The 237,353-nt window shown below is 46.7% G+C and overlaps 3 protein-coding genes and 1 pseudogene across 13 annotated transcripts; 2 read left to right on the top strand and 2 right to left on the bottom strand.

Annotated features, from left to right (window-relative positions):
- Positions 1-12,800: 12,800 nt before the first annotated feature.
- TENT4B (terminal nucleotidyltransferase 4B) lies at positions 12,801-85,622 on the top strand. Of its 2 annotated transcripts, none has more exons than XM_030298047.1 (12): positions 12,801-13,462; positions 68,294-68,417; positions 70,181-70,227; positions 71,696-71,816; positions 73,700-73,807; positions 76,147-76,275; positions 77,032-77,245; positions 78,890-79,016; positions 79,116-79,219; positions 79,464-79,510; positions 81,301-81,465; positions 82,918-85,622. In XM_030298047.1, the coding sequence occupies exons 1-12, from the start codon at positions 12,828-12,830 to the stop codon at positions 83,092-83,094; spliced, it is 1,998 nt and encodes a 665-aa protein (XP_030153907.1). In that variant the 5' UTR covers positions 12,801-12,827; the 3' UTR covers positions 83,095-85,622. The 2 variants fall into 2 exon arrangements, with proteins under 2 accessions (XP_030153907.1, XP_030153906.1); XM_030298046.1 differs by having other exon boundaries at positions 79,323-79,510.
- LOC115502557 lies at positions 27,324-27,893 on the bottom strand (annotated as a pseudogene).
- A 12,745-nt stretch (positions 85,623-98,367) lies between the features above and the next one.
- On the top strand, positions 98,368-156,262 carry ADCY7 (adenylate cyclase 7). Of its 6 annotated transcripts, XM_030298820.1 has the most exons (27): positions 111,267-111,431; positions 127,775-127,897; positions 130,574-131,010; positions 132,745-132,948; positions 133,821-133,982; positions 134,720-134,869; positions 135,191-135,339; positions 136,150-136,261; positions 139,165-139,292; positions 139,463-139,621; positions 139,853-139,985; positions 143,442-143,633; positions 143,767-143,801; positions 144,304-144,387; positions 144,615-144,687; positions 146,055-146,152; positions 146,869-146,953; positions 147,339-147,464; positions 148,341-148,442; positions 149,065-149,258; positions 150,116-150,209; positions 150,614-150,769; positions 151,318-151,464; positions 152,413-152,517; positions 152,764-152,878; positions 153,495-153,619; positions 153,830-156,262. In XM_030298820.1, the coding sequence occupies exons 3-27, from the start codon at positions 130,840-130,842 to the stop codon at positions 153,974-153,976; spliced, it is 3,246 nt and encodes a 1,081-aa protein (XP_030154680.1). In that variant the 5' UTR covers positions 111,267-111,431; positions 127,775-127,897; positions 130,574-130,839; the 3' UTR covers positions 153,977-156,262. The 6 variants fall into 6 exon arrangements, with proteins under 6 accessions (XP_030154683.1, XP_030154680.1, XP_030154684.1 ...); XM_030298823.1 differs by lacking the exons at positions 111,267-111,431; positions 127,775-127,897 and adding an exon at positions 98,368-98,390; XM_030298824.1 differs by lacking the exon at positions 127,775-127,897 and having other exon boundaries at positions 150,119-150,209.
- Positions 156,263-157,636: 1,374 nt separating this feature from the next.
- BRD7 (bromodomain containing 7) lies at positions 157,637-196,249 on the bottom strand. 5 transcript variants are annotated; one of them, XM_030298825.1, is made up of 17 exons: positions 196,115-196,246; positions 195,417-195,625; positions 182,460-182,589; positions 182,058-182,115; positions 179,441-179,585; positions 175,348-175,458; positions 170,357-170,541; positions 169,252-169,375; positions 168,306-168,381; positions 165,592-165,699; positions 165,099-165,234; positions 164,499-164,634; positions 162,235-162,291; positions 159,281-159,395; positions 158,860-159,003; positions 158,184-158,327; positions 157,637-157,867 (listed from the first exon to the last, which is right to left on the bottom strand). In XM_030298825.1, exons 1-17 carry the CDS (start codon positions 196,161-196,163, stop codon positions 157,812-157,814), a joined length of 1,983 nt encoding a protein of 660 aa, XP_030154685.1. In that variant the 5' UTR covers positions 196,164-196,246; the 3' UTR covers positions 157,637-157,811. The 5 variants fall into 5 exon arrangements, with proteins under 5 accessions (XP_030154685.1, XP_030154686.1, XP_030154687.1 ...); XM_030298826.1 differs by having other exon boundaries at positions 159,281-159,392; positions 196,115-196,245; XM_030298827.1 differs by having other exon boundaries at positions 164,523-164,634; positions 196,115-196,244.
- Between the last annotated feature and the right edge of the window lie 41,104 nt (positions 196,250-237,353).

Genomic DNA, 237,353 nt, shown 5'->3' with positions numbered 1-237,353 from the left:
TGTTCCTTTTCTTTGTGGTAAAATATATATAACATAAATTCACCGTTTTAACCTTTTTAAAGTGTATGGTTCAGTGGCATCAAAGAAATTCACACTGTTGTGCAACTGTCACTACCATCCATTTCAAGAACTTTTTTCACTCTCCCCCACTGAAACTTTGTCCCCATTAAACATTAACTCCCCCCCAGCCCTTGGCAACTACCATTCTACTCCCTTTCTCTATGAATTTAACTACTCCAGGTACCTCATGTAAGTGGAACCATATAATTGTTATTTTCCGACTGGCTTATTTCATTTAGCATTGTGTCTTCAAGGGGTACCTGGGGGGCTCAGTTGGTTGAGTGTCTGACTCTTGATTTCATCTCAGGTCATGATCCCAGGGTCGTGGGGTTGGGCTCTGTGCTGAGTGTGGAGCCCGCTTAAGATTCTCTCTGTCTCAAAACAAAACAAAACAAACAAAAACCATTATGTCTTCCAGGTTTATTTATGTCTTAGCATGCATCAGAATTTCCTTCCTTTTTAAGGCTGAATATTATTCCAGTGTGTGTGTGTGTGTGTGTGTGTGTGTGTGTGTGTGTGTGTATTTTCCTATACAGCTATCTCTAGCTGTCTATATCTATGTTATCTATCTATCTATCTATCTATCTATCATCTATCTATCAAGAGATACACACCATATTTTGTTTACACATTCATCTGTTGATGGACACTTGGGTTGGTTCTACCCTGTGAATAATGGGGCTATGAAAGTGTACCTATATAATGAAGTCTCTGATTGCAGTCCTTTTGGGTATATATCTAGAAATGGAATTGCAGGATCATAGGGTAGTTCTGTTAATGTTCTGAGGAACCTCCATACTGTTTTCCATAGCAGCTGCACCATCTTCTGTCCCCTCCAACAGTGCACAGAAGTTGTAGTTTCTTCATGTCTTTGCTGACATTTGTTATTTTATATGTTTTTTGAAATAACAGTCCTGAATGGGTGTGGTCAATAGTTATTTTCTGAATGAGCAAACAATATCTCTAAAATTAGAATAATTACTATTTATTGCATTGTATTTTATCTAAGGATATTAAGGTTATCAAAAGAATACCTTTGAGAGACACTTTTCAACAGCAAGAACATCGATGTCCATTTTATACAAGATATCTAGTAGGCCCTAGGGCAAAATATATTGTTAAATCCAAGTTACTGTTTTAATTTAGATAAATAATGTCCATTGACAATGTCCATTTAATACAAAACTATACTAAAAGATCTTTAAATATCTTGTTCTATACAGTTTAATTTGTGGTGTGAAATTAAATATTTTTTAAGTATTTTTTAAAAATTTATTTATTTTGAGAGAGAAAGAGAGCACGTGCACATGCAATTTGGGGAGGGGCAGAGAGAGAGGGGGACAGAGGATCTGAAGCAGACTCTTCACTGTCAGCGCGTAGCCTGATGCGGGGCTTGAACTAACAAATTGCAAGATCATGACCTGAGCCCAAGGTGGATGCGTAACCAACTGAGCCACCCAGGTGCCCTTGAAATTAAATATTTAAACACAATAAAAAGCAACATTCATCCTCAAGTAAATTACACATAGAATTACTAGATGAGTCAGCAATTCCACTCCCAGGTATATACCCAAAGGAACTGAAAACAGGTATTAAAATAAAAGCTTGTATGTGAATATTCATTACAGCATTATTCACAGTAGCCAAAACGAAACACCCCAAATGGCCATTAATGGATGACTGAAAAAACAAAATGCAGTATATTCATACAGTGAAATATTATTTAGCCATAAAAAGGAATAAAGTACTGGGGTGTCTGGGTGGCTCAGTTGTTGAGTGCCCAATTCTTGAATGTTGGCCCAACTCATTCCAGCTCGTGGGATTGAGCCCCATGTTGGGCTCTTTGCTGAGTGTGAAGCCTGCTTAAGATTCTCTCTCTGTCTCTAAAAATAAAAAAAAGGATTAAAAGGAATAAATTACTGACACATGCTATAACATGGATGAACCTTGAAAACATTAACCTAAGTGAACGAAGTCAGGAACAAATGCCACATATTATATGATTATATTTATATGAAATATCCCAATAGGTGAATCTATAGAGACAGAAAGCAGATTAGTGGTTACCAAGGGCTGTGGGAGGGGAGGATGAGGAGTACCTGCCCCCCTGGAGTGATGAAAATGTTTGGAGCTTGATAGAGGTGATGGTTACACAACATTGGGAATGAACTAAGTTCCACTGTATCATATCCTTCTCATTGGTTAAAATGGTGAAGTTTTTGCTATGTGAAATTTACCCCAATTTTTAAACAAAAGTCACATACCTCCACACAGCAGTGTAGGCGGGTGGAGTACACAGAGTACAGAAGGATAGAAGGGACAGCCCCTCCCCACCATGCTCCAAGTCCCCCATTACCTCTGAGGTAATGACTCTCAATGGTTTCTTACAAATCCTTCCAGAAAATATTGGTGCTTAAGCTTTTTTGTTGTTTTAATAGAAATTGGATCATATTCTATACACTGCTCTGCACCTTGCTTTTTCCACTTAATGATGTATTAGTGATTTCTCTATGTCAACATGTTTAGTGCTGGTTCATTTATTTTAACAGGTGCATAGTAATATTTTATAGACTGAATGTACCTTAATTTGTTTAACTAGCCCCCTCCTGATGTATGCTTATGTTGGCTACTGCACACAAAGCAACTTTGGAAGATTCTTATTCAGAGATCTTTGTGCACACATGCAAACATGTAAGATAAATTTCTTTTTTTTAAAAAAATATTTATTTATTTTGAGAGAGAGAAAGAGCACAACCAGGGATGGGGCAGAAAGAGAGGGAGAGAGAGAATCCAAAACAGACACCACACTGTCAGCACTGAGCCTGATGTGGGGCTTGAACTCACACAACTGTGAGTTCACAACCTGAGCTGAAATCAAGAGTCAGACCCTTAACCAACGGAACCATCCAGGTGCCCCAAATAAGATAAATTTCTAAAAGTAGATTTGTTGGGTGCTGGGGACTCTATTTGTGACCTCCTTCTCCATTCATATGTTGAAGCTCTAACCCCTAATGTGACTCTATTTGGAGACAGAGCCTTTAGGGAGGTAATTAAAGTTAAATGAAGTCATAGGGTAGAGCCCTAATCCAATATGACTGCTGTTCTTACAAGAACGGAAGAGACGCCTGAGCTCTCTCTCTTTCTGCATGTGTACATGTAAGGGCACAGGGAGAAGATGCCATTTTCAAGCCAGGAAGAGAGGTCTCACCAGAAACCAACCTTGATGGCACCTTGATCTTGGTCTTCCAGCCTCCAAAACTGTGAGAAAATACATTTCTGTTGTTGAAACCACTCGGTCTCTGGTTTTCTGTTACGGCAGCTGGAGCCAAGTTAATACACTGGGTCAAAGGATATCCACATTTTAAATTTGATAGATAGGACCAAGATAGTCCTCTAAAGCTTTTTCTCCACTTTATTTTTCCATGGACAGTGAAAAAGACTAGTTTCTCCCATACCCTCACCAGCACTGGGTATTATTATACTGTTTAATCTTTGACAATCTGAGAAACACAGATTTTTGTGTATTGTAATTCAAATGGGTGCTTGAAGTTGAGATTTTTCCAAATGTGTGTGTGACTTCTAATGAGTGAACTTTTTATCTTCCTACTCCAACCCTGGAAGCACATTATATGGTATCACATGAAGGCGGGTCCAACTCCACAGGGACATTTCAAGAAACTTTATTATGCACTTTCCTTTTTTCTTGCTTCTTGCATATTTTATGAGTTGGAATGGCTACAAAAGAAATAAAAGTAAGAGAACATTATTTAGGGGTTTCTCATGTTTGATAGTAAGATATGGAATTCCTAGTGATTTGGGAAAATCATATAGTATTATAGGTCATATAGTACTATATAGATAAGCATAATCCTCCATTGGAGTCAAATTTTCTCAACTTCCTGATGACAGTGAAATGGATTTGAATAGTTTTAGAACAGAAGTGGTTGCTACACGTGAATGCAGCACTATTACAAATAGGGATGGGAGGGGTGTGCACTTTTTGTGCTTTGAAATATATTGAGCTAGACCATTTCCCTGATCATTCTTTCCTCCTTCTTACCCCTTGGGAGTCCAAAGATGTGCCACCAGGACACATCTTTATACCCCAGTGTTAAATGATGGTGGAATAGGGGCGCCTGGGTGGCTCAGTCGGTTGAGCGACCGACTTCGGCTCAGGTCATGATCTCACGGTTTGTGAGTTCGAGCCCCTGCATCGGGCTCTGTGCTGACAGCTCAGAGCCTGGAGCCTGCTTCTGATTCTGTGTCTCCGTCTCTCTCTGCCCCTCCCCCACCCATGCTCTGTCTCTCTCTGCCTCAGAAATAAACATTAAAAAAAAATTAAAAAAAAATGATGGTGGAATGAATGAATGAATGGCAAAGACACCAATTAGTTAAAGTATCCGGATGTTTCCGAGGAAGGATGTTATTTTGGCCAAGAGGCTGAGTGCAGCTTTTGATCTTTACAGCATTCAGAGTTATGACCTTGCAGCCACACATTGGCAAGATGTGTGGCTTGAGCAGATGGAATAAGCTGATACAGCTTTTGTCACCTGTGAGAAATTGTAATCTTTTACACACACACGCCCTCACACACATACACACACACACATGCACATACAACTAATTATGATTTAAAAAGCTAGATAGAAATGCTATCTTATAACTCACTGCTTTTTAGCCATCAATTCACAGATGTTGATTAATCATTGAACATTCATTCTGGTTGTGTGTTTTCAGGTCCAGTGTTCGAACTTTGAACGAGGTCAATAATCTTGTGTTGCTGTGGCCACAGTCCCTCACAATGACTGAGAATGAATAACTGAGTCTCAAATATTCTCTCCAGACTTGGGATACATGACTTGCATTATATCGTAAATGTGTTATATAGACTAGTTTCAAAGCAGACCAGGGCAACAAATTTGAAACTGTTCCACTAACAGGATGTGGCAGTGGTTTTTTTTTTTGTTGTTGTTGTTTGGTTTTGTTTTGTTTTGTTTTGTTTTGTTTTGTTTTTGATAGGTGGTAACCTCAGCAGCTTCCATTTGTGGCATATGGTGTGTGACCTCCCAGAAGTCTGTGCTTTATTCTCTGACTCACTTTTCCTTGCCGTGCAATGGGTCCTGTCCATTTGTTCTCAGCCTGCAAATTTTCAGTTGGCTTTTTTTCACTTCCACCAAACAAATACAGAAATTGCCCCTTACTATTTGGCTGCATTTTCCAAAGCCTATTAGACTGTCCAAAGACTTCAGGGTAACTCTGTAACTTAAATTATCCAATTTTTTCCCGAATGAAATGTCTTTTGGGCTCGATGTACAATAAGGGAAAAGCTTGGCACCCTGTGTCGTGCATTTTACCTTAGAAAAGGCCCCTGTGGCTTGACTTACATATGTCCAGAAATAAAATTTGCCTTTCTGCTGCCTTTTGAGGCAAAGCATGATGTACGTGTTCCAAACATACTCAATTCTGTCTGTAGCAATTCTCGTGGTGAAGATGCTTGCCACAAAACGTCCTGGAGGGGAATCAGGTGGAAATGAATAATAGAGTAGGTGGTGCTTGGACAGGGAGGGCAGAGCACCAGTTACGCGAGTGAGTGCTGAAGAAGTGATTTTATTTTGGAAATCATTAAAATGTGAAGTCATGTGTTGTATGCATCTATGTGTTTAAGTAATACAAATTTTGAAACCAAGAAGACAGCCCCAATAGTCTCCGAATTGCCTCTTGGGTCATTCTTCCCTTGTTTTAAAGAATAGCGCATGATCTCAGCTAAATAGTTCTATGGGCTCATCCTGTGAAACCCCTGAGGTCTGACAGCCTTCCTTCCTTCATTCTTTCCCCTCTCCTATTGCTGGCAGTTTTCTTCCTGGGGTGGCTGATGAATCTGTGGTTCACACCCACACTCATTAGCCAATAACTCAAATGGTTACTTGGCCATATCCTTAATGTTCTCACTTTTTGCAATATGCCTAGGCAGAAAATTTTCCAAATCATGAAGTTCTACTTCCTTTTAGCTTAACAATTCTATCTTCAAGTCATTTCTTTCTTTTTGGATTTTACTATAAGCAGCCAGGTGGAGCCAAGCCACACCTTCAACCCTTTTTTTAGAAATTGCTTCAGTTAAATATCCAGTTTCATTGCCTGCAATTTCTACCTTCCACAAAACTCTAGAACACAAACACAGTTCAGCCATGTCTCTGCCACTTTATAGCAAGGAACGCCTTTCCTCCAGTTTCCAGTAAGACGTTCCTTATTTCCATGTGAGACCTCATCAGAATGGCCTTTACTGCCCATATTTCTACCAACATACTGCTCCTGACCACTTAGGGATTCCTTAAGATGACTGAGGCTTTCTCTACAGTTCTCATCTTCTCTTTCTGAGCTCTCACCAGAATTACTTTTATTTATTTTTATTTTATTTATCTTTTATTTTTTCAGAGAGAAACAGAGACAGAGTGCGAGTGGAGGAGGAACAGAGAGAGGGAGAGGGAGACACAGAATCTGAAGCAGGATCCAGGCTCTGAGCTGTCAGCATAGAGCCTGACATGGGGCTTGAACCCATGAACCGTTAGATCATGACCTGAGCCAAAGTCGGACGCTCAACTGACTGAGCTACCCAGGCGTCCCTCACCAGAATTACTTTTAAAGGTATATTCATGGGGCATCTGGCTGGCTCAGTCGGTATAATGTGTGACATTAGATCTTGGGGTTGTAAGTTTGAGCCCCATGTTGGGAGTAGAGATTTCTTAACAATAAAATCTTACAAATAAAGAAATAAAGGTCTGTTTGTGCCGTGTAGGCTTTCTCCAGCATGAACTTCCAAACTTCATTCTCTACCCCATTACCCAGTTCCAAAGCCACTTCTGCATTTTTAGGCATTTGTTACAGGAGAACCCCCACTTCTCATTTTCATATATATGACCTATTTGGATTTGTTGTACAGTATATACCCATATGTAGAGATTTATATGGAGATTTATTATGAGGAATTGGCTCATACAGATACGGAGGCTAAGAAGTCCCACAGTCTGCTATCTGCAAGCTGGAGACCCAGTCAAACCAGTGGTATGGAGTGCTATGGAGTCCGAGTCTGAAGGCGTGAGAACCAAGGGTGCCAGCAGTGTAAATAAATGTTGCTCAGAGGGCTAGAGAAGATGACATGAAATGTCCTAGTTCAATCAGCAAGGCAAGAAAAAAGGGACAAATTCTTCTTTCCTCTATCTTTTGTTTCATTTGGGCCCTCAACTGATAGGATAAGGTCCACCCACATGGGGGAGGACAATCTACATCACCAAATCCACCCATTCAAATGCTAATTTCTTCCAGGGCCATCCTTGCAGACACACCTGGAAAAAATGTTTAATCTGGGCACTCAATGGGCAGTCAAGTTGATACATTAATTAATAATCATACCAAATAACTTTTTGGAGGAGAAGGTCTGGACTGCATTTCAAGTTATGTATGTTCTAGCGAGAGAATATTCTGGAGTGAGATTTTGATGGTTAGTAAGAGCCTTTGTCTTTAGAAATGGAATTTCTCTGCTTCGGCTGCTCAATGACAGTTGACAAAAGCAGTTGTGGGTGAGTACCTTCTTAGGCAAGACCACCTTATCCCCCTTATTCTCTCTTTCCCACAGCAGTGATATGTTAAAGAGAAATGGTAGAATGCAAAGGGTTGTTTGAGTGCTGGATCTTGGCTGAGTTTCTGGGCTTCCTCTCTGGAGAATGGCTGTCCAGGGACAGCCTGCTTTGCAAGCTCATGGCCAAGGATGCTATTTCCCGTACAATAGGAAAGATGGTTGAAGGAGCTGCCTTACCAGCCTTGTATAAACTTGAATCTGGAAAATGTCTGGAATTTTTTACAAATTGGTCAGAAATTCTGGCAGTTTTTGTTTTGTTTTTAGTTGCCATTAGGCTAGGCAAGCAATTCTCTGTGGGTGCTTTAGCACTGCCATGGTCAAATTCTATAGAAACACCAACCAAAATGGATGTTATCCAGAAAAGGCAAATCTATAGAAATAGAAAGTAGATTAATATTTGCCTGGGCATGGGGTTGGGAAAATGGATTGACTACAAATGAGCCCTACCAATCTTTTTGGGGTTGGAAACATTCCAAGATCAGATTGTGGCAATGGCTGCATAGATCTGTAAATTCACTAAAATGATTCATTAAATTGTATACTTCAAATGGGTGAATTTTATAATATAGAAATTATACTATAAAGCTCTTAAACATACACACACACATACACATACACACTCTTCAAAGATCATAGGATGGCACAGAACTTGAGCAATTTTGTTTCTAAGGAATAGAAGAGATTCTGACTGGGGCACCTGGATGGCTCAGTTGGTCAAGCATCTGACTCTTGGTTTTTGGCTCAGGTCATGATCTCACCATTCCTGGGTTTGAGCCCCACATCGGGCTCCACTTTGGGCTCGGGGCTGTCAGCAAGGAACCTACTTGGGATTCTCTCTCTCCCTCTCTCCGCACCTCTCCCCTACTCCCCTCCCCCTCCTCCCCCACCTCCAAAAAAAAAAAAAAAAACCTTAAAAAAAAGAAATTTTGACTGTCTGGAACAAGACACGGGCTTCCACATTGCCTATTATTTTGAAATGTCATTGAAACAGATTCTCCTACTTGAAATCCTGTTTGTATTCATGAAGGAGAAAAAAACATGGTACAATGATGTATATTGTGTGCAAAAGGGGAAAGTTCGTAAATGGGGCCTAAGCCCGATTATTAACACCTGGAGCAAATACGTCATAGCCCAAACGCTGAAGATACTAATAATTTATGACTTACTATTCATGGTTCTTGTTAACTCTGAAGTAATATAGTCACATACTGCCTAAGATTTAATTATAATGACAATTATTAATAATACCGTGCAGTAGTATGTGTGTGAAATTTCCCTTCAGTTTTATCCAAGGTGATAAATCAATGAAGTCATATTTAAATTTGCTTGATAACTGGCTTTCTTCTCATTTTTCCACTCAGTTTTGACTCTGCAGAAACTTGATGTTTCAGTGAATCTTTCAAGTTGAAACCATCGACTCAACATTTTCCCCCCTAAGAATAAGAATACTGAGAATGAATAGGACATTAGATTATGGAGCAAAATGTCTGGGTTTGTGATAGCTGTGTTTTTTTGGCTCATCAATTTAATGCAGATGGTTTTAAAGACTGTAATAAGTGTCTGTTCTTTTGTTCTAAATAGCAAAATGAAAAGGTTGAGTAATCAAAATTTATTATTGAAATTAGTGTAGTCTATCTCTTTGGATGCAGTTGTAGATTATTTTGAGACAAAACACTGCAGATTTGTTGGGGGAAATGAATACATTTTTGTGTATATAATATTCCCTTCTGTTTTACTTTAAACTGGATGATTTTTGAGGAAACTTCCGCAAGAGATACTTTATAATTCTATACCATGGTACACATTCAACATTCATTACAATTTTATAGCATGGCATACATTCAACACTCAATTACATTTCCTTGCCATCTTGCACACAAAGTACATACCTGCCTCAGGGCCTTTGCACTTGTTATTCTCGCTGCCTGATGGATCATTCCCTAGATGGTCATGACCCACTGCCTCATTTAAGTCCCTGCTCAAATATCACTTCCTCAGAGCAGCCTTCCCTGATTAGCCTATCTAAAAATAGCACACTGTCACTATCCCTTTTGCTGGCTTTCTTTTTCTTCATAGCACTTATCCACTGTCTGACTTTATATGCTTGCCTTCCCACTAGAAAGTAAAGTCCATGAAAGCAGGAACCTCATCGGTATTGTTCATTGCTGTATCCCCAGCACTGGTACATAATTCGCTCAAGACATATTTGTTGAAATTAATTGAATAAATTGCAGTTTGACTTTAGATATTTACCTTTTTTTCCTCCATAACCAGACAGTAAATTCATGGAAGGCAGCCAAAGACCCTGGTTGCTTTTTGATCCTCTCTAAAGCAATTAGCTCAGTTCTGCATGGATGATAGACATTCAACCAAGATTTACTGAATGAATGCCCTGAAACATGGATGTGCTGTTATGGGGCTAACCAGTCAGCATTCCCTGCAGGTGAACAAACAGTAATGTCTTGCCTCTCAGCCCACACTCACAAGGTTCTTTTATTTATATTAACTCATTTGATCATTCTGCCAAAACTTTAGTAGTTCTTGAGGTTTGTCTAAAGAAATGAGCTTTCAGATATAACAAATATTAATTTCTGACATGAACACTTAGTTTGAATACTTTCTTGCTTAGATATCAGTGGCATTTAACGTGTTCTTGGATGCCTGAAAAAATATTTTTAAAGACTGAATAATGCTTAAAATAAACAAATAAAAATAAAAATAAAAACAGCTATCTTGTCATGTAACATGTGCAGGGAGAGATTTTTGGAAATGTTTAACAAAGTCTTCAAGGTGATTATATCTAGACAGTGGGGACCTTGATAATGCTTACTTTTTTCAGCTTTTCATTTTTCTTGGTTGATTTTTTTTTTTTTTTTTTGTTTTACAACGTTTATTTATTTTTGGGACAGAGAGAGACAGAGCATGAACGGGGGAGGGGCAGAGAGAGAGGGAGACACAGAATCGGAAACAGGCTCCAGGCTCTGAGCCATCAGCCCAGAGCCTGACGCGGGGCTCGAACTCACAGACCGCGAGATCGTGACCTGGCTGAAGTCGGACGCTTAACCGACTGCGCCACCCAGGCGCCCCTTTCTTGGTTGATTTTTAAAACAAATTTGAAGTTGTCAAAATAAACCTGTTTCTAAAATGCTTTATTTTTATATCATTTGTCAGTAGGTATAGCCTAAAAAGTACCACTACTTATTTTCCTGGCTTTGTAATTCACAGTATACAGCAAATTTCATTCTGAGAACACTTTTAATACTGATATGTAGTAAATCAACAACCAATAAGATGAACCAAAGTTCTTTAGGGTTTTTTGGAGGGGTACGTTATTCTCTCAGCAAGAAAAACGGTAGAGCAATGCTTTATAATTTGACAAATATTTTTTCATCTTTGCCCAAAACTACAACAACAACAGTCAACAACAACAATAAAAACTTTCCAGGATATTGGGGGGCACCTGTCTGGCTCAGTCGGTTAAGAGCCCTACTTGGGTCATGATCTCATGGCTCCTGAGTTCGAGCCCTGTGTTGGGCTTTGTGCTGACAGCTCAGAGCGTGGAGCCTGCTTCAGATTCCGTGTCTCCCTCTCTCTCTCCTCCTCCTCCCCCACTCACGCTGTCTCTTAAAAATAAATAAACGTTAAAAATTTTTAACAAACAACTTTCCAGGATATTGAGCTCCCAAAATAGAAGGTCAAAATCAGGCATCAGGGACTCCTTCTGGACTTTGGACCAACCTCAGAGGGCACACAGGAAACATGCTTACTTATTTTTTCTCAGTATTTAAAATACTTAAAATTCCCTTTTCCTTGTAGTTTTTACCACAGGAATTGGGAAGACATGCAAATAACTACTTTGTGGAAAATCTCTACTGATGCCAACGATATTGGGCTTAAAAGGTTTGGGGGTTGTTTTTTTTAAGTTAATTCTGAACCGAGGAGAGCTTTCTATGGCTGCCGGTGCACCTGATGGCAAGTGAGAATTCTTTACACGCCGAGCAGCTTGTGTGCCAGTCTCCATGCCTGTGCAGCTGTGCGCGCTTCTGTGTGCGTTATGTGTGCAGAACGGGTTTTGGGTGTGTGACGGTGGTTCTGAGCCCCTGGCTTACAGACCCAACGAAGATGCGCGTACATCCATGCGGGCTGGCGCAGGTCTCTCCAGTCTAAGCTGGGGCGGGGGATGCTCCGCCAGGGCCTGGGGTGCTGCACGCATGGCGCGGGGACCGGTGGGGGAGCCCGCGCAGCCCGCGTCCACGCAGGGTCCCGAGCACATGCTCGGGAGTGGGGCGCATCTTCTCCCCTCCCCCCGCCCATGCCCGAACCCGACTTGGAGCGGAGTTCTCGAGAGGGTCGCGAGAGCGTTGGGGGGGGGGGGCGGGTACCGGAGGCCCTGGGTGGGGGAGGGGACGACGAGGGGGCGGTGCCTCCCACAATCCATTCCCTGCGGAGCCGGTGTCTGTCCGGCCTCGCCCGGTCTCAGGGACCGAGAAACCCAGACCGAGGGCGACGCACGCTTCACGGGCGCCTAAACGCCCAGGTACGAGCGGCCCCTTCCTCAGGAGCCACGGGGACGGTTGAGTCGGGCGGTTGCAACCCCCGCCACGCCGCACCACGGCCTCTGTGACGCACGCCGCGGCCGCCGGGGCTAGCCTGGCGGCGCGGCGCGGCGCGGCGCGGCGCGGCGGGGGCGGGGCGGGGCGGGGGGTGGGCGGGGCGGAGCGGGCGGAGGCCCCGCCCCGGGGCCGGAGGAGCGAGGACGCTACGGAGCAGGCGCGTCCTGCCGCCGCCGCCGCCGCTGCTGCCGCCGCCGCCGCCGCCGCCGCCGCCGCTGCCGCTTGCCCTACTCCAGAGCCGCCGCCGCCATTTGCACGGGGACCCCAGTGACAGGGGCTCGGCGGAGGGGCGGAGGGAGGGGGGTGGGCCCGCGGAGCCCCCGAGGGCGGGAGCGACGCCGCCGGCGCCGGCCGGGCTCCCTGCGCGACCGCGCCGCCCGCGGCGGGCCCCGAGCAGCAGTAGCAGCAGCAGCAGCAGCAGCAGCAGCAGCCGCCGAGGCCGGGCGTGCGCCTGAGGCGCGGCGGCGGCGGCGGCCCTGCGGGCGGCCGGGAGGGGCGGGGGCAGCGGCCGCCGCCGTTTGATGGATCCGAGGATCGCCTGGTTCCAGCCAGAGCAGCTCGGACCGTCCAACAGTCTGTGGATGCAGATCTGGGAGACGACCCAGGGGCTGAGGAACCTCTACTTCAACCACCACTGTCACAGCAGCGGCGGCGCGAGCGGCGGCGGCGGCGGCAGCAGCACGGCCACCGGCGGGAGCGGCAGCAGCACCGGCAGTCCGGGCGGCGCGGCCCCGGCCCCGGCCCCGGCCCCGGCCGGCATGTACCGCTCCGGGGAGCGCCTGCTGGGCGGCCACGCGCAGTCCGCGGAGCAGCGGGACTTCCTGCCCCTGGAGACGACCAACAACAACAACAACCACCACCAGCCCGCGGCCTGGGCCCGGCGGGCTGCCGCGGGCTCCTCGGCGTCCCCGTCCCCCTCCGTGTCCTCGTCCCCACACTCCTCCGCCGCCGTCCCCGCCGCGGAGCCCGCGGACCCGGCCTCGGGCAGCAGCAACAAGAGGAAGCGCGACAATAAGGCCAGCACCTACGGACTCAACTACAGCCTGCTGCAGCCCAGCGGAGGGCGGGCCGCGGGGGGCGGCCGGGCCGACGGCAGCGGGGGCGTGTACAGCGGGACCCCGTGGAAGCGGAGGAACTACAACCAGGGAGTCGTGGGGTGAGTGGTAGCCCTGCGGCCTGGTGGCCTGGCCCTTGCATACGCGCATCCGGGCACACGCCCACAGAAGGTGGATTAGGGGGAGCCTGGGCGAGGCCACCCCTCTTGGCCTGCCTTCGTTGCTGCTTCTGAGGGGGCTGATGGCCAGCCATCCCTCCATCCCTCCACCATTCACACCTTCCCCCACTCCATAGCGGTCCACACCTCCCCGCCCCCCCCCCCCCAAGCTTTCCAGGCCTTTTCTGGACATACCCTCCGCCATCCACACCCTCCCCTCACGTCCCTTAGTCATCCACACTCTCCCTCTTAACAGTCCACACCTTCCCCGGCCCCCTTATCCATCTACTCTTTGCTCCCATCCCCCCTATTCACACACACCTTCCCCATTCTCCCCCCTCCAATCCTCCCCATCTTGCTCCCCACCAGCACACCCCAAGATGAAATCTATTAGCATGGACAAATCATTGATTTCCTGAGAACATTCCTGTGTTAGTGCCATTTGATGGTACAGGACCTGGAGGTGCTTTCCTTGCCAAGAATAGAAACATCCAGAAAGCTCCTCCCCCTCCCCCAATCCCAAACAGGAATCATTTCAGCCCCGTAAGGCTTTGCCTGCTGTTGACCCTTTTGCCCATCTTTGATTTTTTTTATTAAAAAAAAAAAATCCTGCATTACCGATGCTTTTTTTTCTGTGGGGATTGAGGAATGAGGTGACAGCTAAGTTTAGGCTGGTGGAGATGGTGAGCTCTTCTGAGGCCGATAGAACTTTCTAGGAGTTCATGGACCTTGGCTCCAGCTTCTTACTGTAAAGTTGTCATCCTGGCAGATACAGCCAATGCTTTTCATTGTAGGGGGTAACTTTATGCTAATGAGTGAATGTTGCACCATTAATGACTTTCTGTTTAAAGTTCAGCTGTTACAAAATGGAATCTTACCTGATCCCTAGTGAACTATGTACATAAGCAGGGAATGTTTCCAGCTAGCTTTCCCTTCTAGAAGGGCCCCTGTGCTGGAATAGGTTACTGAGTCATTTATATTTTGTAAAATAAAAAATTTGGGCCGTGTGTGTGTGTTGTGTGTGTGTGTGTGTGTGTGTGTGTGTGTGTCGCTTGAGTATGGAGAATGAGCTTTCAAATTGCTTTTCATTTTTCAGATCCAGTTTTACATTGGGGGCTACAGTAGGCACATGAAATTACCATTAGTAATCTTTTGTGAAACATTTTCTTAGATTCACCCATTCAGATCTGCCCTGCTTTGGCAAGCACAGACAGTTCTGTGTACCTTTTTGGAGGTCTGGGTAAAATGAGTTGGTGGGTTCCCATCTGCTTCTAGTGGGCTGGTGTCTGCTATATGCTACTATTACAACTCCCACCTTTTATGGAAAATGCAGTCCAGCGTTTTAGGACTGGCACGCTGGGGTTACATGTCAAACCTGTCCTCACTTTCCAGAGGGGAACCTTTTAGGGTTGAGTCCTCTGTTGCTATGCTTCAAGGGCGCTCTCCATGGTCATCACGTTTTAATAAAAGGCTCATGGGTTCCATCCTGTTAGCATTTCCAAGACGGAGCATAAACCTGTGGTTTCGTGACAAGCAAATTGATGTTTTGAAGGTTCTGGTAGTTTCATTTCACAGGAAAAGCTCCAGTTAAGCGATCACTGTCAACTAAAACCTTGGAGTTCCCTGGTTTCATTTTACCGAAGCTTTTGCATATATGTCTAGCAGAGATAGAGAAGAAATCCAGAGTACTGGCTGCTCTTTGACGGGTTAGAAATTGTCCTCTCCTCTACCTGCTTTGTAATGTTGGGGATACTGTGAAAGGCTCACATTTGAACTTGTGTAGAGGCAGGATGTTCTTATTCCTGATTCAAATGTATTGCCCCCAAAGGGATTTAGGGGAGGAATTTCCATTTCCCAGATAGATTACTGTTTAAAAACTGATTGTAAACCTGTTTTTAAAACTGTTTATCACTTCATCAGACCTTCCATTCTTTTGCCTTTTCCTTTAGAGGATATCAGTAGTAAAATTTTCTATCAGGCAGTTCGTAAGAGTGTTTTTGTAAGAGTGTCTGGGTGTTTAAAAATTCTTGCTTTGATTTGTGGGTCCTTATGTCTTGACTTTTCCAGAAGTTTTGCTATTTTTAGTACAGGTATTTAAAAATCTGAATTCACAGGGCATCTCAATGTTATGCTATGCTGAGATTAAATTTGCTAAAACTGTTACTAACATTCTGAGTTCTTGGGACTCACATTTAGCTGATAGGTCAACAGATTGTAGTGGTTCCTGGCCTCTGAGCTGACAGTCCAGGTAGGGGGAGGAGAAGGCAGCACATTGAACAACGGGCTGGAACTCTAGGACAGCTGTATACATATACTGTCGCGCATCTTTGGTCTCTGTGATCTCTGCCTCAGCCAAAGTGGTCAGCGTACTCCCTGAACATTCCTAAGATACAGTTCAGTATCCTAAGATACTTCTCCATCGTCCAGGTCCTTGATTCTCTTGGTGTCCCTCCTTTGGACTCTTGAAGTACTTGCCTCATGCTCTTGCTGTAGCCTGCTTGTGGTTATTTTTCCTTTTATGTACATGTTTCCTCTTACCCACTAGGTCACTAGTTAGGATGGACATTTCTTAAATGTAGAGTATGATATTTGGATTTCATCCTGAAGCTTTCATATTCCTCTTTCAAAGTTAAATCTGTATAAGCTCACCATCTCAGCCTTCTCCATGTACCTGCAGAGCTAGGGGGTTTGCTCATGTTCCTTTTTTCTTTTCCCCCCTTTTTAAAGTTACTTTCAGTATTCTACTTCTTGGACTTCATTCTCCTCCAAGGCTGGCTGTGGTGTAGGAAGCAGTCCACCTGCTCCTTCTGGTTGTCCATGAAAATGAGCCACGAAACCCTTTTCAAAGATTTAATTGTTCATTACCATGGAGAAAGAAGCCATGACAAAAAGTGAACGCAGTTAACGTATGGAGATTCAGAGCCCTTGGTCCTGAGTCCCCCTGTCTCTAGAAGCTTCTTGTGGAAGGTGCTTGGAGCTTCTCCAAGCTCATCAGGATAGGTTTGTGTTGGCTGCACTGCCAGATCTGTAGATATTTTTTTTCAAGGCTTCGATGACATGTTCAAAATAATGTTTTGGAGCAGGAATCTGACAGTGGGACATCAAGAAGACCCCGTTGGAAAACTTGGGCTTAAGGAATAATTTCTTGAACTGCGATGATGGGGATGGGAACTGGTGAAGAATGAATGAGTGTGAGAAATGCTGTAAGGTGAGGGTGGAGAGGATTCTGGCTCCCGGGTTCACTGATCACACCACAGCTTTGAACTAGAGTGGGGAAACGTTGCTTTTATTATTGCCAATAAAGGATGGGATTGTTGATTTGGAATGAAAAATACGGTGGGGTTTAGGTGGAACTGTCTAACAGGGAGTTGAAGTTTGGGGGCCAAGCCAAGGTGTAGTCTTTCCTGCAGTGGGCCAGGTCCTTCCTCATATGCATTGTACACTGTATCACAGTAAGTCCAAGATGCTGACACTCTTCTTCAGCACTGGCATCGTGGCCTCTTTCTGCTGGTTTCTATACTGTGTGATCAGTAGGTTGGTGTTGATGCTAGGCTCCAGAGTAAGTGATCCGATAGATTAACGTGGGTTGAGTATGAGAGAATTTAGAAGCCTTTTTCCAAGTGCTTGCTGTATTAATTTTTGTGCATTCACAAATGTAGCCCACAGTAATTCTTTAGTGAACTAGAATCTTCGGGTCTTTGAATTTTGCTGCATTTCGGTACTGAAATGTGATTTCAGTAAGACAGGAAGTTTTCCTGAAACCAATACTACACTCTATGTTAGCTAATTGGATTTTAAATAAAATGTTGGAAGAAAAAAAAAAGACATTAGGTTTTCTACAGTGTTGATTCTATACTAACAGTGCAGTTTGCATTTGAGAATTTCCCCAAATCTGGTATGGTGTGTTCAACTAAGATACTTCATGCCACAACTCGTGTTCTGTCTAAAATCTGTGATCAGTGAACACTGTCACTGTCAGAATTCCTTGGTATTTCAGGATGTGGTATCTTTTTCATCCCCTATTAAGTTTTTAGCTGTTGAAAAACAAAAGACTAGTGAGTAAATAGAGCTTTTTGGAGTCTACCTTGGGTTCCCGCAGAAGGTTTAGTATATATTGCAGTGAAGGAAGGATAGGAAGGGGATACTAGAAAAGTCCAAGGCAGTGGGGTAGCCGGGGGAGCGGGAGGAGGGCGGCGGAGTGCGTGTTAGAACAGTGCTGGTCCTGGTGTGACGGATGGCCTTATGTCACAAATACTCCCATGAAACCCCTACTAGTAAATCCTAGTGTTAGGAGTCCAGAAGAACCCATGGGAAGAAAATTTAGGGGCTCCCTTGCTGATATGGGACTGGTCAGATGGTTGTAGTTAGATATTCTTATACCTGCTGAAGCTGAGAAAAATTTCAGCCACTTTTTCTATGGAAAATAGAAAAGCAAGCTGTTGTGTAATTTCACTCAGCTTTCTATTCTTCCTTCTGTTGAATCCGTTGGAGTAATATTTAGTGGAGGAAACTATTTCAGGATCACACCCACGGCACTAGAGACTGGATGTATAATCACTTACACACACATAGGTGTGGAGTAATCCTGAAGGGGGCTATAAACCAAAGAGGGTGCTAATTTGAAGAATTAGAATCTAGTTCCCAGCAGCTGGTCTGAGACTCCTGTCTTTGCTCTTTTCCTACAGAGCTGACCGGACAGCTCAGAGCCTGCTTGAGGAATTCAGAGGACTGCCGGTAGAATGTTCTTTCTGTCCTTAGGAATATTTGCTAGGGACTCAGCTGCTTCAGGACACCAGCATCTTCAAATTCATTTTACCATTTTGAACATGACATGGATTTTTTTTTTCCCCCTAAGAGAATATTGAAATTGAGGATGGCCCTGAGCTAGGCTTTACATTAATTTGGATTCGAACAGCAAGTGATATATCTGTTTTCATTTTTTAAGTTATTTGATGATCTAAGAGACTTTTGTATACTAAGGGCTTCAAGCCATATGAGATTGGAGCTGGAGGTTTGAGGAAAAAACAATATGGAGATGTTTATGTTGTATACTGGCTTCTTACTCGAACAGTTTCAAATCTGAAAAAAATCTTGCCATGTATGTAAGAGATTCTTCATGTGGTATCTGATAACTAAACTCAGGAGTTCTAGTTTCAATCATTCTCTCTGCTGAAGTAGTTTGAATAGTCTGCAGAACCCGTGTTTTCAAATTAGTTGATTTATTAAAAGTACTCAATAAAGTCAGAGTGCTCATGGTAGATAGCGTTTTTACCATGTTCCAAATGCTGTGTTAAATTTTTTCTGTTTGCTGTATCAAGCTTCTCATGCATAGCCCCATCTGATTGTTTTGTTTTGTTTTGTTTTACTTTTTATTTTGAAATACAGATTGACAGAAAATTGCAAAAAACTGTACAGAGAGATCCCATCTTCCCTTCACCTAGTTTCATGCAGTGGTAACATCTTATATAACTGTAGCTTCATAGCAAAACCAGGAAATTGACATTGTTACAATTTGTAGCCTTACTTAGATTTCCCCAGTTTTACATGCACTCATTTGTGTTTGTGTGTGTGTGTAATTTTATCATGTGTAGATTTGTGTGACACCCCCACGATCAAGGTACCATCACCTCAGAGATCCCTCATGCTACCCCTTTTTTCCCTTGCACACACCCACCCTCATCTCTAACCCTGAGCAGCCACTAATCTCTCCATCTCTCTAATTTTGTCATTTTGAAAGTGTTAGATAAATGGAATCACACAGTATGTTACTTTGGCTTTTTTCCTCTTACCATAATTCTTTTGAGATCTATCCAAATTGTTTTCATGTATTAATAGTTCATTCCTTTTTAATGTTGAGTAGTATTCCAAAGTGTGGATGTACCACTGTTTGTTTAATGATTCACCCGTTGAAGGACATAACCCAAAAGTTTCCAGTTTTGGGCTGTTACAGATAAAGCTGCTATAAATATTCACATACACGTTGTTATGTGAACATAAGGTTTCATGGGGGCGGGGGGATAAATGCCTAAAAGTGCTGGGTCATATGGTAAGTACATACTTAGTTTTGAAAGAAACTGCTAAACTCTCTTTTAGAGTTTTGTATCATATTACATGCCTACCAGCCCTGTGAGATCCAGTTTCTCTGCATCCTAGCCAGCATTGAGTGTTATCGCTGTTTTTTATTGTAGCTGTTCTGTTATAGGTAGTGATGGTTCATTGTGTTTTTATCATATTAACCTCATAAATAACCTCACCTAATTTTAACTTTAACTTTTGTTTAAAAACTTGTTGGCAGTATTGAGAATGTCCTTAATTAAAAATTTTTAAGTAAAACTCATTTTAACTTTTACTTTGTTTTATCTTTGAAGTACTTTGCAGTGTTTCCTTTACATGTTGCTTTTTCTTAGAAACTAGTTAGAAACTAGTATGAAGTAGAGCTTTATTTTCATATTTAAAAAAAAAAAACACGTAAAAGGGGCGCCTGGGTGGCTCAATCTGTTGAGTATCCGACTTCGGCTCAGGTTATGATCTCGCGGTCTGTGAGTCTGAGCCCTGCATCGGGCTCTGTGCTGACAGCTCAGAGTCTGGAGCCTGCTTTGGATTCTGTGTCTCCCTCTCTCTCTGCTCCTCCCCTGCTTACACTGTGTCTCTGTCTCTCTCTCTCTCTCTCTCTCTGTCAAAAATAAACATTAAAAAAAATTAAAGTCCCATCTTTAAAAAATAAATAAAAATAAAAAAAATAAAAAACATGTTAAAAAAAAAAAACAACTGCAGAGTTGATTTCAGAATTTAGAGTCCTGTCCTTTCATATGTTATGAGTAAGCTTTATTTTCTGTTGGCTTGGCTATATTTTGGGGAGTAAACACTATTGTTAGTGTTGGTTTTTGTTGTTGATGGTGAGGTTTTTTAAAAAAATATAAATATAAATATAAATTTCATTTTTGAGAGAGAGAGACAGAATGTGAGTAGTGGAGGGACAAAAAGACACAGAATCCAAAGCAGGCTCTAGGCTGTGTGAGCTGTCAGTGCAGAGCCTGATGTGGGGCTCAGACTCACAAACTGTGAAGTCATGACCTGAGCTGAAGTCAGACACTTAACTGACTGAGTCACCCAGGCACCCCTAATATTTTTTTTAATGTTCATTTTATTTGAGAGAGAGAGAGAGAGAGAGAGAGAGAGAGACAGACAAAGTGTGAGTGGGGGAGGGGAAGAGAGAGAGGGAGACAGAATCCAAGGCAGGCTCCAGGTTCCGAGCTGTCAGCACAGAGCCCAACGCAGGGCTCAAACTCATGAACTGTGAGATCATGACCTGAGCCAAAGTCAGACGCTTAACTGACTGAGCCACCCCAGTGCCCCAATGGTGAAGTTTTTCTACAGTATTTTTATATCTGAACAATGTGTTCAGACTGTGCAGAGTGAATACTTTTATCTTCAAATTTATCCTAGAGTAAACTGTGTTTCATCAGAACCATTTTCTGGACTGAGATCTGGGACCTGGTCCCTCATTTTTCCCTTAGTGTTTTGATTTTGTCAAAATAACATTACTTTCAGTACCATCAAGTGTTATAAATTTCTGCCAAAGCAGGAATAAGAATCTGTTAGGATCGTGGTCAAGGAGGTTTAAAAGTTAATTTCCAATGATTGGTATTTAATGAAGTGTTAGGTGTCTGATGACATTAGAAATTTTGATATCTTTATTCCTTGAAGTTAGTTATTCATCCTTTTTTTACTTCTTTGTGTGAGGTGTTAATACCACTGTCCCTTAGAATACTTGTTTTTAAAATCAACATAAAGGAGTGCCTGGGTGGCTCAGTCGGTTGGCCTCCAACTTTGCCTTAGGTCACGATCTCACAGTTCATGAGTTGGAGCCCTGTATCGGGCTCTCTGCTGTCAGCACGGAGCCTGCTTTAGATCCTCTGTTTGGATTCTCGATCCCTCTCTGTCTCTGGCCCTCCCCCCCCCCTTCTCCTTTTCTCTCTTTCTCAAAAATAAGATAAACACTTAAAAATAAATAAAATCAACATAGTTTAAATACTACTAATTAATACTAATTGCCAAGAAACTGGAAAATATACCTAAACCAAAGAAGTAAAAAAATAGCCTCCATAATACTATTGCCAGGATATGAACTACTGTTAACATACTGGTGTGAGTATTTTTAAACTTTCAGTGTACGTATACATATATTTCCTTTTTTCTTTTTTATTAATATGGACTTCTATAGTGAGTATACTTAGAATTTATTTTCTAGTGCAAAGAGTTAAAAAAAATTGTTTTAAATAATGAAAATTTATTGTCTCACAATCTGGAGTCTAGAAGTTAGAACTGGTTTTACCCTAAGGTTGTTTTCTTCTTTGGGAGAAGGGCATTAGAATATTGTGGGCCTACTTTTTTTGACTGAAAAAAAATTATTAATAGGACAAACATCTTTCATGTAAAATTTCTTTCTTTTTTTAAAATTTTTTTTTAACATTTTTTATTTTATTTTTGAGAGAGACAGAGACAGAGTGCAAGCTGGGGAGGGGCAGAGAGAGAGGGAGACATAGAATCCGAAGCAGGCTCCAGGCTCTGAGCTGTCGGCACAGAGCCCCATGCGGGGCTCAAACCCACAGTCCGTGAGATCATGACCTGAGCTGAAGTCAGGCCACCCAGGCACCCCAAAAATTTATTTCTAAGGCAATTTTTAATACCTCATGACCTTTAGTAGGACTCTGTGTACCTGCTATGTGTGGGCATAGTATTCATGGATTTAATGCACCTTAATTTATTTCACTGATCCCCCCGTTGGACATTTACTTTGTTTCCAATTTTTTGTTTTGTATAAAAATCACGCTAAAATTTTTTTTAAATGTTTTTATTTATTTTTGAGAGAGAGAGTGGCAGGAGAGGGGCAGATAGAGAGAGGGAGACACAGAATCCAAAGCAGGCTCCAGGCTCCAACCTGTCAGCACAGAGCCTGACTCAGGGCTTGAACTCACAAGCCATGGGATATGACCTGAGCTGAAGTCTGGACGCTCAAACTGACTGAGCCACCCAGGTGGCCCTAAAAATCGCATTGTTATTTTTTTTTTTTATTTTTATTTATTTATTTATTTATTTTTTTAAATCGCATTTTTAGATGAGTCTTTGCTCCAGACAGGATTATTTCTTTCATTTTCTACTATTTTAACTGAGATGTAATTCACATGCCATCAAATTCACCCTTTTAAGATGTACAGTTCAGGGGTTTTAGAATAACACAGGATTGTGTAACCATCTCTGTTATGTAATTCCAGAACATTTTCATCACCCCAGAAAGAAACCCCATACCCATTATCAGTCCCCACTCTACCTTTCACCCTCAGCCCCTGGCAAACTCATACAGACTTTCTCTTGCTATGGATTTGTTATTCTGAACATTTCATAAGAATGGAATCATGTTGGGTTGCCTTGGTGGCTCAGTCAGTGAAGTGTCCAACTCAGGATCTTGGCTCAGGTAATGATCTCACGGTTCATGGGATTGAGCCCCACGTCGGGCTCTGTGCTAACAGTGCAGAGCCTGCTCGAGTTCTCTCTCCCTCTTGCTCCGCCCCTCCCCTGCTCTCTCTCTCAAGTAAATAAACTTTAAAAAAGCCCTTCAAAAAAGGAATGGAATCATCCTATCATATGTAGCTTTTTGTGTCTAGCTGCTTTTACTTAGTGTAATGTTCTCACAGTTTGTCGTGTTGTCACATGTGTCCGTATTTCATTCCTTTTGGTGGCTGAATTTTCCATTGTATAATACACCACATTTTGTATGTCCATTTATCATTTGAGGGGTAATGGGTTCCCACTTTTTGGCTGTTACAAATAGCGCTGCGATGGACGTTTATATACAAGTTTGCATGTGGACATACGTTTGTATTTCTCTTGGGTAAATACCTAGGAGTGGAATTGCTGGATCATATAAAGTAGCTGTAACATTTTTTGTTCCCACCAGCAATGTATGAAGTTTCCAGTTTCTCCATGTTTTTATCAGCTTATTTCATTATCTGTGTTTTCGATTATGACCATCCTAGGGGGTGTAAAGTAGTATGTCAGTGTGGTTTTGATTTGCATTTGCAAAAACTAATGGTGAACATCTTTTCATGTGCTTTTATAGGCCATTTTTTAGTTGGGTTGTCTTTTTGTTGAGTTATAAGGGTTCTTAAAATATTCTAGATACTAGACCCTTATTAGGTAAATGATTTGCAGGTACTTCTCCCTTTCTGTGGATTGTCTTTTTACTTTCTCGATAGGTTCTTTGAAGTACAGGGGTTTTTGTTGTTGTAGTTTTCTATTTTATAAATTCCAGTTTATCTATTATTTTTTTCTCTTGCTTGTGCTTTAGGTGTCATAGCAAAGAAACCACTGCCTAATCCAAGATCATGAAAATTAACCCTATGGTTTACTTCCATGAGTCTTATAGTTTTAGCTCTTACATTTAGGTCTTTTTTTTTTTTTAATTTTGTTTATTTTTTTTAAATAATCTCTCTGCCCAACATGGGGCTCAAATTCACGACCCTGAGATCAAGAGTTCCATGTTCTTTTTTCTTTTTAATTTTTTTTTTTTTAACGTTTATTTATTTTTGAGACAGAGACAGAGCATGAACGGGGGAGGGTCAGAGAGAGGGGGACACAGAATCTGAAACAGGCTCCAGGCTCTGAGCTGTCAGCACAGAGCCCGACACAGGGCTCGAACCCACGGACCGCGAGATCATGACCTGAGCCGAAGTCGGCACTTAACCGACTGAGCCACCCAGGCGCCCCAAGAGTTCCATGTTCTTAGTATTTTTTTTTTTTTTTTTTTTTTTTTTTTTTAGAGAAAGCATGAGCAGGAGAGAAGGGCAGAAGAAGGGAGAAAGAATCTCAAGGAGGCTCCACGCTGAGCCTGATGTGGGTTCTGCCCAGTGTGGGACCTGGGATCATGACCTGAACTGAAATCAAGAGTTGGACACTCAACTGACTGAGCCACCCAGGCACCCTAAAGAATTGCCTGTTCTACCGACCCTCACATTTAGGTCTTAGATCCATTTTGAGTTCATCTTTTGTATATGGTGTGAGGTACAGATCCAGCTTCATTCTTTAGCCTGTGGTGATGCAGTTATCTCAGTACCATGGGTTAAAGACTATTCTTTCTGTGTGAATTGTCTTGACACATAGTTTTAGACTGGACGGTGTTTGTATCTCGTAAGGCTTTTGCACCCTTTCTTGTGGAAAGATTGGGTCAGCCGTGTGTAAGAGTCCCAGTTTCCCCTAAACCCTCCCAGTGCTAAATATTAAATTACTAGGGGCGCCTGGGTGGCTTGGTCGGTTAAGCGTCCGACTTCGGCTCAGGTCATGATCTCACGGTCCGTGAGTTCGAGCCCCGCGTCGGGCTCTGTGCTGACCACTCAGAGCCTGGAGCCTGTTTCAGATTCTGTGTCTCCCTCTCTCTCTGCCCCTCCCCTGTTCATGCTTTGTCTCTCTCTGTCTCAAAAATAAGTAAACGTTTAAAAAAATTAAAAAAATAAATATTAAATTACTAAAACCAATATAAAGAAAACAGTTTATGCCAATTTTATAGGGGAAAATAGTATTTTACTGATGTAATTTGTATATACCTTCACATTAATTGGCTATTTATTAATTTTGTTTGAATTTCTTATTTTCCTAGCCTAGCTCTTTTTCTTTTCTTTTTCAAAATTAAAAAAAAAGATTTATTTTTGGGGAGAGTGCAAGCGGGGGGAAGGTCGGCAGAGAGAAGGGGATAGAGGATCTGAAGCAGGCTCTGCGCTGACAGGCTGACAGCAGTGAGCCCCATGTGGGGCTCCAGTTCATGAACTACAAGATCATGACCTGAGCTGAAGTGGGACGCTCAACCAACTGAGCCACCCAGGTGCCCCTCTTTTTTTTGTTTTGCTTTTTGTTTTGTTTTTTTGTTTTTGTTTTTTAAATTTTTTTTTTCAACGTTTATTTATTTTTGGGACAGAGAGAGACAGAGCATGAACGGGGGAGGGGCAGAGAGAGAGAGGGAGACACAGAATCGGAAACAGGCTCCAGGCTCTGAGCCATCAGCCCAGAGCCTGACGCGGGACTCGAACTCCCGGACCGCGAGATCGTGACCTGGCTGAAGTCGGACGCTTAACCGACTGCGCCACCCAGGCGCCCCTGTTTTTGTTTTTTAAAAAGCCTTAGTCACTATTGAGATCAAACTCCAAACCTACATATTTTTTTTTAATTTACATCCAAATTAGTTAGCATATAGTGCAACAGTGATTTCAGGAGTAGATTCCTTAGTGCCCCTTCCCCATTTAGCCCATCCCCCTTCCCACACCCCTTCCAGCAACCCTTAGTTTGTTCTCCATATTTATGTGTCTCTTCTGTTTTGTCCCCTTCCCTGTTTTTATATTATTTCTGTTTCCCTTCCCTTATGTTCATCTGTTTTGCCTCTTGAAGTCCTCATATGAGTGAAGTCATATGATTTTTGTCTTCCTCTGACTAATTTCACTTATCACAATACCCTCCAGTTCCATCCACGTAGTTGCAAACGGCAAGATTTCATTCTTTTTGATTGCCAAGTAATACTCCATTGTATATCTATACCATATCTTCTTTATCCATTCATCCATCGATGGACATTTGGGCTCTTTCCATACTTTGGCTATTGTGGATAGTGCTGCTATAAACATGGGGGTGCATGTGTCCCTTCAAAACAGCACACCTGTATCCCTTGGATAAATGCTTAGTAGTGCAGTTGCTGGGTCGTAGGGTAGTTCTATTTTAGTTTTTTGAGGAACTTCCATACTGTTTTCCAGAGTGGCTGCACCAGCTTGCATTCCCACCAACAATGCAAAAGAGATCCTCTTTCTCCACATCCTCGCCAACATCTGTTGTTGCCTGAGTTGTTAATGTGAGCCATTCTGACAGGTGTAAGGTGGTATCTCATTGTGGTTTTGATTTGTATTTTCCTGATGATGAGTGACGTTGAGCATTTTTTCATGTGTCGGCCATCTGGATGTCTTCCTTGGAGAAGTGTCTATTCATGTCTTTTGCCCATTTCTTCACTGGATTATTTGTTTTTTGGGTGTTGAGTTTGATCAGTTCTTTATAGATTTTGGATACTAACCCTTTATCTGACATGTCATTTGCAAATATCTTCTCCCATTCTGTTGGTTGCCTTTTAGTTTTGCTGATTGTTTCCTTCTCTGTGCAGAAGCTTTTTATTTTGATGAGGTCCCACTAGTTCATTTTTGCTTTTGTTTCACTTGCCTCTGGCAACGTGTTAAGTAAGAAGTTGCCACAGCCAAGATCAAAGAGGTTTTTGCCTGCTTTCTCCTTGAGGATTTTGCCTGCTTTCTCCTTGAGGGCTTCCTGTCTTACACTTAGGTCTTTCATCCATTTTGAGTTTATTTTTGTGTATGGTGTAAGAAAGTGGTCCAGGTTCATTCTTCTGCATGTCGCTGTCCGGTTTTCCCAGCACCACTTGCAGAAGAGACTGTCTTTATTCCTGTTTGTCAAAGATTAGTTGGCCATATGTTTGTGGGTCCATTTCTGGGTTCTCTGTTCTGTTCCATTGATCTGAGTGTCTGTTCTTGTGTCACAGGTGCTCCTCTTTTTAAAAAATTTTAATGTTTGTTTATTTTTGAGAGAGGGAGAGAAAGAGTGTGAGTGGGGAGGGGCAGAGAGAAAAGGAGACGGAGGATCTGAGGTGGGCTCTGTGCTGACAGTAGAGAGTGCCACGTGGAGCTGGAACTCACGAACTATTGAGATCAGGACCTGAGCTGAAGTCCGGTGCTTAACTGACTGAGCCACCCAGGCACCCATCCCTTGCCTTGCCTTGCCTTGCCTCCTTCCTTCCTTCCTTCTTTCCTTCCTTTCTTTTCTTTCTTCCTTTGAGGCATTTTATCTGTGCTTATGTATTACATCCCTAGAAAAAAAAAAAAACCCAGGATTTTCTCTTCTGTGTGTTTTCGTCCTGCTTCTTCACGGTCCATGATGCCAACTAAGGTTGCCAGTACAGTGAAACCAAACTGGTGGGATGGGAGCAAATTATTCTGGAGCTTTTCTAGATCTTTGAGTTGTGCATCAAATCTGGGACAGGTCACTTCACATTGTTTAACCTGTCTATGAGGTTCACAGCAGTTTTCCCAGCTCTGTGATCATCAGTGATTTTCAAATTTGCCAATGTAATCATGCTTCATCATCACAGTTAGAAACTGGAAGATGACTTTGGAGCATGGCCTAATAAGAACTTGGCGTTTGCCTCTCTTCTTAGTACTGTTAGTGCTCTGGAGCGCATCTGCTGGGACATTCATGCACACCATTATGGGGCACGGAAAGATGGCAGAAAGAGCATTGCCTACCTTTCTTTTATGTGTGTCTTATTGATTTGTAAGAGTTCTTGGTCTGTCCTATTATAAATATTTATAATTTTTAAATCTAGTTTTATGATTGTGGAATAGTTTTATTAGGGCATGATTTATAATAAAAGCCACCCATTTTAATTGTACCATTTAGGGACTTTGGGCAAATATATATAGTTGTGTAACTATAACAATCAAGATATAGGAAGAGATACAGAACATTTCCATCACTGAAAAAGTACCCTAATGCTCTTACAGCAAGTCCCCTTACCTCATCTCTTGTCCTAAGCAACCACTTGCCTTTTCCAGGATTTCATGTAAATGAAATGGTATACACTCTGTAGTCTTTTGTGCCTAAGTTCTGTCTCTTACCACAACGTTTTGGAGATTCAGCCATACTGTTGTGTGTAATATTGTTGTTACTTTTTAACGTCGAGTAGTATTCCATCATATGGATCTACCACCACAGTGTGTTCATCCATTCTTCATGACCTGTAGACTTTGTAAATGTGTCCTCTGCTTTTGATACTATATTACTTGTTGGTTTTGCCACTCATCTCTGCACAGGCCAGAACTGATCCACACGTTTTTTGGTTGGATAATCAACTGCTATGTGCAGACTATTGTGCTAGACATTTTGTGAGAAGTAATGACAGTAAAACATATTCCTTGCCTTCTGGAAAATTATGGTCTGGTTGGATAGGCAGTGCATGAGAGAGAGGTTGCTTTTGACTAGTGATGTAAGGGCAAGCTTTGAGTGGAGATTTTTGCTCACGTTTTGTTCTTTTTTTTAATTAAAAAAATATTTTTTTCAACGTTTATTTATTTTTGGGACAGAGAGAGACAGAGCATGAACGGGGGAGGGGCAGAGAGAGAGGGAGACACAGAATCGGAAACAGGCTCCAGGCTCTGAGCCATCAGCCCAGAGCCTGACGCGGGGCTTGAGCTCACGGACCGCGAGATCGTGACCTGGCTGAAGTCGGACGCTTAACCGACTACGCCACCCAGGCGCCCCTTGCTCACGTTTTGAAAGATCGGTTAGGTGGTGGAGGGTTGGAAAAGAAAAACTGATTGTATCGGTTTCAAATGATAAGCTCTGAAAGAGCAGGTTGGCTATACGGTATTTAGCATAACTGAGATAGTCAGGCTCTACTGTAATGGTTGACCTCAACCAAAGGAATTTTGAGATCTGAAATTATTCCAATTAATTTGGTAAAATCTACTTACCGTGGAAAATTACAAGCAACGTGGAAGTGGAGAGAATAGAATAATGAACCTCCATGTACGCATCATGCAGCTTCAGCGGTGATCAGTTGTGGACCAGCCTACTTCACCAGCCCCCCCTGCATTCATTCCCACCCCACATTATTTTGGAGTGAATTCCAAGTGTCACATCATTTTGTATAATGTTTCTGTATGTGTCTCTAGATAAGGACTTAAAAAGAAACCATAGTCACAATACCATGATTACACCTAAACAAATGAACATTAATTCCTTAGTTGCATCAAATATCCAATGTTCATGTTTCTCCAGTTGTGCCATAAGTGTTTTTTAGTGGTTAAAATCAGAATCCACATGAGGTTTTGCATTGCTGTTGGTTGAAATGCCTTCATTTTTTTTTAAATGTTTATTTATTTTGAGAGAGTGTGTGCGTGAGTGGGGGGAGGGACAGACGGGGAGAGAGAGAATCCCAAGCAGGCTCCATGCTGTCAACATAGATAGAGCCTGACGCAAGGCCTGATCCCACAAACTGTGAGATCATGACCTGAGTGGAAATCAAGAGTCTGATGCTCAGCCTGAGCCACCAAGGTGCCCTGGTTGGAATGCCTTTTGAACTACAGTGTTCTCTGCCATCTCTTTTCCCTCATTAATTTATTTGTTGAAGAAATTGAGTTTTTCCTGTAGACTCTTCTGCTGAGTTTTGCTGATTGCATTCCTGTGGTGTCGATTTAATATGTTCCTTTGTCCCCCTGTATTTTCTATAAAGTTGTAATTAGATCTAGCGGCTTATTTATGTTTTTTTATTGTTTTTTTTTTTTTTGCAAGTATACTTCATAGATGATGATCTGTACTTTTCCCATAAGATACATAATGTTTGAGTGTCTTTCCTTTTGTGATATTAGTAGCCATTAATGATCATTGCATATATTTACTAGTTCATTATTAGGGTTGTAAAGTTGTGATATTCTCTTGAACCTTTATCAGTTGTCAGCTGGAACACCCCTAAAAGGAGGAACTTTTCCTCCTCAGCTATTAAGTTATCCTTAGGGTACAATTCTTACTGGGGACACAGGATAGGAGTGAGAAGAGGAGATATAACTTCTAACTGGTTCTGTTAGTGAGCAGAGAGAAGCGTGTGGGCTGCATGCAAAAAGCTGAAATGGCTTTGGGCTGACTAGTGCACCATGTGTGGAAAAAGCAGTAATTCTCCCTGTAGTGAGCTGTGCTTGGCTATTGGTCGGTGGCTGGGACTGGCCAAGGGAGCCCTTTGCCCGCAGCCATACCTGACCTTTGCTTTCAACTTGTGTTAGCTGAAGAAAACCATGGTGGATCCAGTGGCCTGTGAGCCTCTGTTTAGGGAACGGAGTTCTCACAGCCTTAATGCCAGCAACCAGGAGTAACACATTTATTTTTGCTTGAAATTAAACTTGGATTGTATTTCTTCCTCTTGTGTTAATATTCTTTTACCTTAATGTGAATCATTCCTCCCCTCAGGCTAACATAACCCATACAGCATTATAGGAAGGATTCCTGTCGCTGGTAAATCAAGTGATTTTTTTTTTTTTTACCCCCCAATCAAATATTTATTTTAAAAGCCGCTATTTACGTATAAAAACCACATAGCAAGCATGGTGGCAGCTGTGTAAAGAAAGGGCTGCATGGCCTCTGTAAAAGAAGGCTCCAAGATGATGACCAGAACCCAACCCCCCGGTCACAGTGTGGCTTCAGCTTCCTTAGGAGTTTGTCGTAGCCGTTTCTGTGGAAGTCAGTACATAAGGTCATCTCTGAGGCCTGGGCAACATAGAGGTAGTCCAGGACTTTTCTGTCCTGAGGTAGCTATTCCTCTATTTTTTCTCCACCACAAGGCATCTGTGTGTGTGTGTATTAGAATTTTTTTTGAGCACTTTTTTTTAATGTTTATTTGTTTTTGAGAGAGAGAGAGAGAGAGAGAGAGCATGTGTGTGCGCATGAGTGGGGGATGGGCAGAGAGAGAGAGAGACAGAGGGTCCTAAGCAGGCTGTGCCCTGTCTGCAGAACCCATCATGGGGCTTGAACCCACGAACCGCAAGGTCATGACCTGAGCCAAAGTCGGACGCTTAACCAACCGAGCCATGCAGGTGCCCCTGAGCACTTTTGTATTTACAGAATAATTGAGCAGAAAGTACAGAATCCTCATCCTCCCACTCTCCCCTATTTCCATCCCATTTCTCCTATAATTACCATCTTGCGTGTTATGACTGATGAGCTGCATTATCAATGCAGTACAATTAAAGTCCATGGTTTTTACATTAGGATTCAGTCTTTGTTTTGTACGTTTTGTAGGTTTTGGCAAATGTATAATGACTTGTATGCATCATTATACCATCGTACAGGGTAGTTTCACTGTCTTAAAAATCTGTGCTTCATCCTCCCCTCTCTCCCTGAGCCCCGCAGTCACTGATCTTTTTACTGTCTTCATAATTTTACATTTTCCAGAATGTCATGTAGTTAGAATCATGTAGTATGTGTCTGCTTTCCATTCTATGAATTCAGGTTTCCTCCATATCTTCTCCTGGCTTGATAGCTCTTTTTTTACTTTTATTTATTTTTTTTTATTGCTGAATAGTACTCCATTGTACGGATGTAATACAATTTATGTATCTAGTTACCTGTTGAAAGATAGCTTGGTTGTTCCGAGTTTTGGCAATTATGAATAAAACATCTGTATGCAGGTTTTTGTGTTTACATAAGTTTTCAGCTCATTTGAGTAAATGCCAAGGAGGAAGATTGCTGGATCTTATGGTAAGAGTATGTTTAGTTTTTTAAGAAACTGCCAAACTGTCTTCTAAAGTGACTGTACTATTTTACATCCCCACCAGCAATGAATGAGTTTCTGCCATCCCACATATTTGCTAGCATTCGATGTTGTCAGTGTTCTGGGTTTTGGCTAGTCTGATACGTGTGTAATAGTGTCTCGTTTTAATTTGCAGTTCCCTAGTGACGTATGATGTCAAGTATCTTTTCATATGCTTATTTGCCTCTGTATATTCTTTGGTGAGGTGTTTGCTCGGGTCTTGTTTTTTTAAATTGGGTTATTTTCTTATTTTTGAGTTTTAAGAGTTCTTTGTGTATTTTGGATACCAGGCCTTTATCAATATGTGTTTTGTAAAAATTTTCTCTCAATTTGTGGCTTGCCTTTTCATTCTCTTGACAGTGTCTTTTGCAAAGCAGAAGTTTTTACTTTTAGTGAAATCCACCTTAGCAATACTTTCTTTCATGGATTGTGCTTTCAGTATTGTGTCTGAAAAGTCATTGCCAAACACAGGGTCACCTAGATTTTCTCTTAAGTTATGTCCTAGGAATTTTATAGTTTTGTGTTTTACATTTAAGTCTGTGATCCATTTTGAGTTCATTTTTATGAAAGGTGGAATATCAGTGTCTAGGTTCATTTTTTTGCATGTGAATGTCCAGTTCTTCTGTCACCGTGCTAAAAAGACCATCTTTTCTTGCTTTTATTGCCTTTGCTCCTTTGTCAAAGATCAGTAGACTATATTTTGTGTAGGTCTCATTCTGGGCTCTCTATTCTTTTTATTTACTTATTTTGAGAGAGAAGAAGCACAAGCAGGGGAGGAACAGAGAGAGGGAGAGAGAGAGAGAATTCTAAGCAGCTCCACATTGTCAGCACAGAGCCCAGTGTGGGGCTTGAACTCGCAAACCATGAGATATAACCTGAGCTGAAATCAAGAGTCAGACGCTTAATTGACTGAGCCACCCAGGCACTCCTGGGCTCTCTATTCTGTTCTATGATCTATTTGTCTTCTTAGCCATACTGTCTTGATTACTTTGTTTTGTTTGATTAGTTTTATACTAAGTCTTGGAAGTCAGGTAGTGACAGCCCTCCAACTTTGTTCTTCCGTGTTGTATTGGTTATTCTGGATCTTTTCCCTTTCCATATAAATTTTAGGATCAGTTTATTGATAATACACAAAATAATCTTGCTGGAATTTTTATTGGGATTTCCTTGAATCTGTAGATACAGTTGGGAAGAAATGACAGTGACATCTTGATTCCTATCCATGTACCTGGAATTGTCTTCCATTTCTTTAGATCTTCTTTGATTTTTTTAGAGTTTTGTGGTTTCCTTCATAGAGATCTTACACGTATGTTGTTAGATTTATACCTAAGTATTTCTGCTTTTTTTCGGATGCTAATGTAAATGGTATTGCATTTTAAATTTCAAATTCCAGTTGTTTATTGTTGGTATAGAACAAAAAATAATTGAGTTTTATTAACCTTGTATCCTGAAACCTTAATGGTTTATTAATTCCAGGAATTTTTTTGTTGTTTCTTTGGGATTTTCTACATATCATCATGTCATCAGCAAACAAAGGAAGTTTTATTTTTTTCCTTCCCAATCTGTACACTTCTCTTTTCTTGTATTGTTGCATCTGTTAAGACTTCCAATATGATGTTGAATGAAAGTGGTGAGAATGAGAGGCACCTGGATGGCTCAGTCGGTTTAAGCGTCTAACTTCGGCTCAGGTCATGAACTTGTGGTTCATGAGTTTGAGCCCCACATTGGGCTCTCTGTTGACAGCTCAGAGCCTAGACCCTGCTTGGGATTCTGTGTCTTCCTCTCTCTCTGTTCCTCCCCTGCTTGCTCGCTCTCTCTCTCTCAAAAATAAAGATTAAAAAAGGTTTTTTTAAAAAAGTGGTGAGAGCAGACATCTTGCCTTGTTTCTAATCTTAGCAGGAAAGCATCTAATTTCTCATCATTAAGTATGATATCAGCGGTAGGATTTTTGTATATGTTCTTTGTCCAGTTGAGCAACTTCCCCTCTGTTTTCAGTTTGTTGAGAATTTTGATTCGGTGTTGGATTTTTTCAAATGCTTTTTCTGTATCGATAGGATTGTGGGATTTTTTTTTATTCTTTAGTCTATTGATGTATGGATGGATTACATAAATTTATTTTTGAATCTTGAACCAGTCTTGTATACCTGAAATAAATCCTATTTGGTCATGGTATATAATTTTTTTTTTTTTTGTACATTGTTTGATTTAGTCCACCAGTATTTTGTCCAGGATTTTTACATTTGTGTTAATGAGAGCTATTGGTCTGTAGTTTTTCTTTCTTCTAATGTGTTTGTCTGGTTTGGGGATTAGGGTAATGCTTGCCTCATAGAATGAATTAGACAGTATTTTCTCTCTTGTTTTCTGGAAGAGATTGTAGAGACTTGAGATAATTTCTTCCTTAAAGCTTTGGGAGATTTCACCAGTGAACCCATCTGTTTCCAGTTTTAAAAGGTTATTAGTTATTGATTCAGTTTCCTTACTAGATATAGGCCTATTCAGATTGTTCTTTTCACCTTGTGTAAATTCTGATAGATTGTCTCTTTCAAGGAATTGGTCTGTTTCATCTAGATTATCTAATTTGTGGGCATAGAGTTGTTCATAATAATCCTTTATTATTCTCTTAATGTCCTTGGGCTTAGTAGTAATGACCGTTCTTTCATTTCTGATAATAGTAATTTGTGTCTTCTCTTTTTTCTCAATTAACCTGGCTAGAGATTTATCAGTTTTATTGGTCTTTTCAAAGAATTACCTTTTGGCTTCCTTGATTTTTCTCTATTGATCTTATTTTTATTGATTTCTGCTCCAGCTTTATTTATTTGCTTGCTCTTACTTTGAATTTAATTTGCTCATATTTTTCTAGTTGCATAAGGTAGAAACTTAGATTCTTAGATTTTTAGATCTGTTATCTTTTCTAATATTTGCATTCAGTGCTATAAATTTTCTCTAAGTCCTGCTTTCTCTGCATTCCACAAGTTTTGATAAGTTGTAGTTTCATTTAGTTAGAGATAGCTCTTGAGACTTCTTCTTTGACCTATGTTTTATTTAATCTCCATGTATTGTGTTTAATCTCCAAATATTGTATTTTGGGATTTTTCAGCTATCTTTTTGTTACTGATGTCTAGTGTAATTCAAGAGCATACTTTGTACAATTTCTGTTATTTTAAATATGTGAAGGTCTGTTTTATGTTGCAGAGTGTGGTCTGCTTGCTTGCTTATGTATTTATTTATTTATTTATTTATTTAGTTGTTTATTTATTTATTTATTTATAAGAGACGCTGGTGATGTAAGGTTCTCTCATCTCTACTGTATGTGACTTCATTCAAAATGACATATGGTTAGAAAAATCAGAACGAAGCAACTCAAGTATTTGTTAATGGATGAATGGAGAAACAAAATGTGGTATATACATACAATGGAATATTATTTAGCCTTAAAAAGGAAGGAAATTCTGATATGTGCTACAACATGGATGAACCTTGATAACATGCCAAATGAAAAAAAACCCAGTCACAAAGGACAGATATTGAATGATTCAATTTTTGTGAGGTGCCTAGAGAGTAGTCATTCATAGAAACCAGATAGTTGAATTATGGTTGCCAGGAGCTGCCGGGAGAAGAGAAAGGAGAATTTTAGTGTTAATGGGTACAGACTTCCACTTGGGGAAGATTGCAAAGTTCTAATCAATAAAGCGGTCTTTTAAAAAGTTCTGTAGGGATACCTGGGTGCTCCGTTGGTCAAGTGTCAGACTCTTGATCTCAGCTCAGGTCTCGATCTCAGGTTTGTGAGTAGTTCAAGCCCCACACTGAGCTCCACACTGGTTGTGGAGCCTATGTAAAAAATTTAAAAAAAAAAGAAAAATAATAAAAAAATAAAAAGAATAAATAATAAAAGATAAATAATAAAAAGAAGGTGGATAGTAGTGATGGTCACACAACACTGTGAATGTACTTCCTGCCATAGAACTGTACACTGAAAAGTGGTTCAAATGGTAAATTTTATGTTATGTGTATTTTTTTTTATTAAAAAAAATTTTTTTTTTAATGTTTATTTTTGAGACAGAGACAGAGCATGAACGGGGGAGGGTTAGAGAGAGGGAGACACAGAATCTGAAGCAAGCTCCAAGCTCTGAGCTGTCAGCACAGAGCCCGACGCGGGGCTCAAACCCACGGACCACGAGACCATGACCTGAGCCGAAGTTGGCCGCTTAACTGACTGAGCCACCCAGGTGCCCTGTTATGTGTATTTTAATACAATATTTTAAAATGGAAAGATTTTTTAAAAATTAGAATGTTGCCAAGGAAAAGGTTAAAGAGTTATTTGAAAATTTTCTTTTATGCCAAATGTTTTTATTTATCTTGGGACTTATTTGACTAGTTTAATTATCTTTTCTTTTCTTTTTTTTTTTTTTTAATGTTTACTTATTCTGAGAGAGAGAGAGAGAGAGTGAGTGAGTGAGTATGCAGGAGGGACAGAGAGAGAGAGAGAGAGAGAGAGAGAGAGGGAGGGAGAGAGAGAATGTTTAGCAGGCTCTGTGCTGTAGGTGCAGAGCCTAATGCAGGGCTCCAACTCATGAACCATGAGATCACGACCTGAGCCGAAACCAAGAATCGGACGCTCAGTTGACTGAGCCACCCAGACACCCCCCTAATTTCTTTTATGGTTGATCTGATAGAACATAATTATGTTCAGTTAGGATTTCTTATGGTGTGATGAGGAATAGGATTTTTATGTAGACAAGACAGAAATGTATATATGATGAATCTGATACTTATAGAAGATATTCATGCATTTATTTAAGGACCACCCTGCTTGTGGCCTTGACTGATTTGTAGCTACTGGGATTTGAGATCAAAGGATCTTCAGAGGTCACTTATTTCAATCCTTTTTAAAAAAGTGATCAGTTGAACCTCAGAGAGGTTAAATGACTTTACCAAGTTTCACAGCTAATGGAGTGACTTTATCTTTACCTGAAACCAGAGCTTCTTAGTACTACTTTATAACAGGTCTCTGTGTATCAGTAGTCTGGGCCCTATCAGTCCAAACTCTGATTTCAAATAAAACCGGCATTGGTGTCTTACCTCCTCCCCTAGCATGCCACTGTTTCTACAACCCATGCAGATAATGGTGTTCTGCTTAATGAGCTTGAGATCAGTGACTCCTAAACCAGTTACTTCAAAGCAGCGTTCTCAATCTGAGGGGGAAAAATTCCTGATGACTGGAACCTGCTCTCCGGAGATTCTGATTTAATAGGTCTGTAGGGGGGAAGGGTGGCTTTCCCATCATACTTTAAAAAATAATGATCATATTCAGTACAAGTTGAGAGGTGCTGCTTAAAGGTTCTTTAAAGCATGGCTTCCCAAACCTGGCTGATTCCCAAATCCCTTAGGGAGCTCAGAACCCTCAGACCCCGCTGCTGTTCAAGGACTCCTTCCTGGTCCAGGAGGACTGTGAGGTACTGGAAGTCCTCCGAGGCCACACTCAAGGTGGAATACTAATTTTTCTGTGTTGCTTAAAACTAGACCAAGTGAATGAAACAATTTCAGAACCATTACATGGGCAGCAGATATCATTTTAATGAAGTGAAGCTTGGCTCAGGCCTTATAATGCTGTTATTTTTTAGACTAAAAATAAAACTGCTTCTTAAAGAATTTGAGATGGTGTGTAAAATTTTAAAAAATTTGGTCTTGTACTAAAAGCACCTTTTTAAAAATTTTTTTTTGTAGAGGACGGGGTCTGGGTTTGTTTTTAAGCGAGGAAGATTATATTGTTGGAGGAGTATAGAGGGAAATGTTTGTGTATTTACATGTGAAGACACTATGCCTTCAATGCCCTTTTGCACTTAGATTTGAGCTGCCTGCGTTCATATGGATTTGAATTCCCTGAATGGAATACTAGATAAAGCACATGCAGTTTGTGACCCAGAGATATTTCTTAAATTTTAATTATATAAATGAGGCATGAATTTATTCTCCTTGTAAAAACTGAAACGTTACAGAAAAGTCGGGAGTCCCATATGACTGCCGTTCTGAGTCCTAGCGTCTTCCTCAGAGATAGTGATGGTTCCCAGTGTCCTGTGGATCCTTCCAGAACTTTTCTGTATCAGGTAGACTGAGCAAAGAAAATAAATACTATTCTATAACTTTTGCTTATTTTCATGTCCACTTCTGTGCAGCTGTATAGCTGTACCATAGTTCTTTAAGCCATTCTCCTATTGATGAACACAGAGGCCGTTCCCAGTGCTGCAGGGAGCATTCTTGTGCATGGCTCTGTGTGCACGTGCGCAGTGTGATTGCTGGGGCAGGGGCTGTACGGTTCAGTGCCGAATCGTCCTCCAGCCAGGCCCTGCTGCAGGAGCTGATTGAACTGACTCAGGAGAATTTGCTGGGCGTCACTGAACTTGCAGGTATTTGAGTGAAGGCACAAAATGGCAGAGCATGTGTCAGCTTTTTGTTTGTAACTGTCATAAATATGAGGAGTATTTTGGGTTTGCCATGTAGACCCCGAATTACGTCTGCTAATAACTGTGTACCCAGTGCCAGTGTGCTGGGTGCTGACTTGGAAACATTTTGTAAAAAATGCTGAATTAGGGTAGTGATGTGAAGACAATTAACAGATAATGGTAGCCAGAATAATTGTGTCAAAACAGCAAGAAATATCAAGAGAATTTGATGTGTTCTGCATTTTCTTTGGTGCTTGCCTTTTGCAATAGCATTAGAAACTTTAGGTTGGGTATATGGTAAGTTTTCTTGTATATTTGATCAATTTGACCATAAAATAATAACTTGGCCATTTCAAAGAAGCTTTTCATTATAAAGTGTCAACTGTTTATTAGTCTCCATAAATTCTTATTTGTGTCATTGTAAAAGATCCGTTTTTAAAAATAATTGTCATCAACACAAATAGTGTTAGTGCTTCCCTTAGTTTACATTTTGCGTGGTCTTTTCCATGTATTTACATAGTCTACAAATGCAGCCTTTCTTGGAGGGGGTTAGTATATTTTCCTATGTGAATATACAAAGTTTTACTTTAGTTCTCCCCTATTGTTGGACTTCCAAGTCACTTTTGATTTTCTAGTGTGAAGAAAGCGCTGGAAGCATACTTGCGCAAAGCGTTGTTTGCTTTTCAGCTACTTTCTCCATCTGTGTTCCTCAAAATAAGATCGCTGGGTTTCTTCTATGTTGCCAGGAAGATTGTGAGGCTAACAGTGAAGGGGGAGGAGCTTTACCACTTTCTGGGGGCTACCCAGGCTCCTCTCTTCTCCCCCCAAGTAGATGAGCTTTTATCATTTTACTTATTTTTGTCTTGGTATAGGGTTGTGAGATTTTTGCCCCGTGGGTTTATGGTGTTGGTGTTGGTGTTTTGACATCGATGTCAGTGTGTTGTTTTGTCATTTTACGTGGGATTCGCACTAGTGTGTTAATGTTTTCATTTTTCTCATGCTTATCAACTCATATCTGATAGTGAGGTGATGGTGGACTTGGCACCACTGACTTAGAACAGTGGCTGTTTGTCCTTGGCCAGAAGATCAGATGACCGGGAGCAAGGTAAGGTGAGGGAGTCAGCAGTTCCAGAAATGGGCGATTGTGTTGTCCAGTGAAGAAGAATGCCAAAGAATTATCTGGGTCCATGTACCTTTCCATGGAATGAGACAAAGTTCCCTAAGTAATGGGAAATTTAAGGACATGTAATATGTGCTCACTGGTAAGGAAGTTGATAGTAAAAAGAGGGTCGCCTGGGTGGCTCAGTCGGTTAAGTGTCCAGCTTTGGCTCAGGTCATGATCTTGCGGTTCATGAGTTCAAACCCTGCGTTGGGCTCCGTGCTGACAGCTCAGAGCTTGTTTCGGATTCTGTGTTTCCCTCTCTCTCTGCCCGTCCCCTGCTCACACTCTGTCTCTCAAAAATAAAGAAACATTAAAAAAATAAAAAATAAATAGATAAATAAAAGAAAGTTAATGGTAAAAAGAGGTTTCTGTGGTTTGTTTGTTTGTTTGTTTTTGTTTTTACCTTCTGTGGATGCTTTGTCTTGTGAAACCAGCAGTGCCCAGGAGGGGGCTGAGATGGGCAGGTACAGATTTGTGGACTTTGTAGTGACATGTAAGAAGCTATTGGGACTCAAGTATTAGGTAGTTTTTACATTAAAAGTTCTGAATGGCCTCAGATAAGTGGTGACCCTGGGATTTCTAGACACTTTGGGTCCTAATGTAATGTGGTCTGCAACAATTTGCCTGTTACCTTAGTCCACGTACTAACTAAAATGTTAAGTTGTTTTCATTTATTTTGGTTTGTATAAGTCATTAATTTCCTGGATGTATACATCTTTTTATTGACTTACAGGTTCTTCTATTCCTCTTATGTGCATACAAATTAAGGCAGAATCTTTTTAGGGCTGTGATGGCAGCCTGTCCTGCCCCCCCCCCCTTTTTTTTTTTTTAAATAGCAGCCTTTTTGAGCTAAAAATCATACAATCATATAGTTCATCCATTGGAGATGTACACTTCAAATGGTTTTTAGTGTTTTCCCAGAGTTGTGTGCAGGCATCACCAGAATTAAGTAGAACATTTTCATTATCCCCCCAAAGAAACCGCATATCCATTAGCAGTTATTCTCTATCTTTCCCCAAAACTCCCCAGCCCCAGGCTGTCCACAGTCTATTTCCTGTCCTTATAGATTTGCCTGTTCTGCACATTTCTTGTAAATGGAATCCTACGGTATATGTGGTATCTGTCCTCTTTCACTTAGCATAATGTTGTCAAGGTTCATCCATGTTGTAGCAGGTGCTGGAGCTTCATTCCTTTATGTGGCAGAGTAACATTGCATTGTGCGGATAGAGCACATTGTATTTATCCATTCATCAGTCCTGGACACTTGGGCTGTTTCCATTCTTCTGCTATTGTGAATAATGCTGCTAGGAAAGGTTTCTGTGTGGGCTGCATTTTCAGTTCTTGTGGGTAGATACCTAGGAGTTTTCCCCTTTGGGTTCTTAGTCTCATTTTGACCTGGTATGCTTTCACATCTCCCATACTTGCACAGTATGAAATGGTGTTAGTAGTGAAATAGAAATAGTGTTTCAGCTACAAAGGAGGAGAAAAGACCTGGTCTGTGTGTGTGCCTGGATATGTTGGGTGGAGGCTGACTCTAGGGTTATTTCTACCCTGATCATATTTGTACAGTCTTGATATAACTGGCAAAAGTTGCAGTTGTTTTCAGTTTTTATTAATGACAACTTTCAGATAACTCACAGTAAGTAATGATGAAAGAGTCTTTACTGTATTGCTAGCCTGATAGGAATTTATTTGTTCGTTGGTAAAAATGGCTGCAGTTTTACTGCTAATGGGAACTAGAATTTCTTTAACTGGCAGTTGGGAGGCATGCAAAAATTGTAGGACCAGTTGTGTGCTCAGAGTGCGAGGTAAGTCTGGCTAGTGAATGCTGATTGGCAGTTCTGATTGCTGTTGATGGCATCTTAGATCTGTGGAGAGAGAGGAGGGAAGTAGAAGGTTCTGTTGATGGTAAGTCGGCCTGTCAGTGGGCCGTCTGCTCATTTATTGTGTAGAGTGGCTCATTATGTAACTTTTGATTCTTAGTCATTTCATATTTTTGTTATTAACTACTTTAAAGGTATGGAGAGGATCTAAAGTAACATGATGAACCCGATTACTGGATTTAACAAATTTGACTTCTTTTTTCTTTTTCCTGCCTCTCTCCTTTTCCCCTTCTCTCCTTCCCTCCGTTTTGAAATTTAAGGAATGCAACTTTTTGGATACACTTGAACATCCTTTGGTACGCCTCCCATGTACCTCCCTCCTTTCTCAGGCGTAACCACTCTTGCAAGACAGGTAGATATATGTCCTTTTCATTTATGTTTTTATGCTCCTGTGTTTATGTTCCTAGCAATATATATTGATTATGTCTGTATTTTTAAACATTACATAAATAGTTCAATTTTTAATTCTAACTGTAGCAGTGTCTCTCAAATTTTCTCATTTTTGACGGAAGGCTGCCTGGTGGCTTAGTTGGTAAAGCATCTGACTCTTGATTTTGGCTCAGGCTATGATCTCATGGATCATGAGATTGAGCCCCACATCAGGCTCTGTGCTGACAGTGTGGAGCCTGCTTGGGATTCTCTCTCTCTCCCTCTCTCTCTGACCCTCCCTTGCTCTCTCTCTCTCTCTCAAAATAAATAAATAAACATTAAAAGAAAACCAAAACAATATTTTTGGCACATATCTGGTGTTAAGTTTTTCTGGTGGTATGATAAAATATATATAGCATACAATTTACTTTTTTTTTTTAAGATTTTATTTATTTTTTGTTTTTATTTTTATTATTTATTTTATATATATTAAAAAAATTTTTTTAACATTTACTCATGTTTTGAGAGAGAGAGAGAGAGCACAAGCAGGGGAGGGGCAGAGAGAAGGGGAGACACAGAATCTGAAGCAGGCTCCAGGCTCTGAGCTGTCAGCAGAGAGCCCGATGTGGGGCCCAAACTCATGAAATGCAAGATCATGACCTGAGCTGAAGTCAGATGCTTAATCCACTGAGCCACCCAGGCACCCCTTATTTTTTTGTTTTTAAAGTTTATTTTGAGAGAGAAAGAGCACAAGCAGGGAAGAGGCAGAGAAGGACAGAGAGAATCCCAAACAGGCTCTGTGATGTCAGTGCAGAGCCCAACGCAGGGCTCAGTCTCATGAACCGTGAGATCATGACTGAGCCGAGATCAAGAGTAGGACACTTAAACTGAGCCACCCAGGTGCCCCTAAAGATTTTATTTTTAAGTAATCTCTACACACAATGTGTAGCTTCAACTCATAATCCGGAGATCAAGAGTCATATGCTCTTCTGACTGAGCCAGCCAGGCACCCCTAAAATGTACCATTTTAACTATTTTCAAGCATACAGTTTGGTAGCATTAAATACATTCATATTGTTGTGCAATCATTGCCATTATCCATTTCCAGAACTTTCTCATCATCCCAACTAGAAACTCTACACCCATTAAACAGTTATGCTCCATCCCCCCACCCCCCAGTTGTTAGGTAACAACTAACCTCTATTCTACTTGTTCTATGAATTTGCTTATTCTAGGTACCACATATAAGGAGAATCATACAATAGTTGTCCTTTAGTTATCTGGCTCATTATTTCATTTAGTGTAATGTTTTTAAGTTTTATCCATGTTGTGGTATGTATCAGCATTTCCTTTTTACGCTAATACTCTGCAGTATAGTTATACCATATCTCATTTATCCATTTATCTGTTGATGGATATTTGCCGTGTTTCCACCTGTTGGTTATTGTGATTAATGCTTTGAACATTGGTGTATAAGTATCTTGAGTTTCTGCTTTCAGTTGTTTTGGATTTATACCTAGGAGTGGAATTGCTGGATCATATGATAATTCTATGTTTAACTTTTTGGGGAACTGCCAAACAGTTTTCCACCACAGCTAAATCATTTTATATTCCCACCAGCAGTACAGGGAAGTCCTGATTTTTTTCCACATCCTCACCAATACTTGTTATTTTCTGTTTCTTTTTTCTTTTTCCTTTTTATAATAGCTCTCCTAATGGGTTGAAATGCTTTTGATTTGTTTTTCTCAAATGGCTTATGATGTTGAGTATCTTTTCTGCTTAGTGGTCATGTGTATATCTTCTTTGAAGAAAAGCCCATTCAAATCTTTCCTCAGCACCATTTGTGGAAAAGACTGTCCTTCCCCAGTTGACTCCTCTTGGCACCCCTAGTTTAAGTTATTTTTATTGTAATGTAAGAATACACGCAAGGATGAATTTCTTATGCTTAAAAGATTTTAAAAACAAGACAGATTAACAAATTAGATATAGATAAAATGACAAAACCAATAAAATTAAAATCAATTTTATGGGACAGATGATGTTTTACTCAACTTGGTACATTTACTGCGACTATAGTATTATCTGCTGTGGTGTTGGGAATGCATTGGGAATTTGGGAATGCCTTTTTTACCTGGCCACCTGACTCCTCTGTTCTCTCCCCACTTTTCTCAAGTCTGAAAACAATAAAACTGTGCAGGGGTGTCATTTGACCTTTAGTTGGATATGTGCGTTATGCACTTATCAGTTCTTACTCTGTTCTTGACTATTGGTACAGACCAGTTAACATCCTGTTATTTGGCCTAAGCCTCGTGGTAGGCACAACAGCACACGTGGGCCGGGAAATCCCTGGGCAGCTCTCTGTTTCCAGGGAAGCGTCTGGATGATCCAGAACAGGCTTATGCTAATGTTTTTAGGGTAATATTAAAGTGAAAACACACAATTTAAAAATTCTCCCAGAGAGTGTGTAGACTGGGAGAAGTATCCGCAGACCTGGTTTGAGACGCACTTCTCAATGTTTGACAAACACTGTTTTATTTCCTCTGCTGCTGGTGAATTTAATTTTCCCCCCTCAAGTTTAAACAATTAAGGTAGGGATCCTGACCTTCAAGTTTGGCAGGAGGAGCTTGTTTTGCTTTTTTGTTTTCCTTTTCTTTTTCTGTAGTAACCATTTAGAGGGCATCTCATTGTTGCCTGCTTTCTGTATTGCCTCTGTCCTAGATGGTGGTAAAGGGTCCCTTCCCCTGAGCTGGGCATCTGCCTCTTTTTCTTAATTGCATTTATTAGCTTTGGTTATTCTTGTAACTTTGGTTTCTCATAGTGCTTATTTTTAGTGTTTTTACTTTACTGCTTCTTCCCTTGAATACAACCAAAATAAAAGCTTCTGTTCTTTTGTTTTAAATTTTTTTTAACATTTTTATTTATTTTTGATAGAGACAGAGCACAAGTGGGGGAGGGACAGAGAGAGAGGGAGACACAGAATCTGAAGCAGGCTCCAGGCCCCGAGCTGTCAGCACAGAGCCCGACGTGGGGCTCGAACCCACAAACCGTGAGATCATGACCTGAGCCGAAGCCGGACACTTAACCGACTGAGCCAGCCAGGCGCCCCAAAAGCTTCTATTCTTAATCTAAGCTCATGATATATGTGTTTACAAATAATTTTGCTGCCAAGAATCTGTCAGGTTGGCTTTTATTACATTAGTTTTATGTGGTTAACGTGACAACCCTTGAAGACCATGTCTTCTGACTTAAATTCTCAACTGAGCTGTCCCTATTGAAAGTGCGAGACTGCCAGTTTGATTTTAAATATTGGAAGTGAGTTACAGTGAGATAGAGCTGCAGAGCAACAACCTTCATGTTCCTTTGCTTCTAAATGCGTTTGGCGTTTGTTTCTACTTGAAGATAGCGTTTTCCCTGATGCTTTTTTTTTTTTTTTTTTTTTTTTTTTTGGAGGAAGAGCCCTCTCCCTTCTGTGGACAGGTCTGGGGGCAAATGGCTGAGACATGAACTGGGGCCCTGGGCTGCCTCCTGTGAAGAGATCACCTTCACGCCTTCTCTCCAGTGTTCCAGTGTGTAGCTCATTTCTTACTGGCGTGAACTCCTATATATAGCACCTAAAATCAAACTGTTCTCGTCTGTGTGTGACATGAAGTAGTGCTCTAATCTAATTCCAGGACGTGATGAAATCTTCCTATTAACAATATAATAGTTTTCCAAATTTGTGTCAAGAAATAACCAGAGAATTACATTTATTAAGAAAATGCCCCCCCCCCCTTTTTGGCCAGACTAATAGCATTTATGTGACATAACACATATTGCTGTGTTAGTAGTAGGCTAGGGCCTAGTTCTCAGTGATGTGTCTTTGCTGTTTAGCTATTTGCTGTCTAAGTGAGCTGTTGGCAATTGTTTTTTTTTTTGAACAGTGCATTTTTTTTTAAAGATTTTATTTTTAAGTAATCTCTGCACCCAACATGGGGCTCGAACCCACAACCCCAAGATCAAGAGTCACATGCTCTACCAGCTGAGCTAGCCAGGGGCCCCTGAACAGTGCAATTTTTTATTTTATTTTTAAAATAGTGGTAAAATACGCAAAAATAAATTTACCGTCATTAACATTTTTAAGAGTACAGTTCAGTGGCACGTAATTCATAGTGTTGTACAATGATTGCCATTGTGTAGTTTCAGAACATTTTATCCCCAAATAAGCCCCATACCCGTTAAGAAGTCACTTCCCTTCCCCCCGCCCCACTAGGCTCCGACAGCCAATAATCTGCTTCTGTCTCTGTGGATTTACCTGTTCTGGACCTTTCATATGAATGGAATCATACAATAAGTGGTCTTTTGTGACTGGTGATTTCAAAGTTCATCTATATATTATAGCATAAATCAGTACTTCATTCCTTTTTATATCTATTGTATTGGGTATGTCATATTTTATTAATGACAAGTCTTTTGGTTAGCTAAATTTTTAAAACTTATGTTAAAATACACATACTTTAAAATTTACCATTTTAACCATTTTTTTCAAATGTTTATTTTTGAGAGAACGAGGGGGAGGGGCAGAGAGTGGGGAGGGGCAGCAAGGGGGGTGCAGAGAGAGAGGGAGACAGGATCCAAAGCGGCCTCTATGCTGACAGCATAGAGCCTGAGGTGGGGCTCGAACTCATGAACTTTGAGATCATGACCTGAGCCAAAATCAAGAGTCAGATGCTTAACTGACTGAGCCATCCAGGCACCCCACCATTGTAACCATTTTTAAGTGTATATAGTTCACTGGCATTAAGTATGCTCACACTGCTGTGCAGTCATCAGCACTACTGTCTACCTCTAGAGCTTTTTCATCTTCCCCAACTGAGACTTTGTACCCATTAAATACTAACTTCCTAATCTCCATTCTCCCCCAGTCCCTGGCAACCACCATTTTACTTTCTGTCTCAACGATAGGGAACTTGATTACTCTAGATCCTTAAGAAAAGTAGAATCATACAGTATTTGTCCTTTTGTGCCTGGCTCATTTCACTTAGCATAAAGTCCTCAAGGATCATCCATGTTGTAGCGCATGTTAGAATTTTTTTAGTTGCTTTTTAGTTGCTGAATAATATTCCATTGCACGTATTATACCATGTTTTGTTTATCCATTCATCTGTTGATGGGCACTTGGGTTGCTTCTACCCTTTGGAATATTGCTCATAATGCTATTATGAACGTGGGTGTACAAGTATCTGTTTGAGTCCCTGCTTTCGGTTCTTTTGGCTATATACCCTGAGGTGAAATTGCTGATCATATGGTAAATCTATATCTAACTTTTTGAGGAACTACCATACTGTTTTCCACAGCGGCTGCACCATTTTACATGCCCATCAGCAATGCGCAAGATGAGTTCCAGTTTCTCCATATCTTTGCCAACACCTATTATTTTGTTTTTGTTTTTTTTTGATAGGTGCCATCCTAATGGCTACTTGAAATATGTATTTTAAATTTTAGTTTATAATTAAATGTCATTGTATAGGCAAACACATAGCACTTAACACTAAGTTTTTTTCAAATTTTTAAAAAATATTTATTTTTGAGAGAGAGAGAGAGAGAGAGAGAGAGAGAGAGAGCTGGGGAGGGCAGAGAGAGAGAGGGAAACACAGAATCCAAAGCAGGCTCCAGGCTCTGAGCTGTATGCACAGAACCTGATGCAGGGTGAGATCATGACCTGAGCCAAAGTCAGGCACTTAACTGACCACCTGGGTGCCCATAAGTCTTTTTAATAAGTAACAAGTATGACCTCAGTTGACTCTTTGATATGAACTGGGATGGGAGCACCGAAAATGTTGAGGAGACCATTGTTACTATAGTACTTCTAAAAATTATGTCTAAAAAATAATAATAAATAAAAACTGTAAGTCTAACTGTATAGATTTATTTACCCCCCCTCCCCCAAAGTCATGGACAAGGTAATGCACGGCAGTACTTGATATAAGTTGGTAGACTTGATCTATCAAGTTATTGTTGGATATATTATAGAGTTTACATATAGAGCAGGGGTCAGCAGCATTTCCCTGTAAAGGTAGTAAATACTTTAAGCTTTGTTGGTTCTAAGCCTTTGTCTCAACCACTCAACTCTGCTGTTGTCCTACATGAAAGCAGCCATGGAAAATATGTAAATGGATGAGCATGGCTATACAAGTAACACTTTGTATGTATACGGTTATTTGTTTAAAAAAATTTTTTTTTAACGTTTATTTATTTTTGAGATAGAGAGAGACAGAGCACGAATGGGGGAGGGGCAGAGAGAGAGGGAGACACAGAATCGGAAGCAGGCTCCAGGCTCCGAGCCATCAGCCCAGAGCCCAACACGGGGCTCGAACTCATGGACCGCAAGATCGTGACCTGAGCTGAAGTCGGACACTTAACCGACTGAGCCACCCAGGTGCCCCTGTATACGGTTATTTGAATTGCATTTAACTCATACCTGTCCCAAAATGTTATTCATCTTTTGATTTGAAACCACTTAAAAATGTAAAAACAGGAACGTCTGGGTGGCTCTGATGGTTAAGCAGCCAACTTCAGCTCAGGTCATGATCATGCAGTTCGTGGATTCAAGGCCCACATCGGGCTCTGTGCTAACAGCCTGGAGCCTGCTTCGGATTCTGTGTCTCCCTCTCTTTTTGCCTTTTCCCCACTCGGCTTTCTCTCTCTCTCTCAAAAATAAACATTAAAAAAAATTTTTTTTATGTAAAAATATTCTGGGGCATCTGGGTAGGTCAGTCAGTTGAACATCTGACTCTTGTGTTCAGCTCAGGTCATGATCTCACTGTTCATGAGATTAAGCACACACACACCCCCGCTCCCCCCCGCCCCCCGCCCCAGCCTCCTGGAGGCTGCTTAAGATTCTCTTCCTCTCTTTCTGTTCTTCCCCTGCTTGTGTTCTCTCTCTCTCTCTCTCTCTCTCTCTCTCTCTCTCTCTCTCTCTCAAAAATAAATATTAAAAAAAGTAAAGATATTCTTACCTCGTGAGCTGTACAGAAGTAGGAAGTGGATGGGCTGGGTTTGGCCTGTGGGTGTGGTTTGTTGATCTGTGGTATGAAGGAATTAGTGGGTATTAGAGGTGCTGTGGAACTCTTGTGATACTTGGGTTATTTGTTGAAACACTTTGGAGTTAGCTTTTGCTCCAGGCAAAGGGCGAAGGGCTAAGGGAGTCAGGCTGCTGGAAAGGAAGAATAGTAAGCTCAGAGTAGCAGATGCTGGAATCCCAGATGGGATGTGTGCCTTATGTAACAAAGATTAAGTGATCCAGCTAACTTCTGGCATGGTTCTTGGCACATCTTTGCTTTCCATAAGTGTCTGTGGGAATGTAGGTAAGATGAGAAAGGTGAACAAGGTCTGAGAAGGATTGGGCCATATTAAGTGACTGCTGTTTGGGTGCCCTGTCATCGCCTTTGTGTGTGTGTGTGAGTTCATGAAGACCCCAGGCAGCTGAAACCTGGGGTCAGTAGGGCTCTAAAGTGTACCAGGTGCCAGGCAGCAGGCTGGGGGCCTCACTGAGCTGCTGGGTGGGTATTACCGTCCCTGTTTTACAGATCCAGGCACTGAGACGGAGGGAAGTTGGTAAATTCTGAAAGGTCACTCAGCTGGAAAACTTTTAGCTGGGATTTGAAAGTAAGTTTACCTCTCTGATCCTAGTGGTTGGCGTGTTCCAGTGAGGAGACCTGTTTTTCGGATTTGGTTCTGCTGTTGATTTTCTGTGTGAGCTTAGGGAAATTATTCTCCATCCAAGAAGGAAAAAATTCTTTTAGCTCGAGTAACTTCTGCCAAGCCTGCCTCACAGAATTATTGTAGGTGATTGAAAGAGGGAATAGATAAGAGCTCTTTGAAAAATATGGAGTACCATACAGAAGCAAGATGCTTTGTCAAGGCGAGGCCCCTCCACAGGGCACTCTGGTCCTGTCTGTGTAGCTCTCAAAGCCTTGCGCCAGATCTGGGAGCTTGATTCTTTGGAGAAGCCGAGCCCTTAAGCTCTCGTGAGTTTACTTTTTTTAATGCCTGTATTAAGTGGAATAGGAGCTTGAAAAGAGAGAAAGGGCGGCAGTCAGAATGGCAAGGTAAGAATGAGCTGATAGCAAAGCCCCAGAGGGCATATTCGGACCCCGGGCTGATCCAAAGGATGCTGCACAGCTACGGGTGTGCACATGATGGTCCAGAGTTATGAAACCAAAAGGAAAGTTAAACATTTTTTTAACGTTTATTTATTTTTGAGAGAGAGAGAGGGAGAATGTGTGTGCGTGCGTGCCAAGCAGTGGAGGGCCAGAGAGAGACTGAGGATCCAAAGCGGGCTCCACACTGATAGCAGAGAGCCCGAAGCAGAGCTCGAACCCACAAACTAGTGAGATCATGACCTGAGCTAAAGTCAGAGGCTTAACCGATTGAGCCTCCCAGGCGCCCCAGAGAAACGTTAAATCATGTCTGGTATGGTGATATAGCATATTTTTACCATTATTAAAGCTTTAGCATGTAGAGATGAAAGTCTGGCAATACTTACATATTTCATCTTCTGTGAGTGAAGAATAATCGCAACGTTATTTTATTACTATTACAAGCCTTTTAAAATTATCAAAGTACTCATGTCTTCCAAAAAATGTGTACATATGCAAAGTGTATATAATACATACGCTTTAATTTCGCAGGCTAATAGATCTATTTTGTCTGTAGTTCTTAAGAACTCTAAACTGTTTTCAGGGATTAGGGGTAAATTCAGAGTCTTAACACGTTTGGTGAGTAAGCATTATTGTGATAAAGTTCTGTGTGGCCCAGTGTAGACATATTAGAAATACTCTTAAAATAGCCGTCCTCTCAGGCCTCACTTTGGAGTGGAAGAAATAGTGTCGAAGAACTTCACAGTGCATTGCAGAGAGGTGGGACTGCTAAGGACTTACACAGATTTTCAAGAGAAGTTAGGTGGTAAACAGAGAGCTACTGTATTTAAAATAAATTTGGTCTGAGAGATTTAACCTGATGAAACAGTATGGGGTCCAGATCATTTTTATAATCAAATGTTTTAAATTTTATGCACATCCAGCAAACAGGTCTTCCTGTTGATATGCTGGTTGGCCACTCAATGAAAGTATCAGATGTATTGTTTCTATTTTGTTTTGTTTGCTATTCTGTTAAGAAAATTATCTAGTTAGGAATAGGGTGGGGGGAGGAGCCAACATTTTATTTTTATTTTTTTTATTAGGGTTGTGGGTTTCTGTTTGATTTAAAGAATTTTTGTTTCTTACTGTATTTTACTGGTTTCTTTGTAAAATTTGTTTAGAGGGAAGCCACATACTTAGAGTTGTGGCTTTTATTTTATTTTAGTCATCGTCATCGTTGTTATAATGAAAGAAAGATACTACCGTGTTGCTTTATACTGGCAAAATGTATAACACATGTTTATTGAAAATAAGTTTACTGAGGGAGGCTTAAATGAAATTTGTCTGTTAATTATTTATATTATTTGGCCTTATCTTGGTAATTCTAGCCTGTGAAGTAGGGCTAGAAAATTGGTCGATTATGAAATAAACATACAAAAGTCCATAGCTTTGCTGTGTAACAGAGGATATAATTTAAAAAAAGAAAAAGACTTTACTCGCTACAGCATCAAAACTCCCAAAGTAATTTAAAACAATGCCAGAAATATGAAGAAAACGAAAAACGTTACAGTGGTGACATAGAATACTTGAAGATGTTAAACCAACTCGTTAATTTTTTAATTCATGTAATTCAAAGAAAAACCCCAGTGAATTTTTTCTGACGGGGGAGAGTGACTTGTTAAAATGATTTTGAAGAGCATCCAGGAGAATAAACAGGCAAGAATCGCGAGGAACACTTTGACAACTAGGAGTTTGGGGGAGGATTGGTTTTGTACTATCAGGTATTTATAGATTTATACAAGAATTTTAAAGCGTAATCTGAGCCCTAGAACAGATAGAAATAGCAGTAGATCTGAAAAGAAAGCCTAACACCTGACCCAACTATGCATGAGTTTAATATATAGACAAAGGCTTTGTGTATAAATCAGGACTTTTTCAAGTGCAAGAGAAAGAAAATCAATCATCTTGGTTTAAGCAAAAAACAAACAAAGGCATTTATTTTGTCAAGTACCTGGAGTACCCTTGGGGTGATAACTGGCTTCGGTGACTCCAGAGGAGGCTCAAATGCCCTCTCCCTCCTGACTTTGCTTGTTTCTCAGGGTTGGCTCCTTTCTGTCCTATTGCTGATGGGCTTCCTTTCTGCAGCTTAGAGGAAAAGGAGGTGTGGTTGTTGACACTTCCAGGCTTCTATTTTTACAGCAGAGGTCAAGGAAGAAAATGACCTTTCTTGCTGTCAGTATGTAAAATCTTAAGGAAGGACGCAGTGTGTGCTGCTGGGGTCATGTGCCCGTCCCTGGGCCATGACCATGGGATGCTGCACTAACAGGGTCACCCATGCCAGTTCTATCCAGGACTCCAGCTGTCTCTGCTGTGCAGTTTCACCAGAACCACACGGAACAATCAGGAGAGGGATTGTTCCCAAGGTGGGTGCGGCACGGGGTGACAGAATTACTGGGGGAAGGTGGAGGCAGAGTATTGGGCAGACTGGGGTGGCAAATGTATACTCAGTCATTAAGAACAGGATGGAGTATTCAGTAAAGGGTGCTGCACAATTGGTTAACTATTTGAAAAAAAAAAAAATTACATCCCTGCCTTTGACCATATTCAGTAAAATTCCAAATAAGTAAGTGATCGTTAAACAGGGGAAAAAAACTAACTAGAAGAAATAATGTCAACTTTTTTTTATAGACTTTGTTTTTTTGAGCAGTTTTAGGTTCACAGCAAAATTGAGTGGAAAGTACAGAGATTTCTTCCCATTCCCCACCAGCATGGAGTACATTTATTACAATCAATGAATTTGCACTGGTACATCAGTATCACCCGAAGTCCATAGTCTACATTAGTTTTCACCCTTGGTGGTGTACCTTCTGTGGGTTTGGAGAAATGTATAATGACCTGTATTCACCATTATAATATCATACAGTGTGGTTTCACTGCCCTGAAAATCTTGTGCTCTGTCTGTTCATCCCTTCCTCTCCCCCAGCCTCTGGTGACCCCTGAACCTTTTACTGTCTCCATAGTTTTGCCTTTCCCAGAAAGAATGTCATGTAGTTAGAATCATAAAGTATGTAGCCTTTTCAGATTGGCTTCTTTCACTTAGTAAGATGCATTGAAGTTTCTTCCATGACTTTTCATGGCTTTGATAGCTCAGTTCTTTTCAGCACTGAGTAATATTCATTGTCTGGATGTACCGTAGTTTTTCTATCTGGTTGTTTACTGAAGGACATCTTGATTGCTTCCAAGTTCTGACAATTGTGAACAAAGCTGCTCTAAACATCTGTTTATAGGTTTTGTGTGGACAAGTTTTCAGCTCATTTGGGTAAATACTGAGGCGCATGGTTGCTGGATCTTATGGTAAGAGTGTGTTTAGAAACTGCCGGACTGCCTTCTGGAGTGACTGTACCATTTTGTATTCCCACCAGCAATGTACGAGAGTTCCAGTTGCTCCACCCACCCACCCACCCACCAGTATTTGATGTTGTCAGGGTTCTGGATTTTGGCCATTCTGATAGGTGTATGGAAACGTCTTCTTGTTGTTTTAATTTGCATTTCCCTGATGACGTATGTCGAGTGTCTTTTCATACTCTCATTTGGCATCTGTGGTGGGTTTTTTGTTTTGTTTTGTTTTGTTTTTTGTTTGTTTGTTTTGGTGAGATTTCTATTCGTCTTTTGCCCATTTTTTAATTGGGTCGTTTGTTTTCTTATTGTTGAGTTTTAAGAGTTATTTGTACTGTGTGTTTTGGATACCAGCCCTTTATCACATTGTGTATTTTGCAAATATTTTCTCCCAGTCTGTGGCTGGTCTTCTCATTCTCCTTATAGTCAGATATTTTTCTAATCTCAAAGTAAAAAAAGTCTTTTGAGACATAGAAAAAGGAGGGCTGAAAAGCAGAGACTACAGGCCGATAGCCTAATAACTGGAGCAGACTGCACACACATGCTCTATTTTGCCTACACTGTTTTGTCTTGTGTAATTTATCTTTTGAAAATTGTGCAGGAATTTTATTTTTTTTAATTAAAAATGTTTTTTCATGTGTTTATTTTTGTTTTTTTTTTATTTTTTTTAAAAAAAAATTTTTTTTTTCAACGTTTATTTATTTTTGGGACAGAGAGAAACAGAGCATGAACGGGGGAGGGGCAGAGAGAGAGGGAGACACAGAATCGGAAACAGGCTCCAGGCTCCGAGCCATCAGCCCAGAGCCTGACGCGGGGCTCGAACTCACGGACCGCGAGATCGTGACCTGGCTGAAGTCGGACGCTTAACCGACTGCGCCACCCAGGCGCCCCTATGTGTTTATTTTTGAGACAGAGAGCACGAGCTGGGGAGGGGCAGAGAGGAAGGGAGACAGGATCTGAAGTGGGCTCTGCGTTGAGAGCAGAAAGCCCGACGCAGGGCTCGAACTCACAAACCGTGAGATCATGACCTGCACCGAAGTCAGATAGTTATCCAGCTGAGCCACTCAGGGGCCCCCGTGCTAGGATTGTAAAATAAAACTTTTACCTACAAGTCAGGATTTCTGGCTTATCTTGAAAAAAATGGGAAGTGTTGGCAACAATGGGTTCAGATTCCTATGTGGCAGCAACTGGCCGCGTTAAGTGGAGCCACTTCCTGTAGACGGGGTGTGGGGCTCTCAGACACCACCTCCTCTACACTCTCTTGTGCCTCCCAGCAGTGAGGTTACGTGTGAGTTGACCTTTCTTATTTTAGTTAGGTTCATTTACCTTAGCTGTCTCTTCCTCTTAGATAAAGGTTCATAAGTGTAAGTTACGAAACAACTTCACTGAAGCAACTTCACAACATGGAGAAACTAACAGGGAGTGTATTTGCTGTCTGTGGCAAAAGGTTAATAGCCATAATATGGAAAGAACGCTAATGCATCAGAAAGAAAATAAGACAAACACAACACAAAAAATAAAAATTAAAATTAAAGAAAAAAAAAAAGAGGTTAATTCCCAATAGGCCATAAACTTCGTGACGGCTGGGGGGTATGTCTGCCTTGTTCAGTGTAGTATCTCAGTGCCTAGCTTAGTGCCTCCCACTTTGTAGTAGTCAACAAATATTTGTTAATGATAATTAGTGATAGATGATACGTACTGAGGGTTTACTACGTACTTAAGTAAGCCATAATCCCTGTGCTAAATCCCGCCCGTGCTCTTGTTGAATCCCTCTAGAAACCTGCCAAGATAAGTGCCATGATCCTCACTGCCCAGATGGGACACGGGCCTGGAGACGTAAAGCCCCCACTCAGGTCGGATTCCAACTGATACTCTTTAAGCTACTATGTTAATTCCATCAAATAGCTTATTGAAATGAGTTGAAAAAGAAAGAATACAATGTTCAGTAAACATGGAGAACATTTCTAACCATATTAGGAATCAAAGACTAAACCCCAAATACCTCCCGTTGCTGTGGAGTTTGGGGAAGGGTCTTCATGTATTTCTGTGGGAGGCTGCATCAGCGTCCATTCTGGTAGAGGGTATTTTGGAAATTTTCTTCAAAAGTTTTAACTGTTCATAACTTTTAACCAAGGGGATTCCACTTCTAAGAATTTATTCTCTTTTTTTTTTTAAAGGTTTATTTATTTTTGAGAGAGAGAGAGAGAGAGAGAGAGAGAGAGCGCGCACACAAGCAGGGGAGGAGCAGAGAGAGAGGGAGACAGAGGATCCAAAGCGGGCTCTGTGCTATCAGCCACGAGCCTGACTCAGGGCTCGAACTCATGAACCATGAGATCATTACTTGAGCTCAAGTTGGATACTCAACCCACTGAGCCACCCAGGTGCCCCCTAAGAATTTATTCTTTTTTTTCCCCCCTAAGAATTTATTCTAAGAGAAAAATTAGGGTTGATTATAGATTTATGTGCAAAGGTAGCATTATCATGTTAATTATAGTAGTGAAAAATTGGAAGCAGCCTGAATGCCCAGCGATAAAGGACTGGTAGAATAAATTATGGTATAGTCATATCCTGGAATAATATGTGGTAATTGAAGATTCTTCCTTACAGTATCAGATGACCACTGTGTTTGTCCACTGACTCTAACATGCTGTGTGGAGTAAAGAAAGCAATTTGCAGCAGGTGTTTGGCAGTGTATATGTCTGGCGCATACCCACCCCCTATTGTGTTTGCTGCTGTTAGAGGGGGTGGAGCTATAGGTGATTTTTATGCCCCCCCCCCCCACGTACTTTTCCAAACAGCTGTAAATTCCCATACTTTGTTTCAGAGTTTATTATATTGGTAATTCTGAAAGAATATAGGACCTCATAAAGTTACCCTAGGTTGAGATACAGTAGGTTTTCTGTGAATGTGTAAAATTCTTTGTGAAATCCATTTGTTTTCATTTTTTTCACTTCATTAAAAGTCTGTCAATACAGGCACCTGGGTGGCTCAGTCGGTTAAATATCCAACTCTTAATTTCAGCTCAGGCCTTATTCCAGCGTTTATGGGATTGAGCCCTGTGTCAGGCTCTGGGCCGAGCATGGAACCTGCTTAAGATTCTCTGTCTCTCTGTCTCTCCCTCTCTCTCTCCTCCCTTCTGCCCCTGTCCCTGGCTCACATGCTCACTCTCTCTCAAAAAAAAAAAAAAAAAAGTTCTGTGAACAATACCAATACTTATCTGAAAGATCTCAACAGTTCAGGAAAAAAAGCAGTAGATTATGGAAGCCTTTCTCCATGTTAGGCTAATTCCCAGGTCCATTAGCCAAGGTAATCATTATCCATAGTTACAGTACTTTAAATGTGCATCAGGAGTTTACCCTGTTTGCTATATTCTTTATTAAGCAAATAGTCACCTCTAATATGTTTTAGATATCTGGATTTTCATGAGTAGTAGTCCTCGAAAGTGAGGTACCTCTGTGTTGGTTCTGTGCCTTTTTTATCAGAACCCCAGCACAGGGGAAGACATTCCCAGTGCTTATATATTTATAGAGCAGTGTTTGTTCTTTTTTTTTTTTATTTTTATTTTTTTTAATTTTTTTTTTTTATTTGACGTTTATTTATTTTTGAGACATAGAGAGACAGAGCATGAACGGGGGAGGGTCAGAGAGAGAGGGAGACACAGAATCCGAAACAGGCTCCAGGCTCTGAGCTGTCAGCACAGAGCCCGATGCGGGGCTTGAACTCACGGAGTGCGAGATCATGACCTGAGCCGAAGTCGGTCGCCCAACCGACTGAGCCACCCAGGCGCCCCTAGCAGTGTTTGTTCTTAAACACCAGCCCCTCCATCAAAGATAAATACATAAATGAATACATAAAAAATAAAATTTTGGTATCAGAGTTGCATGTAAACACATCCACACTCTATCGTTCTCTTTAAGACCGTAACAAACTTCTGTAGAGTGAACTACTTTCATTGGCATTTGGACCTTGCCAATAAGGAAAGATTCAACCTCATTTATTTGTTTTTTCCACTCAGCAAATATTTGAAGACCTCCCCTTTGGGGAGTAAACTTAATAACTAAACTTTTATTTCAAGATATTTGATCTCGTTTGGGGAATGCTATCAACTATTCTTTGGGCTTCCCAGTGTTGTCCCGATTTTCTTAGATGTACTCAGAGTCACGGAGTTGTTCAGAATTTTTACTGGAAGGGGAAAGAATTTAATGGCTGAATTAGATAAAGCAAGTCCTTCCCTTTTTTCTCTCTTCTCCTTTACCTTATAATTGCTTGAAAGTAGTGCCTGGGGAGGGTGTCAAAAGTAAGAGTCTTGGGGAAACAAGTCAGATGGTTTTCATTATCTCTCTTCAGAGCAGTAAAGGGCGAAGGGACAGAGAGGAAGTGAAATGAAAAAGCCATCCTTGTGAAACACTGGCCTAATAAAGCTGTGCTCCAGAAACCGAGAGCAACAGACGATGGCATCGAAAGGAATGCTCTCATTTCTAGGAAAGCAGGTATGAGCGCTTCCGAAAAGATGAAGAAAAATGAAAACTTTATACTCTAGGACACAGAGGCAGGATCTGTTCCCTCCACTTTCACTCCCATGTCCTAACCAAGAAGGGGTTGACAGGGCAAACGGGACACTCCTTAACTATGAGTAACAGTTTTAAATGCCTGCAAAATTTGCAGAAGTAAGACCGTAGACCATTTTCCCTTTTGAATAATTTTATGCCATCATCCATATTTTCTCCCTCCTTTTATTTATTTTTTTTCTTTTTGATTTTTTTTGACATTTATTTATTATGGAGAGACAGAGACAGAGCATGAGCATGGGAGGGGCAGAGAGAGGGGGGAGACACATAATCTAAAGCAAGCTCCAGGCTCTGAGCTGTCGGCACAGAGCCTGAAGTGGGGCTTGAACTCACAAACCGCGAGATCATGACCTGAGCCGAAGTCGAACACTTAACCGACTGAGCCACCCAGGCACCCTTATTTATTTATTTTTTCAATGTTTATTTATTAATTTTTTTGGCGGGGAGAGAGTGCGGGGAGGGGCAGAGAGAGAGGGAGAGAGAAGATCCCCAGCAGGTTCCACGCTGTCAGTGCAGAGCCCGACACAGGTCTCAGACCTACTAACGGGGAGACTGTGACCTGAGCTGAAATCAAGAGTCAGACGCTTAACTGACTGAGCCACCCAGATGCCCCTCTCCCTCCTTTTACGTCTTTAGAGTACAGTGAGAATTATTTGGGGGTATGAATATATTTCTTGTCAATAAATAGAAGAGATAGAGGGCTTTTTCTTTAGCTTTGATACTGGTGATCTTCCTAACTTAGGCATGGCTTTTTTTCAAGCAACCTTGCTGTATCCTTATCAATATTGTAGAAGATCATACACATGGTGCAGACCTTAAAATTTAAGATAATAAGGTATTCCACTTTTGAAATACTTCTAAGCCTTGGCTTTAAAAAAACCTACATGTTCACCGTGGATATTTTCTTGTAGCCGTATCTCAGTGCATGTGCAGACTTGTCTCCTTAGGCTGCATTTGACAAAGTAGAAGAGCCATCTTTACCTCTGATGGACATCTCTAGCTCTTGGGCCAAATTGCCCTCCTTTCTTGTTCTGACATTTTGACCCACACTGTGTGGGTGTCCCTCTCCTTGGATCCTGGTACTGAGCTCATTTTAAGGCATATAATCGCCATTTTTATCACCATGTGGACGTGGGTGTGGATAGATGTACACCAGTGATCTGAGGGTCCCTTCCTAAAGAGGCATTTCTGTGCTGCATCCTGGATCTGGGCACACAGCTGAATGAAGCCAGGAGAGCCGAGTCCGAATGAGGAGGCCTGGAGGCAGGTAATGGCTCTGGGGTTGACTGCTAGGCGGGAAGCAGGACTGGACCAGAGCAGTTCAGAAGCACGGAAGAGGATCCAAAGGAATGTCGTGTCTGGGAAGTTGATGGAGGAGGTAACACTTGAGCTCTCAAAGGCTGAGTGAGAAGGTCTTCCAGACACAGTCCTGCCCAGGCAGGATTAGGGTTCTTGAGAAGGCCTGGAAGTTCTGGTGGCCATACTGGGGAGAAGAGCCTAAAAAGGTAGGAAGTGTCCTGATAAGGAGTTTGGAGGTGAAGCAAGTCGGTTGAGGAAGTGGAAGATGGCCTAAAGAAGGGAGAGGCCAGGGGCAGGGAGGCCAGTTTGGAGGCTGCTGTAGAGTCTGAGCACTGAGAGACAGAGAGAGAGAAAGGACTGGAGCTGTAAGGCAGCACAGTCTGATTTGGAAGTTTTTTGTTTGTGTGTGTTTGTAGGAGGGACAGCATATGGAGACCTGTTAGCTCCAGAGGATGAGGAAGAAGGTTATGAACCAGGAAAGACTGAAGTTTCCATTTGGGGAAACAGTAATTCAAGGAGGAAAACACAAGGAAAAGGAATAGGTTTTGCAGAAAGATAAGGAATTTAGTTTGGGATTCATTGATTTTGTGGTGACATCTAGGTAGGGGTGTCTAGCTGGCAGCTGGAAATGCAGGAGCACCAGTGTGTGTGTGTGTGTGTGTGTGTGTGTGTGTGTGTGTGTGTGTGGCAATTTCTTTGTAAAAATCGGCTTCTAGAGCCTCCTTGAAGATGTTCAGACTGCACCAGGATCGCCCCGGGGCTTGCTGTTAGTTACGTCTCTTGGTGCCTACGTGCATTTCAGAAAAATCAAACTGTACAGCATATAAATCCCAGCACCTCAGAGTCCCCCCTCCCCAGAGGACTGCAGCAGTTTTTGTGTATTCTTCCAGAAACTTGTCTTGTATACACACACATCTAAGTCTGTAAATCCCTAGAAAGGGTGAGTCAGACACCAACAGAAACTCAATACACATACTGTGTCAGGCATGTAGTAGCTTCCCAAATGTTGTGTCATGTGTCTGTTGCTGTGTGTGTGAATTTGGGGTCCCTCTTTGTCCCCAGGGGTCAATGCTGCTCACAGGCTGACCCCTGAGTTCCTTCTACAGTTGCTCAGGGTCTCCAGTGACTAGGTATATAACCTTTTGATGTGTGAGGCTAGATACTTGAGTCTTTTTCTCCTTTAAATGTTAGTTTTCTTCAGCGAATATTAATTGTTATAAAGATCTTGTTATAAAAATATACAGTGGTGGGCTGGGGCGCCTGGGTGGCTCAGTTGGTTAAGTGTCCAGCTGGTTGCCGCTCATGGATGATCTCATGGGTTTTTGAGGTTGAGCCCTGCATCAGGCTGTGTGCTGACAGCACGGAGCCTACTTCAGATTCTCTCTCTCTCCTTTTTTCTCTGTGCCTTTCTTTCTCAAAATAAATACATAAATAAAATAAACTTAAAAAAAGTAATAATAATATACAACCATGGGGCACCTGGCTGGCTTAGTTGGTAGAGCATGCAACTCTTGATCTCAGGGTCATGAGTTCAAGCCCAAAGCCCCACATTGGGCATAGAGCTTACTTAAAAAAATTTTTTTTAAATATATGTGTATGCATGCGCACGCACGCATAATGGGAATTAATATGCATGTATTTTTTGCAAGGTAGACTATATAAATGTATACATTTAAAAAAAGGGAATCCCCACCCACTCCCGATTCACTCACTAGATTTAATCACAGTAAACAGTATGGTATATAAATCCTGTTTTATGGGTTGGGGGTGTGGGGAAATACACACACGCACACACACTTGGGAAAATATTTTAAAAATGACAAATGGCCTATAAGCTCTTTAAGTTGATAATAACCCCTTTAGAAAAGCAGACAAACAAATATACACTGGTGGTTTAGAAAGAAGCATATACTAGTACAGCATGATGTGAAAAAAACCTTTAGTCTCCCTAACCGTCCTGTCATGCCCTGTCCTTAAGGTGATCGGTAATTGCTGTTAACAATTCTCCTAGAAAATTTGGAATGAAGATAGAAACGTGTGTGTGTGTCTTTTGAATGAACATAAAATGAATCTTGTGAAACACATTATGCTTTTTCTTTTAAACTTAACAAATCTCAGATTTTCCTCTATTGGCTCATATAGCTCTACTTCATTCTTTTCTATGGCTTATTGGCTATAATTTAAGAGAAGGTCAGTGAGTACTGCTGTGATTATTTAATTGGATTCCATTGATGGACATTGAGTTGTTTCTCAGTTTTTCCGTATTCCAGGTAATACTGTGGTGAATATCATCATTCCCTCGAGGAAATGCTTCTGAAGGACGAAAAGAAAGGGACTTTTTTTTTTTTTTGATGTTTGTTTATTTTTGAGAGAGCATGAGCAAGGGGGAGGCAGAGAGAGAGAGAGAGAGAGAGACAGAAGATCCGAAGTGGGCTCTGCGCTGACAGCAGAGAGCGCAGCGTGGGGCTTGAACTCAAGAACCATGAGATCATGACCTGAGCTGAAGTCAGCCGCTTAACCAACTGAGCCACCCAGGCACCCCAGGAAGTGACTTTTTTTTTTTTTTTTAAATCAGCTTTATTAAAGTATAGTGGGTATACAAAACACTATGCTTGGTTAATGCAAATATTCAACCCGATGAGTTTGGACATATGCATACACCCATGAGACCATCCCCACAATCAAGGTAATAGACATATCCAGCACCTCCAAAGTTTCCTTGTGTCCCCCTCCCCCTTTTTCCAGTAAGAACATAATATGACATCTGCCCTCTTCAGACATGTTTAAGTGCATAATACAATATTGTTACCTACAGGTCTGTTGTACAGCAGGACTCCAGAGCTTATCCATCTTTCCTAACTGAAACTTTATACCCATTGAACATCTCCCCAGCCCCTGGCAACTACCATTCTATTCTCCGTTTCTGTGAGTTCGACTATTTTGGGTAACACATTATAAATGGACTGGCTTATTTCATTTAGCATAATGTCCTTGAGGTTCATCCATGTTGCAACTTTGAAGATTTCCTTTTTAAAGACTAAATAATGTCATAGGTATAGACCACATTTTCTTTATCTGTTGGTCCGTGGACATTTGGGTTGTTTCCATATCTTGGCTATTGTGAGTAATGCTGCAGCGAGCATGGGAGTGCAGGTGTCTCTTCAGAATCCTGATTTTAATGAAAGAAGGGGAATTTTAAAAATTATTCATAGAAATGTTATTTATCATCAATGAATACAACAACTGTTGGAGAGGTCGTGGTCATTTATACCTTCACACATAGCATGCAGGTGCCTTTTCCATATGTCTTTGTCAAAATTAGTTATTATTAACCTGAGCATTTTTGCAGGGGGGTGGGTATCTTGTTATGGACGGTAATTAAATAGAACTTTGCCAGTGCCTTCATGTGAGTCTGAAGTTAATAATTAATGAGGGCTTCAATTCTGAAAACTGAAAAGCTGGACCTTGATGTGTGGAGGTGGCCCAGGCGTGTTGCAGGCCAGCAGGTGTCCCTCAGTTAACGGGTGTTAGCCCGTGAACGGATGTGGGGTGAGCCGCAGTGGGGGCCAACGGGGGCTCCTCTGCCTGCCTTGGCCTGGGATGAATCTGGGAGGCTGCCTCTGGCTTTAAGGGTGCTGAACTCCTCAGCTGCTCGCATCCATCCCTGGGCAGTCCAGGTGAAAACAAGTTCTTCCCTTTTCTATAGCAAGAAATTGAGCTTTCTGAGGGCCATTTTTTTTTTTTTTAACCTTTTCCCCCCTGCCATATGATAAGCATTATGGAATTTGTATAATTTGGAAAGGCTAGCATTTCTCCTCTGGTAGAGCTTATCTCAGAGCAAAAGTGATTTTTTTCACTTCTCTATTTTGACTTAAATTGTCTGTGCGTTGTAGTTTTTAAAATACAGAAACTTTTTTTGTTTATATCTCTTTCTTTGTCACATTAAACTTTTGTGTTACCATTAATTTTGAGGTCAATGTAAATTTTACCCCAGCAAATTAATTTTGATTCTCATTCTTTTTTTTGGAGCATGGCATCCTTTCCAGTTACATAGTGACACTTACTTTATATTGCTTTTATATTACATACTTATCTTTTGTAAAGAGGAGGTGTGGTGTGCTTTCTTGCTTACTTTTCCAACTCACATCATCCTCCACTGATGTCCTAATAGAGGGCACTGTGCTTTGGTCATACATGAGGTTTTTTTTTTGTTTTTTTTTTTTAATTTTTTTTTTTTCCAACGTTTATTTATTTTTTTGGGGACAGAGAGAGACAGAGCATGAACGGGGGAGGGGCAGAGAGAGAGGGAGACACAGAATCCGAAACAGGCTCCAGGCTCTGAGCCATCAGCCCAGAGCCCGACGCGGGGCTCGAACTCACGGACCGCGAGATCGTGACCTGGCTGAAGTCGGACGCTTAACCGACTGCGCCACCCAGGCGCCCCGGTCATACATGAGTTTTGATCAAGAGTTATATTTTCTAGTTAAAATGAGAAACTGTAAAACTGGATATGAGGCCTTCAGCTGTATTTACTAATTAATCATACTGAGTTTTGATCCAGATGTGGGAGGAACTGAAAATTCCCCTGTGTAAGTGGAGGATTTCAGAGGCATAAAGTTCCGTTAATTTGTGAAAGCAAGCTTAACAAAGTTTCTCTAGTCTCCAGTCTTTATTAGGTCATTGTGCTGACCTTAATAAAGTGTGCCAGGCATGTAGTGGGCACTCCAAAAATGGGATTCTGTTCCTTCCGGATTCTTTAAGTACCTAGATATACATGGTGCCATGCCAGTAAAAGTCCATAGAGATAGAGTCCCCTCAAGATTATGTAAAAGCTATACTGGAAGTTGATTTCCTAAATGTACTAAGATTTCACACTCAGGTCTTTAAGTATTTTACATGCAGCTAGTTACATATAGGCAAGAGAGGAAGTCATGTTTGTATTCAGTGTGGGAAGGAGATGGCCTTGGCTGACGTGAGATGGGTTCTTGTGTTCTTATTGTTCAAGTTTGTTTCAGCTTTAATGGCCCTCCTTTTTTCCATGTTCCTCTTTCCCTCGTCCAATATTGCACATGCAAATCAATAAAAGAAATCGGATAACCTGTGGAACCAGTTTTTCCTAAATAGGGAGATGGTTCCATGGAATATTAATGTTCAGAGTAGTCTTATTTTAAAGATTTTTAATTTTATTTATTTATTTATTTTATTTATTTTAATTTTTTTTTTAACGTTTTATTTATTTTTGAGACAGGGAGAGACAGAGCATGAACAGGGGAGGGTCAGAGAGAGGGAGATACAGAATCCGAAACAGGCTCCAGGCTCTGAGCTGTCAGCACAGAGCCCAACGCGGGGCTTGAACTCATGGACCGTGAGATCATGACCTGAGCCGAAGTTGGCTGCTTAACCAACTGAGCCACCCAGGTGCCCCTTTTATTTATTTTTAGTGCTTATTTTTGAGAGCAAGAGAGAGTGCAAGTTGGGGAGGGGCAGAGTGAGATACAGAATCCAAAGCAGGCTCCAGGCTCTGAGCTGTCGGCACAGAGCCCAGAGTGGGGCTCAAACTCACAGACCATGAGATCACGACCTGAGCTGAAGTTGGACGCTTAACTGACTGAGCCACCCAGATGCCCCTAAAGATTTTCTTTTTTAAGTAGGTTTCACACTTAGCACAGAGCCCAGTGCAGGGCTTGGACTCACCACCCTGAGATCAAGACCTGAGCTGAGATCAAGAGTCGGATGCTTAACCGACTTGAGCCACCCAGGTACCCCTAGGGTGGTCTTATTTTAAACGCTTGTACAACTTGGGGCGTCTGGGTGGCTCAGCCGTTTGAGCATCTGACTTTGGCTCAGGTCATGATATCACGGTTCGTGGGTTCGAGTCCCATGTTGGGCTCTGTGCTGACAGCTCAGGGCCTGGAGCCTGCTTCAGATTCTATGTCTCCCTCTTTCTCTGCTCCTCCCCTGCTCGCACTCTGTCTCTCTCTCAAAAATAAATAAAGATGAAAAAAATTTTTTTAAGCTTACATAACTTAATATGCTAATTAGAAACTTAAAATCTAGTGATAAATGGGAATTTTAGAATCTTCTCTACTTTTTACAAGTTCAGAAGTGTCTTGGGGGAGTTGGCTGTCTCAGTCAGTGGAGCATGCAACTCTTGATCTCGGGGTTGTGGGTTTGAGCCCCACGTTGGGTGTAGAGATTGCTTATAAATCTTGGGGCGCCTGGGTGGCGCAGTCGGTTAAGCGTCCGACTTCAGCCAGGTCACGATCTCGCGGTCCGTGAGTTCGAGCCCCGCGTCGGGCTCTGGGCTGATGGCTCGGAGCCTGGAGCCTGTTTCCGATTCTGTGTCTCCCTCTCTCTCTGCCCCTCCCCCGTTCATGCTCTGTCTCTCTCTGTCCCAAAAATAAATAAAAAACGTTGAAAAAAAAATTTAAATCTTAAAAGAATGTCTTATTAGACCTTTGTTTGCCTCATGACCATTTAGCTTCTTTATTTACACTCACAGTGACAGGGACCTCACTACCCTGCAAGGCAACTCACTCCATTCCCTGCAGCTATTGTCACTGGCAAGCTCTCCTTCTGGTCATCTGAAGCCTGCCTGTGGTGGAACAGTGCAGCACTTATATATTACCCATCACAAAACTACTTTGAATGCATATTTCTTTTCGTTAGATGGAAATTACCAAGGGCAAGGATCATGTTTGACTAGCCTTCTTTCCTTCTAGTGTGTTGAACACAGGCACTCAGTAATGTTTAGAGAATAAATCCTTATTCAGTTTCTTGTGATTTGAAGATTAACTGGAAGTTGGGCTACGTATTTTTCGTCTATATTTAGAAACGGGAAGTGGGCCTCTGTGGAGTAGATACAGTCACATTTAGGAGGTCTTTTTCCTCATTGGCTAAAATGGAAGTATCCCCTAGTGCTTTTGAACCACAAATACGCTTTGATCATTTATAGCAAACGATCCAGTTAGATAAGAATAAGAAGAAATCTGTTTTCCTTTTTCTCTGTGGTCCTCATCCTTCCAAAGACCCATGCAGAAGAGCAGTGCAAGCTCTGAACTTTCTACACTGATTATTTTAGCTGTTGTCTTCAAGAAGCTGAAAGGGAGGGAAAAAAAAAAAAAAGCTGAAAGGGATACCTTAGAGAAAAGGGGATAATCCGTATAGAAAATCAGAAGGTGACGATCCTAAGGTACCCAAAAGCGTACGGGGGAAGAGTCGACCCCACTGGGAGTCTCTGGATTCATGTGCAGGACTCTCTGGAGTTTTAAAACCCAGTTTTTCTGCAGTATTGCATAGTACGCATGCAGAACACTGCTACAAATCATTCCTTACTGAATGGCCCAGGTTTTGACATTAAGGCCTGAAAAGGATCCTGGTTGCCAGCCCCTAGTTTGTGCCTGTGGACACCGAGGCTGGGAAGCGCCAGTCACTTTTTGAAGGAACACAACTGCCCTCAGGCAAAGCCTGAGTCTAGAACTCAAGGTTTTTTGACTGTTAGCCTAAAAATAAAACATTAGAAGAGGCAGAAACTGTTGATTGCTTACTTGGCCATGTTTAAAATGTTATAGCCAAGTGGGGGTTGGGAATTAGACATCTTTTTTTTTTTTCCCTTCCTCAAAACCATTTTTAGTTTCCTGGTGTTTCCAGCTTGCTGTGAATCCTGTAGCTGCTCTAGACCGGGATCCTTCAAGACTGTGTTACTACAAGGCCACCCTACGTGGCCACCCCCCTCCCCAGGGTGCCCCTCTTGCTTCCAGGCACTTGGCAGCCATTGCTGTTAAGTGCTTTTCTCCTGGCCTCCTGGCCCACCACAGTTGTACTAGAGGAGACCCTCCCTGTGAGGGCTGCCCCTGGAGCCGGCCTCCCGGGTCGCCCCCATTCAACACAAGGTTAGCAGATCTCCCTCCATTTCATCCTTGCTTTCCCTCCCAGAGGTCACTGCTCAGAGCTGTACCTGCTGCCTTCATTTTCTTCTGTCCTCTGGTATTAATTGACTGCATTCAACTCCGTAGCCAGCCTCATTGGTTTTTCCTTTCATCTTGTTCGTTGATTCCCCAGTCTGTCAGGCTTCAGCACTCAACAGGCACCCTTCCTCCCTCCCTTTTTCCTACTGTTGGTTGAGCTCTGCAGCCCAGCCATTGCATGTATGTGTTGGTGTGTGTGTGTGTGTGTATGTGTGTGTGTGTGTGTGTGTGTGTGATGTCTCTGGAGCCCATTCCTTTCCAGCACCTCCCTTAGGCCTTCATCCAGCCCTTCTGCAGTTGCAGTAATTTATGGACTACTCTCTGCATCCAGTCTTGTCTCTTTGCCAGTCCATTGTTTGCACGGGTGCCAGATGAATCTTCTTAAAACGCTGCATTTTCAAAGTCAGTCTTTTTCCCTGGTTCTTCTCAGAAACATTGAAGTAGCTCCTTGTTCCCCTAGGAAAGTCCGAGCCTACTGTGGTCAGGTGCCTGCATTCCTTGGTGGCTTCTCTCCCTCCTCTGTTGTCCTCAGCCTGTCCAGTTTGCTCAGTGCCTCCTGGATGAGCCTTGTTCCTCTTGGTCTCAGGGAGTCTTTAGCTCCTCCATGGAGCCTTGTCTGCCAGCCATTCTTTTCAGGTCTTTGCTGATGCTCACTGACTCTCCTGTTCATCTGACTCTTGATTCACTAAGCAAACATTACAAAAGATAGGCTGTTTTGTTCCTGTGAGGAATGGATTATAGAGGGGTAAGATGGCCGGTCCCCATGGCCAGGAAGCTTGCCTGTGTCATCTGGATTCTGTGTGTGTCTGCTGGATTGGAAGTATAAAGGCAGAGGCCAGGCCTTACGTATTACATTTAAAATTTTTTTTAAATCACCAGCATGCATACACCCGGCAAGGTTCTGCACAGGCAGATAATAAATGCTATGAGAGCGGCTGGTAAGACTTATTGGAACTTCTTATTTTATGTAACTATTTTGGCAGTTTCTATTAACTTCTGTATATTCCCACTTTAGGCTAGCATCAGTTATAGCATTAACATTTAGGTAGAAATCTATGAACATAAAGTCATCAGTGGAGTCATAAGACTTAATTAGATAAGGTTATTTAAGATAGTGATTTCTCATTAGACTGGCCCTGCCCACATTAGCTTTTCTGCTTTTTTTTCCCCCTTCAGTCTGCATGAAGAAATCAGTGATTTTTATGAATACATGTCTCCGAGACCGGAGGAAGAAAAGATGCGGATGGAGGTGGTGAACAGGATCGAGAGTGTGATTAAGGAGCTCTGGCCCAGCGCTGACGTGAGTATCTGTCTGGTTGCTGCGTGCTGAGGGCAACATCCCTGTCCGTAGCGGGGGAGGGCACGTGTTGGTGTCTCAGAGTCCCCACGTGCAGGCGTCTGTACACTTAGGGGCGATAGTCTTCTCTAGCCTTTAGAATTTGGGGCCTCCTGGCACCTGTTGGGATGAGCACTGGGTGTTGCATGGAAACCAATTTGAAAATAAATTTCATATTAAAAAAAAAAGAATTTTGGGCCTCCTAATTATTTGCAGTGAATCGGATGACTTAGTTAAAACTATTTCTTTGCAGTGCTGAAGAGCAAGACTAGAGGTAAACTATATTTAGGAAGCATTAGTACAAAGAGAAGACAGACAAGGCAGGCCTTTTTTTGTAGTAGCTGTGTTTTTGGATCTGAAAGATCAAAATCCCATTACTGTTTTGTTCCAGCCTACCGTTGTAAGTGTTCATAGCTGAACGAAAATGTCAAGTAGGAATCTCTTAGGTCATAAGAAGCTCATTTTCTTAGGCTAATGCAGGCATCAGTCTGTTTTCCTATCTTGGCACTCCTTCTTTCTTCTTTCTGGCCCCTCCTTGTCTCCCCGTGCAGACCCAACCTAGTGAATAGGACTTTTGCCCAGGATTTCCTCTTTGCTTATTTGTGGTTCTTGTTGAAACTAAATACTTTTTAGAGGTTTTTTTGAGGGTCTGTTCTACAATTTTATTCATTCAAAGAAATTAGAATCTGTTACTCTGTGTTAAATGGCTTTTCTTTAGACTTTGTCTTGGGATGATAAAGGGGAAGCCAGGGAAGCTTCTTTTGTTCAGGTGGCAAAACAGAAAAGCTTTAAATGAGATACTGTAGGTAAAGGGAAGAGGAGAGGACACTAATATTTTATTGAGCAGCTTTTGTGTGTTCACACTGATTCTCCTATGTGATCCAAATCAGTAGCTCTCAGCTGGGGGGTGAGTTTGCCACCCAGGGGTCACTTGGCGATGTTGGAGACATTTTTGATTATCATTGACTGGTGAGGTGCTCCTGGCATATAGTGAGTAGAGGCCAAGGCTGATACTAAACATCCTACAATGCACAGAACAGCCCCTCATGAAGTTATCTGCCCTGAATGTCAGTAGTGCTGAGGTTGAGAAACCCTGATTTAAATGAATCTTCCTCCTTTAGAGGTGGGGGGTTTTAACCATATTTTTGTTTACAGGTGAGAAACATGTAGCTGTGATTAGGTTCCTGGGTGCATCTCACCTCAGAGGCTGAGCTTTTTCACCATTCATCCTTTATTGCAATTACTCGCCTACACTGAATCTTCCACTCTTCTGCACGGTTGGGATAGGATGTGTCTAGTTTTATGCCACAGCTTCTTGTTGGGATGACACTGCCTGGTGCTCTGCATGGAGCTGGCCTGCAGCTGAAGTAGTCTGACCCTAACTCAGTAACCCATGACAAGAGTCCTGCTTAGGGAATCAAAATTAAGGATTTGTTGAACATGTCTCTAGATTATAAGGGAGCATGAGTAACTTGGGTATTACTTTTGAGAGTTTTCTGTTTCAGTCTGTACATTTGTTCTTTTAACCTTATAAATTTAAACTATATTCCTAATGTCTGCCTATGAGATACAGTATTCCTGCTTCATGAAAGCATGGTGTTATTAAAAAGTGCCCTTGTAGTACCAAAAAATACCAATAGAGGGGAGCAAAAAACCAACCTTTCTCTAAAGCATGGTGGCTTTTCATCTGATAAATACCTTAATATAATAATTTTTTTCTATTTCAGGTCCAGATATTTGGAAGTTTTAAAACTGGCCTGTATTTACCTACTAGGTTAGTACATTTATGAAGCTTTCAGGATATTGTGCCCTTTTCTAGAATGTGTTCATTTTGGCTGTTGAATGTAGGCGAGTAGGAACAAAACAGATTTACAGAATGAAAATTCACTTTATCTGTATTTTATTTGAATTACCTTGGGGGTAGAACATCACTTCAGATGATCTTCTCAAACTGATATCTGTATCCTGTCAGATGTAAAGGGAACATGTAGCAAATGGAATCAGTTAACAATGAACTACCCTGCCTGTTCACTTCTGTAACATAACCCGCTAACACAGAGGTTGATGTAATATTCTGGCAAAACACCCGATTATACTGTAAAGCCGCATTTACTCTGGAATGGCAGGTCTGTCATTTCTTATTACGAACTCCTACTATTAGATTTGTTCCCACATCCTGACCCGGAGCTTCTCTGAGGAAGGTCCCTTATTAATTTTAGTCTTCTTCAATCACGGCAGTCATGGCCCTGAAGTCTGGGGCAGGGCAGGACCTTTTGGGGATGATAAGGCTTCCCCAAGGTGTAAATACCTGTTTTCTACAAACTGAAATTTCATCATGTGTTTGTTTTTGCTTTTATTGTGGTAAGAACGCTTAATGTAAGATTTAACCTCCTAACAAAATTTTGAGTGTGCAGTACAGTATGATTTTAACTATAGGCATCCATCATGATTTTTTATTTGAGCTTGATTTGATCTACTTTACCCAAATTAAAAACAAAAAATGTGTTGATGTGGATGGATCCTCGCAATTTCTATTCTGCCCATTGCTATCGTAGGCCTACAGAGGCCATAAAGTATTCAACTTTGAGTTCATGAATATTTTTCCTTATTTAGATTCTGACTTTCAGCAAAACCCTGTGTCACTCTAAAAAATTTAATTGAATTTTATGAATAGGCAGTATATTCACATAGTTCATATTGAAAAGGGCACAAAAAATTACAATGAAGTGTGGATCCCACCTCTGTCCCCTGCTCCTTGGTACCAGTTTCTTGCACATCCTTCCAGGAACATTTTATACCTAGAAAAGGAAATGTTTTCTTCCTTTTTTACACAGATGGTAGGATCCTAGATAAACCATTTGCAACTTTCTTTTTACACTTAATAATCTAAATCAGAGTTAATTAGTTAATCTCATCCATGTAAGAACGTCTTAAGTTTTTTAGTCCCAGAAACCTTTATGAACAGGAAACGTTCACTGGTATTTTTTGAGGTTTTAACTTCTTTCAGAATCACCATTTCCTGAGGCCTGACTTCTGTGAAAAAACTAGGAGGAGGAGGTTGTTAAAGTCCCCACCCTCCACTTCTGCTCTAAAAAACTACGAACAACACATTTAGTCTTCATTGGGCAGTGTGAGAAATAGGTTTTAATTGCACTTTGAAGTCTGTAAGTAAGCCCGAATGCAAGTGAAAACAGGTACAGTTTCTTCTTCAAACAACTATCGTGTGTGTGTTCTGTGCCCAGTGACATTGATCTTGTGGTATTTGGGAAGTGGGAGAACCTTCCCCTCTGGACCCTGGAAGAAGCTCTCCGGAAACATAAAGTTGCAGATGAGGATTCGGTCAAAGTTCTAGACAAAGCAACTGTAAGTTCTTCTAGCATTTCATCTTAAAATCTCTAGTTACTTATGCATGAAGCTTACAAAATTAAAATTTAGTTTTGGAGAGCATAGTTGGATTCTCAGTGAATGATTCTTTGGTTTCATTAATGATCACACTACCTTATGTGAAACAGATGAACTCGTTGTCGTTATATATTTCTTTAAAATATAGTACTCCATTTTATCATACATAATACTGTAGAGTTTTTAAATATAAGTGTATTTCTATTATTTTTTTTTAAGTTTTTTTTTTAACGTTTATTTATTTTTGAGACAGAGAGCATGAACGGGGGAGGGTCAGAGAGAGGGAGACACTGAATCTGAAACAGGCTCCAGGCTCTGAGCTGTCAGCACAGAGCCCGACGCAGGGCTCGAACTCACGGACCATGAGATCATGACCTGAGCCAAAGTTGGCCGCTTAACCGACTGAGCCACCCAGGCGCCCCAAGTGTATTTATATTTAAAAAGTGTAAATAAAAATTTGGATATCTATTTAACAGTTTATAGTCACACAGAGGATGTTGCTGTCCTCTCTTACTTTGTGTCCTTAAAAAAATTCTTCATACAGCTGACCCTTGAACAACATGGGGGTTAGGGGACCCAACTCCCCACACTGGTAAAAATCCACATGTAACTTTGGACCCCCCAAAAACTTAACTGCTAAGAGCTTTCTGTTGACTGGATTACTGATAACATAAATAGTTGATTAGCACATATTTTGTATGTTATATATATCATATACTACTATATTCTTATAATAAAGTAAGCTAGAGGAAAGAAAATGTTAAGAAAATCATAAGGAAAATACAGTACAGTATTGTGTAAAATTGTGTAAAAGAGGAGCCACGCAGTTTAAACCTGTGTTGTTCAAGGGTCAGCTGTAATTGAAATTTTGTAGATCAAGCAACTCGATATTTTAACTCTTATCTAGAATGGCCATTAAAAAACTTTCATAGATGCTCATTATGGAAATAAATTTATCTATTTTAGAAGTTCGGAGTTTTGTATGTTAAGTTTTCTTAGAACAAAACAGCTTATAAAAAGCTATTAATTTGAAAACCCAGTTCTGTACATAGAGTTTGCTGACCTGAGTTTTCTAATACACAGTGCAAATAGAGCCTTTTTTTAAATAAAATTAAAAAAAAAAGTTTATTTATTTATTTTGGTGGAGGGGGGAGGGGCAGAGAGAGAAGGAGAGAAACAGAATCGCAAGCAGGCTCCAAGCTTAGCATGGAGCCCAACATGTGGCTTGATCCCACCACCACAAGACATGGCCTGAGCCGAAATCAAGAGTTGAAAGCTTAACTGACTGAGCCACCCAGGTGCCCCAAGCCTTTTTTTTTTTTTTTAAGAGAATTTCTAATATCTTCTATAAACCATCCAGTGATTTTTTATTTGAGAATAATTCTCAGGTTTTAACTTCTCTTGGTAGGTTGTTTTATGGGCTATTTGCAAAACTGACCAATAATACCAATAATTAACAGACTTAAGAGAGCAGATTTCTTATTACGAACAATTTGCCGATACACCTGACATTAATCATAAGGACCGAGTTGGAAACTGTTGTCCAAAGTACAAAATGTTGAGAAAGGTCCAAAGTACAAAAGGTTGAGAAAGGTTTTTTGTTACCTGATTTCAAAATTCTCAACCAATAGAAATGATAATATACATTGTGTGAGGCTCCGTGCTAAATATGTGAAGTATCTAGAAGACCAAGCAGACTGTGTAGTACGTAGTAATCAGAACACTCAAGAGTTTTTCTGTCCGTATGAGGAGGTCAAGACCTCAAGTCTAGTAACCTTTCCCATCCCCTGGTGTGTTATTTAACTTGGTCCACATATTTTAATTTTGCCTTTCTTCTCTTTTAGGTACCTATTATTAAATTGACAGATTCTTTTACTGAAGTGAAAGTTGATATCAGCTTTAATGTACAGAATGGCGTGCGAGCAGCTGACCTCATCAAAGATTTTACCAAGGTCAGAGAAGGCATAGTGTTTATGCAGTGAAACTACTAGGAGTGGAGTTTTGCTTTGTGATTCTGTCGTGGTGTCCTGATATGCATTGCTAAACTATACTTATGTGTGTATTGCTGACAATTGCCTCTTTTCTGTGGGATGGTTTTACTTTCCTTGAATCTGCTTGTAATAATCAGTAATTTATAACGTGACTTAAGGTTAAGGGTTGGGAAAGCGTTTTGAAGAACTTCTCTGCTCTAGATCCTTCCTTTTAGGGAGACAAGGGCTGAAATCGTGCCAAACAGTTGATTCTTGTCATCTGCTTTAATCTCTTAAGAGTTTAGGTGAAGCACCTCCGTAGGCCCCCAAATCACCTGTAAGGTAGTTCCTGCAGGTTTCCTGACTTTGTCTTGAAGTGATAGAATGTCTGTTTTCATTGGTTCTGTCAAGATGGGGTAGAATTTGTCAACATCTTCAAAGCATTCACGTGCTTAGACGTGTCAGCCTTTTTCTCATTAAGCTAAAAATGTTAACTGCTTTGGTTTATGTAGAATATCTTTTCTGTCCGTTCACAATACTTTTATCAACTCTACAGATTCACCTTTTTCTCTTCATGTAAGAAACAAATTTAACTACTTTGTCATGTTGTAAACATTATATTCTCATGTAAATGCGCAGAGTATAGAAAAGCAGAAAAAGAAAAATACTGTCCATAATCCCACTCTTTTTGGAGGTATTGGGTGTATGTAAATTTTCTTTTTCCCAGAAAGGAAACCTTTTTAAAATTGAGAATAATGTGCATGATAGAAAATTTACCACTATCAAAGGAAAACGAAAAGCAAGTCACTTTATACCTTATATGCTTAGATCGGTTTCATGGGATTTGCCATCATCAACCTTTTTTTTTTTTTTTTAACTTTTTAAAAAACATTAAAAATGTTTATTTAAGAGAGAGAGCAAGAGGGAGTACGCATGCTATCGGGGGAGGGGCAGAGAGAGAGGGAGACACAGAGTCTGAACCAGGCTCCAGGCTCCAAGCTGTCAGCACAGAGCCTGACATGGGGCTCGAACTCACAAACTGTGAGATCATGACCTGAGCCGAAGTCAGACACTTAACTGACTGAGCCACCCAGGCACCCCAGTCATCCTCTTTTTTGCTTGTTTATCCTCTTGAAATTTTTAACAAAAGGAATAGCATGCTATGTACACATTGTCTTATAGTTAATGTATCAGCACAGACAGGTTTCCTTCATTCTTTTCCTTGACGACACAATAGTCTTTTGTCAGCACATGTCATGCTTTGTGTAGCATTCCTCTAGTGATGTTTCTAGGGTTTTTTGCTATTGTAGAAAGTGCTTGAACATCCTTCCATACCTGCCATCTTTCTTTACACTTGTAAAATGTTTGTAGGAAGATTCTGGAAGTGGAATTTCACAGTCAAAGGATACATGCAGATCAAAGTCTGTTGGAAATGTGCCTGATTGTTCTTTAAAGAGACTATTTACAACTTCAGCCATAACGTTTAAAAATGATTATTTCTCCATAGATTTGTAGTTATTTCTCATGCTTGCCGACTTTGACATGATTTGCAAAAGTAGAGACTTTTTTCTTTTGGAAGCAGTACCAGTGTGTGTTCAGAGTGTCAAGAACAAACTACAAGTCACTAGTAGTTCTACCACTCCTCGGTGATGGCTGTTAAGACTTCTTTCTAGATGTTTGGGCCTGCTGTATTCCCCTCAGTGTCCTTAGCTAGGGCCTGGCTTGTGGAGAGCACTTAATGAGTATGTGCATGAGTGAAGGATGGACTCACACTCTTCATGTTTGCCAGCTCAGGTGTCCTCACCATCTCTGTAAAGCGTGGTCACCTGCCCACATGGAAGGCGGCAGGCAGGACCCTGAGTGCCCCTGCTCCTGGGCTGTGCACCGTCCTCTGAAGGACCCTGGTCTGTTTGGTGGAGGGCCACCTAAGAAAAGTGATTCTTTAAAACCCCACTGATGTAGTACTTTACAAGTTGAGAATTGTTGTGTACTGTTGGTGTTAACCTGTTTACAAGTGAATTATCATATGGTAATGGCCATAAATCAGTGTCATCAAATATATATTGCTAGTGTTTCTGTCCCATAGTGAGTGCTTGGATGCCATTATTTACATCTACATGTTTTAGATCCTTCGTTGTGAGGAGAAAATCCTTAATTATTTATAGCTTACTTTTTTATAGCTTGCTCTTAAAATAGAAAATTAAGTGTGTTGGATATCTCCACTAAAGTCTGTTAATATAAGGACCCAGTTTATGCTCCTGTTGATGCTTAGCACGATTACTGATGTAGGAATTCACTGAAAATACAATTTTCTTTTTCAGAAATATCCTGTATTACCGTACTTGGTTTTAGTATTGAAACAATTCTTATTACAGAGGGACCTTAATGAAGTATTTACAGGTGGAATTGGTTCTTATAGTCTCTTTTTAATGGCAGTCAGTTTCCTTCAGGTAAGTTGTATGATTATATATCATGCCTCATGTACACTAAAATAAAATTAATCCATCAGGAAATCATTTTGGAAAAAAATTTAAATCAAGCTCTAATTGGAATGCTTCCCTTAATTACTTATGACTTTTCACTTTAAAATGGGACTCTTTATAATTTTATAAATAAGTATTTTTAAATCTCAGGAAATAATTTTTGGTTTGTTTTTAACCCCATATGTTCTAGTGGTTTTAAGAATTTTCACTGAAATTTTAACATGCATAGGTATGGCGTGCTTTTTGTAAGTGTAAGTGGTAGTATAAATGTCAAAAATAGTATCTTCTAAGCAACAAATCTTGGAAGTTTAGCTGGAATGGAGATCTGCTATCTGGGTGGAGTGATTTAGAAGTCTTAATGTTGTCTGTGAATGTGTTCATGAGCCGCAGTGCTATCAACGGCCCGACTCCGCTCATGAGTCAGAATGATTCCCTGACGTTTTGGGCCAAGCCAGCCCTGTTAGCATCCTAGGGCAGCTGTGAAATTCAGCCTTGAATTTTGTAAATAAATTGTCCCCCACCAGTTCTGTACCAGTGGGGCTTTAGTGTTGTCTGAAGCAGTACAGCCTGCCGTTACTCCAGTTCCCTGTTGGCTGCTAGCCTAACCAGAATCCTAATAGTATTGTTTTATAGGAGTGAGGATGTCTCTTATTTTACCCACCTTGATAATTGAGAGAAAATCCAATATAATTTCTTTTTTTTTTTTTTTTTTCCTGGTTTTAGTTACATCCCAGGGAAGATGCTTGCATCCCCAATACAAACTATGGTGTTCTTTTAATAGAATTTTTTGAATTATACGGACGACACTTCAATTATTTAAAGACTGGCATCCGGATAAAGGATGGTGGTTCGTATGTGGCCAAAGATGAAGTACAGAAAAATATGCTTGATGGCTACAGGCCATCGATGCTTTATATTGAAGATCCTTTACAACCAGGTATTGAAATTAGGTAAATTTGTGGGCATTCAAAGAAAGGGCATTGCCACTGTTGTACTTTAAACTCTTTTTAGAAGAGGGGCACCTGGCTGGCTTAGTAGGTGGAGCGTATGACTTGATCTTGGGGTCAGGAGTTCGAGCCCCACGTTGGGTGTAGGGATTACTTAAATAACTAAATAAATCTTTTTTAAAAGCCCCACAACTCACTCTCTCTCTCTCTCTCTCTCTCTCTCTCTCTCTTTATAGGTTGTTTTTTTTTTTAAACATTTATTACATTTATTCATTTTTGAGAGACAGAGACAGAGTGCAAATGGAGGAGGGGCAGACAGAGAGAGGGGGACAGAATCCAAAGCAGCCTCCAGCTCCAAGGCTGTCAGCACAGAGCCTGATGTGGGGCTTGAACTCACGAGCCATGAGATCATGACCTGAGCTAAAGTCGGATGCTTAACCGACTGAGCCACCCAGGCGCCCCTCCACAACTCTCTTTAGGTGAAAATAAAAAATTAACTTCTAATTGTACTCATTATTTTTCCTCAAAATATCTTGCAAGAAAACATGAAAACACAACACACACGCCAGAAAAACACGCTGCATATTCCCAGTGAACTGGGAGTAGAGGCCGTTTGGCCCTGAGAGGCAAAGGAGTATAGATACTAGCTGTTGGTTTGGGTGGCTTGTGCGTGTCTCCAGTTTGCAGGCCTTTTTCTTCTTTGTCGTGACCTTGTTGGCCCTGATTTTAGCCCATTGTCAGTCAGGGCTTTGAGCGAGGTTCCTGAAGCCCTAAGAGGCAATAAACATGGTAATACAGCTCAGAAATGATGAGCAGAAGGGTTCAAAGAGAGTCTTTTCCTTTTGAGCCCCTTCTTTCCTCTTTTAATTTTGCACAGTCTCCCTGTGCCTTTTCCAGCTTCATGGTGGCTTGAAAGGGAACAGCAGATTCCTTCCTTGCTGTCATGGGGTTGTGTTTGTTTGCTTGTATCCTAGTTTTTCTGGGCAGTATTTTTTCTTGCTATCATTGTAGGATATTTAGATTCTGTATTACCAGACTTCATTGGAGATGCTTTTAGTCGTTTGCTTCACTGTGTTAACTTTGAAAATGATTAAGGAAAGGGAGTTAAGAGAGTAGTCATCTAGGGGCCCTTCTCTGGCTTATTGTGCCGTATTATAAACCTTAATAGTTCTGCGTGTTCATTCATGGAGGAAATGTTTATCAGGAAGCTTCTCTATGTAAAGGGCACAAAGATTTTCAGCAAGATGCTCCTTGCTTCAGGAGCTTATAATTTAGTGCTGGAGATATTTAGATAGCTAATAGAAACAAAAGACAGGGATATCTCATTTAGCTTGGTTTCACTCTTAAGAGAGAGCAGGCAGTTAACTCCTTTGTTTGCATGACTGTATGTGAGATAGTCCCTGTGGGGCCAGAATACGTTGAGGCAATTTATATGCCATAATGTACTTACTGCAGGATACACACATTCAGAGCCTGGGGAGTTGTGGGGATGGCCACCCGCCCTGCCCAGATTCTTTGTGCAACTGTATAAGGAAAGCAATTGCCTTTGCTCTTCTGGAAGAGGGCCTGTGCACATTTAGTTCTTATTAAGCACTGGTCACGCTTACTATCTTCTATATATGTTTCTTTTAAAGGTAATGATGTTGGAAGGAGTTCATATGGGGCCATGCAAGTGAAACAGGCCTTTGATTATGCCTATGTTGTTTTGAGTCATGCTGTATCACCAATAGCGAAATACTATCCCAACAATGAAACGGAGAGGTAAAGGCTTAACTAAAGACAGCCCTTTGGGTCAAAATTGGTTGTGGCTTCGTATCTCCGAATTAACGTACTCCCTCTTTTTTCTTTAAACGCATGCAGCATATTAGGTAGAATAATTAGAGTAACGGATGAAGTTGCCACGTACAGAGATTGGATATCAAAACAGTGGGGCTTGCAGAATAGGCCTGAGCCTTCATGCAATGGTAAGAGTTTTTCATTGATTGATTGACCGAACATTAGTGGCTCTTCTGTGTTGTGTGTGTTTAATGGGAAGAAACGTTTTCCAATCTTTTGCCACTCTTTCAGGAAATGGTGTTACCTTGATAGTAGATACTCAGCAGTTAGATAAATGTAATAATAATCTATCTGAAGAAAATGAAGCCCTTGGAAAATGTAGAAGTAAAACTTCGGAATCTCTTAGTAAACACTCTTCAAACTCTTCATCAGGTCCAGTGTCTTCCTCTTCTGCCACACAGTCCAGCTCTAGTGATGTCGTAAGTATGAGGACGTGGCTTTTCTGAACCTATGCTTAGGAGTTCTGTTGGGGGGATAGCTGTCTAGAGGGCTAAACTTAATTCCTTTTCTTATTTATTACTGGGAAATTTTAATAACTTATATTGATTGTACATGTCCCCAGCATTGGATTAAAATTTTGAAGCATACAGCAAAAGTGAGAGAATTTTAGTGAACATCCATATACATCGCCATTAGACTCTGCCATTAACATGTTACGTACTTATCCCATAGCTAGCCATCCATCCATCCCTCTATCCACTAATTCATCTTATCCTTTGATACATTTCAAAGTAAACTACAAACATCGGTACACTTCCCCTAAAATACTCTAGTGTGCTCATTAGTGACCAGCATTCAGTATTTGGTTCGTTTTTTCTTTTGATCCAAAATTGACGTACAAAGAAATCTAAATTGTGCACCAGTGAATGTTAACACTGTGTGCACATGTGTGACCCCAACTATAACAAAGTACAGACTGTTACCATCATCCCAGAGAGGCCCTTCATGATGCTTTCCAGTCAGTCCCAAATTCCACCCCATAGGTAACCACTCTTAAGATTTTCTAATACCACAGATTAGTTTGGCCTGTTCCAGAATTTCACATAAGTGGAATCATTGTCGTGTATACTCCTTTGTGTAGGGCTTCTTCCACTCAGTAATGTTTTTGAACTTCTTGATTGAATTTTTTTAAGTTGAGGTATAATTCACATAACATAAAGTTCACTATTTTAAAATACAGTTCAGTGGTTTTCAGTATATTCAGTGTTGTGCAGCCATTGCCACTAAGCCCAGTATATTGCCATCGCTCCTGAAAGAAACCCATCAGCCACCTTTAACCATTCCTCCCTCCCCGAATCCCTCGGCAGCCCCACCTCTGCTTTCTGACTCTAACTTACAGTTGTACCTACAGTTACTGTTCCTCATCAGGGTTAATTGTGAGTGTGCTTCCTTGAGATATAAAATGGGCTTACCCATTATTTGAATTTTGACTTTATTAAGTCTGTGACATATAGAGTAATCTAACTGTGGAAGGGACATCATTTTATGTTGTTGGCGATGACCACGGATCGTAATGGAATCATGAATCCTCATATGCACCATCTACCTGCGTGCCTTTTTCCTTCCTAGGGGAGAGTTCTAGAGGACGGAGCTGAGCTAGAGGTCACAGACACAGTGGGGCAGACACAAAGACAGCCTCAAGAGCGAGCTTTAGGGACTATGAGTGTGAAGGTGAAGGGTAGACCTGAGCAGAGAAGTAGCACAGTTGTGTCCCAGGCAGCCCAGAAACAGGTGGGGCTCAGCCCATCGTCTCCGAGAAGTTCTTAACCACGCGGGGTGTTCGGTTGGAGCACTCACTGATTGTTTATCACAGATGCGCAGAAATTGAGTCTTTTGAATCAGTCGTTTTGTATTTGGTTGAAGACGTTGAGTCCGGGACCTGGGGCCTTATCTTTGCCGTGCTCTTTGCACTGTACCGTGGTTCATTTCCTATCAGTGGAGGTGCAGATAAACTTGGACCTCTGTGAGCCCCTTCCAGGCTTATTAACAAGGTCAGGTCTAGACAATAGGTTTAACAACGAACAGAAACCTTCTGATAAAATAAGCCACCTAAGATGTTTGGAGGGAAATTTGTGGAGGCAACTCAAGCGGTTAATTTTGTTAATTCGTCAAGGTGCTTCCCTTAACTCCCAAATGGCTAAATTTAGTCTAAAAGATGAATATCTGAATTACTAATACGTCACATAATAACTCATATGACTTATGTTAGGATTCTGATGCGACACCATGCAAAACCCCGAAACAGCTGCTCTGCCGTCCGTCCACTGGGAACCGGGTAGGGTCGCAGGATGTGTCCTTGGAATCATCCCAGGCGGTTGGGAAAATGCAGAGCACCCAGACCAGTAACACCTCCAACAGCACCAACAAATCTCAGGTGTGTGGAATTTGTGTGTTTTTAATTGTTCATGTTCAATGCAGACTATTTAGAATTTCTCAAGTGTGAATATATATACACATTGTGGGTTTGAAGAAAACTCTAGGTTGGAAGAACAAACCTGTTTTGTTCTAAGAGGTTCCAAAGCACAATGCTTCCTGTAACAGGGTGTCCTGAAGATCATTATGAGATGCCACTGTAATGTAAACCTTTGTGGGCATTTAGCGACTGGTCCTCATAAGACGTCCCGGCCACCCCACCTTAGTACAGACTCAGCATTTAAACAATTGCACTGAGTTTTTAAAAGATTCAGTTGTACATGAAGTAAGCCCACTATAAGCTTTTGCATGACCTCATGGCAATGTTGTGCACATCTGGGAGTAATATATCCTTCTTTTATATTTTCTTTTCTTTATTTTTAATGTTTATTTACCTTTTTGATATTAAAATAATTTTTTAATGTTTATTTATTTTTGAGAGAGAGAGAGAGAGAGAGAGAGAGAGCAAGCAGGGGAGGGGCAGAGAAACAGGGAGACACAGAATCAGAAGCAGGCTCCGGGCTCCGAGCTGTCAGCATAGAGCCCGACGCGGGGCTTGAACCCATGGACTGCGAGATCATGACCTGAGCTGGAGTCAGACGCCCAACCGACTGAGCCACCCAGGCACCCTCACCTTTTTTATATTTTAATATTCAGTACCTAGTTGCTTGTGTTGAAATGATCAGATAGTGGGTCAGCTGTTGATGAACATCAGCTTTGACTTAGGCCACAGAGAATACTCTATTTTCAGTTTTGTAGTTGTCTAAAATTTTATTAATCATGAGTAAGGAATCAAAATGAGGAAAGAAGCCATTTCATACTGGGCTCTGACCCAAGGCCATCTCACCCTCTCTCAGTACGGTGGAGACCCTGGGGAAGGCCTCTTGGAGTAGAGATGGACTGTTACGTCGGTCACCTCATGCCTGACTCCCAGAATCTACTTTACCTATACAGCCTTGGTCATGTGCACCAAACTCACATCCATGTAGAAACAGCAACAAAGTGACAGGTGATAGCAGGATGTAAGATGACCGTGACCTGACAGTGATCAGGGGTCCGTGATGACCCCTGACCTGGCAGCACACCTTTGTGTCTAAGAGCTTCTTCGGTAATGCTGTTTATTATGTGGCATATTGATGGATAGGTTCCTTGAGAAAAGTTTCACATTCCATATACTCTGAAGAGGGAAGAGGGCAAGGCAAGGAAGGCAATGGTCTGTGTTTTCCAGTGTTTCCATGAACAAAAAGAAACAAAAGTTTTAGAGCTCAGGAGAGTGAATCCCTGAAGTATCGTTTTTTGCCTGCTGGGTAACTTGGCATATTCCTCATTTGAAAGCTCCCTGAGTCAGGTCTTAGTGAGTGCTCCGCTGAATTCACGGTACTGATGTCTCTTTGACCGCTTTCTTTCTCTGCAGCATGGATCAGCAAGGCTCTTTCGTTCTTCCAGCAAAGGCTTCCAAGGTACAACTCAAACAAGCCATGGTTCCTTGATGACAAACAAACAGCATCAAGGCAAATCAAATAATCAGTATTACCATGGCAAAAAGAGGAAACACAAGAGGGATGCCCCCCTCTCAGACCTTTGTAGATAGTCGGCGTTGTGCGATGGACTGTCTTCTGTGTGCAATGGTCTCATGCTCAGGACAGTTGGATAGGGACTCCTGGCGCTCGGGAGCCTTACACTGTTCAGACTTTGATTTAGCAACTGCGTTTTTTCCCAGCTCGCCACGGAATGGATCATGAAGACTGACAACTGCAAAAACAAAAAGCAAGCAAAAAAGGGGGAAAAAAAAAAGGCTGCTCATTTGATAAGTCATATGCTACAACAGGGTCATTTTAAGATTTAAAGCTTGAATGTAAAATAAATATATTTCTCATTGGCTTTATGCAGAGTTATAGGGAATAATATTCAGTGTGGGTAGGGTGATAGGAACAAAAACCAATTTCAGAGGATGGGGTGGGGAAAGAAAACAAAAGTATCTTATAGGAAGTCCAGATTCCAAAGGGGAAAGTGATCTGTGCATGTTTTCTTTTTTTTTTTTTAATATTTTTGCATATATTTACCATTTTATTGTGTGTATATATAGATGACCATATAGGAAATTGATATTTGTAATAGTGGATTTGTTAATACTTTTTACATAACATTACTGTTTAAATTGTAAACAGATTTTTCTCAGGATTAGTTTCAAAAATAATCTGAATTGTCATCTTAACATCCATATATAGGGAAGTGATTAGTTCTATTACTCAATTTGTTTTCCTCAGCATTGAAATGACTTACTCTAGAACCCTTGTGACCTGCTGCAAAAATTTTTCCTCTAAAGAAAAGGTTTATGGTGGCAAATGACGTTTTATTTTGTAAAAAAAAAAAAAAAGAAAAAAAGAAAAAAAAAGAAAAGAAAAAAGAAAGAAAGAAAAAAGAAAAAAACGTACTATGTACTTTTGTGTAAACACTGAAAAGCTCTAGTCATCTCTAAGAATTAACTTGCAACTGTTTTCTATAGTGCTGTCGTCTTGGGCAATGGGCAATTACATGACTTTGTGTTTGTTTCCTTTGCAGTCTTGTTTTGTTTTGTTTTTCTTCCTAATAGGGGAAAAAAAAAAAAAAAAGGCCGCCCGCGTCTGGTCCCATTCCTGTTGCGGTGAAACCCCGAGTCCCACAGACTTTGCATGCTGGCTCCCAACCCTGTGTGCAGCGTGTGCTTGGTTCTCTCGTCTCTTCTTCTTTTCTAAATCCATGCTTAACTACTGTGGGAGAGATTAACTGTAAACAGCTTTAATTAAATCATACTTATAAAAAACTATTTTCTTATACTCCACTTTATGCTTTTGGTATTGTTGATCTTTAAAAATTAAATGGTCTTTGATAATGGATCTATTTTGTATTGCCTTATTAAGACCAAATACTTCTTGTCATCCCATTCTTTATCCTCTCCTTCCATGGAATTGTTATCTTTAATTAAAACTTTTTAAAACATTGGCTTGTTTCAATCATACTGTAAATTTTGGTTGTGGTCAGCTTTGAGCGCAAATGAGATGTATAATTCTGTTACCCATCACATGTTGAGTCTGAAACTCGGGAATGTTGACTATAATAGGATGTAAGTGACATTTCTGAAAATGCTCTCTTTCAATGTGAAGGCTCTTGTGTTTAGCATCAGTGTATGTGGCTCTGTTAATTACAGCCATTTGGGAAATGAGATTCTTTTATATATATACATATAAAGTACTATTGGCTTTTAGGAATTTCTTTTATATACATTTATGAAATACTGAAGACCAATCAGATCATTAATGGACACTTAGTGCAACTTTTTATAAAGAAAATAATGCTAAAGTAAGACCAAAACTGATGTTATCACTGAAATTGACAGTTTTCAATATGTTCGTATTTTAATTCACAATGGGAAAATGTGTTCCACAACTGGAAACTCATGATACTTGTGTAAATCGTGGAAAATTTTAAATGTGATGTTATTTTGACAATGTTTTAAATTTTAGAGTCACATTTTATTCTGATCAGAATTTTTATCAAGATGTTGAGCTTTTGTGTTTTGAAACTAGTTTGTCATAACATATTGTGCTTAATCACAGTATTTATTTTCTAGGACTATTGTGAATGTGTAGACTTATGTTTACTGCTAAGGGAACAATTATTTATAAAATGATATTAAATCCAGTATTAGCTGCCTATTTCAGACACTTAATACTTGCAGAGATCCATTGTTACATTTACCACACTGAAGTTTTGTTTTGTTTTGTTTTGTTTTGTTTTAAGAATCACCCTCATTGTTGAAAGTAAATGTACTCTTAGGGTGCAGATATTAGCGTTCCAATAAGCATGTGATTATATTAAGGTGGTGGTAGCGGGAAGATAATCTTGATTCCATTGGGAATCTTAGGTTTTCGTAAATTTATTGGGAAAATAGTTTTTCCTGTACTGCTGAAGTTTCTTTTTGGTAAACAGTATCTTTCTAAAAGAAAAAGCATGAAGGAGAAATTGAGGTGTGTACATATCCTCAAATGACCAGCATTGTATTCGTGAATACTGTGTATCTTGCAATGAACAGTGTGGAAGCTGTTCATTTTTCAATCTGAAGTAAAATACTTTCAAGAACTTTTAGTTTGCCTGCTCATTTGTTTTGTACATTTCATCTCTGTATTTGACTCCTGTCTTTTTTTCTCTTTTGAGTTTTAATACTTTCTATGAAGATTTTGTGAGTATATCAGAAATGTGTCATTTAAATATTATAGTCCATCCATACTCATGAGTCATAACCTTCCTTTGCTCGTACTTGTAGAATGGGATTTCACCAATTCTGCCTCACTGTGGTGACATTTCTCGGGGAGTCATGTATGTGTGCCTGGTCGGTGTTGGAGCTCCTTGAAAAGTTCTGATGAACATTTCAGTACTGGTTTTCAGAAGTGTTGATGGGTCATAGACACGTCAGCATAAAACTTGAATGGTTATGTTTTGATGACAAAGGTAAATGCATTTTTTCCTGCAGTTTTGAGGTGTCCGTGAAGGAGCCTGGTTTTTAGCGTCTTTGTCTTGTTTGGAGATGTTGCATGTGGTTTTCAAATCTAGCTTTGCTCTCGGGATCTACTGGTTTTACATACAGTTGCCCTACAGGCTTCAGCAGCCTATTTTTCTTTCTTTTTTTTTTTTTTTTTTGTCCTATTTTGAGTGTGTTTTACTTTTACTTGCATTTTGAGCCTGTCATTAATACTTGGATTATTTGCTGTGGCTCCAGATATTCCTGGGTAAAGTCTTCACAGGGTAAAAACATGCATGCGAGGGAGAGCGTTACTAATAGTATTTCTCCTCTGAAGTCTCGTACCTCCATGTGTTTTCTCGTTCCCTCCCCTGTGTCATGGTTAGTGTGAGTTGTGTTTGTCTTAACCTATGGACTTGTGTTTGGGGTTTCCAGAGCTGTAGGCCTGCCAGGAGAGCGGATGGCCACGGTGAGCTGTAGGGCCCTCTTACTGCAATGTGTTCATTGCAAAGACCTCCCCACTGACTAGGATGTAGTTACCAAGGTTGCTCTGTAGAAGTCCCTAGAAATCACCATTATTGGGTATTATTGATAAGTTTTGTTGATTTTTTTTTTGTTCATAGTTACATTTCAATTTTATTTTAATGTGGATGTACAGTTCAAAACTGATCAGTTCCTTTGATTATTACATGCTGTTGATCTCTTAGTGTTTAGGTCACTGACTAGGAATGTTGATAGGAGATTGGTTGCTTCTCAATTAACTTTTCAAGAACTAAATGGTAACATATAAAAAAAAGACATTCCTAATTTTCCTGTGATAAATATTGAAATGTTAAATTAATGATTAGAAGAGTTTATTCTTATCCATCAGTTCTTGCTCTCTGAGCTCATTTAAATGACTTCGGTTAGTGGAGAGTAACATTCTCATCAAGTATTTTGTGAGGAAAATATTCCATAAATGGCTCTATTGAACTTAATTGAGTAGGAAGTTATATTTAATAGTTACTCTTTATCCTAATTTTCATCAGTGACCTAATTCATCTAGTGATGTATTTAGAGAATGGTGCAGCATCACAGTGGGAACAAAGATGTGTAAAAGCAGTTCTTGGAAGTGACGTCTGTATCTTGCCTCAGCTTCTGAACCTCAAGACTCTATTTTATCAAAATATTTATGGGCGGAATGAACATTAAAAGAACAAATTTTAATACGCTACTTGATATTTAACATAACTGAGAAACTAGTCCGAGTTGACTGTGGAAGTTATTTGCATGGCTCGGAAACTTGATGTGACCCAGAAGCCTTGTTCTTTACCGTCTTCTTGTGAGCTGTTTTAACTTTATGCCTTGAGCACCTTTTTTTTTTTTTCCATCAAAGATAATGACCTAAATATCTGTATAAATTGAATGTTGACAGAATTAAGCAGAAGAATTGCTTTATATAAACTCTGCGGATGTATTTGACATCCAGAATTAAATATTTACTTAAGGGCAGCTTTTCAGTTAATACACTGCTAATGTTTGTTTTACTCTTAGGCAGGGTTTTGATTTTAAGTATTTGGCCTTTACATTTTCTACTTAAGTGTATGCCCTATTAAGTGTAACCTAGTCCACAGTCTACTAGCCAGAAGGAGGGAACACCGTAGAAGAGACTGAACCAGACAGATGGAGATAGCACATCCCCTTTGGTGGTTATGAACTTGAGGAATCGCCAGGATTTGCTGAGAGAAATGTTAGCCCTATCGCTAAGAACAGACAATAACAGACAGTCTCTTAATTTGTGTATTTTCAGTGAAAGTGTTTGTTGGTATTTGCACATCATCTTTATTTTTGCATTCTAACATAAGTCTCTGTGGTTCTACACGGCCTTGACTCCTGGTCAAAGCAGCAGTTTCCATGTGGCCTGATTACAGGCCGGGTCTCCGCTAAGAAAACAGTCTGGATAAATTTGTTAGGAGTGTTGTTTTACCTTCAAGATGCTGTAATAATGAGAGCTTGTGAAGTCTCACAAGCTGGGCATTAGCAGAATCGTGTGGTGGGTGGGGAGGGGAGACAGAGGCCTAGGAGAAACTATCAAAGCCAATGACTTGGTGAAGCCGTCTCTCATGGATTAGTGACCTGTACCTTCCAAAGAGAATGAAATTATTTATTGGTTATCAGCCAGATTCTTTGAGTTGAAATTTATCTCCCCTTTCAACTTGGGTTCTGTGCAGTTCGTGGCTGTTGCCTAAATCATTTTGTGATTACCTTTTATATTTGGTTGCAGTCTGTCATAACCTGTCTCTTTGTCCCTAAACTGAAATCTCCAAAATGGAAGCTCCTGCTCTGGTTTTTACATATTTAAATTTTAAGGAGTCACTTTTTAAAAAAGAGTCTCTTGAAAGTCCTATAATCCTAAAATATTCCAAAGACTTATTACAAGAGTATCAAAGTGTTCACTGCACTCACCACTAAAAAGCACTGTCTTATCGCACAGTGTGGTGAAAGTATAGTTTCTGGATATAAAACGTGAAGGGCTATGGAGGTAAACATCTTTTAGGGAAATATACATAGATGTATATATTTAGAAGTTTGGCCCGCCAGTGTTTGTTTTTAATAACCTTTTCGTTTATTTCCTCCCTTGATCAGCATTGCCTTCTGTGTTAAGAAATGTGGACTCCTGTGAGGTGCTGGAGGTTTGAGTCATCTTGAAAGCTTTCCACTCTTGTCTAGTTACCGCTGCAGAGGCACTAAGGAATTTACCAGAAAAAGAGATTTGATACAAATGGTTTATGAAATCTCGACATTTCCTGAGGTCATTATCACTGGGCACCAGTTACCAATACTATGAATGAATTGCACACCTGGAAGCTCGCTTTTTGCTTTTTTTTTTTTTTTTTTTAAAGCTCACGACGATTTCTTCAAAGACATCAATTGTTTGCCTCGAAAATTTTATAAATTGCATTTCTACGCACATCTGCCCCCAGTGCTTACCATTGGGCTTATTATTCATAATCTGCAATTCAATAAAGGCTTTGTGCTTTCATTTATCTTCAAAACCTCTGGTATGAGCCTTTATGTAAGACTTGAATGGCTATTAAAAAAATTATCTTGTAATTCTAAAGACGACCCTGTTTAGACCAATGAGAGATTCTTCTGTACGTAGAAAGCATTTCTGTGGGCTTCCAGCCTTTGTAATGCCAGTCATGGAGTGGGAGATGCTTTAAGATGCTGTTTTCTCTCCTGCACGGGTCTCCACAGCCACTGCAAGACTGAAGCCAACTCCCCACAGTCTGCTTACTCGCAAATACCACCCCATTTGTATCCTTTGCTTTGACGCAAGGGGTTATGCTTGCTGTACTAAGAAGTTGAGATACTTTAACCGTAGGTTTTGTGGAGCCACGAGTTACACAGACTAAAAATAGAATAATGAAAATGTTTGGTTCTCCAAAGAACAGAGAAAGAAGTGGGGTTAATAACCAAGTGCAACCAGAGCGTGTTTTCCCAAGGGGGGAGCGTCAGCCCTAGGACTTGGACTGACTGTGGTTGCCTGGAACCCAGCTAAGTGGTGGTGAAGAAAATCCTGGATAGTTTGCTTCCAGATCATCACAAGCTGACTTAGAGTGAAGAGTAGCTCAGCAGTCTAGACAACAGGCTGGTAAAGCCAGCTCTCCCGCCCCCCCTCCCCAGCCTGGTCTCTTCTTGCACATGTACTGGAAATGTCCCTTTTTTTTTTTTTTTTTAAAGAGTATAATCAAAATATCTTGTTAGCATCCCAGAAGTTGCTCAAATGGTAAATTAGAGAATGAACTGAATATACAGGACGACTTTGTCCATCTACCTAGACACAGTGCATTTACTTAAATTTCTCAACTAACGTGTGAATGCTCCATTGTGAAGAGATGTAAATAATATGTAAATATCTAAATGTAAGGATCTGGTTACCCTTCATCCTCTAATCCCACCTAGCTCCCTGGAGCTACCTGCTCTATTTATTTATTTTTATTTTTAGAGGGCGAGAGAGTCCCGAGCAGGCTCCACACTCAGCACAAAGCCCAACACGGGGCTCAATCCCATGCCCCTGGGCTCATGACTTGAGCTGAAATCAAGAGTCAAGACACTCAAATGACTGGGCCACCCAGGCGCCCCATTACTGTTTTAATATTTGCGGATGTAGCTGCCTAGATTTTTTAAAATGTATTTACATACATAAACCTATCTGCACATACATGTCAGGGAGTCTCTTCCCCTTTTGCATAAGTGGTAACATACTGTGGTATTCTGTAATCCCCCTACCCTCCAGAGAGCTCTTTCCCTCTCTACGCAGACAGAGGTCTATTTCATTCCTTTTATGATGCTGACTTTTGTTTGCAGGTAGCTTTAGTACATTAACATGTCAGATACCCCAGAGCCCTTCTAAACTGATAGATTTATGAAATATCCAGTACTTGAGCTTATCTTGAATAGGAGTTTTATTAAAGTATTGCTATTTGATGGCACTTTACTTCTGAACTGAGCTTTCTGAGGAAAAAACAAAAATTCCCCTCGTTTTATCTTCTTTTAGGTGAATTTTCATGAGTTGCTTTGAGAAGTGTTTCATCTTTGGTACTTTTGCTAAGATTGAAATGTAAACACAACGTGGTCACGTGAAATTTTTTAGAAAATGTTGCCGTTGACAAAAGTGATGCTGAAAAACCAGTTATTGACCATTCTCCACCATCTGCCCCCCAAAACTTGATATTTTAGGTTTTAGGTCCTTTAACAACGGCAAGCAGCAACTGAAAGTCTCTAAAAAGAAGTTATCTGTCTTAAAGTAGAATGACTCGTATTGTGAGCAAAGAGAGCGGACTCTGGCGAGAAGAAGGAGCCAGTTATTTGGGTCAGAGAAGGCAGAGAGCTGCCTTGAATTTTGTTTGGGAAATCTGCTGGAAAATTTTGTTGGAAAAAGAGGATGGAAGGTGGCTGTGGGAAATTCCAGACAGTGATCTCCCTAATCCTTAGGAACAGAGTGGTGTTTTTTTTAGGAGAGATTTTCCTTGAAATCGTTTTCTTAGGCTCTCATTATGTGTTTGTAGAATTTCTGCTGTGATTTCTATTCATTAGTGTTCAGAAAAACCTGTTGTGAGACGTTCTACATTTACCAGGTTAGGTCAGTTTAAGAATGCAATGACTTTTAAGTGGGAACATTCTTCACCTTTAAAAAACGTTTTATACTTGTTGCTTGTCTAAGAAGCCATTTAAAAAACCCAAACAAACTAATCCATGATACAATCCATCTAGGAAATGGCATAAACTTGTGTCTATGTGTGTATGTTTCTAAAGCGAGTAACTGACTCCTATGTGAAAATACGGGATTACAGGGTTGAAGAGAAACCCGTTAGAAACATGTCAAGGTTTAACGCCAACATTATTCACACGAAACAGGAGAGGGTTAAACGTATCAAATGACCTGTTTAAGTGGTGTGTCAATTTTCAAAAGAGCTGTAGCTCACCCGTGCAAAAATGCAAACCATTTCTGTACTTAAATCGCCTGGCAGGTATCTTCAGGAATGTGGCTTTGCACAAGGACTCAAAATAGCTGTAAGGTACATTACATCATGCGTCTTTGGTTTTTAAAGTCCAATTCAAGACAACGGTGCTTTCACATAAGTAGGCAAGACATTGCCACCGGAACACAGAAGGTAAGGGGAAAGTCACACACGAGCAGCCTGTGGAGACAGGTGTGTGTAAGGCTGGCAGGCAGGGCTGGGCTGAGGGGCGTGGGGACTTGGTGAAGAGCAGGTGGATGGGGCAGGACGGCAGTTTTGTCATCAAGTCAAAAGGTTCTACAAGTCTGTTTGCCATCCCTTCCTTCCCTCTGCTTTTTCCCTGTCCTGAGGCAGCCACTTCCAACTTTCCGTGGTTTGGGGCGGGTGGAGTGTTTACCTCGATGTCTCTAAATGATATACCTCTAATGCCACTTCTTGCTTTTCAGTTACTGAAATCATGTTTCGGGGCACCTGGCTGGCTAAGTCGGTGGAGCATGTGTGTCTTAGTCCCAGGGTTGTGAGTTCAAGCCTCACGTTGGGTGTAGAGATTACTCAAAAATAAAATTTAAAAATTATGTTTTGGGGTGCCTGGTTGGCTCAGTCAGTTATGAGCCCGACTTCAGCTCAGGTCACGATCTCACATTTATTGGGTTCTGGCCCTGCACTGGGCTCTCTGCTGTCAGCACTGAGCCTGCTTCAGATCCTCTGCCCACCCCCCACCCTGCCCCGCGCTCGCTCGTGCTCTAGCTTTCAAAAATAAACATAAAAAAGAAATTATGTTTTGACTTCTTACCACCCCCAAACTCCTTTCGTGCCCCCGCCTCCCGAAATAATTACGTTGGATTTTGTTTAGCACAATATTCAGTGTTTACATTATCGTGACCGTGTAGATGCTGCTCTTACCAATTAAGCTGTATACTTAAAAAAGATTCCTTTTTTTTTCTGTACAAGTTTTTTTGGTTTGTTTTCTCAAGGTTTTTTTTGTTGTTTTGTGTTTTTTTTTTGTTTTTTTTTTTGGTTTTAGTTTTCCATGTACTTTAGTAATTCACCCTAAACACTGCCATTTTCTTTCCTTTCCTTCCCTTTCCTTTCCTCTTCTCTTCTCTCCTCTCCTCTCCTCTCCTCTCCTCTTCTCTTCTCTTTTCTGTACAAGTTGTTTTGGTTTGTTTTCTCGAGGTTTTGTTTTTTTTTTTTTTTTTTTTTTTTTTTTTTTTTTAGTTTTCCATGTACTTTAGTAATTTACCCTAAACACTGCCATTTTCTTTCCTTTCCTCTTCTCTTTTCTGTACAAGTTTTTTTGGTTTGTTTTCTCGAGGTTTTTTTTTTTTTTGGTTTTAGTTTTCCATGTACTTTAGTAATTCACCCTAAACACTGCCATTTTCTTTCCTTCCCTTCCCTCTTCTCTCTTCTCTCTTCTCTCTTCTCTTCTCTTTTTTCAAGTAGACTCCACGCCCAGCATGGAGCCTAACACAGGGCTTGAACCTACAGCCCTGAGATCAAGATCTGAGCTGAGATCAAGAGTTGGACACTTAAGCCAATGGAGCCACTCAGGCACCCCAAATGCTACTATTATTCTAAGCCTCTGCAAATGCTCAGGTGCTCAGGGATTCCAACCCCTTCCACGCCTGGAGCTTCTGAGCAGCCATGCCCGGTGCATACGCACCGCCCTGCTCTCTCTCCACCAGCACCTGGTCCCCTTCACACACCCCGTGGTCAGCTCCCGTTCTCTGCATCCCGTGTCTCCCTCTTTTGTTGATAAGCTCTCATTAGTGCACAGTCCCAGGGGCTCCCTGGGGAAGGATGCACAGGCACTCGACACCTCAAATTGTCTGTTCTTCATTTAGACTCAACTGATAGTTCTGCCGGACACGGAATTCTGGCTTGGAAAACATTTTTCCTTCAGAATTTGAAAGCATTGCTTCATCCTTCCTCGTGTTGTTATGAGAAAATTAACTGTAACCTATTTTTTTTTTCTCTTGAAACCTTTAGGGTCTTCATTTTGGTTCCCAATGTTCTGGCATTGTCACTATTACAGAAATTAGGTGGGTCTGTTTTCGCCTATTGTACCAGGCCGTTGGTGGCATGGATGCTTTCCATCTGGCACCGCATGTCCTGGATGACGGGGAAACCTGGAATTCTTATTTTTATTTTCCTCCTTTCTGTTTTCTCTGGACTCCACAATTACTCAGATAGTGAGTCTCCTGGGCTGAGCCTCTAGTCTTCTTATCTCTTCTAACCTATTTTCCATCTCTGACTTTTTATTCAACTTGAACTTCCAACCTTTCTGTTGGTTTTTAATTTCTGCTCCCATGTTTTTCATGTGAGTTCTGTTTTTGTCCTCAGATGCTCCTCATTAAAAAACAGTATCCTATTTGGTTTCGTGATTACAATACATTTTTTGAATCTCTGCAGATATTAATGATACAGTTTTTTGCCTGCCTGCCTTGTCTCTGTGAACCTCTTCGTTCTGTTGTCTTTTTTTATTTTTTCAGTTTATTAATCTATTTTCAGAGAGAGAGAGAGCACGCACAGGTCAGGGAGCGGCAGAGAGAGAGAGAGAGAGAGAATCTCAAGCAAGCTCTGCACTATCAACGCAGAGCCCGACGTGGGGTTTGAACCCACAAACTTTGAGATCATGACCTCAGCCGAAGCCGGACACTTAACCAACTGAGCCACCCAGGTGCCCCAGAGATTGGGATTCTTCACTCCTTAAATGTTCAACCTCTGGCCTGTAATTAATTAATTAATTAGGCTTTTTTTTTTTTTTTTGAGAGAGAGAGAGGGCACAAGTGAGCAAGGGGCAGAGACACACACACACACACACACACACAGAGAGAGAGAGAGAGAGAGAAGCGGGGCTTGAGCTCACCCGATGTGGGGCTGGAAGTCACTAACCATAAGATCATGACCTGAGCTGAAGTCAGATACTTAACAACTGAGCTACCCAGATGCCCTAATTAATTTATTTTAGAGGGAGAAAGAGCCTGAGAGAGGGAGGGGCAGAGAGAGAGAGAATCCGAAGCAGTCTCTGCACTGTCAGTGCAGAGCCTGATGGGGGGCTCAAACCCACGAATTGTGAGATGATGAGTCGATATCAAGAGTCAGATGCTCAACCAACTGAGCCACCCAGGTGCCCCTCCACTCCCCCAACTTCGATTTAGCTCTGCCCTGTGGCCAGAGATAGCTGGCACTTCCAGTCTCTGAGCCTTTGGAGCTTCCCCAGTGTAACTGGGATTGCTTCTTAGTTTTCCCAGCCACAGGTTTAGGGCTGTGTTTCTTGTGTCTCCCAAGGCAGTATTACCGATCCACTCACTTTCCTCCTTTCACGTTCATACTGCTGTTTCTTCTCATTTCCTCCGTTCTTAGGGGCGCTGGAACCCTAACACCCATTCTAGTGGGCTTAAGGAAACAGTAAATGTAGATGATGGGTTCAATCCACCATCTTTTCTGGCCAATTTGCTTTTTTTCCAGTTTTATGGAGTTATAATGGACATACAGCACTGTGTAAGTTCAAGGTGTGTGCCATAATGATTTGACCTGGCTGGTGTTCTAACCTAAAACTGGATTGCCAGGGAGAAGGGTAGAGAAAGAGTCTATCTCAAGCCTTAAAAATCTGTTACCTCAGGGAGTGGCATGGAGGAGACGATTTCCAATTCTTATCTTTGGGTTGTTTCATTTTCTACTGTGAAGTACATAACCCCCTGCTAACTGAAACTCCTTAGCTGCATAGCCCGTCCATAGGTCCTCATGGAAGGAAGCTCCTCCTCTCTTAGGGGTGAGGAACGAGGACCACCAGGCTGGGAAGGCCAGCTTTGCTCCACGTAGTGATGAGCGAGAGGTTGAACCAGGACGGAAGCGATCAGCACCACCCTCGGGAACCTTGTGCGCTGTCCGCCTTGGCTGAAGTGCCCGTTGCCTGCTAAAGAGAAGGGCTGGTTTTGCTGAAATAAGTGACTCACAGCTTCTGTGACAGTGATTTATTTTAGGTTTTTAAGTCTTCTCTCTGCACAAGTGCGACAAGGCCCCCGAACTGTTGCCTGCCCCAGAAATTCATTCAGGCAACGAATGCTGATGGTTCTCTAGCAGCAGGAGCTGGCCTCCCACGGTGGACACCGCCCCTGGGCCAGTTAATAAGGGACTCTTCAGGCAAACGTGCTCTGGAGTTTTCCAACAGAGTGGATAATTAAGATCACAGACAGTAGATGTGGACATTTGGAGACTACACCCTCACCTGGATAGAGACACTGAAATTTAACTACAGCCCTTCAGTGTGGATTTGATTCCCTATGCAGACTTCTCTGCTCCAAAATTACTAAAAAATGTTTTTCACAAGGTTTTCAAACACAAAGATCTTTCATCGATTGGTTGATTACTGTTGTCTTAGTATGATGTGAGGTTGGTAGCTGATGCTGTTTTTAAAAAAATTTTTTTAATGTTTATTTATTTTTGAGAGAGAGAGAGAATGCAAGTGGGCTAGGGGCAGAGAGAGAGGGAGACACAGAATCTGAAGCAGGCTCCAGGCTTTGAGCTGTCAGCACAGAGCCCCATGCGGGGCTTGAACTCACGAGCTGTGAGATCATGACCTGAGTCGAAGTCCGATGCTCAACCGACTGAGCCACCCAGGCGCCCCTATCTCTTTTTTTTTTTTAATTAAGTTTATTTATTTATTTTGAGAAAGAGACAGCGCAAGTGGGGAAGGGGCAGAGAGCGAGGGAGAGAGGCAATTCCAAGCAGGCTCCGCACTGCTGGCACAGAGCCCGACATAGGGCTCAATCCCATGAACTGTGTGAGATCATGACTTGATGGTGTCCCGCTGACAGTTTTTCCTCAAATGGTAGGCAATTCATGCGACACTTAGATACTGAAGAAGTCACTCCTTTTCCTCTAGGATTTGAAGTGCCCTCCTTGTCACTAAATAAACTCACCTGGATTTTTAAACAACGCATATTTGCAGACCCCTCCCCAGGATCAGAACCTCTGGGAGTGGGACTCCAACTGTATTTGGAAATCAATGCCTTCGAGCCTTGCCTCCCAGGCTGGCCGGACAGCCAGCCGCACTGGCACCCCTGGGGAGCTTGGTGGAAATTAAAATTCTTGGTAGCCACTCCAGACACGCTGAATCAGACTCCGAGTGGGGCCCAGCAATGTGTGTCTCCGCCAGGCCTCGGTTCCATTCTGACGTTGGCTCCAGTTTTCCAGTCACTAACCGAGGGCAACATGCAAGGGGGCACTGGGAGCTGGCCGCAGAACAGAGGGTGGAGCCCGCTCAGCAATTAGTGGTAAGTTAATGGTTCGCACTGATGCAAGCATTGTGTTGAACTCGCTTTCCCCAGCTCCGTTTTCCTGTCTGCTGTCAGGAGAGTTGGTCATAGAATTGCAAAAACATGACACACACACCACAGGGTGGGAAGTCACAGCATCGCTCCCCACACCCCCCATGTGCCACAAAGGGCCCAGGGCTCCCTGCACTGTGCTTGAAGAGGCAGAAGGAAGAGGCCTGAGGGCGAGCCCGGCACGTCCATCCCGGGGCCCAGGGTTCACCCTTCACTCTCTTCAGGCTTGTCCTCGGCCCGCAGGTCACACCAGCCCGGAACTGAGGCACCCGCTGATCTTGAGGTCTGGGGCAAACTTACTTCCTGGGCTCTGCTCGGGGGCGGAGCTGCAGGGTGGGCGGGGCGAGGTGCAGAAGCGGGCTGATGAAGATTAGGTGCGCCCACCACCTCGCCCCCAGCGGGGATTCCCATTTTCCCGCGCAGGGAAGCTCCAGCTGCTCAGGTCTTCACCTGTGAGCACTTGGGACGCAGCAGTGACCTCGCCAGGGTAGGGGCCCAGCTCCGGCCCGCAAGGCCAAGTGCCACCCTCTGGACGCCCAGAGGCAGTGGGAACTGAACTCAGGGAATCAGGGCGCTTTTGCTGCATTTAAGAGCTAGGAGTCTCAGCTGGGGACCATCTGGGGTGCAAATCAGATTTTCACCTTTCAGCATCCCACCATCCGATTCCTTTCCTCGGCCTAGTTCCAAAGCAGGTGTCCTCTGGGCTGGCTTCTAGGCCTCCTGCAGGGTCAAGGCACAACCACCAGACCCTGGGTGTCTCTTCCCTGTAGGGTCACTAATGTACCCGGCTCCTGGATTTCATCACGGGGCACCTAGTAGACCAGAGTTTCTCCAACTGCTTGCCATAGGATCACCTGCGTGTTTGTTAAACTGCACATTCTCAGTAATCTTTCCTGTGGAACTGTGGCTGGGGCCTCTAGGGTTGGGACCGGAGAAACGGGCCTCACACCTGCCCACGTGACCCCTCTCTCAGCCAAGTGGGCATCTAGGATTCCGTAACAGGCATAAGTGCTGTTTGGACAAGTGGACTCATGAAGGTGTCAGTTAAGCGCTCTCCTGGTCTTGATTACCCCTTCAGTCGGTCTCCTTTGTCCCTCCCAGCTGTGACTCAGGAGCGCTTTCTTGCTCGCCCAGCCTGGGTGCCTCGGAAACAGGGCAGATGTTTTTGCTGCCAACTCTGGGGCCCCACCCTGGGTTGTAGGCAGCTGTGAGTGGGGTCACCATGGGGTTAGCCGCCTACCTTCTGAGGATACCTAACTTTCTTAGGCGGCTTTGTCTCCCGGTGCTCAGGGCGGTTCCCACCTCCGGACCCCCCAGGAGTTGAGAGAGGCAGAAAGTTTCAACCTAAGCTTCCTTCATCTTGGCAGCAGTGCATTAGCCCGAAGTCTATAGTTCCTTCTAGAAAGGGGCGTTCCTGGAGGGAGGGAGGACCGATCTGGAGCAGAAACAGTTGAACGAGTTTGCTAGAAAGTGTTTCCCTCTGGGGGTGGAGCAGCACCAGGTGCGTCCAAACACGTGCGGGACTTCGAGAAAACAGTTAATTTTGGAAAAGGTTTGGTTTCCTGCTCACGTTCTGGGGGGGCCGGGGGGGGGGGGGGGGGGGCCACGGTGGTCGTCCTCGGCATTTCTGGTGAAAATCGAGCAGGGCGGTGGCCCGCGGCGCCTGAATGGGGGGGACCAGGCGTCGGACCCCGCCGCGGCCCGGGGCTCTGGGCTCGGGGCTCGGGCGGCCAGCTGGGGGCGCCTGCGTCCGCTCCGCCGCCCCCGCCCGCGCTGCAGGATCCCGCCCGCGGCCGGCGGGGCCACTCGGGCTGCCGAGGCGGCGGCGGCGGCGGCCAGAGCGCCAGCGGGAGAGGCGGCGGCAGGTGAGCGAGGCCGAGGCGGCGGCGGCGGCGGCTGAGGTCCGGCCCCAGCGGAGGGGGAGGCGCGGCGGCGGCGGCCCCGGGTGGGGGGAGCGTGCGCCGCCGTTCGCGTCCCCGGGCCCCCGCGTCGTGGGGGGTGTCGCACGGGGTGTCTGCGCGCTGCTCGCCGCCCGACGGCCCGGCCCCACCCAGGCGGAGACCCCGGGGGGGTGTAGGGCGGGGGCGGTGTCGCCCGGCGGAGCCTCCGAGGGAGGGGGAGTGGAGGCCGGAGGCTGGGCGGGGCGGCCCCCAGACCCGCGGAGTCATCCCCGCTCCCTGCGCTCTCCTCCTCCTCCTCCCCAGGTTTGGGGTGGGTCTTCTCGGATGCTCCCTCTCTGGGCCCTCTACCCCCTCCCAGCTGGGGCGGCGGGAGACGCTTCCCAGACAGAGACCCCGCTGGGAGGAGCTGGGGCCCAGCCCCACTTTCCGGATGGCAAAACTGAGACCTGCCAGAGAGACACGGCTGTGGGCCTTCCCCGCCCTCCACCCCGGGCCCGTCACCTTCGGACCTCTGTTGGCAAGCTGGTTGGCTTGTGATGGTACAGAGGGGGCTGGTTGGTTAGGTTTCCCAGACTTGGACAAGGCCCGGGACTCTGGGGGCCATTAGAGCTGTTTAAAGTAAAAATACCTCGAGGGGAGAAGGCTCAGTGAGGTCCAGACCCGGGCATGGGGTTGGATGCAATTCAACCACAGCCCAGGGTGAGCAGGACCCCTCACCAATTAATGGGGCGCGGGGATGGGAAAGCCAGCAAGGCAAGCAGCTGCTGGCCCCTGCCTTGGATCCCCACTGGGGGAAACCTAAAACCTAACCCTTTCACTGAAGAAAGTGGGTTGACCCTGGTTGGGGCCCAGATGCTGGAGCCTTTTTCAGTGGGGCTTGACGTCTTTTCTCTCTGGTTTTTACGTGGGGTCCCCTCCCTCAAAGGCCAAGAACTCATGTGCTTTCTGAGTCAAGGCTGGACATGAGAGTTTAGGCCCCATTACTAGAATTGGAGCCTTTCAGATGAGGAACACAGCTGTCCTGGGTGGTTGGGCTGTGCAGAGAACATCCAGATCTGGACCAGCGTACTGAAGCACCCTCAGACCTGGTCCGGGGTGATGCTCAACAGAGGTACGAATGAATGACCAACAGGACTGCAGTGGTCTCAGGGCATGAGACTGAGGGGGCTTTGGGCTGTTATTTCAGTCCCTGCTTTGACACATGAGCAGCTGCCTTCATAGTGGAGGAGAACTTGTCTGGTGTGGACCTGGGCTGTGCGGGGCAGACCCCAGGTGTAGCTAGGAGGCCGCACAGAAGGGGCCAGCTGCGCCTGGGGTGGGGTGGGGGCAGCAGAGGTGGATACTAGGTGCCTCCCCTAGTGCTGAATGTTCAGGATCTACACACACACGTTGGGTTCTCTTCCCTCAGCCCTCGATGTTCTCAGGCTTTTGAGCTCTTGGGTCCTTTATGGAGGAGGGCAGGGAGAGGTGGGATTTCTCCGATTTCTGAGGCCAGATGGCTTACAGGGCCCCGGAGCATCCCTTGTATCGTTTGATCTTGTGAGTTAGGGCTGGAATGACTAGCCCCATCTATAGGTGGGAAAGCTGAGGTCATCAAAGGTCTCGTAACAAGTCAGTCCTGGATCTGGGACTAGGGCCTGGCCTCCTGGTTTTTCCATCCTGTTCTAGTGTGGCTCTGGTGAAATCTGTTGGAGTATACATCAGGAGCCTGACCCCACCCCAACAGGAAGAGTCTCAAATGCTCCCCAAGGGGAAAACACATTGCCTGGCCACCTCTCCCTTCCTCCTGTTCCTACCTGTTACCTGAGGGTGCTGTGGGGCTTTGCTGCTGATCCCCACCTCTTGGATCCTTTTCCTCTGTACCTGGGCACACAGGAGCTGGTGTTGGGGGATAGTGGCTTCTAGTGGTCCATGGCTGACTCCAGTAAGGGAGCCTCAAGTGGCCAGCCTGGGCAGGAGGCAAAGAGCTGAGTTAGGCAGGGGACCTGCCCTCCTAAGTCCATTAGCCCACTGGGGAGACAAAGTGGTTGCACCTTGACCCCAAGCACCTCTGTAGGGAGAGCCTCACACAGCAGGCAGGCCAGTCTGTGCACTGGACAGTGGAGGAGGATGGACAGCGAGAGGCCACACTGGGACATCTTTGGGGGAATCTGGTGATAGATCATTTTCTCATTCCTGCGTTCTGTGTTTTCAAAGTTGTCTGCAATGAGGAAGAAAGGCAAAACGTTCTTCCCTTTTCATTTGCTCTGGAGAAATTCTGGCAGTTCTTGCTGCCTCTGGAACTTTCACCAGAGTTTGCAGGTCTGGTCTGGGGGCAGACATAAAATTGCAAATTTAATAGGGCGTCCAATGGGAAGGTCCTAGGATTTTGAATATTTCAGCACAGATTAGCCTCAGAACTAACAGAACTGCCTGGAACTCAAGCAGAAGACCACATCCTAGCTGGTCTGTTGCAGACCTTCTTGTTGGCAGTGTTGTCTCTCCCACTGTGAGTCCGGAGGGTATCTGTGGCTCACGACCACCTGTTGGGGGGCTGCTGAGGGCTGGCTGGCAGGTGGATGGGAGCTAGGGGTGATGGCAGCTTCCAGGCCCTGAGCCACATCCATTTGGGAGCCAAAGAGAGTGGTTTCCTAAGCTGCTGCCTGGCCTAGATTGGAATTGAGGATAGGGGCTCTGGGCCCAGAGAGCACTTGATGACTTCATATCCCTGAGGGTCCTCACTGAGGAAGCAGACTGTGTGGGATCAGCCCCCTCTTAGACAGCTGACCTCAGGGGTTCCATTCAGTGCTGGCGGGGGGAGGGGGGGTTGGGTCGGTGGGTCAGGGACCCGGCCTGGGGACCCCTTTGACCTCAGGCTTTGTTTCTGGGACATTTGCCTTTCTCTGCCTCTTGGACATGGACATTTGAGCCTGAATTGTCACTTTAAGAGGGGGAAGGAGAAAGGCAGGAGCCCTGGTTCCCTTCCACCCTCAGCCTTCCACTGCCCTCTCTGTCTTCCAGCTTATTATAGAGGGGGCTAAATGGAGCACCACAGGGTGCGGTGGTGAGAATTGGGCCAGGGCCATTGCCAGGTGCGCAGAGCTGGCAGCAGGAGGCCACTCCTTCAGTTAATGACCACCTGCTGAGTGAGGTGGCTGTTTGCAGAGGGAGCCACTGTTTTCAGCTATTAACAACAAAGGCTATTATTTGCAAGGCCTGTGCCTGTCAGACAAGAAGGCAACCTCTGGAGGGGACCTCTGGGGCTTGAGTCTCAGCTCCACATTTCCTGGCTGTGTGACTTTGGGCAAGTGCTTCAACTTCTCTGAGCTGGTTTCTCATCTATGAAATGGGGACACTAAGAGCAATTATCTTGAAGGCCAAGGAGCGGTTCCAGATTAAAGTTGACCAAAGAGACAGGACAACCAAACACAGTATGTGAAACCCAAGCTGGAAAAAAAAAAAAAAAAAATCGTGTAAAGGACATTATTGGGACAGTTGATGAAACTGAATATGAACTATAGATAAAAAGCATTGTATCAATGTTAAATATCCTGGTAACTATCTATATGGGTCCTTGTTGTTAGGAAATATGCACTGAAGTATTTAGGGGTAGAGGGACACAGTTCAAATATTGATGAGAAACACCTATACAGACAGATAATAAAGTGAGACAAAATGACAGAAATAGGCAAAACTGCAAAAAAAAAAAAAAAAGTGTAGGGGAACTCCTTGTGCCTTTCTTATAACTTTTCTGAAAGTAGTACTTATTTCAAAATACAGAGTTAAAAACAAATGCCTATCGGGGCGCCTGGGTGGCTCGGTCGGTTAAGCGTCCGACTTCGGCTCAGGTCACGATCTCGCGGTCCGTGAGTTCGAGCCCCGCGTCGGGCTCTGTGCTGACAGCTCAGAGCCTGGAGCCTGTTTCGGATTCTGTGTGTCTCCCTCTCTCTCTGCTCCTCCCCTGTTCATGCTCTGTCTCTCTCTGTCTCAAAAATAAATAAACGTTAAAAATTTAAAAAAAAAATGCTTATCTAATGGTCAGAGTGAAATGAGATTGATTCATGTTACTTAGAATGGTGCCTGGCACTCAGGACACATTAGCTGTTATTGTCACTGTTGCCTTTTATTGTCATTAGTATGGGCAAAGTGTATCTTATTGTCACAGTAACCTGTGTGATTTTTCCACTCTATAGATGACACAGTTGAAGTCCAGGAAGGTTAAGTGGTTTGCTCCGGGTCACACAGCAGTGAGTCCAGAGCGCTGATAGGGGAACTGTGTACAAATTAGTTTGGATTCGTTGCCAGAATCCATAATTATGGGATTCTACACAAAAACCCAGATTTCTAGTCTCGTTTGCCAATTCACAGGGCCTGTAGCACTGCCTACATTCCCACGAGGCCAGCCAGTCTCACTTGTGATATCCTGTCTGGCCTCTGGGGTTCTGAGTTTGCCGTCCTGTCGTGCCCAAGGCTGGGGTCCCCTCCAGCATAGTGGCCAGAGCATCCTCCCACACCCTTCTCTATCCAGTGGGTGCTACAGGGCCCATACTCAAGTAACCACTGTGTGTATGTGTGTGTGTGGGGGGGGGGGGGGGGGCGCTGGGGGTTGCCAGGGAGGAGGGAGAGGAGCCTGAGGCTTTGTGGCTTCAGCCTGCTATGCCCTGTCATAGCTCGGTCCTCCCTCAATCCTACCTGCAGCCCTAAGCAGTGTGTCTGGCTTTTCCAAAGGGATGCATGGAATGGTTGGCTGACACCCCCACCCCACCACCCCTCTCCCCCTGCCCCGTGACTTGAGTGCTGGAGGAACTCACTGAAGGGTTCCCAGCCTGCAGTCTTCATCTCGGCTTGGTGTGTGTAGGTGGGTTGTCATTTATCCCCCCTGGACCCCTAGTTCTTCCTCCATAAAATGGGGTTTTACCACCTTTCTGGAGGGTGATCAGAAGGATTCAAGGGGCCAGCATGTCAGCCTTGAGCAGGGTGGATTTCTGCATATGTGGCTGTTCACAGTCTTCAGACTGTTCACCCCAGTGTCCAGCCTCCGAAGCCCCTGGTTCCCCACCAGCCTGGGTGCAGGGTCAGTAGGTGCCCAGGAGGAGAAGGCATACACGAAGGTCAGAAATGGGCAAGCCTGTCCACAGGGACTGCAGGAGGGCAAGGCTGGGCAGGCATTGTCCACATGACCTTGTAGGTATGTATGCCTTAGAGTCCCCATCTCACAGAGGAGGGAGCAGGCCCCATGGGGATGGTGGGAGGAGCTCACTTGGTGAGTCTCCCCCAACAGATGGGGAAACTGAGGCTTAGCAAAGCAATGTGACCTTCAGATGGCCCATAGCCATTCAGCCTCTCCCTCCTCGGCCCAAGGCTCTGTGCTGTGTTCCCAGGAGGAGGACAAAATCAGCTGGCATCTTAAGTGGCTTTAATTTTTTATGTTAATTACAGAAATAATTCACATTTATTATTGAAAGATCAGAAAACTTAAGCAATAAAGTGAGGACAAAAACTAGAATCTGTACTCTTTGAAGTAACCCATTAACGTACCAGCGTATGTCCTTCCAGAGGACTTTTTCTTTTTTTTTAAAACAAAGGACACGAAAACAAACTGCTCATGACAAGTTTCTTCACTGTCCTCTAAGGAAAGTTCGGTGTGTCCAACGCGCCCCCACGCTTTGTGAGTGCGGTCGCTGGGCTTCTCAGACCCCTCAGGCCGGCCCAGCATCTGCTACACGAGCCGCCCTGGTGGATTTTCTCTGTGCCCTGTGGCTGGACATCTAGGTTGTGCCTGATAGCTTTGCAGTAGGAGCGGTCCCCTGAAGAGCCGGCAGCGAGGTGTGGGGATTCTCTCCCGGAAGGTAAAATGAGGCTGGGGCGGCTTTGCAGACAGGACGCAGGTTTGCGGAAGGCGGCGTCTGGGGGCGTGGAGGGCGCTCCGCTCCCTGGAAACTGCTTTGTGGTCAGAGGATGAGACGGGGAGGGGCTTTGCAGGGAGAGGGGTTAATTGTCGCTGGCTGGTACTGGAAGCCTTTAAGCTCCCGTGGGGGAGGTGAGCGGAGGCGGAGGCCAAGGAGGCCGTGTGCCTGTGCCCGGTGCTGGTGGTGACTGTTGGAGCCTGGGACCCTGCAGCCGCCCCTGCTTCCTGCAGAGCGGTCTGGGGTTCAGGTTGGAAGCTCACCCTGGTTTGGTGGTTTGCGGGGTGGGGAGCTGTCTCCGCCCAGTCCCATCCCCCTTCCAGCAGGGAGCAGGCGTGAGTCTGGTTTTGTCACTAGGTTCTAGTTCTGAGACGACGCCCCCCCCGCCGCTCGTGAGTGGACCCCTTCACTGCTGACACTCAAATGAGACGACACGTGCCAGAGCTGTTTCAGCATTTCACTGTGGAAAAATTACATGTCTACAGGGGAAGACAGAATAGCGTGACCACCCCCGTATACCCATCCGCTAGCTGCCACCCTTTCCAGCTCTTGGCCAGCCTGGAGTCATCCCTGCTCCCACTTGCTGTCCCCTCCAGACCTATCACTTACTCTGTACAAATTGTAGTGTATGTAGGGGCGCCTGGGTGGCTCAGTCGGTTGAATATGTGACTCTTGATTTTGGCTCAGGTTATGATCTCACGGTTGGTGAGATCCCCACTTTGGGCTCTGTGCTGACCTTGTGGAGCCTGCTTGGGATTCTGTCTTTCTCTCCCTCTCTCTCTGCTGCTCCCCTGCTCATGTTCTCTCTCTCCCCAAATTAATAAATAAACAAACACCAAAGAAAATTTAAAGTTGTCATATATGTTACTACAAGATAAGGACTAGCCCCCCTCCCAGTATTATTACCACCCCTAAAACCTAGCAATAGTCTCTTAAGATTGTAAGTATCCATTCAAAGTTCAAATTTCCAATTGCTCTATACACATCAAATATACATATATATTTTTTTAATTTCCTAATGTTTATTCATTTTTGAGAGAGAGAGAGGAGAGAGAGCATGAGCAGGGGAGGGGCAGAGAGAGAGGGAGATACAGAATCCGAAGCAGGCTCCAGGCTCCGAGTGTTCAGCATGGAGCCTGATGTGGGGCTCGAACCCCCGAACTGTGAGATCATGACCTGAGCTGAAGTCAGATGCTTAACCGACCGAGCCACCCAGGTGCCCCTGTATTTTAGTTTTTAAAGATTTGAGTCCAAAAAATAAATAAATAAAAATAAAAAAAATAAAAATTTGAGTCCAAATAAAGTCTATATAATGCGATTGCATGGTATTGTTCTCAAGTCTTCTTTCCTCTGTAGGATTGATACTCATTCATTCTCTCCTAGGTGCCATGTTGATTTTTTTTATTTTTTATTTTTTATTATCTATCTATCTATCTATCTATCTATTTATTGAAGCAGAAGCTGGGTCCCTTTTCCTATAGTAGAGCTTCTATCATGTGTAACACGTTCCTTCTTCCTGTGAACCTCCTGGAAATGTGTAGTTGGATCTGGAGGCTTGATCTAATTCAGTTTCGGTTTGTACAAGAGTACGCTGGAGACAGAGGCAGGGTTGCAGACTTCTGCTGGGAGGTTTGCATCTCCTTTGTAATGCTGGCAGCCAATGACGTCCCGTGGCTTTAAGGTAGTAGCATTTTAAATTATAAACCTTTCCGTTTTCCACCTGGTTACAAGTGGGGCTGAGTTTGGCGTTGGGGTCGTACTTCCAGCTCGGGATGTTGTTATATATTTTTTTATTCCTGTTTTTTTTCTTCATAGTAGTTTTACCTGGTACCTTTTAATAACATGGGTAGTTTCTTTTCTTTAGAGAAAATTGGAAAAAAGTCATAAATAAGACAGATCTGAAAATAAAACTGCTAAGTTCTGTCACTTGGTGATAACGCCCAAGATTTACGTACATCCTTCTAGATTTTCTTGTGTGCAAACAACTATATGCACGTCTGTGGTGTTGTTAAATGAGAGATGGCACCCGACGTGCAGGTCCGTGGGCTGGCGTTTTCCCGCTGTGGCATCATGGTGGTCACCTCCTTCCCAGGGACTGTAGCGGGGAGCATGGCCTTCCTCCCTGCCCCTTAGCAGTTCACAGCAAAGCCGGGCGTGGGGGAGGACAGGCGGCTGCTGGCGAGGCCCAGCTGCCAAGTTTTTCAAAGGAAATCAGGACTTTTGGTTGGCAGGGCGGTAGCTTTCACATCTGTTCTTTGAGGATTCTCTGCTGTTGCTCAACGCACTGTGACCCTGGCTGCCCCTTTCCTTCTCCAAAGCCCCATCGCCCGGGTCTGGCAGGGGCTGGGGCCGTCGGGGTCGTGGGAGCCAGCCCCCTGGGCTCTGGTAGGCCGTGCCACCAACATGATGTAGTGTTGTTCATCTCTCCTTGTCCTGGCATTGGCCCTGTGACAGGCGGCAAATTTCTGCACAAGGAAGGACAGTGGTTGAGGGAAGCTGAGTTTAATAGCTAAGGTGCTGTTTACTTAGCACATGTGTTCATTTGGAGTGGCTTTGAGGCTCACCCCAAGTCGCCCCTCAGGACCACTGGTTACATCCTGTAACTTGTAACCAGTTGCATGACTTCAGCCAGCCCCATCTCCCCTGGAAACCCAGTTTCCTGCCTGTTGAGTGAAGGAGTGAGCAGAGCGTGTCCCTATGTTCCCAGCCTGGGAAAGAAAAGGATCCCAGCACATCCCTGAGGCCACAGCCAGGAAGAGATGAAGGCAGAGGGGCTGGAGGTGAGTCGATGCTTTGGAATGCACCCCCCCCCCCGGCCCCGCCGAGTGTGAAAGATGATTCTGGGAGTAGGGTGAGTAATGGGGCCACAGGGCTGTGTCTGCTTCAGCGAGGCACCCTCCATGGGTATCACACCACAGCCCTCCTGCCCAAGAGCCTGGAAGAGCTGGGGCCAGTAGACGGGCCTTCCCAGTGCTAAGCCAGCCTGCTCTGTCTTCCCAGGCAGGTGGGCAAAAGGGGACATACGTGCTGCTGGTGCCACAGAGGGGGTGCTGGGTTTCTGCTCTATGCTCTTGTTGGGAGAATCTGAGTGTGGATCAATTAGGCAGAAATGTCCCTGAGGGCCTCTGGAGTGCCTGGTGCTGGGGAGAGGTGCGTCTCATGGGAGAGAAGAGGTGATACTTGGTCGCTCCTGAGCAGGCAGGGCCGCTGTGGCCACAGGGAGTCATTCTACCTGTGACCGGAGCTGGAGGCTCTGCTTCCAAGGTGGCTCAGCCACAGGGCTGGCGGTGTGGGGCTGGCTGGAGGGAGGGGCCTCAGTTCCCTGCCGCAGAGCTGCTTGAGCATCCTCACAACATGGTGTCTGGCTTGCCCCAGAGCCAGTGAGCCAAGAGGGGGCCAGGGTGGAAGCCACTGTGTCTTTCGTGACCTCAGAAGTCACGCGTTGTGATTTCTACACTATTTTGTTGCTTCTGAAGGTAGTACGGGAGGGGCATGAACACTGAGTCGGCCTCGTTTGGAGGCGGACTACCAGAGTGGCAGAGATGGCAAGCATCTTGTTCCCACATAGTTCCAACGAAAGTCCCAGAACTGAATCTCATTGGGCCACTTTGATCAAGTTCCATGCCCATTCCTCACTGGACAGTGGTCCTGGGCCCACCCCTGGAGGGCTGGTTCCCCACAGGAACAAGGAGCTGTTACCAGAGTGGAAGTGGATGCTGCAGAAGGAGGGTAGCACTGTAAACCGTCTCTGGAGAGGCCCGTGGCACTGTGTGGCCCAAAGGCGGTAATGATGGGACACTGGCGAAGGCTTCCTGGAAGAGGTGACCTTTGTACTTGTCTTGGCAAGATGGTGGCATTTTTATTTTTTTAATGTTTATTTAGTTTTGAGAGACAGAGAGAGAGTGTGAGCAGGGGAGGGGCACAGAGAGAGAGAAAGACACAGAATCTGAAGAGGCTCCAGGCTCTAAGCTGGAGGTCGGGCTCTAAGCCCGACGTGGGGCTCGAACTCACAAGCCGTGAGATCATGACCTGAGCCGAAGTCGGACGGTCAACCAACTGAGCCACCCAGGCGCCCCAATGGGTGGCATTTTTGACCATTTCATTTTGGCTGTGCCCTGGTGGTCTGAGTCAGGACATGAAAGAACGAGGTGTGGAATGTGGGCTCGGGGATGTGCTGGGATCCTTTTCTTTCCCAGGCTGGGAACATAGGGACACGCTCTGCTCACTCCTTCACTCAACAGGCAGGAAACTGGGTTTCCAGGGGAGATGGGGCTGGCTGAAGTCATGCAACTGGTTACAAGTTACAGGATGGAGCTAGGGCCTTCTAACTCCTAATCAGGGAGGATGGAAAGATGAGTTGTAGGGGGTCGGGAGGAGGAGCCAGGACTTGACTCAGGAGGCACAGAGAAGCCACGGAAGGCCTCTGACCAGGGCAGGCATGCAGTGGAGTGGGATCTGGGGTTTGGAACTGAGAGAACACCCTCTGGCCTCCCTCCGCTTCTGACTTTAACTTAGCGCTTACTATGTGCCTTATACGCATTTCTCACATAAGCCTCCCAGCCTTCTGAGGAGTTGGGTGACTTTACAGGTGGGTTCCTGGGCTGCCAACGTTGCTCAGGGGGTCTCTGACTCTGTTGCTCTGAAGCCTCTTCATCCCGCATCCGTGGGACAAGAGGCTGGCTTGGTAAATCGCCAGCCTGGTTGCTCAGACCCCTTTCCGGGTATGGTGAGCCCCCTGACTTTAGGGGAAGGAAAAAGTATTTCCCTGCTCACACCCCCTCCCAGAAGCCTGCCTGGAGTCCAAAATGCGATGGGTGCTATGGGGTTTCTTCCCGAGGGAGGGGCTTGTCATCTGGTGTCAAACGAGGCCAAGCTGTTGGCTCCGGGCTCTGCGTTATTTGTCCTTTGGCCGCCTGACAGCCCTGTCTGCCTTGTTTTTGCTACGGTGTTACGCCCTCTTGCCCACTGTTTCATGGCCTTGCCACTTTCTACAGCCTGTGGCTCCCAGGTGGCTGAGGTCTCTCCGCCCTGAGCTCTGGACCATGTATCTTGTCTTTATGGGTGGTTGTCCCAGACCTTTGGGCAAGCCGTTGTGGGCATGTCTCAGCCTGGGGGTTTGGCTGATGGGGGCTGTGTCCAAGTCACATTTGTGTCCGCAGCACCAGAGAGGGGTCCTGCCCATGGGGAGGAGGGCAGGTGTTCCTGAGAGGAACAGAAGAGGGTCGGGGCCATGCCTGCGCCCTGGCACCTGGAGTGAACAGAAACCAGTTCCTGGGCTGATGCTGAGAAAGCCTGAGCTTGCCCCCCCTTTGGGGGAGTTTGTTCGGCAAGTTTAGGAGCGCTGAGTACCAGGGCGTAGAGGTCTCTGGTGAGGGTACCCACTGAGGAGGGGGTAGTGGGGCTTGGAGTAGCCTGTCCTCAGGGAAGCCTTTCTTTGGCCCCAGGATGGTCACGGGTGAGTGTTTGACCACAGAGTCAGATAGACCTGAGTTTGAATCCTGGCTGTGCCTTTTGTTAGCTGTGTGTGCTTGGGCAAGTGAGTGGCATCTCTGAGCCTCAGTTTCCTGCTCTGTAGAAGGGGCATAATAGCAGGACCTTCCTCATGGAGCTGATGGGCAGGTGTGTGAGGCCGTCCCCAATGCCAGCACACAGTCAGTGTCTAAATGCTGGTCGTAAAGCACATTAGCCTGTGTGCACAGATCCTGTCTGCCAGGACCTTGAAGTCTGTCTGAGGGCTGGGGTGTCAGGTGCCCAGTGGCCAGGGTTGGGGATGTAGCAGGTTGGAAGGGAAGGGTCTGACCACTGCCTCCTCTGAGGAGGGAGCTGAAAGGGGGGTCTGGGGAGGGTGGGAGTGTGAGCTGGGAAAATCGGGCTCTGTTCTCCACTTTGTTACCAAACAGTAGGTTCTGCTGTCAGGATAAAAGGTAGAAAGTGATCCCAGGCCCCCAGGTCACATGCTCAGCGGGTGACTGAGGACCAGCAGTGCCTTCTTCCTCTGTCTTGGGAGGCTTCCGCTCCCTGCTTCCCAGCCCTTCATAACTGCCGCCTCACAGCTGAGCACCACATGATCCCAGTGGGGGAAACTGAGGGCTGGCAAAGCAGAAGGGGCTTGATTCCTGGCATCCTGGGGCCCAGGGCTGTTGGGATTCTTTGGGGGCTCGAGCTGCTTGGAATAGGGGCTCCAGGCATGGGGGCAGCTGGGAGATGGAAAGGCAGCAGATGAGGCTGGAGACCTTTGGCCTCTCAGAGACGGATGAAGCCCCCTCACTAGGTGGGTGGGGAAACTGAGGCTCATGGCCTGTCTGTGAGTGGCAGAACCAGCATGAGGCTCTGTGCCAGGCTGCTCTCTCACTTTTAATGCTCATCAAGGATGCATTTGCTCCTGGCCTCCAGCCGTCATCTCGGGCCTTCTAACGGAGGCTTGGTGCTCGTTTTATTTTCACTTGTTGAAAATTGTTCCAGCTTAAAGCTTCCAATTTCCATGAAGTCATTGGAGCCAGGAGCCTGGCCCGATGCCTCCCCCCACTTGTGTTGAGGGCCCCGCTGCAGCTGGGAGCGGCCCCCCCCCCCCCCAGCCCCGGAGGCGCTGAGCTGAGGGTTCGGCTGTAGCTTTTGTGAGGCGGCTGCTGCGGAGCAGGAAGTTGTGGGTCCCAGATGCGACTTGCTCTCGTTAGGTAGCCGGGCGAAGGCGGCCTCGCATGTGTGAGCCTGGACGCGGGCCGAGAAGGGGCGGGTGAGGGACGGCCCACTCCACGCCGGCTCCTCAGACCCTGGCCTGGCCGTCCGGGGGCCCCGGAGGAGAGCCAGGTAAAGCGGGCTGTGGGGACGGGGCGCCATCTGTCCCAGCGGCCCGGGCTGGGCGGGGGCCGGACAGGGTCTGGGCCGCGGGAGGTGGGGCGGCTCCCGGACACAGGACCAGAGACCGCTGGTCGTGGGCTTTGCCCAGCTTGACGAGGAGGTGCCGTCATGACCGCGGGGCGGGGTGGGGGGGGGGGGGGGCCTGGACGTCTGGGAACCGTGGACTTGCAGATGCCCGCTCTGCCTTTCAGGGTTGTAATTTCACACTTACAAGCCCGCTTCTCTGTTCTCAGTGACGGAAGGATCGTCGGGGGAAGGGCAATCGAACTTCTTTTGTGAAGTAAAAATGAATAGCCCCCAGACAAACTCTGAAAGTGCTACATGCCCCAGAGACAGAGAAGCAAGACGCCCCGGGAAGTGGAAGGGTCTCCCTTTGCCTCCAGCCCCTCCCAGTCTAAGGCCCCCGGGGACCAGTGTGCACCACTGGGACTAGGTCCCTCTGGATCATTCTATGTGCTCTTCCAAACACATGTACACAGGGCAGATCAGGTGCTTCGCTTCTGTGTCACTACCTGGGGTTCAGGGCAGCTGGCACTGGGCGCTTCCTCTCTGGCCAGCGCTTGGGGGAGGGGAGCGGAGGGGTGAGGAAAGCAGAGGGCTGGGCTGGGCCTCCATGCACGGGGCCCCTGGCCCCGAGGCCTGGCCGGAGTCCGGGCGGGCTCTGCTCCGATGTCTGTGTGGCCGTGGGCTGTCTGCCACAGACATGCGGGTGGACGGCCTGAGGGTGGCCGCCTAGAGAGTGACTAGACCAGCTTTTCTCAGACGGGGGCCCTATGGTGGTTTTAGGCCGTATGTGGATGAACATGCTTAAAATTTGTTAGGTATCTATTTTAATGTGTTTTAGGAAAAGGAAAAAAAAAATCCTATAAATAGGACCTTGGATCTGTGACTTCATGATGTCCCTTTGCCTGGGACAAAGCTAAAGAAGATACGGAAACGAGAAGTGAGCAGACTTAAGAGGAAGTGTGAAGTGACCGGCTCGGCCGGATGTGCATGTGTCCGCGGAATCGAAAGTCTGGGAGGGTTTCTTCTGGGAGGGTCTGTTCCTAACCAAGCTGTGGGTCTCCCCACCTCCAGGTTAGGGGCCTTCTGGGGCTTTCCTGTGGCTTCTGATGTGAGGTGTGGGTGCAGAGGAGGGGAGGCTGTCAGATTGTTCCGGATTCTGGGCCCTCAGAAGGGAAGGTGTGAACTGTGTGGGGGAAGAGCCTCCTGTAATGTTTTAGTGAAAAGAAGTGGCCGTTTACTGGCAGCCGTTTTCTGGGGGCTGGGAGGGGAGGGGTGGCCTCGAAGGGCCCCTTTGCCAGGAGTGGGTCTCAAGAGAGGAGGTCTTCCTGTGGGTCCTACAGCAATGGGGGCTGATACAGGGAGGGTCTAGGCAGTGAGCAGTGGGAAGGAAGGGGCAGGAGCAGGGCTTCTAAATAAGCCAAAGGTGCTTTTCAGGAGGAGATACCGGTCAGATTTGATGTGGTTGTGAGGACATGCACCCCCTTTACAGTTTATAACTCTTGGTTTAACCCATTTCCTGCTCCCCTCACCTCTACCCTGTGGTAGGTGCCTTTTGCCCCCCAGTTTGCAGAGGAGAAGACAGAGGCCCAGAGGGGCACTTTCTTGTCCCGGGTCACACAGCGAGTCAGTCCCCAGGGCTGTCCAGGTGTATACACTGCCTGTCACGGAGAGCCGCCATGTCTGAGGCCTGTAGGGGGTCAGGGCACAGTGCCCCTTCTTTGGAGAGGCTGCGTGGGGCAAAGCTGAGCAGGGGCTCTGGGTGGCTTTGAAGAGTTAGTAGGACGTGATCCTCACCGTGGGGAAGGAGGAATCAGGTTCCTCTAAGTTGGGTCCCCCACCCTGCAGGCCTGGCCTGACCCTTGTCTGCACCCACTGCAAGGTGGCGGGGGCTGGGTCAGGGCTCCCCCGCAGCTGGGCCGTGCCTCCTGGGTCATGTGCTGGGGTCCTGCTTCAGCTGGCGGTAGATGATCTGACCCTTTGGATTTTCCATGACTTGCCATCCTCCCATACTGGAGTTCATCAAGAGGTGATGGGTGGCCCATCCCTCAGTGTCCTTGACCTTTCTCCTGTCCTGGAGGAAGGGGGTGTGGGGCGCATTGACACTCAGCTGGTGGCAACTTTCCATCTTCCAGGGCCTGGGCAGAGGGCAGTGCTTCACCCAGTTGGGACCGTTCTGGGGCTGCTGAGGGAGCAGGCAGAGCGGGTCGCGCTGGACGCTCGAGTGGGAGTGGCTGATTCCAGCCTTGCGTGGGGTCGGGTCTCAGGGATGGGAGGGAAGCGTGGGTGGTGGGCCTGTTAGGCATTTCGTGTGCTTGAAGAGACCTGCGTAGCTACGAGCTGGGAGTTAGTTTGGCTCAGTGAATGAGACCATCACATCTGAACAGCCAGAGAAGCCAGGGGTCTTCTGGAGGTCCTTGGGTCCAGCCCCCTGCCTCCGGGCCCCACTCTGCCTGTTTCCAGCAGCATGTGAGGTGAGCCAGGTTATTTGAGCCAGTTTCCTGCATCTGTAAGTTGTGTCTCTCATGGTTCCCGCTCAGGCGGTTATAGGCTTAAACAAGGGGGGACATGTTGCACCTGGTGCAGGAGAGCCCCGGCTCCGGGGGAGGTGTGATCGCTGTCATGTAGCTGTGTTGGGGGCTCTCCTCCGCCTGTCCTGTTTCAGGTGGGAGAGGCCTCCCTGGTAGCCTGCAGCCCTTGGGCTAACTGCTGTCTCACAGTTCCTCAGTCCCCTCCTCTATGAGGTGGCAGTGCCCAGGCAGGTTGCTGGGGGACTGGAATATGCATGAAAAACTCTGCCCAGCCGTCTGAGACCAGCACACCCATGTCTGGGGTTTCCCTGGCGGCCTGTGTGTGTTGAGTGCTGCCAGCCTGCTCCCCCGCCCGGTGGCCCTCCAGCTCTGCCCCTGCCCTGGCTTGCAGTCTCCACTCACCCACAGGGCTCTTCCAGCCCCCACCCCCCAGGGAGGGTGGCAGGGCGCCCACCCAGCAACCGTCGGCATCTGGCTCGACCTGCCGCTGCCCACGGAGTTCACAGCCGGCCACATCATGCCTGGGGTGTTGCCAGATCCTGGGTGCAGACCTGGGCTGAAGCACCTTCCACTCCCTGATGTTCCCTGGAAGCCCTCTAGGTGCTGGGGTGAGGTAGGGCGAGACTTGGGTCGGAGGTGGGCTCAGTTCCTCTTTGGTGACCCTTCTCCCCATGATACTGGGTCATCCTTTCTCCCACCATCTGCTGATCACGTTAACAGACAGGTCTGTGCCATGGGCATTGCCTGAGCACCAGCCAAGTGCTGTATGGGAGGGGAAACCGACAGTCCAGATGGGGTAGGATGGCCGACCCTGAGCCCTGGAGAAGGGGTTTGTGGGGTTCCTGGGTTCCTCCGATGCACACACTTGGCCAGTTTCTCCCGTCTGGTGTCACATCTGAACCCCTTCTCCTGGCTTCTGGGGTCCTCCGGTCCCAGCCCACCATGCTGGTCCAGTCCCACCTCTTGTGGCCTCTCGTGTACTCCGGGGTCAGCACGCTGCTTGCCTCTCTCTTGCCCTTTGTCCACGCAGCCCCTCTGCTCAGGGCTTCCCTACCTCATACCCCATCCTGGCCCGTGTCACCCATGTGGAGGCCCCCTCCTCGGGGTCTTCAAGCTCGGGGGCTGAGGAGGCTCGAGTGGTCTGCTCTGGAGTCAGTCGTCTGGCAGCTTTCCCTCTGCCCGAGCTCTGTGAAAATCCCCCCTGTCGGTGCCGGGGTCAGGGGACACCGGGGGCACCCTCCTCTGTCCGTTCTCCCTGTTATTCCCCTGTGTGTACCCCTCCCTACAGCAACCACTGGAAGCATTTACCCGTGACTGTGCCCAAAGGAAAAGAAACAAATTGAGGTCTTTGCCGCGGGTACCCCAGTTCTCAGACATGTACCTGGCCCCCCAGGCTTACCTCCTCCCGCTTCTTCCTGGACGGAAGTACTCATGGCCCAGGGAGGAGTTTGTGTCCTCCTGGGGTTGCAGCACAGCAGGCCTGGCTTCTAGGGAAGAGGAGGCCCCCAGGGGATGCATGTAGTAGGCAGTGCCACCAACCACCTCTTAGGACCCAGAATATGCTGGTGGGGACCGCTTTGTCTTCTAGGATTCGGCCCTTGCCGTCCCCTGCAGGGACCTTTCCTGCCCCTGGTTAGTGGCTCAGTCTCACTGCTTCTGGGACCAGCTGACTTGGGTGGATGGCTCCTGGTGTCATTGGCTGGCTGAGCAGGGAGAGGCCCAGGAGCATGGGGCACAGCCCCTCCCTGCACAGATGGGAAAACAGCCCCAACGGGCTTCACAGCTTTGGGGCTGGTGTGCATTTTCCTGATCAGAGCTCTATTGGAGGCACGGTTTCCTCAGGCCTCCTTAAGTGGTGGGGATGTGGACGAGGGGCCACCTGTCTCCCCCTCCTAGCCTCAGCCTCCCCATCTTTGCAGTAGGCAGGCTGCCCCCCCCTCCTGCACATCCCCTGCCAGTGTGTGCCAGGGTCTTCCTGGCTCTGCCAGTCTCTGCTCCCGGCCTCCCATACCTGTCTCCCTCGGGCCCCATCTGGCTCGGGGAGGAGGAGCCCTTTGAAGTCAGCTGGAGGCGCTGCTTTAATGGGGGACCCAGACTAATGGGGAGGCATCCTCTTTTGAAACACCCAGACTCCCTGGAGCCACCATTGAGGCCCCCCGGGGAGGGGGTGCCTTAGCACCAGGTAGTGCCCAGGGCAGGGACCAGCACTTCTGCATCCTTTGTCTGGCCCTGCTTTCTGGGCAGGGGAGCAAGGGAAGGGCCCCCCCGCCGCCCCAACTTGTGTTTGGAGCCACTGGGGTGACCCCACCTGATGGCAGACCCTGTGTACTAGCCTCTCTGTGAAGTCCCTGAGCATTAGGTACCATTACCAGCCCATTCTCTGAGTGAGGAAACAGGCCCAGAGAGGTTAATGAATGTGCCCATGGTCACACAGCGCCTCTGATGTTTGGTCCCTGAGGCTTTCCTGCCTTCTTGACTCCTCAGCCCCAGGCTGCTCCTTGCCCATCCTAGCATTTCTCTTCCTCATGTGGCTCATTTATTACATGTGTCTCCTCTTCCCCAACAACACACGCTCTCCAAGGGACCTTGCTTATCATGGCCTTAGCCTGTCACCTGGTACCTGGAGTGGGCAGGGGCTCAGTGAGCACTTGTTGGATGGAGGAGCACGGGCACCATGGCGGTGGGGGGTGGGGCGGGGGGGGGGTGCTTTCCTGTCATTGAAGTAACACAAGTTTGGCCCCCTTAAGTGTGTGAAGTTTCTGGATTTAGGAGGAGTTTTTATAGTCATGAGGTCATTTCACGGCCAGAATAAACTGGCAAGCTCCCCACTGCTCAGGTGAGAAACTCAGGCTGAGAGGCAGGTGACCTTACCTAGCTCATGCAGATGGGGACAGGGACACCGGGGTTGGGACCAGCCCCCAGTGCCTGCCTGCTCAGCATGGGCTGTATTTGTCTCAGTCTGTGGGGCTTGGGTTTAAGTGTCCCCTGTGTACCAGGCAGGTGTCAGATTTTGGAAGTTGAGCAATGAGTAGCCAGACATCGGCCTTGGGGGAGGCATCAGGTAGCCGGGCAGTGACAGGCCAGGTGTCCTGTGTTTCGACACAGGCACTGGGAAGGGAGAGCCAGGCACTGAATCCATTTTAGGAGGGAATTGGGCAGCCCTCCTGTGGAAGGTGGTGGCTGGGCCTGGCTCTGAAGGGTTGGGCAGGAGTTTGCCAGGCAGAGGGAGTTTTCGGGGTGGGGAGGTAGGCTGTGCTTTTAAGCGGCCAGAGCCTGGAGACAAGAGGGTGGGGCTTGTTTGGGGAACTGAAATAAGTCAAATTGTGCAGTCACGAAGAAGGCCTCTGGAAGCCCCGGAGGAGGTTTTTGGCCAGGGGGTGAGCACAGCTGGGCTTGGTGTTCTTGGGGACCCAGACAGGTGCAAGAAGCTCTGGCAGGCTATCCCAAGGAGAAGCTTGTGTTTAGGGGTGCATGGGGCTGCTGTGGACTGGGGATCCATCACAGCGGCTTCCTGTACCCAGCCAGAGCCTGGCTCTGGAAGGCAGGAGTTTGTGGCAGGAAGGAGTAAGTAACCAGGAATGGGGGGCCTAGCTCTAGGGACAACTGAGCTGTAGGGAGGGTCTCCTGAGCCCCCCGTGTGGGTGTAGTTACAGAGGCCAGGCTGTGGTTTGGGGGTAAGGGAGGTCGGCTAGACCTGCTTCCCCTGCAGAAGGGCTCCTCCAGGCTCTGGGCTGGGCTTTCATCAGGCAACCCCCCCTGCCCATCACGTGCCCCCTTGGCCTCGCTCAGGTACTCAGGAAGCCTTGAGGAAGTGGGATCTCAGCACTTTGGGTTAGAGCCGGGCACTCTGCTGTCTGGTGCTGTGGGAGCCACATGGGGCGGGGGGGGGGGGGGTCTGTGGATGAGGCAGTGGCTTCGGGGGCCCAAACTAGACAGTGATGTCTTGTTGGGCTCCATGGATGGCTGGGGGAGGCCATGGCCCCTCCAGCATGGCCTGCTGAGTTCTGGGCAAGGATGTCTTACTGTCTGGTTTTCCCACTGACCTCTCTGTGGCCAGCTTGCTAGTCTGAGTGGGACCGGACCAGAGTGGGTAAAGGCTCCCACTCTAGCTTGGGCCTCCTGACATTCGGCCCAGGGCTCCGTCCCCTGCACTGCTCTGCCTCTGGCAGGTGGGCTACTTCCCTGCATTGCCTGAGAGAGGCAGGAAGTGTAGCCAAGAGACGCAGGAGGGTCTTTTCCTGGTTGGTATTTAGAGCACTTTCTTGCTTTCTTAATTCCGCAGGGCAGATTGCTCCCCAACTTAAAACTGCCTGAGTGAGGGCGCTGTGCATCCAGGCCTTCTTCCCATCTTCCCTTCACCCCTACCCCAGAGGCCAAGCTTAGGGCTGGTCCCCTGGCCCACAAGCAGTTGCACTGGCTTGTCCTTCCCTTGTGTGTCCATCCAGCCCAACCCAGGGTCGGGTAGAGGTGGGAGAGTGGGGCCCCAGCCAGAGGGAGCTCCCCAGGCTGTCAGGAGAGGGGAAGATAGTTGGCTCTCTGGGCCACAGCTGCCCAGTGAGGAGCTCTGAGCTATCTTCGAGACTCCACAGTCAGCATTTCCCAAAAGGAGTTCATTGGAAATTAATGCAAAAAAGGGTCCCTTGAACCAAACAGACCGGGGAATATTTAGCTGTGTTTAACTCAACAGGTTTCTTTTCTGCAGGAAAGCAAAGCCTTCTCAGAGCCTTTAATTGCTAATGTATACAGGGACTCTTTAAAGGAGGAGGAGGAGAATGTCAAGCCCTGCACTGCCTGTGACCAGAGTCCAGTGTGGGTGGGGCTGGCCATGTGTGTGTAGCTCTTCGTGGCTCTGCTGGTGGGCAGCACGCCTCAGGAAATGTAGACGGAGGGTTAAGAAAGAGCTGGAGCCTTGGAGTAGGGCAGGTCTGGGTTTGAATTCCAGCTCTCCTGCTTTTCAGCCAGGGGGCTTTGAACAAGTAGGTTAGGATTCCAGAGTCCGCCCCCAGCTGGAAAGAGAGTGAGAGCAGCTCCACCCACACCCACACCCCCACCCTGGGGGATGGGGGATGGGCTGCGGGGGGGATGGGCTGCGTGGGCCTTGCCCCTGCCTGTTCCTGACAGGCGCTCACTGAGGTGGAGGTTCTCAGACGAGGGAGGCCAGAGGCCGCTGGGAGTCTCTCTAGTTGGGTTCAGAGGTTGCAGAGCCTGTCCTGAGGGCAGGTGTTCTGCTTTCTCTCCTTGAAGCAGGCCTGCAAGGCTTGGGGTGGGGTCCCCATGCTGCCTGGGATGCCAGATGGCAGTTCTCTCTGACACTGTCCACCTCCCCTAGGGCCCAGGTTGGGTGGCTGGACGGCCTCTCTGTCCAGGCCCTGCCAGGCACCCCACGGGGGCGTCAGCCCCTGTCGCTGCTCAGGGCCCCAGATAGCAATTTTTAGGTGCTGACCACTTTTAGGCTAGGCCACTCCCAGGGCAGAGTAGGGGGCCGGAGCTCACGACTGGGTCATCGGGGAGGGGAAGGGGCAGGTGCCCCGCTGCCTGCCTCCCAGACCCCACAGCCCTTTCTGCCAACTTGGTAATACTTGTTATCTCGACTTGGGTACTTTGTGTCGGGTGGAGCCTCGACACCCTGCGTGCCTTACCCCCATTGAATCCTCTCAAAGCCCTGCAGGGTCAGAACTTAGTCTCCCTTTTTTTCAAATGAGAAAACTGAGGCACAGAGATGAGAAGTAACTCTCCGGGGTGTGCAACTGACACTTGATGGGCCTGAGACGGATGTCTGTCTGTCTGTCTGCCTTCCTTCCTTCCTTTATTTTTTTTAAAACAAGTTCTATTTAAGTTTATTTATTTTGAGAGACAGAGCGAGCATGAGCAGAGGAGGGGCAGACAGGGAGAGGGAGAGAGAGGATCCCAGGTAGGCTCTGTGTTGAACAGTGAGATTGTGACCTGAGCCGAAATCGACTGAGCCACCCGGGCGCCCGGTAAACAGGTTCTATTTTTTTTATGTATTTGCATACATACTTATATATGTAGATCCACACACCCCCACGCCAATAAAGATGCCAGGAACGTGTCTTTCCATGTTTGTATATGCGTCCCTTTAATTATCAGTCACCTTCTTGAATTTTTCTAATAGAGTCTTTATTTTTTAGTTTATTTTTTTAAGTTTATTTATTTGTGTTTTTAGTAGTCTCTACACCCAATGTGGGGCTTGAACTCACAACCCCAAGATCAAGAGTTGCACACTCTTCCAACTGAGCCAGCCAGGTGCCTCACGTGTTTAGTTTATTTTTAAAACCACTTTATTGAGGTATGATTGACATAGAAAAAGCTGTGCATATTTAATATATGCAGCCGATAAGCTGAAGATAAGTATTCCCCTCTGAAACCATCATGACAATCTATGTCATAAACGTATTCCTCACTCCCGAAAGTTTCTTTTTGCCCCCTTTATTATTATTATTGTTATTATTACTCCTAGTAGTAATAGTCGTAGTAGTGTGATAAGAGCCCTCAACGTAAGGTCTGCCCTCCTGGAAAAATTTGAAGCGTACAATATAGTATTGTTGGCTATAGGCACTATGTATACAGTAGATCTTGCATCTTGTATTAAGAACTTTTAAAAAATGTTTGTTTTAGAGAGAGTGAGTGAGCGTGTGGGCAGGGAAAGGGCAGAGAGAGAGGAAGACAGAAAGAATCCCAGGCAGGCTCTGCACTGTCTGTGGAGACCCCAACGTGGGGCTTGAACCCACGATCTGTGAGATCGTGACCTGAGCTGAAACCAAGAGTCAGATGCTTAACCAACTGAGCCACCCAGGCACCCCAAGAACTTCTGTTTTTGTTTGTTTGTTTGTTTGTTTTTAATATTTATTTTTGAGAGACAGAGAGAAAGAGAGTGAGGGGAGGGCCAGAGAGAGGGACACAGAGGATCCAAAGTGGGCTCTACATTGACAGCAGAGAACCTGATGTGGGGCTCGAACTCACGAACCATGAGGTCATGACCTGAGCCAAAGTCGGACGCCTGGCTGACCCACGCGCTCCCCAAGAACTTCCTTTTAATTGCACAAGCTGCATTAGGACAATAGAAACAAACTGAAGGTTCACTCATTCCACCAAAGCATCAGTTTTGGTTATCCTGTATCGTGGTTCAGGCATTACCCGTTCCAGACACTGCTGTTGCCATGTGGATTTTTCACAGAACACCCTGGGACAGCTCAGTTCACACCGCTGCACCCTTTTGACGGCCGCGTAGTATTCCACAGGAAGGGTGCGTTGTGATTTGTTTCACTATCTCCTAACTGGCAGACACACCATCTTCTTTTGTTATTGTAATGCTGCAACAATAATCTTGTACATGTGTCATTTTACATCTGTGAAAGTGTTTGTAAGGTAAATTACTTGAAGGATTTTTGCTACATCAAAGGTTTGTGTGTGCAGGAGTGATTTTGTTACATACGACTAAATCGCCAGCCCCACCCCGGGGGTTATGCCGAATCACTCCTGCCAAGGCTGTGTGACTGCCTGTTGTGTTGCGTATAAATGCTTTGATCTTTGCCAATTGGATAGGTAAAAATGATTTTCCGTAGTAGTTTTAATTTGTGTTCTTTTTTTTTTTTTTTTTTTTTTTTTTTTTTATTACGGGTGAGGTTAGCTTCTTCCTAAATGTTTAACAGCCATTTGTATTGCCTTTCTGTGCACTTTCTATCCATACCCTTCTCCCATTTTTTTTTTTTTAATTGGATGATTGGTCTTTTTCTTTTTGATCTGTGGGAACTTTTTACATATGAGAGAGGTTAGCTCCTTATGATAAGAGTTGTAAATATTTCCCTAATTTCTCATTTATCTTTTGATTTTGCTATTAATAGCTTAAGAGAGAGAGATAGAGTGTGAGCAGGGGAGGGAAAGAGAGAGAGGCAGACACAGAATCTGAAACAGGCTCCAGGCTCTGAGCTGTGAGCACAGAGCCTGATGCAGGGCTTGAATTTGGGAACAGTGAGATCATGAGCTGAGCTGAAGCCAGATGCTTGACAGACCGAGCCACCCAGGCACCCCTAATGTAGTAGATTTTTAATAAGTTTATTTACTTATTTGTTTTTAAGTAAGCTCTATGCCCAGAGTGGGCTCAAACCTGCAACCCTGAGATCAAGAGTGGCATGCTGGTCTGACTGAGCCAGCCAGGCACCCCTGGAGTAGTTTTTTTTAAATGTAATGGGAGTTGATTAGTCTTTTCTGTGTCAGGTCAGAAAGGACTGACCCACTACAGCATTGTATGAACATTCTTTCATGGTTTCTTGCTCTCTTTGGAAATCATCTTGGTATAAATTATGACTCCAGCTTGTTCTCTCTCCTCTGGGCTCTGGTGTCTCTTTAAACAGGATACTGGCAGGGTAGTTACATCCTTCTTGCTCACTCCAGTTCAGTGGTTACTCTGGGGTATATCTATGGCTTTGTGAAATGGATCCCGTCCCCTATCTCCCAACCCCGTTCATGCCTCCTCACCACTGGCTGTCTGGGTGGGGCCCTGGGCAAAGTGTGAAGTCAGTGGCTAGACCTCTGTCCTGCCAGCCTGGGCAGGACTGGCACCTGGTAAGGTGCCTGTAGACTAGCCCTTTCTGTCCTTCCTTATCAAGGGGAAAGAGGTCAGAAATGTGTTGAATGGGGGCATGAAAGTGTGTTCATTTTATTTTATTTTATTTATTAAAAAATGTTTTAAGTTTATTCTGAGAGAAAGGGAAAGAGAGAGAGAGAGAGAGAGAGAGAGAGAGAGAGAATGAATTCCAAGTAGGCTCTGCACGGTCATTGCAGAGCCTGATGTGGGGCTCGAACTCATGAACCCTAAGATGATGACCTGAGCAAAAACCAAGAGTTGAACGACTGAGCCACCCAGGTGCCCCCAAAGTGTGTTCATTTTAAGGAGGGAGCTTCGTGAGGGCAGTGCTTAACTTTAGGAATGAATCACTGACGGTGGGATTTCAGGCAAGAGCCAGGGAAAATGTTCTTTCCGGCAATCCTTGGTTGATCCATTAGTTAGTTAATAAGCACTGTTGCATGGACCCCCACTCTGTACGGACACCTGGGAGAGGCCGGCATTGAGGTCTCTGCCTTCGGGGAACTTGTGCCTGGAGCATAGTTTCCTCTTGGCATCTGGCCTGGTGCCAGGCACATAGAAGGTGCTGGTATACGTCCATTAAATGAATGAATGCATGGATCTCTCTCAAGGTGAATGAATAAACGAATGAATGAATGAATGAATGAATGGACGATTTTTCCCCAGGCAGTTACTAACTATCATTCGAATCGGCATAGGAGATAGCAAAATTCATTTCTTTTTTTTTTTTTTTTAATTTTTTTTTCAACATTTTTATTTATTTTTGGGACAGAGAGAGACAGAGCATGAACAGGGGAGGGGCAGAGAGAGAGGGAGACACAGAATCGGAAACAGGCTCCAGGCTCCGAGCCATCAGCCCAGAGCCTGACGCGGGGCTCGAACTCACGGACCGCGAGATCGTGACCTGGCTGAAGTCGGACGCTTAACCGACTGCGCCACCCAGGCGCCCCAACAAAATTAATTTCTTATCCCTGCCAGCTGGAGCCTGGGAGGTAAGGGGTGAATGAGACATTTGTATTTTAAAGGAGACACTGACTATGCTGAGACAATCCACAGGAGAAGTGGCAGGGAGGATTTCAGGTACAAAGAATAATCCCTACCCCACCCCTAGAATAAGCCCTCTGGGGCCAGGTGACAACACCCAGGCTGTCCCCTTAGGCTTGTTGTCATTTTATGATTCAGACTCCACGCCCAGCCCAGCCCAGCTCCGGGTCTCAGAGGTCTGACAGAACCATTCCTTTGCAAGAAGGAAAACCGAGGCCCAGATGGGGCAAGGGACTTGCCCAGGGTTACAGAGCAGGTTGGTGGCAAAGCTGGACTTTCTGGATCCGAGACTGATGGGTAGCCCGTGGACCCTGGGAGCTAGTGTAAAGTCAGCCTGGGGGTCCTGGGGAAGCGTGATGGGGAGCAGGGCTGGCTGGAGGGCTCACATCACTGGGCACTTTGGCTTTTGCCCCTGCTTCATGGCCTTGTAGGCTGTCACCAGGAGGTGGCAAGATGAACTAGAAGGTTCGTGGGGGGACCCTGCCTGCTTCATGCCTCTGTCTCTTCTATTTGGACTCCATGGGCTTCCTCAGCTCTGGAAACAGCCTTCTTTCTGGGCTCATTGGCTATTTTGTCCTCGCAAACAGCCTCTTGGCCATCATGACCTGCACCTCACTTTTCCCCACGACTTGGGTATCAGCACCTGAGTTTACCGATGAGGAGGACTGAGGCTCAGAGTGTGAGCGACTGGAACGTATGGCCATGGGAGCAGAGCTGGGGTTTGAACCTGTGCTTCCTCCACCAGCGCTTCCCATTCTCAGGGACACACTTCCTTCATGTTCTCACCTCCTTCTACTTTATTTTTATTTTTTTAATGAGAGGGAGGGAGGGAGGGAGAGAGAGAGAGAGAGAGAGAGAGAGACACCAAGTGCAAGTGGGAGAGGGGCAGAGAGAGAGGGAGACACAGAATCCAAAGACAGAATCCGAAGCAGGCTCCAGGCTCCAGGCTCCGAGCTGTCAGTACAGAGCCCGATGAGGGGCTCAAACTTGTCAACTTTGAGATCATGCCCTGAGCTGAAGGCGGACACTGAACCGACTGAGCCACCCAGGTGCCCCTCACCTCCTTCTGCCCTGATGGGCTCTCCCTCCTTCTTCCAAAGCTGCCCTGTTTGCTTTCCCCTGCCTTTTCTGCCTGGTTCAAGATTCCAGCTGGTTGGTTCATCCGTGGGTCCATCGATCCATCTGTCTGTCCTTCCGTCTGGTCTACATGCAGTGACCAGGGCCCAGCTGCAGGACATGGACACAGATCCTACCACGACAGACCCTGCCTCACCTTGGTGAGGCAGGTGCTGGGATGTCTGACAGATGGGACCCTTGGCAGGACTCTGGGAAGGCCTGGGAGAGACCTGCGTGGGGAGGGAGGTCAGGCCCTGCGTGAGCAAAGGTGTGGAGGGGGAGAGGCCTGAGGGCTGCTCGGCTCTGGTGTTGGTGGAGGGGAGGGCGTGCATGGCAGTCAGGCTGAAATCCCTCGGTCCCATGAGGTTTCTTGGGTGGTGCCCCTTTATGCCGGGACTTTGCCAGGCAGAGCACCCTCTGGGTCCCCTTCACAAAACTCTGGGTCTCCTGAGGGAGATGCCCTAACATGAGACCCCCCCCCCGCCCCCAGCAAATAAAAATCTGCTTGTGACACAGCCCGTGGAGCAAGCTGAGTGCTGGGCTAGCCAAGGAGGCTAAGGCTGTGTCTGTGGGTTCTGGGCTGCAGCGTCATGGACCCCAGGCTGGATTGGGTGCAGGGACTGAGCCCAAGGGGCTGAGGTGGGGCCTCTCCTCACGCCTGCCTGCCCCTCCCGCACACCCCAAAGCCCCCACTTCCTCCTTTTGAGGCCACTGGGGCCCCAGGCCCTGTGCAGCTCTGAGGCCTGCTGGGCTGGGCCAGAGGAAGCCAGGCCGGGATTCCTGCCAGTGCGGCTTGGGTGAGGAAGTGGGTGCCCTGTCTGTGTCTGTGAAAGCTGGGGGTGGGCTAGAACTCCCCAAGGGGTGTGGTAGCACTGAGGGTGCTGCGGGATCAGCCAGTTCTGCTGGGGAAGGATATCCTGAGCACCCCAAAGGGCCCGGTCCTGTACTCATAATTTGAGGTCCCAGCCTGCCTATTTCCGGTGGTTCTTCTGGCTGAGGAACCTGGAGCCCCCAGTCAGTATTTGGCGAGGAGACCACAGCCCTGCCTCAGTTGTAGGAAAAGGAGGAGAAGGTGTGTGTGGGTAGCTTGGAGGGCTTCCTGTAGGAAGAGGTGCTCCTGGATCTTGGTGGCTTAGAGGAGGCCTCCTGATGTGGCTTTCTGACTTTACTTCTTCAAGGCGGATGGAGGAACCTTGATGGAGTACACTTTGCCTCCTCCCACCCTCGGTCCTAGGCTTTGAGAGGGGAGGGCAGGAAGGGGTTAGCATTTTGAGAGGTTATGGGCTCCGGGGATGTCAGCACCGTGAGTGTCGGGCAGGATGAGAGATGAGCCTAGGTGGCCTGTATTCAAGTCCCAGCTCTCTTTTACTAGCTGTGTGACCTCAGGAGAATGACTGAACCTCTCTGTGCTCCCACGTTCATAAAATAGAAGCGGTAGTCATACTGCCCTGTGGGGCGGGTGTGCGGAGTTCGAGCCCACAGCGCTGGGCACGCAGTAAGTACATGGTGGATTTTGTTGATGGCATTGCCCGCCCCCCTCTATCATGGGGCACAGGGCTGTGGCAAGCGCAGGGCCCAACAGGAGTGCTCTGGGGGAGTGAGGTTGATTCCTTTGGTATCCATTTCTATGCAAGTATGCCCCGGGGCTCCCTAATTCACCCCACAGAAGGGAGTCTCTGGAGGCCACTGGAGAAGATGTGGGGAGGCCCATTGCCCCAGCTTCCTGCTGGACCGGGTCCCGTGCAGCCTGGCTGGCTCTGGGCTGTGGAGTCCGGGATGTGGTGACAGAGGTATGGGCAAGGGAAGTTCCCCTCCTTGGCCCAGCCCCCTTCCAGGAGGCCTAGCTGGGGCCAGTCGTATCTGCGGGCACATGCTCTTGCCCCTGAGCTACATGGGACTCTGCCCCCTGACCCTGGACCCATCAGGAGGCCATGAGGGTTTCCCAGATACAGTAAACTGGGGCAGAAGGCCTCTTGGTTGCAAGTGACAGAAGCACAAACTGGCTTTATCTGAAAAAGGCATGACTGTCCCGTGTGATTGAAATATCTGGAGGCTGTTTGAACTTCAGGCACAGCTGGGTCCAGGGGCTCGGGGGTATTTTCAAGTCTCTGTCTCTCTCCAGTTTTCTGTGTTGGCTTCATTCTCACTGGGCCGTCTCCTGTGGTGACTTCCAGTGGCCACGAGCAGCTGTAGGCCACCAGCAAAAGAGAGCATCTCTTTTCGGTGGGTCAGCAGAAGTCCCAAAGAAGGTTCTCAGAGGGTTGTGGTCACATGACTGTCCCTAAACCAGTCACTGGGGCTTGAGAGGGACGATGATGATGAGCCAGCCCGGCTGACATGGCCCCTGAGCCAAGGGACTGAAGTGGGAGAGACAATCCCAGCAGCAGAAGAAATAATGTCCCCTCCCAACTGGACCTTGGGGGTCCCCTCCACTGTAAAATGGGCTGCTTGCCCTATTCCCCCTACCAGGGTGATCGTGAGGTCTGACCCCTGGGCTCTGCTTCCTCCAGGTAAAGGGGCCTCGACTGTCCCATATGTGTGTCTCTGCTGTTGGTGTCTTTGGACTTGGGACAGAACCACTGGGGTGGGGGTGAGGGAGCGACGGGGGTCGGCTTCTTGGCCTCAGGTGGGCCTTACAGCCAGAAGGAGTGCTCACTTCTGGAAGAGACCGCCCGAGAGGCGATGAGCTCCCCATCACTGAGGTGGGTGAGCCAAGGGTCATTTGTTGGAGGCTTGGCAAAGGAGTTCCTTCATTCAGGGCCTCTGTGGGGCCCTCCTAGTTGCCAGCTGTCAGTGACCAGCAGAAGAACTGGTGAATGGGCAGAAAGGCCTTGAAGCCTTCCCTGGTAGGGGGGCCTCTGTGTCCAGCTTTGGGGGGGTTGCTTCTAGGGAGCCGCTGGCCTTTGGAGATGCCGCCATGGGCTCCCAGGCCTCTCACCAGGAGCGATAAACACGGTCATTCCTCCCAGCCCTGCCCTGCTTTGCTCTTCCAGGAGTGGGACCCGGTCCCTGGATGGGCTGAAGTCCCTGTGTCCAGGGCTATTGTCCATGCCCTTGTCCTCCTGCCATTGCCCAGGAAGTGGCCTAATGAGATCCCCAAGAGCGGTGTTTACCAGGTGAGGGTTCCCCCCTTCCCCTGGGGAACCCTCCAACTGCTCCTCTCTCTTCACCCCTGCCTCAGCTGGGCTTCGTGTGCCTGGATAGGCAGATCAGTAGTGGGGTGAAAGGTGCTGTGTGTGTGTGTGTGTGTGTGTGTGTGTGTGTGTGTGTGGGCGCATGCGTGTCCTGGCCGCCCCGCCCACAGCTCTGGTCTGAGGGCTTTGCCTGGGGTTTAGAGCAGCTGCAGGGAGTAGTTGCCCTGGCCCCGTGGTGTTTGGGGTTTCTCAGCCTGTCAGTCCAGTCCCGAGGCACTGGAGTTTGGTGCCAGGCCAGAGAGATGGGCAGTGTGTGCACTTGTGGTTCAGTTCCCGGGAGCTGCCCTTGCTCACAGGGCTCAGTTCAGCGAGACAGAAAGGTCGGGCCAGGAGCCCTCGTTCGGGAGCGGGTAGACCCAGCTTTGAATCCCAGCCCTTCTGGCAAGCAGCTCCAGCTGTGTGATCTTAGGCAAGCCACTCGACCTCTGGGCTCCGTTCTGCATCTGTAAAACGGCTGTACCACCTTGGCCTTTGCAGGTCATGAACTTAAGAGCGAATATGTGGGTGTGGGCACCTGGCCTGACAGTGTTTCTGCTGTTGTGACCGCAAAGAGCTGGTTTAGGGGAGCTTTGCAGTGGGGGCTTCTCAGGGCAGGGACCTGATCTTGCTTTGTAAACCCTACCACATAGGGCGAGGCATACGTGGTTAATACTCCACAAACACTCCGTGTGGAATAAAGACTGGTTGGTTTAGATTTAGAGGTTGTCAACCAGTGGGTGGCACGGCTCCAGTGTTTAAATTAGCCACCCTCATTCATAAATCAGAATTTCGTGTAGAAATCAGCTTTGTAACTTGCCTAAGCGCTTTGGGCTCTTTGGTAGCTGTGGGCCCAACCAGGGTCTGAGGTGGCTCCCGGATTTCAGGTGGGCACTCACTAGGGGGCTTTGCTCAGACGCAGGGACTCTGGGTACCCTGCTCTTCTACCTGTAGGGGCTCTGGACTCTTTCTTTCACAGCTTTTGCCAGTGGCCATTCGTGCCCTTCGTGACTGCCCTGAACCTTCCCACCTCTTACCTCCTCCCTGCCCTCTGCCACCAGCCCTGTCCTGGTTCCAGTCTCGCAGGCAGGCCTGGAGGATGCTGGGAGCCTGGACTCCTGGTCCAGGGTTGCTCCTGTGACACAGGGTTCCCGCTGGGAAAATGGCAGCTGCCCGCAGGCCTCAGCCCCTGTGTGTAGGGATGGCACCTTTTTGGGTAACTTTCTCTCTTTGGGGACTGGGAGTTCCAGGGGGAGAGAGAGCTTGCCTGGCACACGGGAGGTATGTAGTGGGCCTAGGGGGCCACAGGCACAATTAACTGCCTTTTTGGAATAAATGAATAAGCAAATGAATGAATGGGAAAGAGGGAGTCCATCTGGGCTGGGCATTGCAAGCCTGGCATCTGCTCCCAATTTTGCCATAAAGGGTCCGCTATGCTCCCTCTCTGAGGTTTGGGCTCCTTTTCTATGAAGTGGAGCTTGCAAACTTCTCAACTTCTTGTCAGTGGAAACTTAAAAAATGTATTTAAAAAAGGCAGTCTTTCGTGGAAGCTTAATGTAACATGAACGCAAGGGGGAGGGTCTGGGTGTAGTGGGCGTGGGGGTCTGAGACACAGAAGTCACTACAAAGCCCCAGTAGTTGGGTGGGTGTGGTCTTTGGGCAAGGACCTGCAAACAGACCCCACATGCACGGTCACCTGACTTATCACAAAGGTGGCTGCACTGAACTTCTTTTTTTTTTTTTTTTTTTCAACGTTTATTTATTTTTGGGACAGAGAGAGACAGAGCATGAACGGGGGAGGGGCAGAGAGAGGGAGACACAGAATCGGAAACAGGCTCCAGGCTCTGAGCCATCAGCCCAGAGCCCGACGCGGGGCTCGAACTCACGGACCGCGAGATCGTGACCTGGCTGAAGTCGGACGTTTAACCGACTGCGCCACCCAGGCGCCCCTGCACTGAACTTCTTGAGGAGAGAATGGTGGCTTCTCCAGAAGCTGCTGGGGTCATCAGATGCCCATGTAGAAGAAAGGGATGAAGGCTGATCCCTGCCTCACGCCATACACAGAATTCGCTGGGATGGATCAGAGACCTCCACCTCCCTGTGCAAGTCAAACAGTCAAACTGTTAGGGCAGTGCTGTCCAGTAGAAGTTTCTAGATGATAGAAATGCTCTTTATCTGTGCTGCAGGATATAATAGCCACTAGCTGTGTGTGGCTTTTGAGCACTTGAAATGTGACTGGTGTGACGGCTGGACTGAACATTGAATTTCATTTTAAAGAAATAGAGAGAGAAAGACCAGGAGGGAGTGGCACAGAGAGAGGGAGAGAGAGAATCCCAGGCAGGCTCCGCACTGTCAGCACAGAGCCTGATGCTGGGCTCGACCTCATGAACTGTGAGATCATGACCTGAGCTGAAACCAGCTTATGCTACTGAGCCACCCAGGCGCCCCTTAATTTCATTTTTAACCCAGTTAACTCTAAATAGTCACGTGTGGCTAGTGGCTGCTGCAGTCCTGGGAAACACAGGGAACCGGTCCTGTGTGCAGAGCCTGAAACGGGACCTAGGAGTTAGGTGTGGGTTTAGGTTGATGACTCAGACCCGGGTCTGCTTTGTGTCTCCGCAGAGCTGAGGACCCTGTGTGTCTGGTCAGCCCGGCCCGGATGCAGAGGAAGAGGCCAGTGGTGCTGTGAGCCGGGCTGGCAGCGGAGCGGTGCGGGCCCCGTGTGGCCCATGCGGCTGCCTGCTGAGGGGGCCCCTGCCCAGCCCCGCCTGCCAGGCTCCGAGAGGCCGGAGGCCTAGGCCCACCAGGGAGGGTGTCTGCAGACAGATGCTCCCCAGGCCGTGGGGTCTCCTGAGGGCACTGCCGGGCGGGTGGGCCTCGGGGGGAAGATGCCGGCCAAGGGGCGCTACTTCCTTAACGAGGGCGAGGAGGGCCCGAACCAGGACGTGCTCTACGAGAAGTACCGTCTCACCAGTCAGCACGGGCCGCTCCTGCTCACGCTCCTGTTGGTGGCTGTCACTGCCTGCGTCGCCCTCATCGTCATCGCCTTCGTCTGCGGGGTGAGTGAGGCGGCCGGCCCGCGGCGGGTTCGGGGCCCGGCTGTGCCGCTCTGGGCTTGCGAGGCCTCCCGGCAGGTCGTGGACTCCTCTCAGCCTGAAGCTCTGCATCTGTGACGTGCTCGGGAGCATAGTTAGGTTTTTAATTTTAATTTAATTTTGAAGTCTGGGGTGCTTTGCGAGCTTACGTTCATTTGGCCAAGTAAGCTACACTCCTTTTCTCCAAAGTAAACTTCTACGGAAGACCTAGGTCTGGGACAGCTCGCGTGTCATGACTCCCTCTTCCCAGCACTCCTTCTCTGGCCTCAGAGTCCTTCTCAACCCCGGTCTTGAGGCAGATGCCCCTGCTGTCATCTCTGACCTAGGCCTTGCCCCACCACTGCTCTTGAGACGTGGCTAGTGTGGCTGAGGAACAGAAGCTTTAAAAAAGTAAATTAATTTCTCCCTTCCTCCTTCCCTCCTCCCTCCCTCCCTCGCTCCTTCCTTCCTTCCTTCCTTCCTTCCTTCCTTCCTTCCTTCCTTCCTTCCGAGAGCATCAGCACCCTTGGGGCAGAGAGGGAGGGAGAGAGAGAATCCCAAGCACTGCAGAGCCTGAAGCAGGGCTCGATCCCATGAACCGAGAGATCATGACCTGAGCCAAAACTAAGAGTTGGATGCTTAACTAACTGAGCCACCCAGGTACCCCTGAGGAACTGAGTTGTTTTTTTTTTTTTTTTTAAAGTTTATTCATCTATTTTGAGAGGGAAAGCATGAGTCGGGGAGGAGCAGAGAAGGAGAGAGAAAGCATCCCAAGCAGGCTCCACACTGTCAGCATGGAGCCAGACACAGGGCTCGAACCCACAAACCTTGAGATCATGACCAGAGCTGAAGTTGGACGCTTAACTGACCGAGCCACCCAGGCGCCCCTGGTGTAAAATTAATCTTGAATAGCCACACGTGGCTAGTAGCCATTGTATGCAGCAGCAGAGTTCTAGAAGAAAACTTCAGAGACTACAGGGTGTTATCAGGGTGATATGGGTACAGCAGCCAGCACTCAGTGGGTGCACTGTCGGTGCTGCCTGTATCTGTGGCTGGAAACCGCAGGACATTGGTTTCTGCATTCAGCAAATGGTTACTGAGTACCTACTGTATGCTGGCCCCCAGATCAGCCTCTGTGCCCGTGGAGCTTAGGGGCTCCTGGGGGAAACCAGGTGCTGTCCCAGCTGTGACTCTCCTTTCCTGTCAACCACCTCCCAGCGTCACACTTCTGTCTCTTTGCTCCAGCTCTTCCCCTGTCTGGGACGCCTTTGGTCAGCCTTTGCTCCTAACCTCCATTCATTCTGTAACAGACAGGAGCAGTGGCCTCCTCCAGGAGGCTTTCCACGGCTTTGCTCCTGCACTCTGGTGCTATCTGTCCCCCGCAGGCCCTCACAGAGCACCCTGGAAGCAGAGGAGGCCTGACAGGGAGGGGTTGGGGAGTGGTAGCATCACAGGGCTGGGCTGTGCAGGATCTCAGGGCTGCACAGGAAGCGACTGGTGAAGGATGGTGGTGAAGGCAACCTTAGCCAAGACAGCACAAAGCCCGAAGGTAAGGAAGAGCTTGGTGTTTAGACGGAGCATATAGATGTCATCCGTGTGGAGAACACAGGTGACATTGCTCAGGGAAGGCTGGACAGGCTAGCCTGGCAGGCTTCCTGGAGGAGGCAGTGCCTCACTGGGGAAAGCTGAGGCATTTCTGTGTATGTTTGCCCTGCCCAGGACCCCTCTGGACACCAGACTGTCCTGGGGACGACCTTCTTCACACTTGCTGTGTTTGTGGTTCTCTACGTGCTGGTTTATGTTGAGTGCCTCGTCCGGCGGTGGCTCAGGGCCTCGGCGCTGCTCATCTGGGTCTGCCTTATGATGCTGGGCTATGTGCTGGTGTTCGACTCATGGATAAAGACAACCCACATGGGGGCACAGGTAACAGGGTGGGGGGACCCTGGTGTCCCCAGGGGCTGGATACCACCACCTAGCTGTGCACCCAGAAACTCGTGCCTGCATTCAGTGTGCTGGCCTTGGGCCTTCCTCCTGCCACGGGCCATGGGTCTGTGACATAGGGTGGGCCCCAGGGTGATCTTGGGCCCCTGTCAGCTCTCTGAGCTGGAGAGATGGCTGAACTGGGAAGAGTGTCCCTGTGAATGTCCGGCTGGAGCATTGCAGGCAGACCCTCATTTGGTTGGAAATGACACAACTCCAGCTCAGAGAGGCAGAAAGGCACAAACGGGCCCGTGTGCCAGGAAAGGCTGGGGGTGCCAGTCCCGGGGCTCCAGCGGGATGGCCGGGTCCCAATTGCCCTCTGTTCTGTTTTCCCCTGTGCCATTTCATTCCCAGGCGGGCCATCCCCAGGTTGGGCTGATCTGCGGGGGGCGGCCAGTGAGCCGACCCTGCCCCAGCCTTTTGCCAATCACCATTCCTGTGGAGGGAGAGCCCCGGCAGTGGGTGCCAGGCGGGAATTCCCTCGACCACGAGGGCCTGAGTCTGACTCCTGGGGAGGTCTGGCCTCGGCCCCAGATCATAAATCAGCTCATAGGAAGTGATGGATACTGTTGTCTGGGTCTGACCCAGAAGCAGAATTCGGCTTTTTCTCGTTCTATTGCAAGTCTGTCTCTGTCCCTCACCACTGGGAGGGGAAGGGGCCGCCCTGGGGGCAGAGGGCTCAGGATTCGGGTTTTGGGGGCCATCCCCAGAAGAATAGAGACTGCAGGGGCCCTGATGTCAGCTCGGTCTGGGGCTGTGTCCTGGGGCGGGGGCGGCGGGGCCAGTCCCTGAGCCTCACGATTCCCTGCCCCCAGGTGCCCTTCTTCCTCTTCATTGTGTTCGTGGTGTACACGCTGCTGCCCTTCAGCATGCAGGGGGCCGTCGTGGCGGGGGCAGTCTCCAGCATCTCCCACCTCCTCGTTATCGGGACTCTGATGGAGGCCTTCACGACGCCCAGTGTCCATGCAGGGCTGCAGGTGAGGTGTGCACAGGGGCCCAGGAGGGGGGCAGGTGGAGGCAGGGGCTGTGGTTTGGTCCCGAGGGCGGCGGAGACCTGTGTGGGTGAGTCGGTCCTGAGGCCTCAGCACCCTGTTTTGCAGACAGATGGCCTCCAGGCTAGGCTTTCCCTCAGTCGGCTGGGGAAGCCGGCCCCCTGGGCAGGGCCATGCCCTGTGGCCTTTTTTTGCTGGCCTGTGGTGCCCCTGACGATCTGGCCCTCCTTCTCCAGTCCTGCTGTGTAGCTCAGCGTCACCTGCAGAGTCCCGTGCTGATAGGGCTGGGAGCATATCCCTGGGCACCCTGTCTTGTGTCTTTGCACTGAGTGAAACATTCACAGTTAGTGGTGGCCAGGAGAGGTATTTTCCTCTGACCAGGCCTGGTGTCAGCTCTGGGAGACAGAAGCCGGAGCTCTGGGCACCTATCGGGATGCCATGCCTTCTGTGACTGTCCTCTGGGCCGAACTGAGATGATGCCTTTCTGCTTCCCTGGTCTCAGGGTCCCCAGCCTGAGACCTGGTCTAATCGTCACAGTGACTCTAGAGGACCAGCACCTGTCTGGGCCTCAGTTTCCCTGCCTGTCTGGGAAGGGTGCCAGCCTGAGTGGGTCGAAGGTCAGAGAATGGGGTTGGGGTGCCATCGCCAGCCTGCCGAGGGGGCTGGTAGCCCGAGGGCACAGGCCAAGCCATATGCTGAGCCTGCCCTCCGCCCGCCCTCAGCTGCTGGCCAACGCTGTCATCTTCCTGTGTGGGAATCTCACGGGCGCCTTCCACAAGCACCAGATGCAGGACGCCTCCCGAGACCTCTTCACCTACACTGTCAAGTGCATCCAGATCCGTCGTAAACTGCGCGTCAAGAAGCGTCAGCAGGTGTGGACCCCGCCTCCCCCTAGAGCCACAGCCCGGTCCTCCCTGGCCCTGCCTGGCTGTCTCCCAGGCCCCACGCCCTGTGTCCTTTCTCGGTGGATGTCAGACACTCACTGAACAGTGTGAGCATGGGCCGCATGACTGGACAACCATGCAAGCTTCGCCCCTGGGGGTTGCTGGGGACATGGGAGGCTGGTGGCAGGACACAGGCCAGCGGAGATGGAGGGTGCGCCAGGCAAAGCAGGAAGGAACGTAGAGAAAACAGAGGCCAGTCACCTAGGCTGGGGCCTCAAGCCCCCCTGCCTGTCCTCCACCGGTGCTCAGGAGAACCTGCTGCTGTCGGTGCTGCCCGCCCACATCTCCATGGGCATGAAGCTGGCCATCATCGAGCGGCTCAAGGAGCGCGGGGACCGCCGCTACATGCCTGACAACAACTTCCACAGCCTGTATGTCAAGCGGCACCAGAACGTCAGGTGGGTCCCACAGGGGGGTTGGGGGAGGTGAATCTGAGCTCAGTCTCCCCATTTGTCTCCCCAGGGGGTCGGATCAGACCAGATTGGTGTCGGGAGAGATCCAGTAGCCCCCTAAAATTGTAAAGCTCTGCACATAAGTGGGGCCTTTAGGAAGAGAGGGGTCCTTTCAGGTGATCCGCAAGGGGGCACAGGCCCCCCTAAAAAGAGGCAAAGTCCCCTGGTCCTGACAGCCGTCTTTGGCAGATTCACAGCGGCTTCAGAATCTTATTTGAATGCACCAACCTCAGTGAGGTTGTCTGTGAGCTGGTCTGGAACTCATGGACTAAGAGCTGGGAGATCTGGTGCAAACTGAAGCTCTGGCTTCGAAGCAGGCCTTAACCAGAGCCTCAGTTTGCTCATCTGTGGAATGGGAGCCCTACAAGGGTAGTGTGTGTATGTCGAGTGTCGGGTGTGGAGCTCGGCTTGAGGGAGCACGGAGTCTCGTCTCACCAGCAGGCTTGGTTCTGAAGTCTGTGCAAAGGTGGGGAGGGAGGAGGGCATTCCGAGGCGCCTGTGAGAGCACCATCCTGTGGTCTGCAATGATGGGGGCCTGGGGATGACAGTTCTCGATGGCCCTGTGACTCTGGGGCTTGCTGTGTTTTGCCTTAATACTAAGCCTCTGGAACGTTAATTCCTCTTTATGGCCCCAAGCTTCTCTCCTGTCCCTAAGGAGGCTGAGGAGTGGCCGGGGTGATTGGGCTCAGGGCTGGCGGGTGCTCAGGGGCTTCCAGGGACCTGGCTCTGACCCTCCGGCTGCACCCCTGCCCCCAGCATCCTCTATGCGGACATCGTGGGCTTCACGCGGCTGGCCAGCGACTGCTCCCCCAAAGAGTTGGTGGTGATGCTGAACGAGCTCTTCGGCAAGTTCGACCAGATCGCCAAGGTGAGCCCGCGGGCCTTTGTGCTGCCCCCCTTGTTCCCACGGGTGGCATGTGCCCAGTGCTGTGCTGACATGGGTGTGCGGAGGCCTGAATCGTAGCATTCAGTCAGCAAACACTTCCAAGGGCTCTGCAGTGGCAGCCAGAATCCTGTCCCCAGACTGTGAGGTCAGGGAGGAGACTGCCAGTACACGTTGGGGGATGCACAGGGGCTCAGGAGGGCTGCCTGGAGGAAGAGATGGCTCTATCTCACCGCATGAGGGCATCAGAAGCAGGCCTCCCCAGGGAGCTTGGGAGGCCTTTGCAAAATGCTGGGCCTCACCCACAGGGTGCCTTCTGACAAGATCCCTGGTGAACCGTGTACATGTTAGAGTTTGAGGAACCTAAAAAGAGACCCTGAAGAGGAAAAGCAATGGTTCTGGGCAGAGGGAACAGCGTGTGCAAAAGGTTGGAATAAAAGGAAGCCTCTGGGGGCCCTTGAAGTGAGCGTGGCTCAGTGTGAGTGGACAGAAGATGAGGGAGACGTAGCCCCAGGGTCAGACATGCAAGGACCTAGGGCTGAGATGAGGAGAACTTGATCCGGGGACCCTGGGGAATGTGGCAGATGCCAGAGTGGGGGTGGGCATTGGGTGAGGAGGGTCTCCCAGGTACAGCTGAGCAGGGAGAGGTCTGGAGACTAAGCAGGGCTGGGCTGGGCTATCACTGTTCATCTTCACGAGCAGCACTGGGACTGGGGGAGGGGGCAGGGAACAGACATTTGTGGGTCGGGGGATCGTGTGTGTGTGTGTGTGTGTGTGTGTGTACTGTTACTCGTTAATTTACCGAATGGTCCCGAGACCTGCCGAGTGGCAGCCTTGAGCTCAAGTGGGGGCCTTGGCCCTGCCCTCAGATTGCTCCCAGCCTATATGCTATGTGCTTTGAAGAGGGGCGCAGGGAGCTGGGGGGCCTGGGGAGCAGCTGGGCCAGCTTCTGGTGAAGACAGGCTTAGTGGTGGCCACTAAGGAGAGACCCAAGTGTTAACACTGAAGGCCGAGGCTGTCTATGCTGGCTGCACACCTCAATCGGGTTGAAAGCTTAAATAAAATGCTAGCACCCGTGCCCACACTTGGGCGAGATTTTAAGAGCCTCCCGGGTGACTCCGTGTGTGGAGAACCAGTGGTGTGGACCCTGATGGGAGGTGAGTGCGGGCCCCGCAGCAGGAGGACTCTTTCATGGTCAGAGCTGCTCTGTTCTAGGAGGGACTGGCCCCCCAGGAGTGGCCTCCGTCTTAGACAATGACCACCACGGGGAGTGGCTAAACTACCGGAGGGCACTACTGGCCAGGGGTGCCCTGGAGCACTGTCCCTCGGGGTATTGTGGACCGAGTGACCCAGAGAGCCTGCCTAGTCTGGAGCCTTCCTTCAGGAGCCTCCTTCCTTCATGACATCTCTTAAACCAGCAGGTGGGCGTTCCCAGTAGATGGGCTGTATGTGGGCCAAGGGCCTGGGTTTCCAGTCACAGGTGGCTCTTTCCTTGCCACAAAGCCTGGGGACCTGCTGTTGTCCTCTTGGACGCCACCTTCCTTCTGTGGCAGGCGCAGGAGGCAGGTCCTTTGTACAGATGGGGAGAGGGACGCCTTCCAGCTGGAGCGTCTAGTTCCTGTGCAGGGTGGTCCCAGACTTCTGTCCTATCAGCAGATTCCAGATCCGTACCCTCTTTCTGAGAGCCAGGGCCGACCCTCCCAGAGGCACCTGCACCACATCTGGACTCAGGACCCCACCACCCCCAACATACACAACTTCGCTGGTTTCTTTTTTATTGTCTAATTTTTTTTTGATGTTTTATTTATTTTTGAGAGAGACAGAGAGACAGAGTGCGAGCGGGGGAAGGGCAGAGAGAGAGGGAGACACAGAATCCAAGGCAGGCTCCAGGCTCCGAGCTGACGGCACAGAGCCGGACGCGGGCTGACGCACCGTGAATCATGACCTGAGCTGAAGTCGACGCTCAACCGACTGAGCCACCCAGGCGCCCCTAACTTCCCTGGTTTCTAAGTGTCAGGGTGGGGCATCAGCCTGGGGGATGTGGGCTCCCCTAAGTCCCTGACGGACAGCCCAGCTCCAGAGGGCAGCGCTGTGCTTGTCTGGGGCGGAGATGAGGGTGGCCGGAGCCCTGAGCCTGAGTCTCCAGGCTGGGCCTCCAGGCCCTCTCCAAGGTTCCTGCTGCTTTCTAGAAAAGCCACTGTCTTCCCATCCCTTGGCAGCCAGGGCCCAGCCGGAAACAACTGGCACTCACTCAAATGAGGTCATTGGAAGAAGGTTTAGTAAAGGGACTGCTCATAAAGACGTGGCTGGTACAGGGACTGAATGGGAGGGATGGTGCCCTACCTGGTCACTGAGGCTGGGCATGGGAGGGGACGGGCACCAGATCTGGAGGCCGAGGACACCTGTGTTCCAGGAGGTTAGCCAGCCTTTAGCCCTCCATTTTCTCCTTAGCACTTTCACCGCTGGATGTCTAGTTTAGTGTCTAGCTGCCGCTAGTGTGTGAGCCCCACGTTGTGGGGAGTTTTGTCTGTTTTGCTCCCTGTGTGTTCCAGTGCCTGGGGTGGGGCAGGGAGCTCACGGACATTTCAGCATTGCATGACCGGATGAAGCAAAGACAGTGCCTCTCCCAGAGGCACTCGGGTGGCCATCCCTGGTAATACCCGCTCTGGCCCCTGATTCTTGCTTAGGGGTTCCCTCTGGAGAGTCCTCCGTATCCCCAGTCCTTTCGTCAGGCCCAGAAGCGGCTACTGGTAGCTGGTACCCCAGAGGAAGCGTCTGGCCACGAAGGAGTCTGGCTCACTCTGGAGAGTATGGGGAGGCGCCTGGCACGTGTGGACCCCAGCTCTTAGCCATCTGCCGACCAGGCCCCTGCTTGCCTTGCCCTGCAGGCCAATGAGTGTATGCGGATCAAGATCCTGGGCGACTGCTATTACTGTGTGTCGGGCCTGCCCGTATCCCTGCCCACCCATGCCCGGAACTGTGTGAAGATGGGGCTGGACATGTGTGAGGCCATTAAGTAGGTACCATGGGCGGAACCGGGGCACTGGGTCCTGCTTCCCAACGCGCGGTAGGGGATGCACTGGAACCACTTGGCAGTTGAGGAAACCGAGGCTCGGGGCGAAAGTGGCTTGCCTGGGTCCCTCAGCAGCCCTGGCTGGGATGGGGTGACTGGACTGCTCTGCCCAGGCAGGTGCGAGAGGCCACAGGTGTGGACATCAGCATGCGTGTGGGCATCCACTCGGGGAATGTGCTGTGTGGTGTCATTGGGCTGCGCAAGTGGCAGTACGACGTGTGGTCCCACGACGTGTCTCTGGCCAACAGGATGGAGGCGGCTGGAGTCCCTGGGTGAGGCGCAGCGGGACGGTGGCGGGGTCAGAGGCCGTGGGCCAACTCTGGGTTGGGGGCTTAGGGTGGGGTCAGAGATGGGAGCAGTGACCTCGCGTTGGGGGAGCCAGTCCGGGCTCTGGCCTACTTGGCCCCGCCCATGGTGCCCCCCCCACCCCTGCCCCCCCCCCCCCCCCCCGGCGGACGCCAGCCTCCTCTGGGCCCTGCTGCTCTGACTTGTGTCTCCCCCAGCCGGGTGCACATCACAGAGGCCACGCTGAACCACCTGGACAAGGCGTATGAGGTGGAGGACGGGCACGGGCAGCAGCGGGACCCCCACCTGAAGGAGATGAACATCCACACCTACCTGGTCATCGACCCCCGGGTACGAGGGCTCAGAAGAAGCAGCCGGGCGGGAGGGCCTCGCTCAGGAGACCCTGGGAGCCGGGGCTGTGCGGGGGAGCAGGGTCCACACCCTGGGGGAAGATCCCCATGGAGGGGAGAGTGCTTTTCTCTTCCAGGCTGTGGAGACGTGGGGTAGCAGCCTGCCCAGGGTAGGAGTGAGCTCCCCGTCACGGAGTACATTCTAGGCTCCAGTGCCTCTGGGCCTCAGTGTTCTCGTCTGTGCCATTGGAATAACAGCAGTGCCTACCTCAGGAGGAGGAGGAGCTAGTCTGAGTGAGGCCCTCACCATAAAGGGGCACCTCATAAACGTCCCAGAAATGGTAGTCGCTGTTACTTTGTTTTCTGGGGGGTTGTCACTAATTTCCTCGATTTTGAAAAGACACATTTTTAAAATGTGCTTTGGCTGAGTCAGGAAAGTGGGACTAGGCAGGAGCCTAGGGTTCTGCCCCCCAGTGGCCACCTAACTGGCTGGTGCCGTCACTTGCTGGGGGGTGGGGGGACCCCACTTTCCTCAGGACCCCGTGGAGGGGGTAGCTGCTGGGCTGCCGTAAGGCCGGTAGGCCCTGGCCCTGCCCTGCGCCCACACAGGCCTTCTTTCCTGCCACGGGAGGCCCGCTCGTCTGGCGGCCTCGGTGAATCATCCTTGGGACTTGCTCAAGAATGTCAGCCCCGACAGGCTCTTTCCAGCTCCCTCTCTCTCTAGCCTTGGCTGTCCTCAGAGCTGGCCCGACAGTCTGTGGGGGAGCGGAGGGCCGGCCTGTGAGCCTCCCCAGGCCCCAGGGGCGCCATCCTGCTCCTCAGGGATGGGAACTGCTCAGCAGCGTCCCCTCCCCTAATGTGGGCCATGGGTGCTGAGTGAGCTTCTGGGGAAACTCTTTCCGGGTACCTGGGGCTGTCATGGAATACGGTGTGGCCCCTCACCCTGTACCCCACAGCTCTGGGCCCCACCCTCTTTTCCACCCACCCCATCCCTCCCTCCTGAGAGCCCTTCAGCCCCTGTCCCTCCACTGCCAGGCTCTTTGTACCCCAGGACCCTTGCCACTGCTGCTGTCTCTGCCCACAGCCCTCTTCGCTCTGAGGGCTCAGATGCTCCCATTTGTTTGTCATCTCTGCTTATTTACTGTCTGCGTGAGCTGCACGTGGGCCACCTTGGGGCAGGGGGGCCCCTCTTCTCCAGGCTGCAGTCCCTGCACTTTGAGTGCTTCCCGACAGTGGAGCAGGTGCTCGGAGAGCCTGTGAGCCGATGAAGCAGAGCCCTGGTCCTGCAGGCCAGCGGTGGGCACGGCCCCACCGGGCCGCCGCCTCAGCCAGGCAACCACAGGGCTCCTAGGCGAGCTTGAGTTTCACAGAAACAGCGAAGGTTTTTAGCATGAGCGTGTTTTGGGCAGGATCTCACGGGGCGTCCGACATTTTCCCCAGCAGCCCTGCCTTCCCCCATCTCGGTTGAATGTCATTCATTCACAGAGTTGAAAATTCAGAGGGCACGAAGGGGGTGTTGTGGACAGTCGCCCTCACATCCTGTGTGCAGCTGGCATGTCCCCACTAAAGGGGACCGGCGTGGTCGAGATTCTTGAGTTCCTTGCACAGACAGGTCTGTGCACATGTAAATAGACTGAGAGACGGTCATCTGCCCTTGCCAAGCCCAGAGTAGCGTGCCCCACCCTATTGCTTTCTTCACCTGATGACATATTTTGGAGACGTGTCCTTGTGTGTGCACAGAGGCCACCACACGCAAGCTCAGGGTCGTCTCCTGTTGTGGATGTGGAGGCCCTTTCCCATCTTGGGCCTCTGTGGGCTCTGACACCGTTTCTTAGGTGTGAGGACCCCTGGGGGACAAGTGTCCAGAGGTGGCAGGTGGGGTCACCTGTGGGCTGCTGAAGGTCACAAGTGACCTCCCTGTTCCTGCTTCTGAATAGGTGCATTTTTACTCTGAGCTGATGGGCCTTTATTTTTTTATTTAAACAAAAGTTTTTTAATGTTTATTTTTGAGAGAGACAGATGTGAGTGGAGGAGGGGCAGAGAGAGAGGGAGACACAGAATCGGAAGCAGGCTCCAGGCTCTGAGCAAGCGGTCAGCACAGAGCCCAACGTGGGGCTCGAACACTTGGACTGCGAGATCATGACCTGAGCCGAAGTTGGACGCTTAAGCCATTGAGCCACCCAGGCGCCCCTGAGCTGATGGATCTTTATAGACATTTATTTCTTGGGGAGTCCAGGTGTCTGGAAAGTGCTAGCGACCCTGAATTTGAGCAGCTGGGTGCTGTGTGGGTAGAGTTACCCACCAGTGGAGGGGAGACAGAGAATGTGGCCTCCCCTGACCCCAGGGCAGGCCGCTGTCTGCAGGGCACAGCACATTCTCTGGACCCCAAAACTCTTCACAGAGGCTGGACTCCAGCTGTTCCTTCCGGTGGGGCAGACGGACATTTCTCAGGGTTTAAAAATGTTTCTATCCCGAAAGGAGGCTAGAAGTTTCCAGGCAAGCTGCCGCCTGTGGCTTAGCAAGTGTTTGTGGCTGTAGGTGCTGGTCCATGTGGGTGTTTGCAGGGACCCAAGGAGACAGGGACTCTTGGAAGGCAGGAACCTTCACAGGGTAGGGGACTTGCAGATGACCCAAATTTGTCTTTGGTGGCCTTGGCGCTCTCTCTCTTCTCTAGTCCTGCCCACCCTCCCCAGCAGGGAGGGGTCCCCAGCTGTTGTTCCTTGTGGGGGAAGGGGGCCGTGGAGAGGCAGGGCCTGGCTAAGACACCCCGGGCCTGCCACGGCCACGGCAGGCACATGGCAAGTAACGGTCCCTGCTGTGGCATGGGGGCCACATGAGGGGAATGCCCTGGAACGCTGCCCCAAGGGGTGGGGCTGGCCCCTTGTTGGCCGGCGCTCTGTCTCTCAGGTTCCTGGCCCACAGTCCTCTTCCTGCAGCTGTTCCTTCAGGAAGGACATGTGCCGGCCACATGTGGGTGGGCAGGGTAGGCGGCCAGTGGCTTTCCTGGGCACTGTCTCCCCAGGGTGTCTCTGCGGGGAGAGGCCAGTGGGCTTTCAGGCCCCGAGGACAGTGGCTCCACAGAGCTTCACGGGCCCAGTGGGGCCTTAGGGCTTAGGACTTTAACACGATCTTTCCCTGGGGACATGGGGAAGGATCTGAGGGGCTGTGCACAGTTGTGTGTGACCCCCAGTGTCCTGCCCGCCTTGGAAGGACAGGGCTGGAGCCGGGACCTGCCCTGCAGCCCAGCCAAAGAGGGTCCTGGGCCGCAGCCAGTCCCCAAGGAGATTGCAGACCCGTAGTGTTTCTGCCGTTTTCTCTTTCCACCAGCCTGGCCAGCGCTCTGGGCAGCATTCAGTGTCGGCCGGGGGGGGGGGGGGGTTGGGCAGGATCTGGACAGTGGCCCCTTCCTGGGCTGAGGGTAGGGGACTAGACAGGCTGTGTCTGTGTCTGCCCGCAGAGCCAGCAGCCGCCCCCGCCCAGCCAGCACCTCCCCAAGCCCAAGGGGGATGTGGCCCTGAAGATGAGGGCGTCCGTGCGCATGACCCGCTACCTCGAGTCCTGGGGGGCCGCACGGCCCTTTGCACACCTCAACCACCGCGAGAGCGTGAGCAGCAACGAGACCCCTATCCCCAACGGACGGAGGCCCAAGGTAGGACCCTCCCTCCCAGACTGCTCTGCACCTGCCCCGAGGATCCGAGAGTGCGGGAGATGATAGACCCAGTCTTGGGACAGACTTACGGGTCCTGCTTTGCAGAATAACTTCTCTCTCCCTTCTCTTCCAGGCCATTCCCCTGCGGCGCCACCGGGCCCCTGACAGGTACATGCACTGTGCCCTCCTCTCTGTCAACCTGTGGCCTCTTTTCCTGGCCAAATCCTGCCCCCGTCACCTCCTCCAGGCAGGCTGCCTTGACCATCCTCTGTCCAGGAGGGCAACCCTGACCATGGAGTTTGCCATGGCTTGGCTCAAAGTGTCTCTAGGAATCAGAACTTTACAATAATAGAGTTGTGTACCCACCCCGCGGTCAGGTCAGTGGGGCTGGTGTGAGGGACCCGTGTGTGCTTAGCGGAAGAGGCCTTAGCCTGGGGGCCCAGGTCTGTCCTTTGCTTCTTATTGAGCTGCTGGCCAGCTGGCTGATGCTGCTTGGTGTGGGGTCTCCACTTGCCCTCTCTGGGCCTCAGTGGGACCTTCCTGTGTCCCTGGGGCCTCTGGCAGGCATCTGGGGACCCATCCGGGTGAGCCCTCTCGTCTACACTCCTGCCTTTGGGCAAGTTGTGGTCCTGGGGTGATGCAGTTGTGGGTTTCCGGGTTTCCTATCCAGGAGTGCATCCCCCAAGGGCAGGTCTGAGGACGACTCCTACGATGAGGAGATCCTCTCGGCCATCGAGGGGCTTAGCTCCACGAGGTGAGACTCTGAGGCCCCTCTTTGTCCTGTCCCCCTCGGATGGGGGTTCCCCATTTGGCCAGGCCCACCCTGAGCCCTGGTGTCTGGAGGCCCAGCTCCAGTTGTGTCCACGGTGGCTCCTTCGCCTCCTGCCGGTGGGCCCCGTCTCCTCCCCCGTCTCCTCCCAAGGGTGGGGTCCCCTAGTCCCCCCGGGCCAGGTCTCACGGCCTGTGTCTGCCACCCCCCAGGCCCTGCTGCTCCAAGTCTGATGACTTCTACACCTTTGGGTCCATCTTCCTGGAGAAGGGCTTTGAGCGAGAGGTGAGGGCCCCTGAGCAGCCCCAGGAACGAGGGCTCCAAGGCCTGGGGGTGGGGGGTTGCGGAGGTGAAGGCTGTGGGACAGCCAACATTCCCACGTCTGTTCAGGGAGGGTGGTGGGGAGTCACCCCGGCTGGCCGTGGGGGTGGGGGGGGCCCAGTCTGGCTCTGTTTGGACTCTTCCTGCTGGCTCACCCCTGACATGCCCCCCCCCCCCCGCCCCGCCCCCATCAGTGATTCTCCCTCTTGGGTCTGGGAGAGGCTCCATTCAGATGCTAGGAGCTTTGCCCATAAGGGCCAGTGCACGCCTCAGTCTGACAATATCAGCCTTATAGTTAGGAAAAAGTGCTTCTCCCTCTGGCTGCACGACGACATGCTTTTTGTACCAAGTGTTTACTTATTTCTTGAGCGCCTACTGGGTTCTGGCAGTGTCCCAGGTACACACGTTATGCCACTGAAACCTCACGTGGTGGGAAAGATGGCTGCTTGCTGCCTACTTCACAGACCCTTGATCTGTGTGGCCAGTGCTGGGACCTCTCTCCCCTCTCAGCGTCCAGGACTGGGGGGGTCTTTCTCTAGCTGGGGCTCCCTGAGCTGGTGGCTCCGTAGGAGCTTGGGGTCTGGGGGAGGTGTGGTCATCGGGAAACCTGTCTGGCGAGCCTTCCACTAGCTGTGTGACCCGGGTGGGCTGCTGGACTCTCTGAGCCTCAGGGTTGGTTGGTTTGTTTTTTCAAGTTTTATTTATTTATTTTGAGAAAGAGAGCACGAGTAGGGGAGGGGCGGAGAGAGGGAGAGAGAATCCTGAGTAGGCTCTGCGCTAAGTGCGGGGCTTGCTCCCACTGATGTGTGGCTCGATCTCACGACCACGAGGTCACGACCTGAGCCAACATCACGAGTCGACTGAGCTGTCCGAGCGTCCCAGCCTCAGTCTGCTCATCTGCGGTAGGAGCCCTGTGGCTGGAGACCATGAGATTGTGCCCGGTGTAGGGGGGCAGACAGCACTAGCTAGGGGCTCAGCCCCGGCCTTACTCCTTGGTTTGGGCTGGGGACGGACCCACCACCAGCCCAGAGCTCAGACTTGGTTCCCATCCACAGGCTTGGGGCCATGGGCTCTTCAGGGACCTGGGAAATCAAGTCAGAGACCCCGGGCGGGGTGGGGGAGGGGCAGGGACGGCTCTAAACATCAAGGAGCCATGCCCAGTGGAGCTCATGAGGGTTATTTGGTCGTGATGATGTCCCATCGCCACCTGGAGCTCAAGGAGGGTGTTTTTAAGGTGATTAGCTCGAGCTGGGGTGGGCGATGAAGGGGTCAGAGCAAGTGGCCCTGTGGGCGGGGCCTCTGCCACCCCTGATAGTCCTCACCGCCCCCAGTACCGCCTGGCGCCCATCCCCCGGGTCCGCCATTATTTCGCCTGCGCCAGCCTCGTCTTCGTCTGCATCCTGCTCGTTCACGTCCTGCTCTTGCCCAGGTCAGTTGGCGTGGCGGGACCGCCCAGCCCACTGGGGTCGGGCCAGGAGGGGCGGTGACCTTGCAGGGCTCACCAGAGGACCTGCCGGCGCTCTTGACCGGCAGGAGGGGGCTGGTTTTTGAGACGGGAGAAGCTGGACTGGGGTTGTGGCCGCACACCTGGGGTCACTAGAGCTGATTTTTGTTGTCACTGACTGTCCGGCTGCAGGCCTCCCCCTCCCACACACGCCTCCCCTCCCCAGTCCCCTGTGGGCTTAGGGCCCTCTCCGGGCGCACGGCCAGGGTATTAGGAGCCGCGGAGATTCGTGCTTCTGCTTCAAAGGCCCTGCTGGGTGGGGGGAAGGGTTGGGGGTGAGGTCACAGGGAAGGAGTAAGGTCAGCTACTTGGCGGTTTTGGGAAGGGTGGTCTGGCCAAAGGGTCCGCGAGGATTGGGGTTCAGTATGTGCCTAATAAAGACCAAATAGGAAGCACTTTTATATGGCACTTTGGTGCCGGACAGGAGTCTAAAGTCCGTGTAACCACGGGCCCTGCGTGCCGGGAGTGGGCAGCTGGACCACAGTTCTCACAGATCCCCTTTGCTGTGTGTAGGCAGTAGTCTGGGAGGGGCAGGAAGTGGCCGGGAGCTGGAGAATTGGGGTGCTGGGGGGTGGGGGGGCCTGCCTGTGGCTTGGCCCTGGGCAGACGGTCCTCCAGGACTAAGGTTTTCTCCTCTCCAGGATGGCGGCCCTGGGTGTGTCCTTCGGGCTGGTGGCCTGTGTGCTGGGGCTGGTGCTAGGCCTGTGCTTTGCCCACGAGTTCCTGGTGAGTGGGAAAGCCCGAGCGGGCACCTGGCCGGGCCCTGCCCCACCGGCCCTCCCGCTGCCTCCACCCTTCCCCGGAGCCTTCCGTGCTCAACTTCGCCCCTCCTGCCTGGATGACAGTTTGCTGGGTGCTTCTCCCAGTAATCTGCCCTCCCAGGCTGCTGGTGGCCCCCAAGTGGCTGTGGCCGTCCCCGGCCCGAAGGGTGGGAACGCCCCTTCTGTCTGTGCACCCCACGAGTGCTGAGCTCTGGGCTGGGCACGGGCACAGCGCACCTGCTGATGGTCACTAGCGGAGCTCTTGGGAGCTTGCGCATCCGCCGGGCCGCTGCACCGTGGGCTCCTTGTCCGGGTGCTGGCGCCAGCCACCTGACCCCGTGCCTCCACAGAGGTGCTGCCCCGCCCGAGGGACACTGCAGGCCATCTCCGAGAGGGTGGAGACCCAGCCCCTGCTGCGGCTGTCCCTGGCCATCCTGACCATTGGCAGTCTGCTCAGCATCGCCATCGTCAACCTGGTGGGTTCCGGGGGTGGGGGAGGCGGGCCCTGGCAAGGACCCCTCCAGCCTGCGCACGCTTCCTGGGTGGAGGGGGCCAGTGTTTGATCCTGGGAAGCTTCAGATTCTCGAATCCCATCATCCTGTTGCCTGAGAGCTGCATCTGGTGTAGCCCCTGCAGAGCGCAGCGGGCAGGCTCTGGGAGGTTCCCGAGGCAGGCCCGGTTTGCAGACGAAGACTTGGGGACCCCATAGAGCTTCCGTGGCTAGCCCCACGAGGCCGCGATGTCTTGAATCACCAGCGTTTTGGCATTCTCGCCTTTCTTTGTGGTCCCCTGAGGAGGCCCTGTCTTTCTCTCTCTGAGACTCCATTTCCTCACTAAGGAGTGGTTGCCCGAGCACAGGCCCGAGGGACACTTGAGCCCCTGCTTCTCAGGCCTTGCTCGCGTGCTCAGTGCTGCAGACAGCACCTGTCCCTGCTGGTCCTCCCAGCTCTGACATCTAGAGCTAGGGTGTCTCCGTGTCCTAGAGACTCTGTGACCACTACACTGTGTCACCCGGGGAGCAGGGGACTCATTGTCCATGTTGATCCCAGCTTCTCCCCCCATCCCCCACACCTCCCACCACCAGCCTCTGATGCTCTGGGGACAGTGTGCGTACACTACACCCTTCTACACCCTTCTCTCCCCCAGACCCGTCCCCACTGTGGAGCTGAGGACCGTGCTGGGGAATCGGGGCAGTGACTCTGGCCACACTCAGAGCTGGGCCTGGCAGATGTCGCGGAGGCCTCGGGCCCAGCCCTCCGGCCCCTCCCCACCCCCAGCCCTGCTTGGTCCTGGCAGGTCCTGGAGTCCCAGGTCCCCGGACCACCCCTCATGGTGACCTGTCTCCTCTGTAGCCGCTGATGCCTTTCCCGGCCCTGAGGCAGCCTGCAGGCAACCAGAGCTTGGCGGATGGGGATGTGAGCAGCAGGGAGCTGGCCCCGTGCGAGCTCCTCCCGGTGAGTGCGGCCGGACTTCTGGGCACCCTGTGTCCCCACCTGGACCGCTCCCGCACAGCTCGGGATGTTGAAGGCACTCATCCCGAGTGGTGGTGAATTGGGAGCTGGTCTCTGAAGGGCAAGAAGGTTATGGGACAGGGAGGTGGAGCGGGCCAGTTGGGAGATGGGGCCAGGGGTGGCTTTGATCTAGATCGGGGGGACCATGAGTGTCTCTCTTCTGGGGGCAGTGGGGAGCCACAGCATGATTTTGAGGAGAGGAACGTGGGCAGAGATGCGCTTCGGGAAGGGCAGGCTCCTGGCCGAGCCGGAGGCAGGGAGGCCGCTCGGGTGTGTGCGTACCACCTTGGTCACATCCACATGCCACCGCCTTCTTTCCTTTAGAGAAGCCCGTTTGCCGCAAGTAGAAGCAAACACACCGTGAAGTTTTAGACTCTGTTGTCTGCTTTGTTAAGAAGGGTCGTCAAGGCAAGAGGGCAGCGCTGCAGACAGGCCGGCTCCTCACGGGTCCCCCCAAGCGGGGCCGGGGCTCCGGGTCAGTGTGCCGCGGCTAGAGGCGGCCCTCTCTGGTGACCCCCGGTCCGGGGGGTGCCTCGTGGTGACCGACGTCCCCCCGCCTCCCCAGTATTACACCTGCAGCTGCATCCTGGCCTTTGTCGCCTGCTCCGTCTTCCTGCGGATGAGCCTGGAGCTGAAGGTGGTGCTGCTGACGGTGGCCCTGGTGGCCTACCTGGTGCTCTTCAACATCTCCCCGTGCTGGCAGTGGGACTGCTGCAGCCACAGCCTGGCCAACCTCACCAAGACCAACGGCACCCTCAGGTGGGGCCCGCGGCGCCCATCCCGACCGCGCTCCACGGCAGCACCTCCCTTTGGTTCCGCCGTCGTTTCGAGCTGCGGGACGGTTGCGTTGGGTCCCGTCTGGACTGGACGCCTGTGGGGTGGACCTGCAGGTGGCACGCTTGCCATGTGACAGGCAAGCGACGGTCTCGGGCCGCTATGCTCAGAGCTGGAGAGGGACTCATTTGCAGGTTCTCTGGGGGACGCCCCTGGTCGCACGGAGGCCTCCTGGGTCATCCGGTCTCTATGCCGCTCGGGGGATGGGTCGGCGGGAGGCCTCAGCTCTAGTCCAGGCCCCCTCCTTCATCCGTGTCCTGGAGGTCCAGAGAGTTCTGGAAAGCACTGTTGTCTGACACTCGAAGGGCTGGCGTGTGGGTGCTTTTGGGGGCTCTCGGCCCTGGTGGGTTGAGGAGAGGGGCCCGGCTCCCCTTGAACTTAGAAGGCTGGAGTTTCGGGACCCAGAACAAAACCTGCTCCTGTGGGTCTGCGGCACCTGCAAACCCCATCTGCCAACCTGGAAGTCCCTGACTCACTTTGAGGACTCACCTGCCTGCAGTGCTTTTCCTGCAGACTTTGCCGTGGCTATCCTTGGGCATCCGGGTGTGAGCTGTGGTGTCACCGCGGTGAGGCCTCTCCCACCTCCCCGTCAAACCCTCTTCTGTACAAGTTGATGCTGCCTTTAGCGTCTCCGCCATGAGGACATGAGCTCGGATGGCAGAGATCTCTGTCCCGTTCACGCCTTCCCACAGGCTGGCTCTGGCCCGCCCCCCGCCGCCCCCTGCATCTGAGGACTGGGCAGGAGGCTGGAGATGACTCCTGCTTTTTCCCTTCGTGTCCAGCAGCTCCCCGTTCTGTCTGTGGAAGGACCCGAAGGCAATGATCAATTTCTACCTGGTTTTGTTTTACGTCACCCTCATCATGCTCTCCAGACAGGTACCGCCTGGGGAGCCCCCAGCGTCCCTTGCTCAGCTCGGAGAGAGAACTGGGATGGGGCGGGAACTTCCGCAGATTTGGGGCAGACAGCCCTGCAGGGAAGCTCTGATCCTTCGGGGAGGGGTCCCTGCGTCCTCACCTCCCTGTTATCGCCTCCCATCAGGACACCAGTGACATCTGGTCACGTGGGTCACTTGAGAACTGAGTCACGGCTGACTGGGACTCTAAGGCCACTGGGAGGTGGCTGTTGAGTGGGAGCCATTTGCCTGGGACAGAGGGTGGAAGGGCGGATGGGACGGCTCCGCAGCCCCAGGGTGATGGGCGCGCCCTGCTGCTTCTCGGCCTGTGTCGTTCTGCCCCCGCTCACCGCGGCCAGGACACTGATGCTCCCCCATCGTCTGCAGATTGACTATTACTGCCGCTTGGATTGCTTGTGGAAGAAGAAGTTCAAAAAGGAACACGAGGAGTTTGAAACCATGGAGAACGTGAACCGCCTCCTTCTGGAGAACGTCTTGCCAGCCCACGTGGCCGCACACTTCATTGGTGACAAGTTAAATGAGGTGCGGTGCGAGCAGGGCCTGGGTCACTAGGGCAGGGCGTCTGAGGGTCCGGATGCAGCCCCTGGGACCTAACGTCAGCCCCTGGGACCTGTACGAGGGGGCCCACGGGTCAGGGTGGCTGTGAGGACCGGATGTACGTCCAGGCATTTGTCATCTGGACAATCCGTGTGGATGAAAGCGTGCGCTCCGCCAGTTCTGGGTCGCCATTTCACAGATAAGGAGGCAGGCCCAATGGGTGCGGAAGCCAGGTCTCCTGTGATCTGGGACCTCCTCCCACCCCAGGGGCTCTCAGCCTCAGCCAGGAGACCCAGGGTACCGAAGGGCCAAAGCCAACCAGGGCCTGGCCTGCCCCAAGCAGCAGACTCACGGCCTTATTTCTGTAACAGCCCCCAGATGGGTCTCCGTGGAAGCCGGGCGGAGCGGCACCTGCCTGGCGCCCCCTCCCGAGTTTGGTGGGGCGGCCGAGGAGCCGCGTCCCTGTCTGCTCCCGGTCCCTTCCGGGGCCGGGGGGCCTAAGGTGGCCTGCTTCCTTCCCCGCCCCCACCCAGGACTGGTACCATCAGTCCTACGACTGCGTGTGTGTCATGTTTGCGTCGGTGCCGGACTTCAAAGTCTTCTACACGGAGTGCGACGTCAACAAGGAGGGGCTGGAGTGCCTGCGTCTGCTGAACGAGATCATCTCCGACTTCGACGAGGTAGGGCCTCCGGGCCGAGCCGCGGGGGGGGGGGGGGGGGCAGGGCGCGGCGAGCCGCGTGTGGGGAGCGACACGCATGGCCGAAGGTGCACATCTGCCTCTCCTCGCTTCTCCAGTAAGTGTTGTTATCTTCTCTGGGACGGGCAGCCTGCGAAGATTAGATTTAGGTCCTTGAAGAACTCGGCAGTCCCTTATCTGTGGTTTCAGTTCCCCGGGTCAGCCGTGTTCCGGAAGGAGCGGACCCTCCGCCTGACGTGTGGTCAGAAGGTCAGCTGTAGCCTGACGCCAATGTCACAACGGCCAGGCCATTCACCTCGCTTCGTGTCCTCACGAGGAGGAGGATGAATGAATACAGTAAAGACTTTCTGAGCGAGACCATTCACGTAGCTTCTATTACAGGACGTTGCTCTGTTCTGTTGTTGACCTTTCCCTGTGCCTGACTTGTACGCTGAACATCGTAGGGACGTACGTGCAGGCGGGAGCACTCACCGTACAGGCTTCGGGAGTCTGAGGTGTTAGGCATCCCCTGGGGGTCCTGGAGTGGGTAAGGGGAGGGGCTCCTGTAGTTTGATTTCCAGCAAGTCTACACTGTTAGCTGGTTCAGAGGAAGTCAGTCGGTTTGGACTTGATTCTCAGCTGCAAGCAGTCGACATTCCTGGGTAGATACTGTTGGGCTTTGCTTTGTGCTTGGTCCTTAAAAAGGAGAGTCCAGGTGCCCCAGGAGGGGCCGAGGAGCAGACGGACGAACCCCAGGAAGCCCGAGTCAGGAGGAGCAGGGCTGACAAGCCAGAGGCCGTGTCCCTGCGTGGACCGGCTGTCTGCCCACATGGGGAGGCCGAGCGTGAGAACTTAGCAGCAGTGGCGAGAGGGACCCCACCCCTTCTCAGACCCTGGGGTGGGCCGGGGCTGCGGCTGGGCCATACGGCTCTGTGTCCCTTCGTCCCGCAGCTGCTCCTAAAGCCCAAGTTCAGCAGTGTGGAGAAGATCAAGACCATTGGCAGCACGTACATGGCAGCCGTGGGGCTCAGCGTCCCCTCAGGGTCTGAGAACCAGGTACCGAGCTGAGCTGGTGGCCGCGGGTCCCAGCCCCACGTTCGGGGGACTCAACAGTTCCCAGACCTATCACCTGACTTCAAGGGGACACCCCTTCCTGCCCTGTCCTATGAGGGAGGGGCAGAGGACCTCACGACTCAGCCCGGGGGAGGCATCTGGTGGGGAGTGCAGGTGGCTAACACCTCGTGGAGGAGGGAAGACGGGGCACGGGATCCCACGGCCCCCGTGCAGCGCCCTGTCCCACAGGACCTGGAGCGGCAGCACGCGCACATCGGCATCATGGTGGAGTTCAGCATCGCCCTGATGAGCAAGCTGGACGGCATCAACCGGCACTCCTTCAACTCCTTCCGCCTGCGAGTCGGTGAGGGCCCGAGGGTAGGGCGGGCCGGGCCACGCCGGGGTGGGAGGCTGCGGTGGGTCCCGAGCCCGGCAAGCCCACGCTCGAGTCTGTCCTCGGTGCACCTGACTGGATGGTAGGAAAGGTCTGAGAAATCCCTCTTGGCCACACAACCCCAGCAACTGGGTAACTACTCTTTCTTTGCATACTGTTAATAAAGTTACCTTTGAAAGTTTACATCAGAACGTATCACTACAGAAAACGGAGAACCAGAAATCAGGCTGGAATCCTTAAAATATACTGAGGACAAAGCAGTTACGAGCCTGGCTGCTCCGTGTTAGCTAACGGGGTTGGGGCTCAAAGCCCGTTTATTCTTTGCTGGGAGATGAGCGGATACTGGAAAAGTGATGACCTCAGCCTGACGTCGGGAGCGAGCAGCTGGGAAGAGGGCCGCCCAGGGAGCGCCTCTCCCGCGTCCCAAGTGAGAGGTCCTGTCACAGGCTCGGGAAGCCCCCTCCAACCTGCATTTCAGCTGCTGGTCGGTGCTTCCTGGGGCTGCTGCTGGACTCTGTGGCCTCCCGTAGGGGCAGAGCCTGAGGCTTTGCCTCCCTGACCTGCCAACCGCAAATGTCATCTTCAGGCATAAACCACGGGCCTGTGATCGCTGGAGTGATCGGGGCACGAAAGCCTCAGTATGATATCTGGGGAAACACGGTCAACGTCGCCAGCCGAATGGAGAGCACCGGAGAACTTGGCAAGATCCAGGTATACCCCATCTGGGGAAACCCACGACCCGGGGGAGGAACTTCCCGGCGGGGGCAGGGGACCCAGGCATCCGTCAGCTTTGTGATTCCAGCCCGGACATGCTTGAGGGACACCAGGCGTGTGTGTTCGGGGCTGGTTCCTGGCCATCCCTCCCTCCAACAGCAGGTGTTTCTGCTGCATCCCAAGAGTTTGTTGTCCTTTCCTTTTCAGGTTACTGAGGAGACATGCACCATCCTCCAGGGACTGGGTTATTCTTGCGAGTGCCGGGGACTGATTAATGTCAAAGGCAAAGGCGAGCTGAGGACTTACTTTGTCTGCACAGACACGGCAAAGTTCCAAGGGTTGGGACTGAATTGAGGGCTTCTGGGAGGTGAACATGCTGGAAGCGGATTTTCCGTCCCTGAAGCAAGCCACAGGGAGCACTCAGCCCTACGCCAGTCACACAGGCATTCCAGGGGTTTGGCCATCACTACCCTGACAAGGTGGCTGTGTGTGGCCTCCTTGGACTTGTGCTAGAGGATTTCTCGGAACGTGCACCAGACTCCAGCCCAAGGCTACCACCGAGCCTCGCCACGCACAGGCAGCTGGGACATGCGGATCCCCTGGGTACTGTGGAGATCTCAGAGGGGGAGCCAGACACACAACTGGCCATGGCCTGCCAGCCGCACGGGTGGGGCTGGTCTTTTCTAGGTACAGAACCACGACGAGCTGTCCGGGATGGGTTGGGCACGCCTTTCTCCCAGTGGAGCGGCAACAGGGCTGTACGTTTCTCACACAGGCACCCCGGTAAACAGAGCTGAAAATGCGGTTTTCCATCTATGATTTCACACAGTAGGGAGAGAACAGCACAACAGAGGCTTGTGACTTGTCCTCTCTGGCAGGTGTTTGATTTAAATGGGTATATGATTAGTGGAGTTTTACCCTTTCTAATGACTTCTTAGATGCCAGACAAAAATCTCTTCTCTCCAGTGTGTTGTCTTTTTAACCACGTCCGCTGACGGCTTAGCCCCGCTGGGGCTGAGGAACACGGCTGTCACACAGCAAGAAGGCAAGGAGCGGCACAGCCCGGAAAGAAAGGCACGGCCTCTCAGCCCTTCCCTGACCACCGTGTGTACTTGGAGCGCCCTCCTGCTATCCTCACATCTCAGTTCCTGTCCTGGAAAGGAAGGGGGTCTGTGTAGACAGAAGGCAGACACTGTAGTGCTCCCTTTCTCTTCTTTAGTCCTCACAGCTCACTCGTAGAGCTTCAAGACGAAAAGCATGTCCTCCGCAAGTGTGAAGAGGTTCCCGGATCTGGGAAGCCAGCCTGCTCAGAGCTGCGGAGACAGACTTGTTCCAAACGGGAGGAATCAAATCAAGTGCAAAAAGCCAGGTTTGCGAGAGGTGTCTTATGGTGCTGCAAGTCTAAGAGAATCAAAAGTCAGCCTTCACTGCGTTTCAAGGTTGAGGAGGAGCCAAACTGCTCGTTCCTGTTTCTGAATCAGTTTCACCGCTGCATCCCCAGAGCACACCTGGGGCTCTAACATGGCTGAAGTTCACTACAGAGCAGGGATTCCCAGCTGGAGTCCTCCAGGAACCCCCCCGCAAGTACAGGAAACCTGGCCCATGGGAGACTTCAAAGGCTTCCCCGGGGTTGCAGCCAAGGGCAGGGAGGACTGGACCTGAAGCCACTGTCCGCCGTCTGCCTGGGACGTGTCCACGGGCTTATGAGGCTCAGAAGGGGCTTCTCTGTTCGCAGAGGTGCTGGGGTGCTAGTGCAGCTCTGAGGCCCGCATGTAACCAGCATAGAGGCGAAGTATAAGAACTTGCTGGATAAAGGAATTTTGTGGCGAAAATTCTGTTAAGGGGAATAACCTTAAAACTGTTTTATGCACCGACTTTCCATATAAAGGGCTGGTTTCAGGGGGCACTACACTGAAATGCGTCCACTTAACTCAGCAGTGACCAGGGCTGCTCAACAGGGCTCTCCTGGAGTGTCAGGGAGGTTCTGTCACTGATGTGATATAGACACACACAGCTGTGTTGGGCCTCTCTGAGGTGGACATATTTCTACTCTTGCAATATTTGAATTACTTTTCTCTTCCGGCACCAGAAATCCCAATTAGGAGTTTAAAAAGTAGTTACCATAGATTTTTATTTCCAGTTCAAGCACTGCGCTCAGATAAAAATATTCTGTAAGTTTTTAGTTTTTCATGTGCAGACCCTAGTGCATAACTGACCATAAAAAGCACATAGTTTTGATTTGCCTGTTTTCTGATCCCTGAGCCCTTTCTTCACAGGCGCCATTCTGTCTTAGGACAAGCGTCTTTGCTAACACTGACCTTTTCTAAGGGTCAAGGGCTTGCTTAAAGGTGGCCTCCCTGACTCTAGTGACAATCGCACCTGAAGTTCTCTGGTTTACTCATTAAGAAAATTTCCTAATAGAGAAGAAGATCATTAACCAGCTTCTACACTGTGTATATAACAGGTCAACATACAGAAACAGGTTTTGAGAAGGTGCAAACAACTAGGAATTACTGTGTATCCTGAATATTTATATATCTGTAACATTTGTTTCAAAATGTATTTTCTTTTCATAAAGTACCAATGTTTCTACTTTGTTTAGCATTTCATTCATTAAATTAGCAATCTGGAAAACGTGAATGTCCTAGTGTTTTGAATTTAATGTTTTCTTGGTTTCTAACTGAAAGGTTAAAATTAAACTCTAAAAACACTTGATAAAATGTGTATTTGAACAATTTTAAAGGTCTTCTAGCATACAGTTTTAAGTAGGCTTTTATTTTTTCAAAGTTTGAGAGAGAGAGAGAGAGAGAGAGAGAGCAAGTGGGGGAGGGAGAGTGAGAGGGGTAGAGAGAGAATCCCAAGCAGACTCTGTGCTGCCAGCACAGAGCCCTATGTGGGGCTTTCACCCACAAAGCCGAGATCATGACCTGAGCCGAAACCGAGTCCGACGTTAACTGAGCCGAAACCGAGGTGCCCCTGTAGTAGGTTTTTAAAAGACTGGGTCATCTCTAACTCTCTTGAGAGAATCCCTTCTCTTTCACCCTACTTGTTCTTGCTAAATGTTAGTTTCAAGGTCAGGACAATAAAACTAACACGACTTCCAGCTGGGGGGTTTTACAGAAGGGCTATGTACAGTCCGCGCAGGGTCTTAAATGCGCCTCGTTCACTGAGCAAGGCTGCAGTGTGGCGCCTGTTACAGGAGGGGGCCACACGTCTCACGGTCTCCTGCTCAGCTGCCTGCTTGAGCAGCTGACCTTTGCATTTCAGATAAAATTAGATGACTATTAGGGCAAGGGACACGCTGAGGCACGGGTGACCCGTGAGAAACGGTAAAAGAAATGTGAACTTGAAGCTCCATGATTCCCTTATTTAGCTTATCCTTTTACAGCAGTGCTAAGTGACTGTCTCAAAAATGGAAAACGGCAAAGCAAACAGGACCGCCAGACAAGTCAGTGCTGTGATTTCTGGGGGAGGGGGAGGGTGGCACAGGGGAAGCACCTCGTCCTTGCACACACAGTGTCATTCCCAGCAGGTATGCAGGGGACGTACTACCAGATTCTAAAAGTATGTTAAGTGTATTTGTTTCCACAATGTAACTAGGAAATCTCACTGGATGGGGATTTGAAAGAAATGTCTTTGCTCTGGTCCCATCTGTGCCCCCCAAGGAAGCAGCCTTATCACCATCTGACCCAAATGTGCCCAGGTCCACTCTTCCTTTCTGCTCTGGAGGGCAACAGGTCAGAGTCCATCCTATTCCTTCCTCACAAGGCCATTCTTTGAAGAAACCATCCAGATGAAATGTTTTGTAAGTCAGGAACTAGCTGGTTGTAATTTCTGAGGAGGGTGGCAAACGTGGAAAAATGAGGGACTTCAATTATTTGGGGGACTTGCTGCTTTTAACGAATGGTCCTGAAAAGGCTGTTTTACTTCCTAAGTGTTTCTCTATCACTTTATCCTCAGACCCAGCCCCGGGGAAAGGTCAAGGACAGCTCAGCTGATAACACGCGACACAGCTCGCAGTCCCCAGCTCAGCTTTATTACCTAATAGAAGTCCAATCTCTGGAACATTAATTGTTCCAAAGTTTAATTAAAAACACAATTTACAAATATTTACTATCTTCTGAAAAGGATTTCCAAGTGAAGAATGAAAAAACTATGTACATAATATATAATGAAGTACCAGTTAGCTTCAAACCCCATCCAGTCCACACTCGGCAACATCAGTCTTTTTAGGTTCTTCAAAATCTGAAAGAAAAAGTTACGGCTTCATTCAGCACTTTCCCCCTTTTAAGTAAAAAGTAAAGGTGTCATCCAGAATAAGTGCTGACAGCCCTTCTTTACCATGTTCAAGGTTAAAGACTAGATGTGCTACTAGGGCATCACTGTAGCTTTGTCTGCAAATGTGTGAACCCTTTATTTCCTTTATATCTTGTCTAAAGAACAAAAGCAGTTTTTACACTATCAACATGCAGAGACAAAAACCTCTCCAGTGTTATTTGAAAGGAGATGTCCCTTTTGCTCACGACAGCCTTCCATTTTCCCGGAGACACAAGGCACGTACCTTCTGTTAAATCTACGAAGTTGTTTTCCACGATGGGGGAGGGGATGGAAATCCCCATCGCCTTCCGAACCCCATACGTGCTCACAATATCACCTGGAGTGACTTGCTGTGCGAGTTCTTTCAGATTATTGGTCACTTGTTCAGCTGGGAAGGAAGACAAAAAGAAAAAGAAACACAGCTCTAGGTATTGAAACGTGGTTCCTTTAGATTAAAAAAAAAAAAAAAAGTCATAGGAACACCACAAACTTGACCCTGGGACAATGGGGGTTCGCACTGTGCAGATCCACTTACATTGCCTTTTTTTCCGATAACACAGGGCTGTAAATGTATTTTCTCTTCTGATTTTAATACTTTCTTTTCTCTAGCTTTGTTGTATGAATTAGTATAGAACATACGAAATGTCAGCTGACTGTTTACAGGTAAGGCTTCCAGGCAACAAAAGGCTATTACAGTAGTTAAGTTTGGGGGGAGTCAAAAATCACACATGGATTTTCAACTGTGCAGGGTGGGTGGTTGGGGTCAGCATCCCTAACCCCCACGTGTTCAAGGGTCAACTGTGTAAATGCAAAAAATAAATCACCTACAGTTCACTTTAGCACTGCTTCACAGCGGTGTCCCTTCTCAGAAGTTTTTCCCTTTATCCCCCAAGTCTCCTTTTCCCGGAGGTGCGACCTACCGAGATGCATTTCCCTGTAAGAGGGGCCCAAGAGACAGATCATGTTGGGAGGGGGTCTGGTGCTCAGACGTTCGTTCTGGGCTTCCTGGAGCTCTCGGAGCAATCTGGTGGTCTCATCAAGTTTCTTCTGGAACATTTCAGCTTCTGTAAGGTACGAAGAATAACATGCTAAGGAAAACAGGGACATACTTGGGTTCCACCTTGTGTAGTAAAGGGAGTCCTGTGCTCTGGGGTTTGCTGTTTATTGCCTAGTCTTCTCTCCTCAAAGGAGTGATCCCCTCCAAATGAGATCACCACCACAGACATGCTTTACTACTCACTGAAGCATGGCCAGCCAAGATTTCCTGTGGTGAATGGCTATGTTAATCTGTACTAATGTGACATTAAACCTGGACTGCCTGGGTCATGAAATGACACTCACCTTCAGAGTCAAACACTTCAACAGGAGCACCAAAATTTGTTACTGCTTTCAGCGCTGTGAGCCTGTCCTGATTACTGGAGTCTAAACGCCCCTCTGGCTCTATTTCTGTAATCTGCTTAAAAAAAAAAAAAAAAAAAAAAAAAAAGAAGGAAAGGAAGAAAGGAATTATTTTTTCAGCTTGTTAAGTCCCGTCAGTGCTGCAATGAAACGTCAGTAAGATGGCTTGTGTGTGCAGGCCAAGCTGTCCCACCTATTTACTTGGCAGTTAGAGTTCTGCTACCTATAAAAAATGTCTCTCCAGAATACGCACACTTCTCTATAGAGAAATGATGTGTCATCACACATCACCTGTTCCATGTGGCAGCCACCTAAAAAGACTACAGGAATGAGGGCCTTGGCGATGTCTGCACCATGAAGAACTTTCGGGGACTGTGACAATGCCTCGCGCTTCCGAGGCTCACAGGCAGTGTCTTGGCCCCCGGTCCATGCACCTGCAAACCCACAGCAGATGTGCATGAGGTACTTCCTGGGTCTCTTCCCTGCCACAGAGCCAGGCTGTCAGTATGGCATGGGAGAAACAAAATCCTAAAAAGGGTGGGGTTTTGGTTTTGGAATTACAAGACTCAGAGTTTCCATAACCTCAACACTGCTTTTTAGGAAGAGATTGCCCCAGATAACAAGTTATCAGAAGTCAAGGGTTCCCTTTAGATTTTGGCATGGCACTCCAGATGTGTATCTGAACCCCCGATTTCTCTAGCTACACGTGGGCAGGTGTGTGGAGGAAAACCATCAGTATATGCTTGCGGCTTGACATCGGGGCTGGGCCCTCACGACCCTATTCCGTAGCTGTTCCCTTTTTACCCAGCTGCCTTTCCCATTCTCAAGATTTCTTGCATTCTTGCCCCCTCACTAAGCACATGACCTTGCCTGCTCCTCATTCCTTGAAAACATGGTTTGGCAGGTACCACATCCGCATCTGTCTTTGATCTCTTCAGGTTTTCTTCCGTGTCAGTTACCGGGCACACATCTGTCCGCTCTTGTGTCCCAGCCTCCCTCCGCTCCTTTAGCCCCCTGACGTCTACCTCCAACCCCACCATTTTACCAGCACTGCTCTGCCGGTTACAAATGCCACACCTGCCACTCTTACTGGGCTCATTGGCAGCGGCTGACACTGCTGGACTCCTTCCTGCATGTCCCTCTTCCGTGATTTTTCTACCTCAACTACGGGTCTTCTCCAAAGTTCTGTCCTTCAACCTTTTTTTGTTCCCTTTGTTTTGAAAAGAATAGTGTCTTTAATAAATGTATAGGAACAATTTCTTGACTTTGGTCTGAGTGATGATTTCTTGGATATGAACACAAAAACACAGCAACAGAGGCAAAAATAAAGTGGGATTCCGTGAAACTAAAAATCTTCTGCACACCAAAGGAAACAATCAACAGAATGAAGACACAACCTATGGAATAAAAGGAAATATTTACAAACCATGTATCTGATAATCAGTTAATGTACAAAATATATAAGGAACTCAAACAACACAATAGTATAAACACAGACAAATAAAAACAATTTTTAAACGGGGAAAGGACTGATATAGACATTTCTGAAAAGAAGATATACAAATGGTCAACATGTACATGAAATGGTGCCCAACACCACAAATCATCAGGGAAACAGATGAAAATGGCAATGAGGTATCACCTCACATCAGCCAGGATGGCCATCAACAATGATGACAAAACAAGAGATGGCAAGTGCTGGTGAGAACGTGGAGAAAAGAGCGCCCTCACACACTACTGGTGGAATACGAACTGGTACGGCCACTACCGAAAACAGTACGGAGGTTTTTCAAACCACCAAAAAAAGAACTACTACACGATCCAGCAATCATCCCATGTCTAGGTATACGGATGAAATCAACACACGTACACACGCACAGTGGAATGTCGCTCAGTCTTTAACAAGTAGGAAATGCTATCACTGTGACAACATGGATGCACCCGGATCTGTCCTTCAACCTTTAGCCAGGGCACGTGTTCTCTCGGGACAATCGCATTCACTTGAATGACTACAGTAACACTCTCCCTTTATGCCAACAACTTCCAGATCCACACGCCTGCCGCCAGATCCGGGAGTCCTAGGCCTCCCCTGCAGCCACGTCTCGAATCACTGCCGCGTGGGGAACTGAAGGCAGTTGCTCTCCCACTGAGGGGAGCTCCTGTTCCCACCCTGGATGGGCGCTCACGATGCTATGATGTACCTCACGCACCAGGTCCTGTCGACTTTAGTTCTACTGTGTTTCTCTTTACTGTAGATCTTTATTCTCTTCCATGTTGCCACACTCATCAGCATATGGCTGTCAAGCCCACAGCTTCTCACTGGTCCTCTCCTCCAGCCTCTCTCCCCTCCCCATGTTCTTAGAGCTTCCTGTCTTCAAGGGTGGACTCTCAGCTTCTCGGACTGCACGTATGGCCCTCTGTCACTAGACCCTCATTCATGCAGCCTCCCCACCTTTCCTCCTCTGCCCGGCACCCCAGGGTCACACACTTTCCACGCTCTCTGCACACGTGCCCTGTCCTCTCAGATCCGTTTGTCCCACTTCAGCATCTCTGCCCACTTCAGATGCCAGGCGCTGCTTGCTGGGAGACTGCCTGGCCATCCTTCTAGACCCCGTCCACCTGGCATCCCCTCTGTGAGGATCTCCCTGGCCATCCAGAGCAGCTGGTTTCTGATCTGTGTTCCTACAACGTGTACATTTCCACGGTGCGGTAACTAGTTTGGGCTCCCTTGTGTACATGCTTGTGCACCGCACTGGCTACTACTAAGCTCCCCACAGGCAAAAAGAGTTCTTTTATCTAAGGAGATAACAAATAATTTTCTTTTAAAATAAAGCATTATCATTTAGGCCTTTGAGTTTGTCCTCCATTTAAATATTTTTAATGACGAATATAATCACCTCCATTTCTTTTGCTGTGTCAAGGGTCCTGGTCTGGCCTTCATCTTCAGGTGATGGCTGTAAGGACAAAGAAAAACAATTTTCATTAAAAGATACATTAAAAAGGTAAATATCAAGGAAAATAAAAAAATATTAAGAGTTTCGAGGCAAGAAATAAGAATATGGATTACTGGAAATTATTCATTGAAAAAAAAATTTTTTTAATGTTTATTTTTGAGAGAGAGATGGAGTGTGAGTGGGGAGGGGCAGAGTCTGAAGCAGCTCCAGGTTCTGAGCTGTCAGCACAGAGCCCGACCTGGCGCTCAAACTCATGAAACATGAGATCGTGACCTGAGATGAAGTCGGACGCTTAACAGACTGAGCTACCCAGGTGCCCCTGGATTACTGGAATTTAATTTTTTATTTATTTTGAGAGTGAGAGAAAGAGCGCGCATGAGAGGGAGCTGGGGAGGGACAGAGAGATAGAATCCCAAGCAGGCTCCATATTCAGTGAGGAGCCTGATGCAGGGCTCGATCTCTTGACCGTGAGATCATGGCCTGAGACGTTATCACGAGTCACATACTTAACTGACTGAGCCACACGGGCGCCCCTGGAATTTATTTTAAACCAAAAATGAAATAGATACAATAAGTAGCATTTTGAGAGTATTTGTGAGTCAAGAGTACCTATTACTGGTAACTTCAAGACTAATCTTTCTGTGCCTGAGCAAGAAGGTATGAAAGTATTTGGTAAATAGCACAAAAGTACCTAGTAAATGGAGTTGGTTTTCAACAACCGGTAAGTCTATGACAAGGAGAAAATAGGAGGCACTCTAGGGACTATTTTGCATTAACAGAGCAATAGTCTCGGGTAGCAGAAGATTACTGTAAAATATTCAAATGCTATGGAGAATGTGAAAGCTTCCCATAATACCAGCCTTCAGAGATCACGCACATATTAACAACAGACAAAGGTATCATGCACAAACATTAGGAATGATGTTATCTTTTAAAAAGTTTTAAAAGTTTAAAAAGTTTTAAAAAGTTAAAAATAATGATGTTATTTTTTAAAAAGTTGTCTGGGTGACTCAGTTGAGTGTCCAACTTCGGCTCAGGTCATATCTCACTATTCGTGGGTTCGAGCCGTGTGTCTGGCTCTGTGCTGACAGCTCAGAGCCTGGAGCCTGCTTCAGATTCTGTGTCTCCCTCTCGCTCTCTGCCCCTCCCCTGCTCATTCTCTCTCTCAAAAATAAACAAACATTAAAAAAAATTAAAAAGGAAAAAGGTTTATTATGATTTTTTAAAACCAATTCCCAATTTTTAAAAATTATAAACAACACATCCTTATATATAACTTTTTAAATTTTTCTAAGATCTATTCTGAGAAGATCTGCTGGATCAGTGGACAGAGAAATTTCACATTTGAAATCTTTTGCCCTATCAACCAAATGAAAGATACTCAATTGTAGTTGAATACTACTAATTAATTCAGGTTAACTGATGGGAAGGCTAGAGGAAAAATATTTTTGAGTTGATGCGAAGGTGCGTGGTTTTAGGTCATGTGAAGAAAGCAGATCGAGCACTAAGACTGTACAGCTGTTCTCAGTGAGCCAGAGGTGCCGACTCAGCGCTGCTGACCGTCACCCAGGGACCAGCAGCCACATGTGCAGTGAGGGCAGAGGACAAGGCGACAGTAGCCACAGCCACTGGAAATAGCTAGGACCCTGAGAGACGTAAGGTTCTTCTAAGTATGGTGACAAGGACGGTGTGGAGCTCGACTCTCCTCTGCACCAGGAGGAACACTGTCTGGTTCTAGTCTCTGAGCTGTGGGTCTGCCAGATTATCAACTACGTCCAAGTGAACTAGAGACAGTCTACAAATGTTAGTGACAGCAAAGAGGAAGTTTCTTATTTTGTTCTTGGGGCCCCACCACTGTGTTCTTACCACATAAGAAAGAAAAGGACATTCGCTAGCATTGTAAGTCAACTCGGTTTCAATCCAGTGAGCGAAACCGCCTGTTCTGTTAGAGTACATGGCACCAGCTGACTTGTGAGCAGTCAGCCCCATCCTGATTCTTATGTTCCCAAGATCGGGAGATAACGACAGTCTTCTGGCCCTCACAGACCCTGGTAGCCGGCTTACTCGTTTCCGTTCATTGTCCTCCACCCGCGGTCCACACCCAGGCCGGGCTGTCTTTCAGGGGAAGGCAGCCCAGCTGTCACCCTGGTGACTCCCATGGTTTCATAACACTCAGTGACTAATGCTGAGAGCCAATAATAAATTACCCGGTTCTTTAGCAGCCTTCTTACCGTCTCCAACTCTTGAAGGGTTCTAGAATGGCCTCCTTTTGTTAAAACATCCAGTAAACTATCTGCCATCACGTATGGATAATCCTGGCATGTGGCCAAAAACTCATGGATGCTGAAAGAGAGAATGTTGGGAAAGTCACTTCCATATGAATCACCTGTCGGCTTCATCTTCCCATATCAGCCAACGGTTTCCACCAGACACGACTTAAATTTATACGCCACCGTGTAAAAATTTCTGTCTAGGTACAATAGCATACTTACAGCCTTACCAGTGCTAACTTTACCGTCATGAGAGAAGCAAACAAGATCAAGAACACAGTGAAATGAAATGCTCCTGGGGAAACCGTCAAAGAAAAAGAAGACTTTCTCAATGACAGAGGCGTCAGCGTTCAGTCCTGGACTTGTTCCTGCCCTTCACTTCCTCCCTAAGGTGACCTTACTCACCTCAGGACTAACACATACACGGGGTCTCAAAAATTATACCTCCAGTTTGGACCACACCCCTTGTATATACACACGTTTATTAGGATTTTAGAACAACATGGCACTCAGCAGACTGATGAACTGGTGACTCACCTGAAATCACTTGGAAGATCAGACTCTTCCCCATAGGTTGAATAGATTAGATCAGAGTCGTCCTTGCTGATATTTGCAAATGTGGAGTCGTAATGTGGAGCATAAGAACTGTAGGGTCCGTAATTCAAGTATAACACTGTTGACAGAAATTAAGTACTGCAATAGTGTTCTTTAACTTCTGTGTCAAACTGATTTTTATTTTATTAAAGATTATTCCCTTCTAATTTTACTACTTCAATGACTGGTATAACAAATAGAAGGTAGGTATTTCCCCCTCCTGGATCCTCATGAAGTCACAACTCAAGTGACTCCTCCCCCGAGGAAAGAAAGAACAAAAGTCATTTTGAATACTAGTAACTGATTTTTCAGTTTCTTCCGAAGTTAATAAAAGAGTTGATTCATACTGCAAAAATGCCACTAAAAGAGTTAGTAATAAAGCAGTAAGTGGTAATTATACTTTCCCCCCGCTAACTGCTTGAGGAAAAAACCTTACCCGGAGTGACTTTGTTCCTTTTGTCCTCCTTGAACCCCTGCAAAGTATTCACTCCAGACTGAAGCCTTCCGGTTGTCATTCCCAGTCTCACAGGGCAGTAGCCTGGTTCTGAAACAGAAGACCGGGCTCGGTGTGGGAGGTGCACGTGGTAAGGAGCCGATGGGTGATCTGCAGGGTGTCTGCACGCACGCTGCTTCGTGCCATCCATGGGACTCTGTCCAGGAGGCTTTATTCACGTAAGAAAATCGCAGCTTAGCAAGGTAGGAATGTGGCCAGGCCCCAGACCTGGTCCTTTTCATTACCCTCTCCTGCTTCCTGGAATACTTTATAATCATGTTGCAGTTCACTTAAAAACAAAAATTAAGGATTTAAAAGTTGAAACCTGTGATGAAAGTAAACGAGTAGAAAAGCTTAGTAAAAGACTAGGGGACAACACCCAACTAAAGACAAGAACTCATGGTACATTCAGGAGAAGAATTAGGATCTCTGAGGCATACTTTCAATGCAGTGAGGAACGGTCCTTAAAGATGTGCTCTGTAAACCAGGAGCAGACCCCTGTAACTGGATGGACTCTGATATAAGCAGAACTGGGAAGGACGGTTGGTATGAGGAGAAAACACGATCTCTAGTGAAGAATTCTGGTTTTTGCACCACGACCACCCTTGAACAGAGGCTATGCCACAGGTGATCAGCGTGAGGGAATGAAAGCACTTGCGAGAAACTCTGAACACCTAAATTGGATCTTCTCTCCCTCTTGGCAGAGCAGTCTGGAATTTGGGAGAAGAACTTGGAAGTGAGCAGGGGCAGAGCTTCCACCTTAGACCAGTGCTCAGGCCTCTCAGGGAGCTGCCGAAACGTGAGGAGCCAGGGCAGCCTGGGCCACACCGACTCCAGGAGCTGCAAATGCAAGGGAGCAGAGCAAGGGCAGAGACAGACCCTGGACATGAAGAAAGGGGCAGATCTTAAGGTGTCGCCTAATCATTAATTGCATCCTTATCCTCTTAATTACCAAATTTTCACCACAGCTACACTAGAAAGAACAACATTCCCGATCTCGTGGCACTTTGACTCAATACCATATAAATTTCACATAAAACGAAAGTTCACATAAAAGCAAAGTGAGTTTTGCTTTGCAGACAGCACTTTTTCTTCTACGTGAAGGGATTCCGTCAGCACCTCAAGAGTGGAGGGAAACGCTGAAAGACACGAATAGGCTCCCCTCTTTAGTCCTCAAATGCATCCAGCTCTTCCCACTGCTTCAAAGTCTCTTACCTCCTATCCCCGCACTCCTTACTCACTTTTTGGGACCAACCTAAACGTCACCTTGCTAAGGAATAAGGAAGCCTTCTCTGACCCCCACCTGTGTCCCGTCACAGCTGCTCTTCTTCACGCGATTATTCTCATTGGCTCCTCCATTCCGCACCCCACAGACAAAAGGGGAGGGACTCATCTCTGTTCTGTTCCCTGCTGTACACCCAGCTCCACCTCCGGCACCCAAGACAGGCCTTGCCTGCAGCAAGAGGCAAATACTGGAGACTGTTAACTGAAGCGTCATTCATTTTTGTATCCCCAGTGATCTCTCTCATAATGGCGGTGGGGAACATGGGTATTTATAAAATAGCATGCTCACATTTGCGTATCACAATATATGATTTTTCCTCTCAGGTGAATGACAAAAAATTCTTATATCAAATTTTAAAATTATTCCCTATACTACTACCATTAAAATACCTGAGGGAAATAAAAAACATGACAGAGGTTCTAAAGCAATGCTTCCCAACCTTTACAAACTTTCTACCAACTACAGTGAAAGCCATCACGTCAGCAGGTTTTTATTATTCCTATATGGTACTGTATGGCATACATATTCGTTCTAGTCACTGAAATTTAACAAGTCAGTCAGATGTTTTATAAGAAGGTTTTGAGATACCTCCAGAAATAACTGAGCATACATACTATAATCTCTTTGAGCCAGAGTTAGAAACTGTAAAATTTTGGCTTTAATTGTGGGTCTGATATTCTGTATTAAATACATTTAAATTCCAGACTTTTTTTTTTCCCCCTGAGAGAGACAGAGTACGAGCTGGGGGAAGGGCAGAGAGAGGGGGAGTCACAGAACCTGAAGCAGGCTCCAGGCTCTGAGCTGTCAGCACAGAGCCCGATATGGGGCTCGAACTCCTGAACTGTGAGATCATGACCTGAGCCGAAGTTGGATTCTTAACCAACTGAGCCACCCAGGTGCCCTGGGACTTTGTAGTTTATTTTTGAACATATTTTTTAAAAAATTTTTTTAGCGTTTTATTTATTTTTGAGACAGGGAGACAGAGCATGAACAGGGGAGGGTCAGAGAGAGGGAGACACAGAATCCAAAACAAGCTCCAGGCTCTGAGCTGTGAGCACAGAGCCCGACGTGGGGCTCGAACTCACGGACCGCGAGATCATGACCTGAGCCGAAGTCAGCCGCCTAACCGACTAAGCCACCCAGGCGCCCCTGGACTTTGTAGTTTAAAGAAAACTTGATCTATATAGAATCTACTTAAAGACGAAGTAAAGCTATTCATGCTATTAGCATGAAATACATGATGCCTAGCCAAGTTCTTTGTGGCTGACAATATGGTTGGATTTCACAGCACTAGGCCTGCTGGTTTAAAACGTCACCCAGGTTACTGCCTGCGAAACAGCAAGTTCATGCACAGTGTGACCTGTGAACTCACCTCCTACAATGGGATCCACGGGATGCAGAAGCCCCAATGTTGTCGTTCCATCTGGTTTTCTCCTTTCAAATTCACACTGCAATGACCCAAAGTATCCAAATGTCCTCAACAGTTTTATATGTACCACATTCATATGCATGTACACATACATATATATGTATATATATCACACTACAATGCCCTAAACTTAATCAAACCAATATAGTAAGTTGCTACCATTACACTTAGATATTAACTTTCCCACCTGGCTCCATATACATAGGTGCTAATGGGCTGCAGAAATGAAGGTTAAGGAAACATGAGAATTTTAAAGAGCTATGTGGGGCCTTCAGGCCACTCTGTTTTGTCCCCTCTGTTAAAAAAAGGAGGATACTGGAGACCAGGGAAGGGAAGTGACCTGCTGGAAGTTATGTATTAATCTATTCGGTTTTTTTTTTAAAAACAATTTTTTTTTTTTCAACGTTTATTTATTTTTGGGACAGAGAGAGACAGAGCATGAACGGTGGAGGGGCAGAGAGAGAGGGAGACACAGAATCGGAAACAGGCTCCAGGCTCCGAGCCATCAGCCCAGAGCCTGACGCGGGGCTCGAACTCACGGACCGCGAGATCGTGACCTGGCTGAAGTCGGACGCTTAACCGACTGCGCCACCCAGGCGCCCCTAATCTATTCGGTTTTAAGAGCAACGTGCTAAACAATGAATTCAAGAGACCAGAGTATAAATGCTCATTTGCCAAGTTTAGAACACATTAACTTCACTAAAAGCCAATAATAGAGAAAAAGGTTAATCATGTCCTTTATAAATACGTTATTAAATCTGCCTCCTCGGAGTGTTGTACTGAACAACTCTATGGCAGACACGGGCTACAAGTGCACAAGCAATGTGAAAACTGCATGTCTCAGACGACCAGTCAGAAGGTAGTGAAAAGAAAGGAAAAGTCCAATCACCTGACTGTTAACAAGCCGCCTGGTTAGCTTTCCTCCAGATTCCTTAACAATGCGGTCAATCTGCTCCTGCTCTCTTTCTAAGTTACTGCTCTTAGATTTATCTTCAAGCATATCTTTGTCTTTCCTGAAAACACACATTAATACTAAGTAAAAAAAAATAATAAGGTGAAAACATTGAAATGAGTTCCAAATAGGGGTACAACTCAAAGGGTGACAATGGCACTACAATCACCAACTATGGCTTTGTTCCTTAGGGGCCTGCCGAGGGCCTGTGCCACACTCGAAGTAAAGCAAACCCGACACCCTGGTTACTTCCCTCCTTTCGGTATCTGGTGCTATTTGTCTTAAACATTTTTCTCAATACAGTCATCACACAAATGGATTCTACCTCAAACGTATTTTGAAAGCGGAGAGACATGGAATTTTCTTTTCAAAGCCTGATTTTTAAAACTTAAAATGAAATACATTTAAATTGTACAAATCTTAAAAACAGAACAAAAATATGTCACAAGTTTACTTTCTCTGCACTGCAACCGCAGAAATCCCAAGCCGCTCCCTAGAACCCTCTTCCAGAGAGGATGGTGAGGTGCGAGGCATGAGGGCCGCTGGCGAGAGGTGAGAGCGGGTGCACGCACGTGCGTCCGGCCACGCCGGCTACTGCTGGGAGGTACTGGTCCCACCAGGTGATGTCTGGTGGACAGCACGCACCTCAGCAACAGCCCATCTGCTTAGGAATGGCTTTAACTACAGGTAAGCTGAATCACTGTCTATGGAATGAGGTAACGAATACAAATTTTTTCTTAGAGTTCTATTTAAATAAGTTCACTGACAATGAGTCCCTAAAGATAATTTCTTGATTTTAAAACTACTTTCATAAGAATATACATTCAGAACCATTGTTCTGAACTGTGTTTAAACGATTCCATATAGTGCCTTTATGAGAAGAGGAGGGTATCACATCACCAAAATGGACTTTCATGCCATAACCAACCAACCACGGGCGGACCAGGACTTGGATTTCCCAAGGCAGGCACCGAATTAGTATTCTTCCCCCTTCCTAGGCTGAAAAAGACAGCTTAGCTTCAATATCCCGAAGATTCTTTACTTTTTGTTTTCCTTGCTGGGACCCTTGAAGGCTCGGGTTTCAGGGTCTCCGGAGTCTTCCCTTTCTCTCGGCCAGGAGCCGCTGTCCTCCCCACTCTGAGACTGGTCGGTTCTATCCTTCTGCTTTCGACTTTTTTGCAAGTCTGCCATGAATTCTATGCTTTGCTTCAGGCTCTGAATTCTCTCCTAAAAATATTCAAGAACATTCTCATTGTATGTTTGCCATTGATTTTTAAAGTAATGCATTTCTTTCTCACAATGTGAGTTCGCACTTAAAAGGGAAGAAAAGCAATTAAATATAATTATATAACAAGAGAAATGTTTGGTGACCAGAATACAGTCTATTCCTTCAATTCAGATCATTTAATTTCCAACATAAGAGAGTGCTTTGCAACCTGACTACATCATCAAAACGTTCAGAGAAAGTATGAATAAATACTAGTAAGTATTCTTTGCAGTACTAAATTTAAAAAGCAGAATTTAATAGTACGTTAAAATTTTAGATTTCACAGAATGGCTTATCTTGTGAAACTTAAGAATTATCAGGTATTTCAAAAGCTAGATGATGTGAACATGTTAAGAACCCTTATACTCTGGTATCCTAGGATAATCACTGATGACTCTGGCATTTTACTCCGTGTGAAAACAACACGCTTCAAGGAGAATGAAAGGTTGCTAGTGTAGTTTCTTTCCCAGAAAGCATAATGTTCTTCTAACCAAAGAAGCCTTGTTTATATTTTGTGAAACATGTACTTAATTTTCCACTGCATTGATATGCTGTGAAATTTTCTTTGTGGTTAAGGGCTTGAGGTTTCTGGAGGCACGTTTGTTTCTAGCGACTACTCTTGCCTTCCAACTGAGCACTGTCCCTGGATAAAATATGGAGTGCAGTCTCCTTAGGGCTGCATGGCAACGGCAGGGAAGATTTTTGCAGAATAATAGAAACTAAGAACTGGAGAAGACCAGAGGTCATTTGAATAAGAACAATGTAGCCCAGAAATGCTACATGACTCACCTAAGGTCAAGAACCAGTGATGAAGTCCAGGCCTCTAGTGTCTCCTAAGGGGCTTTGGCTCATCACACTCTGCTATATTAGTAGTGCAGAATATGAGTGCCTCAAGAACATGGACTATTTAAAATTTTTTTTAAATGTTTGTTTATTTTTGAGAGAGAGAAAGACACAGAGTGTGAGCGGGGGAGGGGCAGAGAGAAAGGGAGACACAGAATCTGAAGCAGGGTCTAGGCTCTGAGCCATCAGCACAGAGTCCGATGCGGGGCTTGAACTCACGAACCGTGAGATTGTGACCTAAGCTGAAGTCGGACGCTTAACCAACTGAGCCACCCAGGTGTCCCTGGACTAGCTATCTTTACTGAACTTTTATCTTAAAGTAACCTTAAAACTATTAAAGTAATATATTTCATTGTAGACAAAGATTTAGGTAGAGGAGAAAAAAAAAAAAAACTTGTTAATTTATCATTATTCCAGTATTTCTCTAAGCATTACACATATCAGCAGATTGGCATTACACTGAATATTTGGTAACATGCATTTTCTTCATTAAGAAATTACAAGCATGTGACCTCCATATCATTAAGTATTCTTTAAAGTGTTTTCAGTAACTATATATATATATATATATATATATATATATATATATATATATAACTTTATCTTAGGTACCATGGTCTTACTAATATCCTGCTATCAGACATTTAGATTATCTCCAAGTTTCCACTATTACAAATAGAAGTCTCATGAACATCACTGTAAATAAATCTCTCCAAGAAGATCTCTTTAGGATAAATGCCTAGATGTGATACTGTATGTAACTATACTTAAAAAAAAAATTCCTAGAAGTGAAAACACTAGGTCAACAAGAATGAGTATTTTTAAGGCTTTTGATATTTACTGCCAAACTGCTTTCCAGAATAGTTTTATTAATATACATTATATTACATGTTAGTGTATACATTATATATACACGTCAGTGATTGACAATTTCTCTGAATCCTTACCAAATTTAACAGTATTTAAAGTAATTTGCCAGTTTGAGTTTTAAAAATATGTCTATTTTAATACATACTTAAAAAAATATTAGTATGATTGTCTCTGTAACTTTTTATTGGCCGTTTGTGTTTTCCCTTGTGTATATCATTTAGGTAATTTCTCACCCATCTCTCTCTAGTATCTAAATCAGAGTCTGGCGCACTGTTAAGTGTTCAGATCATGAAGCTCTCACTTATCTTTTTATTTCCATTCTTGGATTTTATAAAGAGGAGAACCTACATCAAAAACATTTTGGAATTCTAAAAAACATAACATGCACAGGGGCACCTGGGTGGCTCAGTCAGTTGAGAATCTGACTTCGGCTCAGGTCATGATCTCGCGGTCTGTGAGTTCGAGCCCTGCATCGGGCTCTGTGCTGACCACTCAGAGCCTGGAGCCTGTTTCAGATTCTGTGTCTCCCTTTCCCTCTGCCCCTCCCCCGCTCATGCTCTGTCTCTCACTCTCTGTCAAAAATAAATAAACATTAAAAACAATTAAAAAAAACCCAGAACATGCACAGAATTAAAAGAATTAGAGAAATTTTCTAAATTTCAACACAAATCACTGGAAAAAGTTGAATATAATTTTCCTTTGAAAGTAGTCTTTTTTAAAAATAATTAAGATGTCTCCCAATCAGCATACTACTTATCACTTTAACAATATTAAATGACTAAAAGGGCTTGATTCTTTGCCATTAATGACAGCTAATCCTTGGTGCTTTCCCACATGTCAGGCATGATTCTAGGAGTGAAGTACTAGGCTGAGAAAGGTAACACTGCCTCCTGAGGTCACTCAGCATCTCGAAGGCACAGCCAGGCCCTGAACCTTGACTCTATTACTTTGTTTGTACTAGCACGCAGCATGCTAGTATTTATCTAGGAGAGCAAACAAATTATTCTACACGTGTCCTTTATAAAAATGTCTACTACTAAAAAATAAATAAGTAAAAAGGTCTACTAATAGTCACTATTTGTGTGTAAATGAAAAAAAATGATAAATGTACAATCTTTACACTGAACATTCAAAACCAATGATCTTTTAAAAGACATCAATCATAGAAGGGTGTACTGGGCTCTCTTGGGAGCACTGCTGTTACAAGAGTTAACTCCGGTCTAAATTTAAACGTTTAAAAATCACTGTTGTAAGGATCCCTCCCACTTAGGGTGGAGAGGACAGTCAACAGGAAACTATAACACAGGATGGGTAGGGCTCCTCAACAGGAAGAGATCTGAAAAAAGGAAGACAACAGAGAGAGAAAAGGGAAAGTGGAGAAGAATGTTTATTTTCTGTGCTTCCAGCCATCCCATCCCCAGGAAAATTCAAGAGGTAGTGGACTCTTTTGCATGTTATGTTAACTACATTATCTGAAGAAAAGAAAATAATGGGAAATGAAAGTTGATAAATTTACTTGGAATACTGCAAATTCAACTTTCTCCTAAAGCTTCAATATCCAGTTTTGGAGTGACTAACGACTGCACTTGCAGGATGCACTTTTACTTCAAGTGTAGTAACGAGCATTTGCAGATTTTTAAATCTGGAATATGGCTTCATTCTGGATTCTGAACCTTCCTGCAAAGAGGGGTAAACAGATTTTGCCAAAGATGTGTAACTGGCTTACATTACAGGGTCTTAAGTCTTTAGGAAAGGGTAGGAACTGATGCTGTCCGCGCAAGAATTGTCAATCCAAATGTTTTTCTTTCCCCAGTTAAACGGATCCAAGAAATCTTTTAGAGCCAAGCACACAGACACTCAGATATCTGCACACCACGACAATTCTTTCAACGTAAAAGTGTGATACAGATGATCACTACAACAACTGGAAAGCCATGTGCGGCTACACATGACTCATTCCTACTATCCTATAACTCTCCTGAGTCTGGGCCCAAGCTCTTAATTCTGATTTCCTTCTCATTCTTCCTGTCTTATACCCACTCGTTTCCTTCTTCGCAAAATCCCTCTCCTGTCTTGCTCTCCTTTCTCGTGGTCTCCTCCCAATTCTAGCTCTTATGGAGTTGGCACCCTAATGCTAGCAATCATCTTGGGAGATCACTCTTGAAACCTTCTTCTCCACACACGAGAACACTGGAGGCCCAGCGTGGTTAATGCCTTGCCTGAGGTCCACAAGTTCAAAGAACTCCAACTTCCTGCCATGGTAAGGTGCCAGGATCATTTCTGTTAGTTTCCCACCCTATTCAGAGCGGAGTAAAACCTCAAAGAACACGACTTATCTTGTGAGCTCTTCTTTTCTCCCAGCAGGTGCACAGCAATCACCTCAATTTACCCAAAGGCCTTTCCTCAAACCGTAGCTCTGAGGCATCCCGTGTCATTTTCTGCCACTAACCTGTTTTGAACACACGGTCATGTTTATGTGCTCTCATGAAGCTTGATGATGAAGTAAGTGTCTGTGCATGTGCACATGTTCCTCCCACCTTGACCACCTTATTATGTAGCAGTTGTGGTCTTTCAAGGGACAGTGCTCCTGTGGGGAGGTGGCAACCAGCAAGTTACTGCTCGTTGAAATTTTGTTTCTTTCTACTGCAAGGAGTTCCTGTGCCTCACCAAAGCATCAGGGTCCATCGGTACAAAGGGAAGTAGACAGCTTTTCTCCTAAAAGCTCTCATAATTCATCTAATCAATCTTACCCTGGAATTCAGGGTGATGTTTCTTTCATAGCAAATATAAATCTGGTGACTACCAATTCAATAGCCTCTAAAATAAATAATTAGTAGTGAATGCCAGTATTTATTTGCATCAATTCCAAATGAGAACTTCCCTGCTTTAATTTTCTTCTTTATGTGCAAACTTTTTCCCTTTAGTATTTCCTACTTTAATAAAATCTGCCTGTAAAACTAGTACTGTACTGGACTGGATCTCTATCAACTCTAACCAAAAAACAAAGGTATATAGATTTTATGTTATTATTTATGACAAAGAATTTCCTTTACCTGGCTGAGAATTTTCATCCCTGAGTGCAATAGCTTCTTTGCAGCTTTATAATAAATGGTCTCGGGTTTGTTGTAAATCATAGCATTAGTACACATTAGTTTGAAGTTATCCTGGAGAGAGAATATTAAGAAGAAAAATGCATTTAAAACAAAACAAAGCATCCTGTTTGAAATCATATAGGCCTTTGAAAAATTAAAAAAGATAAAACCAACAAAAAACCTTTCTTTCACTCTTTACAACATTAGTAACAATTTACTAAGTTTTAAGATTCACTAACAAATACTGCTAAATTAATTTAAATATTATACATTTCTTTCTAAATTCTTAGACATTTTGTAATTAATTACATGAACCTTTAGATCCCAAGATGAAATTTTTATTTATTTATTTATTTTAGAAAAAGGGAGCAAGTGAGTGAACATGAGAGCCAAGGAGTGGGGCAGAAAGAGAATCTTAAGCAGGCCTCACGCTCTGTGCAGCGCCTGATGAGGGCCTTGATCCCACAGCCCTAGGATCACGACCTGAGCCCAAATCAAGAGTTGGATGCTCAACCGACTGAACCACCCAGGTGGCCCCCAAGATGAAATTTTTAAATGGGTTTCTTCACTATAATCTAACTACACAGAAAAAGAATTAGAAGAAAATACTTCCATTTAATAGAATAATCTTAACTGAGTTCATGTAATTAAAAAATACTACTCTTAGTTTTAAAACAAACATCGTAAGTTTCCGTTTATGAATTAAATAATTTCAAATCCTGATGAAAACTGGGACAGGGCTAAATTATCACAATATTTCTTAGAAATTCAAATTAACTGATCAAAAACACTAACACATTTACACTAATGTTAATATTTGGGTACTATCGTAAGCTAAACATAACTTGCAGAATGCTGCAAAACCATGCCGATGTGCCACAAACCATACAATCTCGAGGAGTTGAAACATGTAACTAGAATAGCCAAATTATCAAAACTGTACTTTTGGGTTAAATTTCAAAGTACCTACATGTGCTGGAGAGCTCAATTCCACTGCATGTTTTCATGGTCAAGTAATTTTTTACTTTGTATAAATGTGACAGTGATTATACCAAGGCCTTACTGAGTTAAAATGGTAAAAACCCAACAAAAAAGAATCCCTCTAAACAAACTCTCTTCCTCTAAATTCAAACCAAATATTCAAATCTCACTATTTAATAACTAGCGATGACAGCTTAGAATACTTACAGGGGATAAAAACAGGTAGATTTAGTATTATTTGAAAGCATGTGAGAAGATAGACTCAAGGGTCCCAAGAAATTTGGTGTTAAATTTAAACTGGATTTAAATTGGATCCTCAGTGTCTGGCCAAGTCTCTTATCAGTTCAGAATTTTGCTACATCCCAGATCTTTAAGAATGTGATGAAAGCCATGGATCCATTCCTCAAGCATATATATGCACACCAAGTTGAACACTAAATTGTTCATGTCATTTTAGTAGGTTCCCCTTAAAGGCTTATCTGTGGCTTCCATCCGGGGGACGCCAGGTTAAGGACCCTTGTTACAGACAGTAGGAAAAACTTCTATTCCATTAAGAATCATTAAATATAGGGAGTGCCTGGGTGGTAAGCACCCGACTTTGGCTCTGGTCATGATCTCACAGCTCATGGATTCAAGCCCCACATTGGGCTCTGTGCTGACAGCTCAGAGCCTGAGGCCTGCTTTGGATTCTGTGTCTCCCTCTCTCTCTGCTCCTCCCCTGCTTGTGCTCTGTCTCTTTCTCAAAAATAAATAAACATTAAAAAAACAAAGAATTACTAAATATATATTTTGGGAAACAAGGCGAATGAGGGAGGACATCAGATGGCTATTACTTATACTAAACGACCACTGGGCCTATAACTGGCAAGAGAGTACTGGATCTGATAAGGCATTTGTAGATTCCATGATCTTCAGTGTCATGTGCTAGGCTTTATTGGACTTCGGGGTAATGGCACTTGGTCATTCAAAAAGCTGAATGACCTTTCTGCATACTTTCCATATAATTACAAAAAAAAATCAAAAACCCAACTTGAACAGACTAATGAGCTGAATAAGCTAATTAATATTACATTGGACTACTGGATTTTTCCCCAAAAGAAAACATACTCATGTAGAAAACTCTAAAACGCTGAAAATATTAGTTCATTCCACTTATGACAAATCTTAATCATTTGTGCAAAAACACTTAGGGGGCCCATTTCTATGGTCTCCTGTCATCATAAGAGAAAGATCAGAAGAAAACTATTCACAAAAAGAAAAAAAAAACCTGTGAAATTTTTTCCCATTAAGCAATAAGAAGGTCAGAAATATGCTGAAATAAACTGTTCTAGTTTAATTTTCACCAGATGAAAAGTTGGGAAAGCTTCCATTTCTCTGAACGTAATTCAGTTTTTTCAGAGTAAGTGGAATGTTATCTATGTAGTCAAATGGATAGCGAAGATAGAATTAAATGCTGGTTTTATTCATAAATCTCAACTGATACGTGGATGAAAAAAGGAAAAGGTAAAGATATCTGTAACTGACTAGAGTCTAGTATTTAGGTCAGGTGAATACTACAACGTTCATGCAGAAAAAATAAAGGCAAAATAGATATTATCTAAACCAGTTCAGTTTGTGGTGGTCTGACACAGAAAATTTCAAAAACCACGTGGTTCCTTTTGAGGATCAAAATGAAAAATTTACCATTGAAATCAACATATGCCAAGGCTATTTAAAGATGGAAAACAGGGGCGCCTGGGTGGCGCAGTCGGTTGAGCGTCCGACTTCAGCCAGGTCACGATCTCACGGTCCGTGAGTTCGAGCCCCGCGTCAGGCTCTGGGCTGATGGCTCAGAGCCTGGAGCCTGTTTCCGATTCTGTGTCTCCCTCTCTCTCTGCCCCTCCCCCGTTCATGCTCTGTCTCTCTCTGTCCCAAAAATAAAATAAACGTTGAAAAAAAAAATTAAAAAAAAAAAAAAATAAAGATGGAAAACACTCCCATTGTAACATGAGACACACACATCATCCTGGTGGCTTATAGCTTCTTTATTTTTATTTTTTTTATTTTTTTTTTATTTTTTTTTTTCAACGTTTATTTATTTTTGGGACAGAGAGAGACAGAGCATGAACGGGGGAGGGGCAGAGAGAGAGGGAGACACAGAATCGGAAACAGGCTCCAGGCTCTGAGCCATCAGCCCAGAGCCTGACGCGGGGCTCGAACTCACGGACCGCGAGATCGTGACCTGGCTGAAGTCGGACGCTTAACCGACTGCGCCACCCAGGCGCCCCTATTTTTATTTTTTTAAGTTTATTTACATATTTCGAGAGTGAGCAAGTGAAGAGCAGAGAGGGAAAGAAGAAAAGAGAGAGAGAATCCCAAGCAGGCTCCTTGCTGCCAGCACAGAGACTGATGTGGGGCTTGAACCCACGAACCATGAGATCATGACCCGAGACAAAATCAAGAGTCGGAAGCTTACCAACTGAATCATCCAGGCGCCCCTTCACTTTTAAAGTTTTTAATCTCCTTCTTCTCTTTTGAAGAAAATATGCTCAATAAGTCTAGCCAAACTGAACTCAGAAAGCAACTGACTTTCATCAAATTAGAACATGTAATTAAACTTTTGTTGACTATTCTCTGGACAGGCCAACTTATCCTCTATTTGAGAGACATGACTAGAAACAGAAAAGGAAACTACTCTGCCACAAATTTAAGTATCAATTTTATCTGCACTAGTCTGAATTTAAAAATCAGATACTTTTTCATTTTAAAGGTTGAGAATATATATTGTAGAACATATGAAATTCAAAATTTTTCTAAAAATGTCCCAAAATAATAAAAGATAGCAGATGGCTTAGTTTGCCTGGTTGCCTATCAACAAGCTCTGAGACAAAAAAATACAAAGATTTTGGATATTAAAGTAAACTTAATTCTCTGCAAAATAAAAGGTCAATTAGAAAGTTTCCTAATACCAAACATGTAGATTTCTACCAAGATTTTGTACATACAGTATCCAAGACTCTCAATTGAACAGACATGTTACTTTGTATCCTAAGTTCGTCTATTTTCCAATCACGACATAAATAACTACAGTTACCTTCAGTTCTTCTATGGACTGGTAATCATTGTTCTTAATCTTTTCTTTCATGGTGCTAAAATCCATTGGATGCTTAATGATCATGGAGTAGCCGGGAGCAATAAAATCAGTCACAGGAAATGAAAAGAAAGCACTTGGGTCTTTTCTGTGAAGATACGCAAAGAGCAATCTTATTTCTACTACAAACAAATCTATTGGTCTAGGAGAAGTCACAGGAAAACTTTCAGATGTAAAAAGAATGTGTAGTATGCTAACATACTTTTCACTGAAAAGTGAAAGAATGATTTCAAAGACTAACAACTAATAACAAGGTGAAGATGTTTTACATACTAGTTGTACCTTTAAGACGGAGAATCTTTTAAGATATACATATCTAATTAGTTGGTAGCACCTCCCACATAGGGAAAAATGAAACAAAATAAAAAATCCAGACTAACTGACCAGTGTCTTGGCCTCTGGGACATAAACCCTATGTACTTTTATCAACCATAGGGGAAAAGGCAGAAATAGTAACTATAAATGCACATCTGCAATCTTCCATGCTGATTTATAACTATAAGCTTGGACTCTTGGGGGGCCACAGGATTAATACATCTATGTAAAATATGTATATTTTCTTAATCAATGGATCCAACTTCTATTTCATCTACAGGGGAGAACTCAAAAACCTGATACTAAAAAGGTCCTCAAATTACCCCCAAACTTAAGAACCAGTGTTTTCTATCACAGGTTTTCAATTCTGGCTTGTGCATCAGAACCAATAGAGGAGCCTTAAAAAAAAAAATTCTAGTTGGGGGGTAGGGAGGGGAGGAGGAGGCTCAGCCTAGACCCAGGACAGAATCTTTTGGGAAGGAGGGCTGGTGCAGACATTGATACTTGTATGATTGACTATTCCTACTAGTGTTGGAATATTTGGCATTGGTAACTCCAGTAGTGACAGGGTTGAGAATCATTGCTCTACAATTAGGTCATTAGACTGATTTTTTTTCCTCTGGCAATTTGGCATACCAAAGTTTTCATACTGCAAATACTTATATTAATAAAAATGGTTTAAACAATAATAAAAGCAGCAACTTTTAATATGTATTTACCACATGCAGACCCATTGATAAGTACTTGATTTATTTTATATGAAATCTTTATAAAAGCCACACAGGTGGTGGTATCCTCAGTTAGAAATGAGAAAACTAAGGCTCAGAGGGCAAATCATTTGTTCTAGATCATAAATGTGATAAAAGATAAGAGCTGGAATATAACCTTAGATATTTGTTCTTCTCTAGCAGGATGCCTAAGCAAGGAGATTAAAAAATAAAGAATAAGCAAAAATACTCAGTCTGGAACTGCTACATACAGCTGTGTGCTGTCCACAGTAGTTACTATGAATAACAACACTAATCATCTCTGGAGGACCTCTTCAGAGCAAATTACCTACACCCCCTAAAATCAGTCATTTTAATATGGTCCTAATCAATTACATTATTTACCAGCATTTGTGCTGAGTCTTAAGGATAACGGATCTCTACAGACTATTCAAAAAATGCGGCTCTGGGTTCTAATTCCCAAAGTGTTCTGAGAAATGTGAATATCCTTGGACTAAGAGAGACCTTGTTAAGTAGATTTCTTTTAAGAAATCTACTTAAAAGATTTCATTAGCCTACATCCTGATCATGTCATAAGAAGAAAAATTTAAAAGGCAGCCCCAACACTTCATAGTCGAGCATTCCAATAGAGTTGGAATACCTAATGCTTACCTGTTCATATTTTTGGGACAAACAGTGAATGACTTATTCAAGTGTATTTCTCAATTACTCTGTAACACCAAAAAGGGAGTGAGGCCACTAACTTCTGATCTTAACTGCAAAGCTGAACAGGTGTTGAATACAGATAGCACTAGAGGCTTTCACTTACAAAATGATTTATATTATGTTCTGGGGTTGACACAGAAGTATAACAGAGTGAGAAGAAAATTCAGTATTAGAATGCATGGCCTATACCCACGAATCCTCTGCAAATAATATAAATGTCTTTGGGTTGAAAACTCAAATTCTGAGTAAAGAAAAGTAGCAAAAATAAGTATTTTAATGAAGACTGAGTTATTCTTTTCCTCTTTAAGAACTTAACATTGGTTTAATCTAGATACTGAATTTTTTAGAACAAAATTTTGCATTTAAGAGAGGGCCACAAATCCTACTTAGTTTCTTCTCCCAGACTTAATAATTGTTGAATATTCACAGCATGATAAGCATTAAACAAATATACAGAAGGTATTTTCATTTATTAGCAAAGTGAAAATATCTGTATTATATCTGTATTATTTATTCCTGGTTTAAAGCTTCAACATCAGAAGTTAGTTTAAAGAGAAATTTGCCATTAAGAATATTATGTAACACTCTTCAGGTTGCCAGTTAAAACAAACCAAAGGAGAACATTTAAAAGTCAGCTTCTTAAAGTACTTTCTATTGCCAGGCAAAATATTTATCATCCACTTTAAAATCAAGTACATTTGGATTTAGGCCACAAAAATGTGGCTTTAAATAATCAAAAATAGAGAAGTGGTTTGGATCCTATATTTCTCATTTTAATTTCCAAGTTAAAAAATGTTGGAAAGAACATTTACCTCTGTAATTGTCTCATCAGTTGATTCAAAGCTTCTTGAAGGGGTGTCTGTTCTACTTCTAAAGTAAAGGAGAAAGGAAAAGAGTGTTTTCAAAAGGAAGATTCTAAAGAGTATTGTTCAGCTGATTTCTTTCCATATGACTTACCTCATACTCATCATTAAATGTCTCATACAGAAATTTCATTTATCTTACAAATATATTGAAGTACTAGAGTATCAATTCAAAATGGAAGCTACTTTAAAGCTCTTATGCAGTGACAGAAAATAGAAAACTTAAAAAAAAAAATTCAATTATACAGCTTTTAATCTTAAAAGCTAAAACCCAGTCACCTTCCCAGGCTACAACCCTTAAAATAATTTCAGCTTCCTCATTCAAGTAAGTTAATTCAGACTTATTCCAACCTTCTTGTTTGGCTAAAGAGCTTGTGAGAGGCTTCTCAGGAGGCAAGTCTAATCTTACAGGGGCCTGGCACTGGAGATCTTTCTCTGTCTCATTCTCCACACGGTCCCGATCTCGCTTCTTTTTATCCTCCTAAATGGAACAAAGGGAAACAATTTAGAAATACTTCAGAATACCTTTAAAACAAATAATTTCAGTGAAAACAAAAACAAGACACTACTTAAAAGAAAATAGATTTCTAATAATGAAATCTTAATGTATTTTATTGCCATCTACTGGAAAAGGAGAGAATAACAGCTCCTGGGGGGGGGGCGGGTAGTGCTTCTATATCCCAGAAATAATCAATTAGAAAAATAATACTATTCACAAAAGAAAACATACCTAGGAATAAATTTAATAAAAGATGTCCAATACCTTTTGGGAAAAATTATGAAACATTACTGAGAGGTCACTGTGGAAGACCTGAATAAAGGAGATATACCATGTTCATGAATTGATAGTCAATTCTCTCCCAAGTAATCTACAAATACAATGTTATGATGGGGCGCCTGGGTGGCTCAGTCAGTTAAGCGACTGACTCTTAATTTCGGCTCAGGTCATGATCTCAGAGTTCATGGGATCAGGTTCTGCAATGGGCTCTGCACTGACAGTGCAAAGCCTGCCTGGGATTCTCCCTCTCCCTCTCTGCCCCTCCCCTGCCTGTGCACTCGCTCTCTCTCTCAACATTTAAAAATAAATAAATAAAATGTTATGTCAATCAAAATTGTAAGACAGAATTTCATGAAATTTGACAAGCCAATCATATAATTTATCTTGAAGAGTGAATCATCAAGAATAATCCACACAGTTTTGAAAAAAGTCACAATAAGATGTGTTTTACCAGATAGTATTTGTAATACTAACTGGGGCAAACAGACCAATAGAGCAGATTGCAGAGTATAGAAACAGACTCGTGCACATAGACAAGTCTCGGTATATCAGGGGTGGCATTATAAATCAAGGACAAAAGGGCAGTGCTGGCACAACTGGTTATCTACATGAAAAAGAAAATAAAATTAGATCTCTACCTCATATTGTACACAAAAGGAAATTCCACACAGATTAAAGACTTAAATGTACAAAGCAAAGCTTTAAAATTTCAGATAAAAGTAAAGGATCTTTATGACCCAAGAGTAGAGAAGATTAGCTATCGACTGACATAAAGTACTTGAAACACAGAAAACTCAAAAGTATTAACAAATACTGTGCAAAGAGCATTTATTCAAGTAAAAAGGCAGATAACCCAATAGAAAATGAGTAAAGGATATCACAGGTAATTCCCAGAAACCTGAAATATCAAAAAACATGCCAACTAACTCAAGCTGCCTAGAACTCTGGGGATTATAAATGTTTGAAACTACAAGGCATTTCCTAGCTCTCCATGTGACAAAAAATAAAATGCCTGAAAATGTCAAGTTTTGATGAAAACCGAGAAATAGGGCTCTCACACCTTGCAGATGGGTAGGTAAATAAGTACAACCATTAGGAGAACAATTAACAATATTTTAAGGCTGAAGATGCCTTTACCCTACTTCTCAGCTTTTCTACTCCTGGGCATATACCCTAGAGAAACTTCTCTACATGGAAGGCAGGTATAAGAATATTTACTGCCACATTCTGAAACAGTAAAAAATTATGAACAATCCAATGCCTACTAAAAGGAAAATGGATTGATAAATTATGACATTTACACAGCAGGTAAAATTTATAAGCTAAAGTTACACTGTATCAAGATATAGAGTGTTCAGAACTATAATTTCTAGAGATAAAAGTTGAGAATACTGTTACAATACTGGTTTTGTAGTTTGAAAATGTGTAAGTGTATATTATTTACAGATGTATGTGGAAGTGGTAAAATTACAAAAACAAGTATGCAACTGATACACAGGACACTCACAATAATGGTGGTCTCCAGGGCAGAGAGAGAGGAGACAGAGGGAGAGGAATGGGATTCTGGAAGAATACACAGAAAGCTTCATCTGTATCTATATTCTAATTTTTCTTTTTCTTTCTTTCTTTCTTTCTTTCTTTCTTTCTTTCTTTCTTTCTTTCTTTCTCTTTCTTTTCCTTCTTTTTTTCTCTCTCTCTCTTCCTCTCTTTCCCTTTCTCTCTCCCTTTCTTTTTCTTTCCTTTCTCTTTCCCTCTCTCTTTCCCTCTCTCTCTCTTTCCCTCTCTCTCCACTTCTTTCTCTCTTTCTTTCTTCTTTCTCTTTCTTTCTTTCTTTTCTTCATCTTCTTTCTTTCTCTTTCTTTCTTTCTTTCTTTCTTTCTTCCTTTTCTTTCTTTCAATATTTATTTGGAGAGAAAGACAGAGCAGGCGAACAGGGGAAGGCAGAGAGAGGGGGAGGGAGAATCCCAAGCAGGCCCTGTGCTGTCAGCAGGGCTCCATTCCATGGCCCTGGGATCATGACCTGAGCCAAAATCAAGAGTCAGATGCTCAACCGACTGTGCCACCCAGGTGCCCCTATTTCTTTACAAAAACAAACAAAAAGCCAAAGCCAAAAACCAAAAAATCAAGTAAAAGGTAAAAAAAAGCTAAAGCTGGATGGCTGGTATCCAGGTGCTAGTTTTATTATTGTGTTTTCTTTTTTTTTTAATTAAATTTTTACTAAAATTGTCTAAAAATGTCTACTTATGCCTTTGAGAATCAAGCTTAATAGGATCTTATCGACTCCAAAACTATTTTTTTTGGCTTATGTCCTAATTTATTGTCCTAGTATCCAGAGCAGTGGTTCTCAAAGTGTGCTCCCTGACCAGCACCATCAGCATTATCTGGGAAGTTGCTAGAAGTGCAAATTCTGAGTGCCCATTATGGATCTCAAGCTTCAGTGTACAGCAGAATCATCTGAAGGTCTTGTTAAAACACTAACGTCTCGGCCCTGTTTCCGGGATTACCCATCCGGTAGGTCTAAGGTAGAGCCTATGAGTCTGCATTAATAACAAGTTTCCAGGCCTTGTGGGTGTTGCTGCTATAGGAATCACACTTTCAGGATCACTGATACAGAGCTTCTATTCTCAGGGTCCAAAGCATCTAATATAGAATATATGACTGGTTTCAAGGCTCCAGAGAAAAATGCTATATAAACTGTACTCACAGTGCTCTTGATCTCAGTTATCATCAAGTTGATTGGTGTCTATTTTTATGACTTCATGCCATACTCTAGAGCAGCAAATTTTGATTCTGGAAAGTTTTGTGGGTTTTTTGCCATCAGTCAGAACAACCGGCATCAATCTTTTGTAGGCTGGAAAATTTCCTTCTGTTCAATGGAAAAAGACCCCCTAGAGACACAGATTCCTTCCTATGAAATGTAAATTGTGAAGTGAGGACAGTTGCAAGGCAATAAGCACTCTCCTAGGTGGAAAGAACCAGGGCTATAGTGCCAGGAATCTAGAGCAGGAGTTGGCAAACTTTTTTTGGTAGATGGCCAGACAGCATATAATTTAGCTTTGTGGTCCTAAGGTCCCAACTACTAACCTTTGCTGTTGTGGCGTGAAAGCAGCCCTACCCAATACATAAATGAATGGGTGTGGCCGTATTCCAACAAAACTTTACTTATAAACCCAGGTGCACTGGCCATGGTTTGCTGACCCATGGTCTATGGGCTCAAGTTCTAGCCCCAGCCTCATCCTTAACACACAGTGACCTTCTTAAGCAATTCACTTATTCTCATCAGGCCTCTCATCACCCACAAGATAGAGATTTAACTGTTGATTTTATCTATCTTAGAATCAATGGAATGGTGAAATGAGGTCAAGAAATAGAAAGAAAAGTTGAAAAAGTACCAAAGGATGGTACAACCTGGTCACTTTATCCTGTCAGCCTGGTCTACGTTAACCACCTTAATATTCAGAATGGCAAGAGAATATAACCTTCTGGGCTACAGTCCCAAAGAGAAAAAGAATACAAAAACCTATACTTGGAAAGCACCCTAAACTGCATGGATATTCAGTAACATGTTACTGCCAGACTAGGAATTAGGAGACCTGCCTTCTAGTTTACCAGAATGTGACCCTGAACAAGTTATCCCACTCACTCACTCAGCTTCACACAAAACAAGAGGCTTTGACCTCTACACTTCTCTCTCCACTTAAAATTCTGATTCCAACCTTCTAATTTTCTTCATGATTCAGAACATAGTTAAAGAATCTCACTGAGAACGTCCCTTACTAAAGTCACACAGATATGTAAAACCAAAAGTTAATACAGTTATGCTTAATAGTTAACGCATTTTGCCAATTACATATAGAAAACGACACAAAGATACTGGAGCCATTTAACTTTAGGTGGCCAAGGAAGAAGGGTTTACAGTTATAGTTTATAAATAGGCTCAGATTCTGGCTTTGCCACTTATTTGCCATGAAATTATGGATAAACTATATAATTTGGGGGAGGGGACTAATTTTCTTATCTTTGCAATACAAGACATACCTCAGAAGATTGTTCTGAGGATGAAATAAGACAGTATATGTGAAATTTCAGCGAAGCACTTGCCCATATTGTACACTCATTCATTCATGCATTCAATAAAAAAATAAGGTTCTACTGTATAGATAAACACTGGTGGATAACACACACACACACAGCCCTGCCCTTAGGAAGCTGACAGTGTAACAGCAGAGACACACATTAAACAACTCATTAAAAAGACCCAAACAGAATCCATGGAGAGAATAACTGTTGGGTGAATCTAATTTAGACTGGACAAGTGTGGGAAGACTTCTATGAGGAAGTAACATCTGAGCTGAGATCTGAAGGACAGAATTTAGCCAGGCTGGGGGTGGAGGTGGGTGGGTGGAAACAGCATTCCAGGCAGAGGAAATATCCTGTGCGCAAGAAGGTCCAGGCAGGAGAGAGGAACAGCGGCTATTTCTGTAACTACAAACACACTGTACTTAATTTCAGACTCTAATTTATTCACAACTCAATGGCAAGTTATTAATTTGTGAATGACACTTCTGAAGCAAATCTTTGCTCATATTATTAATATTATAACACTCATTGCACTATAAACACATCTGCCTCTTCACTAGAGTTCCTTGTGGGCAGGGTCCCATGTCATTTTTAGTGCTGTACCTCCAAGCTCAACAATGCCTTATGCATAATACTTGCAGAATTAATTAATTACAGGAGGCAGCATGGAATGGGAATGTGAAAGCACACAAATGAACAGCTGAAGTCCTTAGTGGTAAGTACTGTCTTTCAGCTACTTTTGGAAGGGATACAGATACAGATACAGAGATTTCTAGCTATACTCAAATAATGCTTCCAATCCGCAAAACAATTTTAGAATTTAACAGGTGATTTTGAATTTAATTGAAAAATCAGTCTTACTACCTCAAAGTGACACCTCATTTTTGGCCTTAGATTGAAGACAGCATGTGCTGCCTATTTAGTCTGTACCTCTGATGCCTTCCCCCGGCTCCCCAAGGGAAAACAAGAAACAATTTCCCCTGGACTCCCAGAACATACCTTTATTCATACCTCTACTAGAATTTACCAGGCCATGAAGTTTAGCTCTCCTTTCACATCTGATTCCCCAGCTCAACTCTGAGCTCCTCCAGGAGGGCAGGAACTGTATTTTATTTACCTTCATCATTTGAGTCTAATAACAGAGTCTGGCATGTAAGAGGTGCCTGGTAAATGTCTGTTGAGTAAATAAATGAATAAACAGTAGCAACACTACTCTTACACTCATAACAGTCTTTCTTTCTCTAGAGGTGCCTGGCTGACTCATCTGGAAGAGCGTGTGACTCGTGATCTTGGGGTTGTGGGTTTGTGCCCCATTTTGGGTGCAGGATTACTATAAATAAGTAGGGGCATGTAGGTGGCTCATTTGGAAGCACATTTGACTCGATCTCAGGATCATGAGTTCAAGCCCCACGCTGGGTATGGAGCCTACTTAAACAAACAAACAAACAAACAAACAAACAAACTTTAGGGGCACCAGGCTGGCTCAGTCGGAAGAGCATGTGACTCTTGTTATAGGAGTTGTAAGTTTGAGCCCCACAATGGGTACAGAAATTACTAAAAAAAAATAAATAATAATAAACTTTTTTTTTTTTTTTTTTAAAGAGGACAACCTCCAGAGGAAACCAGAGTGGGAGGATTTTCTGCTGGGAGATCCTGGCTTTGGCAGATGTCATACCAAACAAATCAATGAGTTGTGTTTTGACAGAATTTCCATTTTGCTTAATGATTACAGTCATCCATTTTTTCTCTCTAGTTATGAGCTACCTCATCCTCTATGCCTTAGTTAACTCAGCAATAAAATGAGATACTAACAGCACCTACTCCACAGAGCTATTTGTAAGAATTAAAATAGTAAATGTAAAGAACTCAGAACTGTGCCTGGCATACAGTAAACGCTCGAATGTTAATTTTTTTTTTTTGGTTGTTGTTTTTTTATTTTGAGACAGAGAGAGAGAGAGAGAGAGGGCATGTGCACATGCAAGCAGGGGAAGGGCAGAGAGAGAGAAAGAGATTGAGAATCCCAAGTGGACTCTGCACTGTCAGCACAGAGCCCTATGTGGGGCTTGAACTCATGGACTGTGAAACCATGACCTGAGCCGAGGCTGGATGCTTAACCAACTGAGCCACACAGGTGCCCCATGATTCCTTACCTGTAATCGTACAAGATGAAAAGAATATCCCTATATTAGAATAATAGCTCAGAGTACATAGTTTATCCCATTGCTTGAACATGTAGTGTAACATCATTATATTCTGATTTTTCAAGACCAGCTCAAATGCAACCGCTTAAGCAAAATCTTCTGTGATTCCCCCCACCCAGCCCCAGGGACTCTCAAGAGACTCAGAACTAGAACGCCCCCTCTGTTAAGGGCACTGATTTTAATTTTCCATGTACTGTGAAGGGTGTGGAGGTCAGTGTCCATTTTAACAACTCTTTCACACTACAGACCTATTTAAGGGGCAGGGTTTGAGTTCCTGTTCTGGCACTGATTATGCAACTTTGAGCAAGTGACTAAGCTCTCTGAGCCTTAAGTTTTCTCATCTGTAAAAGAGAAGACAGGATGATCTGGCACTTCTACTTTTGGATATATATCCAAAAGAACTGAAAGCAAGTTCTCAAAGAGATGCTTACATACTCGGGTTAACAACAGCATTATTTATAATAGCCAAGAAATAGAAGCAAACCAAAAATCCACTGACATTTAAAAATTTTTAATTTGAGAGAGAGAGCACGCAAGCGGGGGTGGTGGGGAGACAGGGAGAGGGAGGGGGGAGGGAAGAGGGGGGAGGGAGAAGGGAGAGGGGGAAGGGGATGAATGGGGATGGAAGGGGCAGTGGTGAGAGTTTCTGTTTCTCTCTTTTCTGTCTTTCCTTTCTTCCTTTCTCTTCTCCTTCTCTTTACTACTTTCTTTCTCTTTCTTTCTTTTCTCTCTTTTTCTCTCTCTCTCTCTCTCTCTCTCTCTCTCTCTCTCTCTCTATCTCTATCTCCCTCTTACAGCTCCCCACCAGTTTCCTCCCCCCCTCATGGCTCCTCCCCACGACCCTGGGATCAAGACCTGAGCTGAAATCAAGGGTCAGATGCTCCACCAACTGAGCCACCCAGGCATCCCACAGAATTTTACTTATTGCCCCTCAGTTTTACTTCATTGTCCTCTCATGCTTATATTCCTAGACCAAATGATAGGAGCATTTATTCATCAGCTGTTATTTTATTTATTTAAAGTTTATTTATCTTGAGAGAGGGAGAGACAGTGTGTGTATGCATGAGAGGGGGAAAGGCAGAGAGAGAGGGAGGGAAGGAGAATCCCAAGCAGATTCCACACTGTCAGTGAGGGGCTCGAACTCACAAACTGGGAGATCATGACCTGAGCTGAAATTAAGAGTTAGATGCTTAACTGACTGAGCCAGGTGCCTTATATATTTTTTATATGATGTGGAAATTGGAAATAAAGGACTTGCAAATGTAAAGCTGAATCTTTAGGAAATACATTAAGAGTTATGCCAGCACACAAATTCTTTGCCAATCACTCAGCATTCGAATGCTCAGGGGGGAAAAACTAGCCAACACACTTTCAGAGGGGTGGTATCTAGATCATGGCCTGATTAAAACAAAGGGATGTTGTACTCGTAATGTTCTGGCTGGTATTAAATGCCACTGTGCTACACAGAGAAATACTATCGATCGTAACTGCTTGGCCATTTTAAACTAATATAACCAGGGCCTTTCCTACTCAAGAGAAGAAACTCATTTAACTCCAACACTTTTGAAAAATTATAGGGTTTTATGTTGTAAGTGTGTGTGCTTCCCCCAAACTTTACCTTTCCCTTTTCTTCCCTAAGTAACAGATTCCTGATCTTCATTAGGGTACAAAGCCCCACCTCCTTCTCCAACTAAAAGACATTTCCCAGCCTCCCTGGCAGCTAGGGTGGCCATGTGGTTAAGTTGTAGCTGATGAAACACAAGCAGAAGTTACGTATGCCTTTCAGAAAAACGCTTTAAAATGGCAAGTTTTATCCTTTCCCTGCATCCTTCCTTCTTCCTGCCACATAGAATGGCCAGAAGAATCACCAGTCCCTTAGAACCACACATACCCCAGCCCCTTCCAGGCCCATGTCTGTTACACAGCTGCTTCTCCCCAAGAAGAGACCAGAGGCAACTGCTATTCCTAAAATTCCCTGGAGATCCAGAACGTAGCTCAGAGAGGAGCGTCCGGAAGTCTCCCTTCCTAGACAACACTAGTAAAAGAACCCCCTCCCCCATCCCTGGTCTGACCTGCAAAGAAGGGATGGCCCAAACAGCCTCTACAGAACCAATGACACCCCAGAGAATCTGGAATGTCCCATGGTCTCTGAGTCCTGGGGAAACGGGACCTTGGGCAAATTCACTTCACTTCTGAGTTTCCACATTACCTTTCATAAAACGGAAACCAACCTACTTGTCCTATTCTGCAGGGTGTTACGTCCAAGTAAGACTATGGATGCAAAAGCATCTTAATTTACAAGGTAATCGAAATATAATGAAGGCTAATGACATTTCGAGCCACAGTCAAGAAAGGGCAGAGTGGCTGGAACACAGGGGGAGAATTCCAGGAACTTATCCCAAAGATATCCTTACAAAAGTATACAAAGATTTGTGTACACGAGGCTCAATGAAGCTTTATTTGTAACATTTAAATGCAGTATCAAATAAAACATGGTACATCAATATAACAAAATACTACGCAGTTAATAAAAGGAATGAGACAATTGATAAAAGAAGAAATGAAGAACACGAGTGTATCAGCTGGCATTATGGTGCCAGAACTAAAATCAGAAGTGGTTAAAAGGGGTGACCTCAACTTCCAGTTAAATGAGATGAACAAAGTACAGACGAGATGACAGGGGATGAAAGATACCCACACATTTGGGAGATGAAAGGCAAGTGTAGGAGCGTGCAGATCACAGAAAGCAAGAGACCTCCTGCATGCAGAAGTGGACAGCTAGAGAAAAGTTCAAACCTGAGAAACCTGGAAAAGCTCACGCTTGGAGACATAAGGAACCAGAGTCTCCAGACAGCATACCAGCCAGAAGTGGGGAGAGATGCTGGACTGAATGCAGAGCACTGGGTGGTAGGATCTTCAGTCCCCTTCCCTGGCTGGCCCCCAAAACACCAGCAGCCAGGTAAAATCCTTGTCCAAGAAGGGACTTTTCTCTGGAGACAGAGACATTTGGGGGTTCCCCAATGAAATGATCAGGTCTTTGTTTAGTGACTCTACAGCTAGAAAACTAAATACAAAGTATTTATTCATACTTTAATTAAGTACTTTAATTAAAGTATTTATTAATCAGTCCTTTTGTGCTTCACACTAAAATACAGACTAGGAAGGCGCAACAGGTATCTAAGGGATGCCGTTAACATAAAAGGAGGAGACCAAGAAAATAAACTGAAGAACTGGAGATACAAAGCAAGGAGCAAAAGAAAACTTAAAAGGAAAAAAAAATATCCTCAGAGAAAAAAAAGAAGATACTGCATAGAAAAATAAGAACAGGGTGCTATAAAAACAAGGACAACTAGGGGTGCCGGCGTGGCTCAGTTGGTTAAGTGTTGGGACTTCAGTTCAGGTCATAATGTCACGGTTCATGAGTTCGAGCCTCACACGGGGCTTGCTGCTGTCTGCGCAGAGCCTGCCTCAGATCCTCTGTTCCCCTCTCTCTCTGCCCCTCCCTCCGCTCACACTTGCTCTCTCAAAAATGAATAAACATCTATTATTTTTTAAAAAAGGACAATTAGAGAACAAGATGCTTTTAAAATTCTAGGACACAATAATTCTCAATCTGGCATTCCATGCGGAGTCAAACCATCCATCTATGTGAGACTATATAGGATGGCAGAATAAAGATATTCAAACACATAAGGACTTCCAAAACCTACCTCCTATGAATGGTTTCTTAGGAACTTCCTAGAGTTAAGAATCCACCAGAATAAGGGAGCAAACCAAGAAGACATGGGATCCAGGAAAGAAGCAAAGGAGGATCCCAGAAGGCCTAGAGGACTCAACCAGACTAGACAGGGCAGGAGGGCACAGAGGGCTCCAAGATAGATGTCTCAAGAAAAGGAGAACTGTTTGACCACGTGAAAAACAGAAATCAGACGGGTTTCATAAATCTGTCAGTTTGGGAAGGTTTGGTACACAATAACCAAACAAATGGAAGCAATTAACAAGAGACCAAGTTCGGCTCTATATTTGCTATACTTGTCACCAGTGAAAAACAATTAAACACTGAATACTGATTTAACCAACGATTGTGATACATCCACACTGGAAGAATGGAGGAAGGGAAATCGGGGGTGTGAAGCGGTATTGGACTGCTGACTTAAGTTCTCACCTTCTGTAACTTATCAGTAAAAGACGTACTGATAAGTCAGGAAAGAACATAAACTACATTTAAAAAAGGACACAAGGGGCACCTGGGTGGCGCAGTCGGTTAAGCGTCCGACTTCAGCCAGGTCACGATCTCGCGGTCCATGAGTTCGAGCCCTGCATCAGGCTCTGGGCTGACGGTTTGGAGCCTGGAGCCTGTTTCCGATTCTGTGTCTCCCTCTCTCTCTGCCCCTCCCCCGTTCGTGCTCTGTCTCTCTCTGTCCCAAAAATAAATAAACGTTGAAAAAAAAAAAAATTTTTAATTTAAAAAAAAAAAAAAAAAAAAAAGGACACAAATACCCAAAGGAAAAAAACTAAAACATTTTGGAAGTAAAACTCTCCACTGGAGCAGGAGACTGCTTTTGTGTAAAAGCTCTGAAGTACTCTTGACTTTTAAAAACTATGTTCACTGGGGCGCCTGGGGGGCTCAGTCAATTAAGCGTCGACTTCGGCTCAGGTCACGATCTCACGGTCTGTGGGTTCAGGCCTGGCGTCGGGCTCTGTGTTGACAGCTCAGGGCCTGGAGCCTGCTTCAGATTCTGTGTCTCCCTCTCTCTCTCAAAAATAAATGAACATTAAAAGAAAAATTAAAAACTATGTTCATAAACTACTTTACAAATAAGAAAAAAAACCCAGCTTGTTACCTTTTTTTTAAGTAATTTTTTTGAGTGTTTATTTTTGAGAGAGAGACAGAGAGAGTACAAGCGGGGGAGGGGCAGAGAGCGAGGGAGACACAGAATTGGAAGCAGGCTCCAGGCTCTGAGCCCGACGTGGGGCTCGAACTCACGAGCTGCTGCCTGAGTCAGACGCCTGACTGAGACACCCAGGTGCCCTCCAACTGGTTATCTCTAGTGGGAGGGACTGTATGAGGGACCAGGGTGAGGAAAAATTTCCTCCTTTTTATTTTATTTTTTTTTAACATTTATTTATTTTTGAGACAGAGAGAGACAGAGCATGAACGGGGGAGGGGCAGAGAGAGAGGGAGACACAGAATTGGAAGCAGGCTCCAGGCTCTGAGCCATCAGCCCAGAGCCCGACGTGGGGCTCGAACTCGCGGACTGCGAGATCGTGACCTGAGCCGAAGTCAGACGCTTAACCGACTGAGCCACCCAGGGGCCCCAAAATTTCCTCCTTTTTGTTCACTCTGTATTGTTTGAATTTCTTAAAAAAAAAAAAAATCACATGCACATAATAGTTTTTATAACTCAGCAAAAGAAAATATTATATAGTTCTATATACTGTCACAATCCAGCCAAAGGCAATTAAAAACTGAGGCAGAAAATAATGGATTTAGGAAATTCTAAACAGAGCGTCTCTAAGATTTAGTGACTTATCAAGGTATTTAATCACGTGGAATAGAACACTTCTGTTATGTATATACACATAAAAGTTATAAAACTAATTTATGGAAATCTATCTTCAAGGTACAGTAACTGATTTAATAAACCACTCAGTGACCGGTTAAATCTGGGAAGTGCAGAAGTCTAGGCTAATTCCGGGCATGTTTTCCGAGCCCGTGAACCAAGACAGCGGCTACTTTCCCCCCGCTTTTCTGTGAACTGCAGATGGTTAGGAAAATGCCAATTTTTACCACTGGTGTCATGTCCTTTAAAGGTCTCTGATCAGATTTCCTCTTCAACGGATTCACGTTTTAAGATGAAAGCTGCTCATTATATATCTGGCATTACAGTATTTACTTCGGAGCAAAATCCCGTTCACTTTTGAAACGACTATTGTTGTTGACAAACCTGAGGCTGCTTCGAGCACGACTTCCACTTTTCCTAGATGGGCAAACGCTCTTTGACGCGGCTCTTGAAAATCAGGACTCAGCTGTGAGTGTAACTAAGTATAAATAAATCAAGAGTTGCTGAAACTCCCAACTGATTCATGTTTCTAGGCTGCCCTGCTCTTCCTCAAAACAAGACAGCCGTAAAGGCGTTTCAGCGTCTCGCCAGACACAGAGAGAATCAAGTTAGGTTGGCAGCGGGAGGCGGGAACTCTTAAAAAGTGGCACCACCAGCAGAGCCGAAGCACCGCAGCCACGTTTACCTTTACTCGTCTCCGTTTTCTCCCCTTTTCTTCTCCTGGAACCTGCTTCTCTCCTTTCTTCCTCTTTTTCCGCTTTCTGTCCTTGTGTTTGTCATGATCGTTTTTGTCCTCGAAGAGGCTTGAGTCGTGCCCCGAGCTGCCCGTGGAGAGCTCGGTGACTTCGTTCCCTCCCACTTTGAGGACCAGCTTCAAGGGCTTCTCTACATACTCTTAAACAAAAGGACAGAGCCTCGATTACGGGCGGGACGCGCCGGCCAGCATCCACGATGCAGAGGCACCGCGGGCAGGGGGACGGGCAGGGGGAGAAGGGGGAGCCACTGCCGGGGCGGCTTTGGGCGCGCAGTGGGCGCCGCGCGAAGCACCTGTTGACTGACGGACACTCGCCGAATGTGTGCCCCGAACGCTGCGGGCCTCTGGGGGCCGTCTCACACCTCCCAACAAGAGCCCCGCCGGGGGGGGTGGGGTCAGGGGTCCCGGGTTCGAATGCCGCCCCCGCCTGGGAGGGGTCTGCGCGGCCTCCCGCGGGCCGCGCCCCCTTCGCGGGTCCCGGCCTGCCCGTGGGAGGTGCGGCCCCCGGCCCGCCTCGGGAGCTTGAGGGTGGTCTCGAAGGAGCGAGAACCCTCCCCCCCCCCCCCCCCCCGCCACGCCACATACACACTCCCCAGAGCCGCCGCCCCCCACCGCGGCCAGCTCCTCACCCTCGTAGAGGTGTTTGTCCGACTTGTGCTTCTTGTGCTTCTTGCCCATGTCGGACCGGGCCCCGGTGCCCGCCCCCCGCGCCAGGCCCAGGCCGTGCGGCGCCGCTTCCGGTCCGGGCCAGGCGAGCGGAGGGCGGGAGCGGGGCCCGCGAGACCCCGCGCCCCGAGGCAGGGGGGCGGCGTGCGCCGGGCGGCGCGAGGCCCCTCACGAGAAGACTGCGCGCGAGACCCGGCCGGAGCCCGAGAGCGGCGGCGAGGCGGCGAGCGGCCGGCGTTGAGGCGGGAGAGAGGGTCCGCGGAGCGCGCAGGGTGCTGCTGGCTGCCCGTGGCGGCTCCTGGCGGCTGGAGGTGGCGCCGCAGCCCGCGCCCCGGGGGCGGGGCTGGGGGCGGGGCTGGGGGCGGGGCGGCGTCCACGGCTCAGAGTCCCCCTGCCCTCTGCTCTCTGGTCTCCCTCCCTTCCTGTCCTTTCTCTTTTTCCCTCTTTTCCCCTCTTCCTTCCATCTCTGTCTTTCTTCCCTCCCTCCTTTATCTCTGTTTCTCTCTCCACTTCTCTCTTCTTCTCTCTCGCTTCCTCTCTCTTTCCCTCTTCTCGCCTCTCTTCCTCCCTTCCCTCTGTGTCTCTTCCCTTCCTCCCTTCTCTCCTTTCTCTCTCTGTCTCTCTGAGATGGAGACTCTGTCTGATTGTCGCCTCTCCCTCCCTCCCTCTCTGTCCCTCTTTCCCTTGCTCTCTCGCTGTTTTCTGTCTCACTGTCTCTGTCTCTCTCTCCCTCTCTTCCTCTGCTTCTATCTGCCTTTGTTTTCGCTCTCTCCCTCCTTTCCTCTCTGTCTTTGTGTCCCTTCCCTTTTTTCCTTCCCTTCCTCCCTCCTCTCTTTCCCTCTTCTCCCCCTCTTTCTCCCTTCCCTCCATCCGCCTACCTCTTTTCCTTTTTTCCCCTTCCTTTTCTTTTCTTTTTATCACCCTTCCCACTCCCCTGACTTCTCTCTTCTTTCCCTCTTCCCCTTGTTTATGTCTTCCTTTTAACAATATGTATTGAACCGTGTACTGGATGCCAGATCTAGCAAACCCAGGATGCTGGTAACTGAAGGATTCTAATCTTTAAAACAAAACAAAACAAAACAAAACAAAACAGACAAAATTCCCCAAAACCCACCAAACTTATGTGCTGATATGTAAAGGCCTCCCAAACTGTAACAAAAACAACACCAACGAAGTATGAAGCCGAGTGTGTTTGGTAAGATCCATATATAGAAATAAAAGTTAAGATCTGGATGAAAAGGCTCCAGTGGTGCTGAAGTGGATTGTTTTAGTTTTATGCTTCTCTCTTTGTTTGACATTTTTTCTCGCGTGCATGTTAAATTTTTTTTTCACATTTATTTATTTTTGAGAGACAGAGAGAGACAGAACCCAAGTGGGGGAGGGACAGAGAGAGAGGGAGACACAGAATCAGAAGCAGGCTCCAGGCTCTGAGCTGTCAGCACAGAGCCCGACGCGGGGCTCGAACTCACAAACCGTGAGATCATGACCCTTAACCGACTGAGCCACCCAAGCGCCCCATCACATGCCTGTGAAATTTTTAAAAAATGAAAAGAAAGAGACGATTTAGAAAAGTATAAATTTGCGCGCACACACACACACACACACACACACACAAACCGATGAAAGTATGTCAGACTTTACCAAGTCGGGGCCCAGACTAACACCATTGCTCTGTAGATGGACGTCTATCCCTTGAGGCTGTTTTAAGACTTTCTCACTCACTCTTATCCTCAGGTGCTGAGTCCTACTGGAGAGATGTTGTTCGCATTTCTGTTCATTGGCATTTACCCAAATACAGTATTAAGATGTATTTAATATAGCACATCTAGGGACATTGGCTGCAGGGAAACGAAATAATGTTGATATTTTTCTATATGACAGCATTGTAAGACAGGAAGTGCAGAAACATTATTATTCCCATTTTAAAGATGGGGAAATGGGCGCCCAGAGAAGTGAAGTAGGTTTGCCAGTTAGTGGCAGAGACAGCACTCAAATTCAAGTTTTTCTGATTTGAATCACAAGCTCTTTTTACACATGAATAAGGTGAAGGATGTCTTGACAGCCTCTACTTTTAACCTTATGATGCCCTGTGTATTTTCAGATAAACCCACATCACAGCCTTCTCTCAAGAAAGGATCTTAGTCATTTATACTTTAGTAAGAATTTGGACCTCTGGATCACATCTCCCAGGAAGATTTGTAGCTTTAGCTTCAACTCCCAACGGTAAAATGTTATACTTCTAGTTCAGGACCCTATGGTTGGAGTGTGACAGATACCCAGTCTGAATTATTTTAAGTAAATAAAAAGATTTCAAGTAAAAAGATTTTCAAGTAAAAAGATTTTCAAGTAAAGCTTGAAGACAGGCACCAGGAATTTGATACTGTCTGATGTATCTCTCTCTCTCTCTCTCTCTCTCTCTCTCTCTCTCTCTCTCTGTCTTGTTTCTGTGTATGTAGGGCTCCACCTTTTTCCCTCTCTATATGGCTAAAAATATGGTTACTAGCAGCTGCTTCCTGCATAACTAGGAAGATAGTCTCTTCTCTGACAGCTTCACCCAGGAAGAAATGCCAGAGAAAGGCTCTGATTGGCTTAGGTTGGGTTATGTGTCTTATGGGCCAGGGAATGGAAGATTGATCCAGCTTGGGTATCCAGTCCACCCCCATGGCCAAGAGGAGTTAGTCTGTGACCATCAGGCCCCACCAGACCGCCATGGTTAGCCAGGGAAGATGAGGTTCCTCGAACAAAGGAAGTTTGTGTCTGTTGCCTCCCTGTAGCAAGCCCCCCTGGCATCTGCGAGGTGGAGTCAGAGTGGGGGAAGGAGGTTGTGTTGGGGAAGGGAACTTGGTTGCTCTGAGATCAAGCCACCATTGTCCACTAAGTATAGGGCAAAGCTTGGTTCAACTTTACAGCTGTTGGCTATAATCTTTTTGCTTTAACTCCCATGCGGATCTGGCTTCCAGTGTGGCATGCCTCACTCCAGGCCGAACCTGTGAGTTTCCCTCTTTGCTCCCCATCTCCCAGTGTGCTTCCCCAGGGAAGGGTCTGGTCTCATTCTCTTTGTTTCCATAGCAGCCAGCACAGTGACCACTACTTTGCAAATACCCCTAAGAGCTAGCTCACTGTGTGTGTGTGTGTGTGTGTGTGTGTGTGTGTGTGTGTTTCTTTTCCCTGACCAGCCTGGGATGGAGGGAAAAGGGCCTAGTTAACTCATTCACACTATGGAGTGAGTAATTGTCCTCCTCCCCTCAACAGAGATCGTACGCAGGTTCCCAAAGTGTTCACAGCAGTGAAAAACAAGAGCCTGAAGCAGAAAACATCTCACAGAAGTTCCTGGGAGATGGACACCCTGGCTTCCCCACTTTGTAAGTTCCCAGCTCCAGGACAGTGCCTGGTACATAAAAGGCCCCAGAAAATGCTAGCTGAACTGAACCTTGCTGTGTAGTGCAAACTCCAAGGTGACCCCTGAAGACTCCTGCCTCCTGGTATTTATGTTCTCCAATTGTGTGTGGACAGGCCTAGAGACTTATATCTAGCCATTAGGATATGGCAAAGGTGATGAGATGTCTCTTCTGGGATTCAGTTACTTAAGATTGTGATTTCTGTCTTGCTAGCCAACTGCACTGCCATCTTGGCCTGCATGTTTCGAGGAAGGAAGCTGCCATGTTGGAGAGGCTCATGTGCAAGGAATTGAGGGCGACCTCCAGCCCAGCAGCTCTTGAGCCATTGACCCTGCCAACAACCACCTGAACTTCAGATTGAATCCTTCCTCCATGGGGCACTCAGATGAGACCTCAGCCCTGCCTCATACCTTGACTGCAGCATTCAAGAGACCCTGAAGCAGGAGACCCAGGTAAGTGATGGGCAGACTGCTGGCCCACAGAAACAACTGTGAGATAATAAATGTGTGCTTACTTAAACCACTAAGTTTTAGGGGGATTTGTTACACAGCAATTGATAGCATATACAAATATTATCCCAAAGAGGGAACTTTCTGAGCCTGCTGCATATCTCGATAAGAAGGACTAAAGTGAGAGTAAAGGAACAACTTGCCTGTGCAGGGTACTTGGCTAGAGTGTTGCACACACTGTCTCTTCCCTTTTCTCCTTTTCCTAGCCTGGTGAGAGGAACACTCTTATCCCTGTCCCAGTGAGGAAACTGGGGCCCGAAGTGGCTTATCCAAGGTCACACAGCATGCCTCTCCGGAATCTGAATCCATGCCGGTCTACCTCCAAACCCTACATTCTAACCATGAGGCCACACTGCTCTTCTAAAAGAGGGCCAGAAACCTTCCAGGTTTCTTCCTGCATGTTTAGAATAGTGTCAGGTAGAGATAAATTCCACAAGAGGATTCACACGCTCACACGAACACGTAGGAAGGGATGTTTGTGCATCGAAAGGATCGGAAGAGAAGTTAAAGAGTGGAGATCGTTGTTGTTTGCTGTTTATGGATTTCTGGGGTCCCATGAGGCTAAATGAACAAAGGGAGCCCAAACAATGAAAGGTGACTGCTGTGCCGAATGGAGCAGTGCTTTAATGGAGAAACTTCTGGTTTTGTGGTACCTGGGCACCGCTGCCTCTGACCTGGGCAGTGTGGGGAGGCTTCGTGGCAGAAGCTAGCTGTCCCCCATAAGGCGATGGAGACTTCTCTCTCGTGCATCCCGATTGGCTGTAGAGGAAGAGGACAGTCTTCGGAGAGGACAAGGCTGACTCTGTGCCTTGCTTAGTCCCACCCAGTACCTTCCTCTGTCTGCAGGCCTCCGTCACGTCCCTCGCAGTCTGCTTTGCTGTAGCTGTAGTGGAGGCCGAACGGCTGTCTCCTCTTTCCAAGGTGGATTGACCTCATATGTTTCACCAGGTCCCTAGAACCACAGCCCCCAAAGCTTTGGGGGTGAGTAACTGCCATCACACCTGTTGACCATCTGCCTCCCACCCACCGCCAGCCCGCACCCTTGCTCAGTGTCCTCTCTGCAGCCCCCAGAGGAGGATGCAGTGTGTCCGTCTTACAGAGGCTGGAGCTGTGGCAATGTCAGGACCAGACAGGAGCCGGCTATGTTACGCAGCTGGTGGCTGGGAGTCAAAATTGGAAGCCAGGCGGCCTAACACCAGGACCAGAGTAACCCAACGGCTCTGGAGGGGGCCGGCCTGGCTCGTCTTGAGCTCATGCTTTCTAGCTGTGTGACCTTGGGCGTATCACTTCACCCCTCTGCACCTCAGTCGCCTCTCTTGAAACAAGGCAAGGGAATCAGGCCGACCACTTCATAAGGTGGTTGTAAGGATGAAAGAAGACAATGTGGTCAAAATGCCAAGTGTAAGACCACATGGAGAGTAAGGGCTCGATAAATGCCAGATGCTGATATTAGTTTTTAAAAACTTTGTGATTCTTGGGGCGCCTGGGTGACTCAGTCTGTTAAGTGCATGACTTCGGCACAGGACAGGTCATGATCTCGCGGTTCACGAGTTCGAGCCCCGCTTCGGGCTCTGTGCTGACAGCTCAGAGCCTGGAGCCTGCTTCGGATTCTGTGTCTCCCTCTCTCTCTGCCTCTCTCCAGCTTTTACTCTCTCTCTCTCTCTCTCTCTTAAAACTAAATAAATCAGAAAAAAATTTTTGTATTTTGTGATTCTTTGAAAACATACTTGAGGTAATGTTGTTTCCCTGGTAAAAACTGTCTCAGAATCAAAGCCGAATCCTTACCTTGGCTTCCAGACCTGATCTGGCCCCATCATCTCTCCAGACCCACTTCCTACCCCTGTCACTGAGGCTGGCCACACTGTCCTCCTCACTTGCTTCTGATGCACAAGCCTGCCTGTGCCCCAGGACCTTTGCCTGTGCTCTTTCCCCTGCCTAGAGCACTGTCCCCTCAGCTCCTGGCCCAGCTCCTGGGTCCCAGCTTCTGGTCTCCTGGGTGACTGCTTCAGAGAAGCTTCCAGACCAGAGATCTACAGTAGCACATCCTCGAGCGACTTTGCTTCTCTTAATAGCACATGTGGCCACCGACATAATGTTACGTATCTGTTACATGTCTGTGTGCGTGTTTGCCAACTGTCTCCCTCCATGGGACTCCCGGCTCCCCGAGGACATGATTGGGGCCTGTATCACTCACAGTTGTGTCCCCTGTGCCTAGCACGGAGCCAGGCTTGGCACAGGCCCTCAAAAAATAATTTTTGGATGAATGAATGAATGAATGAATGAGTGAGTGAATGAATACTTATACTGTTTTATGATGATGACGATGATGCCCTCCCACTTTCTTCCCCTGAGGGTCTTTTGGTTGAGGACAGGAGGTAACTAGTGGCCTCCTAGAGCCTGAGGAGGAGGAGGAGGAGAGAGGCAGTGAGGAAGGCTGGCCACTGGGGGGGGTGGCTTTCCCAGGAAATGGCCTCTGCTCAGCTCTCTCAGGACCAGGCCCGTCTGCAGAGGACTTGTTGCCCAGGGGGGTGTGAGGCTGTGGCAAGCTGGGCCCTTAGCAGCTCCAGGACCCGAAAGCATGCCAGGCGCCTACCACAGCTGGGCCTTCGGAACTTGGTGCGCCTATGGAGAGAGAGAGCTCTGGGACACAGCTGATGGCCTGGGCACCTGATCCTGGAGTAAAGCGTGGCTTCCCTTAGTTGGGCAGTTCTGGGAGACCCAGTGGAGACTCTTCACAGGTCTGACAGATGAAAGGGGCTTACTGGGAACTGACCCCATGCTCCCGTCATGCTGAAAGCCCTGAACCTCAGGGACTTTGGAGACCCCCACCGCTGCCCCGTGGTGTTCCTCAAAGCCCCCTCATGCGGCTGTGAGGTGGGGCCAGGAACTCCCAAGGCCGGTTGTCTGTGGGCTACTTGCTTCTCTCGTCTTCTTTTGTGTGAACCCCTCTGCCTTCTCTGAGGAGTGGGCAGAACCAGCTGTGGGCACCAGTGTGGTTGGCATGAGGGTCGGGGAAAGGGAGGGGGACAAGGGCTTCTTGCACAGTGAAGGCCTCCTCAAGTGTGAAAGGTCAGAAAGGGGGAGGGAAAGAGCTGGCTCTCCTGGATACTCTGGGGGAGCCCTGCCCTCTGTCCCAGGGGGAAGGGAGAGAGGAGGCATCCCCTGAGCCCAGGCCCCCAGCAGCTGCAGCGGGTGCCCGAGTCTGGCAGCGCGGGCAGGATGCCCGGGCCCCAGCCTGTTAGCGCTGTGCAGAGAGACCCCGAGGGGCAGAGGCTGGTTCATTGGGCAGCTCTTTGGGGAGGCAGTGGCCTGAGGTGATTCCCTGTGACAGGCTGTTGACAGTGCAGCTTCCAGGGTTGCTCACGATCACAGGTGGTGCCGCCCCAGCTGTCTGCCTCTGAGTGAACAAAAGAAAGGCAACAGATGGCATCTGTCCATGTGGTGATCCCTGTGCCTCCCCTGCTCTCATGGCCTCAGAGCTCTTTGCTGGAGGGCAGTGAGTCCAAGCCATGGTGTCCATTGCTGACAGCCACAAAAGTCATTTGGACTCAGATTCTACCAGACAGAGAGCAACTTGGAGCCCCTGATCAAGCACCTTCTCCCTCCCTCCCACACCCTTTCTCCCTCCTTGCCTCCCTCCCAAACCCTCCTTCCCAGCCTCCCTGCCTCACTTCATCCTATTTTCTTGAGGGCCTAGTATTTTTTTTAAATGTTTATTTATTTATATTTGAGAGAGAGAGAGAGAGAGAGAGAGAGAGAGAGAGAGAGAGAGAGAGAATCTGAAACAGGCTGCAGGTTCTGAGCTATCAGCATAGAGACCAACGTGGGGCTGGAACCCACGAACTATGAGATCATGACCTGAGTTGGAATTGGATGCTTAACCGGATGAGCCACCCAGGCACCCCAAAAGATAAATTTTTAGGGAAGTATTAGGTTCACAGAAAAATGAGGGAAAGATACATAGACTTCCCATATACCCCATGCTCCCACACATATATAGCTTCCTCCATTATTGATATCCCCGACGGAAGTGTACATCTGTTACAATTGATGAACCTGCATTGACACATCATAATTACCTGAAGTTCGTAGTTCCCATTAGAGTTCACTCTTAGTGTTGTGTATTCTATGGGTTTAGACAAATATAATGATGTATATCCATTATGGCATTATCACACAGAGTATGATGTACAGAGTATGCCCTAAGAATTCTCTGAGCTCCATCTAGTCAGGTGTCTCCCCCCTACCCCCCAACCCCTGGCATCCAGTAATCTTTTTGCTGTCTCCATAGTTTTGCCTTTTCCAAAATGTCATATGGTTGGTTGGAGTCATGTAGGATATAGCCTTTTCAGGTTGGCTTCTTTCAGTTAATAACACGCATTTAAGATTCTTTCACATCTTTTCATGGCCTGGTAGCTCATGTCTTTTTAGCACTGAATAATATTCCATTTTCTGGATCACCACACTGTCTGGATCAGCACATTGTCTGGATTACCCATTCCCCTACTGAACTGAAGCAACATCTTTGTTGCTTCCAAGGTTAGGTAGATATGTACAAAATTAGTATGAACACCCATGTGCAAGTTCTCGTGTGAATGTAAGTTTTCAACTCCTTTGGATAAATACCAAGGAACACGATCACTGGATTGGATGGTGAGGGTATGTTTAGTTTTGTAAGAAGGTTCACCTGCACTGAATGAGAGTTCCTGTGGCTCCATGCCCTCACCAGCATTTGATGTTGTCAGTGTTCCGGATTCTGGCCACTTTAATAGGTGGCCAGTGGTAGGTGTAGTGGTGTAGTGGTGCAGGTGTAGTGGTACCTGACTACTGTTTGCATTTCCCTGAGGACATATGATACGGAGCATCTTTTCATAGGTTTATCTGCCATCTGTGTGTCTTCTTTGGTGAGGTGCCTGCTAAGGCCCTCCATTTTTTTTTTTTTTTTATGAAATTTATTGACAAATTGGTTTCCATACAACACCCAGTGCTCATCCCAAAAGGTGCCCTCCTCAATACCCATCACCCACCCTCCCCTCCCTCCCACCCCCCATCAACCCTCAGTTTGTTCTCAGTTTTTAACAGTCTCTTATGCTTTGGCTCTCTCCCACTCTAACCTCTTTTTTTTTTTTTTCCTTCCCCTCCCCCATGGGTTCCTGTTAAGTTTCTCAGGATCCACATAAGAGTGAAAACATATGGTATCTGTCTTTCTCTGTATGGCTTATTTCACTTAGCATTACACTCTCCAGTTCCATCCACGTTGCTACAAAGGGCCATATTTCATTTTTTCTCATTGCCACATAGTATTCCATTGTGTATATAAACCACAATTTCTTTATCCATTCATCAGTTGATGGACATTTAGGCTCTTTCCATAATTTGGCTATTGTTGAGAGTGCCGCTATGAACATTGGGGTACAAGTGCCCCTATGCATCAGTACTCCTGTATCCCTTGGATAAATTCCTAGCAGTGCTATTGCTGGGTCATAGGGTAGATCTATTTTTAATTTTCTGAGGAACCTCCACACTGCTTTCCAGAGCGGCTGCACCAATTTGCATTCCCACCAACAGTGCAAGAGGGTTCCCGTTTCTCCACATCCTCTCCAGCATCTATAGTCTCCTGATTTGTTCATTTTGGCCACTCTGACTGGCGTGAGGTGATACCTGAGTGTGGTTTTGATTTGTATTTCCCTGATAAGGAGCGACGCTGAACATCTTTTCATGTGCCTGTTGGCCATCTGGATGTCTTCTTTAGAGAAGTGTCTATTCATGTTTTCTGCCCATTTCTTCACTGGGTTATTTGTTTTTCGGGTGTGGAGTTTGGTGAGCTCTTTATAGATTTTAGATACTAGCCCTTTGTCCGATATGTCATTTGCAAATATCTTTTCCCATTCCGTTGGTTGTAAGGCCCTCCATTTTTAAATCCGGTTGTTTGTTTTCTTATTGTGAAGTTTTATGGGTTCTTCGTATATTTTGAATAACAGTCCTTTATCAGATGAGCCTTCAGCCAATATTTTCTCCCAGTTGGTAGCTTGTCTTTTCATTGACTTTATTGTGATTCACAGATCAGAGGTTTTTAATTTTAATGAAGTCCAGCTTATCAATTATTTCTCTCATGAATTTGTGTGCTTTTTGTGTTGTATCAAAAAAGTCATTGCCATACCCAAGGTTACCTAGATTTTCTCCCATATCATCTTCCAGTTTTATACTTTTGCATTTTTACATTTAGGTCTGTGATCCACTGTGAGTTAATTTTTGGGAAGAGTGTAAAGCCTGTGTCCTGATTCATTTTTTTTTTTTTATGTGAAGATGTTCAGCAGTTCCAGCACCATTTGTTGAAAAGACTATCTTTGTTCCATTATCTTGCTTTTATTCCTTTGTCAAAGATCAGTTGACTATATTTATGTGGATCCATTTCTGGGCTGTCTGTTCTGCTCCATTGATCTATTTGTCTATTCTTTTGCCAATACCACACTGTCTTTTTTTTTTTCAGTTTATTTGTTTATTTTTGAGAGAGAGAGAGAAAGAGAGAGAGAGAGAGAGACAGAGTGAAAGCGAGGCAGGGGCAGAGAGAAAGAGAGGGAGACACAGAATCCAAAGCAGGCTCCAGGCTCTAGCTGTCAGTGCAGAGCTCAACGCGGAGCTTGAACGCACAAATCGCGAGATTGTGACCTGAGCCTAAGTCAAATGCTTAACTGACTGAACCACCCAGAGCCACTCAGGCGTCCTAAGCACACTGTATTAATTACCCTAGCTTTATAGTAAGTTTTGAAGTTTAGTAGTGTCAGTCCTCCAAATTCATTCTCCTTCAGCATTGTGTTGGCTATTCTGGATCTTTGGCCTCTCTTATGTAAGCTTTAGAATCAATTTGTCTATATCCACAAAATAACTTTCTGGAATTTTGATGTGGATTGCACTTAATAGGTAGATTGTGTTGGGAAGAACTGATATCATGACAATATTGAATCTTCCTGCCAGTGACTATGGAATATCTCTGTTTATTTAGTTCTTTGATTCCTTTCATCAGAGTTTTATAGCTTACCTCATGTAGATTTGTTAGACTTCTACATAAGTATTTAATTTTTTTTTGCGTGAGAATATAAATGGTATTATGTTTTTAGTTTCAAATTCCACTTGTTCATTGATGGCTTATACGAAAATAATTGACTTTTATATATTAACCTTGTATCCTGAAACCTTGCTATAATCATTTATTATTCATTTTTTTAGTTGTTGATTCTTTCAGATTTTCTACATAGATGATCTGCAAACAAAGACAATTTCTTCCTTCCCAAGCTGTATCTTCTTTTCTTGTCTTATTGCATTGGCTAGAACTTCCAGTATGATGTTGAAAAGGAGTGGTGAGAAGGGACATCCTTGTCTTGTACCTGGTCTCAGAAGGAATGCTTTGATTTTCTTACTATTAAGAATGCTGTTAACTAGCTGTAGGGTTTTTGTTAGGTATTCTTTTTTTGTAGTTAAATTAATTAATTAATTAGTTAATTTTTAAATTTACATCCAAGTTAGTTAGCATATAGTGCAACAATAATTTCAGAAGTATATTCCAGCGATTCATCCTTTATGTAGAATATCCAGTGCTCATCCCAACAAGTGTCTTCCTTGATGCCCATACCCATTTAGCCCATCGTCCCTCCCACAAACCCTCCAGAACCCTCTGTTTGTTCTCTATATTTCAGAGTCTCTTATGTTTTGTCCCCCACCCTGTATTTATATTATTTTTGCTTCCTTTCCCTTATGTTCATCTGTTTTGTAACTTAAATTCCTCATATGAGTGAAATCATATGATATTTGTCTTTTTCTGACTAATTTCACTCAGCATAATACCCTCTAGTTTCATCCACATAGCTGCAAATGGCAAGATTTCACTCTTTTTGATTGCTGAGTAACACTCCATTGTATATATGTGCATATACCACACCTTCTTTATCCATTCATCCATTGATGGACATTTGGGCTCTTTCCATACTTTGGTTATTGTTGATAGTGCTGCTATAAACATTGGGGTGCATGTGCCCCTGCGAAACAGCACACCTGTATCCCTTGGATAAATACCTAGTAGTGCAATTACTGGGTTGTAGGGTAGTTCTATTTTTAATTTTTTGAGGAAACTCCACACTGCTTTCCAGAGTGGCTGCACCAGTTTCCATTCCCACCAGCAGTGCAAAAGAGATCCTCATTCTCCGCATCCTTGCCAGCATCTGTTGTTGCCTGAGTTGTTAATGTTAGCCATTCTGACTGACGTGAGGTGATATCTCATTGTGGTTTTAATTTGTATTTCCCTGATGATGAGTGATGTTGTGTATTGTTTCATGTGTCTGTTGGCCATCTGGATGTCTTCTTTGGAGAAATGTCTATTCATGTCTTTTGCCCTTTTCTTCACTGGATTATTTGTTTTTTGGGTGTTGACTTTGATAAGTTCTTTATAGATTTTGGTACTAACCCTTTATCTGATATGTCATTTGCAAATATTTTCTCCCATTCCGTTGGTTGCCTTTTAGTTTTGCTGATTGTTTCCTTCACTGTGCAGAAGGTTTTTATTTTGATGAGGTCCCAATAGTTCATTTTTGCTTTTGTTTCACTTGCCTCTGGCGACGTGTTGAGTAAGAAGTTGCTGCGGCTGAGGTCAAAGAAGTTTTTGCCTGCTTTCTCCTCTAGGATTTTGATGGCTTCCTGTCTTATGTTCATGTCTTTCATCTATTTTGGGTTTATAGGTTTCTTTATCAAGATAAAGAAGTTCCCTTCTATTCCTACTTTCCTGAAAGTTTTTTTTTTAAATCATGAATCGGTGTTGGATTTTGTCAAATGCTTTTTCTACTTCTACTGATATGATCATGTTATTTTTCTTCTTTAGCCTGATGATACAATGAATTACATTAAGTGATTTTTGATTGTTAACTAGCCTTGTAACCTTGGATAAATCTCACCCAATTATAGGATATAATTCTTTTATACATTATGGGTTTGATAATATTTTGTTGAGAATTTTTGTATCTATGTTCATGAGAAATACTGGTGTTTAGTTTTCATGTAATGTCTTTGTCTAGTTTTGGTACTAGGGTAACGCTGGCCTCATAGAATGAGTTGGGAAGTAGTCCCTCTGCTTCTATCTCTGAAAGAGATTATAGAGAGTTCATATAATTTCTTAAAAAAATTTTTTTTAATGTTTATTCATTTTTGAGAGACAGAGAGAGACAGAGCATGAGCGGGGAAGGGGCAGAGAGAGGGAGACACAGAATCCGAAGCAGGCTCCAGGCTCTGAGCTGTCAGCACAGAGCCCGACGCAGGGCTCAAACTCACAAACTACGATATCATGAACTGAGCCGAAGTCGGACGCCTAACCGACTGAGCCACCCAGGCGCCCCCATATAATTTCTTTCTTAAATGTTGTATGGATTTCACCAGTGAACCCACCTGGGAATGGTGCTTTCTCTTTTGGAAGGTTTTATTTGTTTATTTGTTTAATTTCTTTAATAGATAAAGTCCTATTCATATCATCTATTTCTTCTTGTGTAAGTTTGGCAAATTGTGTCTTTCAAGGAATTTGTCCATTTCATCCAGATTATCAAATTTATGGGCATAGAGTTGTTCACAGTATTTCTTTGTTATCATCTTAATGTCCATAGGATCTGTAGTGATGTCCTCTTTTTCATTTCTGATATTAGTAATGTCTGTCCTTGCTCTTTTTTCCTTAGGCTGGCTGGAGGCTCATTGATTTTATTGATCTTTTCAAAGAACCAATTTTGTTTTCATTGATTTTCTTTTTTCTTTCTTTCTTTCTTTCTTTTTTTTTTTTTTTTTTGAGAGGGAGGGAGAACAAATGGAGGAGGGGCAGAGAGAAGGAGAGACAGAATCCCAAGCAGGCTCCACACCATCAGCACAGAACCCAATGCGGGTCTCGAACTCACAAACTGTAAGATCATGACCTGAGCCAAGACGAAGAGTCAGGCACTCAACTGATTGAGCCACCCAGGCACCCCTCATTGATTTTCTTTATTGATTTCCTATATACCAATTTTTATACCTTGGAAACAAATAAATCAAAATTTGAGTTTTCATTGATTCTAAAAGTAAATGTTAAAACTTGTAACCGAAAAGATAAAACACATTTGCACTAACAAGACACTGCTTTTGTTTCTTATATATAGGAGCTCTGCTTATGACTTTGTTTGAAATGAGAAGTTGTTAAAAATCTTTGAAAACCGCTCAATGATATGATCTCTAGGGGCCCTTCCACGACTCTGTGATTCAGTTAGATGAAACACGGTTGTAATCAGATGTTTAAAAAAAAATATCCATCTTTTAGCAAACCATAAAGTCATGCAGGTTTGTCAAGTTTGGGCATGTGGTTGGATACAGTCGTCTGGAATACAATGCAGGGTAAGAACACAGCACGGGAATTCAGGATGTCTGGTTCTCGCCCTTGCATTGCTCAGGGTCCGTGTGATCACCAGAATGCTTTTTTTTGGTGGTATCTAAAACCCACCCCTAATGAGGCAGAGCTTCAGGTAATGCTACCTCCAGGAGCTCAAATGATGCCACAAGATTCATGCTTTCCTCTGTCTTTGGGCTCTGCTTCCTCTGCACTTGTCCTATTTTCAGACAGGCTATCATGGCTCCAGGCTGCCATCCTCATAAATCCCAGTTCAGAGAAAAGAGAATGTTTCTTTCCCTAGTTGTCCAGCAAAAACTCATGAGTTATCTGACCGAGCCAATTTAGATCTTGTGCCGACTCTGAACCAATTAGCATGAAAGGGTGGGGGTGGGGCCGGGGTTGGTCATGCTGGTGGTAGAATTCAATGACAAGCCAAATCTTGTCTAGTCCTGGAGCCTTGGTGGGAGGCTTGTGCCACCAAACCATGTGGCCTAAGTTGAGGTCCCCAAGAAAAATTAAGATGCTGTTACCACAGGATTGGTGAATGAATGGTGGATAGGCAAAGCAATTCAGTAGAAGTAAAAACAGTTTCTAAACTCAGTTCTCTATCTGCTTTGAGGGGACTTCAGCTATGAGGACCTGATAAGAGGAGGATGTGTACAACAGGGAGGACCAGTAACTGGTCTGAGATGGACGGAGCCCGGAGGCACATTGCCGTATAAACTTGGCTGGCAGGCAGTACCTGGTTGAATAAAAACACACGGTATTTAACAAACACAACAGGCTTCACAAAACGTGAACTCTTGCCCCTTGTGAGACTGGTCACCGATAAAGAGCTGACAGAGAGACTCTTTCTGACTAATCACATTCTGGTTGGCCTGGTTGACTCTTGCCCTGCTCATCCGAGAGGCAAATGTGCCCATTTGCTTGGGGAAATGCCACCAGGGAAGCTCTTTCTGCCTCTTTCTCTTCTGTGATCTTGTCTTTCAGAGGCCAGTAGGGATCAGACTCGGAACTGCTGACATCGTTAACCCCATGAGAAAATGTGTGAGGCTCAGCCAGATCTATTTATGCCAAATTTTACAATGTCATTGAGCCATTCACACTTGGAACTGCTGATGGTTTGTTGTAATTATTGTTTAGCCCTACGTGTAGGTAATTTGGAAGGCGCTGATTGATGAATGGCCATCTCTTTCTGGTTTCTGCGGCAGGAAAGGAAAAACAGAAGTTTCTTCTTTATTCAGAAGGGAAAAGATTGGAGTGGGGGATGCAGCCTTCTCCTTCATCCTCGCCTGTTGAGTTTTCAGTTGGGGTAAAGACCCCTCCTCAAAGCCTTTCTAGATGCCCGCCTTAGGAGGAAATAGCCACCCGTCTGTGTGCCCTTGACATTGACTTAGTAAGAGCTGCCATGTCTTCCAGCTTCCAATCTGCCCCACTCTCACACCACTCTCCCCATGAAAGCCAGAGTGACCTTTACGAACATAGATCAGCTTAGACTGAACCAGTGCCCTGCTCACAACCCTTTGGTGGTCTCCCTTTACACTCAGATAAAACCTGAGCTTTTGTTCTGTCCTGGCCCTCCTCTCTGATTCATCTTGCACCGTGACCCACTTTGACTCATTACACTCCAGAAATAATTTTCTTAATGTTAGTCCCTTGAACATGCCACATTTTCCTACCATGCAGGACCTCCCTACAGGCTGTTCCCTTTGCCAGATATGCCATTCCCACACTCTTCATATGGCTGGCTCCTTTTCATCTTTTGTCACCTCAGAAAGGTAACTCCCCAAACCCTGCTTAAATGAGTCTCCTTTTAGTTTCTTTCATAGCGCTTTGTACTTTCCCCATTTCCTTTAACCTTTTTTAAAAAATTTATTTGTTTTTGTGTGTGTGTGTGTGTGAGAGAGAGAGAGAGCGAGCACGAGTGGGGGAGAGGCAGAGAGAGAGGGAGACAGAATCCGAGGCAGGCTCCAGTTTCTGAGCTGTCAGCACAGAGCCCGACACAGGGCTCAAAGTCACAAACTGTGAGATCATGACCAGAGCCAAAGTCAGATGCTTAACAGACTGAACCATCCAGGCACCCCTTCCTGTTTCCTTTAAACGTCACATTTGCATTTGCATATCTGTTTATTATCAGTCTCCCCCTTAGACTGAGTTTCATGAAGGCAAGAGCTGTCTATTTTTTTAAATTTATTTTAAGAGAGAGATAGAGTGCAAGCACAAGAGGGGCAGAGAGAGAGAGAGAGAGAGAGAGAGAGAGAGAGAGAGAGAGAATCCCAAGCAGACACTGTGCTATCAGTGCAGAGCCTGATGTGGGGATCAATCCCATGAACCTTAAGATCATGACCTGAGCCAAAATAAACAATCAGATGCTTAACCGACTGAGCCACCTGGGTGCCCTGAGCTGTGTCTATCTTTCAGCTGTGTTCACTGCTGTATCTGCTGCACCTGGCACTTAGCATGTACATAACACAGTTTTGATTAGAGGGTTGAAGTTCGCTCTTATGGGAGTCGGGACCTTACCTCTGGGTTCTTCTTTCCGGCCAAGACTGATTTCTTCTCCCAAGAGGGGAGCAGAGGTAGGGGTTTGTGTCACACTTACCTCTGTCTCCCTCGAAGCACTTAGCATAGTGTTTAGCCCACAGTGGGGGCCCCGTGCTCTTCCTCTCCTATCTGCACAGCCAGCCACCCCTGGAAGAGGCGTAAATAGTGACCTACAATGAGACTTCAGAGTTGCCAAGCCGCTGCCAATCTACAACTGTCTCTTCTGTTGGTGTGCTGTGGTCCCTCTGGTCCCTGACAGCCTCTAAGACTCATCTTCCAAGACGCAGCACATCTGGACAGCCCTTGAGCCCACATTCTCACTTTAAGAGATATTCATTAAACAAATAGTGATTGTGTTTGGGTCTTTGGGGGCCTCAGACAAGAGCAAGACACAACCCCTGCCCTCAGGAAGCTCAGGGTTTAGTAGAACAGTTGCATAACTTTCCCCTTTCTGGCTGTATGGCCTTGGACCCATTGCTTCAAACTTCTCCAAAGCTTTGGTTTCCTCATCTATAAAATGGGGTAAAAAAAAAAAAAGTGCCAACGTCATTGCTGATAATTCAGTGAGTTGATGCATGGAAAGTGCTTAGGACAGGGTTGGGCTTCATAAGGCTTGGCAGTAAGTATAGCAGTAGGCACCTGCTATGATCAGAGGGTTGGGACAGGACTCACCTAACGGCTGCCCTCTGACCACGCCCTGTTTTCCATCATCTCTAGGCAAGCCTGCCCTCTGGTGGTAATTGTGCAGAATGACCACCTGGCCTCAGCCCCTGCCTGTTCTGCCCAGTTTTGGCTTTTTGCTTGTCTGGTGTGTGATATTTCCCAGACCTTCCTCTTTTGCCAGGCTCCCAAGGCCACCCTTCCTAGTCAACAGGGGTCTCAGGTTGCCCACAGTTGAGACAAGCGAGGACAAAGACAGAAGCCTCAGGGTTCAGTGGTTGTACAAGACCGTCTGGCACCAAGTTCCTTTTTTTCCCTGAGAACAGTATCCTGAGTTCCATCTGGAGAGCCTCCTCTCCCTGACGTGACCCAAGCCTGCCAATGAGGGCATCTCACCTGCCAGGGCCGGTGACTAGTTCAGGAGTGGTCATGTGACCTACACCGGCCAATGGCAGCATCACAGCTTCTAGGGCCAGTGATTGGCTCAGGGGTAGGCATGTGACTGGGGCCTGGCCAATGAGAATATCACAGCCCCTGGTTTAACGACTGGCAAGGGGTGGGCGGGTGACTGAGGCTTGATTTTGATGGGAAGTTTTGGTGAGAAGGTTTCTCCCGAGGTTGCTAAGCTGTAGTATGTCTGCCTAGAGCTGTCGAGGCCTGAGAATAAAGGCAGCGTGGAAAAAGCAGGGCCTAGAGCAAATATCCTGGTGACTGACAGTACGGGAGTTTCTGGATCATCAGCCTCTTACGCTTTTCAATCCAGTGGGAAAATAAACTCCCTCTTTGAGTTTGGCTACTTTGAACTGGATTTCTGTTACTTGCACCTCAGAGTGCACAACACACACACACACACACACACACACACACACACGCACACACACACACTTCTTTCAGTATTCAGTACTAATGGAGCACTCCCTCTGCTCTGGGAACAGAGCACTGCCTGTTCCCAGAGCACACAGAGGTGACCTGGACTCCCCTCAGGAGTCTCAGGGATGGGGAGTAACAAGGTAGGCTCCTTGCTCAGATGCTTTTAAGCAGGAGCAGGATCTGCTATGTAATCTGTGGGGTCCAGAGCATTAAGCTAAGTGTGAACTCCCATGTAACTGCCTAGGTGGCTTGCTCTATAAAGCCAGCCCTGGTTCTCAGCCTGCAGCCATTTAGGCCTTTATATGACGAAACTTCCACGGAAGCCACTAGGAAATCATTGTAGTGTAAGCTGTTCCAAGGGGAAAGGGCCTGGCTCCTTAGAAATAGAATAGAAATAGAAATAGAATTGGTTGAGCCGCCGACTTCGGCTCAGGTCATGATCTCACGGTTTGTGAGTTCGAGCCCCCGTCGGGCTCTGTGCTGACAGCTCAGAGCCTGGAGCCTGCTTCAGATTCTGTGTCTCCCTCTCTTTCTGCAAACCCACCCCCCCCACTCATGCTCTGTCTCTCTCTGTCTCAGAAATAAACATTAAAAAAATTAAAAAAAAAAAAAAGAAATAGAATCTCCAGCAGGGACCCAGGTTTGAAGAGTGCTCACCATGGCAAGACCCTTGAAGGGAGCTGGTGGTGAGTGGAAGATAGTACTGTGTGCCCGTGGTCCTTTGCCTGGAAGGAAGAGAGTTCCTGGGACTGCAAATATCTCAAGTGTGGGCCTGTGTGTCGCTGGGAGCAGAGAGAAGAGGTGCTTGTGGGGCTCCCTGTCAGTCCCGAGGAGGAGGGAAGGGGAGATAGGGGCCCACATTTTGTAAAAAGAAGAATCAAGAGTCCAAGAAGCTCGCCAGGAGGTTTGGTGGTGTCCTGGCTCTGCAACCAGAAAGACCTGGGGTTGACTTCCACTTTGACCAGTCAGTAGCTCAGTGACCTCGGGCAAGTCACTTGCCCTCTCTGAGTACAGTTTCATGGAGTGGAAAATAGCAGTGATATTACCCTCAGTAGGTTTGTGGTGAGCAGAGAGCGAGACAGTGTCTGTGAAAAAAACACCCTTTGCAAACGAAACTGATAAAAATATAACCACAAGACCATCAATTCTAAGATGGGCATTTTTTTTTTTTTTTTTTTTACATTTCATATTTCTGAAATTGGGATGAATTGCCATCCACGGGATAACATCATTTAATTGGTGGCTTTTCGTTTTTCTTGGTGGTCCACCAAATAATTGTGTGTTGCAACCAGCGGCATCTCGTGAGTGGATTTGATGCAATCGTAGTTGAAATCGTAATTGCTGTCCTTTCCTCCCCTGCGGCTACCCTTGCCCGTGAATGCTCAGGGAACAGAAGCGCCACCTTTTCGCGGGTGCCTCCCCGGAGCCTGGACGATGTCTGGCACAAGTCACTGCTCCATTAACGCTTTGTACTCTAATAAGGGCAGGTGGCCAGCTTAAGGTTTGGCTGGAAGAACCTTTGACCTTGTCACCTTCCACTTAATTTGGCGGCTTGGGCATGAGGGGTGGTCACTTGTGTGTCATGTTCGTGTTGCAGCCCAGCACCCATTTCCCTGATTTCCGAGAGCTGCTGTGGTCCACTCCCATTCATTTGGATGTAGTACAAGGGAACGCCTCCTCACCACCCCCTCATGCCCCTGCCCCACCATCTCACCACTCCAGACCGATTCAGTTGGCACAGGACATCCCTCTGGTGTCAGTGATAGGTCCAGGGACAAACACAATCCAGTCAGAACCTTGGAGATACAATGAGATTTTTGCCGATGTGACAGCCTCTGTCTGTGCCCCGACCTTAGTGCTCTTGGCATTTGCTCTTTCCATGAACACTGGCTGAGATTCCAACTGCCAGTCCTTGGGACTCTTCCGGAGGGGTCTCTCAGGCTGCTTGAGCCCTCCGTGTTCATGCAGGCGGCGGGCCAGGGTGTCAGGGAATCGGTGCCACCAAGGAGCAGCCAGGGCTGGGACCACGGCGAGGCGAGTGAGGTGCCTAGTGTGCGGGATGTGAGGAGTTCTAGACCCCATCCTGATGCAGCCCTCAACCAGGGGCTGATGGAGGCTGGTGGATGAACGACCTGATCCCCCTCTGAGTGCATGCTTGACCCTGTCTCTCACAGCTCCCCGGTGAGATCAGGCTCCGGCCGCCCACAGAGATAACTGGCTTCAGAACACATCCTTTATTGGCTTCATTCCCTTCCCTGGCTCGCTTCCCCATTCCCTACCAGTGTTTCCTGTGATCGCGTCCCAGTAAACCACTTGTCCTCAAATCTTTATCTCAGTGTTCCCTTCAGGGGAGCCCAAACCAAGACCCAAGGACCCCTCCCGCTGGCTGTGTTTAAGGGAGGGCTCAGCTCTAGGAGCTGCCAGCAGCCGTCTCGCTAGCCACGAGGGTCAAACCCTCCGAGCTGGCATGGAGGAGAGCAGGACCGAGAGACGGCAGGTAATGTGATTTTAATGAAGTTTTACGCAAAGGCTCCTACACCACAGTTTAGACACTTTATGAAACGCCCCATTAGGTCTCTCCGTGCAACGGTATTTTTTCTCCTAGAGCCACACGACAGAATTAATCTCCTTTGGGAGTCACCATTCTGGAAGTCGTTCAGGCATGGGCAGGGAATTGTAAAGAAAATGTCGAAAGTGGTGCGTGCATGTTGGTAGGGTGGGATGTGGTGTGCATGTCTGGCCTGTGTGTGTGTGTGTAGGTGTGTTTGTGCTTCTTGGCCAAACTCATCTCCTAGGCTCCAAAGTCAGGAGACGCAGTACAGCCTTGTCTCCTGGGAAATCACGTGCGCACCCAAACCCGGGCACTGGAGCCCCCCCCCCCCCCCCCCCCGCCTGTCATCTCTTTCTGTCTTTCGGGAACCTTGTGTCTCTCTCATCTCTGCTGTTCTCAGTCACTCGTCTCTTTCTCCTTCCTCAGCTCTTCGCGGCCCAATGTGATCCTCCATCCGCTACACCTGACAGCCTGATCCCTAGTTCAAATTCCCCAGAGAACCTGACAGGCTCTGCGCAACTGCCAATAGGTAAACTTCCCTTACGCCAGGTCCTACCCCTTGTCCAATCAGCTGTGGCCGTGGTGCTGGGGGCGGGGCCTTGGAGAGAGTGGCCAATGAAATATCCTCAACGCCTCTGCCCCTTATAGGTGCCTGCTCCTCCAGAAGCCTGAGGCTAGTGTGTGGGAGGGAAGGTAACAATGATAATAGTAAGAGCCAATAGTGACAGAGATTTCTTGAAATCGGGCAAAGCAGACACGGGACACCTATTACCTCTGTTGTAATAAAATTTTATTAAAGTGTAACGAGTGCACACATCTTAAGGGTACAGCTCAATACGTGTATTATTACTTCTTGTAGTTCTCGCAGCAACCTCCGGACACGGGTGTGGTTATTGTCCTCTCCAAGGCACCGGCCCGAAAAGAGGCTCAGGAAAGTCTATCTCCTGCCCTAATGAGTAAACCTAGGGTTCAAATCCAGGCAGTTCAACCCTCAGATCTGAGGGCATCACCGCCACTGCATACTGCTCGCGTCACAGGTCACCTTCAGGCATGGTTAGAACCTGTGATCCCGGGCAGCGACAGGGAGACCAACCAGGTGACGTTAACTTCCAAAGGGCTCAGGGTGCTAGGGAGAGGAGTTACAGCCTGGCTCTCTCCTCTTGGCCATCCTTCCCCCTGCCCTTCCTGGTCACTTGGTGCCTTCCTCTGCTTTTCCCGGGCAGCACGGACGCAGCTGGAGGCAGCCTCTGGGAACCACCACGCGGCTTTATGATGTGCAGATGGTGTTTCCGCTGAGCCCCTCGCTTTTTATGTCGGTGGCCTCTGGGAGCTGGGCCAGCCCAGATGTCCCTGATCGTGAGAAAGCCCTCCCCTGGCAAAGACTGGCACAAGATGCCAGCGACTGGGGCCTCAGGCCAGCTCTGGCTTGGATTCTCTGGTGAGGGGGCTTGGCTGGATGCTTGTGAGGCAATGATTCTGTCATTTGTGTCCTGCCCTGTGGATTAGGATGGTGTGTCAGCAGAGCCAGGAATATCACTTCTGAGTCTACAAACAGATAGAGATACTGCACAGCTAGCTTTTCAAAGGGACTCTAGATTGATCTCTTTTTTCCATATATGTTGTTTTATCTGCCTCTCAAGCTATCTATGGGCACAGACTGCCTCTCCCATCAGAGGAGGTGCCCTCCTGGGACGGGAACAACCCCTCCCTTCCACACTCCTCCATCGGTGATAGACTGGTCCAAGATCAAGAGCCATGTGTCTCCTCCATCAGACTGGGAATTCTACAATCAGAGATAAATGTGTCTCCCCCATCAAACTAAGAGCCACCAGTATCAGGGAAAATGTGACTCTGCTCTCTGTCCTCAGACTGGAAGTTCTCCAAATCAGGAAATTAGGACTCTCCCATCAGATTGGGAGTTTCCAAGGTTGAGAACGATGTCAGTCTCTTCCATCAGGCTGACAACTCCCCGGGGATGAAACGGGTGTCTTCCCCACCAGACCAGGAGCTCCCTGAGAGTGGAAGCATGGCGTGTCTTCATTTCTCTACTCCCCGAGTGTTGGACAAGGCTCTGCCTCCAGAAGACACCTACTGCAGGAGAGAGGTCTGCTGATGATCCTGGGGTGGGGCCGGCAACTTCCAGCCTGGACCCGGCAGACCTGCCCTCGGTCCAGCCGCCTGGGAAGGGTGGAGTCAGTGTCAGCCAAAGCGGGTTCTATGACACACGGGTAAGGACGACCAACTGGGAGATTTATGGACACCTGGAAAGTGTCTGTCTTGTGACTTGCTGTAGAACCCAGCTTCTGGCTCAGGGCTTGCTCCTCTACAGGAGCTCGGTGATGATGGCTGAATGAACGAGTGAATGAGTGGGTGAATGAATGAATGAGTGAATGAGAAGGTGAATGAAGACCTGGTTCCTGCCCTTGAGAAGGTCACTTTCTACAAAGGAAGGAATGGAGCTCACTGGTTTTGAGTGCCTCTCTGTGTTGGACAGAATTTTCAACTCTTTCACATATATTGCTTTCTTTAACCCTCAACACAACCCTAGAGGATAAGTTCTGTGTTCTCCACTTTATGAATGCAGAAACTGGGGCTCAGAGGGGAAAATGGACCTCTTCAAGGTCCCACAGCTGGTGAATAAGACAGCTGGGATTTGAACCGAGATCCTTTGATTTCCAGATGTGTGCCTGCTTCCTGAAAAAACTATTGCCATTTAATTTCAGAGTTACCCAAGACAGATGTGGATGAAGCAGCATATGAGCCGAGGGAGAGGGAAGCTCAGAAGGGCTTCAAGGCAGGAGTGACATTGGGGATGGGTTTTGAAGCATGAGTAGGAGTTCACCAGCTGCTGGGGAGGCGTGATTAGAAAAGGAGGGACTACTCTGGAAGACTCCCTTTAGGGTTTGGTGGGCAGGATGCCCCCTCCCGCATGTGCTCATTTGTGGCCCTACCTCTCCAGGAGCTGGGCTTCCTCTCTCTCTTTGGAAGGACATACAGATGAAGCCTAATCTCATGTTGGCACGTCACTGCCAAGGTGCCAGGAAGTCTCTGCTGTGGACCTCCCACCCTGGCACCAGCTGTGCTCTTCACAGGAAGGAAGGGTGGTTGGGGCCAGCTGTGATGGAAAGGAAACTGAGACGTTTCCTCTTTGGACTCTCTGAAAGGGGCAGGGCAGCGGAGAAAGAGCTGGGGCCCCAGTCCTGCATCTGGCTAGAGGGAGGGGGCACAAGAATATGGGGATAGATGAATTGTCCCCCAGGCCTGTGATCAGTGGCCACCTCTCTCTGGTTTAGCAAGCAGATGCTGATCTCTCCCGTGCCCTGTGAATGTGAACATCCCTTAGATATCTTTTCTGGGTCTGGTGTTTGACGACACGCAGGTGTTACGTTCTCCCCGGTGTGAGTGCAGAGTAGATTTTCAATAGATACTTGGTTACTGATCCATGGTCAGACCTTGGGAGCTCATCATTTGGTTAAAACTGGATAGAATGAAGCTTAGCTCTTGGTTGAGCTCACTGCGGTCCGATGCGAATCACAGATTCAGGGCGGTCAGAAAGAAGGAGCAGACCCTCTCAACTTGTGGCTTTTAAGTTGTATGTGTGTTTTAATCAGCGGAACCTTAAAAAAAAAAAAAATCCTGGAGATTTTATTGAAGCTCAGTGTGCATGACAGATGAACGCTCTATTTGGACGACCCCAGAGTAGCACCTGCTCAGCTCCCTCTTGACCTCCCCTTGGCCCTCTCAGGAATGTTCATGGAACCCCAGTTCTCCCCAGCACCTGAATATCTCTAGTGTATTCCAACTCCTGAACTTCCAACTCCTGAACACGAGGACAACCGAGGCACTGAGAGGGGAGCGGGTTGCGTGAGGTCACATCAGTAGTAGGTGTGTGTGTGGGTGTCCCCCAGATTCCTGCACGGAAGCTCAGTCTGTGGGGGGCGCCTGTTCATGTGTAGTGCTGGCTCTGGCATCATCTCCTCCAGGCTCCCATCCAGGCCAGAGGAGTGTCCATGACCCAAGGCTTTGGCTCTGGACACTGCTCCCCAACAGGATGGGAGAGACTCTGTCCGTGAGTGTCCACTAGGTCTCTTTTGCGGGAGGGCAAACTGAGGTCCAGCAAGGGCCGGGCTCCAGGTTACTTGGGGGTCAGGCGGGGTGTTAATGGAGGACTGGCTCAGGGCTGCTTTTTGGTTCTTTCCCTCCAGGATCTTGGCTCATCCCAGCATCAGTCAGAAGGGAGATCCTCCCGCGGGCCCCGGCAGACAGCCATCTGCCCCAGGCCTTGCCCAGCCGGAAGCCGCGAGAAGCAGGTTCCGATATGGAAGCTGCCAGGGCGTTACTAACGGGCTGTCGGTTGCAATTAGGGCAGCGGCCTTTCATCTCCCTGCCGCTCCCCTCCTGCTCAGGACAGCCTCACATCAGCTTCTCGCTCTGACTCCGTCTGGCCGGTGTCAGGCACCCCTCCTGAGATGGGACACGAGGCGGGGGCCAGGTTGGCAGTCCTCACTGTAAACCACGGCCAGGGCCCGGCTCCGGCTCCAACTGTTGAGTTTCCCGGGGCCCACCTCCAGCAGCCTTCGGTCCATCCCTCAGCCCCACCAGGAGCTGCCGGGTCCCTCTCTGAGCCTCGGCCTGTCCAGTCCAGTGAGGCCTGCCCGAGATTACCTAGGTGTTCTGGTGACTTCTGAGGGCCTTGCATGAAAGATAACGCCCAAATCAACAAATCTGCCATTGTGGCTTTGAAGAGCCAGTCTCAATCACTTTATTTTGTCTTTATGTCAGGTTTGCCAGATGGCTTGGGTCTTTCTGAGGCCCTGTACCGAGGGGGCGCAGAGAGAACTGGTACAGCTTCAAAGCTCCTTTTTAATCTTTAGCAACATCACAGCGGCTGGGAAACTGCCTGGGTTCCCATAAGTCTCTCCCACAAAAGAGGCGCGGCCGAGGCTCTAATGAAAGCCAGATAAAGGGATGGCTGGAATCAGAAACAGAGGGAAAAGAGCAGTCGCGAGTCTTTCTTGTAGCTGTTTCAAAAGAAATTCTAAGACAAATTATGGCTTTGGGTGTTTTTCTAAAAGGACTGACAGAGAGAGGAGCCGGGGGAGGATGCTTTGACCCCTCAGCACCCTTCCCCTTGCATAAAAGGCACAGGAGACTGAACAAAAGGCCGAAATACAACAATAAACTTTCGGCGTGCGCGCGTGGGGATGAAAGCCTCGCTGGCATAATTATGGGCGAGGGTGCGCCGGAGCGGGCGGGTGGCTTTACCTTGCCGCCAGCGCTATTAATGATGAGGCTCCCTCCTTTTTCTTCTCTGGAAGGGGCGCCTTTGGTTTTCGGGGACGGGCGGGTGGGGGGGGGGGTGGGTTGCGCAGCGCCACGCGGCTGACACCAGGCGCAGGCTGCGGTTACGGGACGCGCCTTGCTCCCAGCGCCCTCCTCGGGGCATCCGTGAGAAGGAGGCCAGTGTGCCCACGGGTCATCCTCCCTCCCCACCCGGCCCCCTGCCTTCATGGCTGTCTCTTGGCATCTGGGCAGGGGTTTCTGACCTGCCATTCTAGGCCTCCACTTACTCTCTTTTGCAAATCAGCCCTATTCTAGGGGGTCGGGGTGCGGAAGCCTATGCTGTGGTCGCATTACGCACTGTCTTAAACGCGGGCCGTCAGGCGAAAGGCCAGGCCGGCCTGGTGCCGCTGTGTTCTCCAGTAGGGGGGAATCAGCCGCTCTCACTTTCCGTCTCACGTCGGGTCCTCTTATTTCTGTGGATGGTGGTCAGCTCCTTGCAAGGCCCGGAGGGCATGGGCCAGCTACGGTTTGCTAGAAGGAGGTGGGACTTTGGACAGGATAGGGGGGCTTTCTGGGAGACGGGTAGGGTGGACAGCTGGGGGAGGCTGACCAGCATCCTTCTGAGAACAGCAGTGGCTTTGAAGGCTGGTGAGGGCCAACAGAGTCCCAGGACCGCAGAGCACCAGCCCCCAAAGGGCCGCTCACTATGGAGATGGCAGACTGAGGTCTTCGGAAGGGAAGAGGTTATCCAAGGTCACACAGCTGGTTGGGGACAAAGCCAGACCTCAAGTTCCTGTTCCACGGGAGGTATCAGATATTCTGAGAGAATGGGGGTTTTGTGTGATGTGGGGTGGGAAGAGAATTCAGATCCCTGGGGAGACATGGGCAGGGTCTGGCATGTGTCCCTCTGCCTTCTCCTTTTGCCACTTTGCAGGGCTCAGTGGCCATGGGCTTTGGTCTCTGGAGCCCTGTCAGGAAGGTGTTTCTGGGGCCCTCTAAGCATTGGGCCTGTTGCCCAAAGTGCGGTTGGGTGAGGGGTATCTCCCATGGGCACCTGTCTTCACTCACTTCCCCTCCGGAGGTGCTCGTCTGCATCAGGGACTCGAGGAGAATTGAAACTGAGACGTGTAGCTGCAGAACTCTCACCTGCTTCATTTACAAGGTCTTCCCTCTCCCCTTCTTGCTTTCAGCCCCGAGACAAGAGAGAGATGTGTTGCCTGTGGGAAGGGCGAGGGAGGACGCAGCCCCATCTCTGTCTCCTACATTCTGCCTTTGCTCTCTTCCTGTGTGTCTTCTCCTCTGTCTGTCTCCTTCTGTCTGTCTCCTCCCCATTCCTGTCCAGTGCTGTCCTGGCCTGGGGCTCTGGTTTCTGTTCTTGTCACTGGGGCCTCCACGGCCTCCTGTCTCCTGCCCCCTGCCGCACCTGTCGCTGAGGGAGGAGCTCAGGGCGTCCAGGGGTGGAGAACCCCAGCTGACTGAGGAGTCCAGACTAGCTGGAGCGGGAGGGGCTGGCAAGCTGGTGAGGGCTGGGGTGTCGTATCACGCCTCCTCTCTTGGGGCAGAGCCAGACAGATACCGCCAGCCAGGCTCCTGGGCTATTCTGATGAAGAAAAATCTGGGCAGGTTGGAGGTTATGACCGTGTGGGGGCAGGTTTCTCTGGCTCTCCGGAATGTACTCCTGTACACGTGTGTACTCTCTAGCTCTCCTGTGTGTGGGCGCACTGGCCACCACCAAGGTCCCCTTGTCCAAAGTATCCTTCAGTGGGGAGGGCATAGGTTCTGGGACCACACCCCTGGGCCCCCACTTCTTAGCTGGAGGGCCTTAGGCAAGTGGCTTACCTTTTGGGGCCTCACTTTTCTCACCTAATAATTGTCCTCAGCTCTTAGGGTTGTCATGAGAAATGAGTGAGTTAACACGTGGAAGTGCTTAGAATAGTGCCCGGCACACTGGTACTGGCCAAACGTGAGCTGGTGTTCTCCCCATCCACGGCTCTTCGGCCATCACTCGTTGTGGGTAACAGCTAGGTGGAGAATCCACGATGTGAACCAGTCTTCACGCTTGGGTGTTGCGGGGGTTCTGAGGTTAGCGACTCTCTCTCTCTCTCTCTCTCTCTCTCTCGCTTGGGTGTTGCGGGGGTTCTGAGGTTAGCGACTCTCTCTCTCTCTCTCTCTCTCTCTCTCTCTCTCTCTCTGTCTCTCTTCCGCCTTGTCTTCTGGCAACCAACGTTCTTTCCTGGGGGGCGTATTCCGAGTAGAACCTCTAAAGGTGGGGCAAAGCCTGCCACGGTCACGTGACACAGGCCTGGCCAATCAGAGAACCCTATTCCTCAGGCCACGGACTGATTGGCTCTGGGAAGGTCATATGACCTAAGCCAGGCCAGTGTCGTACCCAGAATTTTGCCACCAGAACTGTCAGGGAAGGTGGTCTTCCATTCTCTGAGATCCCAAGTTCTAAGCTGATGTAAGCTAGAATCACCAGAAGCCCCCTTCTCCAGCTACAGTAGGAAACGAGACCATCACGTCGAGAAAAGTAGAAATAAGAAAAGAAAGGGAGGAGTGGAGAGAGAGAGAAAGAGAGAGAGAAAGAAAAGTACCTTGAACCCAGCCTGCTGGCTCCCCTGTTCTGTGTGCGTTTACTGCTGAGCAGTGGCCTTTTGCACTTAAAGAGATTCAACGTGGGTTTCTCACAGTTGAAAGAGTCCTGATCAATGGTGGGGCTGGCTTGACTACCTGGGAGGCCCGCTGGCAGGAGCTCAAACTCTCCCCAACAGAAGCCACACCATGAGAAGGGTGCTGAGGAGGACCCGCTGATGAGTTGAGGGGCAGAGGCAGGGGGTGGCTGGGTTGGAGAATTGGAGTCAGTGTGGATTCAGCAGAATACGTGCCTTCCTGGTGGTGATGGCCATGGAGCTGGGCTTGATTTTGGGGTCTTGGAGAAAGGGAGAGGGGAGCAGTAAGCATTCCAGGTGAGCTAAAGGCTCAGAGGAGAGAAAACATGAGATAGGTTTGGCTGAAATGTCAGGTAAGTGGGAAAAGGGAAACTGGAGGCAAGGAGACTGGAAAGTTCCATCAGAGTCAGAGCAGGGCATGTGTTGAGTTTCAGGTCTAGGAGCTTGGATTTTATGGACTGGACAGTAGGGAGTCATTGAAGTTTTTTGTTTTGTTTTTGAGTGGAAGTTGAAAGATTCAGAGCTGTGCAGAGGATGGTTAAGATATGGAGGCTGAAGTCAGGGCATTAGTTAGAAACCAGATGAGAAATAATGGCCGCCTGGCTTTGGGTGGTGGTCTAGAATGGAGATGTGTATGTTGGGAATTTGTTGTTTTTATGTTCTGCATCCACTCTCACTTCTGCTAAGAACTTCTTCATTTTCCTTGGAGAAACCACTACTCCGTCAAACTCAGTCTATATGGTCTGGGTGAGACTCAGCCCACACCACCTAGTCCTAAGGCATGGCATCTGACCTTGGCCTCAGTCTGTGTGGTCTGGGCACGCATGTGACAAACTAGGGCATGGCATGTGAACTTGGCCTAAGCCAACTCATATATCCATCCTCCACCACACTAAATGGCTCAAGGATGGGTCTCAATGAGAGTCAGGCCCACTATTAAAAAAAATTTTTTTTTTAATGTTTATTCACTTTTGAGAGACAGAGAGAGACAGAGCATGAGTGGGGGAGGGGTAGGGGTAGAGAGAGGGGGGACGCAGAATCCAAAGCAGGCTTCAGGCTCTGAGCACTCAGCACAGAGCCTGATGCGGGGCTCAAACCCACGAACTGTGAGATCATGACCTGAGCCGAAGTTGGATGCTCAACCGACTGAGCCACCCAGGAGCCCCCAGGCCCACTATTTTCAGAGGATGAGTTTGGGAAAAGGAATTCTATTTTCTAGTGGACTTGTGACAGAGAGGCAATGGGTCTGGAGCTTTAGAGGCTTCCAGGAGGCAGAATGGAGTCACATGGAAGAAAGCAGAGTGACGTATGGAGAAAGTGAGACCAAGCCCTGACCCAAGTTACTTAGTTGTTTAAAAGATGAGTCAGGGAGCAACAGGTAGAGAAGAGGCGGGAAACATTCTTGGCAGAAGAACTGGCTGGCGGCTAAAGTAAGAGGGGCCCCAGAGGGAGGTGGGTGGAGTCACAGGCTCTGATGTCAACTGGCAAGTCCTTTAATTTCTCTGCGAGTTTGCTCATCTGAAAAGTAAACCCAGTGACGTCTACCTTGTAAGGGCGGTATGGAAATTATTAGCAGGATGTGTCTCCAAGGTGCCTGGCACATAGTTGGTGCTTAAATACTTGCCTTGCTGCTGTTATTTATTTATTATTAATTAATTAGTTTATTTATTAGAGAGGGGGAGAGAGAGAGAGCCTATGAGGAGGGGGAGGGGCAGAGGGAGAGGGAGAGGGAGAATCTTAAGCAGGCTCCATGCCCAGTGCAGAGGCTGACGTGGGGCTCAATGTCACGACCCTGAGATCATGAACCGAGCTGAAATCAAGAGTTGGACCCTTAACCGACTGAGAGCCATCCAGGTGCCCCACTACTGTTATTTTTTTAATGATGTATTATTACTTTTCAAGGCATGGGAGGTTCATGGGGTGTGTGTGTGTATGTGTGTGTGTGTGTGTGCGTGTGTATTAGTCATCTTTCAGTTGCAAGTAAAAGAAACCCAAATCAGACTGCCTTAAGAAAAAACAGAAGGAAATTGTTGGCTCATATATGAGCACAGTCCAAGGGACTAATGGATTTCAGGCATGGCTAGGTGTAGGGGCTCACATAACATCACCAGAACACTGTCTATCTCTTCATCTTTTGCTTCTGTTTTCCACGGTATACGTTCCACTTCACGGGTGTGCTGGAGCCAATGGTAAGACTTTCTGGAATCTCGAACAGTTAAGTCATTGGTAGCATGAAATTGTCTGTGGTAGGAGTATTTATATCATGGAAATTGGCAAACACTACAAATCAGGGCCTTTCTTTTTTTTTAATTAAAAATTTTTAAAAAAATGTTTATTTTTGAGAGAGACAGAGACAAAATGCGAGCGGGTTAGGGGCAGAGTGATAGGGAGACACAGAATCTGAGGCAGGCCACAGGCTCCAAGCTGTCAGCACAAAGCCCGACGCGGGGCTCGAACCCACAAGCGGCCAGATCATGACCCAAGCCGAAGTCGGATGCTCAACTGACTGAACCACCCAGGCTCCCCAGGGCCTTTTAAATTTTTATTTTCTGTGGGAGGAGAGCCAGTTCGCTGGCACGTGACGGCCCCATTCTCCAGAAGGCATTTACCGTTGCAGTAGCAAGATGGCTGCTTGCAGCAGCTGGCTGACCTCCCACCATCTATGCAACCCAAATGGGAAGCGAGTACTTCTTCCCTAGGAATTCCAGGAAATGTCCCAGGGTTGGGTCTCATTGGCCTGGCTTGGACCACAGTCCCATTTATGAAATAGTGACTGTGGCCAGGGTACCAGGGTGCAGATTATACTGACTGGCACATGTCTTCTCTGGAGCTGGGAGATGGGGGTCAGCTCCACCTGAACCGTATGGATTGAGTGGGTGGGGATGGTTCCCTTTATTGTAACAAACAACCACAGAACCTGGCTGCCTGGAACAGGAAGTGTTTATTGCGTGCACATCTGTGGTTTGGCTGGAGTGTCTGGCCAGGCTGAGCTTGTCTGAGGCAGTTAGCTGGGACCGCTTTCCCCGCCACTCCTCTCATCTTCTCCTCCTGGGACCAGTTGATCATCCCCGAATGTCCTCCTTGGGTTGATGGCAAAGCCACAAGACAAGAAACAGTGATGCTCTTGCAAGGCTGAGGCCCAGACTGGGCACACCATCACTTCTGCCTCATTCTTTTCCCCAAGCCACGGGACTGGGCCCAGACCCAAGGGGCGGGGATGTAAACTTGGCTTCTTTAGTGAGATAAACCATAAAGTCTGACGGTGGAAGGTTTAGATGTGGAGAGGGGAGAAGGACTGGCACCATTGAAGCAACTTAGCACCGTCCCTGGAGGAAACCAGGGTGCTGTCGATAGCAAAAAGGGAATGGATGCCGGGTGGGTATAAACAATGAATGTGCACTGAGGGTGTTGGGGAGGGTGGGGATGGCTTGGGCTGTGCTGTGTGTGTAGGGGGAAGGGAGAGGGTGAGAGGGAGGGCAGGGGGGAGAAGAGGCTAGAGTATAAGGTAAGGACATGACTGCCTCTGTGACAGCACTTGTGTGAGACAGATAACTAACTGCCTTGGTCTGCAGGCTCAGAGCTGTCTTCATTTTTGTTTCCCCAGGAGCAGACCCTGAGAAAGGGTTTGAGTATAAGTTTATTTGGGAGGTGGTGCCAAGAATCAACAATAAGAAAGTGGGAAAATGAGCCCATAGCATGCGGGTAAACTGGTTCTCTAGGGAAAAACAAAAAAAAAACAAAACACCCCACCCAAACCCAAAAAGCAACACCCCGATCTGTAGCGTCTGCCAATTTCACAGTGTAAATTCCCACCGTGGTTGATTTCCAGGGGCTGACATGACACATGTGAATGAGGAGCGGGGGAGAGGTGGGTAGAATGGGCTGTGGCATACGGTGGCCATGGCGAGTGAGACCGAGGTGGGGGGTGGGCTGGCAAAGGGAGCATAACCAAGCCGGTCGTCACCGTAAGCCCCTAGCGCTCAGTGCCACTGGGTGCTGGCAGTGGTGAGTGCCATATGCCCTCACGTTACCCCTTCAAGGGCAAGGGGCTGGGGTGCTCCTTCACCGGCTCTCCATCTGCCATCAGTTCCAGTTATCCCTCAGGGGATGGTAAATTACTGGTACTTCTGTACAAGACCCGTGGGGCTGGATGTTGCAAGCCGGGCCAGTGTGTGCAGAGGCGGTAAGGTCCACCGCGGGAGCCCGGGGAGAGTTCCCAGCAGAGAATGAGGTCATCCCACTGAATCCCTTACAGCGGCCTCCAACAGGCCAGTCTTCAGCGTCCCTCACCAGCTTCAGGGCCATTCTCCCTTAGCGTACTACCCCCTCGTGGAAAGAAACATTTACCGGGCCGCCTGGGTGGTGGTTGAACATCTGACTTCAGCTCAGGTCAGGAGTTCACGGCTCCGCTCGTGAGATCCAGCCTCCGCATCATCGTCGGGCTTTGTGCTGACAGCATCCAGCCCGCTTCAGATACTCTCTCTTCCTCTCTCTCTGCCCTTCCCCCACTCATGCTCTGTCTCAAAAATAAACATGAAAACAAATTAAAAAAACAAAAGGAAAGAAACATTACCTGCTTCCCTACAGGAAATGGAGTAAACATCCTTTAACATTTCCAGTGATATACCATTTTGATGTTCTCTGGATGTGGAGGTGTTTCTCTGAAATGTTTTCAGATCTGTCTTCGTTGGGGGTAGGAATGGGGTCACCTTATGTCTATTTCTTGCTTTTTCTTAGACCCTCTGATGTCTCTTTCTTGGGGTTGGGAAGCCTGGAGAAAGTTCTCTCTGTTGTGTTGTTGTTGTTGTTAATAGCTAAAATCCATTCATTCGTTGGAAACTACTCCTTTTGATGATTTGCCTCACGGAGCAGGCACGGTGGGTGCTCCATGCCGATGCCTTTGCCGCTCACAGTTCCCACCTCTGACTTCTCCCGGCAAAGAACTACACCTACCTGGACTCATTCTCTGGATGCACAAGGGTGACCAGCACCACGTGGGGCAGGCCGCACATATCCCAGGAGCAGCCCTTAGTGGACGACCACTGGGAAATGGTGGACGAATCCTTCGGCTTTATTATCCCTTGTGCGGGACACTCAGGCACGTCCCCGTGGTCTGGTTGGGATTGAATGCCTTTTGCCCACAGCAGTTAACCTGCTCAGTAACCCATCCTGTACTGGCCACCTTCCCCACCCTCCCTCAGCTCCCCACACCCCTACAGATGCTTCCTGGGGCCATTTCCCTGCTAAGCTGCTTGTACTTAACATCCGTGTCTCACGCTCTGCTTTGGGGGAACTCAGACTGGGGCACCCCTCTTGGCTTCTGAACGAGGCTGCCTGATAGGGTTGAAGTGGTGTCTCATGGTGCTTTTTGGTTTCCCAAAGGGGCCCAGCAGGGTTCCAACATCTGGTCAAAGAGTCAAAGAATGTGAAAATTCAAATCTATATGTGCTGTGTCCTCCCAAGTCTCTGTGTCCGGCCCCCTGTCTCCTGAGCCCTAGACCGTGCATCTGACTGGATGGCTCCGGCTGGACCCCTCAAGCTCAAAATGTAACTTATGAGTCCTTCCCAACCCTCCGTACCTAGCCCGCCTCCTCTCCTGTCATCCCTCACCCCGGTCTTGCCTCCCTGCCGCCCGTCCTTCTGAAGCAACCTTGGCCACATTGCTCCCTACTGAAGAGTCCTTTGCCGTGGCTCCCCATCCCCATAAAGAGGAAACCCAAACTCCTGGCCGGGGCATCACAAGGCCCCACGGGAGCTGCTCCCTGCCCAGTCTGTGGTGTCTGGGCTCTGCCCTTGGAGCAGAACTGCCTTCCATTCCTGGAATCCACATGCTCTCACCTGCAGGCCTGAGCGAAAGCTATTCTCTCTGCTGCAACTTTCTTCCTCCCTCTCCCTCTGGCCAGCCCAGACTCATCCTTTTAGATTCAGCCTAAATGCCACTTCCACTCCGTGGAAACCTCTGAATCCTGGGCCGGGGGGACGAGAGCCCATTATTTTCATGAACCCCGGTGGTCACGTGGATCCCCTGAATTATATTCAGTTACTTAATCCCCTCTCTCCTGGGAAAGGCGGACTCTCCCCTAACAGGCCCCGTCTGATTTGTTCCCGGGCGTATCTTTGGCACTTCAGGCTGAAGCTGCCCTGCGAACGCCTGGCCAGTGGAGCAGGGAGTCAAAGAGTGACTTTTCTCCGGCCTGCCCCGGAAGAGTGCAGCCGGAGACCTTAACTCCCAGCTCTCCGGGAGGAGACAGAACTTTTGCTTGGTGGCCTCTGTGTTCCCCACGACGTCTTCTTCAGGTCCTTAATGGGAAGAGAGGGGAGAGAGGTGGAGAGAAGGAGGCAGGGCAGGAGAAGAAAGGAAGCCCTAATCTGTGGCCCAGAAGGAATGAACATTTCCAACCTTGCTACATCTCTCATCTAAGTAGGTCACACGGAAGAACTCGGAGTCCCTGTCAAAGTTTCAGGCAAAAACAATAACTTGGTTTTGACCTTGCTCTCTTCAAAAAGCAAGTTGCTGCTGAGCTGCAACATCAAAAAGAATAAATAATTGTTTTTCTTTTTTGTTGTTATGATATGGATCATCTGAGCGGTTAGTGGTAAGCAAGCGGCTTTGATTCGACTCTGGCTCCCCAGCGCTCCAGCCTCTATATGTCAGCAGGCTCCTGTTTCCACCCCAGGATAGCAGAATCCCTTGATTAAATTCATATTTGTTTTAATCTTTCCCTGTGTCTGATCTCGAGCTCAAAGATGGTCAGGAGAAAAAGCCGGCTGCCCGCTGCGGCCACGGGGAGGGCCCGTGTCAGGCCTCACGCTGTTTGTTCTGTCCGGCGCGATAAGGCAGCCAGCCTGCGGCACCCTGTCATGCCCACTGTGCCAACCCCGGTTCCCGCACCGCCAGCGGCTGCCGGGACAGCCCGCTGAGCCGCTGGGCCGCAGGAGCAGGCCGAGGAGGGTGGGGGACGAGCAGTGCCGGCCACAGCCTCCAACCGGACCCCCGTGCTGGACTGGGAGTGCAAGAATTCTAAAAACTTGAAAGCTGGAAACATTCTGGATCATAGGTGCACGGAATGGACTTTATCACCCTGCCCAGTTCACAGGGGGCCGAGGCCATTTGTATGTATCTTACACCTCCCTGCCCTCATCCCTGCCCCCATTCCGCCAGCATGGAGGCAGCCTCCCCATGTGTTGGGTAAATACCCTTGAATACATATTGTTGCTTTGTATGTGGATGTGTGTTTCTTTTTTTTATTACGGTAAAAACGCCTAACACAAAACTTACCTTTGTACTCTACGTGATATTAGTGAACAGAGAGATACTGTGTTCCTTACGGTGTAGCTTAGCGGCCAAGAGTCTAGGCTCTGGGCTCAATCTGCCCGAGTTCAAAATCCCAGCTCTGCCACTTGCTAGTGGCTCCTTAGCCACTGGGCGCCTCGGTGTCTCCATCTGCGAAATGCGATGGTATACTCGTTCCTGCTTTGCGGAGCTGTCCAGAGGATTAAATGAGCTCACACTTGTGAAACACTCAGAGCGCTGCCTGGCATATGCGAAATGCTCGAAAAATGTCAGCTCTTTTTTATTATTCTGTTTTTCACTTTTTCTTTTCTCTCACTTAGCCCAGTGTTTGTGAGAATCACCCATGCTGCTACATGTGCTTCTGGTTCTTTGCTTTAGGCTGTAGTCCACAGGGAGCATTGCCCACATTTTATTTTTTGATTCCTCAGAGGTGGACCCCTAACTGGCAATGCGGCCATGAGCTCTATCCCTTGCAGACCAGTAGGGAGATTTCTGCCCGCACGAGAGGGGTCACTGGGTCCCCGATCGGAGGTCACAGATTTTTCATAAACGGTGAGACAGTAAATACTTTTGGCTTCGTGGGCCATACGATTTCTGTTGCAATTACTCAGCTTTGCCGTCGTAGCACTAAAGCAGCCATAGGCTGTATGTTAATGGGTGTGGGTGGCTGTGTTCTCATAAAACTTTATTTACAAAAACCGGGGTGGGCCAGATTGGGCTTGCAAGTTTGCAGACCCCCACACTAGGTCACAAGTACACTTGTTGCTGAATACCGCTAGCTACTCCCAGACTATTCTTCACATAAGTCCATGACGTGATTCTCCAAGTCACAGATTTGGAGGGCAGACAGAAGAAAGAGGGCCCGTCCCCCCGCCCTCATCCTCTGACTGTCTTTCTTGCCCTCGCTCTCTGGTCACGACTTCCTTTCACTGCGAGGTTGGGACATCTGCATCTTTTGGAGGAGACATTTCCCTATGAAATTTAAGTTCATGTGTTCCTGGGACGTTCGGACCGTTGTCACTACAATTTATTGTGTGCCAGGTGCTGTGCTAAGCCCTTCACGTGTGTCAGCCCCTTTCCTCCTCCCAACAACCCTGTGAAGTAGGTACGAGGAGAATTTCCTTTTCCAGATTTTGGAAACTAAGTCTCAGGTAGGTGGAATGACTCACCTGAGGTCACACGACAAGAACGAGGTGGAACCAGTACATGAAAACACATCTGTTTAATGTCAAGTCCAATTCCATCCCAGTCCCTCTCTCATGGGGGATCTGTGAAGAGGGCGGGGCCCGGCAGAAGAGGTCTGGAAAGCTCAAGTGGGGGTGGGGCACGTAGGGAAAGAAAGGGAGGGAGCTGATGGCAAACTTGACTCTTACACGCCTGGTGAGGGTAGGGGCGGCTCTGGCTCAGGATCCTGCTCTGGCGGTTTGGATGGTCATGCTCACGGTGGAAAACTCCTCTGTGGAGTCAGCAGCTTGGGACCCAGGTCTGGGCTCGGGGAAGGACTAGAAAGGGCACAGGCTCGGTCACATGTGCCCAGTGTGAGGCTTGACCTGAACTCTGCGGGAGAGAGGGCCGTGTCTGGACCACCTTGGAGCCCCTCTGTCGTCAGTGCTATGCCTGGCATTTACTTGGCCAAGCAAATACTGCTTGCACATGAATGAATTAAAAGTGATATTTTCCAGCCAGTCTTCATTGACATATAGCACACATATGGAAAAGTATGCAAGTCCTGAGTACGATGCATTTTTCCAAAGTGAACGTACCCCTCAGACCGCAGATCAAGAAACAGAACTTCACCAGTACCACGGAAGCTTTTCTCACACCCCCGCCAGATATCTCACCTCCCACGGGCAACCACTCCTCTGGCTTCTGACAGCATAAAGCAGTTTTGCCCGGTTGTGAACTTGAACTTTATATAAATGGAATCAGCGATGGGTTATCTTATTTTGTTTGCCATCTTTTGCTCAACATTATGTTTGAGATTCATCCATGTTGTTTGAATGTCATTTTCGTTTGTTCTCACTCCTGGAGAAGTATTTCATGATGCATACATTGTATATATACAGTTCTCACTGTATACGTGAGACTATATAGTCTATCTATCTATCTATCTATCTATCTATCATCTATTATCTATCTCACAATTGATTTATCCATTCTACTGTTGTTGGGCATCTGGGTAGTTTCCCTTTTTTGACTATTCCACATAATTCTGCTGTTGACATTCTTATATGTATCTTTTAGTGGCCATTTGCACGATTATCGAATGGGTATATATGTAGGAGTAGAATAGTTTGGTCCTAGAGGAGCAAATCTTTAGCTCAGGTTAGATACTGCCAAACAAGTTATAGTCTCACCCCAGTGCATGAGGGTTTTGTTTTCTCTAGACCCATGATTACATCAGGGCTTGCAAACAGCTATTGAGTTCATAGGTATTCGGAAGGTCTTCAAGCTTCACCGAAGTGTGGGTTCAAATGAGGGCCCTTAACACATCCAGTGGGTGCTTCCTGATCAGACAGCTCCCTCCTCTTCCTGCCTTCCTCCACAGAGCTATAGGTATTAAAACAGTGTACTTGTCCATCACTAACAGTGATGGCATTTATGGAGATCTTACTAGGTATGTGGCACAAGTGCTGTTCAAGAATCTGTTGATTTAGGGGCGCCTCGGTGGTTCAGTCCCTAAGCGTGTGACTTTGACTCAGGTCATGATCTTGTGCTTTATGAGTCTGAGCCCCGTGTCCAGCTCTGTGCTGACAGCTCAGAGCCTGGAGGCTGCTTCAGATTCTGTGTCTCCCTCTCTCTTTGTCCCTCCCCCTCTTGTACTCTGTCTCTTTCTCTCTCTCTCTCAAAAATAAACATTAAAAAAATAAAGAAAAGAATTTGTTTAATGACCACAGCAACACTTTGAGATGGGTACACTTAATAATCAGCCCACTTTGCAGATGAGAAAGCTGACACACAGAGTGGGGAAGTTACTTGTTCAAGGATACACAACCGGTAAGTGGCAGTGCCACTATTAAACTCCATGAAATCTGGCTTCAGAGCCTCTCTCCTTAAGCTTGATCTCACAGTACCTCGTAGCTCAGTCTTCCTGCACCTTAGTCTCTGGGCCACCATTTCCTCCTCCCGTGGGTCCTCCACGAAAGGCCCAGTCTCATTGTTCTGCTCAGGCAGCTGCCAGCAGTGTATCACTGGTGTCCCGGCCACCATCTGGTGCTGGCCTGGGCCACCCTCCCCTGGCCTTCCCTAGACTGTCATCTGGGAGCTACTGCTCATGTCCCACGGGAAACGGGTAAGGGGAATGGGCCCCACACTGTGTCAGTGGGATCCCACGGCAGACTTACCTGGGCCCTGGGGGTCTCAGCTCTTGCTGCCACAATCCCTGGTTTGCAAGGGGCTTGAATAAGAGCCAGCAGGGCAAGAACTATTTTTCCTCCCCCACTTGCAGTCTGGCTCATAACATCAGACTTTTCTTTCCTTCAAGATGATTTATATTTTAGGGGTCCCAGTTCAGTCTGGGTTCTGGTTTTATGCAGTAGAAGCGGGCGTTGGCAAACACAAGCATGAAAGGAATGGCACAGAAGAGTATTGGGTAGCTCATAGAATCAAGAGAAGATTGGAGTCCTTTGAAGTGGAGCCCAGACTCTCCCAAGACTCCATGGGGGACGTTTCTCCAAAATAGAAAGGGTGTTTGGATCCTGGGGAGGAGGGCAAGACAGAGAAAGAAAGAGAGAGAGAGAGGAGAGAGAGGATCTTCCGGATCCTGGCCCTCACCTGGGAAGCCCTTCAGCCCCCACCCTGACCCCATGTAAGTTAGTGGGCACCAATAGGGTGACCGGGAAGCCTGGTGCAGGCGTCCCCAACTCACTGCAGGATGCCCTTAGTAAGTCTGCGTCTTGAATTATTATTAAAAATTTTTTCTAATGTTTATTTATTTTTGAGAGAGAGAGAGCCAGAGCATGAGCAGGGGAGGAGCAGAGAGAGAGGGAGACACAGAATCCGAAGCGGGCTCCGGGCTCTGAGCTGTTAGCACAGAGCCCGACGCGGGGCTCTCATCCACAAACCGTGAGATCATGACCCGAGCCGAAGTCCCAGACGCTCAACCGACCGAGCCACCCAGGTGCCCTGAGTTATTTTTTCATCGTAGTGACTTTGCTGCCAAATGAAGGGCTCAGTGCTTTTCTGACAATGATCTGTCCAACCGAAGTCATAGTGCCATCTAACAGCGAGGAGCACACACAGGGAGAGAGAGTGATAGCCGCGACTCCGATGAACAGAATGCTGAAGTTGGAAATAATTTATGCAACAATTTCTCACCTCTTTAGTTCACATTCCAGTCTTAAGATAACATTTACAATTTTAAATGTTGTTTTCAGGAATAGCCAAGAAAAGATTGTTCGTGCCGTTGTCACTGTTGATTGTTTTGTTTCTCTTTAGGAAAACGACTTAAACACAAACTCAACATGTTAGAGAAAGGGGGGAGCATTGCCAAATATATAAAGCAAGCAGTATTGGGCTTAAATGTATTTACAATCTAAAAATGCAAAAGTAGGGGTGGTTTGGTTGACTAAGCATCTGACTCTTGATTTCGGCTCAGGTCATGATCTTGCAATCGTGGAATCGAGCCCTGCATCAGGCTCTGTGCTGGGCATAGAGCCTGGTTGAGATTCTCTCTCTGCCCCTCCCCTGCTTTCTATAAATAAATAAATAAATAAATAAATAAGCAAATAAATACACAAAAATAGATTCGAGATTCGTTTTAGAAAATTGTAAAAAAAAAAAAAAAAAAAAAAAGAATCACCATTGGGCGCTGCTGAAACGATCAATGAAAATGTTCATTTTGGCCAAACTCATTTTGAGCATTTGGGCATCTACAATAATGACAACATTGGAAAGCCACTGTGGCAGCCAAGATCGCCTGAAAATGATTTGGGGATGAAAAAAACTTCAATATGAACAAAAAAGAGTGACAAGTCCATTTAAAAAATGTTGTTGTTGCATGAGAGCAGAAACCAGAGAAATCAGGAGCTTCCC

This window comes from Lynx canadensis, chromosome E2 (assembly GCF_007474595.2).
Source record: "Lynx canadensis isolate LIC74 chromosome E2, mLynCan4.pri.v2, whole genome shotgun sequence".
Classification (NCBI taxonomy): domain Eukaryota; kingdom Metazoa; phylum Chordata; class Mammalia; order Carnivora; family Felidae; genus Lynx; species Lynx canadensis.
Note: the sequence above shows the minus strand (reverse complement) of the source record. Positions and strands in the feature narration are given on the sequence as shown.

Excerpts from the sequence above, each read along its gene's own strand:
- ADCY7 (XM_030298823.1), top strand. The coding sequence starts at position 130,840 with ATGCCGGCCAAGGGGCGCTACTTCCTTAACGAGGGCGAGGAGGGCCCG. Across the intron at positions 139,293-139,462 it reads GACATGTGTGAGGCCATTAA|GCAGGTGCGAGAGGCCACAG; the intron begins GTAGGTACCATG and ends TGCTCTGCCCAG. Across the intron at positions 147,465-148,340 it reads GCATCGCCATCGTCAACCTG|CCGCTGATGCCTTTCCCGGC; the intron begins GTGGGTTCCGGG and ends TCTCCTCTGTAG.
- BRD7 (XM_030298825.1), bottom strand. The coding sequence starts at position 196,163 with ATGGGCAAGAAGCACAAGAAGCACAAGTCGGACAAACACCTCTACGAG. Across the intron at positions 169,376-170,356 it reads CCCAGCAAGGAAAACAAAAA|GAAAGACAAAGATATGCTTG; the intron begins GTAAAGAATCTT and ends GTGTGTTTTCAG. Across the intron at positions 165,235-165,591 it reads AAGGAACAAAGTCACTCCGG|TGTTATACTTGAATTACGGA; the intron begins GTAAGGTTTTTT and ends TTCTGTCAACAG.
- TENT4B (XM_030298046.1), top strand. The coding sequence starts at position 12,828 with ATGGATCCGAGGATCGCCTGGTTCCAGCCAGAGCAGCTCGGACCGTCC. Across the intron at positions 71,817-73,699 it reads AAGTTCTAGACAAAGCAACT|GTACCTATTATTAAATTGAC; the intron begins GTAAGTTCTTCT and ends CTTCTCTTTTAG. Across the intron at positions 79,511-81,300 it reads AGTCCAGCTCTAGTGATGTC|GATTCTGATGCGACACCATG; the intron begins GTAAGTATGAGG and ends GACTTATGTTAG.